This window comes from Spea bombifrons, chromosome 3 (genome assembly GCF_027358695.1).
Source record: "Spea bombifrons isolate aSpeBom1 chromosome 3, aSpeBom1.2.pri, whole genome shotgun sequence".
In the NCBI taxonomy this organism is placed as follows: Eukaryota; Metazoa; Chordata; class Amphibia; order Anura; family Pelobatidae; genus Spea; species Spea bombifrons.
Window position 1 is genome coordinate 81,520,300 of NC_071089.1, and position 288,358 is coordinate 81,808,657.

At 39.5% G+C, this 288,358-nt stretch overlaps 5 protein-coding genes across 6 annotated transcripts; 4 read left to right on the forward strand and 1 right to left on the reverse strand.

Annotated features, from left to right (window-relative positions):
• Nucleotides 1-13,716: 13,716 nt before the first annotated feature.
• On the forward strand, nucleotides 13,717-152,594 carry DIS3L2 (DIS3 like 3'-5' exoribonuclease 2). Of its 2 annotated transcripts, XM_053460897.1 has the most exons (22): nucleotides 13,717-13,803; nucleotides 14,682-15,254; nucleotides 26,649-26,804; nucleotides 27,643-27,770; nucleotides 30,855-30,908; nucleotides 33,269-33,370; nucleotides 70,967-71,177; nucleotides 80,351-80,448; nucleotides 83,319-83,566; nucleotides 87,841-88,014; nucleotides 98,628-98,707; nucleotides 107,021-107,133; nucleotides 108,967-109,074; nucleotides 109,831-110,064; nucleotides 120,803-120,882; nucleotides 144,973-145,156; nucleotides 146,089-146,175; nucleotides 147,310-147,457; nucleotides 147,683-147,813; nucleotides 148,267-148,371; nucleotides 148,499-148,600; nucleotides 151,454-152,594. In XM_053460897.1, exons 2-22 carry the CDS (start codon nucleotides 14,687-14,689, stop codon nucleotides 151,547-151,549), a joined length of 3,207 nt encoding a protein of 1,068 aa, XP_053316872.1. In that variant the 5' UTR covers nucleotides 13,717-13,803; nucleotides 14,682-14,686; the 3' UTR covers nucleotides 151,550-152,594. The 2 variants fall into 2 exon arrangements, with proteins under 2 accessions (XP_053316872.1, XP_053316873.1); XM_053460898.1 differs by lacking the exon at nucleotides 30,855-30,908.
• Nucleotides 152,595-153,326: 732 nt separating this feature from the next.
• On the forward strand, nucleotides 153,327-170,067 carry LOC128484493 (alkaline phosphatase-like). Its single transcript, XM_053460902.1, has 11 exons — nucleotides 153,327-153,826; nucleotides 161,577-161,693; nucleotides 162,074-162,189; nucleotides 162,846-163,020; nucleotides 164,205-164,377; nucleotides 164,472-164,606; nucleotides 165,288-165,357; nucleotides 165,489-165,623; nucleotides 166,307-166,498; nucleotides 169,416-169,532; nucleotides 169,630-170,067. The coding sequence occupies exons 1-11, from the start codon at nucleotides 153,718-153,720 to the stop codon at nucleotides 169,899-169,901; spliced, it is 1,611 nt and encodes a 536-aa protein (XP_053316877.1). The 5' UTR covers nucleotides 153,327-153,717; the 3' UTR covers nucleotides 169,902-170,067.
• A 12,356-nt stretch (nucleotides 170,068-182,423) lies between these two features.
• On the forward strand, nucleotides 182,424-193,322 carry LOC128484495 (alkaline phosphatase-like). Its single transcript, XM_053460904.1, has 11 exons — nucleotides 182,424-182,545; nucleotides 184,179-184,295; nucleotides 184,769-184,884; nucleotides 185,353-185,527; nucleotides 186,291-186,463; nucleotides 186,565-186,699; nucleotides 187,033-187,102; nucleotides 187,348-187,482; nucleotides 188,091-188,282; nucleotides 191,834-191,950; nucleotides 192,885-193,322. The coding sequence occupies exons 1-11, from the start codon at nucleotides 182,452-182,454 to the stop codon at nucleotides 193,154-193,156; spliced, it is 1,596 nt and encodes a 531-aa protein (XP_053316879.1). The 5' UTR covers nucleotides 182,424-182,451; the 3' UTR covers nucleotides 193,157-193,322.
• A 2,203-nt stretch (nucleotides 193,323-195,525) lies between these two features.
• On the forward strand, nucleotides 195,526-205,156 carry LOC128484048 (intestinal-type alkaline phosphatase-like). Its single transcript, XM_053460365.1, has 11 exons — nucleotides 195,526-195,598; nucleotides 196,237-196,353; nucleotides 196,870-196,985; nucleotides 197,911-198,085; nucleotides 198,733-198,905; nucleotides 199,726-199,860; nucleotides 200,214-200,283; nucleotides 200,465-200,599; nucleotides 203,275-203,466; nucleotides 204,156-204,272; nucleotides 204,876-205,156. The coding sequence occupies exons 1-11, from the start codon at nucleotides 195,526-195,528 to the stop codon at nucleotides 205,154-205,156; spliced, it is 1,584 nt and encodes a 527-aa protein (XP_053316340.1).
• A 2,623-nt stretch (nucleotides 205,157-207,779) lies between these two features.
• ECEL1 (endothelin converting enzyme like 1) lies at nucleotides 207,780-241,222 on the reverse strand. Its single transcript, XM_053460900.1, has 17 exons — nucleotides 240,308-241,222; nucleotides 230,841-230,909; nucleotides 230,080-230,190; nucleotides 229,327-229,419; nucleotides 228,276-228,400; nucleotides 222,876-223,098; nucleotides 221,077-221,175; nucleotides 220,419-220,493; nucleotides 219,563-219,666; nucleotides 218,582-218,640; nucleotides 216,474-216,525; nucleotides 215,675-215,742; nucleotides 215,130-215,254; nucleotides 213,650-213,715; nucleotides 212,558-212,653; nucleotides 209,628-209,704; nucleotides 207,780-208,691 (listed from the first exon to the last, which is right to left on the reverse strand). Exons 1-17 carry the CDS (start codon nucleotides 241,055-241,057, stop codon nucleotides 208,592-208,594), a joined length of 2,292 nt encoding a protein of 763 aa, XP_053316875.1. The 5' UTR covers nucleotides 241,058-241,222; the 3' UTR covers nucleotides 207,780-208,591.
• Between the last annotated feature and the right edge of the window lie 47,136 nt (nucleotides 241,223-288,358).

The window sequence follows — 288,358 nt, forward strand, 5'->3', positions numbered from 1 at the left end:
GAGGGCAGGTATATGACATCATATTTACCCTTTAAGGCAGTGCAGACGTAGACAAGGAGGGGGTAAATGCATCACTGCCGACGTAGAGCTCTAGTGACTTCGGGGGCTGGCCTCTTCCCCCCACGACTGTTACCACACACCCCAACACACCTGAATTGTTGGTGGGTATATAACTATATTTTTCTATAACCATAAATAAGAGAACATGTTAGAAATGTTAGTGACAAGTATAGTGTAAAAAAAAATAACAGGCATTCCCTGCTTCTTTGTCACATTTCTGTATTTGTTGGTGTGCGGGAATGGACATGGAGACTTAATGACTCCTTCCTGACTGACCCAACATTGATAACACAAACCCAAGCAGAGCTCCAAAATAATTTTACCAAGAATACCACACCAGACACGTACCCATTGACGGTGTGGGAAGCACATAACTGTGTCATTCGAGAGCTATACATTAAATATGGCATGGACAGGAAGAAAGCTCACATGAAGGAAGTAGATGACTTTACTCCCCGCATAGCACGTTTGGAAGCCACTCATATACAATCTCAGGCTAACGACACATACCAAGAATTATTAATCTCTAGGCAGAAACTAACAGAGCTTTTATCTTTGAAAATCAAATGTACTTACCTGTACTCAAAAAATTCTTCCATGAACATTTTAATAACGGCTCAGACAGCGCCGTGATGCTGCTGCTGCTAAAAAATCTGCACACACAATGGCAGACACAAAGCAGACACCTGCTCAATGCAGCCCAAAGCCTTATGCCACTGAACTAGAGATGAGCTTTAGTCCCTACAGATAGTGATTGGGGCTCCAAGTCGCAGGAAATCTGGCAATTGGAGGACTTAACTTCTGACTACAGAGGACAGAGATATAGTACACAGCCACTTGGTTCTGGGTCTTCCTTCCCCAACACACTTCTAATACCTAACTGTAAACCCTAGCTGGCCCAACATTTAGCTCCCTGCCATTAGATTGTCCCTTCTAGACATATGGGTATGCAAGGGTGACAAATTATAGGGAGACCTGAACCAGAGAGTACTTTTATTCAATAATATAATATAATATACTTGGAATTTGTTTACAACATGTATGATGTACTGCTTTCCCTTTTCTTTATTCTGAACCCCTATACTTTTGATGAAATAAAAACATTTAATTTTGAGAATACTGAGAGAACCTACAATGTGCAGTACACACACAGGATGCTTCTGAAACTGAACCTTAGTTTGTTCTACACATGTACATACACTCACAAAGAACAGAGATGTCCTATTCTACTGTCTACACTGAAAAACATTAGAACCTTATATCTAGGAAGATAATGATAGAAATATAACCATTTGTTACGACTCTTCCACTATATTGTGTAATTCAGCCCATAATGCTATTATCCGACCCAATTACCTGTTTGAGGTAATTTACCTGTTTGAAGTATTTGAAAGGCTATTTCTATGGAAGCGTTGCAATAGGACACATATCATTTTACTAGTGGACTGCAATTTCTCATTTGCAACATAAAACTACTATATTGGGTAGTAGCTTAATGTTAAAAATTAACCATCTAAAAGGATAATAAAAGAATAATTTTATTAAGCAGTGCAGTCATGAAGCAGCATTCCATTTAACGTCAGACAATTCCTCCTGTTTCCTTCAAGATTACCTTAGGCTTCACTGGAAGGAACACAACAAAATGAAGAGAACAAATCTCAATAAAACCTCATTTAAAATTGTGCTTGAGAGCATTTTAGAAATTCCATCTACTGGAGGATTACTAAGACAAAAGTGGCAGGCATGGACATCTCTAGGGGAGTGGGTTCAGAGTGCTGAAGATATAGGTATCTCCTTTGACTGGTCCAAACTGAGACTCTAGGGCTGAAGTATACCTCAGCCCTAAGCATCTGTGAGATGCTTGAGCTTCTTGCCAGGTGTAAACTCCTAGCTGCTTTTCAACTAACATACTTATAACTTCATCAAGTGCTCCTTGTAGTCCACTCCATCGCCAGTAGCACAGGTACATGGTCACATCACCTGACATTACATAACCCTGCAAGGTCACGTATCATATGACCCGCCTGCACTGTGAGTTGAAAATCATTTGGGTAAATGCATAGAGGGCTTTAACATTCAAAAGTCACAATGATAAAATCACTCAGAGCTCACAACCAAATCCCTCCTATTCCCCAGCATTGTACTGAATATTTCAGTGTAATTACCAGGCAAGATCTGGGTTTTCAGAACTAATTTGTGGAACTTGCTGGGTTTTTTTTTTACCTTTACTTGTACCTACCTGGAACATAAGTGTTGCGCACATTATATATATATATAAATATATATATATATATATATATATATATATATATATATATATATATATACATACATACATACACACACACACACACACACACACACACACACACAGGGCCGGCCCTATAATGGGGCAGACTGGGGCAATTGCCCCAGGCGGCACTTTAGAAGGGGCGGCACTTTGCCACCCCAAGCGCTTTTTTTTTTTGTTGTTTTTTTTTTTGAAGCGGAGGAGAGAGAGAGGGGCACCGAGTGGTTTTCGCTTACCCGCTCGGCGCCCCTCTCTCTCTCTCCTCTGCGGCGAGTCTCCCTGTTCGGTCCCGGTGCCGGCTTGTAATGCAGAGCGCCGGAAGTGACGTCAATTTCCGGCGCTCAGCATTACAAGCCGGCACCGTGGCAGAGCAGGGACCGTTTAAAGGTAAGTACCGGGGGGGGCGGGGGTAGATAATGGCGTCGGCGAAGTTTAAAACGCCGCCCCAGGCGGCGTTAAGTCTTCGGCCGGCCCTGCACACACACACACACACACACACACACATTAATCGTAGAAGAGGTCAGCAAAAAACACTGCACATATCACAATGACTATTGGGATTTACCCCCAGATCTTATCTATATCTAGTTATAGAGATGTGTCCCTGCTATACGTGCACTCAAGGGTTCCACTCAGGCAGGTTTATTGAAGGAGAAGGACAACAACGTTTCGACCTCACAATGAAACGTTGTTGTCCTTCTCCTCCGATAAACCTGCCTGAGTGGAACCCTTGAGTGCCTGGAGCCTTTTTCTATTTTGATTTACTGGGGAGCTGGCCCTTCCTGGCACAGCTAAGCACCTGAGTTCCTGTGGTGTGTGTGCAGATTCCTGATTCTGGTGACCTGCTATACGTGCATCAACAGATTTTCACATCCATTTATTACTTACAAACCTGTGTGTAAATTTACCTGTACTGTCTGACGGAATTGCTATCGTGGGCAGGCCACCTCAATATTCTTCTTTGTCAGACCATGTGTAATTTTGCTAAGGATATGCTCACTACTCTGCATACCACAAGGGCCTCCAAATTTTGATTATGTTTGGGAATTTATGATCTTAAAACATAATAGCCCACATCTCTTTCTGGTTTTCTAAAGCTTTACTTGGTTGTTTAATTTGTCACCAATCGGGTAAGGCCACTTTTACTCAACCAGCTAACTAGCCATACACCCCATTTATGGTAACTTGTATTTCTTTTCTGTGTAGACCCACAATAATACTCCTTCCACCAGATTACCCATCCTTCTCCCTAAAACTCCATTCAATGCTTCCATTCCTTCTGACATCTTGCACCTCTTCTCACACACTGCCCTATACATTTTTTCCTATAACTTAAATGCTTATGTTCTTAAGAAACAATTATAGCAGAGGAGCAAAATGTTGGAGTAGAAGAAATCTAGGAGTAGGAGTTTTCTAATCTCATTTCTTAAATGTTTAGCCTAACAAGGTTTGAGCTGAGGTCAGGTCAGGAGAAAGTAAACACCGGTGCACTTTTTTAAGTATCATATAAGCACTGGGGGTTAAGGGAAGTTGTGACTGAACGGTGACCTATAATACAGCTTTTCAATAGATGTCATACAATGATGTACTAATGTTTACTCAGATTGCAAGTGGTGAGTGTTGCAGAGCCTGGTATCAGAGTCTCCCGCCTCCCCAGCTTTCAGCTCACAGGGTTAGATGTGAAACAATACTAGCAAGCGTGTGTTCTTTGGCCAGATTGTATTCTATATGTTGGGTACACAAAGTTCAGGGCACATGTGGACGTGCTCTGCTCCACAGAGGCAACCTCTGCTTCCAGTAAAAATAACAATGTGCACCCTCTATGATATAGCATCAAGTGTTTGCTTGAGATACACAGAACCTGCCTTTTCAGAGGAGGAAGGAATAAGTCTGTCGGTAGCCCCTGGCAAACCCTATGTGTGCCAAACTAGTGGCTGGTCACGTGGGAATCACTTGCGATAACAGTTGTCATGAACTGTGGTAATTACAGAGGTAGGCAATATTTAACCCTTTCACAGTTAAAGTCTAACACTGCAGTTTTTGATCACCAACACATTACCTTTCACTAATTTATCTTTAATTGTCTTAACATCTTTGAACTGAGGTACAAACAATGACTTGTAACTAATTTATAACAATAACATCAGGCTCAGGTCACATCTTAGAAAGCTAGCCGCTGTCCCCGCTATGTACGGCATTGTACTGTGTTAACATTAGTTTTGACTTGTGATAAAGGTTCCTGCCATGATTATCACAGTAATGAGACCACATATAGATTTGCCATATTATCCATTGCGCTAATAGCTGTTATATAATAATGAGGAAAAGGCAAACACCAAGTACCAAGTAAATAAGTACTGATAAGAAAAGAGCAAAAACAGAAATACCACTAAGGTGCCAGTGGTTCTCACTGCCGTTATTCCTTACTGACTTTTGCATGATAAAACATTTCAGTACTGCATCATTGCAGAAGGGCCCTTAGTAATTTTACTAATGGCTTTAACTGCATACATAGAGCTCCATTTGTGACTGTTACCATGTACAGTAAGTTCTCTAGTCAATTGGGGCTGTGGCAGAACCCTTTTAAGGGCATTGCCGAGAAAGGAAGATGGGTTAACCTAGATGAAGGCAGGAAAAAAAAAAAAATCAACTGCCCCTCTTTAATATGTAACTACACTATACAGACAAAAGTATTGGGACACCTTACCATTACACCAACAGGGACTTTTATGACATTCCATTCTAAATACTGCACATAGACATTAATATGTAGTTGGTACCCCCTTGCAGCTATAACACCTTCCACTCTTCTGGGAAGCTTTCCACAAGATTTTGGAGCGTTTCTGTGGATATTATTTGCCCATTCATCCAGTAGAGCATTTGTAAGGTCAGGCACTGATGTTGGATGAGATGGTCTGGCTTGCAATCTCTGTTGCAGTTCATGCTAAACGTGTTAGATGGGGTTGAGGTCAGGGCTCTGTGCGGGCCAGTCAAGCTTTTCCATACCAAACTCACCCAACCGTGTCTAAATGGACCTTGCTTTGTGCACTGGGGAACGGTCATGCTGTAATAGAAAAGGGCCTTCCCCAAACTCTTCCCACAAAGTTAGAAGCCTTGAATTGTCCAAAATGTCTTGGCATGCTGAAGCATTAAGATTTTCCTTCAGTTGAAGTAAGGGGCCCAATCCCTGAAAAACAGCCCCGTACCATTATCCCTCCTCCAACAAACTTTACCATTTGCACAATGCAGCCCACAGAACAGGTTTCCACTGCTTCTGTGTCCGGTCATAATATGTTCATGCAGTGAACCCAAAATGGGTAGAAGGTACTGTATTCCAGTACAATGCCTTTATAGTTGCCATCAAGCACACTATCAGGGATTTCTATGTTCATCATATAATATCAACAATAAGGTTACGTCTGGGGCATGGAAAGAATAGGGCAAATCATATTTGAAACTAGATGCAAAATGGGCAGAGCCACATATACCGATTTCCTACAAGGCCTTCCAGCCTAGATCTCTATAGAAGAGCCAAGTGGTCCTTATATGGATCCATGTGCTACATACAGCCCCTTCAAGTACAGCAGGATTTCATGCATGTGTTACAACAGATGAGTGGATTCTCATTACTCATTATCACTATCCATTTTCCATACCAGAAAACTGACAAGTATTTAAAGTTACAATCCAAATATACAGTAACAAAACATTGCTTTGGAGTAAGCATCTAATTTACACAAAGGAGATCCAAATCCAGACACATCATCCAGATAAATCTCATTAGCATTATAGCTCCAGCAATAAAATGAGGATAATATATTTCTAACAAAAATTGGAACTGTCAACCTAAATGTATCATGTCACACCTGCATCAACACTATTGTCATCCCCCGGCCAAATCCCAAAGATGCAGTCCTCTCAAATCACTTGCCAGCCACCTGCACATAGAAGTAAACTCAATACCAAATCCCTGGAGCCAGAAAGCCTCTGAACCTGCCTTTACTTCAAACAAAAGAAGATGATATAATGGACTAAAACAGAAAAGATGTTTTAATTTTATCTTGTTTAGTTCCTTTGCCGTTTACTCCGACAGAAAAACACAAGCACATTATTAAACCAACGGTTAAGTCATATTTCTTTTGACATTACATTTCCTTGTGGTGCAAAATGTTCCTGTGATCTCCTTTGGGTCTGCAGAGCACTTTTAAACTTTTAAACACGACAAAACTACTTGGCCAAGACCCCTTTCGTGAGCAGGAACGCAAGCAGGCCCCTTTATCTCTGGTGGTGAATTATGTGCAGCTACCAGTGCACCGTGCAATTTTGACTTCTCCTTCATGATGCTGGTCTCCGCGGTACAATGTCATATTTGGCCTTAGGAAACATTAGATGCTTGTAGTGAATGCAAAAATCGCTAGTAAAGAAGTTTCTGGGGGGCAGAGTGAATCCTTTTGAAAGGAACTAGGGCTGCAACTAACGATTATTTTAATAATCGATTAGTTGGCCGATTATTTCTTCGATTAATCGGATAAAAAAAACAATATGCAAATTTGTCGTTTATTTAAAATAATTTTAAGAACTAGATGTTAAAAACAACTTGCATTGTGCCCCCACCCCTTTGCACTGTGCCCCCACCCCCACTCTGCCCTGCATCCCCACCCCCACTCTGCCCTGCACCCAGTCTCACACCCTGCCCTGCCCCCCCACCCCCACTCTGCCCTGCACCCAGTCTCACACCCTGCAATGCCCCCCACCCCCACTCTGCTCTGCACCCAGTCTCTCTCTCTCTCTCTCTCTCTCTCTCTCTCTCAGTCTCGCACATAAACATTCGCACACACAATAGACATAAAGAGTACTTACCTCCGCTACGAACTTGTTCCACTTCAAACTTCATAGTAGACGCGCGTCACCTCCGTCGTCACGTAGCATGAAGAAGGCGGAGACTGCAGAGCGTGGAGCAGAACCGGGGAACGCAGGCGGAGGTAAGTAAAAGGAGCCTAGTGCTCCAACGACGAATCGATTAATCGATAACGGAAATCGTCGACAACGATTTCCGTTATCGATTATTATCGATTTTATCGATTCGTTGTTTCAGCTCTAAAAGGAACTGTATAGAATTAGGGCTGATTATAAACCAAACATAAAAAATACATGGGTAGCTGAGCCCCCTAAGCAGCTCCGGCCCTAGGCAGGTGTTTGTTACCTTGTACATGATCTTGATTTGTCACAGATGTCTCACCAAGCCCAAAATCTGTGTGCTGTTAGCATTGATAAAAAAAAATTACTTGTTATTTGTCATATTCTACAAGTTGTACATTTCCAAGCTGTAACTGGAATCAACTCAATTTGCAACTCGAATAAACCTGAAACAACACAACTGTCAAGAAGTTGGGTCAGAACATCAATATGCAAGTAAAAAATCTTGGACCAACATGTGTAAGTCTGACTCACATACAACCTTTAATAAACAATCCACTATAACAAAGAGTGTGTACCAGCTAAAGTCAATTCAAATGTGATTATAGCAGGAATAGTCGAATGGAGAACAATACTCATACAAATCTTGGAAATACTGTACGAAATAAGGAAATTGACAAAACATCAAATTCCCTTGTAGTACTTAATTTGCAATAAAGCATGTATATCTGGTTTATGTTTATAGTACTGTATCCCATTAGGATGAAATACTATATATATATTCATGCTCTACTTTAAATGCAGGTGATCTTGTTTTTAGTACTTTCTGATCATTTTCACTTCATCACGAAACTTTGTCGTCGCTCTTGCCCCTCAAATCCAATGGCTTTCAAGGTAATATCATTAAACAATGAAAAATAGTATGCTAAGGAATCTAAAAACAATCTTAGGGCCCTTCAAGATACATATGTTGTACACCTGTACAAAAACGCCAGCACCGATTATCTCTATGGCATCTGCCAATTATCTGCGGGAAAGATAGTCTGTTAAGCATTACTATTGCTAGCTGTAAACTGTCCAAAGTACCTCTGAGATTCCAACGTGACATGGGATCAGTCCAGACTATCAAAAACCACATATAACCCCTTCTGTGCCAGCTGATATCCACTTAACACACTACTAGGTAACGTAACTTGGTTGGCTTACTTTTGTCTTGGTGCTGTCAGCGGTCCGCGTCTCAGCCATATAACTTCATAAAGAAACAGATGAAGACAGGCAGCAGTTGAAGGAGACATCACAAAGACCCACAACGAGGATACTAAAAGTGACTATTGTAATGTAGAAAGCCACAGTAACATAGGGAGTGACTTCAGAGAACAAAGGGAACCAATTTGCAATTGGAAGTACACTCAATTTTTAAACGACCACTTTTCGACTATATGCATTAAAGTGCATTCAATGGCTGGAATGGCAGGAAGCCAATCACAAAACTGGGTACAAACATCACCCAACTAAGTATGTTTTCCTATTAATCATCTGGCAGCTACAGTTCCACAAAGGCCTCCAGTTTCCGAGCATACTCCAGGGCAGTAGCACAGGTTCACCCTTCTTCAAATATACTGGAAACTGATAACAGTATGAAGGTTTCAAAAACAATTAAGCTGTTTGTACATTGAACCCTGTATCCTACATATTGTATCATGGTTTTGTTTTGTCATCTCTTCCCTATCTTAGTCATCTCATATGTCAGTTATATGAGGATCCTAATAGTATGTAGGCTGTTTGGTTAAATAAGGCTGAAGACCCTACAAAAAAAAAAGGTGTCCGAGAACACCAAATGGAAAAATCTGCTCTTTAAAGTCAGCATAGAGACCCTAAAAGATAGATTGGTGTTAACTCACATCTCTAATTTTTTCCCTTAATGGGACAATCATACTTAGTTTTTGCATGTTTCTTTAAAATAAAATAGAAACATTCCTGCTGTCTCAGTATTCCTGCAGACTTCCCAGCGCATTGCTAACATCTGTAACTGCTAGTGTCCCAATAGCATGGGTAGTTTGTCAATAGCGTCAATCTTACACCCAGGTGTCAATACTATATTGCAATCTTGCAACATCATTCTAAATAAAATGCCTTTACAAACAATATGCAGCAGCACTGCATGACTGAAATCAAGCAAAGTTGATTGTTAAGCTAAAGGGAAGCATCAGAGAAACAAAATTGGTTTGCTTCATTGATCACTTATGAAAAGGTACACCTAAGCCCTACAGGGCTCACCTCTCTATATAGGTCAACTAGGTGTTTGCCTGGAATGCCAAGCAGTAAGGGACACCACTACCTACACATGGCAGGATCACCTGGGGTCATCAAACATTTTCCTTTTAACCATCCAAGCACACATTTCAGAAAGGAGAGCTGTGGTGGGAGAGGTGAACCACAATATGGATGTTGGTGCCAAACGAAAGATTTCCCTATAGTAGACCACCAGTTATCAGAGGACGCCACCAGTACAAGGCAAGGCATGCTTCAACATTGTTGTTATCGCTAGGACTAAAAAGTTTGCACTGATCGGTTCATAGTCCCCATTAATAGGGACTATGAACAATTTGAAATATAATAGGAACAACACATGAACAGGTGGAAAATAGGGTCTTCCATACAAGCTACACTCATTTTTATAATGATTGTCTTTTAATCTGGTTACCCGCTTCTCTGGTTGGCACACATACTGTAATTCTACATCTCTCCCCTGACAATGTATGATTACAGTGGGCTCAGTTGCTAGAGGAATGTTTCTATAGCGTTTCACAGAAAGGCTAATTTGTGGCATATTGGTGAAGGGGATTTTATTGAGGAGGGGAATCATATTGTAAATTGATGTCCCCATCAGTGCCTTTTCTTACCAGCTCTTTTAAAAAATATATATATAAATATACACCCAAATATGTAAATATATTTGTATTTCTATTAACTCCTGCATCTACTTTTCCATGTCATCAACCCAGTTAATCATGCCCTTAATTCTCTTACTCTGCAATGTATTCACCATTACCCTTTTTACTTTTCTCTTAAATACTTCCATGACCCTGATTCTTCTACATGTCTATCATTTGCTTGCTTTTTTTAACCACACTTTCCTGCCATTTATCAGTGTAACTATCAAGCTGAGCAGATTCGTGGCCATGCAGCAATTAGCACCCCCCCCCCGTGCAGCTTTATTTTCTAGCTCTCTGTTGTGTGCAGGTGAGCAGCAAAAAAATTCTCTACACCAGTGATACATTACATGTGACCTTCCACGTGATATTGGGCCACAGTGCTCATCACATTGACTGTGCATGATGTAGTTCAGTAACAAATGTTTATATATGCAGTACAAACTCACATGCATCGTGTTTACCTTTTTTTTCTCTATCACACGGATGTTAGTAATTTCTATAGCTCGGAAATGTTCCTTAAAACTGATATCGTATTGTTAGTCTAAAGCCAGTAATAACGCAGGAGAGAAGATCTATGTCAAACTCAGAGTTTAAAAATGTCTCCAATAAACATGTCATCCAAGACTGTCTTTTACTGAACGTCAGAGATCCAGTCACCATGAATGAGTTTAATATTGCCTGTAGAACATTCCATGCGTTAATATTTTAATTCTGTAACAGTTAAATGAATGTAAAGTTCTCTTTCATCATTTTTAATCAAATACAGATAGATTGTAAAAAGGTTACATGCATCATTGAACAGTTGGCTATTGTACATAGGAAATGGAAGAAAAGGGTAAAGCTATAATAGCTACAAATAAATGCATGCTAAAGGCTAAGGTCTGCACAGTTGTGTCTATTCTGCATGGTGGACCTGTCCAGCTCAATGGTCATGCAATGTAATGTCCCAAGAAGCCATTTGGACCATAGGGTCATTCCCGATGAAGGGTGCCTATTATTATTCACATTGTTCAGACCTATGTTGGGGCGGCACAGAACTTAAAATGGCATCAAATTAGGACAACCCAGTTGCTGTTCTCCTGGTTAGAGTTAGCATTATTGCTTGGAGGAACCTTTTGACTCTGGAAGCAGAGTGGTAGGATTATGTCGTCTTTCTTCCTGGTCTAGGTTGACAGCTCATTTTGGGAACTCCATTAATTCTCTTAATCATATTAATGTATACACTGCATGTCTAATCAAAATGAATGTATAGCAAACTGTGCTGCCAACTGTCTTTTCCAAAAGACTTACAAAAATCAGCTTATGCATGGATTCATTTATAGGTGGAGTTCTAGAGCAGCTGCCAATACGTACCCATTTACAAATGCTTTATGGAACTTATGATCTCTCTTGATACAATGAGCAGATTTGAAGAGGTGTAGAGACTCTGTACATTCCCTCTTGAATCTCCCACAGACACCCCTCCCGGCGTGAGCATTATCATCTCAACCAACTAAACATACCTATAAATTGTGCCATAAATTCACAACCTTACTAATTATATCAGTTCAACCCTGACTTTCTAGGGGTTGGCCAACATAAGTAACTCTCTTGGTGGATAAAACTAACTATACGGTACTTGGAAGTTACAAATCAGACCATTGATATAGGGTCTATAGCAACTCTGACATCTACTTACGTGCACCCATCAAATCATCTCGTCTGAAAAACGTCCTATTTACGAGTGAAATCCTAGCTGCTACAGCTACAACACCAACATTAAAATTCACAAATAGACTATTTTTCTGAATCGACACATTGGCCAGGATTTGCATTGTAAGCTCTCCTTGCTCTATAGGAAAATGGGATATATTCACAATGAAAATGCTTACAGTACTCTTGCACGACAACTTACCGATCAACCCATGGCTGTCCTTTCCGCTGCCCCATCTAGTGATTTCGCTACATGACAATCTACAGCAGCGGTTCTCAACAGAGAGGTCGCCTAAGACCATCGGAAAACACATAATTCACAATGTATAATTACATTATTTTATGATTGGGGTCACCACAACATGAGCAACTGCATTAAAGGGTCGCGGCATTAGGAAGGTTGAGAACCACTGATCTACAGTGAACCCAAAGCAAGGGAGACGTAAACAAGTAATGACCAGAACATACCTTATGTATTATAGGTTTTCACATATTTAAGTAAACTAAATAGAAATCTATTGGATAACCAAATACGCTCTGATGAGATACTTTTTAACAATTGTTTAAAGGGACTCTGATATGTAAATAATGGCCCAGAGAAGAACGTTCTATGTACATTATATACAGTTACCTATACAAAGTAAAACAAAGCATATCCCAGGGTCTATACATTTAGCAGATGTTTGGCAAGCACAATTTTAGGTTTCACCAACTGAAAAACTGATTTACCTGGGCTAATTTTTACCATGTCCATTGGGGGGCTAAGCCACAACACATGATTACTATCAGCTGCAAAGTTCTAGTGAATGACAAATCACAATGTCCAACTTCATAAAATAACCTTAGTAACTTAATAAAACGAATGTTAAACATTAGGAATTAGACTGTGGGGCAATAAGCAAAAGACGAAAAAGTATGCTGCCTATGATTAACTGCCAGGGATGTTTTAATGTTTTATAGCAAAACAAAATGTTCATACCAAACACGTCTACTCTGTGCTGTCAAATCTTACCTTCTATGTAATAATACACCAGCATCCATGTAACATTGATACCAAAATACAATTAGAGACTGAAATGCCTTTTAATGACGTCAGGTAGCAAAGAGGGCTAGGCATGTAAAAGGCAGCCCAGCTTTTCAGGCTTAAATTAAATATCCCCTGCAGACTGTAGGATGAATACAATCAATGCAAAGGGTGTATAACAGGGTAGCTCACTCCCAATATCTATATATCCTGCATACCGGCAGATAATACTTCGCAGTGCTGGTTTGTGTACTGAATTAACGGCCACTGCAACAATCATCTACTTACAATAAACATGCACCTATACATTTACACTTACACCAGAATCACAGGCACGTCTAAAGCGCTTGCTCACTAAATCTGTTATTTGCAGACCTGACTCGCTTTATTTGAAGCACGAACCGATCAAGTCTCCCCTGAAAGATAGGCTCAGTCAGAATGACGTCATGTATCGCTCAACACGTGAAGTTTCAGGAAACTTCATTATGCGGTCCAACAAATTCATTGGGTTGGCACTTCATATAGTATCGTTCATTGAAGCTACTGATCTAACGACTAAAGCCTTCTGCCTCCGTTTCAATGTCTGCATAGTGTAACATTAGTGCGGCGGTCTAGTATTAGAAACTCGACCGAATGCGCGCAGAATGAAGCATATCATTACGTCACGCACAAACAGTTAGCCATGTGTACCCTGCATACGCAATGAGGAGAGAAGTCCACATCCTTCATTATATACTGCAGCACTAGCTCCGCCCCTCTCTCGCTCCGACCCACAATTCCCACGCACCTACATAACCCGGAAGTAGAATTTCCATAGCAACTAGCGTCGGCCCGGGGGTATTTAAATCGTTTAGGTCAGCGGCTCAGTGTTGTTTATTTTCCCGGTAAGTGTGTCAGGGACTATATGCTTATACCGGTTCCGTTCTAGATGTGTTAATCCTCTTGCCCCGTATGAAAGAGGTTCTATGGCGTTAGGGGTTGGCGTCTCGGTTAAACCGGGGTTAACGTGCCTTAAACAAGGATACAAATGTTTCCGCTTTACCTATTTATTGTTCGCTTTAACTGTAGGGCAGGCCACCATCGTAACTCGCCTCTGGAGGGTCCTGCGGCCATCCTTTGATAGTCTTTGGCCGCACGCCTGTGTTCTACGGGGTGATATGATTGCATGCTGTCCCTTCACAGAAAACATCAGCTGTCCTGGGGTCTGTTGGTTATTATTGGTTATAAGTACCCCGAATGGCAGTGAAACCCGGAAGTCAGCACTTGTAGAACATGTGCACTGTGTTCCAACAACCGACTGTGTCTTCCAGGTCATAGGTTTTTTTTTTTTTTTACCGTTTACCTGACTGCAAAGGGAAGAGAGTAAATATTTAGTTTTATATAATTGGTAAATGCTGTTTGTATGAGTGATTCATGAAAAGGAGATGATACATCAGGATGATGCATGGAGAAGCAGCATAGCGTTGGAGTTAAACTATCAATTGATCTCTTCCTGGAGAAAAGGCTGCAAACAAAATAAAACAATCCAGCTTTCCCAGATGAAGTGATGTCTTGTGTACTTTGCTAAATCTTTTTTATATATATATATATATTTTTCTTTTTTTGTATTTTCCTTTTAAATATTTTGGTGTTATAGCCAAATGTTATCATCTCTAGGCCAAACGCACTGGGAACCTTGCCAAGACCTTAGGATGTTTTTGCTATTTTCCATTTTTTATTTTTCTATCAGCAAAGTAACATTGTCTTATTTTTATAATGACAGTCAACATGGATCATATTGGTTATGCACGATCTACTTATGCTCAACCTGTGAAGGATGGAGCCAGCTGGTCAGGGCCTCAACAGAAAAATGCTTATGCCAGACTGGTGCAACAACATCACAGCAGTCGGTTTAAATTCTATCTGGACTATGTAGCGCAGAAGCTTCACCTTGATGATGCTGATCCTGAAGATATTACTTTGGACTCTGCATGTATGGATGATCTGAAAGCAGGTCAAGGAAATAATGCAGCCAATAATCGTTCTACCCCCAAAAAAATCTGTGAAAATCCTGGTGTCTCAAAAGTTGACAGGATGTGTGAGCATGGCGGCACCATTGAGAAAGCTGACTCACAGCCTGGGAAATATCAACCTGGAGGAGAATGTTCCACAATTCAAGGGGGAGAATTAGAAGAAAAAGCAGTGTCTACTCCTGGAAGCAGAAAAACCTCCCATAATGTCATCCAACCACCTCTGTCAAAAGCATGCAGTGAGTTGGAAGAACCACAGCTTGTAAAGCCAAAGCAGAAGTCTCAAGCTGGCATCAAAAGCTCACAAAGAGAACAAAAAGCTGAAGGTATGATTTGGGTGGAAGGTGTTGACCTCTGTTGGTCTGGCAACCATGATTATGTTCGGTTTGTCTCTGAAGTTATGCCGAGTTGATGTTACTACCTCAACCTACTTTCTTCACCCGAGAACAACCTTAATATATCTAATTGCCATTTTGTGAGTTACTCTCTAATTCAGGTTGATGTCATTTCATGGCATGTAATGGGATTTTTTATTCAGTGCTCCTTTTCACTGTAAATATGATTGTTATAGTATACAATGAGTAATCCAAGTCTCTCTAAATACTGAACAAAATCATCTGATTTTATGTACTGTAAATTAAATTTAAAAACAGGTTGATAGTCTTGCACAACTGCATTGCTGCCAGAACAGGTTGGATAAATTTAACCTGATCCAAACCAAATGCCTTTAAGGTACTTTGGACAAACACAAACAGCATAGTTCGTTATCTGTAAATGTTATGAACTTGTTTACTGTAATCAAAAATTATAAAGAAGGTACAATAATGAGTTTAAGCCAGAGACTTATGTTGTCCTGTCCAGCTAAAATTGGCATCTCCATATCGGCATGTAAATATCCATCCTTTTAATGTTCCTGTAGTGCTGGACAGCGCAGAGTTTGTTCTCCATTGAGGTAATTATGGCTCAGTTTAGCTGAACTAGTAAGAAGCATGAGCCATTCTGCTTTTTAGTGGTTTTGCAAGAATACCTATCGTTCTAGCTACTTAATTGTGGGTAAATGAAGTGCCTTGACAAGCAGAATAAGATGACTTCATGCATCTTGGTATCTCAAAGGTGTTGCTACACAAGACTGATTAGTTATCTTTACCTGATTATTATTTGCTATTTATATAGCACCAACAATTTACGCAGCGCTTAATACAATACATATGTTCAAGGGGTATGACAAGATGAGAATTGGCAGACTAAGACAAACAGATACATTAGGTGGAGAGAGCCCTGCTCGCAAGCTTACAATCTTGAGGGAATGGGGTGACAAACATAAGGCACAGAGAAAGGGTGAGAGGTTGTGTGGTGGTTGTATCAGTGCCAAGGAAGTTCTAGCAGCTAAGATTGTGCGGCTTCTCTGAAGAAATGGGTTTTCAGATGTTTCTTCAATGTTGGGAGGGAGGCTGAATGCTGAAGGTTTGGTGGAAGTAGATTCCAGATATATGGGGCAGCTTGAGTGAAATCTTGTAGACTGGAAAAGGAAGAGGTGATAAGTGAGGAGGAGAGGGAGAGCCTTAGCCCATGGGAAGAATGTAAGGATAGAGTAGGCGAGTATTTGCTCATGAGGGCAGAAGTGTATGGAGGAGCAGTGTTATGGAGAGCCTTATGTTAGTACCAGGATTTTAAATTTAATTATCAAGGTAATAGGTAGCCGGTGGAGAGTTTCACAGAGTGGGAAGCAGTGGGAAGATAAGCCTAGCAGCAGCATTTAGGACAGACTGCAGAGGAGAGAGTCGAGACAGTGGAATGCCAACCAGAAGAGTGTTGCAGTAGTCAAGATGGGAAATAAGTGAATGAACCTGAGTTATTTTTTTTTTTTTTTTTTTTTAAGATTCTTGGGTGAGGAATGGGAGGATTCGAGAGATGCAAGCAGCAGGATCTGGCGAGGGTCTGAATGTGAGGGATAAAGGAGAGGTTAGAGTCAAGGATGACCCCAAGGCATCGGGCCTGGTTAGTAGAAGAGGGTCATGTTAATGATAGAGAATTCAGGTAGTGGAGATGGGAGGGAAGAGGAGTCCAGTTTTAGAAGGATTGTTTCAGGTAGCGTTGTGACATCCATGAAGAAATAGCAGACAAGCAATTGGTAATACGGGACATGAGAGATGGAGAGCGATCAGGAGAAGATGGGTAGATTTGGGTATCATCTACATATAGCTGATACTGGTGGCCAAATGAGTTGATTATACTTCATCTCTTGGCAAACTAAAGAGAACACCAGGGGGCAAAGGACTGAACCTTAGAGGGCACCAACCGAAAGTGGAAGGGGTGACAGAGAAGAAATGGTTAGACCGATATGAGGAGATCCAGGAGAGATCTGGATCTCTAATGCCTGTAGAAACAAGTGAGTCAAAAAGAAGGTGGTGATCAACAGTATCAAAAGCAGCAGAGAGATACAATAGTATTAGAATGTAGAAATGACCTTTTGCTTTGGCAGAGAGCATGTCACTGTAGACTTGTTAGAGATGTTCCAGTGGAGTGAAGGGGTTTGAAACCAGACTGTAGAGGGTCAAGAAGGAAATTAGGGGAGAGGAAGTTAGCAAGATGATTGTACACACTCCATTCAAGCAGCTTGGAGGTAAAAGGAAGCAGAGAGATAGGGCTGAAGTTAGTCAGATGTGATCTGAGGGAGGGTTCTTTAGAATGGGTGTGATTGGCTCTTGCTTGACGGCTGTTGGTACCGTTCCAGATGATAGAGGGAGATTAAGTAGGTGGGTATGTGATGGTCCAAGGGATGGACATAGAGACTGTGATATGTGATGGGGTCACAGGAGACAGGTTGTTGGGTGAGAGGGAGAAAGAAGAGTAGCCATCTCTTCAGTTTTAGGGGAAAAAGGGCAGTTAGTATGGGAGGAGTGGAGAGAGTGGTGGTGGGTGGTGTAGGAGGGGGTTGTAAAAGAGAGGTCTTGTCTAGTAGCAAGATCTTAGGCAGTGAGAGAGGTTTGTGATGTGGGGTATGGAGGGATGGAGAAGGGAGTTGAAGAAAAAAGGCATTGTGGGTTGGAATAAAGGGAGGATATGAGTGGAGAAGTAGAGCTGTTTGGCGAGAGAGAGGGCAAAGTTGTAGGTGTGAAGCATGAATTTATAGTGAGTAAAGTCTCTGCTGGATTTGTATTTCCTGAAGTAGTGTTCAGCTGTGCGGCAGCACTTTTGAAGGAACCATATGGTTCCTTCAAAATTGTCAGCGGTAACACATAGTAATTGGAGCTATGCTGTCAAGATGAGGCAAGTGTATTGCTATAAAAAAGAGGCTGCTGTGTCTGGGCAGGAAAGGGTTAAAATGGAAGGTAAGCGAGGTTCTAGTGAGGCTGACAGTTGGGTAATGACAGGGCTTGGCAAATTTGTTGTGAATCTAGGCGCCAGCTAAAAAAGTTAGGAGCCAGAATTTTTTTTTAAACTAACGGTTAGGAGTGATCTGATCATCATCAGCCCACTTACTAAACTCACAGCATTTGATCTGGAAGCACCCTGGACTTTCAGGTCAGTGCTGTTTTTTGTTGGTTTTTTTTTTATTTATTTTTTTGTAATTTTTTTTGATTGGGGGGGTGTTGGGGCTGGCCTCCACACTCATGTGGAGACCAAAGAACCCTCTCCCCCTATGCCTGAAGCTGCCTCTGGCAGCTGGGAAGCAATTGCTGGTCTATAGACCAGCCATTGCAGGGTGGAGTCTCTGACTGCTGTAGGCTTCCATGCCTATAGGAATCATCAAAGGGCTTATGGGGGGCTCGTTTTTGCTGTTGCTGGTCTGCCTGGGCTTCCAGCAGAGCCCCTTACGAAACGGGAATTAACCCCTAAAGGGGTTAACGCTGCCCTGTCCCTCTAATGGAGCGATCAGGCAGCAGGGGGATGTTGTGTCAGGTCCCCACACTTGTGTGGAGACCCAATCAACACTGAACCCCCTTTCCTGAAGCTGCCTGAGGCAGCTGAAACCGCTATTGCAGGTTTTCCTGCAATCGTGGTTTCAGCCTACAGGATTACTCCGTGGGAGTGATCTCAGGCTCGGGGGCGGGCTCTGAGTGGCTGTGCTGTCTGCCCAGACTCCTGGGAAGGCAGCAGCGCCCCCGTGTGGTGACGCGGGGCATTTTTTTGTGGCTGTAAGAGGCTGACAAACTCCTAGGCGCCAGGACAAAATTCTGAGTCGCCATGGCGACCTGGCGCCTGGGATTTGTCGACCCCTGGGTAATGGTATTATCTGGTAATGGCCTACAAATATGAGGTTAGTGCTGTAAGTTTTTTTGTTAGGGGTTAGCACTGGAGAAAAGGCTAGAAGGAAGTGGTTGGACAGAGGGGAGGGAGAGATGGAAAAATCTGAAAGGGAGCATGATATGGAGAACCAGATCAAGCGAGTGTCCCTCAGTGTGTGTAGGGTACTAGTCCATTGAGAGACCAGAAGACAATGTCAGGGAGAGGAGTTTGGAGCTAGCAGAGCTGTTGGATATATCTAGAGGAATGTTAGTCACCCATAATAAGACAGGGGATATTAGGAGAGAGGAAGAAAGGGAGCCAGGCAGGAAAGTGGTCAAAGAACTGTGAGATAGGGCCTGGAGGGCGATATGTTACTGCAATTTGAAGAGTGGAGAGAAAAGACAGATTGTGTGAACCTCAAAGGAACAGAATGAGAGAGGGAGTTTATGGTCGGAGATGATGGGAATAAGATTGGTTAGGTTGCACGTGTTGGTTGCGTTTAGTGGTTGAGAGTGATAGGAATAGGGGAGAATATGTGGGGCACATAAGTAGCAGAGCGAACACAGGCAGGTTTCACAGGTTTAGTGTTGAGGTACTGGGGTAGCTGTGAAGGTGGAGAGGGGGGGAAAGTGCTACATATCCCAGTATGATTCCTAGGTTATCAAGCACAGATAGACAGAAAAGGGTAAAAAGTAGGGCTGCAACTAACGATTATTTTAATAATCGATTAGTTGGCCGATTATTTTTTCGATCGATTAATCGGATAAAAAAAATGAATGTAAATTTTTCATTTATTTAAAATAATTTACTAAACAAATGATGTTAAATACAAACAGCAGAATAAAAAAACTTTGATAATACATTTCTTGTCTTTATTTCCCAACCAGCCCCCCAATATATGCACATTTGACCCCAGGCTTGCCACGCTGCCTCCCAGACATGCCATGCTGCCACCCCACATATGCCACGCTGCCTACCACGGCACTCCATGCTGCCTCCCACATATACCACACCACACTGCCTCCCACATCTGCCACTCCACGCTGCCTCCCACATCTGCCACTCCACGCTGCCTCCCACATCTGCCACTCCACGCTGCCTCCCACATATGCCACTCCACGCTGCCTCCCACATCTGCCACTCCACTCTACCCCCCACATGCCACTGTGCCTGATACGCCTTATACCCCCTGAAACACCACTCCATCCTCCCCAGACATGCCACCCTGCCCTCCCCACATATGCCACGCCATGCTGCCTCCCACATCTGCCACTCCACAATGCCTCCCACATATGCCACGCTGCCTCCCACATCTGCCACTCCACGCTGCCTCCCACATCTGCCACTGTGCCTGATACGCCTTATATCCCCTGATACCCCACTCCATCCTCCCCAGACATGCCACCCTGCCTCCCAGACATGCCACTTCTCAACCCCCAGATATGCCACTCTACCCCCAGATATGCCTTATACACCCTGATACACCACTCCGTCCTCCCCAGACATGCCACACTGCCCTCCCCACATATGCCTTATATACTGTATATGCCTTATACCCCCAGATATGTCACTTCACTGCCCCCAGGATTTAGATTCCCCTAAATTAACCCTAAACTCCCCATTAACCATAACTGCCCCTAAATTAACCCTTAACACCCCCTTAACCACAGCATCCCCTAAATTAACCCTAAAAACCCCATCAACCACAGCATCCCCTAAATTAACCCTAAACACACCATTAACCACAACTGCCTCAAATTAACCCCAAACACCCCATTAACCACAGCTGCTCCTAAATTAACCCTAAACACCCTATTAACATAACTGCCCCTAAATTAACCCTAGACACCCAATTAACCATAACTGCCCCTAAATTAACCCTAAACACCCCACTAACCATAACTGCCCCTAAATTAACCCCCACCTCCCCTAACTTTCAGTAGCCCAAATATATACACACACACACACATATACATATTATATATATATATATATATATATATATATATATATATATATATATATATATACATACATATATACATATATATATATACTTACAGTTAGATGAGTGTCACAGCCATGTGGTTCTGGCCTGGAGAAGGAAGGGGCGGGGCCAGTTGTCACAGTGATTACAGGGAGGGGGAGTAAGTAGGAGCTGCTGCTGTGAGACGGTGAGTCAGACTAAACGGATTATATAATGAGGGGGATTTTTCAGAGCGTTTGCTCTGAAAAAAACCTCATTTTATAATCGATAATAATCGATTCAACTAATCGATAATGAAATTCGTTGCCAACGAATTTCATTATCGATTATTATCGATTTTATCGATTAGTTGTTGCAGCCCTAGTAAAAAGCAATTCTGGTATAGAAACAGTTAAAATAATACAGAAAATAACAGATGATCATGGAGATCTCTTGGTCCACTCTGTATACCTTTTTTAGGAAAAGTTTTTTCTTGGGCTTCGGTAATACTCATAACAAGTTTTAGGTTTTCTCAATAACTAGAATTAAGGTTTCATTATTATTTTCCAGCAGCCTGTCATGTTTCTCTGGCAAGACATCATCGCCCCTCTTGGCAAACTAATGAACTCATTAGTGCTTCTTCTGCTGATCTCTCTCCATATCTCATGTCCCGTATTACCAATTGCTTGTCTGCTATTTCTTCATAGATGTCACAACGCTACCTGAAACTTAATCTTTCTAAAACTGAACTCATTATCTTCCCTCCATCTCGTCTCCACTCCACTACCTGAATTCTCTATCACCATTAACAACACGACTATCTCTCCTACTAACCAGGCCCGATGCCTTGGGGTCATCCTTGACTCAAACCTCTCCTTCATCCCTCACATTCAGTCCCTCGCCAGATCCTGCCGCTTGTGATCTGGTTGTGCGTCACTAGCCTCTCTGGCTGTAATGGGAGCAATCGCTGCCATGTGACTATAGCTAGGTGACCATGGCTATTTGAAGCACATGACTAAACAACTGTCTTTTGCGACAATGTGACCTTGTACCTAGTTCCTGTTCTTTAGTACGTTTTGATTTAAAATAGATTATAATGGCTACTCAAGCATTTCCCGTTATATTGGCAAATTAATTTATATATTATGATGAGCGGATATTTTGAAGGTTAGTTTATCTTGATGCACTGAAAAATACAATTCCATACAACTTAAAAAGATTATGATGAGTAGTAGAGTAATTGTGCAATATAAATCCTATATTTAACATATGCAGGAGGGGTCATCTGGTATTGCAGTTCTCTATAATTTATAGAGGTTGTTGGCAATTCTGCTTTGGGTTTTGTTCATTCTTCCATGAAATACAAACACAACTTGTACCTTGTGTTATTGTGTACTTTTTACTGAATACGGGTATACTCTCAATACATGGATGCTGTATGAACTGGAATTATTCAGATCTTTCATACCAATAAATAATTTTATCAAAAAAAGTACTGGACCCACCCAGCACATCACCGGTACGATCTGTCCTAAGAGACTAGTTTCAGTTGTACCGTGTTGATGTGCTTATGCATAAATATTAAGTTTGTGCTGCATTTTTTTGTAAGGACATGTCTTTGTCCTTTAAGTCTTTATGGTATCTAGTTTTGTCTTTTAGTTTGACAAGTTTTCACCTCTTCTAGTATTCTTACTATAAAGAGCAGACATGCCTTCGTGATGTAGCTCCTGTATTTGGATGTAGTAGTTCAGATAAACGTTTTGTTTGCTGAAGTGGCTGCCTTGTTTTCACTTTGTGGCAGAGCTTTCTACACGCAGTTTCAGGAAATGTGTATATACAAATCATTGAAATAAAAGTCTGTGTGATAAACACTAAAAAATGTGATACCAGTTAATAGAGCAGAAAAAATGCACTTGTTTCTAGCAAACAATAATACAAAATAGTGTGCGTACTCACAAATAGTATAAAAAAGAAAACATGAAAATACAATAAATCAAAACCTCTCTCGAATGAAGGAAACAGAAAATGCATAAAGAATATAAATCTATCTAGTAAGAAGACAGCACCTTACAATAAAAAGGCCATCAAGTTGCCCATGTGTAGACACGGTATCAGATGCTCAATCGGATGTGTAATATCTTCTAACTGGAAACATAAAACACAGCTTTAACGGATCACAAAAAGGGACTTTAAAGGCTCAAACGTTAATCAGAAGGCAGAAAAACGGAAGGTGATTAGACAAAAATAGCTTTAATATTAAAAACAAATCCATCTTAAATACATATACACTAAAAATTATGCAATTTGAAATTACTGTTTAACCAATTTAGGCATCATTGTCTTTAAATTAACAATATACCGCATTGCTCCTGGTTTTTTTTTTTAACTTTTTTTTAACTTTTTTTTTAACTTTTTTTTTTATCTTCTAAACCTATTCATCTGTACTATTCCTATAAACTGTAGAACTTTGGGGTCTTGGTTGTGGCATAGCTAGAAATGGGTGGACACACTATGCATGTCATAACCATTACAGATATTCCTTAAGTGTTCTACTCTAATATGTAGGGATCTAGTTGTATGTACCCACATATGTCTAATTCCCCACTAATTAACCCCCACAGGACAGGCACAGAAGAGAGACAAAGGCAATACATGCAAGCATTGCTTTTGTGATCGCACGGTATTCAAGCATTGTGATTTGCTGTGGAAGCGATCACATGCATGTAAGTGCAGGGGTTCTGCTTGAAGACTCAATGCTTGGGTCGTGCAGCTGGCAGAAGCAGTGCCCCTGCAGTTGTGGGAGCGATTTGTAACAGATCAGGTACCTAAAGGTCTATGTTTTTATGATATACCTGGTATGTCATTGGTCACAAATTGGTTAACGTTTTTTTTTCTTGCTTGTGTAAATAGAAGTTTCAGTGAATGCCTACACATTCTACCAATAGTGCTACAGCTGGAATGGTTTAATCAATGAATATGTAGTAGGTACCCTTATGGTGGCCACCACTTGCTGTTTCAATTCATAACAGACAACATAAAATGGGAAGGATAGATGGACCCAATGGCTCCTATCTGCTGTAAAATTATGTTTCTGTTTCACCATCATGTCCTACACAACTTTGTTTCAATATGTCCAGCTGTTTGGACAAGGACAAACATGTGGAAGTCTGAGTCTGCTTGGGTTGTGTAATAGGAAGGGAAAGCCGAAGGGATTTGTCACTGTTCTGTATCAAACTTTCTGAACTGTTTGTAAAGGAGAACTGCTTTGGTAATGCACAACACTGGAAAGAATGTCTCCCAAAGGCTATGTATCCTGTTAGGTGACTTCTTAAAATGTGGTTTTATGACGTAATTGTGTACAGCCAACTCTACTTACGCTGCCAGGGACTGGACTAGTTGAAAGAACAATCTCTTGTCCCCCACAACAGTATTTATTTTTGGTGCATGTTGGAGTCTCGTCATACATGACCTTCAATGCACTTACTAAATGTAAATGCGGTCCATTTGTTTTAGTTATTGGATTTATGGCACACTTTCTATCTTTCCAAGGATGCCTCTACTGAAACCAGGAAACATAAGTTTGGAAGCATCTTGGAGAGACTCTATCACTCACCATTGAAGCCGTAGCCAATAGCATATACCCTAGCAAAACATCAGTTGTTGGATGTTTGTGATTGGCTGCTGCTACCGTAATTCCAGTGGGAGGTCCCTTGTACTGAGGCATGCTTCTTACTTTCAGTAGAGGCAAATGGGGGAGGGGGTTACAACATTCTGTGAGCTCTTTAGTATGCATTTTTCCCAAGGGAAATTGTTTACCTGACAAAGAGGCAACCCTTCAGCAGCAACTGCCATCCTCTTCCGTATTAAGGTTATTCTTGCCACCACTTAGCCAATCGGTGGCAAACATATTACACAATAGGTAAAGGGTAACAGTGCCAGTGTAAGGAATGGACCAGCCACACTAGTAAAAGTATTGCAGGAGCGGGACTAGGAAAGGTGAGCTAAAGGAATATGGGAGGGCGTTCATGTGCAATATTATAAGCGACCTTAAAGAAGTGGGTCTTGAGGGATTTTTTTGAAGGAATAAAGGCAGGGGGAGAGACGGATAGGCCTGGGGAGAACATTCCAGAGGATAGGGGCAGCCCTTGAGAAATCTTAAGCATGCATGAGAGCTAGAAATCAGAGGAGAGGATAGAAGGAGATCATTGGATGAGCGGAGAGCCCAGTTAGAAGTGTATTTAGATATGAGTGAGGAGATGTAGGGAGGGGAACCGCTGTGAAGGGCTTTGAAAGTAAGAGTGAGGATTTTAAAATGAATACTGAAGCACACCGGCAGCCAGTGAAGAGACTGACAGAGGGGGGAGATGTTAGTAAAGAGATGGGAGAGGAAGATAAGTCTGGCTGCAGCATTCATGGTGGATTGTAGGTAGGGAGACCAGCTAAGACAGAGTTACAGTAATCAAGACTGGAGATAATCAGGGCATAGACAAGAGCCTTAGTGGCATGCTGTGTTAGGAAGGGGTGGATGCGGGCAATGTTTTTAAGATGGAGACAGTTTTTAGAGACGGACTGAATATGGGGAGACAGATGCAATGGAATAGCCCTCCCATTGACTTTTTTTTGGCAAACTGACTGCATTAGTAGCTTTTAATGCAAGACTACAGAGGTTAAGTATTTTATGTTGAAAATGCATATTAAAGTCCTTACAAAGTACTTTATTATGCATGTGTCCCTTTAAAATGAAATGTCATGTTTGGATCTAAGCTATGCTTAGTACTGATTTATATATCATTGTGATCTGAGCTGTTAAAGCATCTGTTGTACCTTTACTTGCCTTGTTGAGTAAACAGCACTGTTTTATAGAGGTAAATAATATTATTCATATTGTCTACCAGCTCACCCTGTCTACTGTAACTTCTGTTTCTATTCCATATATTATATAATTTTAGCTTTTATAATAACACTGTCCATGACCCATAGGCTGTTTTTAACATTCACATAACTGTGTGCACGCTCAATGAACTCTAGTCTATCTTGGTGTATCCGCCACTCTTTGTGATCATAACTTTAATATGTCGCATGTTTTAAGACATCCATACTTCAGTGTTGCCCATGATGTGACGCTGGAATTAAATGCCAAACAAAGATACTGGGCACAAAGAAAATATTAGCTAAAATGTAACTTTCTTAGCTTTTTACTTTGTATTCTATATAAATCTTCAATTCCCATAAAAGAAATCATGCCTGGCTGCTTAATATGACCATGCAGCAATGCATTTGTGTTGTGGTAAGACGGGCAAATGTATTTGTGGAATTATCTAATTAAATCAATGCAGACTTTATTTGAGACGTAGTTTTAAATTTGGGTGTTAATTAATGTTTCTTCCAAGGAGTGAATGCTTCTGTAAGCTCAAGAATCTGCTGTTTTTGTTTTTAAATTTCAGCTTGTAGGTGGTGTAGAAATTTGCCAAGTACATCAGACTAACTTTTGCTATTCCCTTCTGTTTTCCATCTTTGATTACAGGCGGTGACAAGAGGGGATTTGCCAGGATCAGGAACCAGTCTGAGAGTGCCAGCACGCCGCCAAGCCACGATCGGAAGAGACAGCTTTCAGAGTCCCATAGCGAAGCAATGCATAGTGCAGAATTTATGAGCCCTGGGCAGGCTTGGTCCTCCAGAGGTATTTACATTGCAAAATGTTGCTAAACATCAAAGCCACGCATTCTTCTAGTACGCCTAGGACTGTTAACAATTTTATTGTTGCTTATTGACAGCAGGTTGCTTACGTCTTTGACACGGTCCAGCAGAAAAGAGTTGGTACTTTTGAGGCTGCACGGGTTATTTGACATAAATAATGATGTTAAAGAAAACAATAACAATTCTATATAACTGTTATATATTGTCTATAAGTCTAATAGCATGTTCTTACCTCGAGATGCCCTTCTTAGCTGATGTATACACGATCTGTTATCCCTCTAATCACTCTTGTCAGAAACAGAAACCAGTCATATGATTAAGATCTCGCAATAGTAGAATATTATACTATGGATGGTGCCCATGTTTCAAAGGCTGAATTACAGATAAAAAGGGTTACTTCGAGCCAAACCAGCAATTACTATTTATGGCGTTATTTTTCATGATACCAAGATCTTCTCTACCACCCTTAAGTTGGAGACGCACATTCTTTTGCAGCTGCAATATTGGTTTAACTAGCCTCGGGTATTCCGTTCATTCCCACTATGTAATATGGAGGCCTTGCGCTCCAGGATTACACTTTATAGCGCCCTCTTTCTATTGATGGTGTTCATCCGTATAGCCCCCGCCCATTACCAGCTCTATTGGTGTAGTTCTCATGATCCCAAACCTAGAATCCATACTTCTACAAAATGAATGCTTGGCCTCATTAGAAATAACTGAAACCCAAAAAAGCGTTTGCTTTTTTTGGTTAGGTTTCTTAATTTTTTTTTTTTTTTTTTTGAGCCTGGTGGATGCATTTATATATTCTATTTTGTACTCAGGAACAAATAGAAGTTCAGCCCCTAACTCTGACAATAAACGTGGCAAAGGAAGAAAAAGGAATATCTTTGAGGCTTATATGACAAAGGATGAAGTATCTGCAGGACTGAAGAAAGGAGAGTTAATACAGGTACTAAAGTTAATAGCCAGCGTTGGTGCTTCATACGATAAATTAAATGTATTGGGTTAGTACATTTATTCTTTTACCCCATTTTTTTTTTCCTGGGTGATTTGTGCTCCTTGTCAAGTAATGTCATGTTGTAGTTTGAGGCTTTGTGTTGACCATACCACAAAACACTTCAAAAGGCTAAAGAACGCTTTTGTGTTAGGGTGTGGTTATTGGCAAAGTAGTGAGTCATTTAAGTAACAGTATTACTCTTAAGTTTCCTAATTGTATTGGTTTTTTTTTTATTTGCATGGGTTAGTTTATGGACTTTTTTATTTATTTATTCCCCCCCTCCTACAATTTTCAGATATGTTACGGTTAGGCCTGAAACCCTCATACCTAGCAAGCATTCTGAGCCTCTATATAGGGCTGATGGTTAGGGAAGGAAAACAGGAATTTGGTCCCAAAGAGGCTCAGTCCCTCCCTGAAGCAGGCGCACAAGTCGTTTTGGTTAATAACTTTTTATTTTGAATTATTTTCATCTTGAGCAACTGACTTTTGACAAATGTCCTACTATAGGCTATTGAGCAAAGCATTCCCTCTTGCTTATCTTGAGCCTGAATAGAAGACTACCCTATAAGAAAACAGTTTACATGTGAATTAATATTTACTGGTTAAACAATTTTTTTCTTTAATAAAAACACTATCATTGAGAAATGTATTTTATTTGTGGGTGCCCCCCCAACCAACTTATCATTGCATCTCCAGACTTGGGCCCACATGCTCCCTGGTGTCAAGTGGGGCAGCCGGTGGACATCTACGCGATGCTCGTAGACAACCTCTGCTGCTGCCCGGCACGTCCACATAAATTAATGATGAAAATTGTTTCCCTGCTTAAAGTCAATACAGTGAATACAGGATTGGTAAGAGGTAATGGCAATAGACACAGTTAATGAGAGGAATGGTTAGGGGTGTATTTAGATAAAGAGGGTAGAGATATAGGTTAGTGCGTAGTTAAGGGCTCTGTAGGTCAAGGTAAGAATTTTGAATTTGGGTATGGGAGCTAATGGAGGGATTGGTACAGCGGTGCAGCAGATCAGGAACAGTCATCATATCAGTTAGTGTTACCTTGGGGATTTTGCCTTCCTAAAACACCTGAAATCTATGGCAACCATATGGCTTAGATTAATGAAAATTCTCAAATACCCACAGTTGTCATTATTTTATGACACTTAGTTTTTATTTGGGCACTTGTACAAAACTATATGACCTCTACATAATCTCTTCTTGCAACGAACTGATGTTGAATGTTGGAGGGTTTTTTGTTTATTTTTTGCCGAGTGATAGCCAAGGCTTTCTGTTCTAGTTTTTGTTCTATTTAAAAAAAAAAAAAAAAAAAAAAATTAGCTTTGAGTATATGAAGTTGCCCTTTGAACATACTGCAGCAACTCATGTGGTGGTAATAACGTTTTAGGGGCAGTGGTGAAACATCTATTCATATAGCTGTATATTGGTTATAAATGTATTTTTACAAATGTGACATAACTACCCCCCTCATCCCTGCTGGATAGACATCCACTCAACACCACCCTGGTCCTGTACATGAAAACATCTGTCCTGTGCAGATGGGAAATGCTGCTTGTTCCAGATATGAGATCACAGCGTGAAATGATCAACATGGTAAATAGGATTTTGGTCAGGAGGGATATTTGACCCATCTGCTAAGATATAAATGTTAAGTGTGTTAATTGGTGGTTAAAGAGAAGACGCAAGAGCTGAAAGTGAAATTTTGCCTGTTGAGTGCACGTATTCTGCTGGTGGACTTAATGTGAGACACCTGCCGTTCTAGAGTTCAGAGATGAATGTCCTTAAACCCCTACAAACTTATGTTGGAGACATTAAAAAAATGAAATGTTTGGGTTTTTGGTTTAAGGGGTCCCACCGTCAGGTTCATGCAAGCTAAGGGGTAGCTGGTTTATGCATCATTAAGAAAACATTTTATTTATTTTTTGGTCTAATTTGAGGGCAGCATGGGTACAATCGGTAGCATCCTTTTTACAATGACGTGTTTAATATAATTGTGGACAAATATTACATTTTAGTGTTGCTCTCGCTGTACAGTGGTGCCCTACAATGTTTTTAGAATAACACATTGCCTTTCAAATAGGTAGTCCAACCTTCTGTACGCAGTTCTGCTTCTGCATCAAAACAAGTTACCCTTTGACAGTTAAAATCAGTTTTATGTACAACCAAATTATTCCACTAAATGTAACGGCATTATGGAATCTGCTGGCACTCTTAAAGCTGCACTTATTACAGCAATTCACGACTAGTAATTTGGGTCTGTTCATTAAAGGGAGAGACTGTTGGCTTCTCTGTGTCACTGTTCATCCCCGGTGACCTTGAGGCAGCTCAACCTTTCCCATTTTATTGTCCTGGAGTTGTTGTAAATGCATGATTCCCCTGGAATATAGGTGTTTCTGGCTTTAGCAGTACATTGTGTATCTTTCTAAATACTTCTCATGAGACTTGTTTAGCTTCGGTTGTAAACAATTCCTATATCGATTGATTCAAATTGACTTGTAATTCATGCATCTGCTGGCAGGACTGTCCTGAACTTATTTCCTGCACAAAAATACTGTTCATACTCCGTCCTTATCTCTATTGTTACATCTGCAAGTGTAACGCTCTAGTTGGGAGTCTTGCATTACAGCATACTGGTTTTGTGAGCTCCCATCCACTACAAATCTATTGAAAGCGCCATCTCACATGTTAAATGAGCAGCTGCAGACATGTGGCTGTCAAATCTTGGGGAATTTCTGTTTGCTGTCTTGGAAACTCTGAACCTGCAGATGGGAAGAAGAGAAACATGTGTGATATGACGAGTACTTTAGTGATGGTGTGGGATCTGATGGCTATCCCGCACCTGAGTGGTCTACTTCACATAATGATTTGCGCAACATGTGTTTAGTAAAAGTCCGAAAATTGAACTCTGAAAAGAAATGTCTGACCAAGTAACTACCGTTTTTATACAAAGAACTGTTTTGCATGGTCAGGGAGAACACTGTGTTTTGCAAATAGTCATGCTGATCTGTTCTCGTTCTCTAGGGTTCCCTGAGGATTAATCCCAAGAAATTCCACGAAGCGTTCCTTCCATCACCGGTAAGATTAATTCTGTAATCTGTGTAGATTTATTCATGCCATGTCTCTCCTGGATCCTGATTTGAGCTGCTCATCCCAAGTATCGGTAGCCAGCCTGGTTATATTATAGGATTGCTCTTTGGTAACACATCTGAGAACACTAATACTACATGGTCCATCCTTCATGTGCAGTGTGTCCAAAGCAGCTTACTTGGGACCACCAGTCAGTGTAACTGAACTCCCTGCATGTATCCCTGTGGAGATTTCTTCATTTTCCACTGAATTAACCTAATCTCCTTTTAAACAGTTTTGCAATCTAATTTTGCTCTGCTTCAGTAGCTAATTTGCTGTTTTTCTGTGGAAGTAACATGCCAGGCTTTCTTCTTTTTTAATGGACTAACTAATGCAAATAAAGATGTACTACTGGTTCCCACATAACCCTTGTTTTTCCTGAGATCCATGCTGACACAAATCCAACATGTCTAAGGGCATGTGAACAAGGGCTTATTTACATGTTTAGTGGTACGTGGACTCCTTCTTGGATTTGAATCTGTGAGCTTTTGTCAAGTAGCCAGTATGCATGCTAACTGTTTCTTCCCGCAACGTGTGTGTGTGTATATAAAATATATTTCAATGGTTTGCAAGAAAAGGGCAATGTTGAACATGTGTAAAAATCTGTCTCCTATCGCAGCCTTCTCCCCCTTCAAACAGTTTTGCGATCTTTCTGCATCAAGTCATGGGAGGCAGCACACAGCTGCTGGAACTCTCTTCACAATCAGATTGTTTCTGCTTTCCAGAGTCTCACAGAACATTCTGTTTCAACTAGAACTGTAATTGCAGGAAACCCTGATTTAGTTTTTATGTTGAACTCCCGGTTAACTTTTTATCTCTAACCATTAAGAATCATAACCGTTCTCCATTTTAGACATTTTAATACGTATCGTACTATATGCAATTTACGTAGGGTAGTTTAATCATTGTAAAGCTTGCTAAGTTGTTGATGGGCTTCATGTTTACCTGTGAAGTCCTTCTGTGAAATTGATACATTCACTTGGAAACGGTCTGACATTTAAAATGGTTTTTATAAATGTATCCATTAGCATTAGTCCTTGCCAGTCAAGCTTTCCAGACTTTAGTAGAATATTATCCGTTCCAGGCTTTTGTACATCTAGCTGGTGAGCCTCTGCTTCTCAAATTGCCAGGTGAAGCTATTCACTGTTAAGAATCATAACCGTTCATAAGCTATACACTTTTGTGTACGGTACAGTGATGTTGAACACTGATACTATGTGGCATGTTGTGGCCTAGAATGACTGGGTCTAAGGGGCAGATTGCCATGATAGGCAGTTAGGATCCCTGGTTCGCTGCTGCTTAACCACTTTGCAACCTTAGGCATATGCTATTATGTCCATTAATACATGGTCTAAATGACAAAGGACGTGATAGTATGTTGTATGGTTTTTTCGCATGGGCAGAGAAGTTTCCATGCCAGTACATGGGAGATCAGGCTCTCATTAGACAGTCGGGGTTTGCCCTGTCAGCAAGAGCCAGAATTGCTAGCTTCCTGTCGCCATATCTGGTTTAACACATGCTGATTACACCAAAATACAGACATGTTAAAAGTAGAGGTTTCCAGAGGATCTACTCAGATGTTCCATACACTTCCTGAGCCCCTGATGCAGCCTGATCACAGGTACTGCGGTCAGCAATGGAGCCTTGCTTACTAATGGCTCCCTCCTCCAAAGATTTATAAAAATTATATAAAGTTAACCATACCCCAATGATGTCACGATGAAATCATAAATAATACCATCCAGTTCCAAGAGAAAAAAAAATAGGTACCCTAATTAAAAAAAATTGGACACCCCTGTCTTAAAGCATATAGTATTCCGTTTGTGTATTCGCTGCTGTTGAGTTCTGTTTTTTTTTTTTTTTTTTTTTTTTTCTTGCAGTGTCAGTTGCCATGAATCATTTATTGCATGGTAGGGGTTCTCACTGTAAGAGTGTAGCATGTGGCCACATGTATCCAACCAGTGGCTGCCTGTATTTTAATTAATTGGCTGTGGGCCTTAAAATTCCAGGGACATCTTTTTTAATTAGCAGTCTTCTTTTTTTTTTTTTTCTTTTCACGTGTATGATAATACCTGGGAACTCTCTGGGTTTGATATGGAGGCTACGGTTGAAGCCCTGCTTTTCCAGGTGTCTTTACCCAGACCACTTCCTCTCAGAAACTGGGAAAGCTCTAGGTAGCCTACACTGGGAGGTTGTTCCAATGTATGGTTATGATTAGAGCCCTAAAGTCTTCAAGTACCTATACTAAAAATATATACCATTAAAAACCGTTTCAAGCTAACTTGTCTCATTTTTCCTCCTTTTCTTAGGATGGCCTAAGGGACATATTTATTGATGGTGTGGTTTCCAGAAACAGAGCTCTAAACGGTGATGTGGTTGTCGTCAAGTTACTTCCTCAGGAACAATGGAAGGTCAGTGTTGTATGTTTATGGAATCAGTCAAAAGTGGATGTTAACCTGTCTCATTCTAGTCTTGTTTTTAGTGTTGTGAATATGTTACATAGAAAATGTATAGCAATACCAAATGTAGATTTCTAAAGAACACTTGGGAGGAAAATATCTATCCTTTCAAATAGCTGGGCCTGTTTCTGCTGAGCCTCACAGCAACAAAATCTGAAAGTACAAACATAATCATTGAATGTAAAAATGTATAACATACAAGGTCAATAGACCTTATTTTAAGACCCTTGTTTAGAAATTCTACCCTTCTTCAAATGTGTGTCTTTGAATAATAGACAAGGCATCACACCAGTCTGCAAAGCCTTATTTTCAAAGTACTTTAAAAGCTAGTGTTCACCTTGGGTCTGTGACAAACATTTGCATAATTTCAATTTTACACGCATCCTGTAGCTTTTAGGAATACTACTAGGAACTTTGTAGTGTTTGTGCTGGAGTAGACCCCATTGTGCAAGAAATGTGCTACGTTAACAGATATTTCAAATCTCTGATGCCAAGTTGGGGATTATTGATCTCCCCATAACTACGGAGTTGATTTTCAGCTTTTTTCCGAACTGCAAAAGCTCTGACCTACACTGCTTTACAGCAGAAGTGGTTACACAAAACCCTGCGGCCTAAATTTTTTTTAGGCCATCGGCTTGGTGAGAAACGGTGCTGCATAGGCTTCACAAACTTTGGAAGAGCTAGTGAGTTATTTCTGAAGCGTGTCAAGTCCCTGATTAATGTAGTAGTTACAGACCAATACACCTACTTACTGTAAGCTTAAAACTATTTAACAAATTGTAAGAGAACAGAGAATGTGAGGGTTTTTTTTCTACCCTTTCACACGGTTTTCTTTCCCTGGGACTGTTAAAAATCTGTATCTCAAAACTAGCACTAAGATAATTGACTAACAAGTTTAGTGATTAGCTGTAGTGTTGGGGTACTGCTAGTGGATAGTGAAAGTGCTTGGTATAGTTAGATGGTAAGGTAATCTTAGTGGATAGTGCTAGTGGTAGATTAGGTCAGTGGCTATTGTTCTGTGAGACAGATACATCATTGGTAACACAAAGGGAAACTAATCGGTGATCAGATAGGAATTTGTAAGGTTCGAAAGTGTTAAACACAAATGAATAGTTAAAAAATGCATTGGATCGCTTGTACATGACAGGTATAGGACACTGATGTTGATTGGGGAGACTGATCTATAATCTGTGACCTAAAGTGTCCCAAATCAGTCATCAGATAATATAAATGTAAAAAAAAAATGTAGTGTGGATTTAAATACCTGAATGATATCTCAGTAGGCTCTGTGTTCCAGTAGGTAGCTTTCTTGTGGAATCCACCAAATCCAGATTCTTCCATCAGACTGCGCACAGTGATATTGAGGTTAACTGCAGCTGCATGGCCATGGAAGCCCATTTTATGAAGCTCCTGATGCACGGTTTGGAACACTGTAGTGAGTGAAGCTATAGAGGATAGACTATCTTTTACAGTCCACATGCTTCAGCACTCTGTGACCCTGCTTTGTGGCTGAGCTGTTAAGCCTAGATCAGGCATGTCCAAACTTTTTTCGAAGAGTGCCAGATTTGATGAAGTGAACATGTGCGAGGGCCGACCATTTTGCCTGACATTTTCTGAACCATGCAAATTAACTATTTTATGCAAAGTTTATTGAAAACGGCATACCACTTCTATCCCTTTCTCACTATCTCCCCTCCCTACCCCCTTCTCACAATCTCCCCTCTCCCTCCCTACCCCCCTTCTCACAATCTCCCCTCTCCCTCCCTACCCCTTCTCACAATCTCCCCTCTTCCTCCCTACCCCTCCTTCTCACAATCTCCCCTCTTCCTCCCTACCCCTCCTTCTCACAATCTCCCCTCTTCCTCCCTACCCCTCCTTCTCACAATCTCCCCTCTTCCTCCCTACCCCTCCTTCTCACAATCTCCCCTCTTTCTCCCTACCCCTCCTTCTCACAATCTCCCCTCTTCCTCCCTACCCCTCCTTCTCACAATCTCCCCTCTTCCTCCCTACCCCTCCTTCTCACAATCACCCGTCTCCCTCCCTACCCCCTTCTCACAATTTCCCCTCTCCCTCCCTACCCCCCTTCTCACGATCTACCCTCTCCCTCCCTCCCCCCCCTTCTCACGATTTACCCTCTCCCTCCCTCCCTACCCCCCCTTCTCACGATCTACCCACTCCCTCCCTACTCCCCTTTGTAGGTCACTTACTGTCAACTCCTGTGTTGGGAGCGTGAGGCGTTTGTCTCGGGTGCCGGCGCTTCACTGCTGAGTGCCGGCATATGACGTCATATGCCGGCGCTCAGCGTGAAGCGCCGACACTCGAGACAAACACCTCACGCTTCAAACACTGCACTCTGGGCAGCGCAGAGGCAGGCGGCGGTGGCAGCGACGGCGAGCAGAGGAGTTCTGGATTTCTGTCAGTCAGGGGGGCCCAAGAGGTGCCGAGCGGTCGTTTTCAGCAACCGCTCGGCACCCCTTGGGCCCCACTGACTGGCAGAACTCCAGGGCCCGGTCGCAGTCGTGACCCCGGTAGTTCCGCCACTGCCTACAATTTCTTCATCAGATGCCCTTGTGGCTGTGTGTGCCGGCGCAGGGAGAAGGAAAGCCCAAATCTAGCGACGTCCGAGATCGCAAGATTTGGGCTTTCCTTCTCCCTGCGCCGGCACACACAGCCACAAGGGCATCTGATGAAGAAATTGTGTAGGGGAGGGCAGGGGCGTACCTAGAGTATTTGGCACCCGGGGCGGATCCTGTATGTGGCACCCCACCCCCACACACACACTTTAAAACTACCTGGCCGAAACTGAATATGACCCCCCACACACCATAAAAAAATCTAACACTTTTATTTAAAGTAAGTAACACACCAAAATAGGACAAAACAATTAAATAACAACATATATATATATATATATATATAATTGTTAACAGCAATCACATTCCTATCATGCCCAGGCATACCCAGATTCCAGGAGGCACTCGCAGACTTGGCATGATAGGAGTATGATTGCCTTATCTACCCCTTCTCGCTCCCTTCTTCCCTATCTACCCCTTCTCACTCCCTTCTCCCTATCTACCCCTCCTAACTATCTACCCTCTCCCTCTTTGAAGTTCACTTACCTTTCAGGAGTCCTGCGGTGGGGGTGCAAGGCCTCGGTCTCCCAGCTCTGCCACTGTATGGAACAGTATAGAGTGATGGGAGTTATGATGTACTTTAGAGCATAATTATATAATGAAAAATACATTGGAAATGGTACAGCATAACACCCATCACTCTCACACATTTACCAATCCACACGCACATACCAATCCACACATATACTAATCCACACACACATACACCAATCCACACACACATACACCAATCCACACACACATACACCAATCCACACACATACACCAATCCACACACATACACCAATCCACTCTCACTGTATGCTTTCCTACCTTTCCTCTTTTCTCCTTACAGCTCCTTTTCCTGCTCTTCGCTCCTCTTCTTCTTCAGTTCTTCCTTCTTCTTCCGAGGGCACGGGGTTCAGAGGGCACGGACAGCGGTGGGCGCGGCTTCAGTGTTGTGCGCCGGGATCTGACAACAAACCCCGGCGCACAACAGCTGTTGCCGCGCGGATCGCAAGGGAGCGGTATCGGAGGTCTTTAACAGACCTCCGGCTCCCTTGAGTGATTTTAAGCCAGGTTCAAGGGAAATCCTTGAACCGGCTTAAAATCACTCAAGGGAGCCGGTGGTCTGTTAAAGACCTCCGATACCGCTCCCTTGCGAGCCTGCTCCTCCAGCGGCGGACATTACTGTCCGTCTCTGGAGGGGAGCCGGCAAGTTGGCACCCCTCTGATGAGCGGCACCCGGTGCGGACCGCCCCCCGCTACCCGCTAGGTACGCTACTGGGGGAGGGTTAGATTTCAACCCTGTTTAAAGTTACTGTAGACGAGGGTTGAAATCTAACCCTCCCCTACACAATTTCTTCATCCGATGCCCCTGTGGCTGTGTGTGCCGGCGCAGGGAGAAGGAAAGCCCAAATCTCGCGCTTTCCTTCTCCCTGCGCCGGCTGATGACGCCAAGTCCCGTGGCTCACCTGGGGGCCGTATCAGTCCGGAACGCGGGCCGCAATTGGCCCGCGGGCCGGACTTTGGACATGCCTGGCCTAGATGCTTCCACTTTGCAGTAACCATCTTACAAAGAACCAGGGCAGAAGTTTTAATGAACGGACTCTACTTATTTTTTACTACTGCAGATGACATCCCTATGTGCTTGATTTTAGTTAGGAACTGTGTGGCTGAAATACCTGAACTTATTAGTAAGGGGTGTCCACATACTTTTGGTCACATAGTGTATGCCTGTGCAGATAGGCTAAGGGAGAATATTTTTTAAATTTTATTATACAGTATATAACAGGGAGATTATTTTTTTCTTCTCTCATCTGAGGGTGTGTGATTTTCTTTTTGGAAGGCTTTTGCTATCTTATCTGTCCCATAATTGCTGGCAAAAGATATGCATACTGATTCAAATGGAAACTTTTTGTGTGGCAGTTTTGATAACTATAAAAATCGGCTACAGGGAGCAACCGGCTTGTTATCAGACCTGTCAGTTCTATATGACGGCCTCCTAGCTATAAAAAAAAAAAAAGCCCTTAACGTTAATTTAATGCAAAAAAGTTGTCAGCTTAAAGGATAATTATCCATTTGGATCGTAGATATCCGTTTTACACATCGGAAGCTAGACTTTTATCTAACTAGCAATGGAAGACTTGTTCTAGTTATACTCATGAAAGACATGCTTGTGAACTGATTTTATCAAGTACCTTTTTAGTCTATGTGCTCATTGGATCTTATCGAAAGAAAATGCCCAAGTACAATATAGCCCTTTTGGGGGCAAGGGATTCAAAGCCACTGCTTTGCTTTTGTTTCTTGATCTATTTCAGTGCCTCCCTACCGTCTCCGCTGACTGCTTCTGCATCGCTTTTTTTCCCCCTCTTGTCTCAGTTCTCTTCTCTTCTCCCTGGTATCTGCTCCCCAGGTACTTTTGTTAAAGGGTGCAGCCCTCACGCATATGTTTCTGCACCTCTTCCTCTGTGAATCAATCTCCATTATTCTTGCCTCTGGAGTATATCCAGTTTCCAACAAAAGGTTGCTCATCCTCTCTGACTTCTCTGCAGCCTTTGACTCTTAACAGCCTGCATCTACTACAAAGCCTTTATTATCATGACATCCATGACATGGGTCTGTTCTTTAACTGTACCTCTTTTATTTTATTATTTTTGCTCCTCTTCTCCTGCTGTCTGTTGGTATACATCAGGTCTCTGTTCTGGTTCCTCTGCACATATCCATCTACACATCCTCCCTTAAATAACTAAACTCTTATCTCGGATTCCAGTACCACCTATACACTGATGTACTACTTTACCTTCCCTCTCCTGACCTCTCCCATTCCCTTCTAACTTCTCTTCCTTTCTGTAATCGAATCCTGGATGGAATCCCATTACCTCAAAGCTCAGCTCAGCATCTCCAACATTGAGCTCTTTGGTAATTAATCTTCCCTACTATTAACAATTCCTGATATCTGTCTTTAAGAACTCTTCAATGTGCCCAAGAAACAAAGATCACTTCTTGAACTCTCTGCACTCTCGTCTAACCCATCATGTCTGCCCCTCGTCAAAGCTGCTTGATATTTATTTTGCAGGTGAAGGCAAAGCTGCTTAATTCCTTTCCTCACATGTGACATGACTTGATGTTTGCAGCTCCTTGCAAAGCCATTATGAACACCTTTTTAAAAAACAAACAAACAAAATGTTTAAATGGCATAGCTCTTTTGCTGCTCCACAAAAAAGCATAGATGTGCCCGCCTCATTCAGTTCATCCTATCTCTTGACAGTGCAAGAACCTGACCTACAGCACTGTATTCAGCCAACATACCTTCTGTACAGTGCTCCATTATTTTAATTTCTTCTAGATTAATGTATGTTTAAGTTTTCAGTGTTTTGTTTTTGTTCCCTGCTGCCCCTCCATTTTACTAGTAACCTTTTACTAGTAAATACCAATTCACATGTAAACCATTTTTTCATATTTAATAAACTGTGAAAAATTAGTTTTCTTTTAGTTGCCAACCTGTCTCACAGGTATGTACATCTGCCCCATGGCTTGCTACTCTGCCCCCCAGATATGCCTTATATCCCCCTATATGCCGCTCTGCCTCCAGGTAACCATTATACCCCCATGCCACTCTTAAACCCCGCCCGATTTACCAGTGCAACCCTATACTTGTCCCCCGTGGTTCAGACTCCCTGGTGTCTTGTGGGGCAGGCCGGTGGAGGTCTGTGCTATGTGAGCGGACAACCTCTGCTGTTGCTGGCTGGTACTTCCACTGAGGCTTTTATGATTGAGCACCAGAAGGTCATGTCACACCAGTGCGCTGTCATAGAAGCCCCCCGACGGAAGTGCCAGCAGCAGTGGAGGTTGTGTGCATCCCGCAAACGTTCACCGGCTGCAGGAGGCACACTGACAACCTCCGCTGCTGATGGCATTTCCACTGGGACTTCTATGATGGAGCACTGGAAGGTCATGTGATGCGGCGCTCAGTCATAGAAGCCCCAGAGGAAGTGCAGGCAGCAGCGGAGGTTGTCTGTGCGCATCGCACTGGCTGCCAGAAAGGAGCATCAAGGTCCCCTGCAGCCCTGCGGGCAATCTGGATCTTAGTCTTGTAGTCAGATCTCCATTTGCTCTGAAAAATACCTTGTCTTATAATTGAGCAAATACAGTACTCATGAATTTGAGATTTCCTGAAGTACCATTATTTCTGTGAATATATCTGACTTTAGATGTATTCTCTGGGATTGTGTCCCGCTCTCCTCTATATAGTCTGCTGAAGCCTAGTTTAGTTTTGCCGTTCGTATTAATCATTTAAGATATAACTAAAACAAAGCAAGCTAGGTGCAGCGCGAAATGTCGGGAGTATTTCCATTCCCCTACTCTTGGGTTGGCTCGTCTTAGGCTTGTCTGTTGCAGCATTACAGCAGTTGTAAAGGTGACCTCATAATAAAATGCATATCCCATGCTTATTTTTTTTATGGATAGTTCTTTTTGGCTCATTCGATGTGCCTCTACAAGCTACTATAAATGTATTTTCCAAATGCTAATTCTTTTGGGGATAATCTGGTTTATCTCTACACGATTCACCGTGTCTACACTGGGTAATTAAGTATTCCTTTACCTGTACTAAACATGCAATTTGCTGTAATTGGCTTTTAGTAGAACAAACGTACAATCCTCCCCATGTTGCTCACTGATACTGCAGGTTCCCAACACCAAATGACGAGCCTGGAAATAAGCAGCCAGCTCACTTGAAACAGAGCCTGTGTTAACATACAGGACATATCTTGCAAAAACAGAAGACGACAATAGGCATTGTGTATTATAAATCAAACGTTCTAATCTTGTACTATAGTTTGGTTATCTTCAATTCATGCAGTAGTGTGTGGGGACGGGCTCACTAGTTCAGCTCTGAAAACTCTTAAAGGGGCACTTCAGCCATCATGATAGCAGAGCAGTCTCTAAACTTGCATGTGATCCCTACATGAAGCCATCTTGCAGAGAGACCTTGCTTATGTGTTTGGCTCTTTGTCTGCCAACAGCTCCTTGACTCACAGAAGATGTGCTCCACCTGCGCTCATGTAGTGGTACTCTCCTCCAGTCAGCTTCAGCACTGACTCGGCCAGAGTTCAGCGGGGGTCTGAGAGCCCATGTGCTCCTGTTTCAAGCAGCCAGCCAGTCAGTGGTGGTAAAATAGGACCACTGAGGAGGTGTTGCATTTAAAGGCCATTACAAAAGTTTTTTTGTGTGAGGCTGCATTGGATACTGAAATGTCCCTTTAACGAAGGGCATGACTGGCTCTAGCGAGTAATGTGCACAGCCTGCTCAGATCCTTAGAACATCACGTTCACGGCAACACTCAGGAAAGGCTTCCTTGTAGTGGCCTTATAACATTCATTAACAGAAAAACATGTATACTCTTCAATTGTTTGTATTTGCCACAATAGTTGGCATTACATGAAGGAGCAGAACACAATGGAGCTCTATCTGCGCTTTTTTTTTCTCTCTCTTCTAGATAACTATATAATGCTCTGCTTCCGGAAACATCCTTCCAATGTTCTTTGACAAAATGTTCAAACGTGTTTGTGGGTCTTTGTGTGTATTCTTCTTTAATACAATGGCCGGTCCAGGTTATGTCTGGAAGAACCAATACATCTGCACAATGTTTATTACAAGTGGAGCCAGGGCTTTTTATCATTGTTAGGAGGGGTCTTCTAGGAGTTAATGCTTTTATATAAAAACATCTGGGTGCATTGAAGTTAAATGGCACAGCTTTAAAGCTTCAATGGACAAGCACTGGTGTGAAGCTGCATTACATGATTAAGAACACTACTTTGGCCAGGTGATTTCCTAAATGACAAAACACATCAAACCATTAATTATATCGTTTTGTCTCACCTTCCTCGTTAAAATTAATCTTCTCTCTACATTCTTAAATGAGACCTTAGATACATATACCAGTGGTGAGGATGTCCTGTAGACCAGTCACATTGGTTGTAGTTATTTGACCTCCATTATGTGTTAATGAAAAGATAACCCATTCTTTGCCCACATACGAACGGCAATATGTCTGAAATCACTGACGTGGTGCTGTAATAGGGAAAACACCCCCTGAACTTTCCAGTGTAAATCAGCCACATGAATAGACTCAACACACACAAGCTTTAGAAAACCTCTTTAGGTGGTCCTGTCACGTAGTAGGACCAGTTAACCGTTTGTTCATAAATTGTAGGGCAGGAGTTGGTATTAATATTGGTTCTTTAGGTCCCTCAGTAAAATGACAACGCGTTGGATTTGTGTCGGGAGTATTTCCATTCCCCTACTTCTGGGTTGGCTTGTCCTAAAAGTAGGGGAAAGGAAAAATATCTGACGCGTTTTGTCCTGCACCTAGCTCTTAGGCTTGTCTGTTGGGGTGCACTCTCCCTGCTGTATTGCCATTTGCTGAAATGTTGATGCACAATAAATGAAGCAATTTATAATTGTTGGGAGTTAGGATCTTAATTTTATTCCTCCACTGTGACCTGCCTATTTCCTTTGCTTTGTTTAATAAAACTGTGGATTGCAAAACGTCTTATATACCGTAATATTTAATGTAGTCTATGTATAGCTTCATAGTGTATGAGGGGGTTATGCCATGGAATGGTTTGATTGGGAACATAATGGCTTGTCTGACAATCCTGATGTGGAGCATCTGTATGATTAATCCAAAACAAAGGCAGTTATCTTTGTTAAATGAGTCAGAAAGGTAGCCGCTTATTTACATGTTTAGTGGCTCTTAAAGTAGCTGCACGTATAATTGCACAGATCCCCAATCTGAAACATTTTTTAATTGTTTTCTCCACTATGCATTGTTAACTTTCTTTGGAAGGATTGCTAAATGCTAGTCTTTTTTTTTTCTTGTTTCCTTGTTGCTCACTTGCAAACCTTCCAGGTTTTTTTAATGATTTACGTCCTTGCTGTTGCAACGATCTCTTGCTGTAGGATTTGTGTTCTGTTTTTAGCCAGAGTACTATGTTACGACGGGAATGGATGTGTCTTCTAAATACTACTGCGTGTATTCTACTAAGGTCCAAATGAAAAAAAATCTAAATTACAGCAGCCGTAAGGATGACCTAATAATAAAATGCATATCCCATGCTTATTTTTATTTTTTAGGATAGTGCTTTTTGGCTCGTTCGATGTACCTTTACAAGATACTTAAAAATGTTTTGCAAATGCTAATTCTTTTAGGGATTAATCAAATTCTCTATGCACTTCACTGTGTAAACACTGGGTAATTAAGTATTCCTTTACCTGTACTAACCTTTGCACCCTTTACGCGAGGATAGCTCTGACATGAATATTTTTATTTAATTGGAAAAGCATGTAAATGAATGGGACCCCCTCTACATCACTCCTAAGAAAATGGTACACTAGGAACTTGCCTCTTCTGCTCTAGAAGTCTCTGAATGCAAGGTGCATCTTCAATAATTATCTCCAATAATTTTTTGCTTTTTATAATGGGTTTATTATGTCTTTGTGTCTCATATACATACTCTCTGAATTATAGGCTTTTCTTGTCTGTGCTCAAAGTTTGTAAAGACAGGCCAACTGATGTACTCCCTAGCATGATCTAATATCCAAACCGTAGCATGGCTCCCAGGCTTCTCTCTATCTTATCATAGTGTTTCCCAATACTTCCTGGCAGGATATGTATTGTTGCACCAAAGGTTTTGAGAATAAAAAAATGACAACAGTCGTGTGATCTATTTGTTGCTTTCCTGCAAATCTTGATTTGAAAGCCATCACTTATATTTATATTTTTTCCCATGGGCTGTTCCCTAACTGGGCCAGATAAGCCTAGTCTCACCCCACCTTCCTGGGGCAAAGGAAAGGCAGGGACCAGTGAAGGTTTCCTTAACAGTACAGGGACCTTTCCTAGAATTGCTGACTCGTGCAGGAAAACGCTTTCACTAGTTCTCATGACGCAGCCTTGAACAAAGTTTATCTCTTGGCTTGTCTTGCGTATGCTTATGCCTAGTATCTTATTGGTGACTTTTTTTTTTTTTTCTTAAGTGTATTGGCTCATTTTACAATTTTTTCGCAGGCTTCTTAATGTATTTTAAATACTTTTTGTATCTAATCCTTGATCAAAACAGACATTGTAGATTTATTTTTCCTGAAATAGGTCTTTGGTACTTGGGTCCCAGATTTGTAAGGTAAATGGCGAGACTGCACTGAATCATGCGTTTTTTCCTTACATATTATGTAGCTAGTAAGTGGAATATTTCTGTGTTTAGTGGGTCGCTCTGTGCATGTGGACGTTCTATAAAGTTATAAATTCCATCCACTTGTCTTGATGCAACTGACACGGCGTACTAGAAACTGCACAACTGAGTCCTGAACCTAATCATACAATATTTCAGCAAGTTATGTTGTGTTTATTTACAATTAAATATTTTAGCAAGTTGACAATGTTTTGTGTGATACTGAAGTGTAACCTGAAATAGATGGGCTGGATAATTGTCCTATATTGCCATTTTTTTTTTAATTCTATAATTCATACAATAACCTGAAATAAACCCTGTTATAGGCCCACCAAGGAAGAATGCATATTGTGAGTAGGACCCTTTTTACCTAATGAGTTGGTTGGTCTTGTCAATTCTAGTCTTGTCACTCTTTCAATTTATTTACTGTAAGAAGCCCTGTGTAAATTGATGTTGCATGAAGAACAAAACTTTTATATGCATTCTTTCACTGAAAGAATAGTACATGGCTTTAAAAGTAGCTGCAGCACACTGTTGTCAATGCAAAGAGCTTCTTGTAAGAAAAAAAAAAAACTATCTAAGTGTGTATGTATATTTTAAACCTAGGGAAATTTCTGTAAATGTTTTAGTAGCCCTGAACGTTTCTTAATGTACAACCTCACACCACCTTCCTTCACTGTAATAGCCCAGTTGCTATCCCAAGTTTATCTGGTAACTCAACAGGTGCCACGTTTACAATTACAGCAACCATGCCAAACTATTAGCAGGAATCCCTGATTGCCAGCTGTGTCTGGATGAAAGCTTCAGCTTGAGTCTTCCTCTTTTTGCTATGTCACTATTGCATGTTCTGGCATACTTCTGATTTGGTACCCTATACACTAACGCTAACTAAGCTATATAGTATGATGGCCCTGCTGTGCATAGATCAGGGATAGGAGAAATATGTATGTGAATGAATTTTTATTTTTTTTTCCTAAGAATTTTACTGCTAGAAAATAACTTTTTAGATCACTAGGTCACTATAAAATGCGCTAAGTGGGCCATTGGCTTAAAAATGACATGAAAAATGCATGAAAAGTGTTGTAATCACAACAGTATATTTTCTTTTAAATTACAAAAAATGTATAGGCTACTTTTTTTTTCTCAAAACAAAACAAAAAACAGAACACTGATAGCAGCTGCGAGGCTTCAGCTTCTACCTTGGACAAATCCTTTATGTGCATTTCTTTATTCCAAACAAACATTTACAGAATATAACATTCTAAATTGCATTGGTTCACGGTTTTAAGGTGGTTGCAGGTAAAAATAGAGACTTTCCCTGTCAGCTGGTCTGCAACCCAAACTGCAAAGGTTGGTGGGCTTCAGTGTGCACTATTGCTTTATAGTACAATTAATACATTGTGTGCCACAGAGAAATATAGTGCGATCTGGCTTATGTGACCAGCAAATGTCTTTATACACAGCAGTGTTTTTAATTATAAAATAAAATAAAAATAAATAAATAAACCTCATCCTGTAATCTTTCATATATTAGAGAAAGGGATCAACCCACTTTGGAGGAATATATTTATGAATTTGTTTTACCTGTTACCATATACTTTATACGTGTTTGTAATATTGCCTTGTTACCTGTGCATGTACGGATATTTTGTAACTAGACTTAGATCAAGAAGACTTTTTTTTTTTGTTTAAAATATCCTAATTGTTGTAATTGTTTTATACATTTTCTTTTGTTTTTATGTACTATATCTTAATAAAATATAAAGAACCCCCCCAACATCAAATGACCCTTAATTTTATGTTTTGTGGATGGCTTCTAGGTCTGCAGGTCATTTGCGTCCCAATTACAAAAAACAAATAAAAACTTGCTGTTTTACTACAACAAGGTGTACATGAACGTACTTTACAGAGTTAAGTACATACTGCACCTCCAAGCAGCCATGCCTTTGGATGGCTGATAACAGTGGGTTTATCTAGATGCACGTACCTTTCCAAATGTAAGGGCAGACTGGAAAACAAATTTCCATAACACCAAGCAAATCTCAATTTCCCATTTAATTGTGTGTAAAAGGTTATCTTTAATCCCTACACTCTTTTCTTCTCTTGTGTAATTTTCCACATAAACAAGCAGCTTAGCATAGGGTTGGTGTCATACCCACGTAATTGACCTTGGGTTGCATGTTTGATATCATTCAGAGCCAGCTGAAAGCAAAGCCTAACATTTGCCTCCAGGAATGAATTACTCCAACAAAATGATCTGATATTATTAATTAATGCTTTTTGCTCTACGGACCAATCGGAAAGTTACTATTTCTGATAGGAGTAAATATGGGAATCAGTAGGTGCACCTTATTAATCATGTATCATGCAGTGTTATCCTGTTCACCTTTTTTTTATTTTTTGTAAAAATTTGACTTTCACAAAAACACAATGATTAGGTTGACATACATGCTTCATAGCACACTCTATATGAGAGTATCAAGTTGGGGGGTGACTTTGGACGACAGGCATTACGGGCGGACGTTTGGCTTTCACACAAACATTTGCCTGGTTGTGAAAGGAAACGGCCAATGTGTATGTCCGTGTGCACAAGTTTGTAGAATTTTCATGTAGAGTATGTATTTCTGTACAAGTGGCCCCAAAACTTCACAGCTATATATGCAATTGTTTGCAATTTCAAGATTACCAATGTGAGTCTGAAATCCATCCTGTATTGCTGAACCCCGAAAATACTGAATGTTTTCTGTAGCACTACTAAATCAGTATACTGGTTCTCGGTGTCTTGCAATATGATCAAAGGAATGATACAATATGTGAAAGATGCAAGATAGGGCTACACTTTAGCCATTGTGTGCCTTTTTAATGAAAATGATAGTTCAGTATTGCCTGGTGATAGAGGTGGCAGAAAAGTATAGAAAGATGCACAATTTTCCCCCTTCTTAAGCCCCCTTCCATCCTACCTCTGCCCATGTTAATTTCTATCCTCTTCTCAGGCATAGCATGGTCTGAGCGTTTTATTTCCCAATTCAGATAAGACCCCAGTGCAAATGGTGGTCAGCTGTAGCTAGGGCAGTCTGCGTTCTGTTTACTGATCGGAGGAGTGGAAGGGCATTCTGAGGGGAAACCGTTTGTCCTGCTTACAAGCAAATGTGTCCAAAAACTATAGAGGAGGCTACATCAGGCGTTTAGTCCCGGACTGTGTAGATTCCTTTCTGGAATAGGAAATGTAGATAGCCTAACCTATCTTTCCATCGAGGAAATTTGCCAACTTTGGTTAAATCTGTAAAGGCTGTTATGGAGTCTGGCACACCCCTCTAACTAGAGGATATTTTTTTTGTAAAGGGAATTGTCCTAAAATGACAAGGCTCTTCTTCTGGATAAAAGTGGTTACAAAATGAGTTTTTCTGCACCCGAGAAATCTGACAAATGTGAAAACTGTTTGTGGTGATTTATTTACCTAACAAATTGACTTACAGAGACAACAGGTGAGGAGGGCCCTGCTCAAAGGAGTTTACAATCTAGAGGTTGGGGTTAGACCAGCCACACTAGTTTAAGTATTGCATTAGAGGGACTAGGAGGGGTGAGCTAAGGGAGTATGGGGGTGTTTTAGTGCAATATTATAAGCATCCTTAAAGAAGTGGGTCTTGAGGAATTTTTTTTGAAGGACCAAAGGCAGGGGGAGAGACTGATATACCGGGGGTGGGCATTCCAGAGGATAGGGGCAGCTCTGGATAAATCTTGTAAGCGTGCATGAGAGCTAAAAATCAGAGGATAGGATAGAAGATCATTGGATGAGTGGAGAGACCGGTTAGGAGTGTACTTAGAGATGAGTGAGGAGATATAGGGAGGGGAGTCGATTTGAAGGGCTTTGAAAGTAAGAGTGAGTATTTTGAAATGAATCCTGAAGCGCGCAGGCAGCCAGTGAAGAGACTCACAGAGGGGAGAGACGTTAGTAAAGAGATGGGAGAGGTAGATGAGTCTGGCAGCAGCATTCATGGTGGATTGTAGAGAGGTGAGACAGTTAAGAGGGAGACCAGTTAAGACAGTTACAATAATCAAGACTTGAGATAATCGGGACATGGACAAGAGCTTTAGTGGCATGCTGTGTTTACAAGGGATGGATGCTGGCAATGTTTTTAAGATGGAGACAGTGAACGGAAGGTCGGAGTCAAGGGTAACGCCAAGACAGTGTGCATGAGTAGACGGGGAGATGATGGCGCCATTAATAATGAGGGAAATTGATGGGGGAATCTTAGCAATGGATGGACGGAAGATGAGAAGTTCTGTTTTTGGAGAGGTTAAGTTTCAAGAAACTTGCAGACATCCAGGCAGTTAGTTACACGATCTAAGACAGAGGGAGAGAGATCAGGGGAGGATAGATGGATCTGGGTGTCATCGGCATACAGGTGGTATTGCCAAACGATGAGATCAGTTTGCCAAGCGAGGAAGTGTAAAGAGAACAGAAGGGGTCCTAGAACAGAGCCTTGGGGATACCCCAACTGAGAAGTGGGGGGCGGGGGGAAGAAGTGTTACTGGAAACTGACGCTGAAGGTGCGATCAGAGAGGTAGGAAGTGAGCCATGAGAGAGCAGTATCGCGGAGGCCAAGATCATAAAGCATTTGTAGGAGAAGAGGTTGGTCCACAGTGTCAAAAGCAGCAGAAAGGTCCAATAGTATTAGCATGGAATAGTGACCCTTGGATTTAGCAGTGGGTAAGTCATTAGTAACTTTAGTAAGGGCAGTGTCGGGGGCTAAAACCAGGTTGAAGAGGGTGAAGCAGGGAGTTGGAATCCAGAAACTTAGTTAGTTAATTGGGTATAAACCATTCTTTCCAGAAGCTTGGAGGTGAAAGGAAGTAGAGGGATCAGATGGGTCAAGGGAGGGCTTTTTCAAGATCGGAGTAATGGTAGTGTGCTTGAAGGAGGATGGGACAGATCCAGTAGTGAGGGAGAAGTTGAAGATAGAGTAGGGACAAGGGTAGATGAAGGGATGGGTCAAGGGGGCATGTGGTTGGACAAGAGGAAAGGAGAAGATCATGTACATCCTCTTCAGTGACAGCAGAGAAATGAGTTAATGTAGTGAAGGGGAGAAGAGGTCAGTGGGTAGGGGGGCGCATAGTCAGAGGGAGGGTGAGTGCAGGGTGGTGACTGTGCAGATATGTCATCGCTGATATCTTGAATTTTATTATTGAAATATGTGGCAAAGTCAGATGCATTGAGGTTAGTGGAAGGGGTAGTGGGGATCGGTCGAAGCAGGGAATTGAAAGTATTAGTCGTTTAGGGTTGTGAGACAGCGAGGAGATGAGGGAGGTGAAGTAGGTTTCTTTAGCAAGGTTGAGAGCAGAGTAGTAGGAACGTAGCATTAATTTATGGTGCAGAAAGTCAGAAATGGAATGAGACTTTCGCCAACTACGTTCAGCAGTGCAGGAACATCGTCGTAGGTGTTGGGTTACAGTCTCGTGCCGGGGTTGGAAGTATGAACGTCGTGAGGAGCGAGTAGTAACTGGTGCTACATGCTCAAGAGCAGATGTGAGAGTGGAGTTATAGACAGAGGTGGTGGTGTTAGTGCATCTCTTGTTTGAGAGAGGAGAGGGAGTAAATGGATTGAGAAGTTCTGAAGGTTAATAACGCTGAGGTCTCTGGTTAGGCAGGGTTTGGGTGCAAGGGAGTGAGTAGGAGGCAAGGTTAGAGAGCAGGAAAGGAAGTGGTGGTCAGAGAGGGGGGGAGGGGAATTTAGATGGGTTAGTGAGCACATGCTAGAAAACATAAGGTCCAGGGTGTGACAATCATCATGAGTCATGAATCATGGAGATCAAGAGGAGGTAATAGAGAAATTTTGAAGCCATGGGACTCAATGGGGTGTCAACTGGGATGTTGAAATCCCAAAGGACTACAGAAGGAATATCTGAGGAGCGTAAGAGAGGAATCCACGAGGAAAAGTGAAGTGATCAAGAAAGATGTTAGCTGGGCCAGGGGGGCGGTATATAACAGCAATGCATATGGAGATGGGATGAAATAGTCTGATAGGATGGACTTCAATTGAAGAGAGGGTGATGGGGTAGAGGGAATAGGTTGCAAAGTACAAGTAGGGGAGAGTAGGAAGCCCTACCCCTCCACCCGTCCTGTCATCAGGTCTGGGAGTGTTAGTGAGGTGTAAGCCACCATAAGAGAGAGCATTGTTGTTGGGAGGAGATTACAGAGTGCAAAGGCAAATAGGGGGTTAGGAGAGGCAGGGTATGTGGACAAGATTATTGAGGTTTCTGGAATGTTGACTGGGAGAGGATGGGGGGGGGGCACCAAAGGAGGCCCAGGGTTTGGGGCAGTATCCCCAGCTGTTAAAAGAAGTAGAAGAGAGTGAGAGGGAGTTGAATAGGACTTGTGTGAGCGGAGAGATTGCTGGGAGGGAGGGGAGGTTGGGGAAAGGGGGAGGTGAAGGGAAGAGAAAGGAGGAACAATAGTGAGCATGGTATGTGTGAAAAATGGTGATGGGAATGGAGGTAGAGCAAACACAATAAGCAGTAGGCAGCACAGGAATATTAATTGCAGGGAGTCTACCAGGTCTTCTCTGTCCTTTCTTGTTGTCCTCCCTTGGTCAACTCCCAGATAGTGGCACTTAGTAAAAACTGGCACCTGGATGGAAAGTGGCATACAGATGGAATGTGGCTTGTGCCTCTAAGAGGCTTGTGCCTCCAATTGGAGATGCAAGCCACTCGAGTAAATACAAGGTCTGTTTTTTTCATGAGAAAGGAGAAACACTATTTGATTAAACATCATGCCAGATTAGTGATTCTCGACTATTGGCTGTAAAGATTATTGCTTTGACTTGCATTTGGTCCCTCAAAGATTTTACCTGTTGGTAATTCTTGGACCAGGGTGTCTACCAGCACATCTCTGGCCCTCCTCATAGCAAAAGCTGGCTACAAGATGGGAGTAAAGGTGCTCCTCCCGGAAGAAGGGTTTCTAAACGGATAATGCGGGCAGTCCTAACACGACACACCAGTCAGGATGCAAGAGACATACTTTGAGACTGGACATAGCTTATATAGCCACATTTATATAGCCTCATACTATTTGCCCTGGCTCATGCAAAAGTTCCAGGAGTTATGAGACCCCCTCACCACATGATTGTGCACACACACAAAATGTGCTGCCATTGAGTAAAATTGCTGCTCTTTCCTTCAAACTGCAGACAGCAGAGGGGGCAGCATGCTGCATCTTATTCTAAGGTGGTCTTCTTTAATAAATATTCTTTACCTGTATGGAAAGAAAAAAAATGAATTACAAATTACTATGTGTTCCTCGTGTTGGGACTGTGTGTGGCTTTAGACTGGCCTATTTAAGGCTGTATGAAAGCTATGATTTTAGTAATTTTCTGATTGTAGTAAATGATTGAAAGCGGGTAGCTGCGTCTAGCATTATGACCGTGGGCCCAAATCACAAAATATTGGGGAGCCGCTGTCCAGAATACGAGTGACTTACAATATAGTCATCTGCTATGAAGTAAGTTCCTGTGCTTGAACATTAGAATCTAAAACATCATGCAACAATAAAAAGTGGGCAGTGTTACACAGCTGAACATGTCTGTTATTGTGTATTATGACTGGTTGCTGATAACGAGGCTCGCCTCCTGCGTCCAGCTGGTAAGAGGAATTGAGCGCAAGCTAATTCAGATACATTAAGCACCCAGCTGTTCTGTGGCACGACTGTTGTCCATGACATCACCATGCTTAGTATGTCCCCTAAAACAATACATTCCAGTCTCTGGCTGCAGGTGTTTTAACTTATGGCAGTGGGTGTTTTTGAAGCTTGCAGTCTGATCGTAGATAGGCTAAACTAACGTGTAATATAATGTAGTGAGGGATATTTGATAATCTTTCATAGCCTGTTTGGATTTTTTATTTTATTCTTTATTATACAATCATGTTGATTATGACACGCTTCAGTGTCTGGCTTAGTATATAGGGATGCACCGAAATGAAAATTCTGGACCGAAAATTCAGCTATCACTTGACTGAAACTGAAAATGACCCCCCTTTAAAAGAAACCCACTTTATTAAAAATAACACACCCAAATTGGACAAAACCCCCCAACAACTATACACACACACACACACACACACACACACATATATATATATATATATATATATATATATATATATATATATATATATATATATATATATATATATATATATATATATATATATACCGTATTTGCTCGATTATAAGACGAGGTTTTTTTCAGAGCAAATGCTCTGAAAAATACCCCTCGTCTTATAATCGGGGTCGTATTCTAATCAGACCTCAAACAGAGGTCTGATTAGGAGACTAAGATCCAGATCCCCCGCACCGCTGCAGGGGACCTGGATCCTCCTGTCGTCGCCGCCCCCCCCCCCCCCACACACACACTTACCGGTGCTTCCGGATGTGAAGTTGGCAGCGGGGGTTTGTATGCGTCCGTCGCAAATACCTTCCCCGACTGTCAGAGATCAGAGTTCCAGAGTTCCTGATCTCTGACAGCCGGGGAAGGTATTTGCGACGGACGCATACAAACCCCCGCTGCCAACTCCACCTCCTTCCGGCTGCCGCGGAATGAGACGTCAACCCGCTGCCCCGGCAATACAGCAGGAAATTGGAAGCACCGGTAAGTAAGTGTGTGTTTGTGTGTGTGTGTAGGGCATTTCTGGAATGCCTTACACCCCTATATGCCACTCTGGCACTTAGGGGGTTAAAAGGCATATTATGGGGCAGAGTGGCATATAGGGAGGTATAAGGCATTTCAGGAGGCAGAGTGGCGTTAAGGGGGCATTTAATAGTGCACTCTGCCTCCTGAAATGCCTTATACCTCCCTATATGCCACTCTGCCCCATAATATGCCTTTTAACCCCCTAAATGCCAGAGTGGCATATAGGGGTATAAGGCATTTCTGGAGGCAGAGTGCTCTATATGATGCCTTTTAACTCCCTTAATGCCACTCTGCCTCCTGGAATGCCTTATACCTCCCTATATGCCACTCTGCCCCATAATATGCATTTTAACCCCCTAAATGCCAGAATGGGATATAGGGGTATAAGGCATTTCTGGAGGCAGAGTGGCACATAGGGGGTCAAAAGGCATACCATGGGGCACAGTGGCATATAGAGGGTTAAAAGGCATATCATGGGCCACAGTGCCATATTGGTGTGGCAAGCCTGGGGGCAGATGTGCGTAACTGGGGGACAGGTTGGAAAATACAAGGAAATAAAAACAAAAAAAATATTTTTCTCAATCATAGCTTTTATTAAAAAAAATAGTTTACATGAATTAACATTTACTGGTAAAACTTTTTTCCTTTAGGGTCGTCTTATATTCAGGCTTTTTCTTTTTTTCCTAAGTTAATATTCAGATTTTGGGGGGTCGTCTTATAATCAGGGTCGTCTTATAATCGAGCAAATACGGTATATATATATATATATATATATATATATATATATATATATATATATATATATATATATATATATATACATAATGTTTTCCTACCTTTCCTCTGTTAGTTACTTTTCCTCCTCCTCTTCGTTCTTCCTCTTGACTCTTCTTATTCTGTCCTTCCGGTGCAGGAAAGAAGGTGGGCGTGGCTTCAGTGCTGTGTGCCGGGATCTGACTTCAAATACCGACGCACAGCATCAGTTGCGCGCGCATAGCAAGGGAGTAGGATCGGAGGTCTGTATTAACAGACCTCCCGCTCCCTTGATTGATTTTAAGCCGGTCGGGGTGAGATTTTTAGCATACACAAAAAGAGAGGTTGGAATGCAGCACTCAGCAGTGAAATGGTGCACGAGCCAGGGTACCACCAAGTCCCTCAATAAATCCAAAATAAAGAAGCAGAGGCTCAGCACTTCAAATAATAAGGTGAGTTTATTTCACACAGGCAACGTTTCGACGCACAGGTCTTTCTCAAGCCTTGAGAAAGACCTGTGCGTCGAAACGTTGCCTGTGTGAAATAAACTCACCTTATTATTTGAAGTGCTGAGCCTCTGCTTCTTTATTTTGGGGTGAGATTTTTGACATTAATGTCCGTCTCTGGAGGAGTGCCAGCGTCACCCTGGACGGACTGCCCACCCCCCTCCCAGCTCCCCATTAGGTACTGTGCACACAATGTTAGATCGTGTGCGCTCCCTCAAAAAGTTATGTGCGCGCGCACAAGCGCACAGCTTAGAGGGAACAGTGGTGACAGCTGCAGACATACCTCACATTTATATAAACGATTGCGCCACTTCATCTCTGGTTTCAAGATAATTGCAGTCTACCTTTTGATTTCAGCTCCATCTAGTACTAAACAAGTGTAGGCCACTCACATATAGTGTATTCTATGTTCAGAAGGTACCATCACCCTTGGATGCTGTGACAAGGGAGAAATTCTGTTGATTTGTACAAACTGCTGCCTTTAGTGGCCTCTTGGTTATGTCTTAACCCCTTAATGACAAAGCCCGTACATGTACTGGCTCAAAATGCATTGTTTTCAATGGGTTTAGGGGCCGCCCATTGTCCTTAAGGGGTTAAAAGCTACGGTCTTTTCTGCGCAATAACAAAACAAAAACTGACATGCAAACGGTATTGGTTGTCTTCAAAATAAGTGAATTATGGTACCAAAGAAGCTTTTCTTTTAATACAAAGATTTTTTTTTAGGACCCTAAATTGAACGGATTGTCTTTTCTAGCATGTTCCTTTGTGGGTAAAAACAAAGTAAGCTCATATTCAATCAATTCGGCTGTTTATTTGCTGTGCAGAGTTCTGTTTTATCAGAAGAACCCATACCTTATCTCTCCCAACCCACCTTCTACAGAGTGCTGAAGGCCTTTGTTCTGACTTTGTTGCCTACACTATTCAACCCTTAAACAAAAGCCATAAATATCCTTTGTCTAGAGGATATTTTAATAGTAAAAACATTAAATGTTTTTATTTGGGAGAATATTAGTTTTAATAATAGTTTGGGCATGTGCAACAACAAGATACAACCTGTTGATACCAAACTTGGTCATCACATTCAGATATTTAATATAGCAGTGTTTAGTCTCATTTAAAAATATACCTTTTTGGTACTGTAAAATTATTTTAAGAACACATAGAATCTTTGACTTTTCCAGCCCACTAGTTATCAGACATAATATAAGCTGATGGTTGTGTAACAAGCATAAGTGTTAAATTTCCAGGGATCTTTTCCTTATCTTCCAAGTGTCACAGGGTTTCTTAATGTCCGGTTCCAGAAAGCTGGAGAGTCTGCAAATGGATTTCTGTGGCACTCGGCAGAAGTCTGAGTTTAAGACATAGTGACAGGTTTTCCTGCAAGAAATGTTAAGGTGGACTTTGATATTGAATACCCAGACTTAATTGGGTAACTCGAGGTCATTAATATAGTTAGAGCATCAGGCTTGATTTGACTAATAATTGAAAAATACTGGCCTTAGGTTAGTAGTCTAATCAAGCCTTACATTTTGATGTCAGCTTTTCCCTTAAATCGTCATGTTCCTACCTTCAGAAAAGAAAATTGGCGTTGGAACTTATCTGTTCACTGAGGAAGTTAATAAAACGCCTCTGAACAATTTGATGCACATGCAATATGCCTTATCCAAACTGATAAAACATCTTTATGCAGGGAACTAATTTTGTACACCAGGAGTTTCTGGTTGCTGAAACTACCTCTTAAACACAGTGTAAACATAAAATAAAGAACACTAGTCATTTCTGAAGATATTGTAAAATTCTGATATTTTAGGGGTTACATACTTGCCATGGAGGGTGCCCTTAGCTACTACTTTTAAAACAAAATTTTGAGGTCAAATTTCTATTGTACATTGTAGACACAGCCTTATCGGGTAGATCATATTGAGCAGCTAAAAGTATACCATCTAGGCATAATGGCATTTTAGAAAACTTATTTCTCCCCTTCTGCTAAATCGTTTGTTTTGCTGTGTGCATTGGCATCTTAACTGAACCTTTGTGTATTTGTCTCCCCATGGACCCGTTTTGGAGAACCAGACGGGATTGAGTGATGGAGCCTTGGGGGCAGGGTGAGAATAATCATCTTTGGTATACTAACAGGTGCAGTTCTGCCAATCTGCTTGGTTAAAACTACATGAATAGCACAGTTTCCACAAACTCTCCCATTGTTTATTGGCTGTTAGATTGCTAGAATCTGTGTTTAAATTTTAGTCCCTAATCCCTATTTCCATACAATGTACCATGGACAGCTCACCATAAAGGCTACTGCAATGGTTAGTCTGAAGATTTTAAGACTTACACTGGCTGTTAGACAGCTCTTTCGCAACCATGTTTACTCTCGTGAATCTTAACCCGGTTTTAATTGACACTCACGTGTATGGATGAGTTGTTGATCCAATTCACATGAGCAATTAACAATCTTGCCAAGAACATGCAGAGTTAATGGGCTTTTTATTTTTCATGGTTCAGATTTAATTTTAATTCCTGGCTTGTCTGTAGCCCTCTATGCCATTCCAGCTATGGGTGTATCTTTCCTGTGCACTGTAGCCATACTTTAAGTCTGAACTTAATTGTAACAGTTAACTTGAAGTAATTAGTTATAGAGAAACCTCATATTACCTGATTTGGCTCTTACTGGCACCATATCGGTTACAAAGCGAGGAGATCATAGCGAACCACTGCCTGTCGAAATTCTTCTCTTCCCACATCTGCGTCATACCTTTCGCTCATCTTTGTCTCTCGTTTAGAATAATGGAATGTAAGCTCATGAAATGAAACCCAAACTGGATCTTGGTTTACACTTATCCATCCTAATACACTACATTTGGCACAAGCTTTAGAACTCCATGTTCTTGAGTTAAACAGAAGGCACCTTCTAGCGTACAGAATTACTTTTGTTGCATTTTTTTGTTTTCCAATGAAAATATACGTTTTTGCTCCTTATATCTGTTTTTGTTATACCTCCTGCCACATGATGGAAAACGAGCAACGTGTTTCGTATTATGTTTCCCAACGAGATGGGTGTGTAACCATGCCTACTGATTTCTCAACGTTTAGCTTGGAAAGTCTTGACTCTGCAGCCATTCTGCATATGATTGTCTGGATTTTGCCCATGGGTTTAAAAGGGTTGCTCCTCTTTTGTTGGATGGTTAGACTGATCGAAATTAAAAGGCAAATTCCATGACTTTTAATTTTAGCCTCCCTTGTTTTTTGCCCAGTTAAAAGAATAGCTGAATGAAATGGGGAGGTCAATCCACTAGTAGTGAGAATATTCGAATGTGAATTGGGGCTGCTTGGCTACTGTAAGTGTATACCAAGACAGGCACAGTTGGCTGTTATAAGCAGTGATCTCAGCCATTTGGGGGGGGGGGGATGGTTGTATATGTGTGTGTGTACTGCTGAGTGCCACCCAAATGTGCGTGTGTGTATAAACACAGACGGTGCCCTCTGCTAATATTGGCACCTGTCACAGTAACCCCCTGAAGCTATGGACACACAGTGGTAGGTTTTCATTTGGGAGGGCGGCACTGATGGATTCCTGGGGAAACTCCTTGCCTACCTGCTCAGTCCCCTCTTATGTCTGTCACCCTATGCTCATTGGGGGGGGGGCACAGGGTGACTGGAAAACACCTACATGGCCGGAAACGGTCCATGCACCTGTGCGACGGCTAGGAACTGTGGCGATACTCCTATCTATAATTGGAGCTGCGTTGCTATGGACATCCATTGCCAGTTCATGCTCAAAAACCTTCCAATGTGCCTGACTGAAAACAATTGGTAAATGGGTAAAATTCCTCCACAGTAATGTAATCGCAAACGTTTGATTTTGTTTGCCACCAATGGTGGCACAACCAGTTATTAGGTTCAGGGGGCAATTACCTTTTCGCATTGGTGCTATAGGTTTTGCCTTTAATTAATGAAATAATTTAAAGGCTACGTTTTCTGTTTACTGAGGTTTTCCTTTGTCTTCAATTAAAATTGGATGATCAAGAACATTTTAAATGTGACAAATAAGCAAAGATTAAAAAAAAAAATCGAAAGGGGCAAATACTTTATGTATATGTATATGTGAATGTTTAGTGTGTGTATGTGTACACGCACTAGCTGTATGAAGCTTGTCTGTTCTTACTAATAACAACATTCATGAAAGAAGATACTCAGCAGGTCCACAGGTGTTTTAAGTCATGGAGTTATTGTACTGAGCCCTGTGGGAGAATTCCTGCCTCATCCTAATAATGAAAATCATACTCTACCAAAAATTATTATAAAAGGGCAACACTGCTCAAAGTGATAGTATTTCTGTTTAAGTTACCAGAAGCTTTCTGATGCTATTCAATTGACAAATATATACATTTTCTGCTTAACATTTAATCTCACCTCATTGTTTTGTATTCTATAAGAGCTGTGACTTCATACCTTCTTCCCTAGATGTTTTTATTTTTTTTAGTTTAATAGAAAACTTGGTGTTGTAAAGAATCTAATCATGCATTCAAACCAAGCAGTAAGATATAACCGCTTCCTGGACACTGGTAGGCAAAGGGATTCCATTAGGGCTGCAACTAACTATTATTTTCATAATCGATTAGTTGGCCGATTTATTTTGTCGATTAATCGGATAAAAAAAAAATGAATGTAAATTTTTCATTTATTTAAAATAATTTAATAAACAAACGATGTTAAATACAAACAGCAGAATAAAAAAAACTTTGATAAAATGTATTTCTTGTCTTTATTTCCCAACCAGCCCCCCCCAATTTATGCGCATTTGAGCCTAGGCTTGCCATGCTGCCTCCCACATATGCCACTCCACGCTGCCTCCCACATATGCCACTCCACGCTGCCTCCCACATATGCCACTCCACGCTGCCTCCCACATAAGCCACTCCACCCCCACATATGCCACTGTGCCTGATACGCCTTATACCCCCTGATACACCACTCCATCCTCCCCAGACATGCTACGCTGCCCTCCCCACATATGCCGCTCCACTCTACCCCAGATATGCCACTGTGGCCCCAGATATGCCTTATACACCCTGAAACACCACTCCGTCCTCCCCAGACATGCCACACTGCCCTCCCCACATATGCCTTATATAATGTATATGCCTTATACCCCCAGCTCCTAAATTAACCCTAAACACCCCATTAACCATAGCTGCCCCTAAATTAACCCTAAACACCCCATTAACCATAGCTGCCCCTAAACACCCCATTAACCATAACTGCCCCTAAATTAACCTTAAACACCCCATTAACCATAACTGCCCCTTAACTAACCCCCACCTCCCCTAACTTTCAGTAGCCCAAATATTAATTTTATACTTAGTTAGATGAGTGTCACAGCCATGTGGTTCTGGCCTTCTGGGAGAAGGAAGGGGCGGGGCCAGTTGTCACAGTGATTACAGGGAGGGGCTGGTAAGTAGGAGCTGCTGCTGTGAGTCAGACTAAACGGATTATATAATGAGGGGTATTTTTCAGAGCGTTTGCTCTGAAAAAACCCTCATTTTATAATCGATTCAAGTAATCGATAATGAAATTCGTTGGCAACGAATTTCATTATCGATTTTATCGATTAGTTGTTGCAGCCCTAGATTCCATTGCAATGTTTACGAAGGGATTTTTTTACGAAATATCCTGGCAGTGCCTTTTTGTGTATTAAAATATAAAATGTTCATAGATAACCACATTATTTGACGAAAGGTATCCCCGCTGTATTTTAGCAGGGAGATATTTTAATGCAGTGTTTTTGTGTCATAGAAGTCTAGAGGTCTGTCTAATTGATGCAAGAATGGGTAGAAATGTCATCAAAAACAACCCAACAAAAAATGTTTAAATGGTTAAGTCTCACACCTTAATGCAGTGATCAGACACATTTTGAAATGTGTGAGCCAGGACCATGTGTCTAATTCAGTTTCTTTAACATGTGTAAGCACAAGAAACCCACAGAGCTAAAGATTTTGCTTTGTAGAAACTCTCTTATGTACGATGGGGCATTTAGCGTTTATAAGGTATAGTTACCTTAGTTGGTAAATGTTAATGGAGAAGAGGCTATATACTACACTGAATCGGCAAAAATCGGAACATGTTTTAAATATTTTACCAATTGATTTCAACTGACCCGTTTTGGTTTTGTTTTTTGTCATGTTTAAAACGTATCTTTGCTGTACTGATTTTATATCTTTAAGTGTCTAATTGAGCCAGGAAGCCATCTAAATTTTAAAGACCGTTTAGTGAAATGATAAAATCTTTACTGACCCCAATATAGTAAACGCATAACTGAAGTACAGCACACTTTTGTACTTATTCTGTCCACAATTGGTACACCAAAAGATGGATGCATGGAATAGAACAGGGAGTGCAGAAATGATCCAAACATGGTTGCATAAAATCATTGATGGTATATATGAATCCATGTATTAAACTACAGCAGTTCTGGCACGCTTTACATTTCCATCATCAGCTCCTGTGTTATAGAATGTAAAAACCTGTTAACGGGTTTTAATTTGTTCAACTAGCATGCATGCTGGTTAACCATGCAGTCTAGTCCATTTTAAGGATGCAGAATCCCCTAATATAAATTTGCCCCCTTCTACAAACTGAAGATATGTTTGGTTGAACACTTGATTTATTTGCCTCCAGTCAGATCCAGCTGGCTAGGGGAAAGCCTGTGTGGAGCAGTCTTCTCGGTTTCAATGGAAGCACTGATTTACAAGTAGCCCATCAGTGGCAAGAAGTGTCAGATCATGGAGGGTGATGGAAGCTGCTGCAGCATGACTACAACTTCTAGGTCAATGCGCATTCTTCTATAGAATGGGTTTGGGGGCTCTAAACTGTTCTTTTAACGTTGCTTTAATGAACATATTAAATATTGGTATTATAATATTAAAAAGGGTACATTGGAAATGTAATGCTAGTATATCCATGTAAAGTTCATATGTTTCTGCAACGAGCTATGATTATGGGGGTTTTTGTGAATCTGTCAAGTTTGGCATGGACTAATAGTGACTGACATGAGAAACTGTGAAATGTTGTTGTTATGGGTGTGCTTGTGATCACATTTACCAGAGATAAAGGCCTTGAGCCTGAGTAGATAAAAGGTGGGAATGCTGTTAGTCTTGTGACCGTCTATTTTTAAGCCTGCCTGAATCCTGTGGCTTTTTATTAGTCTATTAAGTGTGCCGTTCCATCTACCCTGCTGAATTAAGAATTAAAGAGTCAGAGGAAAGAAGAAAATGATACATCTGCTAATGCCTGATTTATTAACGCCACCTTTTACTTTCCACTAATGTGTGATTGCATGATTTTGTAGGATCTGGCCACCCAAATACATCACTCTTGCTCAGTTAACATAAACATCAAGAAAAAATTGACTGTTTAATGTTATAGCAAAAACTTTGATGTAAGCATGTGTAAATATAGATTTAGATACACTTTTAACTTAATTGTGTGTATGGAATGTGTAAAGTTGTCTCTGCCTCTGTTAAAAATAAAATGTACATCTAGCAATAACCACATTCATTTTTAATGTAATCTACTTCAGCTAAAGTTGGTTATTTGGTACGTAAAGCCTGAGGCTTGAGAATACTTATTTCTTGAAACGAGGAGGGGGTATTGTGGTTTATGTTGTCAACTATGTATCCTGAAGCGTAATATGATTACGTTTATTGAAACTTCCTCTTGCCTGCATTGACTTGTCTTTCGTTGTGTATGTATGTGCACAAGATGATTGTATTCCAATCATACATACAGCATTACAAGCACAAAGTGTGGACACTCCTTTTGCATTGCATGTGCTATGTTAACAGATTTTTTTTTTGTAAAGATTCTAATTGTTTTGTCATAGTGTCATTTTGGGGAGACAAATGGGAAATAAGTTCTGTGGCAGCCAGCCACCTTTTGAAATTTGCATAATTGAATGGATTATATTTTGATTTTATATAGCACTGTAATATACTGCAGTGCTTGTGGACGTTTTGTGTGCACTTGAATTTCTGTGAATTATAGCACTTTCTTGAAAGCCCTAACCAGTTTATGTAAACTGAGAAGTAGCAAACATGTCCAGGATATGACAAGCTCTGCAGCAGAAAAGTACCTGCGTCTCTCCTTTTTTAAATTAGCCGCGGCAGAGAGCACCTACTGTGAAAGATTTCTCTAGTCAAATTTGGTGGCACGCTCCATGGAAGTACTTTTTTAGCCCGCGATATACTCGCTAGGAGGCAGATACTGTATAGAACCAGGAAACCAAAATGAAGAACCAACCCTTTGTGGAGACATCTAAGAATGAGGCGAAAGGAGGGTATCCTTTTTTTTTTTTTTTTTTTTTTTTTTTTTTTTAAGAATACATATACTACCTTTAAGTAAAAATTCCATATTTTGTCCAGCGCATTTTTGTTAAATGAATATACAGTTGTCTGCATTAGCTTTCGCAGTTAACTAGATTAGTTAGCTGGTGCAGAGCTGTGGTTAGAGAATGATGATCACATGTGGCAAACTGTAAATAACGGTTAGACGGGAAATATGAGTGGTCTGTATTATGGTGGATGGAAGGCAATTGATTTCTGACAGACTATCGGACAGCTCCATGAATAAAATCTGCAATTACTGATTTCAGAGTGTAAATCCAGGACAGAGCAGTCATTACCCGTTTACTCTACCACTCCTAGAACCTTCCAGTTTAAAGAATTCCAGTTTCCTCTGTTAAAGGTTACAGTGAGGTCCATTAAGCAAATGTAACTCTTTCTGTGTGTGTTGTCGACTATAAAATGTCATTTGTCAGCTCAACTGCAAGGAACAAACCTAAGGCCAATGCTAAGAATTCTAATGTTTGTCCCTTAAGGAAGCATTCTGCTCACTCAAATTATGCAGGGACCCAGAAGCAAACTGTAGCCTGGTTACTATTATCCCTCGACTCTCAGTCAATTTTAGGGTTTCGAGTATTTTGTTATGTGGTGTAGATGTTAAGGTCTGGCATAGAAGTATTTGCTGTGGGCAGCTAATTCTGTATGCTATTACATTTGCTGGCCAAAAACGCCTCAGCACGTGCTCTGAAAGGTTCTGCCTATAAATTGTGAACTTGAAGGTACATGTAACGCTCAACGTATGATCCGAACTGCGATATTTACCTCCTCTACGTTAAGCTCATGAGTAACCCCTGCTGTCTCAGCCAGACGTCAATAATAAACACGTAGGAGGTGGGCCAAACCCCTTACCAAATGAAACACGTGGGAAGATCAGGTCTGCAGAAGTAGATTGATCCATCCTTTGATCAGTGCAGCATATATAGAGCAGGTATCCACCATAGGAGAAGAGAGAGAACCCCCAGGTAAGAAGGCCAGATGCGTTTCACGCTTAGTGCTTAATCATTGGTGCAGAAAGCAAGCAGACATAGTCTTAGACATATGGTTTTCTGCTATTTTGAGTTCTTTGTGGTTAATATTGACTATATATATATATATATATATATATATATATATATATATATATATATATATATATTAGTTTCCCTTTTAACCTATGGTTAAACCCTTATTGGGCCGTTTTGCAGAGCTCAACATACTTATTGCACTAAAGGATTTTCTGCATGGAAGCTTGGCAACATTTAGCCCAAGCTGAGCAGAATGGACTATTAATACAGAGGTCCAGGGAACATTTGGCTTACAAAATGTGCTCTTCAAAGTCCTAGCTGATGTGTTTATCAAAACTAATTCCACAGTCCATAAACTGAGCTCGGAAAGCATGCATTGAGGGTGTAAATGTGGCATAAAAAGTTAAGAAAATACAAAAGACTTCTAGCAACGGCCCAAAATGTTCAATCAGAGCTGCCTGGTTGATGGTTAAGATAACAAGCTATTTTTGTGGCTTACACTCTGTTCAGAGGACCCCGGTTTGACCACATGAAACATACATCCACATCCCCCCCCCTCTCTTTTTCTGGACATTTAAGGAAGTTTTGTACCAATTATATGAACAAATTATTTGTACGTTTGTTAATTACCTGTTGGGATAGGCAGTGTGTTAGTAGGCACCACCCAAGACTAAACCTTTCAAGGGAATGGTGAGTATGTTATATGTTTTTGCTAATTAGTTGGTGGGCAGTTGAGAAAACATCCCTTTGTACCTGTAGATAATGGCAGTTGTAGCTGGGTATGTTGTAATTCAGTCATTTTGAAATGCAAGCTTCAATTTTCAAGAAATGCAAACCAAATATCTACTTGCAAATGTGCTCCTAATTTAAAAATGTAAAATGACAAATAAGAGCTCTCAAAAAAGCAGCAAATGGTGAGACAGGGATAGTCCAGGACCAAAGATTGTTGTAACCAGGTCAGGGTTCTGGAGCATTGCCTTGCTGAATGAGGAGACTATTAGGGGTGTGTATATACATTTTTAAAAATATAATTTTCTTTCCCCTGAGAACACTCAAACATGACAGTACTGTGTTCAGCATTCGTTGCATCCCACCAGCACAATGCACAGCATGACAGATTGTGGAGTTGTTGCATAAGACACTTAAGTATTATAGTGACAAAGTCCAGTATTTGGCAGAAGCAGACTTTGTGTGCAGATCTTAGTAAGCAGTTTTTTAGATTGTGTGTGTGTGTGTATAAGGCCTGGGTAAGCACTCATTCTAGGAGATGTAATGTTTAATGTATCCAGATTTTACTAATTCTACTTGTGATTACTTGTAGCCCATGCAACATTTCTATCTACTGCCAGCAAGGACATGGACACAAAGCTCTTACCAGGAGCTTTCCTCTACCTTTTCCCGGTAGCATGATTTTTCTTCCCTATAAAGTTTCTACTTGGATAGAGTTGTTCTTTGTTATAAGTAAGGGTCATGTAAGGTGCAAAAAAAGCATTAAGCTTTGTGCTCTTCTGACCCACTTATGTGTGTACCAGCACTTTTATTTAAGTACTTGTAAATATATTCTCTGAATTTGAAGCCAGAATATTTATTTTCTCAAGTTGAGGACACTTTGTGGAGGTGCTATGGGTCTTCTACACCTGTTCCCTGGGCAGATCCATGGGTGTTAGGGTGACCACATCATCCATGTTTTACAGGATTCACACAATTTTTACATATTGCTGACCAGCCCAGGTAAAATGCTCTATGGCAGGGGTGTCCAAGTTTTTTCTGCAGTGGGCCACTTCATCAGAATTGTATACGTGCGCGGGCCGCACTCATTTTTCACTGTGACAAAAAATATGGCCTTTAATAAAATATGCAGATTAAAATAAAGTAAAATTACACAAAACCTTTACTCTTCCTCTCACTGATTTCTGGGCCTAGAAAGTTTTGCGACTACAAATTCAGGATTCCCTAGATTTATTCTAGGGATGAACTAAAATGAAAATTCTGGACCAAAACATTCAGGGTTCACTTAGCCAAAACCGAAAATGAACCTCACCTTTAAAAATAATAATAAAAACTCACATTTTTAATAAAAGTAGGTAACACACAATTGGACAAAATTAGCAATATGACTTGGCATGATAAGAGTGTGATTGCTAACAGCAATCACACTCCTATCATACCCAGGCAACCAGTAAATGCTGGTACCTAGGCATGATGGGACTGTGCTCGCTGTGATTGCTGTTAGCAATCACACTCCTATCATGCCAAGTCAGCCAGTACATGCTGGTACAGGGGGGCTGTAAGTGCAGACCCCATACTACTGGCAGCATCAATACACAAGGGGGGCAGCTGGCCAGGTTTCAGCATGTACTGGCTGACTTGGCATGATAGGAGTGTGATTGCTAACAGCAATCACAGTCCCATCATGCCTAGGTTCCAGCACATACACATCCATGCTATCACACACACACACACACACACACACACACACACACACACACACACACACACACACACTCATTTATTCATATAATCATTCATTCACAGATTCATTCCCTCAATCACACACACTCATTCAAACACCCTCCCCACCCCCTTACCTGCACTGCAGCTCCTCGATGCCGCTCACAGACTTCAGCAGGGGGCGCGGCCTCCCTCTGCCTTCTCTGCTAAAGCACAGAGGAAGTAGGATGTCACGTGAACTCCGCTTCCTCTGTGCAGTCCAGAAGACCCTCCCACAAGTAAGTAGCAGGGCTTGAGGTGCGGCTCGTGTAAGATCGGTTGCCCTGGCTGCCGATCTTACGCGGGCCGCACCTCGAGGTCTCGCGGGCCGCATTTGGGCCGCATGTTGGACGCCCCTGCTCTATGGAGTATGTCTATCTGACTATTTGGTTCCATTCCATGAGTCTATACATACCACATATGCCAGGGCAGCACTTTACCTGTGCTGGTCATAAATATGTAATGTTTTCCAGGACATGTATATGTGGTCACCCCTAGTGGATGCGTGGTTGCCTGATGGGAAACGGGAAAAGCCGTTGAAAGATTATTGTTCTTTGTTATAACTCTAAAGGCAAGAAAGTCCTTGAATATGTAAGTAAAGCCACTGTCTACCTGCATAGGCATAGTTATCTTCCACTGTGATATTTGAACATTGCAAGAACAAGAATTCACTGGTAAGATTTTTTTTTTTTTTCAATCCTTAATGTATATTCATATAGGGTGGCACAGGCTTGCCACCCCAGCTGAGCTCTAGAGACAGCTTTTATTGAGAACAGTACAGGTCGGGGCTTCTCTGCGATGCAGTCACTTGGTTCTGATTTCATTACGTTGCTTGTGATGTATTTCTGTGCAAGTGCAAAATTTTTAACCTTTGCATCCAACTCAGATTAGTAAAAATACTTAAACCCCCTTCCATAAACAAAACCAAAATCTCTCCAATAGTGTTCTTTTCCTTTTTTTAATTTTTCCTTTACCAAGCAAGCTTTTTAGCCCATCATTTCAGCACTCTTTATTAGACAGCTGTGAACAAGAAAATGAATACAGCTGCTACTTCAATTAGATTTTGTGGTGATCATATGCCAAAAGTACCAGATTTCACAGAGTTAGTGTTGGTAATTAATAACTAAGCTTTCCCACAGTGCCCCAAAATGTAAGTGGCATCTGCATGGGTAAAAACTAAAAAGAAAAGAAAAAAAACAAAAAAACCCTGTGTTTTGAGTTTTTTTTTTTCTTTTAATTTGTTTTTCTTTCGCTGACCCGTTTCCTAAGCAACATTTCAGTAGTTATGTTGAATTTGTGTAGTCTGTTAAGTTCTTGAATATACTAAAATATGTCAGTCAGCATGAAAAGTGCCTGGTTAAACTCTAATTATTTTATATATTCTTTTTGTAAAGTAAAATATGCATACTTCTTTCTGAACAAAGTACAATGTTCAGCAACTTACAATAATATTGTGAGAATAACAGCTGATGAAAAATACCAGAGATCTTGCAAAGTAGCAGAGCAACAGAAAATTTAAAGAAATGATCTACCCTTTCCCCTACTGCATCCATGTTTATTCACTGAAGATAAGTATAAAATATACTGTAAAGATAATGTGTGTAAAAAAACACATTAAAGGGGGGCAAAGGGTTTATTTTTCATGTTCGAAAGCTCAACCAGCAAGCATTTCTTCATCTCCTTGGCTGACATATGTGAATCAAGCTTCTCTTGGTTAAGATGTGGTGGGAAAGTTCCATGGGCAGGCCTGATGGTAGAAATCATGTAAATTCCTTGGTATTTGTTGTGGGTTCTATAAAATTATTGAGTATCCTGGACTGTGTTTACCTGTGAGTATATTCTTGTCAATTGTATCTATGATTAATGGAATCAGGTGGGTTTTGACCAGAATTCCATAATGGCTCAACTAGCACAATTTTGCATAGTGATTTACTTCCATGCTTGGCGAGGTGAAGCATGGCTCTGACCAGGCATCACCTGGTATAACTTTGCTGGTCTTTTCCTCACAAAGGACCCTAACTATTTGAATGTAATTAAGTATATGAATTCAAGCTGTTTATTAGTATAGAATATTAAGTGATGGTAGCCATTGTATATAGGTCTTCATGAGATGAATGACTGTGAGCCAACTTTGCAGGCTTGCAAGCTCTTGGCACATTTTATTCCCTCTGTGTAAAGTCCTGATGGGTAGATCTCCTGCTTACCAGGGCATATAAGTGCTAGTTTCATTGACTGGTAGTGCGGGTTTGTACAAAACTTTCAGGAGTTCTGAGAACTCTGTGGAAGCACTTTCCTGCCAGTGATTTACCGATTCAGCCAATTAAAACTAATATGAAACTGACAGTGGAGGGGTAGGTCGGCAGTTGCCTGGAGCTGACGCTTTTTGGCAAAGTAGGTAATTGTTTGTGGAAAGTATACAATGCGTGTTAAGTGTTGACATGCGTTTGTTGTTGGTGGAGCAGCATGTGACCTAATGCTGTTTCTTTAAAGCCTATAAATTATAAAAATGAAAAATATAACGATAATATTAAAGGAATAACATATGGAAACTTATTCTTGCTGTTCCTGTAATATCTAATCCAGCTTGTATGATGCAAGGATATCTGATATTCATTCTATTATTGCAGGTCCTTCCAGTTAGGTTTAGAGAACTAGATGCTGATTACAGGGGGTGTGATTTGTGTATTTAAAAAAAACTTTTCAGAATATGCATCCTCTGGCCAGTTGGCTTATGGTCTTAACACCTTTGTGTAATCTGCTTTGAGCATCGCATAACAAAGATCAGAGGGTGGCAAATCTTTTACTTTCACGTATAAAGACCTCTGCTAGAGTAAAAAGCCTTCCCTGGCAGAGCATTTGCCATTACTTCTCAGATTGCTTTGTTATATTAGACGTTAATATGGCCGCCTTCCAACTGTAATTTACAGTGTTCAACTCCAAGTGACTCAGAACCTGAAATGAATAGTAAATACCTGCTGGAAAGGACTAGACTGAGACTTGTACCATAAATGTTTACTCAACTTCTTTCTTTAAAATTCTTATAAACCAAAGCTTCGGAAACTTTGAATGTTTAGCTTCCTTGGACTCAAATTGGGCATCTCTGGCTTGGGTCTATTGTGCATGTGGTTTGGGGGGGGGGCATATCCAATGTGTTCTCTCTCTGTCAGGTCCTTTGCTATGGAAGGAGAGGGGTAAAGCAGCACATGGATATTAGAGAAAATATCCAAAAAATGTCACATGGCTGTACCATTTTTATATTTTTTAATTTTTTATTTTTATAATGACCTTTTTGATTCCCCACTAATCTCTTTATAAAGAAATGTGTTCGTTGAAACATTTAATGCATTGGGATGATTTCAGCTCTGTCAACTTTGACTCCTCGTAGAAGCTTGGGTAAAAATTATTTGGGAAATGCCAAGGCTGGTTCTTTGTTTTGATGTTACTGGTGCCGTGGCTGTACTTTATATCTTCAGTAACAAATGGCCTTATTTGAAATATCCCTTTTTTGTATTGAGAATAAGAAAGCTTACCTAAATTGCCTGTTTCATGTATAGCAGAAACACAAAGCTGACCAATCTGATTTTCCTAGTAGTAACATGGGACACCCCCCACCTCCCAATCCCCTCTATTTAAAGCCTGGAAGATACAGGGCAACATATCCTACTGCTAGCAGATATCTGAACCCTGGGAGGAATAGAGGGGTGAAGTGCCAGTTGACTTGCTTCCATCATAGGTGTTAATTACCTCTATTCCTGAGACTGTCAGGATTATTACTTAGAGATGTTCCACTATTTTGAATTGCAAACGATCACAACTAACAGTTGGGCAATGTGTACTGCTTTTCCCACAGGGTTCTGCAATCCTAAAAAGCTTGTAAATAAACAACTGCCTAACACCAATTTTTCCACTACCTAAAATTAGTAAAGCTGCCTCTGCTTAAATGATAGTTGCGTTTAACAGCATGCACCTGTTTTTGCTCCTTACAGTTACTTTGCAAAGCTCAAATATATCAAGTGCCTGATAACCAGGAGGTGTTTGAAAGTTGCAGATAGATGAGAACTTAATTACCAAATGGCCAAGCTGTAAATCTTTTAAAAAAAAAATTAACTACTTATTGAAAATCTGGAATTTTTATTGACATAGACTGAGTAAACTTGATTTAGTCTGCTGTTGAGCATGCAAAACTAAGCTGCGTACATTTTTGTTTTTTTAAAGGGGCTGTTATGGCTAATCTCTTGTTAGCTTCTGAATTGGATTGACTCCCTTTTGAGGGGTTGTACTTTAAAATAAGATGTTGTACACTCTGCTTCCCAGAGTGCATTGGCTATGAGGTGTCACAGCAAATAATTGCATGGAATTATCATCCCTTTTACAACCCTATAGATTGTATTTTATTTGTCCTCAAACTATTCTTTCATGTAGATGGGGCACTTGATTATATTGAATACTTAAATTCCAACATGGATAGGGGCCGGGTGATGAAGCAAGTGACATTCTTTCTTTAATGACCAAAGCCATAAATCAGAATTGGAAGAGTGTTGTAGAGAAACCATTCTGAAGACTGATAGGTTGGGACTTTCTTTGCGAATACAACAGAAAGCCAACAGGTGTTCCACCAGCAATTGATGAGAAACCTCTGGATGATCCACACAGCTCCTTACAAGCCATTGTGGTGGTTTTCAGCATGGTCATGTCAGCTGGAGATGGGCTGTGCTCCTCTGCAGCTTACAGTAACATAAACCAATGCAAGCAGATGCCGCATTATAACATTTTTTTTTCTTAATACGTCATATTCCCTTATGAGTGCATAGTATTTCTTTCTTGCATTTTGCTAATGGCTGCATTTGAACCATCTTTTCTTTTCAGGTTGTAAAGCCAGATTCTTGTGATGTTGAGGAAGATGCTGGACGAGCCGCCATACCCAAAAATTCACCATTGGTTCTTTCGGAGCAACATGTCCAGGATGGAGGTGGAAGCCCAGATCTCATTATCGAAGCTCAGTTTGACAGTGACACAGAGGAAGCCAGTTCATTAGTGAGCCGCATGAACAATATTTCTCTTGGCGACCATGGCAAGGGTAAGTGTGTACTTATTGTCCTATCTTCCTTGGAGAACAGTGTGGTTAGAATAAGAAAACTGCCTCCATTTGTGTGGATGAAGTACATAGCAATGCAGATGATCGCTAACCTAAACTCTTGCAAGTATATAGTTTATTTGTAGGCTAAGGAGGGGTTGCGTCAGAAGACGAAGGGCTGCTTGGACAATATGTAATAAATATTTGGAATGAACTTCCAATGGAGATAATGTGGGGAAACCCTGCAAAAGAATTCAAGAAAGCTTGGAATGTACATAATGTTTCTTAGGGAATACACAAGTAAATGGTCTTTCTATACAAGCACATTGGATAGGGTGTTTGGTTCTTTACAGCCATCGCACTCTGTTTCTATATGTTTGTAGTGTTGGTCACATGCAGAAATCCGTGGTCTGGAGAACTTAAATGTAGGTAATGTGAAGGATGCTATGAAACCAGGGATCAGCTGCAAAAGTACCCCAAGAGGTCAAAATAATGCAGACAGATTTGTCTGCCTCTTGGAGCACCAAAACTAAAGGGCTGAGCAATGAGGATGGCCTCTTCCACATTTCTACCATCATGGGAGAGGCCATGACCATGGATTCTGCTTCCTCTTGAAGTGCTCCAGGAAGTGGGGGGAAACGGTGCAAGAAAGAAGAGGACTGACGAACAAGAGACAAAACAAGAATCGGTTCTGCGTTAAAGGAGACGTGGACACAGAAGCAGTTGAAGGAGTAGGTAGAGAGAGTTAGCATGAGTGAATAGACTAACAAGATGCAAACAAATTAGGATCTCTCTGCCATATTTTCATTCGTTAAATTGGGGGTTCTTTCATTTTTGCACATTCGTACGAATTAACAAAACTGGCACATTTTTGTTAAAATTTGTATGAAGTCTAGCTTACCTCTACATGAACCCAGTTAAAACTTGTCACGAGTTCACATTGGAACACTGAACATTTGCTACATTGTTGTACCAAGCAAAGCTCTGACTTTATAGGACTCCATCACAAGCGACATGTTGATCACATACAAGTGGCTGATGTTTCACACCTACCAGTTATCAATTACAAACGTGCTAGACAGCATAGCACTGTTGGTTAACAATCTGCAGGCTGTAGATTAAAGTGTAAAATAAGGGGGGTAAATGTGCATTGTATTTTTATGCAGATTGCATAACTATAATTAGAGAATACATAATTAAATGGAACATACAAAGTTGTGAGCTTACAATCTATTAGGTGGTTGATGGGAATTGGAACACTCTGAATTACCCAACATACAGCGCTACTTTTGCTATCTCACCTGTACTGCTGAGCTCAGGCTACAATGGGAAGGTGCAAGTTTAAGGATTATCCCAATTTTTTCTGTAACCAGGTACACTGTTAATGTGCAGCTATGCAGTGCCGCAAGATGAAAATGAGAAGTGTTTTTTGGGGTTTTTTTTATGTGACAGAGCCCAAGGGGTCACTGTTAAGTGCTGATATATAAGCCACAACACACAATCCTCTTTATACAATATAGTAACGTCGTAGTTTTGCTGGTATTTCTCCTGTTGCAAAGACTGTTGTGTTACTCCTCTGGGAACTGCTTAGTGGACAGTGTGGGTATCTACAGGAGTAACACAGTGAATGCATAGTTGACAGACTACAGTTTTGCCTACATATAAGGAAACTTTAAAGTGGCCTTCCATACTCAACAAAGCTGTAGTGGTTCCAGTCATTGTCTTCAGCCTTCCTTCAGTGAATCACTATCGGCTATTGATTCCTCCTTTGTTACTCATTAAATGCACCTGCTCACCTTCCTATATCTCTGAAATCTTTAATGCCCTCAAGGTGCATTTCAGTCATAGATTATATTAACTAGTCATAAATAGGAATACTGTAGTAAACAGTTTATATTTGCAATCATTTTTGTAAGATGTGTACCTATAGATTAGAAACAACCTGTTCAGCATTGACTAGACTTTCCAAAGCAGGTGTCCATACTGCATTAACCTGTGTAGCAAACTAGGTAACGTGGTTTGAGATGACATGTGCATTGCCCATTTCAACAGAGAATGATTAGAGCTGATGTGTAAATATATGTATGACAGGAAAATGGTTTAAAAAATCAAGGGAAATCGCTTGGGTCTCAAGACAGAAATTGACAAGTGGTTTATTTTTGGAGGCTATAGCACAGGTAGGGATGTGTGTTTAAATAGTGTTGAGTAAGGTATAGGCGTCCTTGTAACACAAGCCAACATTTTGTATGCAAAACAGTATTTTATCAGGAGAAACTTTATTACCTGTTATACTTGGCTTCCCAGGTGGGTACTCAACTAAGACTTGCATGTCTCTCAAACATCCATGAATGAAAGTTCTCCTAGTTGATAGCATTGGCCAATTCAGCCAGTGAAAACACTGCTGTCTGATGGGCTGACTATAGTTTTGTGTCAGAACATAGCTTACAAGAAAGTGGAATGTTTCTGCAGCTTCACTAACCATAATAAAAGACCAAACCCGCTAAGATCATTCTACTAAGAAGGGCTAAGCTGGTGTTCTACAATCCATAGTTCCGCAAGTAATGGTACAAAGACTTTCTAGATTTCTTCTAATATTGGCTATGCATTATGCGAGTTCAAACTGGAACGTGACAGGGTTTTCCCTTAACGATGCACAGCAAACTAACGGTTTTGAAATGTTTAACTTCCTGCAAATCCTGCTTTAGTTAATACACTTCGTATTTTTTACATAATTTGACAGGTTTATTAATTTATTTTTTAAGAACCAGTTATGTAAGCAAGTGTGTTTGCTATGTGTTGGTGAATAAGAAAAAGCCGAAGCTTGTAGGGACCAATATGGAGGAATCAAATACCCTAGTACTTTCTGCAGTGTTATTTTTGGGTGTGAAGATTCTTCTGGTGCCTGTATCAACCCTTTTTTTGTTGGACCTGAAATAGTTAATGATTAAGCAGAACTTGGGTGTAAAATTTGCAGTGTAACTTAAACCAGAGGTTACATTTACTGCATGGCTGTAAAAACACCAGTTTACGTGACTGGTGGTCCCTTTTTTAATGAAAAGGATGTTAACGTGCAGTCACCATGAGTAACCTCCTCTAACTACGCTATGCAAATGTTTTGTTAACCTCAAAATAGGCACTTTCCTGCTATTTCGGAAGCCTGGGAACACTTGGAGAAATCTCTGAAAACATAAGCTTTCAGGAAAGTGGATTTTAATCTCCTGTTCTCAAGCCAACACTGCTCCTTTTGATTAAAGGTGGAACTTGGAAGAGTAACTTTACATTGCCTGGGATAAGGGCTTTGAAAAGTCAACTTTCAGCGGTAGAACACAGAGTTTATAAAGATGGTTGAATAAATCCTCATGTCAGCATAAACACCTGTTGAATTACTTTTTGGGTTTAGGACACCATAAAATCATGGTAACTCCCATGTTACTTATCCAGAATTTGGCAATTTAGCTGAAAGTGACATTGACTGGTCCTGCCTCAGCAAGCTTCTCCCTGAGAAACTGAGTTTGTCCTGCAAAATGTTGTGATCTCCTACAAAAAACTTGATATTATGCAGGGTCATTATGTCCTTATGGTGTAACCAACTTCCTGATCTCTGATTAAGTGGCTTGGTGACTCCTACGTTTTTTGTTTTCAGTTTAGTTTTTACATGTGATTTATTTTCAAATATCAGTGACTCAAACAATATAGCTGAATGAAACCTATTAGTGAAGCTGTGTTTCAGAAGGCTTTTCGTGCCAGCTGTTGACCACCTGTGGGCAGGGAACACCACTGTGTAAGCTACGTACGTCTGCAGCATTGAACTCTCCCAGTGGATTCTCCCCTATCTGCTGAATTCAGAATGGAAACAATGTGTGTACATAATATGTATTTTCACCTAGGCTAGTTGGAATCTGCTCCTTTTCTGAGTTTGTCCCTTTTAATACAAATCCTGCAAATTGATGGGTTTAAAATAGTTTATATGTTGCACATCTGTCCACTACTGGAGGAAGTCTGCAGCTGGGTGAATGACAAATAGAAGTAAAGCACAAGCGGTCCAGGTTAATGCAGTCACATACACGTAACCATCCTATACATCTTAATTATCACTGGCGTTTCTTTGGAAAACTTTCCCAAAAGCTTTTCTACTTGGATTTCAGCCTCTTTCATTTTAAGTTCTGAGCTCATGTAGATTTGGCAGCTGAGGCGCAGTGTGTGAGTTGTTCAGCCACGCTGTAGGCCTCCCCCCATGAGCATAGACTATTCCCCGAACGAAGGATTTTTTCTTTATTATTAAAATGATAAAATGCACCTTAAAATAATTAGAACCATTTAGGACAGAAGGGAAAAATGGATTTAAATGTCGTCATATCATATTTTTAGTTTGAGGATAAGACATGGTAAAGCCACTATACAGCAGCTATCTAGTTTCGCCAGATCCATCATGGTTTTTTTTATTTTTTTTATTTTATAGCTATGGATCATCAGAGGTGGGTTTTCTCTGGGCATTGTGATCATGAGTCTCTTTCAGTCTGGGCTTATTGGACCTCTGTGCATGTTAACGCAACTACTTATCAGATTACAACATATTGTAAAGACTTCTATCACACCATAGCTATGAGGTAATACCTTGCTTTTCGACTCATTTTGAAAAACAAAAAAAAATTGCTGCCATGTTTTATTTACTTTTTTAACACATGGCTATTGGAGCATTATGTAAGTAATTCAGCAGAACCTGGGGAAAAACTTGATTCCGTAACTTCTTGCTTTCCTAACATTTTATTTCTCTGTGTAAGTTTCCATTTTTTTTTTTGATTTTTTTTTGGGGTGAGGTCGAGGACAAAGCCGGAGTCTGCCTAAATTTCCAGTAGTTGACAACTGTAATATATATTTATTGTAAGCATCCTGTGTGAGCAAGGACACATTACTTCATTTCCCTCAATCTTTCTGCAGTAAAACCCCCTTTGGATTCTCTCCATCCTTTAACGTCCGTGTCTGAACTAAAGTCAACTTGAACAGATAAGGCTTGACTGCAATCTAAAGACTGTATGCCTGCTGAAGGAACTGTACAATTTATAAATTAACAATAAAGTGGCACCCAGCCCAAGGTGCGGCTTATTAGGAAATGATTAGAAGTACAGGCAGGATGTAGGATTGCCCAAGAAAGGGTGGCCTCGGCATGTGCACCATGACAGATGTTAGTTTTCTAAGGTGTTAGACTAAGTCTGCCCGAAGCATGGTTACGGGTGCTGTAGACGTGCTTGGCTGTTTAAGACCCACGTGTGTTCTTTTTTGGGTTGGGCATGTAACTGTAAAGCAGTGTTTGTTCTTCTGCATGGCCTTCCTGTTTGATTGTTTCGACTTGCACCAAAGCTAGAAATAGGTATACCGTAATCCCATCACTCACACTTCTACGTTTTCCCTGTTCAATTGTTGATGCATGTCTGTCAAATTTCCCCTTAAGTGTGAGTGTGCTTATTTCAAAAGGATAGCTCTATCTTGTTCTATTTCAGGCAAGGAACTGAGTTTAGTGATTAAGATGTAATATTCTTCGCTCCAAGTGGCCTCCGTAACGTTTACAAGCTACCACTCATGGACTGCACGCTAAAGGGGTGTGAGCTATCTACTAGCCTTTATTGAAACACTCGTTGTGTAGAAATAGATTTCCTGATATAATCTTTTGTTTAGCTTTTTAAACCCTATTATTGATTTGAACATGTCTTAATGCTGTGTAATCTCTTAACACTTGCATCCCTCCCCTTTTTTGTGCAGAATTGTGTGGGTTTCTCCCCCCCCCCATTGAAATGACTAGTAAAAGGTCTAAGCGATTTAGCAAACTTTATATTCAAGTTGAACTTAAGCATTTCTGACTAGGACGTAAATGGACAGTCTAATGTCCCTGACTTCCCTACTACAGAAGAATGCATTTAAACAGCCAGTCGGCAGCAGGAAAGTGTTCCCACTGAAATCAATGGGGGGACTTTGCACATTCACACTAGGGTCTAAGTGTGAAAGGTGCAAATGTATGGATTCTGCAAGTTTTCCCATTTGCAAAGCTAACCACATGAAAATTAGTAATTTCAGAAACTGCAGCTCTTTGTCTACTGTGTGTGTGTGTGTGTGTGTGTGTGTGTGTGTGTACACGTTTTTTGAACTTATTTTTCTATCAGGAATTTTTCTCATATATGTGTTTTGACAAACCCTGTAGCATGAGGGCCATAAATGTCAGTTAGGGATCTTCAGCACAGTCCTCTAGGGCAGCGAGTTGTAGCAAATAGTGCTTTATTTTGAAAAGCTCTAAACGCCCCAAAACAAAATCGTAAAAGAAACAACTTGGCCCCCAATTGGAGCCCTCTCTAACTATACTGACCAGCCCAAACATCCACTAACTAGACCTCCCAGCCAGACCCTGCTAAGCCAAGCTCTGGAACCCCCCCCCCCATTAATGCCCAGCACTTGTCTGGTGCAGGCCCCATAGGAATCCCGGACCGGATCCTGCAGACCTCTAGCCTCTTAGAAAAGTCTAAGCTGTGATCATTGCATATATAATTACAAAGGTGCCTGGGACTTATTTGGCAGTCCCAAGACCCAGTATTACAAGTGTCTGGCTCGTTATTCAAGACCTTTGCTTGAATAATCAGAGAAGCGTTTCATAGATAATGTCATTGCTTATAATTCGAGGAGATCCAAAATATGTGATTCTGAGCAGCTGGTTTCATCCATTGTGTTCTGAATAAAATCTGCAAATGTGCTGGGCTGGTATTGCAAATCGGCAAAACGATTCGACGGCCAGGATGGCTTTTTCATTCAGCTGGCTATGATGTGCAGAAAATGTATAGAGGTTATTGGATGACATTTTCCTACCCTGATTGAAAAACTTAAACTGCCTTTAAGCACACATACCTGTACTTTTAGACCGTGGCAACTCTAGAAACAATATATAGGGGGGGCACACAAGATACCACAGTCAAACTGGGGGGCATTCATAATTTCCACCATTAAATCATACCACTGAGAAAATATATATATATTATATATATTATATATAATATATAATATATATTGCCAAAAGTAATGTGCTATGGAATGATACTTTTGTTATTGGACTAACATTGTACCTGAAGCCACAATTTAGTACGACTAATCCTTAAAATAAAATTATAGCATAAATAACACAATACCTTAACTTTTCCACTAAATGATTTCAGGGCCTTGATAGTTTGTCCCCTGAAGTCAATACAACTTCAGGAGGGCATTTTATCTCTGGATAAGTATAAATTAAATAATTCCAACTGCCAGGAAACAGATAACCAAACACACACACAAACACGGGCTCTGTCGCACCGACACCCAGACACACACACCAGGACAGGCTCTGTCACACTGACACACAAACACACACACCAGGACAGGCTCTGCCAAACCAATACCCAAACACACACCAGGACAGGCTCTGCCACACCGACACCCAAACACACACACCCGGACAGGCTGTGCCGCACTAACAACTATACGCACACACACACCCCAGGACAGGCTCTGGTACACTGATAACCAAAAACACACAAACAGCAGGACACAATCTACATCACTATCTACATCAGGATGGATTTTTCACACTGCATTGTTGTTTATACCCCCTTAGTGTTTTTGACCCTTGTGTATTGATGCCCCAGCCAGCACCCTTTTAGTATAGATTAATGTGGTGCCCCCACACCCTTGTATAATCACCTCCAGCCACCACTATTTGTATTAATGCCCCCAGCAAGCCCCTCCTTTTATTATTGATTTATGTGATGGCCCATCACATATACGCATTAGACATGCATTTTTATCTACATAATGAGTACTTATCTCTTTGAAGTAAAGACTATGATTGAAACATGATTTCAAAATTACAGCTGAACTGGCAGTTTCGTTAATATTAGTTCCTGCTGCCGATATAGATAGATAGATATAGATTGGATCCTGCTGACAAACCCAGCGTTGCATGCACAGATCAATTGAAATTCACTTGTGATCTCAGCACTGAAGGTATATATCAAATCAACAGAATCAGACATACAAATCCTGTATTTGCAGGTATACAATAACAATATATAAAACGTAGCATTGCAGGTATAGATCAAATAAATACATGGAAACAACATTGCAGGTATTATCATATTTGCTCGATTATAAGACAATTATAAGGCAATTGCCCCCCTGTAGCGACTCCACTGCTTTTAGATGTGAGGCATTTTTACCTATGGGGTTAGTGTCACTGGCTGGCAGTCTTGGTTACCGATAAATAATGGGTTCTGTTCAATAAAGTTGTTTAACTTACAGGATTTTCACTTTATGCAAAATATTATAAAATCAGAGCTCCGGTAGCATTTTACTGCAGGGAAACTTGGTTATCGCTGTTTAACGCATTGCTAAATCAGTGAGAAGTCATCAAAATTATGGAATTATGCATTTATGAAGGGTCAGCTTGACCTTCTTTGAGAAAATTACCAGTTTTGGCCTTTCATAATATTCATATTATTTCATATTTAGTAAAGTTAAGGAACTGAAGCCACAACTGTTGGTGAGAACATTTGCATATACTTATGTGACATCTAAACAATTGACATCGATTTCCTCACTAGATTATGTAGGGGATATTTTTATTAATATTGTGGTGTAGTTGAGTATTTTATTGGTAATCTTTTGACAAAAATATTAATATTCACTAATTTATACTAAATCTAGGCCTGCAACTATTACTCCATCTCAGATGATCCAGATCCCATCAAGACTATGGAAGGAAAACTAGAGTGATGAAACTGAGGGATATACTATGAGTTAATACAATACAATAAACATTGAGATTGAAATTCCCACTTAAAAGGGCGTAGCTCTCTCTCTTCCCCTCTACATTTTCCCCCAACCTTCTATACCCGCTTGCATATGTAGTAGGATAGGTTGGTCATTGCTACGGTGCATCTTAATTTGTTGGTCATTGCTGTGCATTTTTCCATTGTTCTTTGTCATAATTAAACCATTTTGGGGACATTAATATTCAGAGCAACAGAGATGAAACCTTGTTCAGTTATTAAATGTAGACTGTTCGTTGTAAATTACCCAAACTAAAGGCTGGTGAATGTTTTATTCAGAAGAGCACAAAAGCTTATTCCTGAACTGATATTATACATATTGTTTCCCTTTAGCTTCTAAAGAACATCAAACAAGTGCTGTGGAGTCAAATGCATTGTCTACGCAAAACACCAGGCATCTACCAGACACCTGCCTTCAGAAGACTGCAAAGGTAGCGTTCTTCCTTCCTTAAATATTTCATATTGAGAACAATATAGGAATTAAGCACTGTATATTTTGCATATCATGATGGTTCTACTTATGTCCAAAATGTGGTCCTGAAGGATTCTAAATGGCTTCAGTCTGCATGAACATCTGGTTACCTTCTCAGTTTAATTGAATTGGGTCTGACAATTATAATACCTAATTTGGACATTGTTGGCTTGCATCTGCTGAGCCACAGCAACTGAAGCTAAAATGCTTGTTTGTTTTTGTTTTGTGAGGTCAGTCAGGATGAAAGCCACTTAGAAGAAAACGGTCTTCAAACCTATGTAGAGATGCATTCTGTAATTGGGGCATACTGTTCAAGAAATGTGGTTATGTGTAGATATTTGGTGATGGCATTAGAGTGAGTAGCTTACGTTGCTTATGCATCAACTGCATTGGTTTGGGATATTGAGGTAAGCAGTATTTGTCTACAGTTTTCTGAAAAATACCTTGGGCTAATGCTCACAGTTGTGTTCCTCTGTAGAATACAACTTCAGTAGCTAAAGTATGTTTACTAATCAATAATTTAGGTTGGTGGATGTCCTCTAGCAGGTTATTAAAGAAAAGAAAAAGGCATGTGCCGCATTTTAAAGATAAGGCATTGAACAAGCAACTTGTATATCAGAAGCATATTCCTTAGAGTTATGGTGGTCAGGACAACTTGGCATCTTAGCCAGCAATTATTTATTTTCATTACAAGTTATAATTGTCAAGCAAAGAAACAGGATCCTCCAAATAGCTGTCTTGCCATAAAGCAGTAGTTTTGAAATGTTTAAATGGTTGAAATCTCTCAATAAATGTTGTTTTATGCAACTGCACTTATTTTATTGGAAGTTATCAGTCTGTCAAGTATGAGATCTCTGGTCCTATGTAAGGAATGTTTGTTCTCATAGGGATTAGGAAATCTTTATTATAAGAGCTTTGTAAACAGTCTGATCATCACAGATCTGAAATCGGGCAAAAACTTACATCTACGCCTTTGAAACTTTCAAGACCTTGGAGAATGAATCGACCAGTTTACCTCTCATGTGCTAAGAAATTGCACCTAATTTACTGATTCTGGTATTTTAGTGGGATGCCAGACAGCTCTCACACAGAAATGTTTTGGCCTTTTTTCCATCGTTTAGTTGGGCAAGTTTGTATACACACACACATACTTGCAGAAAAAGTATGTGAACGTACCTGCATTTCTGCATGCTTTGACAATTTGTTGTAATCTAATCCAAACCGCAACAATAGACTAACACTTTCCTTCAACTTACAACATACAAAGCAATTTCACATTTTCATTGTGTAAACATGGTGCAGGGTGGAAAGAGTATCTCAACCCCTAGGCCCCCATGCAGTCATGGTCTCCAAAAAACAGCGAGTCCAATCAATTGCATTGGTCAGAGTTCCATTGCCATATAAAAAACAGACAAAAGGACCACAGCACCTTAAAGACCAGTCGTGTAAGTTCTTAAAGCCTATATTGGCAATAGTTCTGTTGAAATTGACAGGGTACTTCTGTCTCTTGCTCTGTACCGGTGTGGTATTGACCTAAAGTTTTGTTAGAGTATGCCTTTACTGAACACGCTATACATGGATTTATCTTGGCCCATGTGTGCCTCTACTGTGGAGGTGTATAGACATGTACGGTTCTGAGCACAGCGCCAATAGCTTTAGGCAGACAACGACTCGGCTTCGCAAATGCACCAATAGAACGCTAGAAACACAAGACTAACACCTGTTGGGTTTCAGGGTACTAGATTTTTATTTCTTGTTAAAACTTAGTGATACATGGGAGATTTTCTCTTGATGTAACCTGTCCTTGCTCCAAAATTGAACAAACACCAATTAAAATAACTAATTATAAATAATAACTAATAATAAATAATAAAAAAAAAAAAAAAATCTGTGAACCATGCGTCCAACAAAAGATCTTTTTGCATTGAACAAACTAACAGTTCCATTTTTCATCAGAAGAAACACAAACTTTTTTTTTTAAATTATTCCTAAGGAAGTCAATTTGTTACGCCAACTCTGCTGCCTAGGAATACTTCAACTCGCGTTGAGCTACGTATTGCTACCATAGCTTTGTGGCAGCACAGTTACTTTAAATCAGCTTTGCCAGGCCCTGGTCTAGGGTGGAATAGACTTTTCCTCTCATCTAAAGCTGTTGGAAGCAGCTTTATAGTAATTCATGTAGTAATATAAGTTATTGCATCTGTAGTCATTGGCTATAACCCCTGCGCATATGCTTCCAAATATTATATATTGTTTTTTTATTTTATTTTTTATGGGCATTTCCTTTGAGACCTTTAGTATTTTGCTATGTAGAATTAAAATTGGAATTGTTATGGCGTCTAACCATTTGTAGTCAAGCCTACTCAAGTACCTACATTACAACAGGTTAACCTTACTCAAGTCAGAGTTACACAGACTGGTAAGAATTCCTTTTTAATCTTGTGCAAGTTATGTATTGGTTCATATAGCACCATCATATTATGCAGCACTGTTGCGTTGGGTTTGTATTGTAATTTTTTTGTACAGGACATTGTTTTTCATTACATTGGTCAAAACAGCCAAACATTTTTTTTCCTGTAAACATAGTCACTAGTGACAAACGTACTATTATGGACAGTGAATGTGCTGTGTCTTGTTTTGTGTTTCCTCATAAAAGCTATTCTAATTTCAAGTAGCGTATTATCGTGTCTATGGGCTGTCCAAATTTCACAAACATATTTGAATTGCATTGTGAAGAAAGAATGCCTGAAACTTAGGAAGTAGTTAGTACTGTGCTATCATATGCATTCCGTAGATAATTAATGTACACGCATCTTCTGCACTTTACAGGTTGTTTACGTTTTAGAGAAGAAACACTCAAGGGCAGCCACTGGCTTCATCAAACCACTAGGAGACAAGAGTAGAGAGGCTGCTAAGAAGTATGCCTTATTTTCACCAGTGGACCACAGAGTCCCACGCATATATATTCCACTGGTGGATTGTCCAGACGGGTTTGCTGTACGGCCCCAGGATTATGCCAACACACTCTTCATTTGCCGTATCACTGCCTGGAAGGAGGACAGCAACTTTGCCGAGGGGTAAGTGTATAAAATCATATAGCTGATGCACACCTTAAACTAAAGGGAAAAGTGCAAAACCCTGCATCAGTGTCCAGTCTCTGCAATCCTTGCAGAGGCTTCCTTCTGGAAGGGTTTATAGAATTCCCCAGGTTATAGGTAGTATGTTTCAGAATTGGAGAATGACCAAGACGAGTTTATTTCAGAAAATGTTTGGATAGAGGTGGAGAGCTTTTGATTTAAAATGTTTCTAAGATGTATGCAACGTGATTCTCAGTTATCCAAAGTATAATACGTTAGATGTGGAAATTAGGGTTGCCTGGTTAAACCAGATGTAAATGCTAATGTTTCTAAGAAGAGCTGTTTAATTTTTACCTGCTTTCTTTGGGTGCGTATGTTTTTGTGTAGGTTTTGGCACCTATGTGCCAATAATGAGAAATGTTTCCTGCTATTAAAATTATTTTGGCTATGACATGGAACACTGAACTTCTGGAGTTCAGATTTTTCCTTAATTGTAAAAAAATTGAGGTTAGGTGTCCTCTGTGATTTGTATAGGCCGGGTGACTAGTTGCATCCTCTGTGGAAAGTCCAATTCAAAATCATAGCTGTAAATATGAGAGCAGCAATGAGCAATCAGACATTTTGGACTGAAACATGGTCTTGTGATGCCTTAAAAGACTGACATGTCCATCACAGCTGCAGTGTGAGAATGAGAAAAGAGGAAAGAATAATATAATTGATGATGATTAGAGTAAATGAATCTGACATGCATCTAATTGCTAGGTTAAGGGTTGCACAGAGGAAGCACCCTGGGTGCGGCTAATAAACCACAGAGAACCATGCTAAAATTGAGAGAGAATCACGCTTTCCTGATCCACAAGAGAGCTTTGTGGCTTTACCGCTGACCAGTTCACTTGGAGTTTGAGGCACAGATGACACGGCGAGATCGCCAAGCAGGAAAACCTATGTATCCACACAGGGGTATTATACTTCATGCCAAGTGATTCACTTTTCTATTACAGCCATTGTGCGCAACAGAAACCTTAATCCAAAAATGACATGAAATCTCTTCTGTGTTTCTCATTCTAAAAATAAATAGAATGCTGTTAAACATTTAAATGAATGGCTTATAGTCGGCACATATGACATCTGCTTTTAATAACTTCTTAAATAGGTGTTTTCATATCAGTGGCCTATTTGTATACAGACTTGCCAGCTTGCATTTATTTGCTTTACGTGCCAACTACCGATTAATGAATATAAAGTGTACCCATGCATAATATTCTACTCCAAGACACGAGATCAAAAGAATACACAGGTATGATTGAGGTTGCTCTCTCTACAAAACAAACCATGGGACAGCATTTTGTAAGGCAACCTTCCAAGATGCCTTGTGCCCAACAGACCGACAAAAAAAGGAACATAACAAACTAGTGTGACGGTTTGTCTTGCCCCAACACTAATCCGCGTCTCAGCATGCCATCTGAAGGCCCTCCATGAAATGTGATTGGCTGCAGACCAGAATGCTGCAGACCAGAATGCTGCAGACCAGAATGCTGCAGACCAGAATGCTGCAGACCAGAATGCCGAGGATCAAACCGCACCATGTAAGCCTTGGATATTACCAGACAGGTGTGAAATTATTTTACGTCTGGCCCGGGCCATCTGCACAGGAGGGCAGACTGGTACAGCCGCCCAAGGTCTTGCCTTTATATAAATTCTTAAACCGTATATAGGAAAAAATGGAATGATCTGTTTCATTACTACACTACCCCACAGTGACTGGTCATTCATCCATGCTGTTTGCTGAGTAAATATTCTTCCCTGTAACTCTTAGACAGATGCATACAGAAGTGGTCGATGTCTTTGGCCTAGAAATAAAAACTAATCTGTGCCCTAGACTTAAGTGATTTGTGTGAGGAGTATAGTGTCTGATTGCAGCACCTTTGTGTTTATGTAGCAGATGTATCGGTATTTTTCCCAGGTATCTGTCAATTCTTTCCATTTCATTTACTTCTATTACAGCTGCCACCATATCAGTTTGTTTCCGATGGAATCTATAGACTAGGCTGGGTTGTTTGGAACCCTCTATATTAAGTATATCTTTCTTAAAAACTCTTCTCATCTTGTTTTTTTCTTTTTTCTCCTTCTCTCTATTCCATGCATTATCACATCTAGAGGTTATCTTGATATTTAATGTAGCATGTGCTACACACTGCTCTTTCAAGTAGCTGCTGTCTTGAGCATTTAGCAGCACTAGTTTTGGACAGGTAGTCAATACATTTGTGTTTATATCGTTACGGTATTCTGGGAAGCCTTCACTGCTACTTGTTTGACTAATGCTGTGTTGATGAAAGACATAGCTTTATTATTGTTGGCTTTAATTGAAGTCCCACATCTGAGCATTTAAACCTCATTTACATATGTTTTAATTTTCTTAACAGTTGATGTTTCATCAGCTGGCAGGGTATTGCTATTTCTAGTCTGCATTTTCTGTCCAGGAAATCTGTTTACAAAAGGGAATATTTACCTTGAAGTGTTAATTGTGCTGTATGTAGGAATGAGCCATATGGGTTCGCCATCTCCAGAATCTGCCAAGGATAAATGGCCTGTTGGTTACTCAGGTCTTAGACATCTGATTCATCAGTGAGGTATGAATAGAGGTTGCAGAATTTGCCTGTTAACATATATACCCAGACCCACTACAGATCCTTGTCCGTAGAATAAAGCCTACATCAACCAGAAAAGGATATGATTAAAATCTGTATCAGTTTATATTCATTCATTTATACATATAATGTGTGTGTGTATGCATGCAGAGGTGGATGAACAAGGAATTTAAACCAATATAATACATTTTTAAAAGTTGTTCAGAGACGCATGCTTTGTGGGTACATTGATTCAGCACTCCAAGTTTTCAGAGGCCTTTATAAACCTTGTGCAGTGAGTTTGATGTTAATGAAGCTAAGAACACTGAACAATCTTCATGGTGGAAGGGATGATGCACATGGAAGAGATGTCTCCCTATTTCATACCTAGGAGTGGCCACAGAACGTCATTATGACTGTAATTTCCTTGACAAGCTTTTGTTTGGGCAAGAATGTTATGTCTTATTCTAGGCAGCTTAATAACGGATGAAATCACATCTGCTTTATCCTCAAAGTCCATTGAAAACACTCTGTAAACTGCTGACATGTTGTCCTGGTTTCCTTGTTCTGCTTCTCAGCTTGCAGATATACAGACACTTATGAGATGGATAAGTCTTGACTAGTTCCACAAGTCATGCCTGCTTTTTATACGAAATAGTTCTGCTTCAGCTGAAGCAGAACAGTAGTTTGTGTTTACACAACACCTTTTGTTGTATGCATCTTCAGCGTTAAAGCAGCCTTTAAGAGCTCAACGAAGACAAACTTGGCCAACATAGTTTGGGTGCAAGAGCCCGAAACAATAGAAATTGAACGTGTAACAAAGATCTTAAACTGCTTCCACATGTCTTGTGTATTTTCCTTTTTTGAATTTTTTTTACAAGGTAAATGTTGGTGCTTTAATACATCAAAGTTAGTGGAATTATCTGGCATGGCTTCACACCCAGTTTAGTCTTCATTCAAGAAATCATCCTAAAATAAAACATTTGTCACCCTCTGCGTGAGTGCAATGCCTATACTTTTTGTGTAGTAAAACAAACATGTGTTGTAGGCTTATTTGAACAAATCCATTTGTTTCTCAAAAGCTAAAAAGTCAGGTTTATTGCGCTCTCCCTTTGCTAGAGGGTTCCGGATTATACCCCGATGGCAAAAGGACTAACAGCCGTTGGCACAAATGTTATTCATGTACATGCCGTCAAGCCTAAATGGATGCAGGCTAGCAGCTTTGCTTAGTGTTTTCTATATTAAAACACCCAGTTAGGGCATCAGGAGACCTATTAGATTCTCATTGAAGGAGTAATTAGATAAGACGCTGGGTGCCATATTAGGACTATACCTTTTTATATGTGGTTTATGCCTTTTTATATACAGTCATTGCAAAGAACAAACTGTCTGTAATATTCATAATTTGATCTGTTTAAATCGGAGCTAGCCATCTACGTGCTCTGCTGATATTTATGGGAATAATGGCTAGAGAGCTAGTGCACTTTTCACATATTGTCAGCTGAAACTAGCATCGCCAAGAAATTAAATATCCTGACGAGTTAATGCAAGTCTTATTTCCCCTACCAAGATACCTTGAGTAACTTATCTCGTTTGTTGAAATTAATTCTCTCTCTCTCTCTCTCTCTCCCTCCCTTTGATTTTCAGGAAGCTGATGAAGAGCCTTGGTCAAGCTGGAGAAATTGAGCCAGAGACAGAGGGAATATTAACAGAGTATGGAGTGGATTTCACAGACTTCTCAGAAAAAGTCTTGAAGTGTCTGCCACAGAATTTGCCCTGGTCAATTCCACAAGAGGAATTGAAAAAGAGGAAAGATTTGAGGTGGGTGCAGTGCCCCAGGATGGAACGGTATGCACTGTGGGTGCTGTTTGTGGTAGAGATATGTTGCTCTTTTTGGTTTTCACCTCAGCGTGCACCTTGGGTCAGTTAGGTAGACTACTCTAAAAGCAGCACCTGCAGCACTCTGGCGCTCATGGAAGAGTTTTAAATCAGCAATATGTTTCACCTAGTATATTGCAACAAACCTTCAAGGTTTTTTATTTTTATATTGTATACCTGGTCTCATAACCCTTCAATGCATTTATACATGAAAGCCCACGGTTTTGGTTTTTGAAGTAAAGAATTGTCGTAATTCTTAGTTGCAGCATGTGTCGTATGTATGGCGTAGGTCACAACCTTTTAAAATAAACCATTAAAAAAAATGGATATCTCAAAGAGCTCAAATTTGGGGATTTTCACTGTCCTTTTGAAAGCCTAGAACTTCCATACTTTTAAGTGATTCAGACAGCATTAGAAGTTGTAATGGGTCAGAAACAAATACACAAAAAAAAATGGTACGAATATAAAGATTGTAAAGGCAGATATGTTAAACTGACCTCTTCTGTCTCCCTATGCAATACATATAAATAGTTTACAAAATTAGGCTATTAGGTAGACTTTCTGAATACTGCATAAACTTTGGTGGTACGTATGTAATTGTACCAAGAATATGTATGGGAGAAGTGCAGTGGTATGGGCCTTGGGCTGAAAGTTATGGATATTTTTAACTGTACCTTTTCTAACTGGTAGCTTGGAGGTGAAGCACTGGTCTGTAGGGATAGTAAGATCTGCTTGTTCTGCAAAAGACCAGTGAAAGAGAATGTGAGATGGGCTTAGCTTGTTGACTTATTACTGGAACAATCTGTAGTGATTTTTGTTGTGTGTAAAGCAGTTCTTAGAAATATTTTTTTTTTGGCAAATTATTAAGAAGCCCTTGCACTTGGAGAGATTGGGGGATTTAGAGATCAGGATGGAAAAGTGAAAGTTAAAACAATTTAAACTTAAAACCCGATTTCTGTAAAATCAATTTTCAGACTGGCTCCTAAAAGTTATATAATAATCCTTCCTCTCTACACTTACACACTAACCAATCTGAGTGTTCTTGGAACTCTTTCTCAACCGGAATTAGTGTTAGTACATTGAATGAAAAGTTCAAAGTATTTGTCGGGTAAATCAATATGTTTTTGTACTTTGTTAGTTTGGGTTTCTATTTTTAGGCCTTCAAAATCAATGTATCCAATCTTTATTCCATTGTTAAATTTCATTGTCGAACTGTTTACACTATTGGTAGGAAGAGACTTTGTTTAAACAGTCTCTATTGTACAGAGACAGAATCAGGAGAGCCCTCATTGAATTGTGTCAAAGGGGAGGAAGGGGATGGTCAGGAGTCTATAGTGATTCATTTTATTGAGAATATCTGTCTGTGCAAATGCTTTAAATTTTAACACTTTAGTTGTTGTAAAACCCCTCAGTGTTGATTACTACAGTGAAGGAGCTTGAGTTGGGTAGGCACAAGGGTATCCTGAATATAAAACAAGGTATGAATATGCTTGAGGTATTCACAACAGGAAAGACTGACTAGGTGGGCTAAATGGTTCTTTTCTGCTGTAAAACTTTATTTCTATGCCACCATTGATTCTAGTTTGTCAGTCGCTCGCCATTACATTCTTGTGACGCTTGAATGAGATTAGGGTGCCTGTTCAATAGACAAGGAAATCCAGCATGATGAGGATTTGGTTCCAAATCAAAGCTGGGTCTCCATTATTAGAAAATGTGCATATGGCCATTGTAAATTAGTATTTGTAAAACATTGGCCTGGAAAATTTGAGTGTATAATTGATTCTAATTGACCTTGAGGGGCCAGAGTATAGATGAGTCTGTAGGGGAAGCAGTGGAAACCTAAACATTGACAGAAGACAAAAGGGGAACCGTGCACCTCCCTGGGACTTGTAGTCCCATCGTGTTGTTCTTGCCAGAACTGCTGCAAAAGAAAACCAAAAAAGGGTCAGGGTTCTCGGCAAGCTAAGAAATGACATTTAAAAAAGTTTCACGTCGCAAAATTCAGTCATTTACATTTTGTTATTCGTTGTTTAAAATTACATTCAGAAATGCATTTGTGGTTTTAATGACGGACCACTCCCATTGGTAGCTGTTGAGCAGAAGATCTCCGTGATCCTTGTTTTTTTCCAGCAGCTAGTAATTTGAATGTGTTGCCTTTACTAAAGTTCACGTTTTTAGTTACTTAAGTGTGTTTTTTGTTTATTTTATTCTTAAAGGTGTGGGGGTCATCTTCAGCTTCGGATTTTCAGTTTCAGTCCAGAATTTTCATTTCGGTGCATCCCTAGAATAAATAGCACTATTTAATTTTGAATTATCTAGAATCTTACATTTGTACTAGTCACTTCAGAGAACAAAACTTTCTAGGCCCCAAAAAATCAGTGAGAGGCATTGTAAAGGTTTGGTGTCATTTACTTTATTTCAGTCTTCATATCTTATTAAAGGCCATATTTTCTCAGTGAAAAATGAGTGCGGCCCACGCACGTATACGTTTCGGATGAAGTGGCCCACTTGGACACACCTGGTATAAAGTAATTTTACACAAATCCAAAACAGCCTGTCCATTTCAGATGAGTGATGACCTTAATGAAGGAAACCTGTTTTAGAGGCATGGCTAGGGGCAATTTACCTAGATTTTTTTTTTTTTTTTGCTTTTATGACCCCTCTTGTAAGCCATTTATGGCACTTTTGTAGATTTTGTTTGGACAATTGCAGTTTTGATCCCATAGAGGGACACTTGGCATGTGTGTCATGTCCACAAACCATGGCATTTTTGTTTGTTGTGCAGTTATTCAGCTTTCCAAGCATTAACATCGTCTGAGACCTTTATGGGACCATTCCACACATTTGAAATTGGCTCGCAGACTCCTTTTTGCTCTAAATTTTCCAGTTGGTTGGCCTCCCTACGTTATTTAAAAATTTTTAAATTTTTTTTTCCTCCCAACATTTCTTTGCCAGTGAACAATTTTATTATAAACAGGACATTGTATTCACTTTTTAAGGAGAAATCTGAGGCATAAGGTAAAATTACAGCCGGCGCTTTTTCAGCTGCCAAAACACAAAACAATGAGCTAAAAATAGCAAGTGTGTGAGAACAGGGGAAGATGGCGAAGCCAGAGGTCCAGAGTATAACATTGCCTCTGCCCCAAGAGAAGGGGTCACTCTTAAATTCTGGCCTGAACTAAGTGAGAAGCAGAGGAAATTACAGAACCTTGAGCTAATAAACCTGGGGATATTCACATGCTGGCTGCTGGAACCCCACCTGGTATTACTTTACTCTGTTGTATAGACAGGTGGTTGTTTCACTCTAGGTTCATTTTGTAACCCAAGACTTGGACCTACCGGGGAGTAAATTTGTGTACAAATCGGTATATCTGTGTGTGTATATCTGTTCTGATCTGTTTTCAAATATGGCTAAACTTCATAAAATTGCTGCCGCCCAGCTAATTGGCCGATCTATGAAGAAGCTGGCAACCTCTCTTAAAACTCCTAAAATGTGTATTCTTTATATAGAAACAACGGAGCACCAACACATAGGTTGAAGCATAAACCTCTTCTTTTTGGTTTGCTCCCTATCAAGGGTATAAAGGGTAAAGTAGGTTTGGCAGGCCAGCCCTTTTCTCTTGGTTTAGTAACACTATATTTCAGTTAGGAGTAGGATTGCAACCTTTTTTCCTTGCATTTTGGTCCTGACGGTATGCATGAATAACTTACTTTTTTGGCAGAGAAATAGAAATGTTTTTGCACCTCTTTCTTCGCAAATCTGTCTGGATCCTTGCGGTGCTATCTCAAAGGGGCAGAGCCAATGGGACAGCCTCTCCCCCTTTCTCCAGTTGGGGGAAAGGCTATACTAAGAAGCTTCACGCCTTTGCCAAATGTTCTGTGAGGCCTGATTCACAGAGAAGTGGACGAAAAAAGGCGCGGAGAGTAGCGGACAAGAAAAACAGACAGAAGAACGAGGTGTCGAGAAGAAAGGAGACATGGATGAGCAAGTGGGTTGACGGAGAAGGTAGGAAGACAAAATTACCGTCAATGTCTGGCTCACTATATGGAGGTGAGTTGATGTACCACAGTCTTTGGCTCATATGATAGAAAGAAAAGAAGCAGTACAAATGGCTTGGTCTTTATTCTACAGAACCTCTTCGTTTCACAAAATCCACCTTGGTCATCTCCACAGTCTACAAATCCCAAGCAAATGTACACATTGATTGGTTCTACCACATGAGTTCTGTCATGTCCCAGGAACTTTCTCTTGTTCAAAAGCTGCCTCCCCTTTCCCTGTGAAATGTGGACTTGCACGTCCACTGGCCTAGCATTTCCCAGGACATAGAAGTAAGCCTGCGGTTTACTACTTCATTAAGGCAGAATGTTGTAAATGTGTACAAATGGACTGCAATAGGAGTCGCTACTCATGGGGTGCCTTGACTTGGCGAATGAGCTAATGTGTTTAGGCACAAAATACAAAACTAGAATATATATAGTTTCAGGTTTTGATTTTTTTTTAAGTTAGTACTTGCATGTAAATTTCATACCATTGCTCTCACACAGCAAATTTGAATTGAGCGCATAAATATTGGTGTCTGGTTCACATCAGTTAGCTTTTAACTATACTGCTGTAGTCTTGGCTTTTAAGTATAAGCCCCTTAAGATGACTGGTTCAATGTTGACTGGTTTACTGCCACAATGTCACCCTATGTGGTTGCATCGGCAAAGGAAGCACTAGCGAACTGAAATTGTATAGAAATGTATGCATTATGAAGAGCCAACCCCTTTAAGCTTCTCCTGTGGCAGCCATTTGTATCCTTATTAATGACCCGCGAGTAATGTTGACTTCATATCTTCACCTACCTGGAAACTCCTCATGTGATGTATTCACCGCAATGTGATAGTGTTTTTTTTTTTTTTTTTTTTTTTAGTAAAACAGATATATCTAGACTTTTTAACCCAGCACACGAGAACCAAAATTCTGTGGCTGCTGTGAACCTGTGTGTGCACAGGTAACCTAGCACATGTTTTTGTAAATCCTAGAACTAAACACTAGATAATACATTGGCATTGGATAACCTTATGTTGGCACAGTCCCTATGTATTTATTTTATCTTTGCACAAACTGGCTTATTAACTAAGAACTTGAATGATCTGTTAATCATTAACTCGAATGAGGTTGCGTGACCTTGCAAAAATGTGGTTTTCCACTGCACAAAAATACAGCTCCCAAATGCATTAATGCTGAATTTGCAAAAACTCACACACAACTTGCATACATTTGTGTAGAGTGTATGCTAGTTTTGGGGGAAAGGGTTGTTAGAACTTCTCTCTTGACTCTTGTCCTGGCTGCTTTCACTCTAACCGGGAAGTATTAGTATGTGAACTACATGCACATGCTTAGCAGGATTCTCATTGAAGTCTGCAGCCAATCACATGTATGCTAGCAAAACGTCGGCCTTCAGATAGCATACTCATGGTTGGCTGCTGCTACTACCATTAATTAGAGTTGGGTTTCTTTTGAGCAATAAGGTATGTTTCTGCTTTCAGTACAGGCAGCTGAAGGGGCTATTAAAACAGATGGAAAAACTCTAGTTACTAAAGAATGCCTTCACCCTTTTTTCATGCAGAAAAACGTACTGCTCCTTTAAATACGTTTTACAATTGGGTCCCACTTACAGATAGTCAATTATGGCTTTCTTACATTTGGATTATTTTACTGAACTGTGCGGTTTAATAAAAAGACATACTAATTCTAGTTGAACTCGACATATCAGAATCTGTGTGTAATTTGTGTACATTTTAGGTATTTGTCTTACTTGAGAAGACCGCAAAACATTGCTACAGTATTAAATTACAATTTTTTTTTTCCCCTCCAAGGGCCTGAAGACTTAATATATTAAAAAAAATAAAAAAAAAAAAATAAAAAAAAAAACTGGGACTCCTAGTGGTCTTTGGGCATTTGTTTGACAGACACATTAAGATTAGAGACAACTGTCCCTCCCGATTCATCTTTAGACGTGGTACATTTGAATATTTGAAAATCTAACCCAAGACAGCTGTACGGTTACGAGTAGACTGAAGCCTAGACTACTTTTTACTTACAAATGCATATATAATTATCTTTTCTACCTGATTTTAAGCAATTAAAGTTGGTATGGGAAGCATTCAAATAAAAGGATTGTAAATTAGACTGTAGTAAGTAGTTTCGCTAGTAAATATAAATGGAAATTTTTAGGAATTTGGTAGGTGACACTGAGCTAGAAGGTCATCGTGGAAAAATTAAATTGTGTAAGTGGCATATTCAGTGATGAAAGAAGTTTGACATCTCCATTGTGCTTAATTTAGTTTAATGTGTCACCCATAGCATTATTTTAAGAGTGCTTCACAATTGAGTTTTCAGACAGATCATTACTTTCTGCAACTCTGTTCAGATACTGAGCAGATGATAAACTTTTGCATGCTGCCAGGATAATGTGGACTGTTTTTCTCATCAGTTTCTTTAGGTCACTGTAGTTTCCACCTAACCAGTCCTGACGTTTCCGAGCTCTTGGACCTGGCTTGACTATATCCTTGAAGCATTTCCAGTCAGTTTCCATGTCATCAGAGGTTACATTAACAGCTCTCAGCTGTCTTTCAGTTAATCTGTACAGTTCTGGTTTGCAGGATCTGTGAACTTGCTTGAATTTTAGCTTCTTAAAGGGTTTTCCTTTTTTCCTGAGGTCTAGATGATGACTTGATGAGAATTTAAATGTACAAAAACATTGGTGTCATCAGAATTTAGCTACCCTCTTGAACTTCAGACTTGATGTGTATTGCCCCGTTTACTTTTTTTAGCCTCATTAAACAGATTACTGGCCATTTCCTGCAGTTCTCCATTTATTTAACATTAGAAGCTGAAACTACTAAACATTGTTCTGCATCCATAAAATATGGTTTTACATTGTAAAAACCAACATTTTGCATGCCTGGTCATGGATCTTGATCAGACATCTGGATGGCATTGCAGTCACATTTCTATAACAAAAGGTCATTCCTATAGAGAAGGTACCTACAGTACTATCTGCTATGAATCATGTTCTGTAGAGAAGAAATTAAATATATCAAAATGCATGTACCATGTTTGCTTTTACAGCTGGGAAATGTATAATAACTAGGATTCACTGTGGCAGAGACTCATTTACTCCTATCTGCACTATATATAAATGGTTTGACATGGTCTACTTTCACTGGCTAACACTCTCCAAAACCTTCACCATACCAAAGATGGCATTTACGTTGCTGTTGTGTTTTTTATTTTAAATATAGTTTTCATAGGACGGAGGTGCATCCCTACTTAGGGCCATACAACTTTCACCTGATCACCTATGCGATCTTCAGTTAGTGCCATTTTTCTTCTAGGGTGTAAGGATGTCCCAAGACCTTGTATGCATCTTGCTAAAGAGTTTGAAAGTTTCTCGGTGTCAACAGCTTTTGGGTAGTGCAATAAAATATAAAGTTCAGATACAAAATCTGGTTTTAGCACCGAACATGTTTCGTGTACTAGCCATTGAACATTGTAAAGAACATGTAGTAACCCAAACAATGTTGTGGAATTTATGATCCCTACAGACCATACGTTAGTGAAGTAATGCATATTTTAAAATGTTAAGTATGTAGGTATGTGTAATCTTTCAGTGACAAATCCCAAATTTTTATCCAGGATATTCTAGTTGCAAATATGTTACAATATTTTCATGACTACCAACTGTTCCTGACACATGTTAATCTGCTATTTCTTTTAAACCTCATTTCAAAGGCACCAAAGCATCTGTTTAGTGTTCATTTTCCCTTGACAGCAAATCTGTAAGCAGCTAACTGGAATAGGCTGTGCAGGCCTCAAACATGGACCTTCTTCTGCAAGAGTTTATTATTGTTGAGCACTAATGCATTAGAATGGACATTTTTGGTTTCTTCACCTGGGGCAGGGCTAGCCATTGAAATTTAAAGCTTGTTTCTTGTCTACAAAATAAATATCTAAAAAGAATTGCAGAGCAGTCGCTCTTCTGGAGACGTCCACTTTGAAAATATGTCAAAGCAGTATGTTTCCGTTTTTGGTTAAATGCATGGTATTAATGGCTCATTTCAACCACAGGAAAAATTAGCTGTAGGGATAAGAGATCCATTTTTCTCAGATTTGATTTTTCTTAAATCAATAATCATGGAATATATATACTGCGTTAAACTATGAGACTTTTTTGTAAACGGTGCCAGATCATCTTTAAGGCTAAGAGATACTACTTTACCAACTATCCTGAACGTGACCCATTTTGTACGGTTGGCTGGACTTCAATATGTTTTTAACCTGTATCTAGCAGTAGAAGTTTTTTTAAACAAACTGGTCCAACTTGAAAAAGTCTCAGCGTGAAAGGTTGGTAGCTACCCATCATGGGTCAGTTTGGCATAAGCCAACATCTCTTCAGGATATTTGGCAAATTTGTGCTCAAGTAACATTTCAGACTGATGTTTTAAAGCCAAATGCATAAGTATGCTACTTTCACATAGACATGCCATCAAAAGTGTGACGGAAAGGGTTAATTCTGTTGCTACTTTTCAGTTTAGAGATGGAAAAAGCAAAATAAACCATATTAAGGACTTAGGTTGCAGTTACATATTTGAAAGAGCATACCTTTCCAAATGTTGGAAAAGATCAAAAAAGTAAAACAGAATTAAGTTGCATATTTTGTAATGCAACAATTTCACAACCACACGAAATTAGAGACACGCTTGACCAATATGATAATCCTCTTGTATTCTGTCTCATTTGGGTCTTTTAGTTGAGTCCTAATCCTTCATTTGACATCAAAGCAGTTGATATTGGCACACAAGTGTTAAATGTAGCATTTGGAGTGCACAATATTGAATCACATCACAGAAGACCTAATAAGTAGAAAGGTTTTGTTTTAGAACAAACCTTAAAATGAGCCAGATTATGTATGCTGCCAATCCATACTACAGTAATTGTTGGAGAGGTGAGTTGGACAGACTGCAAAAGATAGATTCACTGCAATCACTGCAAATGTGTTTTTAATCCTAAAGACTAAAAATCCTAAACTAGGTGGGAGGCATAACCTTTAAATGTTTCATGGAATATTACTCCTCTGGAGAAACTGGAGCAAAGCATTACAATAGTGACTTTACAGTTGGACAAGTCAAAACAGTTTCCCTTTTCATCCTTGTACTATAGTAATTCATATCACAAACCTCAATGGATTTAAAATTTTTGAAATAACGCTCCCGTCATGTGGAATATATTTAGCGTAATCACAGGTAGCAAATGTCGTCTTGCAACTGACACTTGTATCCCCCTGCCTTTTGACTACACAAGAAGGGTAGAGTTAAAAAGATAGCAAGTCATTCTTGGTTTAATTCCTAAATCAATACTAAAGTATTTTAAGGACCATTTGTGGCAATTCTCCTGTTGGAAACTCTCAAAGGGCCATCTTCCAACCGGTACATTGTTTAGCTTATATATGGCACCCTAGTGAAATGTCCAATTCATGGCTCAATGCCTGTTTAAATTACATTCCAGCCATCATACGTGCTTTGTGTGGCCCCTTTTGCTACTGCATGTGGCTTTTGTGCAGAATCTGCCAAAATGTATTTTCTCCTTTCCCCACCTCCCAACTAAATGTCATGTAGGAGATGTGTTGATATACTTGCCTCCAGGATGCTTCTGTGTTGGCTCTGAAAATGCCATTAGAGGTCTGTACAGATCAGTGTGCATATATGTAGATAGTCCTCCCATTTAGTTCAATGGGAGCTCTTTCCCATCACTGATTGGTTGCTTAAAGCAGCCAATCGGTGGCAACAATAGTTGAACCATGGAGGAGGGGGGGTGGCAACTGCTGCAGCATGGCTGCCTCCTCTGTCTCAGTTAAGGACTGTAATATACACTCTTCCAAAACAGGAGGGATATAAAGTACTTGCAGAGTACTTTAATATGTGTTTTTCTATAGTGCGTGTGGCAGGATGTTAAACTGTCCCTTTAGTGGGAGCTCCAGAGAGCTTTTGAAAATTTAAATAAAAAAACATTTACCTTAATTTTTTGTCATTGTTGGAAGTATTGGGCATTGAGCGGCTGTCTATACATTCATCTGTATTTGTACACTGTTGTCATGCCATTTGCCGTTCAGAAGAAACTGTCTAGAAATAAACCTCTGTGTTTTATGTGATCGACAATCTATTATGCTGCTTGTTTTTGCAAATGGACTAGCTACTAACTCAAACTGTGTGCCCCATGCCAGGTGTAACAGTGACTTGTTCTGTTCTTGTATCCTGATATATCCTGATCCCTCCAACTATTATCTATGAGTATATCTGAAACCAACAAGTCTGATTCTAAATTATACTTTTACTGTAAAGCATATACCAAGATTTTTTTTTTTCTTCAGAAGCTTGTCATTTTCATGTGATAAAGTGCACATATGTTGGAACATGGGGTGTGTGTTGTATATGTAGTGTATTCTTTGAATTTGTGTGTGTTGGAATTTTGTTTTCTAAACATTAGACTTCTCACCCTTTTCTCTTAACAGGAAGGAGTGCATTTTCACAATTGATCCCGCCACGGCTAGAGACCTGGACGATGCCTTGTCATGCAAGCGGCTCCAAGATGGTATAGATCCAAGTCTTTAATGCTTTGTTTAAGCCATTTGTAATATGTTCCGGCAGGATGTTTGGAATTGCAATTAAATAATAAAGATGTGCCTGTGGTCATGGAACACCAGCTTATTCTGTTCTGTAGGGGTTTAGAGTAAGAACTAAAAAAAAAAAAAAAAAAAAAAAAACCCTAAAATTTTGTGGCGATTTAATAAGCCGATAGATCATTGGCATCCATTCTTATTAACATCTTTGGTGTCTCTCTGGCACATATGTTTTAGGCAAAAAAAAATGTTAGGTATATTTTGTTAGACAATGAGAATCCGCAAGTATCTTTAAAAACCCAGAATGCAATAAAATGAATTTCATTGAGAACGGTCTGAAGTGTGCTTCAGGCTGCCGGTATAATTTATGGCATTTGTCCAAGATTAAAAAACAGAAATTTAAACTTTTTTTTTAAAAAAATAATTGTTTGGATTTACTCAGCCGAAGACTTTGCATTTTTATAGAAATATCATTCCTGTCAAGTTTAACGTATCACCATACTGGAGAATGTTCAAAACAGTGTCTTTCCTTAACATTCTCGATGTATTGTGCAAAAAGTATTCTTTGTAATTTAACTTTTATTTTTTATCCCTATAGTAAACACTAGTTGAAGGTTGTTTAATATAGCCACTTTATACTATAGTTAATTACATCATAGTACAATGATATTGTCAGTAATAAAATGATCTTGATGGCTGAACCCTATGAAATGTCATGCAGCTATGTCTTCAGGCATCACGGCATCCATTCAGAAACCATTGGGAGCAATATCTTGCCCGTGGCCTATCAGGTCTACAGCCCTGCTGTAAACTACTGGGGTCTATATTGCAATTCTATAGCATGTAAATTGCCAACTCCTAGTGGATTATCTGATTATATCTAATCCAAAGTATATAGTTTCATGCACTCTTTCAGAAAAATGTGCACATGAACTTTACAAACATTCTAATTTATTTGTTTTATTTTTTTTTGATACTGCTAAAAAGTTCCTCTGCAAATATTCCTTGTATAATTTTTTTGGTACCTCTTCCTATCCTCAATAAGTTTCCAAAGTCCTGATATTTTTAACACCAGGCAGAGACAGCTGTGCTGGAAAAGGCTTTGAGTAAAAGCCTGGATTATTTGCCAATCACAGGGTTAGCTGTTAACTTGCCAGGCTGCCATTATGGGGGGGCCTGCAGTCAGCACTACAGATTCTAAAAACTCACAGTATCTGCTACAGATGCCTGTTATACAGACTGCTCTGCAGTGATGTCATTACAAGATGCCGCAGCCCAGATGCCTGCCTGCAGTTCAAAGGGATGCCAGTGATATGACATCACATGACAGCTTCTGCACTTGACGTTAGCTTTGGCTAGGAGCCAAACAAATGTCTGTATATTTTGCAGATGCATTCATAGGCTGAGAGGCTTGTAAACCCTTTTAATGCGTAATCTTATGCTGTACAAAGTTAAACTATGTGGCAAATTAACATGGTTGTTATCCATACTTTCCTTTTCACAGAAAATATGCCCATTTTCTGTATTATGGGCTGTTGTGCATGTATGGACAAAGCAGTGTTTCCTAAATCATGTTTGCATTATGTATGTGGAAGCCAGTAGTGTAATTTTTGATATTTAAGCTTTTTTGCCTGATCCATATAAAATGCCAGTGTTTTGTGTGGGGCAAGCAAGTATCCAGTTTGCTTCAGTGTTTGTGTTTTGAAGGAAGGATGGTTAGTGGCTTTTGTAAAACCCTTAAATTGTTTGCTGCCTTTGTTGCCAAATGTGCTTTACAATTTCTAAGGGAACATGTAAAGTGTATGAAAACAGAATTATGGCTACTAAACAAGTATTTCTCCCTTTTTAACCATTAACTGGCAGTATAAATGTGTTTTAGGTAAGTGAGAATTGTTTTAAGCAGTTATGCAGCACATCAAACTAGACCCATGTGTGGGACTGCTTTTTTAATCCCTCTCCTGCAATGGGGGTGTTCTGCTCCTGCCACATTTGTGGCCAATCCCGCCCGCTCCCGCCACATTTGTGGCCAATCCCGCCGACCTCCTTACCTGAACTGCAGATTTCCGTGCAGCCCTTGAGTTACTCTCTCACAGCGTCCCTTCTCTTGCTCCGCCCAGGAACAAGGCAGAGTCACGGGAAGCGATGTCACATCACGTGACTCCATTTTGTTCCTGGGCAGAGCAAGAGAGGAGACACTGTAAGGGAGTATCTGAAGGCAGCCTTGCAGGATTACCGGGACCTGCAGGTACAGTGCCTGACCGCCCGCTCCTGCCCGCAAGACCCCCCGCCAGTGCAGTCAAAACCTTATTTGTAATAGGCCCATGCTATCCCAACAAATCTGCTGAATTGCACATTTTAACACTTAATACATTAATTGAAACCCATCCCACAAATAATAGTTTAGTTATGCAAAAATCTATAAAATTCAGAATGTTCGCCTGGAATATTTGATGTTATATGTCCGGAAAAAAATCCAACAAGAACAAGATGGGCATTCTAAAAAGTTTAATGTTTTTTTTTTTTTTGTTTTTTTTTTAATGTGAGTAAACCTTCACAGAAAATAATTGACAGATCTACAATGGTTTATGTGCTTGACATACTAGTGTGGTTCATATTTTTCCATGTGGAGCAGCACCTTTATAAAGAAGGGTGAGCATTTGGGAGGATACCAAGTTTGTTTACGGTATGTTATTTGAATTGGTTGGCACATACAGGCAAGCTTTCTGTATAACCAACAATGATTAAAGTGTCCACTCAAGTGCTGAGTAGGGCTTTAGAGTGGTAGTTGTCTATGTACAGTGCCTGCCACAAATAATGGCACCCTTGGTAAATATGAGCAAAGAATACTATGAAAAATTGTTTAATCTTTTGATCTTTTCTTTAAAAAAAAAAAATACACAAAAATACTCTCATGGATATTAAACAATCGGAAGCACAGCACAGGTTTAAGAAATAACAATAATAAAATTGTGAAATGTGCAGGACAATTATTGGCACCCTTTTTTTTTTGTCAATACCTTGTGCTACCAACAGCTCCGAGTCTTTTCCTATAATGCCTGATGAGATTTGAGAATAGATGGCAAGGGATCTGAGAACATTCCTCCATACAGAATCTCTCAAGATCCTTAAAATTTTGAGGTGGATGCTGGTGGACGCTCCTCTTCAGTTCACCACATGAGATTTCTATAGGGTTTGAGTCAGCGGTCTGGGATGTCCATGGTAGGACCTTGATTTTGTAGTCCAGAACCCATGTTTTGATGTATATTTTGGGTCATTGTCCTGTGGGAAGATCCAACCACCACCCAGTTGAAGCAGTCAAGTGTTCATTTTATTTCTGTTGATATAGACAGTCCATGATGCTATGTAGCCTAAATATAGCAGGTAATCTGGCAGCAAAATGGCCCCAAAGCATATTTAACTGTGGGCATGAGGTACTTTTCCATATGGCCACCTGTCTGTGTGCCCCAAACCCACCTCTGGTGTTTATTGCCAAAAAGCACTATTTTGGTGTCATCTGACCATAGAACCCAATGTCATTTAAAGTTCTTGTATTGTCTGGCGAACTGAAGACAGATGGGTTTGTTTTTGGATGAGAGTAGAGGCTTGTGGTCATGTAGGTGACATCTGATTGTAGTTTTGGAGACTTTCTGAGCCCAATATGCTTCTAACTTCAACAGTTCTCCAGCTTTGATCTTGGAGGTATTTTTGGCCATTTGAACCATCCTCTTTACAGTGCGTTCAGACGATAGACACATTCTCTTTTAGGTTGATTCATACAGTTTCCATTTGGCGGGAGCTTTGGAATTATTGCCCTGATGGTGGAAATGGGCATTTTCAATGCTTTTGCTGTTTGAAGCTCAGTAGTTTGCGACACATCAGGGCTATATTCCTTGGTCTTCCCCATTGTGATAAATGACCAAGGGAATTATACCATGGGTATAAATATTAGGTAAGACAGGTCTAATTCATGATTGAACAATTTTCTTTTCCTGGCCACCCAGCTGTACTAAACTGTAAAATATCACTGAATATAAGTGTTCTCATATTTTTTCATATGAATTCATAAGGGTGCTAATAACTGTGCCGCATACATATTAAACATTTTTTCTTTTATTTGTTGTAATACAATAGTCTAGTGCAGAGTATATTTGTGCATTTTTAGAAGAAAACATAAAAAGGTTAAACAATTAAGACAATTTTTCATAACCTTCTTTGCTCATATTTACCAAGGGTGCCAGAATTTATGGAGGGCACTGTAGTTAAAATTGCTCTGCAAGTGATGCTAAGGATTGTTTTCTTTGATAGTGATAAAACAAAATTCTCTGTTCTAAATACCCTGTAAAATAAATTTGTGCACACTAAACAGGTTTAACTTTTTGTAAAAGTAGTGTAAGATTTGTTGTGAAATATTAAAAAGGTTGCATGAATTAGGGATTATATGGTCCATGCACCTCTACATTGATGCCGGTTGCTTGTGCGCTTAAATGACAAGGTAATGTGAACAACATGTTTGAAGGCCCCTAAAAGTTGTGTTATAGTTATGAATTGGGTCTTCTGAACCACCTATGGATTATACATATTTCTTTTTACTAGATTAAGCACACTACTTAAAATTACTCATCAGTGTTTTTTTTGATCTGTGGTGGAAGCATCCTAAAACCTCTTTTAAAAATGTAATGTTTCTCAAATGCGCCCCCCCCCTTTTTTTTTGCTCAGATTGAGCGGGACTAAATGAGGTGGAACCTGCATGTGAGAAACCATGAATAGCATGGAAAGTGGTAGAAAGTATGTTGGACAAAAGAGGGTAGTGCACAGTGACCATTGCGAACAGTTTGCCATTGGCAATCACCGCTTTCCAAGGGGTTAAGCCCTCATGTTCTCCTGTAGCTTCTAACAATGCCTTAATAACATAAGGATGACCAGAAAAGCAGGATAGTAACATAGTCCCCACGGTCATCGGAGGGGTTTTAATAGGCCTAGAGAGTCGGTATTTGAATCTCTTATCTAGCGCTTCTGGGGTACATCCAGGAGTAGGGTAGATTTATGTGAAGCTAATTAAGTTGAGACCCTGTTTTGAAGCTGTGACATCCATTTTTCAATGAGACAATTTTATTAAAAAAAACACCAGCTACAAAAGACTGTGCATGATCCTATATTGGCAAATATTAACCCAATAAACAGTTCTTCTTCTGTCTATGTGTACATTCTTCATATCTAAAGATCTAAGCAAGATTCCAGCTACTGCTAGGTTTGTAGTTCTACTTTTGAAGCACACAACCAAAAGCGAATGCTTGTTACTATGGCAACCAAATTCTTGCACATCCATGACATGTAGCCTTAGCACCGTGTAAGAGTGTCTTTAGTGTTCGTGTTATGCATTGTTCATAGAAAGAGGGGAACTTAAGCTTTAAGATGTCCTCTTGGGGTGTGATACTGATGCGATAAATTGCATGTTTTTTTTTGTTTTTTTTTTAATAAGTCTACCAAATAGAAACAAAACACCCCCCCCTGTAACTAATTAACACGTGTATCCACAATTGGTACCGCTAACACTGTTACAATAGATATAGGAGAGTCTGTCAGCCAAATCTGAAAGGTTGTGTAGTAATGTCTCACTTTAATGGCTAAAGACTGGTGTCTGCCTACATTCACTGTATACCTTGTGTGTGCGATAATGCTGATGCGCTCCCTACAACCCAAATGCTTTAACTGAAATATAAGTACATGGTGAACCAAGGCAGGAAGAAACCAAATTACAGAAGTCTACTGAACATTCCTAATTGCCATCCTTTGGTTGCTTTGCCTGCCCATCCATATGGGCTGTTCAGTAGACTTGCCAAGGTGAATCTCAGTATATCCTTTTTAAGGGTTACCCCCTATAGGAAGGAGTCTATTCACATTTTCAGATTTACATCTATTTCCTCTGTGACCAAGTCTGGAAGTCTATATTTTCCTGTCATGGTCCCTGTATGCATAAATCCAGTCTGTAAGCATTTCAGACTAGAGTTATGGCAAAATTGTCCATCTCACAGCTGCAGCAAATACAATGCAGCCCCACTAACTTATTGATTTGCAAGATATCTATGTAATGTATCGATATAGAATTACAAACTTAAACTTGTGAATGAAGATTTTTATAAAGATAGTGCTGTAAACAATTTCTCTTTGGTAATAGAAAATAATGCTTTTCAATCAAATGTATGTTTACTTGTATATGTGTATACTTGTAGTTTAATACTTTTACTGAGACGTTATAGTTTAGGAAGATGTGAAGGACAGCTCTGAAAATGGCAGTACAATGCTAGAAAATTTTGAAGCTTGTTCCAATAGTTAGAGAAAAGCTTGCTCGTGGTGAAAGTGGAAGTTAGAGGGTTTTTTTTTCACTGCAGGCGTAGCCTTCCCGTCCTAACCGCTCGTATTATGTAAATATATGTAACCAAATATTTACTTGGGGCTCCCATTAAAGGCCTTGGGATCTCAGGGGGTCTGCTAAAGGCTTCCCACCGCGGGGGGATATCCTGAACCTTCTAACGGTTTGTTTGCATTGGCTCCCTGATCCTGTTATCTCATGTCATGAGATCGTTCTCAGTTTGTCGGTTGTATAACCTAGCTCTGAAAGTTCAGGCGGATAACACCGGGCTTATTAAATTAAGATTCTGAGTAATGCTGACACTAGATAACTGGTATACTGCCGTATAGTACGATTTTTGCAAAGTGTATGAATAAAAAGGTTATAGAGAAATAGTCTAATGGGGAGCGTGAATTGTCTAAATGTAAAAGCTGTAAACGTAGCAGTACAGCTATACTTGGGGCTCTATTTGAGTACAATTTTAACCGCAGTGTCCCATGGGACACAAAACATAGACAATAAAACAAAATAGATCATCATTTGAGATCTCTGGAGATACGGAAACCTCCGAGCTGGGGCAAGAGTCTTATCTTCTGTACGTCTTCTGCTGTAACAGCCAGCGACTGTTTTTTGTTTCATTGGACAGTTTTTATGAATTGAATTCAAAATAATGAAAGTAACAGATTGGCAGCAATAGTAGAACAAGCAGGTACTAGTAGAAAGACACATCCAGACACATGGCTTATGGGACTTAATTTACTCAATATTGGTCCATTACTAAAACAGAGGAACTCTAATAGAGAAAATAACCTCTTTGGTGGCCAGAAGAGTATGCAGTGGTGGCGCTGGCACTGGTGGATAGGAGTACAGCTGAAACACCACTTGGACACGCTGCGAGTGTTTGGATTTCAGTGATTAATCTGTGTTTCAAGTTTTAAAGTTATTTGTTCCCTTTTCTGTCCCTTTCTAAGAAGTATGTTTTAAGATGTTCTATGGGCAACCCAACATTTTGTTTAACTTGTCACTTGGCTTAAAAAAAAAAAAAACTGATATGCTGTTCCTCCGAATTGGGACATAAAAATTGAAGAGGAAGATACGTGCAAGTAAAAAGCTAGGCATAAGGATGCAAATGCATTACTGGATGGCCCGAAGCACACAACTAAAAAAAATGCCCATTTAATAATAGGTGAAAAATGATTAAATGGTGAGATATGTAAAACATGTATGTTTGGAAAGTTGAAGTAGAACAACTTCCTTTCTAATGTAAAAATAGCTAAGTCGATGGGATATGCTCAAGGTTTCTAAAAGAGCTTTGAAGTGTTGTGGCAAAGAGATTTACAGAATAATTTCACCAGTCCTCGCAACACAGTAGTTGTTCCACAAAAATAGAAGCTGGCAAAAAAAGCTGCAAAAGTGTCTTGTCAGTTTGGAAATTAATGGGCGCCATGTTAATGAAAGGGGTTGGTAAATAACTATATGTATATGGTTTACACAATCAGAAACAGCTGATGTTTAGTATAGCGATATCTTGTCAAACTAACCTATGATATTTTTAACGAAAATAGACCAAGGAGGGAGCATTAGGTACATTTTAGTAAGGTATTTCACCCTGTCCTTTTTAGAAAAATTGTAGAAAAACCGGGTCTGCGCACCACAATTTAATTATCTGGTACAATTAGAATATAAAATATTCTATCATATTAGGAATATTGTGGCTCTAAAAAAATTATCTAGGCGTCATTCATGGTTTGAAGCATCTAGTATGAGGTCAGGATCATGGTGGCGCAACTACAGCCTTCAACTAATGTTTGTTCCATGTGTGAGTTGAAGGCAGAAGAGCCTCCGTGTGAGTGTGTATATATAATATACTATAGCAAATAGTTTGTAATCTTATATATGTGCCTATGAGTAGCTTCTCGATTATTTATATTTACAGGGAACTTTGAAGTTGGCGTCCATATAGCAGACGTGAGCTATTTCGTCCAGGAGGGAAGTGCCCTTGATACGATGGCTAGTGAGAGAGCCACTAGTGTGTATCTTGTGCAGAAGGTATGCCCTCCTACGTTCTTTACTATTTACAGTAAACATATTTTTCAATAATGACCTCAAATAGAAGACCCCAATGCTGTCTTGTTTCAAAATGAATAGCTAGTTTGGTGTTTGACTTCAAGTAGAAATAAAAGTTTAATCCACAGTTATCCATATTCTTTGTTTATATGTATACTTTCTTTGGGAGTCCTGAGAGGTACAAACTTGAAGCGCTAGCTAATGATGTAATGCAAGCTGTTATATCTTGTACTTGTGTGTAACACACACACACTCTCCTGGTGTTCTTAAATAGGGAAAAACATTTTTGTTCGATTTTTAGTGTAAACACAGAATGATGTTCTTTTGGACATCTGTTCACATGTTCTGTCTTGCTGGTTTGGCCCAACCTCAGCTGATAGGTGGCCGGTCATTCTTCTTTGCAGTCTTTCATGCACTATAGAATTCATAATGTCATACAGTGTATGTATGTATGTATGTATGTATGTATATAATTTATTTAAAAAAAAAAAAAAAAAAAAACTTTCAGAATTTACACTCCATCCAATTTCAATGTTACTTCTGTAAAGTGTCCCTTAAGTATTTCCTATCTAAAATAAATGATTATCCTAGCAACCTTTTGCCAGTTAATCCCTTTCAGGCCTAAGACGAGACTGAAACTGCTTTAACCTTTCCACGAAAGACTATGAAATACGGAATTGATCCCTCTTGAAGTCCAACGAGTAGATTAAAGCTGATTCCTCAGGAAGAATGGCAGCCTGTAGGCTGCTCCAGAACCCTAGATCAGTCATATGGAAAATGTTGCACACAATGCGCAAACATTGTCTGAACTGATTGTACAGAAGAAATCTTTGGTGGAGGTCATATCACCATGAAGGCCTTTTGTGATTTATTGGAAATGATGGGGTGGATGAAGAGTTATTTTCCAGCTGAGCAGTTGTTATATGATACACCTTAATTCATATTTTCTGATTTCACTCTTGTCCATATTATGAGTGAGTCATCCTGTTGAATAACGTAGACTTCATGGTGTGTTATCACAGATTAAACAGTGTATCCCAGTGTCACATAGAGGGCAGTGCTTTAACCTCATGTTTTATTATAGCCATGTTATTGAAGTACTGTTTTAACCGGCTGGTATAAGGTTGCTCTAGGACATTGTATAGTTTTGGTTGTGGTTAAGCGGATTTCATAAGGAAGCTCAGTAGTGGTTTAACATGAGTCTGCTATTGTGGTGTGAGTTACTCTAGAATGGAGGTTTTAATGGTGTTAGTGTTAAGTGACCTTTTGTAGGATCATGCCACTCATTGCTGGTGAGGTTATCTGCCTTTGCCCTAGGATTGTACCTGCATTTGTTTGTGGAGCAGGTGCATGGACTTCCATGGACCTTTCATGTAAAGTATGTTAATTACACGTACAAGAACTGAACATTTGGTGGGTAAGGTATAGGAAGCCATTTTGTTTCTTTATTGGTAGTCTTTTTTTTGAAGACCCTGGTAGTGAACATCAGTATAACATCAGACTTAAATCCCATGGGAGAATTTTTCTTGTAGTACAGTCTCAGGGCATATTTTACATGTAGGTTCAGGATCTTTTGGTATACAGAACCAAGTCTTATAATCCATTAATATGCGTGACCGGGTCAGGGTTGGGTTTGGAATAAGACTTCGACAACACATTTTCTTGGTGCCTTTAAATGGGCATCGTCTGGCCTCTGGACCATATAGGCCTTCTGTAAGCGTTCACCGCTCACTGACTTTTTATGATATTGTCTCAGTTTAGAATAACATACTTCTGTGGGATTTTCTCTGATCACTGCCTAATGGTCTTTTTCAGGTAATTCCTATGCTGCCCAGGCTACTTTGTGAGGAACTCTGCAGTCTTAACCCAATGACTGACAGGCTAACGTTTTCAGTCATATGGAAAATGACTCCACAAGGCCAGGTAAGAGTGAAAAATATAATTTTAGAATATAGTCAGTGGGTTTTATTCAGATTGGCTGGCCCAGTACAATGCCTGGTTAAATCACTGATTCCTTCAGTCTCCTAACTCATTGAATTATACATTATACTTGCCATCTCAGCCTCTACCACTGGAGAAGCTTACTAGTATTTTCGCTTCATAATAGACAGTGAAATAGAGTTCTGCTTTCCTTAGTTTCCAAAATAAGAATTATAAATCCTGTTTCTGAAGAATGCATAAGCAGAACCTACATATACTTTCTCGTGGCAATAATTAGGTCCTCTATAATCACTGATACAGTAACATTAAATTCTACATCTTGCCACAATTCACCTATAGGTCAAGTTATTTTTAATTAGGGATAAGACTTGGTAGTGGTTGGCCTTAAAATATGAAGGTGGAGAAGTTAAACAATGGCTGTACTCACATCTTGAGAGCATACACCTCTTCCCATTTCTTAAGAATGTGCACCTTGGTTGAGGGTTTCACTTTATGGACTGGGACTCCCTGGTTATTGAACATTATTATTGTATTGTAAGCCATGTTGTAAGGGAAACTTTTTGCGCATTGGGTATAAACAGGGCGGCAGAAGCATGGTTGCATTTTTCTATATTCTAGTACCTAAGGGAGTTGTAATATTGTCACACGGTCTTCCTGTGTAGTAACGGTAATGTAACAGATGGATGATTATAGCCTAGAGGTAGCAAACCTCTTAATGGCCACACTTAACTTTTACAGATCCTGGACGAGTGGTTTGGACGAACTGTCATCTGCTCCTGTGTGAAGCTGAGTTATGACCATGCGCAGAGCATGATTGAAAATCCAGACAAGCTGATGAACGCTGATGAGTTGCCCCCAGTGTCTCCCCAGCATACAATAGATGAGATTCATCAGGCTGTGCTAGACCTTCATAATATTGCTCAAAACCTACGTAAACAGCGTTTTGATGAGGGGGCATTGAGGCTGGATCAGGTGAGAACGCACCTTACAGTAGATTGCTTAAAATTCGACATACACAAAAAGGAGACAATATCTATTTGATACTATATTATTGCTTTGTCATATAGGTCTCACTTACATGGATGCTTTAATAATAGAAGGTAGCATTTGCCACTAAAGTCAATGTAATTACAAGGTTGCACAGGATATCATTTGTTCTCATTTGTTAGCATGTGTTTGGATCAAAATTCACACTACAATTTTGTTAAGATATGTAAGCCCCCAACATACAAACATGTCTATGTGGCAGTCTTCACATGCCAGTGCATTTGTGCAATGTGCTTGTCTGTCTTGCGTGAAACACTCAACGTGCGTTATGTGCCCTGCCTGTCCAGTAGGTAAAGGAACAAAATTCAGGCAAGTATATTTTCTGCGTATACATTTATAAACCTGTTTTCTAGGACAATATGCAGAAAAAAATAACATTGACCTCTTGTGCTCCCTGCCATTCATACAATTACAAAAGACAAAATCTGCTTAAACTTAATTAGCTTCATTCATGTTCTGCATAATCACAGCACGTTGTCGATTGTTTTCCAGGCACAATTTCCCTTTAAGGCATTGTAAATGTCTGCATGTAATATACTTAAATGCACTGAAAGCATTCCGTTTTTTGGAACCTATATTTAAAAAAAAAAAAAAAACCTTTTGTATGTTCAGACAAACTCCATACAGCTGGGAACTAGGATAGGAAAAAGAATAATCTTGTGAAGAATTGAGTAGATTGTAAATACTGTATCTACTCAATTATAAGACAACCCTGATTATAAGACGACCCCTCAAAATTTGAATATTAATTTAGGAAAAAAGCCTGAATCTAAGACTACCCTATAGGAAATATTATAGTAATAGTAAATATTAATTTACATGTAAACCATTTTCTTCATATTTAATAAAAACTGACTGACAAAATATTTATTTCCTTTTATTTGCCAACCTGCCCCCAGTTATGCACATCTGCCTCCCAGATATGCCTTTTTAACCCCCTATATGCCACTCTGCCTCCAGAAAACCATTGAACCCCACCCCCAGATATGCCTCTCTTAAACCCCACCAACTTGCCAGTGCCCCGTTTGTGACCCGTGCTTCAGACTTCCTGGTGTCTAGTGGGGCAGCCGGTGGAGGTCTGTGCCACTGGTGGCCAGTACTTCAGCTGAGGCTTCTATAACTGAGTGCCGGCATCACATGACCTTCCAGTGCTCCAACTGGCTGCAGAATGCGCACAGACAACCTCTGCTGCTGCCAGCACTTCCGCAGTGGTTTCTATGGTGGAGCACCGGAAGTCATGTGATGCAGGCGCTCCGTCATAGAAGCCCCCATAGGAAGTGCCGGTAGCTGCAAAGGCTGCTAGAGGGGAGGATCCAGGTCCCCTGCAGTGCTGTGGGGGATCTGGATCTTAGTCTTGTAGTCAGACCTCTATTTGAGGTCTGATTAGAAAACGACCTTGAATATAAGACATAATATAAAGCATTTGCTCTGAAAAAACCTTGTCTTGTAATCGAGCAAATACGGTATTTTGTCTGATATATCACATGCTTTTTACGTTCACTGCTTCGGTGACAGCTGTATCATCTGTGTGACATATCCGTCACTGCGCCTTCCACTAGCATGTCTGCACACTTCTATTTCGGTAAATTCCCTTCTTCCTTTAAGATGACATCATCAACTTGTCTGGCTCAGTGAGAAGAAAAACGTTCACTTTCTCTTTGTGGTAATCCTGCTGTTGCCAACCGAGGGTGGTCAGTCTCTCCCCAGTGAAGGGAGAGATTTAATATCAAGAAAGTACAAATTCATATTGTAGGCATGAAACAGCTTCTTGGCTATTGAAAGTTATGCTTTCCTTTTCATACCAAATCTCACACTTTATTGAGTGTACAGCCCATGTGATTTATGGTGTGAGCCAGAAGCAAAGTAGGTTCAACATTTTAATATTTATGCTGTATTTACAAAATAATTTCCAGTGTTAGAGATTGTATTAAAGATCTGCAAAAAAAAAAACTTGGGTGAGATTTAGGGATCTGAAACATTTAATGTGGCCAAATTAATTATTTAAGGCCATCCCCCTTTTTTATTTTATTTTGCCCAAAACGCTGAGTTGGCTCTTTAAAATGCACAGCTAAATATTAGGAAATCTCACACATTTTATAATTCATTATGCGGGGCCAGCTCGTCCTTTTTGCAAGAGAAACTTGCAGTTGTTTAGCCCTTCATAATGGTTAATGATGTCAGATATTCACTTTTGATCAGCTCACTGTTTAGTCAGTAAAATCCATATATTTGTTAGTACATGTTAAATACCATCGGTAATACAGCTTGTAACAGTATTCTGCAAACTATCATAAATGATAGTCTGATACCCCCCCCTATACTAAAGTAATGTAAAAAGCTAAGGCTTTCAAAATAAATGAAGATTTGATTTGACCAGTTCTGAACTTGTCTGCCGAAAGAGGATTTGTTGTCATCATTGCACAGATAATCATCAGTATTTTAGCACTGACAGGATTATTGGAATTTTGGGTTTTTAGTAATTTCTGACTTCTAGGGATCTGCAATATTACACACCCTCTTATCTCATAGATTTAATAACCCTTTCATAGGATTGTGTTGATTTACCTAAATTGCATTGAAATATCTCTGCAAGAACTGTTTAAAGCCACTGTCTGCTCGCTTGGGGGAAATACTCTACTAAATGAAGCTCTTATACCACCAATATAAAACTTGACTAAAAGTTTTTTGTTTTCCCTTGAATACATTTTTATTTCTGCTGCTGAGGAAGGGTTAACTATTGTGAATGACAGGAGGTGGATTAACACAAACTCCTTTTCTCCCCTGCGGGTCCAACCTCACTCCATACTTGAACCTTTCCTTCGCTACTCAGGTATTACTTCACTCCTTACTAATTTTAACTTGAAAGCCTTGTTGAAAAAAGTGCAGCAAAACGACACTGAATGTTCTAAAAACAAAAGCCAAGCCTTATTTCCTCAGCGTGTCGGAAAAGAGGCACCAGACAGGAGAGCAGCCAGGTACAAGAACAAACAAAGCATGTTATAACAGAGAGCTGCAGCGAAGCAGTTACAAGTCTCCAAGTGTGTATGTGAAGTTCTAGGATTCTGGCTGTAGGCCTCATTGGTTCAGGTCTCTTTGTTGTACCTTGACTTCTGGCTCAGGTAACACATGGATAATCATTTATTCTGCAAGAGTGACAAGACTGATACAACTTGCAACATACTGGCTGTCTCCTTGACAAGATAAATGTAGAACACAAACTTTGTCTTGTTTTGTGCTTTACCCACAGTAGACTTGCATGTACAAGGCTGAAGCTGTTTGAAGATTACACCAGACCTAAGACTGTTGCCACGTTTCCTTGGCTTTGGAGTTACTGCTTAAAGTGTCCCAATAGCCTAGTCATTTTTATGGCACTAAGGAAAACCAAAGTTGGAAACTCTGTTCTGCTATCCTGATAGCGAGAAACAAGCTGCTTGTTTTTTTTGTTAGGGTGGCTGACACTGAGTCAGTATTTGAGTTCAATGAACACCCACATTCTAAGCTACTCACTTCTCCATACAGTCTTCTGCACAATCTTTATGCACTGACCATAACATTATGACCATTGACAGGTGAGGTGAAAAACACTGATAATCTTATCATGGCACCTGTCAGTGGGTGGGATATATTAGGCAGAAAGTGAGCATTTCGTCCTCAGTTATTGTGTTAGAAGAAGGAAAAATGGGCAGACATAAGGATCTGAGGGAGATGGACAAGGGCCAAATTGGGATGGCTATACGTCTGGGTCAGAGCATCTCCAAACCGGCAGCTCTTGTGGGGTCTGCAGTGGTCATTATTGTTGCATATATATTTTGGTATTTACCCCAACAATTATCTATCAAAAGTGGTCCAGGGAAGGAAAAGGGGTGAACCAGCAACAGGGTCATAAGCGACCAAGCCACCTTGGTGCATATGGAGGGAGAAGGCTGGCTCGTGTGGTCAAATTCAACAGCTACTGTAGCTCAAATTGCTGAAAAAGTTAATGCTGGTTCTGAAGGAGTCTGAACACAGTCCATCGCGCTTTGTTGCATTTTACCTTAATACGATTTACCTTAATATAATGTTGTACTTAAAAAGCTAACATGCTGAGATTTTTTGGTTCAGTCACCCCAATTTTAGGAACATTAGAACACCATAACAGATTGACTGCTCTGTAGCCTTAAATGTTGGAAAGGAGAAGGTTGGGCTCTTTGGTTCTGTCTGCAGTTTTTAGTTTTGAGATAGTGTGCTCTGTTGCAGATGATCCTTGACTAGAGTTAGAGACTTCAAGATGGAGGTTTGACTAAATGGCCCATAAGAGACAGTTACTCCCACATACCTCACCTTACTGTCACAGACCTATTGCTTACTCCTGCTTACCAAGCAACACCTAGTAAGCTCCGAGTGTAGTGGTATCCTCTTGCAAACGAAACCATTTAAAGCAGTGTTCATTTGTGTGCATTCTGTGTTCAAATTAACATAAATATCTAGCAGTCTTTGAAAATGTTCTAGGAAAGCCATCTTTCCCACACTATAGTTATACTCCTTTTAATAAAAAGATCAAGAACAGGGATGATTATGCTGTCTTGCGCAGCGTGTTGTACACCCTAGTATTTCTCCATTTGTGTCAATGTTACAGAAATACTCAAATTTGCTTTTGTGTTTTGTTTGCCTTCCTTCATCTAGGGATTTATATGTATATTGTACCCAAAAATGAATGCAGCCACCCCTATCAGCTACTTACACGGTAAGGAACTGATGCGTTATCAACCCTTTATTGCCTGAAGCTGAACAATACATAGGTGTGAAAGAGGCATTGGCCCTTTAAGGAATAGCTCATTTACTGCAGTGTATTGATTTCTGTGAATTATCAGGTTGGGACAGGGTTTAGTCTGTCATATGGATAATTCTTTCAGTTTGTAAAATGACATCTGTTCTGGTATTATCAACCATTCAAGCTACTGCACAAAGGAAACACCGCATCACCCACATAGCCTCAAAATTGCGTTTTATACTCGTCAGATCCATTCAGAATAAGTGCATTGTGTTTTAGCTCTTAAGTGGTCATATGATTCAATCAAACTGTCCCTGACAGCTACAGGCCAGAGATTATGGATGTTTTCACAATCTGCAAGTAAGATGTCTGTATTCTTCCATTGGCTACCTCATATTGTCCAGATTTACATCATACATCATATTTATACTGTTCAAGAACCCTAGAAACAGGACTGATCAGCCTCAGGGGGGAAATCTACAGACTGGCCCAGTAATAGGGTTGAAAACACTTGGCAAACAATATACTCAGTGGGTGCTATCCTGGTCTGTCCTACATGCATTCACAATAAAAAGAGAGAGAGAAAAAAACATTACAGAAAGAGTCCTGTCAGGGGTAAATCCTTGTAACTCTAGACACCATGGCTGCTGGAAGTGGAATTTCAGTTAACATGCAAGAAAAGCCTTCAAAAAGTGGCTAACAAATTCAGACTTGACCCTCTGTCCCATTTGCCAGTCATCTCAAAGAGGACTTGGTTTACAATGCAGAATTTAAGTTAGAGCTTAATAAATATTTGTACCTTCTTTGTTGTGAGGTATAAATTAAGATCTTGATGGTATCCTTTTAATTGTTTCCCTTTAGGCACATGTACTTTGATGCAGCTAATTTTGTGTTCCTGAGAGGCTTCTCATTTGATGCTCTTTTGTATCATAATTTGTTCCAATATTTCTGTTTTATACATGAGGTTAAATGCTACTTTTACAAACGTTTCTTTTCCCCTCTAGAGTTCCCATCATCCTGCAGCACATGGGGCAGCTGCTTCACTCCATCGACGTTATGACCCTCATTCTCCTATCCCTTAAACACCATGCTTCATGCACACTGCTTCCTTGAATCACACACACAAAATACAGTTAAAGTTTTGGGTCACTTAGAAATACCCTTAAAAAAAAGCACATTTTGTCCATTAAAATATCAAATGGATCAGGTATATAGTGGATTTTAATGAAATATCTTCATTGGGATACATTGATGTGTTGCAATTCCATCCAGCATGGTGGCAAGCTGGCTCACGTGTCTGATATTAATATCCATCATCCCTTTGCTTTAAATAAAATTTTAAAAAAATTCTAGATGATGTCATTCCACTTCTGCTTGCTCACGTGTGAGATATGTATTCCCCTAGGTAAGATCATGATCGTGACAAGGTGAAGATAAAACAAAGCTTTGTTTAACTTTTGCTGCAACTAAAGAAACAAAAAGGAGAAAAAACTTGGAGAGAGGTTGGGGGATTTTGGCATCAAATTTGTTATATTAATAAGAAGATGAAAGATGTTTAATTTAAGGGAGTTTACATTTGGTTTCCTTCAGATTGCTAAAAAAACCTCCCGGTCTCAGGCAGGTAGATTAACGCTCTCTGCTATGACCAGGATCTGGCACTGTTCAACAAGAACCATTTAAATAAACTGGTTGTCATTTCACTCTGCATGCCAGCTCTGTCAGAATTGGCTTGTAATTCATGAAAATGCACACTAACCAACAACTAGGAAGATAATGGGTTTTACAGAGTGGCAGGACAAGTACAGGCTGTGGGAAATCATCATCTTTGCCTTTTATCATCAAAAAAAATATCCATATGAGAAAAGTGCTTTAAAAATAAAAAAATAGGGATAAAAATACAATATAGCTTTGGATAGAGATTTGGATTGATTGACGCGAGCCTGTAACGCGAGGTTGTTCTGTATTTATAGTGTAGGGAAGACTGCATAGCAGGCCAGTTGTTGGACCTATGTCCAGTATATTTTATGGACAGTTAGCTGTAGGTACCTTCTGCTCTAGTGTAGTTGGTTTACCTCTTCCAGTAATGCAAAAATATAATTCCCAAGGCATCCTATCCTTATTTTGGGAGCAACATGCTGGCTGAGAATTAGACTGGCTGAGAATCATAGGACATGTAGTTCTTTGGGGTTTGTTCACTGAAGAAGGGGTTGGCAGGAGAACGTAAAAAGTTGTGGTTTCAATTCGGCTGAATTAATTGTGTATTAAGGCAGTTTTCCCCTGCATGGAGGGCTGAGCTGGACTGTTATAATGCATAATTCAAGAAACAAACGAGTGATATGGGTGCACATGACTAGCAATCCATCTTGAAACAAGAATCTAGTGCATCATACATACTGAATTCGAGAAGTTGAATCTGCAACCCTCCTGCTACCTTCTATTGCAGTAACTTAGCACCTTACTCCACAGAGAAGTGGTCCTTACTGCCTTGCAGCTGTACTGTCCAAAGTACACTTTATTGAACAGCTTGTCAGCAGGGCTCTTTAATCTGTACCAAATCTAGGGATTTTAAAATATTCGCATTTAAATTGGTTGAGTATAGACAGAAAATACTCCCTTTTCAGTCAATTGCTAGCTAAATTGTACCCCAATCTATCTAGGTTACTGAATCTTTAATAGAGAATATTGGAAACAAGATCATATGACATGGAGAATATTGTAGTGTGGGATGACTAAAACAGGCAGTGACCATGTGACAGACAATAGCTGACAATAATCACAATACTAAAAGCTACAGGTCACTAAACCTTACACCGCAGAAGCAATTCTTCCAGAGGAACTCAGAACTATCCTCTCCAATACCACACCTGCCTTATAAATTGGGTTTCGCCTCTATCCAGCTTATCTTTATTCTAAGGTTGTGGTAGGGGCCTCTATATATTTGTATTAATCTTTGTATGGTGCCTTAGGTAAAGGAAACCTAAAAATGAAACAGATCTTTTAACTAAGATGAATTTTAAAGAGCTAGCACTATGTAATTCTACAGTGGATTTTTTTAACCCTATAAAATCTCCTAAATTCATAGTGCTAGAACATTCTTGTTTGGCAGTAAACATTGTGTTTCAATACAATGCTATTTAAATATTCACTTGCTATAGAAAGAATATTTTCCCATCTGTTGACTAATGACAAACAGCTTGTGACCTCCTTGCTTAACATTGGAGGCCTCTCTTGGAGCAACGATGAAAATGATTTCTACACGAGTAGCCGTGCTATAATTTATTAAGTTATTAAGAAGCTTCCTATTTGTCTCTTTTCAAGGACAACATTGAGTCTTCTAGCTGTGTTGTTCCCCCTCTCTCCAGTTTATAAAGAGGTGAACTGACTCTCAGGCCTGCATGGAGCCTTTTGCTGTCAGTGATGGATGAGTAAAGTTTGAGACTAAAAGAACATCAAAGCAAGAGAATAACCTTCTGTTCTCTGAGGGTTGGGGTTATAATGGTACACTTTTCAAAGTCATCAGCTCTCTACATTGTGTGTGTGACACACTGACCAATGGATTCTTGTATCTTGGAGATTGGAAACCTCCTACTGGGCTACAAAAATGGACAACACAATGGCACTTTGGCCAAACAATCTTGCAACTTCAATAGGCATTCTCACACCCTGCCTATGAACATCTAAATTCAATTTAAACCACAGTAAAGTTCTCAAAGCTAAGGAATTGAGTGGATTTGTTGGACTTGGACATTTAAAACAATAGTTCTTTGGCAGCCAAGATTCTCTGAATGGCAAAACCCGTGTCTAATCGTTTCATGGGTGACCCCATCAGTATTACCTCTCACTGTGCCTATGTGGTTTTGTGCAGTACTTGAGTGATGTTACATATTGTGATTCAGTCATGCAGGCAGCAATTATCCAACACTACCCATCCCCTCTTGTCAACAGTGAGACGACAAGTCCCCCTTTATTCAGTTTTAATGGATTTTTATGATTTTGCCCGCCCTTTTTGTGTGTGTGTGTGTGTGCCGTCTTGGAAAATACTGCCGCCCTTGCCATCAAAGTATGGTGCTTCTGTGGGACCTTGTTTTTGGTAGTGTCTGGCCCAGAGGTGGACTAGAAAAGTGGGTTTTATAGACATTTAGAAAGTGTGCAAGAAATCGAAAAGGCGCCACCCACTCACAACTTTTCAAAGAAAAAAAAACTCCTTATTTTCTGTTCATTGGGGCGCTTTTTTTTTTTTTTTTTTTTTTTTTTTTTAATTGAAGTGCAATTGTACTTTATTTCTTATTTGTGTATGTTGCATGGTATATAGTTTATGTAGTCAAGAAATGGGGAAGTCTCAAAACAATGATATGGATACGATTGATCGCATAGTGCGCCTGTCTGGCTTTTTGGAAATGGGATTCTAGCCAGCATCTGTTCATTCCTTTGTCACTCTTAATCTCGCCATATGTTAAATCAGTTAGTGGCATGGTTAAAAGAGACAACGGGCATCTTCCACAGAGTATTAACTTGTGGATCCAACTCATCTTAAGTTCTTATAGTATTTGGAACAGTGGCAAAATGTTCAGTGGAACTATTGCTTCTTTATAACTACTCTGGAATAATTAGTTATTTTACAAACACTGTGGGCAGACCATTGTCATTGGTAGGCGAGTATATGTGCTTTGTTAAAAAATGTAGATTCTCAAATCTGGAACATAAAGTGTTTCTCACAGACAGCAGAGATTTTACCCTTGTGTCCAACCCAATGATTCAGCTCAGACATGTTCTCTCCTTATTCTAGATACCTACTGCCTGTAGTATTCCATCCATCAACGTGGCATTGTGCTCACTTCCTCAAATATGTCTTGTATAATAATAAATAACTGTTCAGTTGTTCCTTGCCTCATGGTTTTGAAGGTATAACTTCAAAATAGTTTTCATACTATTCCATCACAATTCATGTGGCTAGAACAGATAGGTAGAACACTAGAGCATGAATGATCAATGAGCACTTATATACACACACATTCTCTGTCGCTGTTCTTGCTGTCATTGCCAAGCTCCATGGTTAATCCATCATCTACAATGCATATTTGGATGGGGACTTTGTGAGATAACCCAACTTGTCCAAATACATGAAAATGTTTACGCTAACACAAGAAATAAAGTATTTTACCAGAGATCATATCCTTATATCCGCTCATGTCAGAAACAGAGTGAGAATTCTGTATATTACTTCAGGCTAACAGCTGTCGAGCAAGTCACTTCAGTGAGATTTTGCAGAGTACAAGTTTTCTTAACATAGCACAAATACAGCATGGGTCTTACCAACACCATTCTGATAAAATATATAAACATGAGCATACTTGAAAAGAAAAGAAAGACGCTTGGCTGTAGGCCGAGTCTTCTGGAGCCCATTTATTCCACCCAAAAACATATTACCAAGCAATGGCAATGCTAATATTACCTAGTGACATGTACCTAAAGAATGCAATGTCTCCCAAACAGAACACACATTCTTATTGTAGCTTTATGGTCAAACATGGTATTGAATGTCAAAGCCAGCAAATGTACAATTATCCTGTCACTTTGTCTAAATAAATTAATTTTTTTTACCAAGCCACAATCATTGTGCTTTAAGATGGTGTTAAATGTATGAAACAAATAGCCACAGATAAAAGTTATCAGCTTCAGTGAGAGACTAACAGAAAAATATTAACTTTGACTATAGACTCCAATTTGTCTTGAGCAAAAAAATGGTAACGTTAAAACATATGTTCTGCCCTTTATATATTATAACAATTAACATGGTTTCTATTTGGGTTAGTTTCTTTATCGAATGGTTTCTCTACCTATTGTCTGTCCTGGAATACTTTTGCCTATACACATACATCTATAACAAGGCACATTTTCCCATCTTTTGTGCAGCTCAAACTGGCTTTTACCTTGGACAAGGAAAGTGGGATGCCCCAAGGATGCTACATATATAATTACAGAGACAGCAACAAGTAAGTAAACCTTGGAATATGACTATGCATCTCTCTTTCAGAATTGTCTGATTTATGAGATGTATTTAAAAACCATTTTTAAGACGATAGAAAACGTGTAAAAATGCCTCACCGAATTTTAATTCCAAAGGTAAGAAAATCGGTTATAAAATGGTATACACACTCACAAAATATATATATATATATATATATATATATATATATATATATATATATATATATATCTATATCTCATAACAAAACCTGAGTTGGATGTCTATGACAAAGCCTCTTTGACAGCATACGCTATTTAGACCTGTCTATAGTCACCTCCGGGCATCAGTGGTGATATTGATGGTAGTGAGCCAATTTTTTAAAATAAAAATAAAAAATAAATAAAAATGCAGTAGCACACTTCTCAATTATATGAAAAAATGCATATGTTTGAATATGTAAAAAGCAAATGTGCTTGTACATGTATAGTTACAGCTCTTGTAACCATAAAACAGTTTGTATTAGTATAAATCTTCAGTTCCTAAAATTGTGAATTACCTAGGATCATCAGGAGTTGGATAACTTAAGTCTGTTCATACTCACCGGTGAATTACCCCAGGAAGACAGAGGGAGAGTTGTGTTTTTGACTCATTCACTATTCTTAATGAGTGGTCCCCACCTGCAGGCGTCTTCAGCAAAAAGCAAATGTGGCCAAGCATAATTCAAACTGTGATTTAATCTTACTTATTTAACTATACATTATACATCCAAGCTTTAGAAGAAGCTTACTGGGTTTGGTTCATTATAATGTATTGTGAGGTCAAGTAGCTGAAAAGCAATGCTCCTGTAATGTCCTCACAACTCTCAGTACAGACCCCAATGCGCAATGTGTTCATTGAATACACATGAGCTGTTTCCATCTAAGTTGCTAGATACTAGTCACAAGCATATACTGTAGGGAAAGTAAATATTGAGTCACATGACTCCTTGTCATGATGCTATATGTACATTGTATTGAAGTGCTTTGCTATATATCCAACTTTTAGCTTAACTATTAATATTCCAGAGTGGATGCCCAGGAAATAAGACGGTGTGGTACTATTGTCTATACTAGTTCCGATTTGTAAGACACTGGAGATGTTTAACTGCCAAGTTTATTATGTATTATAGGCATGTACAACTCAATGTGTGCCCCCCCCCCGCTTATTAGTAAAGCGAAAAGGCATTCTGGGTAAATGCTTCTTAATCTGGCAACTCTGGATTTAAGGCAACTGTTGAGACTAAACTACTCACTGGAAATGCAGATTAATTTAGATCCTGCATAGATTTGTTTTTACGACTAGCAAGGGAAACTGACGGGCTGTTCATTACTTCCACATCTGTTTTTTAATGGCATTGAGTATCCTTAGAATGGGGTGAGATTGTAACATACCTTGTGAAAAATACTTTTGATACTGGCTTTATGTGAAGAACAGTTATCTTAACACTGAGACATTATTAACCCATACCATTCCTCCATTTATGTGGTTTATGGCTTTCCAGGCCATTATTGCAGAGTAAAAATAGCCCTGCTTTATACAGATTAGTTAATCTTTTTTTTTTTTCTTCCTGTTCTTGCCTTGGTAATTATGATGGGGTTTTCATTGTGACCTGTAGATAGCATACCAAATGAATAGTTCCAGCCAATCTATTCATGGCGTAGAATGTCATTCCGGTCAACACGGTTCCAAGACTTTAACAACATGACCTTCTTTCTGATCCTGAGAAAGCTTCGGCTCATGTTAAGAAATATTATTGTTCTTCCATGCATTGTAACATTTTGGAAGAGCACTGATTTGGATGAGTACTGAGTTCTGTAACCTTACTACTGCCTCTTCGAAATACTCAGACTCTGTCAAGGCTTCGAAACATTTAATACTGAATGACACACGTTCTATATTTTTTGTATTTCTAATCTGGAGATTGTGATGTAATGAGGAGTTACACTGGAGAGCCTTGATGTCTGTAGCTAGTCACAAGTTCCATGGAAGCTGAGGGGCTGTTTTTCATTAAATTAAAAATGCATGGCTGATGATGTGTTTTGGCTTGTTTGTCATGGGTTGTTATTATGGATGCAAACAATAACCATTGTGTGGCATATCATGACTATTGTACAATGCTCAATAATTCTGTTTGGTGGGTAGGTCTGAGCTCATAGTTTCCCCCTGAAGATACTAAAAAAGTGTTGTATGAGCCTCTCTCTTGTTAGGTCTTACGATGTTCAGGTGAGCCAGTACTGTATCATAATATATTAACAGGGGTTTTCTCTTGTAATCCTCATAACTGGAATAATTATTATGAATGTAATAACCAAAGTTTCGTACACTTCAGTGTTATCGAGCTTGTGGTAGAAATGATAGTTCAAGTATAATTACCATGTTTGCTTTGCTGACCCTGTTTTAAAGAATAGAGCAGCATTACACACAGACTCTGGGCTTTTTCTTCTATGTGGGGCCATCTTTAACATGAGGTGAAAGGGGCACCTGCCCCAGGTTGAAGCAGGTTTTGGTGCCCACTGCAGCTATCCCTTGGGCCACCTTAAACATCTGCCAGACATGAGCTAATACTTTGATGCAGGTGGAGGTCTGAGACATTAGTAGAGTCCACTCCACCAATGATGTCCCAGTTTGTGGTCTGAGCACCACCTGTAGTTGCAGGAAGCAGCATCTGATACTGCATATGACATTATACCCAGAAGCACTGAGACTCAGTCGGCAGCTGCATATACCTCCATGGCACACTAGGCTGCGGGGGGCATTAATGGGATCGTTGCCTAGGGCCTCGTTATAAGCCCTGCTTATGTCTGTTCCATATTCATGCTAGACTGCTTAACCAGCTGTGTTGCCAGCACGTGGGCACAACATGAGTTTAGAGTCTCTGTTTATGTACACTAGACATAACATGTAGCACATACAGAAATCTAAGCCACCATTTTATTGCATAATTGAGGTGAATTAAATGAATTAGATTAAAATAACTGGGAAAAAATATTTTTTTATATACACAACACACAGTGGGTTATTTCTACTCTATTAAATGCCCAATTTTTTCACATCCCGTTCATGCGTTTACACGTGAAGATGTTTGAACACAGTAACGTTTTTCTTATACTTCTAAAAAGAGAAACTAATGGCTGATCCTGATAAGTTCGTTGGAAGGACATATGCAGTAATTTATGGGTTATTTAGGGCAACAATTAATTAAATGGTAATTTTTAGGGAGATGCAACATAAGGACATCTCTGAATGCAATTTGCAAAAAACCACAATCTTAGTAAAGTTGAAGGTGATTGTGATGATAGAATTAATACATAGATGTGTCAATCTTTTCAAAATACCAGACTTCAAAGTTATCTTTTAACCAAATAAAAACTGCATTGTTATAAGGCATTCAATCTTAAGTTATATTTGTGCTAAACATGTTTAATACGCACTCATAGTCTAACTAAAGAGATTGTGTATATGCGTGTGTATATATGTATTTATGGGTTTGTGTTTGTATGTATAATAAAAGCATATTAAGGTGTGTGTGTGTGCGCACACATGTATAACCTTGGATCTCCGAAAAATAAGTATATACCATTTTGCTTTGAATGATGTCAGCATATTTACTGCCATCTACAGGAACACACTGTCAATTGCATGTTTTTTGGTATACTTGTCCTCACTTTTAGCATAACTAAATGCTGTTATGATCTAGAGGTTACATTTTTGTTTTTAAAGTTAATTTAATAGCTTTGAAGATATTTAAAAGTTTACCACAGGGAAACTGAGCAATACCCCTTAAACCATGATAGCTACGTAGGCTTGTTTTTTTTTACTTCTATATTGAGTGCTGGTGAGCTAATTACTTCTATTAAAACTGCATAGAGCTTGCGCTTTTTGCTTGAGTCTGTTTGGAAATTTTAAAGACTTGCCTTAGGGAGACTGAGGCTAAATGAGACAACTTGTTTTCTAATTGTTTCCCATTCTTGAAGCAATTTACAGTCTCACTCTTCACCTTCTCTAAAGCCATTTGACCTAATTAAAACACTCTAGCTTAAGGATAGGTCAGTAATATCCAGTTCTGGTGACAGGTGGTTGGCTGCATCCATGTATAATACATATGTATTGCTTAATTTGCATTTGTAAACAATATTACATAGGCTTAGCTAATACGAGATTTGTTGCGATGTGGCAGATCTGCTTTAGATATGTCTTGGTTTGATCTGTTTCTTGTAAGCACCTACCAACGAAGTAGCCTTCGCTTTATAGCTATATCCTAAAGGAAATACTTAAATATTAAGGATGTGCTATTAAAAGCACCTTTCACTTTAATAATTTTGTGTGCACCATTACATAGCTATCATGTATGTACAACACACTAATCTCTTCCGTATAAGAAGTATTGGCTTTCCAATAAACAGGAGTGTTAAGTGTTTGCCATAGGCTCATGCCTTAGGCTGGCTGCGTTCTGCTGCAGCGGACGGTGAGAACATCTTCTGTGCGTGCTCTTGATTGATAAGTTTTGCCCTTTGTAATATTTCTGAATAGCTTGTTAAATCGCTGAGCTGTGTACAATGTTCACCTGTTGTATGCCAAGGATGAGCTCATGAGAACAAGTCTGGAGCTGTATACAGTGGAGATTTGTTTCTCTCCCTACCATGAGCTCACTCCTTCAGTTTCTTAATGATGAGACATGCCGCTTCCAAATCTACCACGTCAGTCACTTATGCTATTGCTTCCTCCTTTTGGCATAGATGACTGTTCTGTACCTTGTACCTCTTCTCAGGTGACCATTATGATCAGCTGCTATATTTCGCTTTCTGTTATTGTTTGTGTATCTGTTGAGTGGTTTGCTATATAATCAGCTGTGCGAGCACTACAGCTGCCAAACAGTATTCCTTTATTGCCAAAGAACCCATAAAGCACGTCCTACTCTGTCTAACTTTTGTGGGGCATGTTAGGAATTCATTATTGCGTGTCACCTAATGAAAACATAACATTAATGAACCAATACAAACTATTTTTGTTTGGACAAATGAATCAAAGAAGATATAATAAAAACGGTCAAGAGTTAGTCTCACAATGGCCAGTGCTTGGACAGTATTGGCTACCACCCCATAAGCCTGTCCATCCTGATTAGTTGATTCAAGTAATCAAGATGCGAAATGGTGATGTGCTTATTCTAAATATTTTCCCCCTTGGTTTTATAAGGTTTTCATGCTCAAGTTTTGACCACCAATTGGTCACTTTTGACAACTATCTTGTACAAAAGATGCCCTTTCCTTGGCAGTTCTCTTTATTGGTTTCTGCATATTCAAAATATGCATGTATATAACCCTAGAGCTGCACTACGTTTGAACTCCAGACCCCTTCTAATCTATCTTCAGTTATTTCCCTGGCTGGTTTTCTGCAGTGAGGGGTTTTTGTGCCTCTCAAGACCTCTTGTTTAACCCTCGCTCCTGTTGTTTTAAACTTCTGGAGACTGTGTTCTCTGGAATTACTGCTGTTGCATTGAAGAAGCCTGGAGAGCAATCCCATACACTTTTAATGTCAGGGTTTGCAGCCATACCAAACAGCCAGAGGGCTTCACATTACTAAGAAAAGTTTTGATTGTGTCATAGAGTGGATAATTATAGAATCTGTATTGTGATTCTATGATTTTTTGCGCAAGCCTTTTCTTCTGGATGATTTTGTTGCACTGTATGTGTACATATCACTTTTTGTTTAAGATGTTCTTGAGCTTGGGGTTAAATTTGCTACTTGTATCATCAGTATATACCGTCTACCTTTCCCATCCTCTTTAATATACAAAGCTCACCTTACAGTAAGGAATAAGTATTGCTTTTCTCACAGGGTAGGGCATAGAAAAGGTGCTGACCAGATTTTGCCCCCAGATAGAGAATGAAGTCATCACAGAAAACTAACCCTCGTATTGGAAGCTGTTTTATATGCTGATTACAACTCCAGGTTTTATAGCAGTTTCAAACCTTTAGGGCTCTTGCTATTTACTTAAAGCACATGTTCTCCCCAGGCCCCATTCCAGGTGGGATTATTTTAGTTTAGTTAGAGCTATCTTAAAACATTAGTAACATGCAGGTGTCAACTCCAGAAAAAAGCAAGCAACAGATTGGCAAAATAGTGTACTTTATCAATGACTATATGGGGATGTGTTTTACAAAACCGGCCTCTGTTTTCTATTTCTGACTGTTCCTCTGGAATTTTGCCTTGAGGTGTGCCTTTATAAAATGTAGGGTTGGGGAAAATGGAAGTTCCACGCGAAACGGTTTGGTATAACTTGATATACCAGTGTAATGGTTTTTAATGGGTTAAAATAAGCAAAGTGTATTTATTAGAAACTAATCGTGTATACCATGAGAGCAGCTGTCTTAAATGGGGACAAATCCTGAGGACAGAAACTTTCTACTCCCTTTAAGAAACATTGTTTTGCAGGCTTTGTAAGGGTGCAGTGAGTAAAAGTGAGGGACACTGTAGGTCACAGAATTATGCTCGTGCTGTCAACTTTTCAGCTGTAATGTAAATGTTAATTCTTCTTTAATGAGAACTGTTCTAAGAAAGATATGACTTGTCCTTCTGTAGCACTGATTTTTCATCAAGATATGGGGATTACGTTGGATGGATCATTGTAAGAAAATGTGTTTATCTTCCTGCAGGACAGTGCAGCTGTTTGTGGAAAGTTAGCAAGTATCACCAAGTGTATAGAGGGTGGATCTGCTAGACTTCCAAGTCTAATGTATTGCCATATTCCAATAGAAGATTCTAGACTAGCTGGATGCAGCAATATCTGGTAGTTAACTTTTGTTTGACTACCTCAACTTAGATTTTCCAAACGTATGGACTGTAGCCCTTGAGGACTGGGGTTTTTGTTGCCCTGGTCTATGGTATCGGGATCTTCGTTACCTGCCCAACCTCCACCCTCTTTATTCCTAGGGTCGCAGGTGTTAGGTTTGACTGAACACATCTCCTTGGTGCCAATGCATATGCTCACTACACTCTGTCTGCTCCAACGCTAACTCACATGTGCTTGAGGGGGTACAACAAGACCCTCGCAAGCATACACAGAAAGCATTCCCATTGGTTTTAGTGCCATTAAACCTCACTTCTAAGGAGTTTCACTGCAGCTTCTACTAAAGGTAAGTATGTTTATTCTACTGACCCCTACAGCCCTACTGATGAAGACTTTTGTATATTTAAGTACTTTAATATGCATGAGTTTAAAGTGGACACTGAGCTATCGTATACTTTACCCGTTTGAGCCCCTATAGACGTAAAAGCTTTGCCAAGGTGTCCCATTGGACATACTGGTAGGTCGTAAAGAAAATGCAGAGGCGCGCTTCAGTGTGTGCCACAACCATTCAGTTCTCGGAATCCCACGTGAACCAATCGGTGGCTGGTAGATTCTCAGTAACGCCTATCATGGCTTTTGAGTTGTTGCTAGTGTGATACATTGTAGCTTTGTACTCTGAATGTTCCATGTGGAACACAATCTGATCCTTAACCCCTCAAACTCTGCTACTTTTTTCACTAACTTGTGCTTGTGGTGCAGGATTGTCTTTGAAATAACACCATTCATATTGGAGCAAAAACCCTATATTATAATCCTCATATCATGAGCCATTTTAGATAGAAGGACCTGCTCAGGTGCCTTAATTTTAATGTCCAATGTCCCCCTAAATGGGACCCAAAAAGTAAATGTTCTTTTGCCCTGAAGGTTTAGCAGTATTTATACCCCTGCACAGAATGTCTGCATTCATAAGTTTTTGCCTTTGAAGGCTGACTTGTGTTCAGGGTGAAATTCTGTGGGAGGACAGGATATATGCTGCCCTTTAGGATATATGATGGGAAAGGCAGTCTGCTTAATCCCCCTGGCTGCCCAGATTCAATTGGCACGTCAGGTGGGACCTCCTTCTGCTTTTTCTAATTAAAGACCACCACTATGGGTACACAAGTATTATACAAGCACTGAGCTGTTTTTTCTTTTTGACACCCAAGCCTATGGCACTGGTCCAGGTGATCCAGTGCATCATCTTATAATTAAAATAAATAAAACATGGAATTTATTACTATGGCTAGTTTTGCCGTGGGCTGGCAGCCAAATGTGCCTAGTGTACCCTGTATTGTGTGCTTTGTTAAAATATATATATACTTACCTCATGGCCCATTGAGTCTGTATAGCTGAGTGCCCCCAGCAACTACACACAAACACACTAGCACACACTCTTACACTAAAACATACTCCATCTATCAATAATGAATCATTAAGTCGATAAAGTGCAGCGCTCAATAATTTATAACAAATATGTCATGAAAGTGAATAAATGGTGTTACATTGAAACAATAGATTAATTTTATTGAATACTGCACAGCATTTCATTTATTCACTTTCATGATATATTTGTTATAAATTATTGAGCGCTGCACTTTATCTACTTTATGTCTATGGTCACATAGGGGTCATGTGCTTGGTGCTGGCAGCTTTTTTTTTTTTTTTGCACAAAGCATATAGCATATATCAAAGTACATATCACGATTCATAAGCTTATTTGAAGCGCCTTAATTAACGTTGATCTATTATAAATAACAAATCACCTTTCATTATTGTGGCCACACTTTTACTTAGGGGTCATAATGTGTTATGTGACACCAATGCATCCCTGCCATCCAGTGTGGGATGATCCAAGTCTGACCAGCCATGTTTGAAGACTCTGGCCAACCTGCCGATTCTGCTAAATTTGGTCAACTACTTTAGTGGTGTGTCCCTAATTTTTACCAAATAGACTACAAAGTACTTTAAAATGCATTCTATGGGCTGTATGGGACTTGCTACTCCTTTAAAGTGAATGTGTGCAACATTTCTTTTTCCAACAACAGTTTGGATGATTTTATAACTGCAAGCAGAAAGATATGACCGTTTTTATGTATTTTGCTATATAGACCATCTTTAAACATAAACTCTAGTTTGATTTTCATTTGATGCTGAATCAAGTTGCTAACTCTTAGAAGCTGTAAACAAATTGCTTAATGAACACAACTCCTGTAGAATGAATTCAATAGCCACTTAGTGGGCCTGCAGGCGTGGTGCTGAGTCAAACCTCTGCTGAGAAATAAGCCCTTTATAGAAAGGCACAGTCTCACTTCTCCATAATTAGTACGGAGTTACCGATGCGCAGATTCAGCCAGTGTAGCAGACGTTTGGCAAGGATGAGTTTTACTGGGAGTGATTTTCCTTTGAGAAACAAACAAGTTCTTTAAGACTTTGAACACTAATTTGAACTTGGAAAACAATATTTTGCAAAGAGAATGTCAAACAAAAAAGACAAGTGACCCTATTTCAGAAGTTTAAAATTTGCATAGGCTAAGTATGTAACTTCACAATTAAAGAAATTTAGAAGTCTAATGCAGTGGGCTGACATGGACTGGAGAGAGAGTCTTATTAAAATCTATTTACTTTTTAATAATGATGCAAATGCTAGACTAAATGCAGAATAAGGTAAAGTACTGGTATAAAATAAATAAAAAAAAAACAATAAAATGCACTCAATGTACAGTAGAAATGCTCAGTGTTACAGCCAGACACATATGAAGAGAAGGTAAGCAATGCAGCACCTTGTTTAAATAAGGAGTACAAATACTGCGCAAATCCACAATCTGATAATTTTTGCACACAACTGCTTCATCATAAGTACTTATGCACATCTCAAGTGTAGGTTTGTGAGGTACCGGGGTTACTTCGACATGGATGCATTCAGCAGGCCCAAAGAAAAAATGTTGGGGCCCGTGTTCTGAATTCAGGACAAATATTAGAATATATGCATCAGGTTTTTTTATTTCATTTTGTAGATCAGTAAAAAAAAATTATATATGTGTGTATATATATATATATGTATATATATGTATGTATGTGTGTGTGTGTTTTAAAATAGCCCTTTGATGAAACTGACAGGTTGTGTGTTGAACTAATTGCATCTCTCTGTTCTGTTAGTAAATGTAAAGGCTGGTTGCAGTCTGTTCATCAAATTATTGAATACTTTATTGTACCTTACTGAACTCAGTGAATCTTGTTTTCTTTATTCTGTGCCCCCCAAAAATATTGACACATGCAATAGTCTTGCTAGGTATGTACACTTGGTCCTGAGTCTCTGTAGTGTTGCTACTTCATTTACTTGGTGTATTGTCACTGTCTGGATACTTCTTGGTTTTCACATGCACAAATCCAGGTGGTTGCTAATGGGGCTTATATTGTCCTATGTCGTTGGCCTGTCCTGGTTTGTGTGTTTGGGTGTCTATGTGGCAGAGCCTGTCCTGGCGTGTGTTTGGTTGTCGGCGTGGCAGAGCCTGTCCTGTTGTGTGTTTGGGTGTCGGCGTGGTACAGCCTGTCCTGGTGTGTGTTTGGGTGTCGGCGTGGCAGAGCCTGTCCTGGTGTGTATTTGGGTGTCGGCATGGCAGAGCCTGTCCTGGCGTGTGTGTTTGGGTGCCGGCATGGCAGAGCCTGTTCTGGCGTGTGTGTTTGGGTGTCGGCGTGGCACAGCCTGTCCTGGCGTGTGTGTTTGGGTGTCGGCGTGGCACAGCCTGTCCTGGCGTGTGTGTTTGGGTGTCGGCGTGGCACAGCCTGTCCTGGCGTGTGTGTTTGGGTGTCGGCGTGGCAGGGCCTGTCCTGGTGTGTTTTTGGTGGTCGGCGTGGCAGAGCCTGTCCTCGTGTGTGTTTGGGTATCGGCGTGGCAGAGCCTGTCCTAGTGTGTGTGTGCTTGGGTGTCGGCGTGGCAGAGCCTGTCATATTGTGTGTGTGTGTGTGTGTGTTTGGGTGTCGGCGTGGCAGAGCCTGTCCTAGTGTGTGTGTGTTTGGGTGTCGGCGTGGCAGAGCCTGTCCTGGTGTGTGTGGGTGTCGGCGTGCCAGAGCCTGTCCTGGTGTGTGTGTTTGGGTGTCGGCGTGGTAGAGCCTGACCCGGTGTGTGTGTGTGTTTGGGTGTCGGCATGGCAGAGCCTGTCCTGGTGTGTGTGTGTTTGGGTGTCGGCGTGGCAGAGCCTGTCCTGGTGTGTGTGTGTTTGGGTGTCGGCGTGGCAGAGCCTGTCCTGGTGTGTGTGTGTGTTTAGGTGTCAGCGTGGCAGAGCCTGACCCGGTGTGTGTGTGTGTGTTTCGGTGTCGGCACAGAGCCTGTCCTGGTGTGTGTGTGTGTTTGGGTGTCGGCGTGACAGAGCCTGACCCGGTGTGTGTGTGTGTTTCGGTGTCGGCACAGAGCCTGTCCTGGTGTGTGTGTGTTTGGGTGTCGGTGTGGCAGAGCCTGACCCGGTGTGTGTGTTTGGGTGTCGGCGTGGCAGAGCCTGACCCGGTGTGTGTGTGTGTGTGTGTTTCGGCGTGGCAGAGCCTGTTCTGGTGTGTGTGTTGGCATGGCTGTCCTGGTGTGGGTGTGTGTTTGGGTGTCGGCGTGGCAGAGCCTGTCCTGGTGTGTGTGTTTGGGAGTCGGCGTGGCAGAGCCTGTCCTGGTGTGTGTGTGTTTCGGTGTCGACGTGGCAGAGCCTGTCCTGGTGTGTGTGTTGGTGTGGCTGGCCTGGTGTGTGTGTGTGTGTGTTTGGGTGTCGGCGTGGCTGGTGTGTGTGTGTGTGTGTTAGGGTGGCGTGTGGCTGGCCGTGTGTGTGTTAGGGTGTCGGCGTGACTGGCCTTGTGTGTGTGTGTGTGTGTGTTAGGGTGTCGGTGTCGCTAGCCGTGTGTGTGTGTTAGGATGTCGGCGTGGCTGGCCTGGTGTGTGTGTGTGTGTGTGTGTGTGTGTTACGGTGTTGGCGTGGCTGGCCTGGTGTGTGTGTGTGTGGTAATGTTTCCCAGCACTTTACGTACTGAATGAATAAATTGAACAATGTAATTTTTATTTATCCAGAGATAAAACGCGGTCCTGAATTTGTAGTTGCTTCAGAGGACAAATTTTCTAGGCCCAGTAGTCAGTGAGAGAGAAAGTGAAGCTTTTGTGTTATTTACTCTATTTCAATCTGCATATTTTATTCATAAGGATTAGTGGAAGTAGATTGTGACTTCAGGCCTCCCATGTATGATGACTCCCAATCCCGTCACATAAGATTCTATCCTTTATCTGCCTCACACTGATGTCATCTTTATCCGGTACACATGGATGCTGAGGAGTTTAGATTCTGTCTATTTTAATTCTCAGCACCAGGCCCATGATACTCTCAATGTGCCCAAAAGATTCTAAGAATTTTTTTTTATTTTTTTTTCTCATGGACAAAATATGAGAAATAACATATGTCTTACAATCACTTCATAAACCTATACCAAATACACCGCATATATAGTTTGAAGATAATATGCTTATAAAATAGTTTTTTACCCTTTGCCAATTAAAAAAACAAATGTCCCTGGATTTCATTTTAAAAATCAGTCACCTTAATTTATACAATTTAATCTATATAAATGTTCTGATGTTTATGCAAACATTTTCGTTTAGCACTGGAAAATAGTAACATGCATACTCAAAAGGGCCTGCATGTGGCCTACAGAATGAGCAGCGTGCACAACCGTAAAGGTTTGTGAGAGGTGCCATTTTTCATCAGGTGTTAACCCAGTTTTCCTGATGGCCAGTCTTGGTATACAAAGCTTAGGATAGGCAGTATCTACCCTATGGCTAATACAGTCCAAATAATATATAGTGGAGTTGTATGTAGTCACTGGAGTGTTTTTGATATACATTAGCCACACTGACAGTAGTAAATTCCTCTGCACAATTATGGGCATTTATTGGATCACCTTCATATACACTACAGCCCCATATAGGTAATTCAAATATATTACAGGAGACTATAGAGACCTCAAATACTAAGTGTATTATCTTTCTGTGGTTTTGGCAAGCCTGGCTTCTCATGGAAACAAGTGACTTGGTTTCCCATTTAAACAGCAGGGTGCTATTTTTTTAGCCTTTCATTTACCTTCCTATATGCCTTTATGGATTTCAAATCACCATTTCCTGGAATGGCAGAAGTAGCCAGTCCCATGGATAGCTGTTAACTCTTTCTAGACACCCATTTGTTAACTTTTTTTTTATGAAAAAAGTGTTGGGGAACAAAAGAATCTTGTCATTTGAGATCTTCTGTCAATTTTTTTTAATTTATTTTTTTTAGGGGTAAATAAGCACTGCGTAAGTTGTTGCCGCTATATAAATAGATGAAGCACTATGCATAATGGACTGGTTCAATTAAGACAAACTCTGACAAGTCATTTGACGGCTTAGATTGTACATAGAGAACTCTAGATCTTTAAGTTTTATATAGGAAGAATAAGTACACAAATACCAACAAATACAATAAATGTGAATAAAGTAGTTGACACTGTATAGCATTGAGTCACATGATCACAATGTAGTGATATTCTGCTCACCCCTTTATTCACATTTTATAGAATTTTATGACTTTACAAAAAGTCTGTGTACAGATTTGAGCAAATTGATAGTGAATAGGAGGCGCTGGGTACTTACAAATTGTTATAATCAGGAATCAATGTCTATTGACCCTCAAACTTACATTTTAGCACGTGTTCAGAGAAAAATTGACATTTTGTTGACCTTTACGTAAAATCGAACTGCCATTGTCATATTTAATATCTAGCTTTCTCACTGTGAGAAATGTCTGTCACGCTGGATGGGGCATAACATGAGGTGCATCCTGATCTCTGCCGTGCAAGGTTCTTGAATTCCTACAAGGACACATTTTGGCCCTTTCCCTCTATTCTGAGCTGCCCCCTCCCACTTACCTGTTCTCTGATTCCCCCCCCCTACTCTGGCCCATCCTCTCCAGTTCCCCTCTCCTCAGACCTGCCCTTTCCCACCACCTCTGACTTATTCCACCAGGTCTTGCTTCGTAATGAACTACGTGCAGTCTTGTAGATTAAACTTTTTTATCCGTTACATTTTTACTTATTATCTAAACTTACTGTTTAAGATGTAATGGGGCAGCTGTGATTTATAGTGCTTGGCTGATGCTAGAAGTATGGCTCCAGTAAAACATAACAAGAGTAAAATTACTTTGTTGGATGACATCCAAGGAAATCTGGGGTAGGTTTCAAGTGATTAAGTTAAGGAGAGGAAGGGTGAGGAAAGTAATTAAAATAAATCATTAAAGTAAGAGTAAGGAGAGGAAAGGTGAGGTGAGAAAAAATAAAAACAACCTGTAGGTAAAGAAATTATGTGAGTTGGGGAGGAAGGGAGAATGTAAAATAAAATGGTTAAATTGGTGCTTTATCTTTACATAACGATTTGCATAGAGTTAAAACGTCAGCAATTGAAATATCCCGGTGTATATGGGGTGTATGGTTTGATTGGGGGTAAATTGAATTGGCCAGCTTCAAAATGTCCCAAATAGGACTTGGGCGCATGGTGAACAGATAAAAAAATGATTTTGAATTAGCAATATGCTACTTGTAATGACTGCCCTATAACTGTTTACAAAAAATAAAAACGTTTACAAAAACAAAAAAAGTGTTTCTAAACTCGGACAAACATTAGAATCTAGAGGTTTTTTTTCCATTAGCTTTTGTAGTTAAGTAACATTTTTAAAATCTTTGTTTCTTTTTTTTTAACCTTGTATTTTATTTTATTTTTTTAGACACCAACAAAAAAATCCTTCTTGTCCTAAAATGAAAACCAATATATAATTTGTATATTGTTTTTAGTACACTAAATGACTAATAAATGGTGATCTCCTGCCTATACCTTTTTGATTAAGGAGCATAAATTTGTGTGAGCGTGATTCATGATCATATTTGCATGAGAAGGTAAAACTTACTGTTTATAGGCTATTTACATTTACTATCTTTTAACACTAAAGCAGGCATTCCCTGCCTTGTGATGTCAGCTTTTAGTGTGGTTGGTCTGGGAGGCACACAGTATTGTCATTTACTTCATAACGCAAACACTGACTTCACTCGTTTGCTTCCAACACTTATGCTTTTTCTATTGCTGAAAATGGACTTATTCCGCTCTTTAAGAATTTTATGCATTGCAATATTTTGAGCTACAGGCTCAATAGCAACAGGTTTTCTCGAAAAGATGAAGCCTTTCACACAAATGGATTTTATTCTGTCTTTTTTTTTCTTGCTCACTTAAATTGTAGATAATTGTAAACTCACCTGGGGACTAAAATACAAAATTTTATAGTATGCTTAATACGCTTATATGATGTTTAAAGATTAACATAGTCCAAGGAGGGCAGAAGTGTTAATGTTTCGCGGCCTTGATATCAAGGGCGACCAGGTAAGAGGTGGTAAGACCTGTGAAACCTGTGCAAAAGGGAGAGATTATAAGGTTGTTGTGTTATTTCTTTTATACACTTTAAGGTAATTATGATGTGATCACTGATGGCATACCCCCCCCTAACAGAGCTTGTTTTGGGAGAGATGTTTGATTAGGTAGAGAATCCTGCTGTCATACTTTGTAAATCAAAACAAAAGGTTTTTAAAAATTAACAGTTATCATGGGCTATTATGCCTAATTGAGGGAACACTTGTCATCATATATATCATCATCACCATATGCACTTTAATGTATATGATGGCTGCATTGCCCCTTTCTGTAGAATTTCCCTCGGGTGCATTTGCCCATTTTCTCACTCCTCAATTAAATGTCATGCAGAAGATGTATTTGGGCCCCATGTGGAAAGCGCTGCCGTTCATTTTAGTGGGAGCACTTTACTGCCACTAATTGGCTGCTTAATGCAGCCGATCAGTGGTAATTGTTGGGCCATGGAGGAGGGCACCTGTAGTTTCAGAGTTCTTTAATATGCATTCTTTACTATTCTAAAGCCATTTCTCCATTTGGACTGACTGCTCATGAAAGGTGGATGAGAGGGCAGAGGCAAACTCAGTTTAGAGATGCAATTTTGTGTATTTTTTTGAAAATTCAGCCAAGGTTTCTTTGGTTGTGGGTTTTTTGGATTTTAAATTTATTTATGTGCACTAAAAAGCACAACTATATCTAATTTGAATTTAATGTTAGTTATATTGGTCAGCATTGCTCGGTGAATTATATTTCACTTTTAGTGCATAGTGTCGTGGGGGGGGGGGGTTCTTTCCCCTCTGTTTTACTCCCAAACTGTGTTTTCTTACCTCTATCCCCTTTATAGAATAATGTAACTTCGGTGCCAGTTTTTTGACAGACTATTAGGGAAGTTGTCAGCCCTATCACTGATGTGGCACTGATGTAGCAAATCTTTTGCAAAGATTCATACTGTTTCAAAGTAGGCGCAGTGTTGGTGATAAGGCTTGTGGATGGAATTGATGCCTATGAGACATATTGTCAACGCTTGGAGCGTCTTGTCTATGCCTGTTTATAATGCCTTCAGAACATTTGGGAAGCTTGGAGTCTCACTTTCAGTGAATTTCCAATGGCAGTTAAGAGGTCAATCCCTTCAAAGGGAGGGAGCAGAGGCACATTTACATACCGCTGACAAACATTACAGTCACCGCTTGACAGTTCTGCTATTTATACTTCTGCAAATTACAATTTAATAGCTGGACGCGGCTTCTCATGCAGATTTGTCCATGCAGGCAACGACCCACTGCCAGCACGTATTAGTTGGTTAATTAGCCAGCGCGGAAACACTATTAGTGGAAGAGGCCCCTTGGGGCTAGGCAAGAAATGATAATGAATATACCAGCTCTACCGCATACAGGGATGGGGATGGTTTTCTGTATCACCAAATGCCTCGTCCTTTTTCTTTCTGTTGTATATTTTTTTTCTTCTGCCTGCCATAAAGTGCATATGTCTGGTCATTGCTGCTCTGATTAACTTTATTGACACAATCACATAACAAACCGGATTAAAGAAACAAAAGGCAAAGTCCCTGTTCAAAAAAAGCTTTAAGAAGATTATAGTAAGATTATAGTTTCCAAATGTTTTGGATCACATTAATAGATTCAGGTATTTTGTTTTGTTTTTTGCTGCCAACTTTCCCTTGTACTGTTTTTTTTTTATATATATATTTTATTATCATCACCTTTCACTTTCCTCTCACACTTTCTATGGCCATGACCCATTCCATTGGACATAGGAAACCATTCTGACTACCCAAGTTTTTATGCGTTTTGATTGTGAATTAACCCAAGACAGGGATAACCTATTTGAAACCAGCTGGTTCTCATATTTGTTAATACAAAGCTTGCCCACATTAAAAGCAAAGAAAGAATGCTAGCTTGACCATACCTGGCCCATCAAGTCTGCTCAGTGTCACTTAGCAGTCTCATGAATCCATACATATTAAGAATCAATGGGAAAAAGTGCTTCCAGAACCCTCCCAAGTTCTGTTAAGGGGAACTCTTAGTAAATATTTTTTTTTCTCAACTACAATGTTTTAGTAGAAATGAATCAATTTAAACACTGTTTTTAATCAGGGCAAATCAGCTTTTCCTTGCTTTTGAGTAAGTGGGGTTTTCATGAAACATTTAATTTTTAGCCAACACAGTATGCTGGGTTTGAACTGGTGCATGTTTAAACCGATGAAAGGTTTCCTCTCCCTTTTTTTTTTTTTTTTTTATAAATATGTATCAATTGAAACAAACCTTTCAGACTCACAAGGGAAGCTGTTATAAAGACATCCTAGGCTATCAGTGTAAAAGCTGCTGGCGTTTCAGATCTTATCTGTGGTTCCAGATTATAGAAATCCCTTCCTGTGGTTCTGAGCGATTCCGAGCTGAAGTGGTTTACACATCAAAAGGCAGACTTGATGTTTAAAACAGTATTATGGGCTCTCTTCTTTGGTCGGTGGTAAGCAGGTGCATTAAACTGGTGACTACCTTACAGGGAGGCCATCCTTTTTCCTCAAAGAAAAGCGCTTTCTCTCTACAGGATACGCCACATATCAAATGTCAAAATATTTTCCTGATATTGATGTGGGAAAGCCCAGTTTATGCTCCAGCAATGTATTAGTATGCTACTTTCACAATCATTCTGCTGCTTGTGAAAACTAAAAGGTTCAATTACCTCTTTAGCTTGCAGTGTCACAGGATCAGTCTATAACCAGCTCATAAAGCAAATACTGCAATTTAGCTCTAGAGGGATTATATTTCTCTCTAGTTTTCGCATGAAAGTTTAATGTCGTCCCTTTTTTACAGGCTGCACTTATTTAGCATTTCTTGTAAAGCTCAATATTTCTTCTGTACGTGGCGTAGCAAAGTATATATACCCTTGAATAAAGTTAAGTATATGAGATGTAACATAAGTTTTTTCAGTATTTCTGTGGCAATCTGGTGCGAAGATGTTATGAAGATCAGTCTTTGTAATTGCGTGGTCGGAATCTGCAGATGTACAGGTATTGTCTACAGTGCAGTCCGCGTGCTTCACTTCGTAATTGCGTGGTTGGAATATGCAGACATATGAAGTACAGGTACAGTGTACATAGCAGTCCCTGTGTTTTACTTCTAGGCCCGTTTTGACGCATTTTTGGCCTTGTTCTGCTTTTAACTGCAAGCCTCATTAATACAATAAGGTGTCTGCTTTGGCATATTTGTCACCTCAGTTTTTATTGTGGAGTTAAAAAGACAGACTTTGGATAATGTTCCTGTTTTTTTGTAACCACAAGTCAATTGAAGATCTTTCCCTCCCACACTTTTTTTTTTTTTTTTTTTTCTTCCTACTTTTTGCTTGTTTGAATTACCTTAATTACTGTTGAGATTACATTCAGATTCCTTTATATGGTTTCTCTACATTATACAGTTAATTGTTTGCTTTTTAGCCTTGATATTGTATGTAAGCACAATGAATCGTATACCTTGATAGCACATTCCCACATTTATGTTAAAAGAATAATTTTTTTTCTTTGTTTTAGAGTAACGTAACATCTGGTCTCCCTAGTAGGTCATGCCTGGACAACATGTGGCACTCCAGCTGTTGAAGTGCAAGTCACATGATACTTGGCCAACCTTTAGGCTATTGGAGCACCATGGGAACTCTTCTTCCACAACAGCTGGAGGTGCTAATGTTGCCCAATCCTGTGCCAGTAAAAAGGACCGAATAGACTCATCTATTGACGTTGTAGGTTCTGGACCATTCATGTTCAATCTGTGTTTCACCTACACAAAACACTCCTAGTGTGATTTTAAGTGTTATCCAAGAATAATCAAGCATAGCTGATTTTTTTTTTTTTTTTTTTTGGTTTGTTTCTAAAATAGCTTTATACCTTTAAACAGATTTAAGGAACTTTTGTGTTCTTTCTCATGCCTGCAGACAATGTTAAATGTGCCATAAATTGAACAATTTTTACAATAAAGATGGTTTTTGGGCATCTGTGTATTAGATATAATTTGTTCGTTGTGGCACAACATAGTTGAACACACTTCTGCTCCTGGATATTATAGCTAAAAGTTTTCTACTGGCAAATTATGTAATTTCTCAGGTGCATATTGGCAGTATCAACTAGAATAAACATAGTTACATCCACTGTTAAGTAGGCATGCCAATGGTTGGTTCCACTGCTTCTACATTAATTGGTGAGTGGGTTGTCATGGGGAAAAATTGAATTCAAGTCATTTTATAGTGGAAATTGTCCTATAGTAACGAAACCTTAAAGTAGTTGCATTTGTATATACCGTATTGGCTCGATTATAGGCCGCACCCTAAAAGTTAGGTGCTTTTGTAAAGAAAAATTGTAATTCTAATAGATATGCTGCCACTCTGCCGTCCCCCTCAAGATATGCTGCCACTCTGCCGTCCCCCCCTGAGATAGGCTGCCACTCTGCCGTCCCCCCGAGATAGGCTGCCACTGTCTGCCCCCCGAGATATGCTGCCACTCTGTCCGCCCACCCGAGATATGCTGCCACTCTCTGTCCGCCCCCCCGAGATATGCTGCCACTCTCTGTCTGCCCCCCCCGAGATATGCTGCCACTCTGTCTGCCCCCCCCGAGATATGCTGCCACTCTGTGTCCCCCCCGAGCAGGGCTGGCCTTTGGGGTGTGCGACCGCACAGGGCGCCACACTCCAGGGGGCGCCGCCGCTGGGTCCTCCCCCGCTGCCGCCGCCACCACGGGGTCCTCCTCCTCCGCTGCTGCTGCTGCCGCCGCCGCCACGGGGTCCTCCTCCCCCGCGCCCTCTGCACCTAAATGAAAAGATTGTTGGTTTTTTTTGTTGTTGGTTTTTTTTAACTTTAATTAACAACCTCCTTGTTAAATAAAGTTTTTTTTTAACTTTATTTAACATGGAGGATGTTAAATAAAGTAAAAAAAAACAACAACAAAAAAAAACAACAATGTTTTCATTTATGTCCCGGGCAGGGGCGCCGAGCGGTTGCTCGTGAAGTTCTCAGCAACCGCTCGACGCCCCTTACTCTCCGTCGCGGTGCCGGTGCTCAACATGAAATGCCGGCAGGACTCCTCAAGGTAAGTTTGAAGGGGCAGAGGGGGAGTAGTTTGAAGGCGCAGCGGGGGTAGTTTGAAGGGGCAGAGGGGGGGGGGCGCCAGAGGAGTAGTTCGCACAGGGCACCGGAACACCTAAGGCCGGCTCTGCCCCCGAGATGCGCCCCCCTCCCCTAGATTTCCCAGTGCAGACTCCCGGAGTCCTTGGTGTCTTGCGGGGCCGGCGGGGGACATCTATTCTACGCAATAAGCATTGCATCTGCTGCTTTCGATACTGTTGATCACCACCTTCTTCTAGACTCACTTGCTTTTATAGGCATTTGAGATACAGCTCGCTCCTGGATCTCCTCATATCTGTCTAACCGTTCCTTCTGTCAACTTCTCTGGCAAGACATCACCACCCCTTCCACTTTCAGTTGGTGTCCCCCAAGGTTCAGTCCTTGGCCCTCTGCTCTCTTTATACTTCCTCTCTTGGCAAACTAATCAACTCATTTGGCCTCCAGTATCACCTATATGCAGATGATACCCAAATCTACCTGTTTTCTCCTGATCTCTCTCCATCTCTCATGTCCTGTATTACCAATTGCTTGTCTGCTATTTCTTCATGGATGTCACAACACTACCTGAAACTTAATCTTTCTAAAACGGAACTCATTATCTTGCCTCCCTCCATCTCCACTCCACTACCTGAATTCTCTATCACCATTAACACGACTATCTCTCCTACTAACCAGGCCCGATGCCTTGGGGTCATCCTTGACTCAAACCTCTCCTTCATCCCTCACATTCAGTCCCTCGCCAGATCCTGCCGCTTGCACCTAAAAAACATCTCTCGTATCCGCCCATTCCTCACCCAAGAATCCACAAAAACTCTGGTTCATTCGCTTATCATTTCCCGTCTTGACTACTGCAACACTCTTCTGGTTGGCACTCCACTGTCTCGACTCTCTCCTCTACAGTCTATCCTAAATGCTGCTGCCAGGCTCAACTTCCTTGCACGTCGCTCCTCTTCTGCTTCCCCCCCTCTGTGAAACCTTCCACTGGCTCCCAATTACCTTTAGAATTAAATTTAAGATCCTGGCACTGACATATAAGGCCATCCATAATACTGCTCCTCCGTACACTTCTGACCTCATTAGCAAATACTCTCCTACTCGATCCCTACGTTCCTCCCATGGGCTAAGGCTCTCCTCCTCACTCACCACCTCTTCCTTTTCCCGTCTACAAGATTTCACTCGAGCTGCCCCATTTCTCTGGAATCTACTCCCAAGGAACCTTCAGCATTCACTCTCCCTCCCGCACCATTTTAGCTGCAAGAACTTCCTTGTCATCGATACAACCTCCACAATACCGCTCACCCTTTCTCTATGCCTTATGTTTGTCACCCCATTTCCCTCTAGATTGTAAGCTTGCGAGCAGGGCTCTCTCCACCAAATGTATCTGTTTGTCTTAGTCTGTCAATTCTTGTCTTGTCATATCCCTTGAATTTATGTATTGTATTTAGCGCTGTGTAAACTGTTGGCGCTATATAAATAAAGGATAATAATTATCAGCATTGTATATGTTTTTTAAAGAGCCACCAATAATCACAGTAGTCCATACTGTTGGGATATCCCAGCTTGAGCACAAGCGTTTCACTTAAAACTCATTAAATTACTTGTTTGTAGACACGGATACATGATTTGTTTGTGTCTTTCAAGGCTTGGAGTTGAAGTGAAATACATGTGTGAAAGTATAAGCATCTTTTACTTTAACAGTGTATGTGTAAATATTTGTCTGAATTGGGTTTAGGGCTATGAAAAGTTTAATCTGTGACTAGCTTGTATTGTGCCTAATGAGTTATTTATTAGTGTGTAAAGAGTCAACCAGTACCATTTCACGCTTTCTTGCTATGGTTAACCAGTGTGCCCTGTACATTGTCCTTTGGAATCTGTGCTGTATGTTTTATCCAAGATAGCAAAGGGCATACTGCTTTCTATGAGATCACTTATGAATCATTTTTTATTAAGAAGGCATTAGAGCATACTAGGAAAGTCTTGCTTATAGAACATACCTTGCAGTGACCACATTTCCTGTGCATGTTGCTCAATAGCTAGATGCCTCTTAAAAGGATGCATGAGTGAAATGTCTCCGGTACACGTATGAATGACTCCCTCCAGTGGCTACACAGTTCTCAGAACAGGGATATGACTTCTTGTCCCATTGCTTTGCACTTTGCGGCCATGCGAGGGAGCAGCGTATGCTCGGACTCCTAAACTGCCCATTCACAAATTAGATGTGAAAGACTCAGAGAAAGGTTAGTAAGGGGTCCAGAGATTACTATCTTTGGTATAGGGAACACAAATGAAAATTGACTCAAAGCATGCATTAACGCACAATCCCAGATTGCATTTAAAGCAAGTTAAATAGACCATAACCTTTCATCCAGTATACACATTTTGTGTGTATAAATGTGGGATGAACGCTGCATAAAGATGTCCCGCGTTTCGGTGTAGCGACAGAGTATTTTATTTATTTGTATGTGTGTAGCATTTTATCAAAAACGACATTACTGTAGTATTGACAGCTGTGTTGATGAAGTTAGGAATTAAGTGTATCTGTGGTGACTGTAGTAACATTTACAGACATGTTTTGGCATGATGAAGTCTACCGGAGATGCAAAATCTCATATGCTATAGAGTTATGGGATTTGACCTTCATAATGTATATTGAAGTCGATGACCTACAACCACAACTCCCCTGCAAACTGTCAACTCAACTTTCAGTAAATAGGCTAATAAGTAGTACAACACCTGACCATTTATATATCTGTACAAGTCTATGGTAGCTATACAATTTTTTTTAATGTAAGGTACAGTTTATTTAAATTAGAATTAAGTGAATAGGTTGCCAAACAGCCAAAGTGTTTAGAACAAAATGCCAGAGTTGTTTAAGTTACACTGGTTTACATGGGTTTCTAGAAAAGTTTTTTAAAGACTTTTATTTGATACATTTTGCAAACAGCAGATTTCTTCAGAGTTCTCAATTTGCTTAGACTTTGTAATGTCCCTTTACTTAGATATTCATGGGTCAGCTTAAACATACAAATGACAATCTAGACCCTGTAATTTGTTGATCAATAACAAAAATGCATACAGCCATATTAGCCCAAGAGAAACTGGAGTCTTGTTGACGTTTATAGAATGCATGTTGGGCAACGCAGAAAAAAAACTTGGTTATGTGATATTTCGGAATCTCAGATGAGATCTGAGGTCCCAAAAGCTTATGTTACATAACATCTTTTTCTGTGTTGGCCCAATAAAAGGCAACAAAAATCTTTATCAATAAGCAGTTCTCCTGTGTGTATTTATATATAATGATATACTGGAACATGGCTGCCATCTGCTGGTTTCCCAGTGAAACAACACTTTTGCCGTTAGTTTTGCAATCTGTTGGATTTGTCCTTACACTATTTTTTTGTGCATTTGAAAGGGGTTATTGGGGAATAGAAATGATTGGCATATGACATACAACACCCTATATGAGTATACAATCTTTTAAGAATTTTCATTTTGAATACAGTTGGTGGTTTTACCATCCATATCTGTTAGAGCTTCTAAAGCTTATAGAAGGAGATTAATGTCTATGGTCTACTGTACCATACAGATGTTTACTTTGCCACTCTGATCACATGGTATAAATTTTTTGTTCACACGTTATTCAGACAGCCACGTAACACACTAACTTGCATCTTTACAGGCTGGTTGAAGAGTTCATGCTTCTTGCAAATATGGCAGTGGCACACCAGATTTACCGTCAATTTCCTGGAGAAGCTTTGCTACGTCGTCACCCTCCCCCTCAGACAAAGCTGCTGAACGACCTGATGGAATTCTGTGACCAGATGGGACTACAACTAGACTTCACTAATTCAGGAACTCTGCATGTAAGCAAAGCCTTCAGATGAGTTGTCCTCTTGGGCGTACACAAGCCTTTACAATGCATCAACATTCTGTCAGTATCCCCTTGGTATAATTTTAGAGCTCACAGCTAATGGAGTTTTGTGTATATACCATGAAAGTGAATACCGCTAACTGTGAATACTTTTTCCTGAGCATACTGGACTGTAGGCAATATTTTCCCACATGGTCACACTACACCCTGTGAATCAAGCTGTGCTGTATCGGGAAACCTATTACAATGCACAGCGGATATTGATCTCTTGTAGCTTTGGCTGTTTTCCATTAAACTCTGTAAAACTAGTAGAATTATTAGTATGCTGTAAACATCCAATTTCTCTCATTATGGGATGCAATCATTGAAGATCAAGCGGGTTATTTTGAAAGACCAACTTTAGTTAAGTGTTTAAAAATTAAGCATTCAGCATGAACAGTCCACCAGCTTCTCGAGTGATAAGGTTATTTTACACTAGATTTGCTTTTTATAAGCAAATAATGTTTCACATACTTCCTATGCATATATCCACGTTATAGCTGGGTGAGCTGGTGTGGTCTCAAACCCAAACTCTGGTTAGGCCCTGGCTTGAGAAGACAAAAAAAAAAACATGAGCTGGAGGTAAGCCAACTCAAACTCCAACCCTTGGTCAGGGCTTTGGTCCTCACAAGCATGTATAGGGATACTTGGGAGGAATTCCCTTTTGCTGCGGATGAGTGAAGCTCAGGCTTGTATATTGCATGCAGAACATTACCTAGATTTGAACTCCCTCTAAAAACAAATGCCCCTGTTTTGTTCCCCATAACCTTGTTGTATAGTGATTTTTTTTTTTTATTTTTTTTTGCAAAAAAGATCTTATGTGAATACAACTGATGTGGAGACAAAAAACAGCAAATTGATTTTCCTTTCATATTCTCTCCACAGAAAAGTTTGAATGACCAGTTTGGGAATGATGAGTACTCAAATGCACGCAAGGAAGTGCTGACCAACATGTGTTCTCGTCCCATGCAGGTATGTGTGTCTGGGCTGAAGGAAACAATGGAATTTTCCTTTTTTACTAATGTAACTGTACAAAACTAAAATAGCAGAAGGCACTAGTAACAATCTGAACGACTTTATTGTGGGTTTTCTGATAGATGCTTTCTCGTCTTTACTGGTCCTTTAAGTAATAAATCTGAGGGCTGCTTCTAAATTAAATGGGATTACCCACAATACTTTTCCAGCTGGGAGACGCAGCAAGCATTCCTGATCCCACATCAGGTCACTCTGACCTGCATGATTTATGCATATGGTTTACAGAGCAAAATCCCCAAGAGCTGAAATCTGTAACAGTGCCTGCTGTGTCCTGACAGTTGAGGTCTTTCATGACTGAGGAAGTTATGGCCATGACAGAAGGCGTTGCTCTGGTTGCAGGCAATTTGTCCGTGTGCCCCCTGGCTGTGTCTTCCAGGCTCTCTTAAATTATATCATATTTTCTGTCATTTTGTTACCAAGTTCTGCCCTGAGTTTTTATTACACACACTTAAAGAACCTATAGTATGTATTATCACGTATATATATTCTATGTGACATATGGATATATTTGCCCCTTCCTAACACTATAATTCTGCTGCCAGGCTTATGTACCTTATACATTGCTCTACTACTACTGTCTTACTTGTTTTACGTCAAGCGTTTAGTTTTAAATTTGGACTCAACATTAACCCCTTTAAGGACCAGGCCAACACTTTTGCGGTGCTCTTTCTTCAGATACCTTCTTTTGATCATATGTAATTCCTTATGAACCCCACACACTTTTTCTCGCTTTTCTTTGAAAAATATTTTACTAATACAAGCTAATTACAAAACTGCTAAATAGATTCTATTTGTCCTGAGTTTAGAAATACCCAATGGTATCATTAGCATTTTGCTATTTCCAAATCTGGTCGTTCTTCCCCACGTGCTATTTTGGGTATCTTTAAAGCCGGCCGATGCAATTTACCCCATCAAACCATATATTTCTGAAAAGTAGACACCCCAGGGTATTTCAAATGGTGGTATTTTAACCCATTCCATGCACTAATTTTACCACCAGTCTCTCGAGTGATGTATAGGGACTGCATTTGTTTTGTTTACCCACTGCACCTCCATTTGTTTCCCTTGCAGATGGCTTTATACTTCTGCAGTGGCGCCCTAAAAGATGAGTGTTTATTCCGTCACTATGCACTGAATGTTCCTCTGTACACGCACTTCACTTCCCCTATTCGCCGATTCCCTGACCTGATCGTTCACCGTCTTCTTGCAGCATCCATTGGTGAGTTTCGCGTTAGACCTGTCATCCCGGAAGAGGAATAAAAGTATTCATTTAAAATTTAGATATTGGTAAAATACTGGACATAAAGTATTTTTGAGAGGATTTGTATGTACGTTGTAGAGGATGTTGTACTGTGGAATGTTATGATGTAATAACAATTTTTAGAGAACTGTCTGGTGTGTAGAGATGGGCCTGCGTAACCGCCAACAAAATGTATGTTTTCAGGCTGTGGGCCACCTCTGAAAATGCGTCAGGATGTCATTCAGAAGCAGGCAGAACACTGTAACGACCGCAAGACCGCATCCAAAAGAGTGCAGGAGCTGAGTGCTGAGCTTTTCTTTGCAGTATACGTGAGGGTGAGCCTCAGAGACATTGCTCCTTTATAACACACTGTAATGTGGCTGAAGTGTACTCTCATGTTTAAAGGATCTAATGGATAAAAAGCTGCATTCCATGTTCACCATAAGAAGCATGACAGTTGAAATCCATGCAAAAGGCAAAGGAACTTGGAAAATGTGAAGTGGACATGGCCTTTTAAAAATGAAACTTAATAAATAACTTAATAAAGCGTGCATGTTACATTATTTTTCCAGTAGAAAATGCACTTGTCCTCTTCCAGATGGCTGTGTATGTGTAAACCAAGCAGAAATGCACAGAAAGTGACACCTAACGGGCCAGAGCTATATTTAAGATATAGGTTTACCAGATTTGTAACGCTTTTTAAAATTGATGAGCTGACCTGGTTTCAAATTATGCATCGCAACTCTGTGTCCATAGTATATCTCCTAATGCTGCCTCTGTTTCTACAGGAATGTGGCCCATTGGAGTCAGAAGCCATGGTCATGGGAGTCCTGAATGAAGCTTTTGATGTACTCATATTGAGATATGGTGTCCAGAAGAGAATCTACTGTAATGTAAGATATTGCGTGTTCTAGGTTCTCTCTCTCTGCACTATGTATTGTTGAGTATTAGTTTGTCTCTGGGTTCTTTGTCCAAGGCAAATGTCAGACATACATAATAGTCCATTCTTATCATTCCCAGGCTCTGCCTCTGTTGAGCTCAAACTTTCAACAGATTGGGAAGAAACCAGAGTTAACGCTGATATGGAAGCCTGAAAAAGATGGGGAACAGCCTGTGCGCCAAGTAAGTGCTGTCCCAGGTCCTTTGTTTATGAGTTTCCTCATCTTTGATTTCCCTTGTGCTGAAAAAATTGACTTGTTCAAGTAACCTTGCAAATACTAACTCTTTAGTATATGCCTAGTTATTTTATAAATGAGGTTGATAAATGTCTAATGTAATTATTTCCCTTGGTATATGATGCTACCTTTGGGCAAACAGTCCTGAACTGCACTAATCTGTAATCACATAATACAGGTGTGTAGAAAGTTAAGACATGTACAATCCTATCTTCTAAAAGGGACCAAATAACTCCCTCTAGTTATATAAGCTTCAATAATGAAATATTTGAACTGTTGCTATAAACAATAATGTATTGTAAGCGTTGGACAAAATCTGTTCACTAGAATCCAACCAGTGGCAAGACTTTCGCATATTCACAGACTTACATACTCCTTATATTAGTTAAAAGGAAGCAAATTAAGTGCCTCTGTCCATTACTAACCACTCATATTTTTTTTATATCTGCCAGGCCTTAGTAGAGTGAAAATTACCGTATTTGCTCGATTATAAGACGAGGTTTTTTTCAGAGCAAATGCTCTGAAAAATACCCCTCGTCTTGTAATTGGGTCGTCTTCTAATCAGACCTCAAACAGAGGTCTGACTATGAGACTGACTAAGACTAAGATCCAGATTCCCTGCAGCGCTGCAGGGAATCTGGATCCTCCGGTCTGGTAACCTCAGCTGCTACCGGGTGTCTATCAGCGAGCGCTGTGAAATCGCGGGCAGCAGCGTACCTTTCCCTGCATAGCATGCTCTCAGCATGGGGGACGCCTCCTCCGCGCCGTGATAGCCCCCCCACTGCCGGGGACCAGAGCCGGTTGAGGGAAATCATTGATCTTGGCACGGCACTCCAGAAGCAAGACCTCGTGGGACACGGGCGGCACTGTGCCGTCCCAAAGTCAAAGGCGGATCCGTTAGATTTACCGCTTTCATTTTTTGGAGGAGGCGGGGCCTAGCGGGGTCACACAGTGTCATGCTGTAATGCCGTGGGAGCCGCAGTATACTAAGCGCTTGCTGAGCCATCGCGGTGAGTGAAGTGCTTTAGTGGGCTTGAGTGCGTGTCTTGATTTGGAAGTGTGTCTGAGTGGGTATATTAGTGTCTGGGTATGTAAGTGTCTTGGTATGTAAGTGGGTAAATTAGTGTCTGGGTGTGTAAGTGTCCTCCTATATGCCACTCTGCCTCTAGAAATGCCTTATACCCCCTAAATGCCACTCTGTCCCATGATATGCCTTTTAACCCCCCAGAGTGGCATATAGGGGGTTAAAAGGCATATCATGGGCAGAGTGGCATATAGGAGGGTAAAATGCATATCAGAGAGGCAGAGTGGCATATAGGGGGTATAAGGCATTTCTGGGGGCAGATGTGCATAACTGGGGGGCAGATGTGCATAACTGGGGGGCAGGTTGGCAAATTAAAGGACATGAAACAAAAAATATTTTTCTCAATCATAGCTTTTATTCAATATGAAAAAATAGTTTACACAAATTAATATTTACTAGTAAAACCTTTTTTCCTATAGGGTCGTCTTATCAGGCTTTTTCTTTTTTTCCTAAATTAATAATCAGATTTTGGGGGGTCGTCTTATAATCAGGGTCGTCTTATAATCGAGCAAATATGGTACTACATCTCCTTGAGTTGTCATAATGTGGGTCTCAATAGCTTCAGTGGGGACTCTGCTCAAGTGATCACATAGCATAGGTTTGGAGTACTGAGGGTCTGTTGCAAATATTCTCCCCCAAATGGGATAACCCTTTTAAGAGAATACCCCCTGAAATAGTTTTGATCTTGGGTGAGTGCAGATAATTTTGACCTTTGTGATCATGGTATCTTGTGTGAAAGATGAAAGGCTAATTTTCACTGTGAAGTAGCTGATATGATTAGTTTTGCCTGGTTACAGATAATCATTCTAAGAAAACTGCATTTAATTTTCTACTTTTACAAATGTGTGGCGTCTTTGTAAAACCATAACCCAAATGATGCTAAAATCTCTTAGAAATACGTTTGATTATAACTGAAAGTATCTTTAAAGTCAAATTCGGTAGTGACACAGAACAATACGATCAGAATGTGTGTGTAGTATGTATGTATGTATGTATGTTTGTGTGTATGTATATATGTATATATATATGTGTACCTGAATATATGGCATATCCTTAACATGCCAATACTTATTCAGTAATAGTAAGTCTTATGTATAAATGGCAAAAAGCAAATACATTTTTTTACCGGTTTGCTGAAGAAAAACATTACACCAGTCATTACAGCACCTACTATTTATTTTTAGAAATGAAGACATTTCAGATATTAAGATAATTTGCTAGGCCTTTGTACTTTCATGATACCAATGCTTAGAAATTATTAACCAGCATGCAGCCACCCTTCTCTTCTGGATTTTCATGTTTACTTTGTGGGAGTGTTAGATGTTGGCACCAGATGCCCATAGAATGAGACCCATTGGGGTAAGGCTTATGAACAGATCAAAGGCTGCTGAAATGTCAGTTTGAAAAGGCTTAACTAGAAACGACAGGACCTTGGTGTGAAAATTGCCGCTGGGCCCCCCAACTTCACCAAGCAACATGTCCCACGGTGCCACCTTTGCCCTAAACAGCTTGTGAGTGCCACCTTTGCCCCCCTGTAATTACCACAGGTCTGTACATACATGTCGAATTTGTAGCTGGCATTTGATAATGCACGAATGCCGTGCCTGTTCAAATGTGAAGTTGTATGAACTGTACAAAAAATGTCTCGCTGTTAATGTGTTTCTATTGTGGAGTGCAGTGTCATTATATAACTGCTGCCTCATTTTGCGTTCTCAGGTTATTGGAATCTTCACCCTCCTGGAAGTGGTTCTGAAGTCGGATAATGTTCCTCTGAAGTATACAGCACTGCTGAAAAAACCAGAGGCTCCGTGATTGGCAAAGGGGCGTCTAGCCCTGGAGCTAGGCATCTCTTCTGTTTTTTGTTTTTTTTTTTTCTTTTAATTGTCGGGGCAGAATTTTAATTCAAGAATGTTCAAATTCTTTAACCTTTTTACTGCTGTATTGCATCGAAAACGTCTTTCATATCTGCTGATGTTTCAATATGAAAGTTGTTATAGACATTATGGAGAAACCTCCATATGTGTGGGTGCCAGACCCCCTGCATGTATCGCTCAAGCCACCTTATTCAGCAGTGAAGAGCGTGCTGGGTCTGGTCTTAGCATTGTCTCATTGCACAGTAGATTAGCAAGTGTATTTTTTTATTATTATTATTGGCCACTAGAGTTTGTATTTAAATTTTCTTGCAAAAGGTGAGACATGGTTCTCCTACTCAACTGATATATATTTTACTTTTTTAAATGGCAGTATATTCCTGGTGTACCATAATTATTGCAGCAAAAGATCACATTTTAATTTTTAAATATTTTTTAAAATGGCATTTTTGTGCTTGTTCGGGATTTTGAAGAGCCAAAAAAATGGCCTTGATTTTATGGGCCATGTTTACATGTGTCCACAAACTTTGTTTTGCGGTACAGTACTGCACAGCAGCCTGTGTATGTTTTATCCAGAGTCCAGTTTTTTCTGTAATGACGTTAATGATTTTTTGTGGACAGTTTTGTGGCCCAGGAGTGTATAACCCAAAAAGACAGAATGGCATAATTTAACCCCTCATCACAGCTGCTTCCTGTAACAGTTTTTTCTTGATAACTTAGCGTGTGACCATTTGTCATTAATAACTATGGTCACCACTGAGTGGCAATAGAATATGAGCGCTGGTTGATCTGTATGCCAGGCCAACGTTCCTTCACGCAGCACTATGAACATTAGACTATTAGAGTTTTAATATACTCTGCTCTGTATGGATCTGAGTGGTGATATGTCATTCTAGGATATCAGCAAGGACAGCTTGGTGTAGGACACTCATTCCTCCATAATCATATCTGGAGACAACCCCCAATAAAATGATCTGCTCTGTGCATATCTTGCTTGTTTTTTTTTATATACGCACACATACAGCAATGTCACATAGAGAGCCACGCCGGTGTACTAATCAATAGTCAGCCACACTTTGTTTACAATTAATGTAAAGTGCAAGGACAAGTGCGGAGTATCTAAACTACAATGACACCGACAAATAACACTTTTTTAAATATTAAATTGTTGAATCTAATTCACTGAATTTGAGCTACAGATCTGCCATTATAATGGTATTTCCGTAATGCTCTATTAACATGGGAATTAAAGAAAACACTCTAATAGAGGTGTTGAAAAGCAAAATGCGTTTTATATTCTTTGGGAAATGGCAGTGTTTCTAATTCAGCTCCATGAATTTATGATGCATTATTATAGGCCACCCCTGGCTGATTTGTCGACATCAACAGTTGAATTGACACCGCGTAATCCAATTAGCAATGTATCAACAAATCTTAAATGTAGATGTTTTCTACTAGACCAACCAAGCAATTGATAGAGCTGAAGCCCACTAGGTATGTAAAGGGAACTTGGTAAGATGGCACTGTGATTATCTGCCCAACTCTCTTTAGTGAAAAAACCTTCACTGTGCCGCACAAGGGCTGAGATTGGTATAACCCGGGAATTTGTCACGTGCGTCTGTATGGAGGTGCAGAAGAGTCAAGCTTCCCAAGACGAGGAGGCTTTTTAACCTGCATCCACTATGCATTATGAAGTATAAGTAAAGTCTACTCACATACAAACCTATAGTTTGGTAAATACATGCATTTTATTTGCAAAAACAATTTTAGAATTGTCCAAAATGGATAACTTTAATTCTACAGAGCACCGTACTAAACTCAAGCACACCAAATGTTTTGCATATCCAGAAATGAGGAACTGGGTAGTATGGATGGACAGTCGCTTCAAAAGAGAGGGGTAGTTGTTAGAATACAGGAGTATGTTTGAAGTTTGAACCCTTGAGTGTAAGATAATGGCAGAGGATCACCACTGTACAGAGAAAGGTGCCTTATGGTCCAAAGGTAATTTTGTACATATGATAGCCAAGCATATATATATATATGTGTGTGTGTCTTATGTCTAAGAGACCGAACACAAGTAATCAGCAAGTGGAATAGCAGCTGGCAGAGATGCAGTGGACGTATTCAGTTGCCTGTTTTGTGGTAACGTCAGCCTTTGTCATAGTCCCAAACTGTGTGGCTCAGGCTGTGACCTCAGGGGCAACTGTTGATCCATTGGGTAAGTTAATGAAGCCTGGTTTGCTTTTGTTTTCAATGCAGATTGTTCCCCAGAGTAAAAAAAAAGAGAATGCCCTTCCCAGAAGTGGAATACCATTATGAAATGTAACTTTTGTTTTACATTATTGTAAAAAATATGCTAAACCATCACTGCAACAGATACTTTCAACATACACTATTAACTCTTTGCCTATTTATTATACATTCTGTCTCTGCCTTTAAAATGTTTGCTAAAGTAGCATACTTCAGTGATTTTTATCTTACTGATCACCTTGTTGCAGATGAAGATATATATAATTTGTTGCCATGTACTGATTTTGTTGAGGAACCCGTGGGCACCTTGGCATTTGCTGAAGAGATTGTGCCTACTACATCTGATTTGACATGTTGATTCAGTCTTTAGAAAAGGCTAAAGCAGTACATATAGTATACATAGTACAGGCAAATCTCATACAATTAAACAATGTTTGGAAATGATCCTAATTAACAGGTAAGAGTAGGTGAGACAATTTCTTATTTTCATCATAACGCGTCTATAGTTTGCCAACTTATCTTCACACAGGTCTGAAAAGACCGTGTGGGATTTGGGTTAATAAACAAGGCAGTAGATAACTCTCCTTACTGATCTTTTGTAATGTATTTTAAGTAACACCAGTAACACCAATATATTTCGGTAATCAGGACCCCATCATTGTAGATCTGCAATAAATCCTCTCAGTTGCACTGATAATACTGGACGGTGCTTACTTTGGTGTTTGAAAGAAGTGAACATTTTAACTGATATGGTGTATCATGAAGTGCCTAACACACTGAGCTTGTGCTGGATAAAAAGTAGCTCTAGCCTTGTATAATTTCAAATGTTCATAGGAGCTTATATGCTGAACTCTCCTGCAGCCTTATGCTATAATGCATACATCCCATTGCAGAGACAACACATACTCCTATGAGGCTGTGCCAGTCTGGTGCTCTAGTGATTGGTGGAAAGGTTATTTTTGAGACAAAGTATTTGGGTGCTAACATAATACATTAGATTACACTGCCTTGCATATATTTTTAGAGCAACATTATTAATAAAGTGCAACAACAAAATTGAAACTGCCACTATACAAAACGTACACTAATATTTATGCATGTTAAGACACAACGGCAGAGATGAAAGAGGACTCTGACCTTACAAGCTTACCGACTATTCACTTGTATGTGGGGAGTCAGGATGAGGATAGATTTTGTGAACAGTAGGATCAGCATAGAGAGGGGGAAAGACTAAGCCACGTGTTAAATGCTTAAGTACAAAGCAAATTGGCAAGAGAACCTGTCAGACATGGGAGCACTAGAGTTACGGGCAAGCGATGAACAATGTGACCTAATTGTCATAGAAATGTAGTTTGATAATGTGGAAGCCTTATGGCATAGAAGCAAAGAGGTGCATTAATTTCTAGGTATATGCAACAATCCACCATATAACAATAGCGTTCACTTTTTCACAAAATGAAAAGCTGTACATTGGTCATTATCATGGGAGACCAATTACCCAATGACTGAAATACTGGAACCAGTAATTGTTTGAGCCTATTAAATGACAGCCTCATATTGCAATTAGTCGAGGCACCAACCAGAAAGGACAGCTGTCTGGATCTGGTGATAAATATTTAACAAAAGCTCTACATATGTAGTTAAGTAAGGGAGCTTTTGAGGAACAGTGATCATACCACGGTGACACCAGAAATAAATTCCCAATAGCACTAGTAGAGGTTCCACCAAAACACTGGATTATAGGAAGGCTGACTTCAACAGGTTAAGGGCATCCCTGAAGCAAACTGGGATAGATTGCAGGCAGAAACACAGAAGATAAGTGGGATATCTTCAAACCAACGTTCATAAAATACATTTTATAAGCATGTACCCTTAAGTAACAAATCCAAATAGCAAAGTGAGACAAATTGTAGCTTGGTAGAACAGTCAGTCAAGAAAAAGAGTGACATAAATCAATTAAAAGAATTACTAGATTTTGCTAATAACATGGTGTAAAGTCATGATTTATAAAGTCACTGAGACTCATATTAAGCATAACTCTTTCTTTAATTCCCTCAGCAGCAAGAGACAACTTTTTTTATTTTTATTTATTTGAACCAATCGCAAAACGCTCCTCAGTAAACACTCCTCCCAATATCAATAACACTGACTGTAGCGATACACTCCTCCTCTTTCTTGGTAAGAACAATGTATAAAAGTCCCAACAAATGTAAGTCCAAATATCAACAAGGTAAAAATACAGAATGGAATTCCTCAACAACAGCGGGAAAAATGAAACTTGTGTACAGATATCCACGCGATGATGTAATTACATTGCAAATGAAGATGAGGAAACATGTCTTCACACTGAGGTGAAACAAAATAAATATGGCAATACAGGTATAGATAAATAGTTTCCAACAAGCTGATAACCGATACAATCAGTATGGTAATCAAGTCAGATATACGATATTCGTTTATATTCCAGGCAGGTAAAAAGTATCAAACATACAAGGGTACTCGCCTCCGTGTCTTTATAAATCATGGCTTTACGTCACGTTATTAGCAAAATCTAGTAATTTATATAGACGCGGAGGCGAGTATTATGCAAATTCAAAGTTGAGCCATAACGGCAGCAGAAAAATGAATATCTGGTCTGAAATAAAATTCTCTAAATGTAGACTCTCTGGACCAGTCAGCTGCTCTAAAGAGGTCTTCTAATCTACAATCTGAGATAGCAGCCTTTGATGCCACAGCCCCTCTAATGGAATGAGGGAAGACAATGGAAATATCTACCCCCGCTTCCCATAGAACCCATTTAACCCACCTGGCCAAAGAGGCGGTAGCAACCGGTAAATGTGGTTTGCGGAATGCAAGGAAAAGTTCGGGGCGAGATATGTCCCATAAACCCGCTGTCCGCAGTTCATATGCTTGTAAGCAGGCTACAGGACACAGATTTGAATGCTGTGCAAAGGTCGGGTAGAACAGGCGTTTTCGTCCGCCTGGAGATATCGAATAATACACCATCCGGTATAAAAGAACAAGAAGAAATATCCAATGCTCGCATGTCTGACGCTCTCTTGCAGGAAACAAGACAACGCAAAGCCACCGGTTTTGCTGATAACTGATGCAATGAAAGATCTTCATTGGCAGGCCAAGTGTTAAATAAACAGAGAAGCAAATTAACATCCCACACCGAGCAATATTTAGAACGCAGAGGTCTAGATAATCTAATGCCCTTTAAGAGTTCATTAAGTCAGCTGGCTGATCTATAGTGCCTAGTGATGGTGGCTGTCTGTGATCATGGGCAGATCCTGAGGGAGCAGAAGCAGCAGAGTGAAGAGAATCCCTATGAGGCAAATTGGCACATATAGTAGATGGGGGCTGTAATGAAAAACCTGTAAGTGGAAATTAAGGGGGGGGCAATTACTTACAAATAGTCTAAACAGTGGAGAACACACTAAAAAAGGTTGCTAAGCACAGGGACAGCAAAAGGGGGCCGCGTCTGCACTGTGAACACCTTTTTGCATGTTTAAACAGTGGATCTCCACTCTAAATAAGCAGTAATCAAAAACGTGCTCCAACAAAATGGCAGCCACGATAGTTGGTCTCCACCAAAATGGCCGCCCAATGCTACTGCGGATGCGGGCAGCAAGTGAACAGGGGGCTTAAATATCACAAAGGAGCAATAAACATAACAAAAGATGCCTAGAAGGGGACAAAACCGACCCCAGGTGTAAAACAGGCAAGGACAGAGCAAAAAAGGTGAGTCACAAGGAAAATGAAAAGAAATAATATAGTCTGACAGTAAAGGTCATATAAATAGAATAATCCTAAATCAATAGACCAAGTAAATACTAAGTAAATACAATGGCACAGTAAGATACAAAAATGATGTGGTACTTAACTGAGGGAAGCAGCAAGAAAGAGGAGTGTATTGTTAGTCAGCGTTACTGATATTGGGAGGAGTGTTTACTGAGGAGTGTTTTGTGATTGTGTGTTTTTTTTAAAAAATGTTGTCTCTCTTGCTGCTGAGGAAATTAAAGAAGAAATGCATAATATGAGCCTCCGTGTCTTTATAAATCAGTATTATAATTTATAAAATACAAAGATGCTAACAAATTGCAAAAAAGCAACTAGAATGGCTCAAGTAGATGGGAATACTTAAACAATGACAGTATTGTTTAGTGCATTAATGAGAACAATTTAGGGAAAGGAACTTGGTGCATTGAAGTATGAAATTGGGTAAGTCTGACGATCGAGAGTAGTTAGAACTTTTAAATCAATGTTTTTCTTCTGTGTGCAAAAATGAAGGACCAATGCCTGTGTGTTTGCAAAATAAAGCTACCAAAAACTTCCAAGGTCCAGATGATATATATCCTGGGTACTTGCCAAGAAATAGCCAGATCATTTGTTTTGATCTCCAAGGATTCTGTCTTGTATGGTACGGTGACAGAAGACTGCCATAAAAAGGGGTACCAATATTGAAAAAGGGATCTCAGCCGGATAATTACAGACCTTTGAGTCTGACATCTGTGGCAGGGAAATTATTTACAAATAAAAATCACTAAGGGGCGCTGGTGATGAATAAATATGAAAAAGAAGAAAAAAATACAAAGAACAATAGTGTAGCAGAACCAAAAACAAACTGCAACAGTATGTTAAGTTGTAGTTGCACACTTTTACTTTAATTTTCTGGCTCATCTCCATTTAACTCTTTCCATGTCGAGATTTTTGAGAAGATACATCGCTAATTTTAGCACTTGCTCAAAATAATAAACTTAATTTTTTATTTTAGTTATTTTATTCTTTTTTAGACCTTTTTGTTTTTTACATTTTGCTGGTACTGGGTGGTTCATGTGGTAACATCACTGCATAATTATTTTTGTATTTTGTATTAAACCTGCAAGTGGAGCCAGAGTTCCCAAGGGGGTCTCAAGCAAACTTTTTCTCTCCGGTGCGGTCACAACACGTCCTGGGGTGGGTGTTTGGTGTCGCTGAATGCTCGTTGATCACCTCCTAAACTTTTTTAAAACGGGCGTCTGGCGGGGAGGGGCCCCTAATGCCAATCTCGGCATTACTCAATGCCTTGACATTGAGGCATTATAGCAATGCCGTTTATTTGAGGAAAGTGATTGTTGATCACCTTCTATGCTTTTTTTAATTTAATGACGGTTCAGGACCATCAAAGGTCGTTAACAGAGCGTTTTTGCGTGACGGCCCTGAACTGTCATCGTCCGTTAAGGGGTTAATGTAGAGCTTCCCCTGACATCATCATACCCCCAATATCCTAATTAATTCCAACAACCAACCACAATCGTTATCCGCTACCATTTTCACCCCATATTGCACCACAATTATCCCCCTCTCGTCGTCATGCTCCCTAACCTAGGGGAGAGGTGTCCTACCGTGAACTCTCCTGGTATCCCAGTAGGCAAGCCTCACCCTGATTTTTTGAAGAGGCAAGCAAAGATATAGCTTAGTGTTTTTCAGTGTATGTGATTTGCTTTAATTTCACAAAAGCATTTGACAGGGGTAAGCCTATGGTTACTTGCAGCTGGGTCCAGTATTTCTTTGGTGCCCCCCAATAACTAACACACGCTAACAAAAAATATTTCTCCAGCACCCATTCAATCTCTCTACTACCGTACTTACACAAACACACACAAACACACACTCTCCCACTAACCCTAGACTCACACACACCACCTAAAACCTATACATACATAGACATACTCTCACCCTCTACTTCAATCCCATCTCTCCTTTCTTTCCCCTCTCCCATGTACTGTGCAGCTTGCACAGCTACTTGCCTTGCTCGTTACCCTTTTGCAAGAGCCTTTCATCTCCAATGTAGCTCGCTGCTACTACAGTGAGGTTGTGTAGAATGCATCGTACTGAAAAGCTCAGTGACTTTAAACATGGCATTGTCGTAGAATGCCACCTTTGACACAAGTTAGTTTGTGAAATTTCTTTCTTGGTCCACTGTAAGTGATATTATTGTGAAGTGAAAGCATCTACAGTAGGCGTAACAGTTCAGCCATGAAGAGCTAAACCACACACATTCACAGCGTGTAGTGCCTACAACTCACTTGTCCTCTGTAGCATCACTACCATACCTGGGAACTCTCCGTGTATCTAAAAGTGAATGAGAAGTGAAGACCAGTACAAGGAGAAAAGAAAAATAATAATAAAATGGAACTTTCCTTTCTTTCCGTGTATTGGATACACAGCTGCAACCCTTAGATAACACTCTCCGGGTGTCAAAGTATGTAAGCCAAGATCCACTAGGGGGCGCTTGTGTATACCATTCAATATAAATGGGAAATAGAGACAAAAAAAAGAAAAAAAACTAATATTGTAGATGTAAAGATAAGTGTGATTCACAGGATATATCCCGAATTCCTCATTCACAGTGTGTCTGTGTTGATCAAGGTACAGTCAAGGCAAGCCTCGGGATCCACGTGTGAAATGTACGCAAGAAAGCACAAAAACAAAGGCACTGTGGGCATTGATTGATCTACATAATTGTAAGTGTACTCCCACATTTGCGTTCCCTGCCTTTGAAACAGTACCACACTATTGGATCCCCTTTGTTTTTGTGCTTTCTTGTATACATTTCACACGTGGATCCCGAAGCTTGCCTTGACTGTACCTTGATCAACACAGACACACTGTGAGTGAGAAATTCGGGATATATCCTGTGAATCACACTTATCTTTACATCTACACTATTAGTTTTTTTTTCTTTTTTTTGTCTCTATTTCCCATTTATATTGAATGGTATACACGAGCGCCCCCTAGTGGATCTTGGTTTACAACTCTCCGTGTATCGCCCGGAGAATCTGGAAGTCTTGTGGATGCCAGAACAATGCTACCTACCGGAACGCATAGTGCCTACTCTGAAGTTTGATGGAGGAGGGATAATAGTCTGAGGCTGATTTTCAGGGTTTGTGCTTGGCCTCTTAGTTCCAGCAAACGGTTGTTAATGCTGCAGCATACAAAGAGATTTTAGACAATTCTATGCTTCCCACTTTGTGGCACCGGTTTGGGAAAGGCCCTTTCTTGTTCCAGCTTGAATGTGTTCCTGCGCACAAAACCTTAACCTCAATAAACACTGATAAATGCAAAGTTACGCATTTTGGGAAAATAAATGTGCAAATTATACTTTTAATGGGGTTGTATTAGGGACATCATTAAATAAAAAAAACATGTTCAATGTCAGCTACTGCAAGGGGCAGTTAGCTATTGCCATGTATAAAAGGAATTTTCACTTAAACACAAAAAAGGGTCTTTACAGAAAGAACAATAACAATGTAAAATTGAGCTGGATTTTTTTGATTATGAAGACAGAATTTGTTCAAGTTTGTTGACCCAGTGACAAATCAGATTACCATTTTTTAATCAAAAAGATTGAGGACGCGGCCAGGACTGCACACTGACCTGCGGCGGTGGTCCCGCTGACGTCGGCGGCACTCCCGCTGTCGGCAGCGGTAAACACCCCCATTTAAAGGAATAATGGCTGGGTAGCAGGGCTTGTCAAGACCCCGCTCCCGCGACCTGGAGGATTTGGGTCTTGATCCGGAGGAGCAGCGCTCACCCGGCAATCTCTGGGTCAAACCCAGAGAGTTCCCAGGTATACACATCTCTTTCTGGGGCAATGGAATGGACTCACACCTGTACTTACACTAAATTAATGTTTCTAAACCCTTTTAAGAATAATAAATGTTCTGTTTTAGAAACTGAGAAAACGACCCAGTATTGGAACAACCAGGCCAAGGAAACTTTGATTACAGCTCTAAATCTGACACCTATCACCAACCGGGCCAAGAATCTCATTCTGTTTCTTGGAGATGGTGAGTAACAATTAATTAATTAATTAAGAATTAGTGGTCTTTAGTTCTTTGGAGGTGGCTTTTCCTCCAAAATAATACCCTTATCCTCAGTCTTACAACAACCTACAACAATTAAGTATGCAAGGAAATAAAATATGGTTACTGTTGGGCCAATGGTCCTACAAAACATAAATGAGCCTAGAGCCTCAGCTCCATCAGTCAGTGCACATTTCGGGGGGGGGGGTACTTTAGATATTGTAGGAAGAATGAGGCAAAGTGCATTGTATGTACTGGATGTCATAAAGTGACTTCTTATTTTTACATGCACATATGTATAGGGGATTGTGCATGGACTTTTACTGTTTTGCTCAGAGTTTTCAGAAGCACCTCTTATTTATCAGGAATGGGCGTCCCCACCATAACGGCAGCCCGCATATACCAGGGGCAACTCAGAGGAGAATCTGGAGAAGAAAATATTATGACAATGGAAAGGTTTCCTCATGTGGCACTTTCAAAGGTAGGAGACTGTCTCACATGTATATAATATATTGCAAGTTGAATACACAGGCCCATTCTGGTGTATGTGTTGAGTATACATATGCCCTAGACAGTAGTCACTATGGACATCATAAACATAGTACACTAAATTGAATAGATACAAACTAAATCAATGTAATACAAATGAGAGCTCAGTGGTCCTATTTGCAACTTGTGAGTACTTAAACATGCACGCCTCAAAAATGAAAAATCAGCTTCAGCCCTGCAGCTGCCCTCCTCCTCTCTTGTACGACAGAGAAGCAGCCAATCAGTGGCAGGAAAACATTACCGTTGAAATTGAAGAGATTACTTTCAACACAGAGGTCGCTGAGCAAGAACATAATGTGCATGATTTTTTTTCGGTGGAACACATCTCTTGCACAGAAAATAGGAGGTAGGGAAAGAGGCAAATGCGTATGGGAGAATATTTAAAGTATGTACAAAGAATGTGTTGGTAAGGCAGACTATAACACTCCATTGCCCTTTAATGATTTGCTCACAATTTTCCATTATACCATTGACCATTATCTACATTTGCGTCCACAAGATCTACGCTGACAGTCATAGTGTCCAACAGTGTATGGAGCTTTATTCCTCGCAGTTTTAAGAAACCCTCTTCTGGTGTTATTTTTGTAGGTATACAATGTAGATGCTCAGGTTCCAGACAGCGCAGGTACAGGGACAGCGTATCTGTGTGGAGTGAAGACCAACAGCGGAATTCTGGGTTTAACCGCTGCTGCACAATACGGGGTCTGCAACTCCAGCCACGGGAATGAGGTGAAATCCATACTACACAGAGCCAAGCAAGCAGGTGAGAGGTTGTGTGAATATCCACATCTTAGGTAGTTTGAGGACTACTTAAAGTTCTCCTTTAACATTCAACTATGAAATCCGTTCATCATTGTATTATATTTGTACTTCATTTTTCTATTTGTTGATATCCCTAATCCCGACTGTGATAAGGATGGCTTCCCATGTGTGGAAAAAAATCATTACTTCCCCAGTGAAGTTAGAGGCTATCTATTAATTATTAATTTGCTTAACTTAAAAATTGCATTTATAACATTTATTGAGCTGATAGAAGCAAATTTATTTATTTAAGACATGGGCATCGGTAATACTTTTTTAGTTTCAGCAATTGTGGCGTGCTCCTTTGAAACTATTAAAAGCGAAGGTTTGAAATCATGATCATTAATGCTCGGAAAGAACGCTGAACTGAACTCTAGAAGCCTTTACTTATTAGCTTTGACCCAAGACATAAAAGAACAGGACACATTAAAAATTCAGTGTCATACTGATCTTGGGTACCTTTTTGTCTCTTGATTAAATAAATGCCGTTCACTCCAATTACATGACCAATAGCAAGACAATGCTTGACATTTGGATAAAAGCATCTACAGCCACCTTATTAAATATGATAACAAATAGAAATATTCACTCAAATTGAATGTCAGCCAAATGCCTTTTATGCCCTATAGTTATAAGGATATGTATGTAATATTTGTCATAAAATATTGCATAAATATGAATATTATATTTTGCTTGAAGTAACAAAGATTTAGTTAGCATTCAATGCTAGGTGCCATACTAACAATGTAAATTTGTCACATATAGGAAAAAAGGGAAAAAATCCCATAAAAGAGAATATATATGGGCTTATATGAAAAAATATGAACGGTTTATGTTGGAGTAGCAGTTAGAAGACACATACATGGTAACAGATTTGAATAAAACTCTCAGATGGATGTGGCTGATATGACAACCAAAATATCTATTAACAATACTAAGTCCCCTGGGTGCTTTACATGTAGGTTCTGGAAGACATCGCTACCAAGTTGTGGTAATAAACCAAGTTGCTCATCATATCTAATGTGTTATTGTTACATTCCTGGATGCTGAATAAACACTCATTTGTAGTGGTACTTTGTTTTCCTGCATGTGATGCGTCTGTAGCTATGTCAGATTCGGTTTCTAACAAAAGAATGTGTCTTGCAGGTAAATCTGTGGGTATTGTTACCACCACTCGTGTACAACATGCTTCTCCAGCAGCATCCTACGCCCACAGTGCAAACCGTGAATGGTATTCTGACAATGAGATGACTTCAACCATGATCAACAATGGCTGTAGAGACATTGCATACCAGCTGGTGCACAACACAGATATAAATGTAAGTGATTCAGGAGAACAGATATTTTAACATTTCTATTAATGTGTGATTGTGATCATTACTGTTCGGTTTAACAGCTTCTCTTTATGGGCAGGTCATTCTAGGAGGAGGGAGAATCTACATGAACCCAAAGGGGACACCAGACCCCGAATACCCAACTAGCTTATCGAGCCAAGCTGTCCGAAAAGATGGTCTGAAGCTGGTAGACATGTGGCTAAGCAAGAGAGAGGTCACTGGAGCTGTGGGGTTTTTGTTTTATGTATAAAAGTTCAATGTGCACTATCCAGTTCTTCCCACCACAAATTCCCCAAAGCAGGCTACACAGGAGAACCATATTTGGTTCTTTGGTTATGACTGAAAAACTTGCCATTGTCATTGTTAGACAGTAGGGTTCTTGGTTCAAATTGTTAGTAATCACACACATAAAAGACATTTACACCTTTCACAGTAGGCCAGCATCTCTCTATTAGAGCAAACCCAGACTCCCCTCATTGTAGTCTAGACACCTATAAGTCTCATTTCTCTTCCACCTCCTTAATAGATGTAAGGAAGGGACCTTCTGTGTAAATGTTAGACAATTTTGTCTATTGTCAATATTAATTTTATTGTAAATTTTCACTCTCCTTATCCTAAAAATGATACAAAATCTTTTAGCACTATATAAGTCTGACAGAATTTAAAGTAAAACAGATGTTTGTTTTCTTTAAATAATGCCAATTGATTGTTCTAACTCTTCTCTGAGTGAAATGCTAAATTGGGAAATCTCTACTCATGCTCCTTTACAAAAATGTGCATGTGGAATATGGCTTATGCTTAGACTTACAGTTAAATTAAGGGTTCTTAAATTATCCTTCAACTAAAAATGCAATCAACATTAAGACTTTTATATTTTAACATTCTCTCCTGACAGAATGCCAGATACGTGTGGAATAAACAAGATTTTGAGTCGGTGGATGAAAATACAACAGATTACCTAATGGGTATTGTCTTATAGACCCTCTAATTCTATTGTCAGAAAATACCGTAGTATCATACAGACTTCTAATAGATGCTAACTAGTTACACTACAGGAGGGCCACTCCACGTTTAACTTAGATCATGTGTTTTCTAGGGCTGTTTGAGCCAAAGGACATGAAGTATGAGCTGAGTCGTAACCCTGCTACAGATCCATCACTCGCTGAGATGACTGAGAAGGCCATCAGGATTCTGAGCAGGAATCCAAACGGCTTCTTCCTCTTTGTAGAAGATAAGTATCAATGGTTTAATGTAATTGCTCATATAACTGTATATTTGAAGCTTAAAATTTTAAGCCTTCTTTATAATATCTACACAAATTAAGAAATAAACACCTGATACACAAAGGCACTTTACCCAAGTATCCATGTTTAGGAGGGATGGTCTTACTCTGATATCCAAATTCACGTCTGTCTTTTCTTGGTATTTCCCTAGAACGTTTGGTTTTTAGAGTGTATATAAACGTCATAAAATGTCTTTATAAATTAAGTTATACAAATGAACTGAATAAGAAATAAATACATGTCAATTGAAAGGTATACTTAGGAAGTTGCAAGTAACTACCACCATTTTGATATATACAGATAGATCTTGCTTCTGTTTATTCTACCGCTATCACCCTATGTTTTTATATATATATATATATATATATAATTTCAGTTAATTCTATTTTCAATATTATATATGATGTACAGTTAAATCTTCAATATGTCTTGATTTTTCTGAGCTGCCATGCGTTTGAAGAATATTTCTTAGGTGCTGGATAAACCATAGTTTATTTTTAGATTATTTCACATTTGCCATCAGAGGTTGCATAAGAATTGAGGTAATTCATTAACTCCTCCTAGGCATGATTTTATTTGTTTCATGTATTCTTTTGGTCATCCTTTTTGTGTGACCTTGTACTTAATTCACGTGGTAGAATTGACCATGGTCACCATGATGGGAATGCCAAGCAGTCATTGACTGAGGCGGTGGAGTTTGATAAAGCTATCAAAAGAGCTGGGGAACTCACAGAAGAATCTGAGACGCTGACTGTGGTGACTGCCGACCACTCGCATGTCTTCTCTTTTGGCGGCTATACAGACCGTGGCAACAGCATCCTTGGTGAGAGAATGTCCATAAGAAAAAATGGATTGAAACTTTCTGAACAGATTAATTTCAGTGTTGCGCATTGAGCAATATTCACTTAAAAAAATCCATGTTAAACTATATTTATATACTAGCAACATATTATACTTAACCCCTTCGAGACAAAGGCTGATTTTACTTTTTGTACCCTTTGTGACAATGGCCTTTTTAACATTTCTGCGCTGCTTGTGTTTAGCTGTAATTTTCTTCTTTCCCGTTTACTGAACCCACACACATTAGATATTGTTTTTTTCGGGACAAGAAGGGCTTTCTTTAGATGACATTGTTTTGATTGTATCATATTATTTACTATTAAAAAAATTATAAAATATGGTGAAAAATTTAGAAAAAAATGACTGTTTCTAACTTTTAGTTGAAAAATCTTTTACTCATCTATAAAAGGTAATGAAAAAACCTGCTAAATAGATTCTACTATTTGTCCTGAGTTTAGAAATACCCAATGTTTTTATGTTTTTTTGCTTTTTTCTACCCATTATGGGGCAATAAGTACAGGTAGCGTTTTGCTATTTCAAAGCCATTTTTTCCAAATCTGGTAATTCTTCCCCCCTTGTGCCATTTCGGGTATCTTTGAACCCGGCCAATGCAATTTACCCCATCAAGTCATATATTTTTGAAAACTAGACAGCCCAGGGTATTCCAAATGCTAGTATTTTAACTCTTTCCATGCACCATATCTACCACCAGTCTTTGTCAAACTTTATGGTAGTCATTTTTTTGCATTTGTTTTGTCATACACATTTTACTTCAGGTATGAATTAAAATGTTCTCGTTTATGTCACTATCACAAAACACCCCAATATGTGTTCAGCAACATCTGAGCGCAGCGATACCCCACATGAATGATTTTGCCTGGCTGTTTGGGGGCAAAAGGGCCACATTTGGGGCATGCGCATTTTTCAATGTTGAACTTTGGCATTTGGGGATCCACTGCCCATGCCCTATTTGGTACATCTTTGAGCCGGGCCATTTCAGTGTGCCCAATAAACCCATATATTTTTGAAAACTAGACACCCCAGGGTATTTCAAATGCTAGTATTTTAACTCTTTCCATGCACCATATCTACCACCAGTCTTTGTCAAACTTTGTGGTAGTCATTTTTTTGCATTTGGTTTTCCACACACATTTTAATTCAGGTATGAATTAAAATGTTCTCGTATATGTCACTATCACAAAACACCCCAATATGTGTTCAGCAACATCTCCTGAGTACAGAGATACCTCACATGAATGATTTTGCCTGGCTGTTTTGGGGCAAAAGGGCCACATTTGGGGCATGCGCTTTTTTCAATGTTGAACTTTGGCATTTGGATCCACTGCCCATGCCCTATTTGGTACATCTTTGAGCCAGGCCATTTCAGTGTGCCCAACAAAACCATATATTTTTCAAAACTAGACACCACAGGGTATTTTAAATGCTGGTATTTTAACTCTTTGCATGCACACATTTTACCACCAGCATTTTTTCAAAGTTTGCAGTAATATTTTTGTGTGTGTATTTTTCCCCCACACACCTACTTTATGTATGAATTTACAGCTCCTGGTATATGCCGCTGTCACACGACACCCCATAATGTGTTCAGCAACATCTCCTGAGTGCAGTGATACCCCACATGCATGGGTTTGTCATTTTTTGGGGGAACTAAAAGGCCACATTTGGTACGTGTGCATTTTTCTAATTGGAAATTAGATGTGTGGCCATCCTTCCCCCCGTGTTAATTGGGACGTTGTTGAACCTGGCCCATTCAATTTACCCCATCAAATCATACATTTTTTAAAAGTAGACACCCCACGGGCATTTAATATGCCAGTATTTTAACTCTTTCCATGCGAGAATTGTTTTAAGCTAATATGCTAACTTTAGGACTTGCTCACAAAAATATATTTTTTATATATATATATTTTTTTTTTATTATTTTTTTTAAAAAAAATTTTAACATTTTTTTCAACTTGGAGGTTCCCCTGATAGTGACATCAGTGGGAAATGATTTTTACATTTTACTGTTTTTTTACTATTTTTTTCTAATTATTATTAATTTTATTTTTTAATTTATTTTTACTAATCACACTGTGATTAGAAAGCTGGGCTCCATTGACTTGCATGGTGAATGCAGTACCTGTATTCAACCTGCAAGTGGAGCCAAAGTTCTCTAGATGGTCTGGACCATCTAGCTAAATTTTAAAATTTGTTGGTTCCTGTTACAGGACGGCGGCCATCTTCCTTGATGGCGAAGATTGCCGGTAGCTGCGGCTGTGACCGCTCTCCGGAGCGGTCACAGCCCATCAAAAGGTTAGTGTTTGGTGTCGCTGGATGCCTCCTGATCGAGGCATTCCAGCGACACCATTTAAGTTTAGGAGGCGATCGTCGATCGCCTCCTAAACGCTTTTAAAACGGGCGTCCGCCGCCATACAAAGTATGGCGGATGTTGACGCCCCGTGGAGGGGCCAGAGATGGCCCCTTCGTGCCGATCGCGGCGTTGCTGAATGCCTCGAGGTCGAGGCATTCAGCAACGCTTTTTGGGTGCAGAAAGCGATAGTAGATCGCTTTCTGCACCCGTTTAAAGACGTGCCGGTCCTGGCACGTCAATTGTCGTAAAGCACATGCTTTTCCGTGCCGTGCCAGGACCGGCAATTGTCATTAAGGGGTTAAGTATGGGTGTTGTGCTTAATTCCCCAAACCCTGTTTATGTTCTAAGTAGAAAACTTACTAAATTGCTATGATATCCTGGTGTATATGTGTATACATTGATGTGAAAATGTTCCACAGTATTTAAAATTCATATATGAACGTTTCTCAGTGTGACGCCACTCAAATTCATGCATTGCTAAAAGAAAAGCTAAATTGATATATTGTACTCAACGAATGTTTTGTAGGACTGGCCCCATTACGTGCCAATGATGGCAAACCCTACACCAGCGTGTTATATGGCAATGGACCTGGGTATAAGATTTCAAATGGCGTACGAGAGGATATCACCAACATTGATATAAGTATGGATACAACTATATTGGGTTATTTCAAAAATACCAAAGACCTTAGAAACACAAGTATATTACTGAATACTTTGTATTTTTGTTTCCTCCATAGAATCGGACAATTATAGACAGCAGGCAGCAGTCCCACTTGTATCTGAAACACATGGCGGTGAGGATGTGGCTATCATGGCTAAAGGCCCCTTTGCCCACCTCTTCCACGGCATCCATGAGCAGAGCTATATTGCTCATGTTATGGCATACGCAGCCTGTCTGGAGCCCTATGCAGACTGTAATGTGGGCGATGTAAAGTCAGGCTCTACCATCAACTTAACCACCTTGCTGCCTTTGCTCACCACATGGATAACTCTAGTGCTCTGTTGGTAATGGCACATGTGTAATCATTATTTTCTTGAATAGTTAATTGTATGACAATGACTTTAGTATTTTGATCTAAGGTTCCCAGATACTGCCACAAAATCAGAAAGATATTTCAATAATAGTCCGAATATAAGATTATATATTTCATCAATAAAATGCTTTCATTTTAAAACTACATGTTATGTTCAAAGTTCTTTCAGAACGCCTGCACATTTATCAGCACAAAATATGTTTACAGCGAATTGTCACACCTATAGAATCCACTAAAATAAAACATATACCCATAACAAATGGAAATCCAGAATCCAGGAAGGAATCCAGACGGCTGTCCGCCTACCCATTTAAGCACAAACTGGACAAAGAGAATATTTGTACATCCGGTCATTAACTAATCTCAAAGTAATCAAATTAAAAATACCAGTGGTACAGCAGCTTTGTAAGTAAGCAAGCAACATAAAAATTGCAATTAAAAGGGAAAGTGCACACTGGATGTGTGCAAATATTGCAGTTTATGAGGTTCTAATGAGGTAGATTCTCCTTTCACCTGCCAAATAAAGTGCAACTTTGTAAAGATGTCGAAAGAAGTAAAAATAGCAATAAAAAATTGGAATAATTAAAATAAAAAACATTTCTTTCAGGTGAGTATTTAATCCATATATTGCAATTTTCCTAATGAGTTAGATTCTGGGCAAATATAAAGTGCTTCTGTTTGCAGAATATAGAGTATGTATAGCACTATAACATACTCTGTAGTTCCACCAAAATAAAGTGCACTATGTGCAATGTCTTTGTGATGATTTGATTTAAATACTGAGGTAAGTCAATGAAAGTGCTTCCAGATATTGTAAAGTGCAATTTAAAAATATAAATACATTGCACCACTCCACTAATAAATAAAATAAGTAGATCTTATTAAAAAAATAAACACGTTTCCAAGCGGGTCTCCCCACAATGTGATTAGTAAAATATTTAAAAAATAATGAAGAAAAAATAAATAAAATAAAATAAAAAAAGGAAAAATATAAAATTCACTAAAAAAAAATAAAAAAAAATGTGGGAACATTTAATAATGTAAAAAAAAGTTTATTATGAGGAAGTGCTTAGATTGGCGCTGTATCTTCCCAAAAATCCTGACATGGGAAGTTGAACTACTAGCATTTTAAATACCCAAGGTAAAGAAAAAGCTTTGATGGGGTAAATTGGAGTGGCCCGGTTTAAAGATGTCCCAAATAGGCCATAGGCACAGTCTGACCAAAATGGAAAAAAGCGCACTTCCCAAATGTGGCCTTTTAGCCCGAAAACAGACAAACCCATGCATGTGTGGTATCATTGTACCCAAGAGATGTTGCTGAACACATATTGGGGTATTCTTTGACAGTGATGTGTACCAGAAGTGGTACAATCTTCTGCCATTCGGAACAAACTGATTTCTGCTACATCCGAATATTTCAAAATTTGAAATGATCACATTAATCCATGTTCACATGAATAGTTGAGTCACTTGGCCTTTTTTCCATGTCAGAGGTATGGCTTTTTGGCCACAAGTTTTCCATGAAGACCACTTCTGACCAGGCATCTCCAAACAGTAGACGGATGTACCAGGGTCCCACTGTTTTCTGCCAATGCTGAGCTGTTAAGACTGCTGCGTCTATGGTCCTCATTTTTTTTGCTTCTTAAAAACAGTTTGGGCAGAACATCTGGAAACCCCTGTCTGCGTTGAAATTTGGGAAAGACCTTGCTGATGTCGGTATACATACTTTGTGTCTTGTTGCTTTGCTCAGTCTTGCCATGGTGTATGGGCTTCAGTAAACTCAGTTTGGCTGTTCTTCACCCGGATTTATTTCGCCTAAAAAGCTGTTTCTCTTTTAGTTAATTATTGTGTTTCAACCTACATATTGAACTATATGCCTACAAAATCACTGACCTTGTACAAGTGCACCTAGAAGAATTGATACTGTTTTGAAGGCAAAAGGTGGTCATTACAAATGTTGATTTGACTTAAATTTTCTGTTCACGTACTTATGTGATCAAAATAAACTTTTAACATTTTTACAGTATTTTTCACACCTACCTAAAACTTTTGAACAGTACTGTATATAAACACACACAGTGGTGTATTTTGGCTTGGGGTGGCAAGGCTCGGATTTACATTACAAGGTAAGGATTGACTTGTTAAGACTCCTTGATACTTTACTGGTCAATGAGGTTACTTTGGAAATTTCAGACCTTTCTATTAAGCTACAGAGGTTTATGGCAAGCTGACACTGCCTCTGTTGTGTCTTATGTGTGCTGCTTTTGTTTCTGAACGGTGCTTCAGGGTATGATATTGTATCCTGGTGGACATATTGGAGATGGAGAGACTGGACCATGCACTTGGTCAGGCCTAATGTAGTGTCCCTTCTGTGTATGTGTGTGTATATATACTGTATACCCTGATAACCTATTTCATGTTCTACTGTTTTTGGTGGTGGAATACACTGGTTCTTTGATTGTGCTTTGGTATTGGGCATAAGTAAGGCAGTAACACATTAAGAGAAAATGCACTCAATAAGCGTAAAAGCATAATGTTCACTCACCAAAATGTGAAAATAAAGATAACACGTAGATAGCATTCCCTAGCATTTTGTTGATATGTAAACTCACATTAACGCAAGGACTCCATCAGGCTTCAAGTGGCTTTCTTGGTTAGGGTCCAGCATGTGAGTATGGGTTTTTAAAAAGAGTTTTGGTGCCCTCTTGTGCATTCAACTTGTATCAGCACCCACATGTATATGGTTGTCTTTCTTTCTATACTGAAATCATACAGCCCAATAGAATTGTGCATTTAAATAGTCAATATTAATTAATATACAATGGACTCCTGGTGTCACTAAACTTTCTATTTACGTTTGAAGTCAAAAGCCCCTTTCTCAATGCGCCTACCCTACACACTCTCTACACAGAGTTATGTATTGGAATTTCTACAAATGTAATTTTCAACAAATTTTGCCTGATTTGGGCCCTCGTACACATTTCTGAAAACATGGAGAGATCCCCAGCGAAACAAAGTAACACCATCAATAAGTACGGTAGTATTGGTGGCATTACAGTCTGTTTTGATGCTCTTTCAGAAAGGAAAGGGCAAGTTAGCCAATAGAATTGTGGCATTAAGTGGAGGTACAGTCTCCTTTTATTATTGCTGTGGTTGATAGTTCCAAAACTTTTTTTTTTTTTTAAGTTTTTTCCTCTGCCCAATCAGCATTTACAAGGGGAAAGGCAAGCATTGACTTCAAAGTTTGCTGACACCATTTTAACGCAGTAGCCACAAATTAATGAGATTAGAAGTGTCAGGCTGTCAGTGATAGCGTTGGTGTTAGATTCTAAGGCCCATCTCCTATACTACAGGTTGTGTAAATGTACTACTAGTGCAAAAATTTGACTAGGGTGGGTGGATTGTAGAAACTGTACAACTACTAAAAGTTCATTTTATTGCCCTCGTGTGGAAATTTAGCTGCAGTGGCCTTATCCCAAATGGACTCTTTATAAGTTGACAGTAGTAGCCTTTTTTGTAAAACACAAAATAAATAAAATATTGTTCACAATTTTCGCAGATTGGTCAGGGAGCTGTGCACATGTGTGTCTAAGTGATTCTTTAGCTGACACTGCGTCTGCCACGGAAGAGTCTTGTTCACAATCTAAGATACCGTATTTGTTCGAATGTAAGACAAGGGTTTTTCTTTTCTTTTTTAGAGCAAATGCTCTGAAAAATACCTCTCATCTTATATTCAAGGTCATTTTATAGTCAGACCTCTATTTGAGGTCGAATTATAAGACTAAGATCGCTGCAGGGGTACTGGATCCTCCTCTCTGGCAGCCAGTGGATGTCTGTGTGATGTGCGCAGACATCCTCCACTGCTGACAGACACTTCTGCCGGGGCTTCTATGATGGACTGCTGGTGGGAGTCCCGGGTAGCAGAGGAGGTTATCTACGCACATTGCACAGAAATTCACCAGCTGCTCCCATTAGACACCAGGGAGTCTGAAGCACAGTGGGGGACAAGTCTGGGGATGCATTGGTAAGTCGGGGGAGGGGGGCAGAGTGGCATATAGGGGGGTATAAGGCATATCTGGGGGGCAGAGTGGCATATCAGGGAGGTATAAGGCATATTTGGGGGCAGAGTTGCATATCAGGGGGCAGAAGGGACATATCATGGAGGTATAAGGCATATCTGGGGGGGCAAAGTGGCATATAGGGATATAAGGCATATGTGGGGGCAAAGTGGCATATAGGGGGCATGATGCATATCTGGGGCACAGTGGCATATAGGAGGGGATATAAGGCTTATCTAGGGGGAAGATTGGCATATAGGGGATATAAGGCATATATGGGGCAAAGTGGCAAGCCGGGGGCAGATGTGCATAACTGGGAGCAGGTTGGAAAATATAAGGAAATAAACACAAAAAATGCATTTTTCTCAATCATAGTTTTTATTAAATATGAAAAAATAGTTTACATTTTATTTATTAATATTTATTTTCAAGAAACAACATATTGGTACAACCATTTGTAAAACCAGAAAGATGATAAGCAGTACTGCGACGTAGCGCAGGGCAATATGTACATACAGTACAACTTCAGTTAATGGAAATCTCAACAATACAAAAAGTAGTGTACGATTCTAGACATGGCACATATGGTTTGCAAATTAGTGGAAACAGCCTGGGGAAATGGGGTAGCAGAGTGGCCGGGGTGGGTGAGGGGAAGAGTGGAGGGGTCTGTCCTCAGCCTCTAGACTGTCTGTAAGAGAGTAGTCTCCCAGCAGGCTGTGGATATGCCTGTGGCAGTAACAGACTGTGACCTGCTCCCTCCTCAAAACAAGGCGGTTCCTGGCAAACCACTGTCCTTTACACAGAACATGAGGCGCCAAGTAACGTACAGAGCGGTAGGATATTCCCCGGTTCCCCAAAAACATTCCCCGGTTCCCCAGTCACTAGCCGAGACTCAGTGTAGGTTATAAACCAAAACGAAGACTGATTTATTTCAGATATACAGGGCTGGATATATCCAGCAAAATGCACGTTAACATAAAACAAGATATTGGGATACAAACCACCCCCTTAATCTGCCTCCCAGAGACAACAGGGGCAGTAATGGGATTAACAGTACAATAGCGTCCCAACCTCCACTATCTATTACTGGCTGAAACCAGTTCCAGGGATGGCCGGGGTAAATTACTGTCGTGGAGGAACTGGGGGGGGGGCACAGGACTGACTCATACAACACATTAATGCACCATGGGGTGGGGGGGATCTGATAATAAACTGAAACAATGGTGGTCACTCCCTGCTTGCAGATTCTGTCTGTCTGCCAGAGATAATCCCCTCAGCAAGTGATGAGGTGATACTGCTGGGGGGGGTGACACAGAAGTCTTTACAAAGTCAGGGCCCATAGTCAATAGGGAGGAGGCTGGCAGTCAGGCCTCTTCGGTGGCTCCAGTGATGGAGGGTTCCGTCACAGACATTTATTCGTAAGCCACGGTATTCGTACGGAAGATACCAGTAATGCCAAGGTGGAGCACGGTCCCCTAAAAAGGTCTGGCTTTTCAGGTGAGGAGGGGAGTTAGGTAGCTCTTTTGAGCTGCCCCCCTCTATCGATTTTTTCCAGTGGTCTCAACCCTTGCTGGGAGGGACCAAGAAGATCCAGCTCTCCTGCAGGCCTTATGGCTGGAGAGGGAAGGAAGGGATTGAATATCCCTAGTGGAGTATCACCACCAAAGAAAACTGAGAAGTATAAAGTGCTTTGGTCTTCACTTGTTGTAAAGTTAGATGCCCTCTAATAATTACAGCTGCTAATACTTTGGTAAGCCAACAGCTTCCAGAACACAGGGGTTGAATTGTTATTCACAATAAAACCTATAAAAACCAACAAAAGGTTAATATAAAATAAACACAAACGCGTTTCGCCTAGCACAGGCTTCCTCAGAGTGTATAGGTTGAATTGTTATGTTTGCAACAGTTTAATTTATTTTCTCCCTAATTCCGTTATAGTCCTGTTTTAGGATCTGCCTATGACCAGGGGCTTGGGCTTTCCCCAGTAAGACTTTGAAGTGCATGGAAAGTGAGCAGAGTGTAGATTTGAAGTGGGAGAAAAAGCCAAATGGTGTTACTGGCCTGGCGATTTAAGATACTAAGCAAGATTGCCAGTCTGTCCCAAATTTTGCATAGCTCTCATAGGGACCGTTCATCTGTACCTACTTGCAGCTGAAAGCTCTTTGAGACGCCAGACAAGAGCTGCTCGTCACCCTGCATTGCACTGTGTATATGTTTATGCTGTGTTTATTTAACTGAATTCACACAAACACACAGATCACAGTCATGCAGATCACAGTCATGCAGATCACATCCACAGAGATCATATCCACAGAGATCATATTTGGCCACACACGCCTTTGTCGGCCACACACATTTAAAATGTTTTAAAAACTATGGTTTTAATGTAATTTTCTATTACATAATATTATTTAATTACATGCATAAATAAAAAAATAGATCACAGAAAAGTTATGTACAAATTGACAGACAAATATTTCTACATATATAATTAGCAGATTAATTGAAAGTCTCCTTTTCACCCAAGGGTGACAATACTAACCCAGACCCCCTGGGGAGCAGTGGTTTAGTTCCTAGGTGTGCCGGTCACCTTAAAATCATTGTAATTCAGAAAATAAAGTTTTGTAGTGCATGAGTATATATATATATATGAAATACCGTACAGAATGATATTTAAATTTGTATGAAAAAAATGTATGACAGAAAAATGAAAAGTCTTCACAGTTGAAAACATATCAACCTGAAAAAGAAATGTACCACTTGGTTTACCTCTATAACATTCATTGTATCAGTGACGGTCAGAGCTATGTCTGGATTAGTATGGCTCTAGGTCACAGAGTTCATGTTGTAGTGTTTTTCTCCTTTTGTATAGATTACAGAGGTGTCAATGGGTACACATCTATGTCACCTGTGTACATAAATTACTTTACCATCTTCCTGCAAGAGGCCTTTGCAGTGCTTTGAAGAAGTATTGTATCCATGGGGTTAAATCGCTCTTTCACAAGCATGCTAGCATTGTATCTATTGCCAGCCTCATTGTGTAATGTATCTGATAAGCCAATCTTTATAAAGCTGGTTGCAAAATGAGTTACGTTTTGTTGAACTCTTAGTAGAAAATAAGGTAATCTTTATACATGTATTTTTGATACCTTTGATCACTCTTTACTCTTTACTGAGTGTACTTTGTGTCCAAAAACTGATGCTTTTTTTCTTTTATCATTTTTTGTGCACCCACACAAAGTATATATTGTTATATAGTTATTCCCAAACTAGTTAAGTTGACCGAAATACTTCAAAATATAATAATGTCTTGATGTTTTATTTTTTTTTAAGTTTTTATTGAGAGATAGATTTAAGGTATAATGAAACAACCCTGTAATAAATTGTAACTCTTTGTTTCCTTCTCTGCTGTATTTCTTTGCCTAATAGTTAAAATATATTTATCACATACTATAAAAAACACTACACTTCTGTTACAGAAGATTAGAAATAAACTCCAAATATCCAAAATAAAGAAACAAACCATAGTTTAGAAGAAACCTATGTAAGAGGACACTCCTGCCTAGGACCATTTGAGATAAGAACATGTGAAGAAAGGAAACCGGGGCTTAAAGGTTTTGTGGTATAAATTTGAGAACCCAAGTCTGTGGGTGAAGGGTTATTTACTATTTATTGGAATTGTTTGTTGATGAACACGTTTATTGTTGGGAGTAGTCCTCCACAAATTGATTTACCATCTTAATAGGGTCAATAACTTAACTACCCTTTGAATCTGCAGTGCATGCTTTTTGCTTATGAGCTAACATGGAATCAGCCTTATTCCCTTTGGAATAGAAGCACCGCTTTAAACAGTGCAACATATATTCGCTTCTCTGTAAATGCAGCTCATAAAGTTAATTCCTAAATAACGTACTCTTACGTGTTAATTCCCCCAAGATTTGGGGTTTTGTTTTGGGCCTCATGCTGTGGACTGATGCCTTCACTGGAAGTAAAGCTGGAGGTGTCATGTGTAGGGGCAATGTGTGAAGCACTTGACGTCATTGGACGCTGCCAATAAATCTTATGCCTGCTTGGCTGTATACAATTAAGCCATTGTATTCTTTGTATTTTAAAGCTTTTTGTTTATTTATATTCTCCCTACCTAGTAATAAACTAAACCACCCTGTAATTCCCACCAAACCAGCAAAGAAAATTTCCAATTCTCCACAAATTAATTGGGAAAAAAGTAAAGTTGTACATAAACTGTATCGGCAATCAGGGTGCACAATGTATCACGCAGAGAACACAGGCAGAGTGAAACCTAGTGTGCCGTGCGGTTGCAAAATTAAGGTTTGTAAAGGGTTATTTGACCTTTAGTTTATATAGATTTATATTTTTTATAGAGTTATAGTTTGTAACCAAAGTATAAAAAGAAATGGGAAAACTGTAAATGCCAAACAGTGTGAGGCCATATGTATCAAGCCAGCTGCCCCTATGACCTAGCACTATTAGCACAGTAACCTCATGAGAAGGAAATACACTCCGAGACAGACATAGGTGAGTATGCGTTAGGCAGAAGATACCGCTATGTGGCAGACAGGTAATTAACTGCCCTAGAGAAAACCTTCAGTGCAAACTGTAAGTTAGAGGTCTCTTTAAAATGTCATGAGGCAAATTAAGGGGGTGGTTTGTATCCCAATATCTTGTTTTATGTTAACGTGCATATCAGACAATATTATCTGGGAACACAAGTTGTTTTTTTTGCTGGTAGCATAATTTACCATCTCTGCCACTGCTGGGGTTTAATGGCTTCACTGCTTGTTATTGTAGATCTGCCCAATGCAGCTGTGCACAGTGCTCCATCAAAACCATTCAGGATTCTGAGGCTGTGCGCTGAGCACACGGTCAGCTTGGTTTGTGCCTTGACTTTTTTGGCATTCATTTGGGATTATGTTTCATCTAATCTTTGCTCTTTACATGTACCTGGGAGATTTCATTAAATGGCTAATTTCAGTTAATCATATTGATTTCAGAGGAATTAGCAATAACATGCAATTCATTCCAAGATAATTTGGAAGTGATTACCGTATTTGCTCGATTATAAGACGACCCTGATTATAAGACGACCCCCCAAAATCTGAATATTAATTTAGGAAAAAAAGAAAAAGCCTGAATATAAGACGACCCTATAGGAAAAAAGTTTTACCGGTAAATGTTAATTCATGTAAACTATTACATTTTTTAATAAAAGCTATGATTGAGAAAAATATTTTTTGTTTTTATTTCCTTGTATTTTCCAAGCTGTCCCCCAGTTACGCACATCTGCCCCCAGGCTTTCCACTCCAATATGGCACTGTGGCCCATGATATGCCTTTTAACCCTCTATATGCCACTGTGCCCTATTATATGCCTTTTAACCCTCTAAATGCCACTGTGCCCCATGGTATGCCTTTTGACCCCCTATGTGCCACTCTGCCTCCAGAAATGCGTTATACCCCTATATCCCATTCTGGCATTTAGGGGGTTAAAATGCATAATATGGGGCAGAGTGGCATTTAGGGAGGTATAAGGCATTTCAGGAGGCAGAGTGGCATATAGAGGGTTAAAAGGCATTCCTGGAGGCAGAGTGGCATTAAGGGGGTTAATAGGCATTGTATAGAGCACTCTGCCTCCAGAAATGCCTTATACCCCTATATGCCACTCTGGCATTTAGGGGGTTAAAAGACATACTGTGGGGCAGAGTGGCATATGGGGCAGAGTTCCCGGTGCGGGGAACTCTGATCACGGACAGCCGGGGAAGGTCTGCGCGATGGACGCAGACAACCCCCGCTGCTAGCCACACCTCCTCCCGGCTGCAGCGGAAGTTGTCCACGCGGATCGCGTAGATGTCAACCCGCTGCCCTGGCAATACAGCAGGAAATTGGAAGCACCGGTAAGTGTGTGTGGGGTGGGGGGGGAGTGTTAAATGGGGGGGAGACAGGAGGATCCAGGTCCCCTGCAGCGGTGCGGGGGATCTGGATCTTAGTCTCATAGTCAGACCTCTATTTGAGGTCTGATTAGAAGACGACCCCGATTAGAAGACGAGGGGTATTTTTCAGAGCATTTGCTCTGGAAAAAACCTTGTCTTATAATCGAGCAAATACGGTATATTGGGAGAAATGTCTAATCTATGCATACTACTGTATATTTGTATCTATTACAGTCATAGTTGAAGGTCATTTTACAAATGTTAACAGGTTTCTTCACAATTTACCATGACCTCCCCTTAAACTATGAGATATGCTAATTGCACATGTCATTTTTTGGTTTAACCACTCATATGTAATATGAGGTATGTATTTATATACTGGAGAAATCTGACCGTTTTGCCCCTTCATAATAAATAGTAAAGAGAGAGAATTGAAACCACAACTCTCCTTCAAACTCTAATGCTAACCCGATAAAAATGTTAAATAGCAAAAAATAGTTACGTCTATACCGTATTTGCTTGATTATAAGACGACCCCCCAAAATTTAAGGAAAAAATAAGTCTGCATATAAGAATACCCTATAGGAAAAAGATTTTGTAGATAAATATTATTTCACATGTAAACTATTTTTTTCATATTTAATAAAAACTATGATTGAGAAAAATGCATTTCTTGTTTTTATTTCCTTTTATTTGCCAATCTGCCCCCAGATATAACTTATGCCCCCTGATATTCCCCCCACATATGACTTATACCCCCTTATTTGCCACTGTGCCACCAGAAATGCCTTATACCCCACTATATGCCACTCTGCCTCCCTGATATGCCACTCTGCCCCCCAGATATGCCTTATACCCCTATATGCGACTCAGCCTCCCAAATATGCCTTATACCCCCCTATATGCCACTCTGCTTCCCTGATAAGCCACTCTGCCCCCCCCATAACTTACCAATGCATCCTTATACCTGCCCCCCATGCTCCAGACTCCATGGTGTCTAGTGGGGGCAGCTGGTGGATGTCTGCGCGATGTGCGTAGACCATCTCTGCTGCCCCCCAGCACTTCCGCCGGGGCTTCTATGACTGAACACCAGAAGGTCATGTCATACCGGCGCTCCGTCATAGAAGCCCCAGTGGAAGTGCCGCGCAGAAGCGTAGGTTGTCTGCGTGCATGGCGCAGACGTTCACCAGCCTACTCTTCTGCCCGGCACTTCCGCTGGGGCTTCTATGATGGAGCACCAGAAGGTCATGCCACGCCGGCGCTCCATCATAGAAGCCACAGAGGAGGTTGCCAGAGAGGAGGATCCAGGTCCCCTGCAGCGCTGCGGGGTATCTGGATCATAGTCTTATCGTCAGGCCTCTATTTGAGGTCCGATTAACAAGGGTTATTTTTCAGAGCATTTGCTCTGGAAAAAAATGTCTTATGTTCGGGCAAATACGGTACTTTTTTTATAAAACAATTTTAGAAAAAAAAAAAGAATACGAGCTTCCGTTCTTCTGAGAAGGCTTTTTGCAAGATTTTGGAGTGTGTTTGTGGGAATTTGTTCCCATTTAGTCAAGAGTATTTGTGAGGTCAACCACTGACGTTGGACAAGAAGATCTGGCTCACAATCAACGTTCCAATTCATCTCAAAGGCGTTCACTTGGGTTAAGATTTTGTGCACATACTGTGTTGACACATACAATTGTCTAAAATGTCTTTGTATGCCGTAGCATTACCATTACCCTTTACTGATAAACCCTGAAAAACAGTCCCAGACCATTATCCCACCTCCACCAAACAGTAGGCACTATGCATCATGGTAGGTTACATTCTTCTGGCATTTGGGAAACCCAGGTTCGTCCATAAGACTTACAAAGATCATGTTTTCACTGCTCCAGAGTCCAGTGGCCGTGTGTTACACCACTCCAGCCGAAGCTTGGCATAGTGATCTTTGGCTTGTGAGCAGCTGCTCAGTCATGGATACCCATTTCATGAAGTTTCACACGCACAGTGCTTGTGCTGATGTTGCTTCCAGAGGCATTTTGGAACTCCTATAGTGGCAGAGGACGAGCTTTTTTATGTGCTTCAGCACTCAGCTGCCTAGTTCTGTGAGTGTGCGTGGTTTTATGTTTTTTTTCTATGAATATATTGTTATTTACAAATATAGAATCGAGACTCAGGGGCCTTTCCTGATCTCTGTGATCCAGATCCTGCGTGGCTAATTAGGTGGCTTTGGTGATCTGATTTCTTTTTCTAGAATTACCATTTTCACTGATTGACATAGTTATCTTGATTTGACATGACTTTGTCTTTTGCAGTAGTTAAAAACTTCAAAAACTGAAATTCTTCTGTTTAAAATTTAAACCATTATGTTTAAGATAACGAAGGAAAAACACATTAAATCTTTGCAAAGCCTGCATATACGTTAAGGTCCAAAGGTAAAGAAAGGATGTTACACATGATAACCAAGCTCATATATAAGGGCCTGGCAGACACGGGTCACTGTACGTACAGGAGGTGAAGCTCAAGGGCAGCAAGATGAAGCGAAGACTAGCAGCCAACTCTTTTCTATTAATTCTGGTCTTTGTTATGGCTCCAGTCTGCACAGGAGCAGCAGCTTTTTCCTCCCTAGGTAGGTGGTCAAATGATAACATTTCTATAATATTACAAATATATAAATGCTGTAGTTTTTAGTGAATAAAAGCAACATAAATCAAATTGTTAATACCTAATACAAATGATATTTTGTCAACAAGTTGAATCTTCCAGCAAGAGCATTCTTTTACTATGAAAATCCAGTAAAGTGCACTTAGTTCTCTTTTTTAGACATGTTCAAGCAATACAAGATCCTGGCCTTCTAGGCAATTTGTTAAGTGCCATCTTAAATTAATTTACCAGTCCTTTTGGTATGTTTCTTCCTACTTTATCCCATGCAAGACACAGACTCCCCTGCAGTAGATGTCACTCTGCAGTTTTAACAATATTTTTAGTATTTTGTCTTTTTCTGTTACTGATATTGTTGATGGGTAGTTAAAAGCAGGCTAAAGGGAATGACAGTTTTTCGAATCGAGCACAAGAAGCACACAAATTAGGGTAGTTGGGGTGAAAAGGATATGGTATCATACAGATATTCTAGGGGCTAGAAGACGTCACATGAGAGATTGCATTCTGGAAGTAGTGTTGGAGAGTAATGATTCGGCATTAGAACGTAATATTTGTAACAATAGACAAATAACTCCAACAATACTTTATTTAAACCTTTCATCAGCTTGTAGCTAATTCTAGATTTCCTTTACTGTAAAATGAATGTTTTGTATGGATTGTTGTCAGTTCTACAAGTATACTACATAATGCTACATAATTACTTCACAGATAGAATTCTAGAGCATTGGCATATCTGATTCATCGTCTACCTAGATAAATGACATGTATCCAAAAAAAAGTTAAACTTACCTGTACAAAATGGAATAACCTTTGGTTCAGTAGTTGAAGATATTCCTAATTTGCATGTCTAGTGTCTTTCTGACCTCTTTTCTTTCTGTGCGCTAAGCACAAACACAGCCCACTGCTTAGCGCACTCATAGGAAATGCTTTGGGAGAATGTAAACCAAAATCAGAGTTGAAAATGTTGCCTCATTTTGACTCTCTTCACTCAAGAAAATATTACTTATCTTGTGATATTAAAATATGATAAGTTGAACAGTTATATCACTGTTACAAGACTTAGACTCGAATAATAGCACCATGATTAATTTGCATGGCACTGTAACTCTGTATTATACAGAGCAAGCTCGGCCATTCATTCACATTTCCAGAGATGGTCCTTCATAAATGCATTGTGAATTCAAGGAGTTGAAACAACAACTTTTCCACCGACAGTAAACTCCATTGTGTACCATTGACCTATAAAATGTACAAAACCTAATAGGCTTTGTAAAGCTGATGCAAATCAAGTAACCCTCATCTGCATTGGTCTCCTATTCATCAAATTGCCTTTCTTTAGAGCTTTTGGATAAAAAAGCGTCACCTTCCCTTTCTCTGTTTGGGGATGGTTGTAGTCCAAGTAGACTGTGAGGTAGTTCATGCTCGGGTTTATATCATGAATCATTAAAGTAGTATATGTGCATTTTCATCTGTATTTAGCAGGAATGGATCCCAGTAGTTGAAGATCCCAACTGAGCTGGATTTTAGTGAATGCTCGAGATTTAATGTCTTTAATGATTCAATAAGTGAGTGAAAAGGTCACTGCGATTCTGTTGTTGTAGATGCTGAGAAGACTGCTAAGTATTGGAATGATCATGCCACGGAAACTTTGAAAACTGCTCTACATCTTGAACCCATCACAACCAAAGCAAAGAATCTCATTATGTTCCTTGGGGATGGTGAGTAAGATGGCTCAAAAATTCCTATAACTTTTTATAAAGCCTGAAGTCTACTGGATTAATGTTAAAGGTGTTAATGCGTATCCATTGATTACACTAAATTTAACACTTTTGTAGCCATATACACCTTTAGAAATATTCCTAGTAATGCTGATGGGGCATCTGTTGGGACAAAAGCAAAGTTGTTGTCATTGTCCTGGTAAACTTGTACCTGTTAGTAATCGTGCCAAGTTGCAATAACATTGCAGGATTTTCTAGTAACATGACATAGTTTGCTTCCCCTACCATACAAACGCATAGAGATTTAAGAGATGCAATAAGGTAGAACCGGTTACTCTTCAGGGAAACCTAACTGCTTAGGGAAATATATGTCATCTTGCTCACAAACACAGAGAATCGAGTTGCCATATTATGCAGGCATTACTGTTAACAAGCTGTGTCACCCACTTGCCAGTTTGTTGTGTCTTTTTCAGGAATGGGAGTTCCCACAATCACGGCAGCCCGGATATACCAGGGGCAACTGAGGGGAGAGCAGGGTGAAGAGAATATTATGGCCATGGAAAGGTTCCCTTACGTGTCTCTCTCTAAGGTAAAACATAAGCGTCATCGGCTATACGTTTTATAGTTGGACAGTGCACATTGCTGGTATATTATATGTGGCCAAGAAAATAATATATGAATACATTTTTTAGTCAAGATAAATAGGAAAGAGGAGATGTTCCTTGTATTGTGTCAATATAACAGATATAGTGGTGATATGTCGGCAGTTATACTTTTAAGGAATTTTCCTATTTTTTTCTTTTGGGTTTGTGGAAGAAAATCTTCAATACCATTCATAAGAGAAAACTAATTTCAAACCAATACCAGAGTTTATAACCTTTAAAGATGATTTTATGAAACTATGACAATATTTCAGTTTCATTTTGTGGTTCCTTTCTGTTGCATCTCTGATAGTATCACAGATTTTTGTTTGAGTGGGTAGGCCTGTTCTCTAATGACGTAGAGAGATTTGTTATCCTCACATTTAGGAAACCCTCTTCTGGTGTTATTTTTGTAGGTATACAATGTAGATGCTCAGGTTCCAGACAGCGCAGGTACAGGGACAGCGTATCTGTGTGGAGTGAAGACCAACAGCGGAATTCTGGGTTTAACCGCTGCTGCACAATACGGGGTCTGCAACTCCAGCCACGGGAATGAGGTGAAATCCATACTACACAGAGCCAAGCAAGCAGGTGAGAGGTTGCTATACATATATTGGTTGACCCTATATCATGGGAATGCCAAATAAAAAAAATGCTTTGCATTTTCTGCTGTGTATTAGTCACACAAACTACCAAGCATGTTGTGTACTTTGTGGTAAGTGGTGTATAATACAAACTATCAAATGGATATCACTATGTCCTTGTGTGCCCATATCTTAAAAAGATTACTGAGATCCCCTCAGCTTCCTGTGTGTTTACCTTGTAGGTGGTTTGTAGTGTCCTTGGTGCCTTGGGATGGGGCATATGAGCCTTCATTTGAGCTCAGGTCCGAACATAGCGAGTAGGAGAAATGCGACTGTAGGGGCCCTCGTTCGGTACCATGCCTAGGACCTAGATGAACTCAATCTTGCCGTGCAGGATAGGTTCAGTATTAAATGACATGGAATTCAGCTGAAAGATTTAAAAAAATGGCATTCAAATTATTTATTATAGTTATTCAAATTAGAAAAAATACCCAATCTGTGCAGTCACTTCAATTCCATTGTTGATTTCTTGTTAATATATTGAGGGAATTTAAACATGGATGGAATAGGCATATGGTTATCCTGAACATAAGACAAGACGAATGGTTTCCACAGCAGAAAAAATACGTGAGCCAAATGGTTCTTATCTGCCAATTCGCCATATATTCTAGTTAATACTACATTGCTTTTTCTATAAGTTGATGTAGTATATTGTGGGATTTTCAGTGTGTTATTTTGGCTATGTTCATTGACCCTAAATCATTTTTCAGGTAAGTCCGTGGGTATTGTTACCACCACTCGTGTACAACATGCTTCTCCGGCAGCATCCTATGCTCATAGTGCTAGTCGTGAATGGTATTCTGACAATGAGATGACTCCAACTATGACCAACAATGGCTGCAAGGATATCGCGTACCAGCTGGTGCACAACACGGACATTAATGTAATTAGCTAAGTAAAAGAAATGGACTGGTTTCTTCACATACCTCAGCTATATTTTTCATGATCACCTCTATGTTCCTAAAATAATGTTTCTCTGGGCAGGTAATTCTAGGAGGAGGGAGAGTCTATATGCAACCAAGCGGGACACCTGACCCCGAGTACCCAACTAGCTCATCAAGCAGAGCTGTTAGAAAAGATGGACTCAACTTAACGGATATGTGGCTCAGCAAGAGACAGGTAATGAAATCTGCTGTCAAATTCTATGTTTTTCTATGTAAGCATTTTCCTCAGACCCTCCCAGGCCATTAAAATAATATTAACCGCTTTAGAGACCTTCCATCCCATTTGACAAAATATTAATATGGTTAAAAAAGAAACATTTAAGTAGCATATAGCATATCTATTGCCTTGAAATGAGAACCTGGAAAATGAAATTAGATGTTAAAGGATAATTTTATGTTTTTTTAGTGTACTTGATCTGAAGTTCATTTGAAGTTTGAACCAACTTTTGATGAAAAATATAAATGAGTGTGGTTTGAAATTTATATCTTCACTTTTGTTTCCTGATAGAATGCCATATATGTTTGGAATAAAAAGGACTTTGATGCTGTGAATGTAGACACCACAGATTACCTTATGGGTAATGTATACAGAAAATGATGATCTGAACACCCAGAAGTGGGGTGGCATTTAGCATGATCCATTTTTATTATTTTTTGCTCTTATCTGAAGCTTATCTTTTGAAAGAATGTGTTCTTTGACAAAAAAGATGTTTTAATGAATAATAATCTGTAGCAACTATTTGCCAATAAACAAAAATTAACATATTAATCCAACAGACACATAATCATAGGGAATTGTTTGGCACGCTTGTCACCTTTTTAGGACTCTTTGAGCCAAAGGACATGAAGTATGAGCTTAGTCGTGACCCTGCCACAGACCCATCGATCGCTGAGATGACTGAGAAGGCCATCAAGATTCTCAGCAAGAATCCAAATGGCTTCTTCCTCTTCGTTGAAGATAAGTATAATTTTAACCATTATACTATAACAATCCACTCTGGTTTTCATATTGAGACACAAGATACTTGCTACTTTGGCCACAATCAAAGATCCATTAACCTCTTTGTTCTTATTATGTATTTTGTCATTACCATATGAAAGGTATATTTACTTATATAGAAGGCAGCACTATTGATTATACCCAAGTGCTGAATATTACGTTACTTACAAAATTAGAGATAGAAGCAACTGAGGCTTCCTAAACCCACAGAACTGTGGTTAGTTTTCCGAGATGTTTAGAACAACCTACCTGCCGATTTTCTTTAAAAAACAAACAAAAAAAACAACTAGTCCACGTATTTAAAACTGACCAGACATGTGAAACCCCCAAACCTCATAAACTACTAACATTGCACCCATCACCTTATGTTTCTAGAAATCCAAATTGTTATGTCATCACACATTGCTGCTGAATATTATATTATATATTATATAAATTAATAAATTATATTAATACATTGCCCCACTTTTTATGTTGTTAACAGTTTATTATCATAATACGGTATGTATATCTGGCTCTGTATAAAATGCTAAAGCCTGTAAATAATTGTTTCACATTTCTTGTACGTGGTAGAATTGACCATGCTCACCATGATGGGAATGCCAAGCAGTCATTGACTGAGGCGGTGGAGTTTGATAAAGCTATCAAAAGAGCTGGGGAAATCACAGAAGAATCTGAGACGCTGACTGTGGTGACTGCCGACCACTCGCATGTCTTCTCTTTTGGCGGCTATACAGACCGTGGCAACAGCATCCTTGGTGAGAGAATTCATCTGTATAAACTAAATGTCATAGAACTGCAGGAGGGCAAAGTAAATCCCAATCATGGTACCAAGAGACCTTTGCATATCAAAGAGACACCCTTAACACAGTGTTTTAACCCAGGACTGCACACACCTTTTGTGGACAGGCAAATATTAACAGGTTCGAGGACACAGGGATGACCCTTAAAGCTATACGCAGCTTTGCAGTGTGTGACGAGCAGCAGGGCTAGACACTAGACATTGCAAACCGATCCATGGCAAAGTCTCTTATGATCAGGGGCGTACCTAGAGTATTTGGCACCCAGGGCAGATCCTGTATGTGGCAGGATATATATATATATAATTGTTAACAGCAATCACATTCCCATCATGCCCAGGCATACCCAGATTCCAGGAGGCACTCGCAGACTTGGCATGATAGGAGTATGATTGCCCTATCTACCCCTTCTCACTCCCTTCTCCCTATCTACCCCTCCTAACTATCTACCCTCTCCCTCTTTGAAGTTCACTTACCTTTCAGGAGTCCTGCGGTGGGGGTGCAAGGCCTCTGTCTCCCAGCTCTGCCACTGTATGGAACAGTATAGAGTGATGGGAGTTATGATGTACTTTAGAGCATAATTATATAATGAAAAATACATTGGAAATGGTACAGCATAACACCCATCACTCTCACACACTTACCAATCCACACATACCAATCCACATGCATACCAATCCACACACACATACCAATCCACACACACATACCAATCCACACACATACCAATCCACACATACACTAATCCACACACATACCAATCCACACACACACATACCAATCCACACACACATACCAATCCACACATATACCAATCCACACATATACCAATCCACACATATACCAATCCACACACATACCAATCCACACACATATACCAATCCACACACACATACCAATCCACACACATACCAATCCACACACATACCAATCCACACACATACCAATCCACACACATACACCAATCCACTCACATACCAATCCACACACATACCAATCCACACACATACCAATCCACACACATACACCAATCCACACACATACCAATCCACACACATACCAATCCACACTCACTGTATGCTTTCCTACCTTTCCTCTTTTCTCCTTACAGCTCCTTTTCCTGCTCTTCGCTCCTCTTCTTCTTCAGTTCTTCTGTCTTCTTCCGAGGGCACGGGGTTCAGAGGGCACGGACAGCGGTGGGCGCGGCTTCAGTGTTGTGCGCCGGGATCTGACAACAAACCCCGGCGCACAACAGCTGTTGCCGCACGGATCGCAAGGTAGCGGTATCGGAGGTCTTTAACAGACCTCCGGCTCCCTTGAGTGATTTTAAGCCGGGTTCAAGGGACCTCCGATACCGCTCCCTTGCGAGCCTGCTCCTCCAGCGACGGACATTGCTGTCCGTCTCTGGAGGGGTGCTGGGTGCCGGCAAGTTGGCACCCCCTGATGAGCGGCACCCGGTGCGGACCGCCCCCCCCGCCCCCCGCTAGGTACGCTACTGCTTATGATTGCTGAAAGGGTCCCAAAATATTTTTTTTTGTCATTTTTTACCATATGTTTGGTAAACCATGATTCCCCTTTTCCATATTATTTTTCATTTTGATGATATATTTTTATGTTTTTGCGCTTCCCGGTGCAGCATTGCTCGAGATTCCTTTTGGGCATCTCTCATGCAATTTTTATGCCAGTGATGTCTAGTGCTGATCACGCTGTGATCAACAAGCATGGTTCTAGAACATTTTACATGACACCACTTTAGATTTAAAGTTCCTTTTATGCTTTTATACAGGCTTTCCTCAGCAATTAACCCTTATACCAACATGCCTTCATCACACTATTAACCCAGGCACTAGACACAGTTTAGTCCAAATCATGTTTTCTGTTCCATTCCACCCCCATTAGTCTAGAAATAAAGTCTTCCATGCTGTATATGTTTGCATTGTTTGATCTTCAGACCAGGCCATAACAAAATATATAAAATCCTAGAAAATCCCCATCTACCTTCATTTTATAAAGGTTTCATTTTATTATGCTGATGATATTGTAGGCATGCTCCTGTTCTACCTCAGGTACTTTTGATGAATTATTGAGATATATTAGGAATAAGTGTGGGTGATATATATATAAATTGGGATGAGAGGTTTGGGGATATCAAACAACCCCTTTGCTGGCCATTTTTCTGTTGGCAGCTTTTTCTTTCCTTACTTATTACAATCTCTGTCCAAGTATTGTGCATGTGCAACGCTAAGCTCCCATGAAGACTCTTGCTGGACACTTTCTTATGTCATGAGTTTTTTATTAAACTGATAGTGTGCATATATATATATCTCATACAGAAATACTACATGTAGACAGTAGAAGCAGCAGGGGTGTTTAAGTGTCACTAATGTAAGGTGTACTTACATCCTGATGAAGTTGGATATCGCTTTGATACATATGAATGCTCTATTAATGACCTGGATTGCAATATACACACTGATACAAGTCTGTGTAGTTGATTAATGGAAGTCAGCTGGTCCACTCCAGAGTTGACAAAAACACTTTATACCAGGGAGGAAAAAGTTTCAAAGGTCTGTTGACCTATATTTTTCCATATGTAGGACATATTTTTAGTCTGCTGGGTTTCTAAACAATTATGTTCACGGGTCAACCTTATAAGGGGTTTAAGAGGAAATAAGGGAACCTTTTCTTCTCAAGAACAGAAAATTCTTTTCTGCACATTCTTACAGCTACAAAACATTGGTCTTTTCCCAGATATCCTTTCAATTTTCAGGGATAAAATAACTTGGCCAGAAGAAGGACTGACTAGCCTTCAGACAGATGCTTGAATTGGCCAGAATCCCAAGACTCCCCCCATCATAGCGATGTTTTTTGTAGCTTCCTCTTGGCTGTGTAGGGGAGTGGGGCAAGATACCAAACCAAGTAGATCCCCATACCTTATGTTTGGTTTTATGTAAATGCCTGGCTTTTAAAAAGAGTCTCTTGATCCAAAAAAATCTTCCCAACAAGATTGTAGAATTTGTGTCGAAGCAAGTTCTAGTACAATGAGATCTGGAAGCCTTTACCTGATGTGTGAGAAAATAATTCTCTGCCCCAGATGGAGATCATTGGGAGTGGTTTCAGTGTATAGAGGATACCATGGGGGCACATGGTCATTGTGATCATGTAGTGCCACCTAAGATCAGTGGTGAGGGAGCAAGAGATGTCCTAGTAATGGCAGAGTATGTATGTATATGTGTAACGGTCAATGTTTGAACGTGTTCAATACACTACATTTATTTATATAGCGCCAGCAGATTCCATAGAAATAGATATAGCCTATCTTATAGGAAGAAAAAAATATTAGCATGTTCTAGAAAATAGATTTGACATGATACAGAGATAGGTTAGATTTATTCACGTACATGCTGCAAATTATAAATGAACACCTGTTTACCCTAGATCAGCTACTGAGTTTACTTTGTTGTAGGTCAACCAGCAGTATAGAGTTAACATTTTTTTTTTACTTTCAGGTGTTGCTCCAGTAGCTGCCAAGGATGGCAAACTATACACCAGTGTATTGTATGGCAATGGACCTGGGTTTAAGATCACTGGTGGAGAACGGGAGAACATCACCGGAATTGATACAAGTAAGAACGGAAGTCTGTTGCTGCTCATTTAAGAGATATTTTTGCTTTGCATTATTGGCAACAGGAAAATTCAGTTATGTCATTGTATAACAAGGTGACCAAACACCTCCGTACATCCAAACTTTCTACGACACAGTCCCAATTTCCAAGCACTTGGCCAGTTAGGGAAGTCAGATCTTCCTTGACTTGCGCGTCAAGCTGTAAAGATGAATCACAGCTCACACGTGGCCTCCTCGTGACACTTTGAAGCTGGGCATCGGCATATGATGTCATATTCCAGTGTTATGCCTTAGTGAAAAGCAATGAAGTAAAGCAAGTCTATGATCCTGTCCCCAGCCCTGCCTTTAACTCCACCCTAGTAACCTAGACTTAACCCATTAACTAGTCCAATATTAAAACGTACCACACAGAGGAGTAGTGGGGCCATGCTGTATATATACATGCATATACACACACACATTTCTGCATGTCCCCATTTAGAAAGGAAATATGGTCACATTAAATTATGATGAAATATTAGTACCACTACCTTCATATTTACACCCATTTAAGTTTATACACTTGTACTTGACCAATGTTTCAGGGTTAGAGCATTTAATACTTGTTCCAAATGGCATGTTGTTGTTTATCCTTGTGCAAGAAATAATGTGCAAAATGTGCAAAAAACAGGATCCAGCAACAACAAACTGATCAATAATATATGTCAGGAATACTATTTATAGATACGCGTTTCTAGTTGGATTAATGATGAATAGCCATATTGGGCCAAGATCAGATGAATTGACTTTTAGTGGGCCAGCATAAAAGATGGGCCCTCTGAGGTCCCAAAAGGTTATATAACTAAATATATTTCTATGTTGGCTTAATTTAAGTGATTGTGAGGTTTATTAGTAGCACATTATGTAAATTATTTTTCTCTTTTTTTCTTCTATAGAAAGCAATAGTTACCGTCAACAAGCAGCTGTTCCTCTTAGTTCAGAGACACATGGCGGTGAGGATGTGGCTATTATGGCCAAAGGCCCCTTTGCTCACCTCTTCCATGGCGTCCAAGAGCAGAGCTATATTCCACATGTCATGGCATACGCAGCCTGTCTGGAGCCCTACACAGATTGCAAACTGAAATCAAAGACCAGCAGCACCATTTACTCTGCCACCATGCTTCCACTCCTCACTGTGTGGGGAATACTTGTCATGATCTTGTGGTGAGATGTGCATTTCTGTCTGGATAAAATAACCTCATTTATTTGTTCATGTAATATTTTGATATCTTTGATCTGAAATATAAAAAAAAAAAAAAAAAAAAAAAAAGCAAATGTTTGTGGGATCAAAGAAGAAAGTTTGTAAATATTTAAATAAATTGCCTTCTCAGAAATCTTCTGCCCTTGTGTATGTCCACTATTTTTTTCCATCTCTGATTCTAAAGGGTATAAATGAACCGCATTCTAATATGTAACACTTTAAATGTCAATTGTTTAAATATTTCATACTTTCCAAATGTCTGTTTAGGAGGAAAGCTCCCCGTTCGGACTCAAATCCATTACCACCCCTGATGTCCTTTTTATGTAGGAGCTCGGTTTAGTGGGCATGAATGCATCATAACGTTTATCATGCCTAAAAGTATAAATAATGTGCATGAAATGCAAAAAATCATTTTGTAATGATGTGTAAATAAAATATATTCTTATTGTATACGTCTTAATTGCATGATGTCACATAATGTCAAGTGTAAGGCCTTGCCCCCTAGCTAACCTCAACACAAAAGCGTCTTTGGCCATAAATCATATTTAAATGAAAACACAACTTTTTTATAACAATATATCCTGTTGCTGTGTGTGTCTTAGACATACAGAATTTAAACGCAACGCTGCCTGTACATAGGGAGAGGTTAAAGAAGGGGTAGTAGCAGACTCGGAAAGGTTGAGCCAGATGTGCAGTAGAAACATCATAGACTAAATTACATCTATAGAAAATATACAATCACAAGTAGCAATCCTATTCATAGCAGTCGCATGATAAAAACAAGTATGAGGAAATAAGATTGCATGTACTAGTATATCAGGAGGTGATAAGTTATCATTCTCTCCGGCATATTACGTATCTAAGCAATAGGCTGCTGTTTACATGTTGACAAAGAGAGGAAAGCAGAATTGGGCAGGGTAGATTGGGATTAAGAAATACATGCTGGATAAAAAGCCATAAGGAATTGTGGATCCCCTGCAACACAAAGCCGCTGCTCAAAAAGGTGGAAGAAAAGCCACAAAAGCCCTCTACTGGAAACTTACAGACAAATTGCAGGGTATCTTTCTGAAGCAGATGTCCTCTCTGGTGACATGGCTTGAGAAGTTGGTAAAAATAAAAAAGGGGGTTAGGGAGACTGCAGATTACAATCAGCGATGGATGTGAAAGCTTCCATCAACAGAGGTGATCCAGCACAGTCTAGGGAAGAAGCTTGATAATGACTAAAAGCATGTCTCTTGTGATACTGCAGAACGAGTGCTGGTGAGGTTTGGCATATTTAGAGACTTCTAGGCTCCAAATATAGGAAACAAATGTTTATATAAATGCCATGTATTTCTCCTGGTCTAAGCACACAATGCATGTCAAGAACAAAGAAATGTGAAAGGTCATTCATGGATAAAGGTTTAATTTAAGCTCAAACTGTGATAGTACAGGATCTGCATATTACCGGTAATCTACCCTGAGATCTCCAGTGCTCTAGGGACCAATAGTGGACCATGCAGGTGAAGCCACTGTAGCCTTGTAAAAGTGTTTATGAAAGACCCAGAGAACATCATCATTAATGGAATCAGTGATGGTGTAAACGAATGGCAGGAGCAGAATTCAGCCGCAGCACCACAAAATAGTACATTTCTATCAGATGGATTGGCGCTAAAGTCAGGGTAGTAAGAATAATAGCTAGACTAGAATAATAGTATGTTAACAGAAATTGAGGCAAAAGATTAAAAAAAAACCCCACTGGCTTTAAAAAAAATGTTTCATGTTGCTGGGTTTACTAAATAGAAACATCCTCCACTACCGAAAAGATTTAGGATTTACTCTTTACTGGCTTCCTGGCATCCAAAATTACAGGACTTAAGGGATCTGCTGCTAACGTCTTGGTGCCACAAACCACAGGACACCTTCAGAGGTCTAGTGGAGTCCAGGCCTCAACGAGGCAGGGCTCTTTTGGTGGCAAAAGGGGGACCAACACAATATTAGGCAGGTGGTCATAATGTTATGGCTGATTGGTGTATATGTAGCCTCCTACAGTACGCTTAACTTTGACACATAAAGGTACTCATTCCAACCACATTTCTTGACTTGCTGAGGCAATTTGGTCATAGTAATTGTTTTATTATTTTAAGGAAATGTAAAACCTAAATGCTAATTTCGAAGATGTTTTATGGATCATAAAGTAATTGGTACACAAGTATCCTGGATGGATTCCCAATGACATTCAATTTTGGATTGGATTCAGAGAGCAAAGTGCATGATCCTGGTAAAGCAATCCCTCTTTCTTACGTACCAGCCGAGGAAAAGGGTGCATGGCAGAGGATCATCCATTGTGCTTAGCCATGGAACAGCTTGGATGTTTGGGGTTGCTACTACTTTGGATTTGTACCACCACATTAGGTGCCACTATTCAAGGTAAATTGTAGTCTTCTGAAAAATCTTTTCTTAATATGAGTTACAAATTAAATCTAGCTGATGGACTAAGTTTGTATATATATCTATATGTATATGTATATATAGTTTAGTAGGTGATAAGCATTTGCAGACCACTTCTGGTGATCATTCAAATTAAGTTAATATACTGGAAAATCCATATTCAGGACAGATAGAGTTTGTGTGAATTATTATTGAGAAGCTGCTATTGCTATCTTATCCATCTTCTGAAAACACAAAACGTTTCAGAAATAAGGTTTTTTTCTGCTACTCTCATCTAGGAATTGCACAACAAAGGCGTATTCACTTAAGGGAGAGTTAGAAATAGAGATGTGGTTTCAACACCCTACCTCCCCTACCTCCTCTTCTTCCTTAACAGGGGCTAACGCTGGCAGGTTCCTCTAGCAAGGAGGACTGAGGTGGCCCTTCATACTGCATAATGTAATTGGTGAATGAAAGGTACTGACTCGCAAATAAACCGCGAGTCTAAGATGAGGAATTGAAACCACAACTTTTCTGAATAACTCCCTAGATAATTCACCCTTTAATTATTAAACACTGATGTTTTAGCAAGTTAAAGCGAGTTAAAGCTCTACTTGTCATTGTCTCCTTTTTGCCAGCGGAGGAGAGCAGCCCACAATTCTGGAACAACAAAATGTCTTCTGCCATTGACAAAGCCTTGAAATTGAAGCCCATTGAACACAGAGCAAAGAACTTAATCCTCTTCTTAGGAGATGGTAATAATTTATTTTACCAATGTCTGCTACATTTGTAATGTAACTGCAAATTCTGTTCTCGTTAAGCTTCGCACACAGTTTGCTTTTGCCTTCCACATCGCGTCCTATAGTTTTCATAGTGGAAAGCTCCTCATCACAAAATATCCCTATCAACAGCCTTTACTGTGGCCCTCTTTTCGCCCTTCTCACCTCGTCCTTTTTCAACCTTAAAAAAACTGTCACTCTGCCAGACATCTCAGTGACATGCTTGGATCTAACCTCAAGCTCTCTTTCTCCATCTCAGTATTCAAGAACCTCAATACTCACCTCTTCAAAGGAGCATAAAACCTACTCAGATAGCACTCATCATTTCTTAATTTGAAACTGACAAGTGTTTGATACAAGATAGGAGCCATCTTGAAAGTAGTTTAATACAACATTTAATACAATACACTAAAAAACTATTTTCTTAGCACCATCTACATATTTGCAACAATTGTAATAATTCATAAGCTCAGCGTCCATGTTTCTGACCAGGTATGGGGATACCCACATTAACAGCTACTAGAATCCTGAGCGGGCAACAACAAGGAAAGCTGGGAGAGGAGAATGATCTGACAATGGACACGTTTCCCTATGTTGCTCTGTCCAAGGTAAAATGATTGAATCTGGGAAATAACTATAATACAGTACCCACTTTTTAATGTGGGTTATTCACATATGTGATGTGGTTATTAGCACACTAACAAACTTACTGGGAACATTATGAATTTAAATTGTTGAAGACCACAATTCCAGAAGGTGAGTCTAGGTTCACTAAAAAACATATTTTATGACCTGGAGCCTTTATTTACCTACTAAAAAAATATGTTATGACAATGTACTTTTTTCAGACATTTTATTAAATGTCACACATTTAAGTGTGACAAATAAGCAAAAAAAAAAAAATATATATATATATATACACATACATTCACTATATGGACAAACATACTGGGACAGACCTTAGGAACTTCACAGTCAGATCAAGTGGTAAAGCACACCGCCACTGGAAAATCGTAATGCTTCAGCCTACCAAGACATTTCAGACAATGCTATGCTTCCTACTTTGTGGGAAGAGTTTGGGGAAGACCCTTTTCTATTCCAGCATGACATGGCTTAATGAGTTTGGTGTGAAAGAACTTGACTGGCCTGCACAGAGTACTGACCTCAACGCCATGGAACACCTTTGGGGTGAACCGGAACGGAGATTGTGAGCCAGGCCTTCTCGTCCAACATCAGTGCCTGACCTCACAAATGCTCTACTGGATCAATGGGGCAAAAGGTGCAGTGGGATATGGTGGTAATATGGAACAAGGCAGCCCTAGAATCATGACAAAGTGGAATTCTGACCTTCTAGGCAGTTAAATGGAATTAAATTTCCGTGTGATGGGTTATATGGCATTTCATTACTATAAATATATATATATATTTTAATAAAACAAAACAAAAAGGACAAAACACTCAAAGCTGCAAGGAAACCCACGGCATTGAACTTAAAAAAATATTTGAAAATAAAAATTGTCTTTTTTCCCGTAGACATATAATGTGGACCGCCAGGTTCCTGATAGTGCAGGCACAGCTACTGCTTACCTTTGTGGGGTAAAAGGCAATTACGGAACTATTGGACTGAGCTCTGCAACAAAGCGTTCTGTTTGCAGCACTGTGAAAGGCAATGAAGTTCAGTCCATACTCAAGAGAGCAAAGGCAGCAGGTACAGTCTGTAGTCCTTACTTTAAACTGTTTGCCTTGAGATTGGCAAAACTACTGAACCACCAATTATATCAACAAGACACATGTTTCTAATTGGTTCGGCTGAGATCCCAGAACACTGCAACAAGACACATGTTTCTAATTGGTTCGGCTGAGATCGCAGAACACTGCCAATATTGGGCTATCGCTTAGTAATGTGTAAGTAGTGCAGGATTAGCAGTATGTCTTTTATGGTTTATAATATGTTTGTGCATGTGCAGTGTGATTAATTGGTTCATGTTTTGTGTCTGCATTTGATTTAGTCATGTGTAATGGAGGTTAGATTAAAGATTTGATGGTCTGAAATGTAAAATGCATGCATTTTAGAGCTGGTACACACTATGCACCCCACATAGCAAAAGATAACAATTAGAGATATCTCAATATGTTTTAAATGCATATTAATCTATGCTTATTAATATACCGTAGCTCCTCTATAACATTATATATATATATACTGTATGCCAAGTATCTATCCAGATAGCTAAGGGCAAGACTGCACTTTTATATACCATCAATTAAACACAGCAATAGACAATCATCAGGCAATTTTCTGTATTGATGAGCAGCTCTCAGATGACCTTTTCTTGGATTCCTCTTTCTCTACAGGAAAGTCAGTGGGGATAGTTACAACAACGCGTGTCCAGCATGCCTCCCCCTCCGGTAATTACGCTTACTCTGCTGATAGGGACTGGTATTCAGATGCCAACATGCCCAAAGATGCTCTGGATTCTGGTTGTCTGGATATTGCTCATCAACTAATTCACAATGTAGATATTGATGTGAGTGCGATATCACATGTATAATTCATAAATCAAAGAATAACCAATTGATATTTTAATTCTATGGGGGTACAGCAATGACATGACGGCAGTGTACACTCTGCTTCCCTATTGATACCGTACCAGATGGAATTGTGATTCTGTTATATATGCCATCACTGGGACTTAATAATTATGTCTTTATCCAAAAGGTAAAAGCACTTAAAGTTAAAAACTGTTGTATGATTAACAAATACCATCTGCTTAACAGACGATATGCTCAACACTGTGCCATTAGGGATTTTTATACCTGCAAGAATCATGTCTAAGAATAGGTTGAGTCCCTAGGTCTATCGGGCTGCTTCACTGAATTTACTGAGTGGCACCAGGTATTAACCAACTGTGATGTTGTTAGCTGAGACAGGCACCATAGCTTAAGTAAAAAGTTAAGTAACAAGCAAAAGGATGGACCAGGTGGCATTGGTTCAAGATCTACGACAATAGTCAATGCAACAGAAACCTAAATCTGCTAAATCACAGGAGGTCATCTGGGAACTCTATAAACCTGAGTGATGGAAACATTTTTGAGGCACAAAATAATCTGTGTGCACAACAACATGTTGAAGAGTCTGTTTGTTCTGCATACCTTCAGTTTATCGGAGAGGAAAAGGTCTACATCAAGGGACTCTGGGAAACCTGGTTTTAGGTTTTGTCCAACCTAAGAACAGACCTGCAGTGCAACTTCACGTCTTTGCTCCATCCACAAAATAAAGTTGTAGTTGTACTCTTGATAAAAGTTACATAATAACCCTGTATTTTTAATGGTTAAATAATAATTCAGGTCATTCTGGGAGGTGGAAGAAAGTACATGACTCCAATAGGAACCCCAGATCCTGAATATCCAAGGGATGAGAAACAGGATGGGCAAAGAAAAGATGGCAGGAACCTAATAGAGGAATGGCTAAAGAAACATAAGGTGGGTTTATATATATGTATATAGCATGTATGGTAAAGGTGATTACAGCTAGTTGGGTAAATGAGGTAGATTGCATTCATCAAATGCTTGAAGCTATTTGTTGTAAATTAAAATTCCACACATTGCATTAGTTCTTAAATTTAAACCCTGACTATCCAGTCACTTCAGGTACATGTGCGTAGAATAGTGTCCATTAAGCATTTTGTTGTGGGACCTTTTGTTGCTGTATTTATAGTACTAAACTCTGCATAGCATTGTTGCACAATGTCCATCATGGCTACATATGTTGGTTCCAAAGATTTATATTTATGGATGGGACTATACTAGTAATGACTGAATCTGGTCTGTTACAGGGGGCTCAATATGTATGGAACAAGGAGCAGATGAACAAGATCAATGAATCTTCTGTGACTTTTGTCATGGGTATGGATCATGGAATTGAGATTATGTATATACTGTATATTCGGAGGATCCTTGTAAACCTTATCAGTATTGAACAATCTATTAAGTAATAAGCACCGATTGCTTGGATTATTCTGTAGGGTGGTGTTATTCCTTTTGTATGGCAAGACTGTAAGTATGACTGCTTATTGCATTTTTGTAGGTCTGTTCGAGCCAGGAGACATGAAATACGAGTTAAATCGGAATGCTTCCTCCGATCCATCCATTGTCGAGCTGACTGAGAAAGCCATCCAGCTGCTTCAGAAGAACCCCAATGGGTTCTACCTCTTTGTGGAAGATAAGTCATGTTCAGTCTCGCCTTCATTCCCGTAATATTATATATATCACAGGACAGCAAGAGCTTACTATCAACTGCATATAGGTGTGTGAGTGTATATATCATATAGGAACAACTTTACATTTCATGCATCTCTAAACTCATAACTATAAAGGACCTTAGGGCATACTATTATGTCATAGACAGAAAGTGGATGAAAATTAAATGGAGCTGAGCCAAAATACAAAATATAGGTAAGGTAAAGGTGTGGTGCTTAATTCTATTTCACCCCTTTACCTTCCTCAGCACATCTAAAAAGATGCTGCTCATTGTCTAGTGCAAAATTCAGTCTTGTGTGTATACACATACAGTATTTATAGCTACAGTAGCTAATGTTTGTTGTGCTCTTTTTCTGTTCTTTTTCTTTTTTACACTCCCATTGAAGTCATTAAAACAGCAGTCTATTTCATGTATGTTAACAAACATCAGTGTTAGATATCATACATGTGATTGGCTTCTGTTTCTCCTATTGATTAGAACGGGAGATTTACTGAACGTGTGCCGTGGTTTTCTCACTGCGTTCAGTAGGGGCAGCTGAGGAGGAATTAATTGAGACGGAAGTCCATGCAAAATGTATTCTAAAAAGCATTTAACAATAAAAATAAGACTGTTCCTTTAATACCAATAGTTAGCCCCTTTGTTGCCAAAGTTACTGTATCCTAAAAAACATGGTCAAGATGAGCAAGAGCATAATAGCATGTCCATGTTTTGGACCTGGGAGGACCAGCCAATACATGAGAGATCAAGCTATTGCTAGACAACCTGGGGTCTCCTCTGTCAGTAGGAGCTGGTAGTGCCAGTTTCCTGGTGCATGGCGCTTGGCAAAAATGCAGGTTACACAGAAATAACAAATAATGCTCCAAACAGGCCCATGGTCAAGAAGGGGTTAACATCCTTGTAAAAAACAGCGCATTACTTGCAATAGTTTTATGCATTTTTTCCATGTTTTCCAGAACACACATAATTTTCACAAATTGCTGACCTATGGAACATATGTCCTATTGAGTTATTCCAAAGAATAATGCATATTTGAGTACTTTACATTTGAAAAAAAAATACTTATTACTTTAAGTATAAGCTGCAGCTCCAGAGTTTGAAGCAGCCAATCAGTGGCAAAGAAACACCCCCTTTGAAATCAATTAGACTCCCTGTAATGTACGCCGAGCCAGCGCTAGAGTTGACTAGCGGTAAATATGTCATGTGTCATAAGGGGATGTGGTTGGCTAAGCACATCAGTGAATGACAAATAGCTAGGGACAGAGAAAGGGGGTCCACAGAACCCCCCCATGCATTTGCAGCTGGGGCATTAGGAAAATTTAAAGGGACCACTCATGCATTAAAGTGCATAAACTGCATATCATGGCTTGAGTGTCGCTTTAAATGCTGCCCTGCAAAATGTGGATCATATAAACATATAGGGGTAATCTGTTGCATTTGCAATGACCTCTGAAATATCTATCTGCCCAAGCTACTGGTTTTAGGCCTAATCTTTGTGTGTGTGTCAGACATGCCTACCGAGTCCTGTCTGGTTCTTCCAGTTTAAGGGCCTTCATGAAGAGCTGATAGGATTCTCTTGGAATAAGTAAATGATTCACTGAAGACTACATTTCTTCCTACCTGTTTAAACAGAATATCTGTCTTGAGACCACAAAAACATTATTGATCATACTTGGGAATATTTATGGCAGGCCCATAATTGAAGAGCCACTTTGCACTTTGTAAGGATCTTATTCACTGCTTTTAGAATTTTCTAAGAAACATGAGAAGAGCTGTGACTCTCCGTCTGATCTAGCATCAGGTTTACCAAGATTGCACATCTGATTTTTTTTTTTGGGAGGGGGCAGTAAAGTGTAAAGGTATTTATGGTTTTATTAGTGGCATGAAGTCATTTTCTTCTTTGAACTTTGTTTGCTGCGACCTTTGCCATGAGGAAAAAAAGGAGTGTGTCTTCTATTATCTGTGAATACACTTTGGTAGATCTAAAAGACAGCTGGGAATTAAATAATATGATCATCTGCGTAGTGCTGGGTCTTCCTCCATATGGCCTGAAATCTCCCCATGAATACATTATCAGAGCGATTACACAGGGCAATGTGCGTTATGCATAAATACACGTACACACAATATACTGGCAATAAGCATAGTAATTTAAAGGCCTTACTAGCCCTTGCCTTTAAATGTGAAGTCAACTTCCCAGTACGAAATGGAAATCTAACAGAAATAATCTCACACGGAGCCCATTGATTTCCTTTTATTTCTTCATAGCCCTAAGCCCTTACCGACAGCAAAAGGAATGATCACGCATAACCTTCAAAAATAGATACCAGGTCCAAGGATGTATTTCTGGGTTATGTATTCTGTATTATTCTTGTTTACTGTTTTATGAAAATCTGTAATGAAAAGGTTGTGATTCGGAACAGGGAACATGTTCCATTAATCCAGTGATGTAATAAGATCAGTAGATGAGAATCTATGTTTTCCAGGCATGCTGTGTGCCATAAGGGGGCTCTTGAGAAGAGCTTACAGTGCATAGGCAGCATACTGTACGTTTAAAATGGCTCACATAGTTTACAAGTCATTGCAGGTTGTTCTCTTAGTGTGCATATTGTAATATTGTTCTCCGTTATAACCAGCACGAGGTAGAATAGACCAAGGGCACCATGATGGAAAAGCCAAGCAAGCGCTAACTGAAGGTGTCATGTTTGACCATGCCATCGAAAGAGCTGGGCAGCTCACTGATGAGACAGATACACTGACCGTGGTGACGGCTGACCACTCTCATGTTTTCAGCTTTGGAGGATACACTTACCGGGGTAGCAGCATATTTGGTAAGTTTTGTGCAGGGCGAACCCTGGAAATGCTTGAATACCAGACCCATATTTCATGGTTCCATATTTGTTCACACTGCACATGTCAGGTTCTGGTCCCAATACTTTTTGTCCAGAATGTTTATTATGAATTTTTATTAGTGAGATACATTTTTTAATTTATGTTTTTTTAAACAAATCCAATAATTTCAAGATTTTGTATTAATGAATTTTGAATATTCAGTTAAGGTTATAGGATGAACTTGCTTGATTCCATTGATAGGCTGCTTTTCTTTTAGATTAGATTTTAACTGATATTTAAGTTTTAGCTAGCTATAAGTCTCAAGAACATCAGTGTTCCTTCAGTCCCAGCGCGCTGACGGTGTCTGAGTCCTGGGAAATTAAGTCATATCCCGGAGCTCAGATGCCAGCAGCGTGTGACGACTACAAGGAAGAAGGAGACCAGAGCTGTCACCAGCTGCTGGACCGCAAGGCACGAGCCTCCTCCTGAGACTACAAAGGTAGGTAAGTTGGGAGGGTTTCATAAATGTAAATGTGTTATGCATGGAGTGAGTTTGTACATGTAAGTGTGTACATAAATGTCAGTATACATGAGTCTGAGAAGCTGGAGCTTATTAACTTAATAATGATTATTAAGATGCACAGCTCATTTTCAGAGGAATTAGTGTTTTTTTACTTGTCATGGACAGGCCTTGCACCCAAGAAAGCTAAGGACACAAAATCTTATACATCTATCTTATATGCCAATGGGCCAGGATTCAGCTTGACAGAAACCGGACGACCTGATGTGGATAATATTACCAGCGGTAAAGTTACTTCTTTGGTATCTGCACTCAAACGTAATTTGTATTTTTGTAAAGGCTAGTTCTCTAAGCCAGGCATGAAGATACTGTTTATATGGGTCAATACTTTTAGTGTTTTTCTTTATTTGTAGGCTCTTAATTGCTTTATTTTAAACAAAGAAACGTCATATTAACAAAGTTAAACGAAAGGTCACAATATTCCATTTTACCCATTCATTTTTCCTGCTATAAGATCCTCACACTTTATTAGTACTTGGCCCTGCATTGTTTTCAGGACATCTTCATGCCTATCCCATGCATGTTTAAATTCCCTCATTGTATTAACCGCCACCACTTCTGTTGAGAGGCTCATCTACCACCCTCTTAGTGAAGTAATACTTGCTTACATCAAAACGTCTGACCCTCTAGTTTTAGATCATTTTACCTTAATATTTTACTTGTTAAATCACTTTATGTATTTAAATGTTTTGATTAGATACCCCCCTCTTTTTCTGTTCCTACAAGCTTTCAATTGGTTGTTGCCATAGCTAGCCTGGTTGTGGAATTTATTATAGTCCTGTTGGTTTCTAAGATATTTCCCCCATTGTCTTTTTTTTTTTCACTTAGAGAGACATGACTACACGCAACAGGCAGCTGTGCCCTTGGATTCTGAAACACACGGAGGAGAAGATGTGGCCATATTTTCCAAGGGTCCAATGGCCCATCTCTTTCATGGTGTGCAGGAACAAACATACATTGCACATGTTATGGCATATGCAGCATGTCTATCACCTTACGAAAACTGCCCACCTGAACGACCCAAGAATGAAGCGTTTATGCCCACAGGCACTAGACTCCTGCTTCTACTGCCTATTGTGTGGCTGTTTCTTTCTCAATGCAATCTGTGATATCCACAAACTACGCAGCTTGAAAGAGCAGGCAATTATACACTGATCATGAAGGTTTTCCCAAAAGATTCTTATAAATGTTGTACATTCTATGCATCAGAATGCAGGCTAGAATTAAGAAAAGTACAATAAATAAGTGTGAGAATTAAATAAATATTACATTACAAATAAGCGAAATATCTTGGATTGTATGTGTAAAATAGTGTAATCACAGCAGAGATGTATTTTGGCCTAAAACTAAGGTGGTATGCTGCCTTCAATTATGCAATCTGGAATGACTGCTTCCAATGGTTGGCAGCCATTTTGTTTCTGTTGATGCATCTCAGTAATGGCTGTGTTTTTTCGTTATGTACTCTCAACATGAATAAACTCATCTGCCTGGTGTGTGGCTGTTTTTCATGATTTGGGCTTGGCCCCTTAGTTCCAGTGAAGGGTAATGTCAATGCTACATAATACAAAGACATTTTGGACAATGCTATGCTTCCAACTTTGTGGCCCCAGTTTGGAAAAGATGCTTTCCTGGTCTAGTATGACTTGCCCCTGTGCACAAATCAAGATCCATAAAGAGAGGGTTTGATGAGTTTGGTGGGGAGGTACTCAAGTGGCCTGCATTAACCTTAACTCCGATGAATACCTTTGAATACCTCACAGATGTTCTGTTCTTCTGGCTGAATGGACACAAATTCCAACAGATGATACACTCCACAATCTTGTGGAAAGGCTTCACAGAGGAGTGGAGGTTATTATAGTCACAAGGGAGAGGTAACTCCATATAAATTAGCGTGGTTTTGGAATGAGATGTCTAGCAAGCTCAAATAGGTGTGATGGTCAGGTGTCCACACACTTTTTGTCATATACTTGGAAAATGAGTCTTGGCTTTTACTCTCATTACAAAATGGTTACCCACATTCATCAAATAAAGATGTTACAATATTTGCACTTATGCTTGGAGCACAGATTCTTCTGCCCCCCTGTCCTCAGGCAGCAAAATGGCTGTGATTATTCTGACCCTTGTCCTTATGGTCATGTAACAAACATGCAAGGGCAATATTGCATAACATAAAACATGTACATCCCAGATCCTGTTACCAAATGACCTTCTTAGTTTATTATGAATGCTACGCAAAGGGATGATGAAAGAGTGAAAGAGAGAAATTGGAGGGGCTGGCCTATTATATATTGGACAGCAAAGCCAATTAGATGAAACTGAAACAGCTACAGTGAATAAATATATATTTCATATGCATACAAGTGACATGTGTGACACAATTAAAAAAGTCTTACAGCTTTATTCAATTCTCAAACCAAGAGGCACATATACAGTAAGGATAGGCTCCCCATGTTTCATAAATGTAGAACGTACACAAAACTCAGGGATTTAATACAATCATGCAGCATAGGTTGTGCTACAGCCAGGTAGCTGTTTTTCCAGAACCTTAATGTTGTTTCTAGCTTTTACTGTGATGGAGCCTGTTGTGAATGTATATATATATATATATATATATATATATATATATATATATATATATATATATATATACGAACCCGCAAGAATCCTCTCGCAACAGTAAAAATCATCCCATTGTACGGCGCTGTGGAATATGAAGGCGCTATATTAAACAATAAATAATAATACTAACTACCCTACAGACAAATGTGTTTTACTGGTGAGATCCAGTCAAACAAAAATATGTATGATCCAAAAATATAATATCTAGATAACCAAATTATTTCTATTTGAAACTTTCCAGTTACTCAAAAGATCTGCATCCCACCACAGTGGTAATCTGGGGATGTTATGATGTATCCCTTCCCTGATCAGATATCCTATTTCACATTTCACATTTCTAGCCACTTCTTAAAAAGGCTGTTATTAAATCTGTGTATTATTAGCACATTATTGTCTTACCTTACTTCACAATAGGAAACATACAATCTTAAATGCTGACTTGCTTGGGAGAGGTTTTATTGTTGCATCAAGCACGTCCAACGATGTTTACTGTGGCTCTTGTGAACTTTAAATCGGATTAAAAAGTGACAATTTGTTGCACCAATGGTAGCTACAATGGTAAGTTCCAAATATACAGTAATAACAGATTCACCGCCATCTGCTACAAAGAAAACCACTAATCCATGTTAAAGAACAAACTTCTGAATGTGTATCAAGTTGTGGGAAACCATTCTCGATTCCAAAATATTCCTGACACGGAAGTGAGCTTAGAAGTAGATTTGTACGAGAAGGTTTACAATCAGAACAGGAGAGCCAATTGGTTCAGAGCTCTAGTCTGAAGAATGTTTTACTTGCAAAGTTCTGTGCTTGGGATTAAGTACGCATAGCTAAAATATAAATTGATTCATGTGATGACCGTAATGATGCAGAACTGGCCAGGGGAGTTAAGTGTGTTACAACCTGAACGTATATGAATCTAAAAGGATTGCATGCCACCACAAAAAATTGGGCCACTTTTGTCTCTGTGATTTAATGGTTAATAGTTTGAACAGCAATAAACTGTTTGTTTCCTTAAGAACAAAGTATTACTGCACATCAGAGACTCCTGTACTTTGCACCGAAGACGTGTGACGGTAAAGACACAACCCTAATTAGCTTGGGCAGAACACAACTAAATAACTTGTATTCTGCAGCAACAAATCATCTTTTAGATAATGTAATAAAAAGCTCCAAACTGACTTGGTTAGAACTGCTGCTTGTAGCATGTATTCTGTTCCAGCAGTTAATGGTTACAGTGCCTGGATGGTACAGCACTCACCTTCTCCTTTTATTATATCTTCTGTATGAACTGCTGGTGCCACCTAGGGGTGCAGATAGCATGGAATCCATCACAGGTTATTGTGGAGGACGATGAACGAGGCTGTTCTCCAAAGCAGTGTGGGTAATGATGTACTGCAATGTGTCATATGTACTGACAAGGTCTATGACATTATAAGCGGTAATCCATAACTCCCATGCACCGTTATTCTGATCAGGAACACACATACGTCTAACAGAGCTCCTTAAACAAAACAGCACAATTTATATTTGTATTACTTTATGCCACATTGAAGGCAGTGAGAGGAGCAGCGCCAAGGTAGTGTCATAACATGGGTTAAGTCATTTAAGTGCTATTGACTGTAGACAACACAGTTTTGGCTAGAAGTAATCCATCAGCCAATCCCACATGCCATCTTCTGAGTGAAGGGCACACTGGATCCTTATCTGTGCGCGGGTGTGAGTGCCTCCAGGGACATACAAATGGCCAAATAACCCATCCTCTCCAGGTCCAGTGAGAGCAGTGCTATTTTCTCTGTGGGTCTGTGGGCCGGTATCCCATCCTGTGGTAATAATGGACATGGTCAATCTTTCTTCTCCTGTTGCAGGAGATGTCTGCGCAGACGGTTTAGAGGAGCTGGAACCAACAAAACCAGTTTGTCTGAGGGTTACCATACAAAACACTTGTGAGATGGGTTCATTGGGGAGTTTCTGGGGCAATGGAATACTCTGCCAAATTCTTCAAACTGGGAGACGCTGCCAATGACCCTGAGGGGAAAAATATGAATATTAAAAATTTTAGATTTGGTTAAAAGGTTAGATTACAATTTGCACTTCTTTAGGTGGAAATTCAACCAAAAATACACATTAACCAGAATAGTATAAAGCTGAACAAGTTTTATGTCAACATTTTTATACGCCATGCAGTATTTGTTAAGTTATCTGTAATACAAGGTTTACACTCCCATTCTTTGTCTGTTCTGTTGAGCATGCAACGGACTTCCAAATTTATGACTAGATGTTTATCTCACAGCTTTTTAAATCAGTGTAATATTTTCCTTTAAGTAAAGAAAAATAATTCCTGGCACCTATGCATGCGCACACAACAGTCCCAGCTCCCAGCAGATATGCATGCGCACACAACAGTCCCAGTTTCCCACCTATGTTCTAGGAAGTGGACTAAGCAACAGTGTTTCTCAGTGGATGCTGCCAAGTGGAAGCAAAACTAACAAATACTAATATGATCTAATTACAGAATTGACTTTTGATAAATCAACCATGTAATGCTCAGACTAAGGAACACGCTTGTTCTGCCCATTTACACATCCTTAATTTTTTTGTATTACAGTTGTCGACGATTCCAAGAAACAGACACAAAGCTGTCAGGATTTAAGTCCCACTGTTTGGCACCTCTGCTATATCAAATTTGTGTGTGCTTTTATGCCCACAGCACTAGAAAAACTAGGATGACTTACTAAACAAGGAACTGATATCAGAGCTTAAAACAAGCCCCCTACTATAACTTCTTTACATATATTACATATATTACATTGTATATGCAGCAGTATTGGGGAAAGTAAAAGGTCCTTAATTATGTTCTACTGAAGAATTTGTATGTAGCCAGGCAGCTTAGATTGTCTCTTGTTCATCGTTATTGTGCCATCCACCTACTCCCTGAATTAGGATTTGGTATGTTAAACATACCTGTATGGTTCAGGAGCATGTTTATCAGCCAGGACCTGCAGGTATATGGACTGGGATCTCCTCTTTACACACCAGTTCTGAATGTAGAAGAATTATATTTTATACATTTTTCAATAAAAAGAAAACACAAAAAAATAACGTGGTTATATTGTTATGATATTTTGTCATGGATTGTCTTCATTCCCTTTTCCTTGAAAAATATTAGTAATATGTTAACACAGAGAGCAGGATTACAGCAGCCTTGGGGTATTTATCTGTAAATCATAAAGACATCAATCATACTGTTTCTCTTGGCCAAAGGCCTGGGTGAGACACTGAGATATGATTTGAACCATCACTTGAAGGTCACCTGTCCACGAAAGATCAGTACGCATTATATTCCGTGGCAAGTGAAGGGCGAGTAAGTTTGTTCTACTAGACACTTCCACCAGCGGAAGGCTAACAGGTCAGAGCACTTTTGGACTGAATTAGGATAACATCATCACTATGAATATATGGTAGAATTTGCCATCATCTATTAAATCATTCTGAGACAGCTTTGGTAAGGACTATCCTATCCTTTAAGATCTGTTCATTAAAAGCAGTTGTAATTAGCAAAGAGTTTGATCCACGGGCGTAGGAACCGGGGGGGACGGGGGGGACAGATCCCCCCCAGGAAATCATGCGGGGGGGACCGATAATAGAGCAATCCCCCCCAGTGCCCTCGGTGCACAGCTGCCCGATCAGCAGCTGCAGCGTGCAGGACTGGTTGGGGATTTCCCTAACCAGTCCAACACTTACCGGTGTGCTGTCTGTCACTGAGTGCCGGGCGATGGGATATGACGTTTATATCCCAGCCCCGGCGCTCAGCAGAAACAGCTCTGCGCAGCTGCACTGCACTAGAGCGGCAAACCACCAGAAGGGGAGGAGGAAGAGCAAGCAGAAAGCAGAAAGCAGAAGAGAAGAAGAGAAAGGTAAGAGATGTGCAAAACGAGGGGGGGGGGTCTGATGTGCAAAACGAGGGGGGGTCTGATGTGCAAAACGAGGGGGGGGTCTGATGTGCAAAACGAGGGGGGGGTCTGATGTGCAAAACGAGGGGGGGGTCTGATGTGCAAAACGAGGGGGGGGGGTCTGATGTGCAAAACGAGGGGGGGGTCTGATGTGCAAAACGAGGGGGGGTCTGATGTGCAAAACGAGGGGGGTCTGATGTGCAAAACGAGGGGGCGGTCTGATGTGCAAAACAGTGTATATGTGTATGGGCAGTGTATATGTGTACGTGTGTATGGGCAGTGTATATGTGTATTGGCAGTGTATATGTGTATGGGCAGTGTATACGTGTATGGGCAGTGTATATGTGTACGTGTGTATGGGCAGTGTATATGTGTACGTGTGTATGGGCAGTGTATATGTGTATTTCTGTATGGGCAGTGTATATGTGTATTTCTGTATGGGCAGTGTATATGTGTACGTCTGTATGGGCAGTGTATATGTGTGTGTATATAAGGAGTGTATTTGTCTTATAGTGTATACGTCTGTGTAAGTATGTGCAAAGGCAGTGTATATTTATGGGGAGGCGTGTGTGTGTGTGAGCAGTTTATGTATGTTTGGGCAGGCGTGTATAAGGGTAGTGCATATGTGTGAGTACTGGCAAGTGTGTATGTGCAGGCAATTGCAGTGTATGTGTGTGTTTTTGTGGGCAGGCATGCGTAAGGGCAGTGCATATGTGTGTATGGATAGTGTATATGTGTGTATGGATAGTGTATATGTGTGTATGGATAGTGTATATGTGTGTATGGATAGTGTATATGTGTGTATGGATAGTGTATATGTGTGTATGGATAGTGTATATGTGTGTATGGATAGTGTATATGTGTGTATGAGCAGGCATGTCGTACTTAAAGGGAAGATTATGATTCCCTGTAACACATGTTTAACTCAGGGGCACCTAGGGTTAAATCCAGGCCTATTTCTGGTTAAAATGAGTATGTGTGTCACTGTATGTCACAGCATTCGGACACAAGAGAATATTTCGGGGTGCTACTTGGTCTAGGGCATCACTAATACAAAGCACCACGAGTTAATCTAGGGGTAGGCAGAGTAAGTGAAGGATGTGTTTGCGTGTCTGGGTGTGATAGCGTATGTTTGTGGGTTTGTTATTGTGCACATCTGTTTTTATGGGTATGATAGTATGTTTCCAGGTGTGTTATGGTGGGCATGTGTCTAGGTATATTAGGGTGGGAATGTTTTGGGGTGTATTATTGTGTGCGTGTGTATGTTATTCAAGTGTTTAAGTGTGTGGATATGTTCCTGTGTGCATGACGTGTTAGGAGTCTTAGATGGATCCTTCAATACATCATAGTAGTCTCTGTGGCCGTGTCCAGTGGGGTCCATCTGTGGTTGTAAGATTTTTCTGTTTCTGTGGGAATTTTCTCCCATTCATCCAGTAGAACGTTTTATGAGCTGTAGGTGATATACCTTTTTGGACAGCACTATGCTTCTAACTTTGTGGGAACGGTTTTGGGGAAGGTCCTTTTCTATTCCATCATGACTGCCCCAGTGTACAAAACAAGGCCCATAAAGGCATGGCTGCAAAAATTCCCCACAGAAACTCTCCAAAATCTTGTGGAAATCGTTCCCAGATGAGTGAAAGCCGTTATAGAGGCAAAGGGGGACCAACTTCATATTAATGTCTATGTATTTATAATGTGATGTCATAAAGTCCCTGTTGGTGAAATGGTCAGGTATACCCTACCAGAAAAAAATGCTATCCCCCCCAGATTTTTAGGGGTTCCTACGCCCATGGTTTGATCCACTTGTGTGCCAGTCTTGGGGGCTTCTAACACCTGCACAAACTTATTGCACAGCAGAGGTCAACGTAATACCCCTCATTCCTCCACTTCTGGCCGGGTTAACCAAACTTGTAAAAGAGCTTCAATAGGATATCATCTCACCTGTGCAAATGCAATGAAAAATAGTTGATCATGAGTGTATTTCAGACGGGGCAATGGTCGTTCCGGCCCATTTTCTCTCACCCACTTTTGGTAGGCCTAGAAAATGACATGCATTGACGTGACAAATTAAGTAAAAAATAAAAAAAAATATATAAACTCATCAATACAATTTTTACTGCAAAAATACTTTTGTACTTTTCTCTGAAAATATTTTCACTCCCGTATATATACCTTACTTCCTTTACACACATAATGCTTTGAAACCTGTAATTCCTCAAAGCCTCCTATCCTATTTAAAGCCATGACATTGTGTAATGATTGTGCTTAAGCCCTCAGATTCCACGATGGAAGCATATGTTTGTTTAACTTTGCTGCCCCCATGGGGGGTTAATATTATACATAGCTTACACTCGGATGCAGCTTAGCTATTAAGTAATTTTATCAGACTTAGAAATTGCAAAGCATTTACACTATTTGACCAAACATTGTGGACACTGCTCCATATTTGAGTCTAGGTGTCTCAGCCACATCCATTGCTAACAGGTGTATGCAAATCATATAGGCAGCCATCTACAAAGACCAACATTGGCAGTAATATTAAAGAGCTCAGTGACTTTAAACATGGCACTTTAGTCCAGGGTTTGGACTAGGCCCCTTAGTTCAAGTGAAGGGCGATGTTAATGCTACAGCATACAAAGACATTTTAGACAATTGTATGCTTCCAACTTTGTGGCACCAGTTTGGGGAAGACCCCTTCCTGTTCCAGCATGACTGTTCCCCTCTGCAAAGGTCCATAGGCTTGACAAGCTTGGTGTGGAGAAAATCTAGTGGCCCTGACCTTAACCCCATTGAAAACCTTTGGGATGAATTGGAACGCCGATTCCGTCCAACACCAATGTGTGACCTCACAAATATTCTTTTGGCTGCATGTGCACAAACACAATCCACAATCTTGTGGAAAGTCCTCCCAGAAGAGTGGAGGCTGTTATAGTACAATTAAAACAACCCTGCGGTACACTTTTGACTACTAATAATAAACTACATAAATAGCTTTTTCTACTATGAGTAGTTTAATATACATAACACACTTACATAATATGCAAGTTTGAGACCACCCATGTCTGCTATATTCTCCCCCAAAGTGAGTTTTCCATTAACCTAAAAAGAAACAGTGTTAATTAGCAAAGATAACTGATGATAGAGCGTGTTTATAGATGACCAATTATTGAGAAATACAGGTTTACAATGAATGAGAGACCAGGGGTGCTGCGTAAGATTTACTGCAACATCAGTCACTGAGAGACATAATGTCATTTTTCATCTTAGTTACTGAAACTGCCAACAATCAAAGAGGAGAATAAAACTCAGAAAACCACCAATTAGCAGTAAATTATATGAAGGCACTTCAACCAACACCAGTAAATAGCAGGAGGACACTTAAAAAAACCTACTTTTCTTCATGTGAATAAACAAATACTTGTAAGTCGCCCATTAGATTTCTGTGGGCAAGAATATACACGATATTACTGAAACGAAGACATGCTCTTCTCAACAATAGGATTACAATTTAACATATTTTAATGATTGGATGTTCCTGCACATAACTTTATTTTAAACTAAACTAGGGGTTATGTATGAAGAGCAAGTCTAGCGCAAAGTAGTAAAAGTGATGTAATTACTATAACAACCAACAGAAAGTTTCTGCTGATACAATCAAATTTAATAATTTGCACCAGAATCGCTCTTTATATGTAACTGGAAAAGTGTTGGCCTCATAACTTTTTAATTTTTTGCCTGCGTGAGATGTGCTTTCTCACATTGTACTTCACCACAGCCTCTGCAGTAGAAATAAATTCAATAACTGATGTAATTCCTGATTTCACACATAAATAGTATAATAACACATTGTCACTTTGCTAATACAAATTTCAGTTTACAAGAGATTCATGAATAAACATGGGTCTGGTATGCTGAAAAAATACATTAATAACGGACTTTAGATGTTTAATGGAAAAGAAGCAGCTCTGCCAGGAACATATTTGTCTTTCTGGGTTAGATTTAATAATAATACATTATTTTGCATCACATAGAGTCTCTTATCTCCAGTTTCTACTTTTCTATTCTTTTGTATTCCTTCCCTTTGTTAATGGCGGGGCCGGTACCATGCCTATGTAGGATGTGTGGCGTTCACCCTTTCCAGGCAGTATTGGCTATGCATAATTACACAATAAATAATCATAATAATTTGGTATATATATAAATATAAATATATATATATATATACCTATTTTACATAAAGCCAAGAGCAATGGAAATGTATGTTAATATATTAAATTAGTTCTAAGTGAAAGTCTTTTTATCCTTGCCCAGCTGTGAATAGTTTGAGAAAAGCTGCTTTAGACGGTTTTGCTTAAAGTAAAAAAAAAAAAAAAAAAAAAACTTAAAATGACCATCTTTTGGGGAAATTATTTAACAGCATTGTTTTACTGGAACAAGCTAATGTAAAAAATATTATAAAAATAATACATCATAAATAAATAAAATATAGAGGTACAAAATAAGAAACCCTCACCTGCTGATTATAGACAGTGAAATTATCATACAGGTCGATAACACACTCTGCTTTCTTCATGAACTTGCCGAAGGAGTCGTCAGTCCACCAGTAAGCAAGATTTCCAAAAGAATCATATTGGCCACCTACCATCCAACAACAAAAAACACCGTTCAGCACAGAGGGGATTGGATAAACAACACCAAATTATTTAAATAAACACACACATCAAACAATGAAAGGTCTTTAATTACAGCAATCTATGCTTTAATGCTTCATTCCCATTTTTGAAAATCTCAGCATAATTCAAATCACCATTTAGAATAATTTTTACCAAAACTCAAATATAATTGTGGATAATCGGAGAAACATGTAACATGGGGCATGATCTAATCTAATGCTAAGTACTAATTTTCTGATGATTACTTATTTATTCATGATTTTCCTAATGAAATGAATGAAGAGGAAAAAACGTAACAGAGTGGTTTATTTTTTTGATGTATGAAGAATAGGTCAAGGGATGGAATTTCTTACATGAGGTGTATTGTAGCCATAAAACAGCTTACCCAAATCATCATATCCATGTGTGAGCTCATGTCCAATGATGGTGCCAATTCCACCAAAGTTTAAAGATCTGCAGACACAAAGTATGTCAAGTGAAGAAGCCAGGATAGCCTTGCTAGCCACCCAGATAAACTTTAGACAGCCATTGATGACCATGTCTCACTGGCACTAGACACTCACACTCTTTATTTATTCGTACAATAATGGCTTTATATGTGTTAGATCATTTTTGGTTAACACCACAATATATATATATATATATATATATATATCTGGAAAGCTTCTGGGCTACTAGCTCCATAGTTCCCTCAGGCTCACTGTATGGTTAGCAAACATCTAATCTGGGGGCAGATTGTTGATCTGGCAACAAATAAGATGCAGGTACAAAAAGCTTGAGGAGGCATGACTACCAAATTTAGTGTCCAAATAAAGGACATTACTTTATCTAAGTAATACAAGAATTTCAACTGTCACGTAGACATTGAAACACTTATAAAATTAGTGAAAACAATTAAATTAATAAGATGTTGAATTACAGAAAATATTTGTCACGTGTGGTCAGTGAAAACAATTTTGCATGTGATGGACCCTTGCTTCAATGAAATCACACTTCGATGTCCAATGCGCAAAGTACTGCTATGTAACAAAATAAAATAGTAACTTAAGCTGAAAAAGTCCATCAAGTTCAACCCTTTTGCCCATCCTTACTGTTTCTGACCCAAAAGAAGGCAAAAAAAAACCCCAATAAAGCTATTTTTCGAATTTTGCCACTTAATGGAGAAACATAACGTGAAGACTTACTGAGGGAAGTCAGGATCGTACAGTGTTGGTTGTAGAATGCCAGCTGGGAACACTGCAGGAAAAACAGATCAATGGGGGCCTTTAGATTACTATAGAAAGCATTTTTTTGGTATATAAAAAACACATTATTTTTTCCCCTAATTCACTGCATATCAAAACCGATAGCGGCATGCTGCTTATATTGTCTTACATGTAATTGTATATATGCCGTTGAAGTAAAACAACAACTAAAACAAATACTATGATTTTATTAGTATTATTAATAATAGTAGTATTATATTATTATTACTATAAAAGGTAATGTTTGGGACAGCTAATTCCCAGTAGCATTTGAAAAAGACAAGAATGTGCTCTAGATGTGCCATAGATTATCAGTATCTCTGTAAGGGTTGAAAGCGTTCACTTAACACATTGTATAGCATTCTCCGTGCACTAGTTATAACGCCATATCCCATGGCTACTGCAAAGGATCACATACCACAGAACCCACACATGGTATCTAAGTACGCTGTTCCATGTGAATATACCAGCAAAATCAAACGTCTAACAACACGAAAAGCAAGTTATCAACAGGAGGGCAGCTAACCTGGGAGATAACGTTGGTACATACACAACGCATTTACCACTCAGTTACACCCTAAACTGGCTGTTTCCATTGACACACATTGTCTGGTTCATCTCTTCCTTTTGTAGAATAGTAAATCAAGTGAAAATGCATATATTACAAATCTAACGAATCTATAGCAGCAACAAGTATCACTTAACCTTAATTAAGGTCCCACAATTAATACTTTTACATTTTATGTATATGATTTTTGAATATGAATGCATCAACGATCAAGGGATTTTTACCTAAATCTAAATACTATTTTTATATAATTTAGATTAGATATATCAGTTAATTTCAGTAGTCTTGGCTTTTTGCGTTGCTGTAACTAAAAACCTTTTGGATATATTCTGCGGGTAGCCAAAGACGGTTGCCAAATGTAATTAAATATTCTTTATAATAAACTTTATTGGTAATTGTGGTTGTATGTTTAGACAGAACTTGGACAAGGCAATGTTAAAACTACGAGGAGCAGATTGCTATGGTTAACTCGGCAGGGTTAAACTTTTTTCTTTCTATAATATCAATCAAGTTAGCTGCCAAGGGCTATTAGTTCACGCCAAGTTCCATTAACATTAAAGGGTAATTTGTCAATTAACGCAACACTATTTGGCACAGATATTTCATGAAACTCGCAGTTTCATTGATAGTAGAACCTACTACATCCGAGTGGACTGCTAAATATCATTTGGTACTTGACTATTTATGTAAATTAAATATACCCATCATATTACCTCTACGTGACGTACAACCTCACTACATTATATGTGTAGCCTAATTGACTTCTTGCTGTACAAAAATCAAATGGCTGGGTTTACCAGGCTTGGGAATAGTTAATGTTGCAGTTACACAGGATTGCAGAGAGGTGGCAGTAGAGCTACTGCGATGGAGATGGGAGAGGTCTATAATATTTTATATCAACAGATAAAACGAACATTCCCAAACAACAGGAATTTTGTAATTAGAAAATAGACAAGGAATTCATGTATGGATGCTAAGACACCAACATGCAAAAAAGACAAAATTTAGGCTTAAGGAAATTCCTTGCCAAACACACAAATCATTACGATGAAATTAATAAGAAGGTATTTATTATATTTTTCTCCAAATCATTATTTCTATAATTACAATATTTGAATTAGCAAGATATTGAACACTTGGTTGTTTCGGTATAGCTGTGGTCCAGTAAAGGAATGGATTCTTAGACCCCAACAATAGAACAGTGTTCTGAAATCTCTTGACATAAGTATAGATAGTCAATACCATAGTTGCTTTATATGCAATTGCCTAATCTGTCCTACAGGCCATTGCTGAGACAAAAATACCCATTAATGATTTTTCTGTAGAAAACATTTGCTATTTTGATGTTCTTTTAAAAAGAAAAGGGTAATTAGTTGGAAAATGTGCTATTGGTGAGGTACTTAGCTGGAAAAACTAGTATATACTTCACTAATACATTAAACATGGAAACATTTAGCAGCGGCCGTTCTGCGGCACTCACCCATCTGGTTCTTGTTGGGGAGGTAATATGCGTTTAGAGCCTGTGGAGGGAGCAGCCACCTGTAAGACATGGTAAACGTTATACTAGTATGCCATCATCCAATACTAAATGCTTTAACCCTCATTAACTAACATTAATGACATACTCACATTCTAGTTAATTATCATTGCTTTTTTTTTGATGGAACAAATGTTCCCTGCTAGTCAAATGTATTCCTATTTAGACTTAGAATATAGAAACAGAACTTTAAAGCAGATACAAATCATCCTAGACAGCCCATTAGGTAAAGACTTTACAGATGAAGACCATGCTGTAAAGACTCAAACCTTAATCAGTCCTTGGTTTTGTCTTAGATGCAGGATATCCATATGCATATTATTATTATCTTTTATTTATATAGCGCCAACAATTTACGCAGCGCTTAATACAATAGATATATTCAAGGGGTATGACAACAACGAGAATTGATAGACTAAGAGAAACCGATACATTAGGTGGAGAGAGCCCTGCTCGCAAGCTTACAATCTTGAGGGTATGGGGTAACAAACATAAGGCATAGAGGAAGGGTGAGAGGTATTGTGGTGATTGTATCAATGACAAGGAAGTTCTAGCAGCTAAGATGGTGCGGCTTCTCTGAAGAAGTGGGTTTTGAGATGTTTCTTGAATGTCGGGAGGGAGGGTGAAAGCTGAAGGTTCGGTGGAAGTAGATTCCAGAGATATGGGGCAGCCTGAGTGAAATCTTGTAGACGGGAAAAGAAAGATGTGATAGGTGAGGAGGAGAGCCTTAGCCCATGGGAAGAGTGTAAGGATCGAGCCCACTTCCAGTCTTAATTCATAGGACAATGTGATATGGGGCTGATCGTCCATTTCAATGCTCTGATTCGATTACACTACTTGAACCATCAACTAACTCTGTCATTAAATCGCTGGTGGTTTAGCACAACATGCAGCCTACAACTAGAATATTTTTTTTATACGTACGCTGATTTGTCCACCTCTTGACGGATCCTTTTAACTGATAGTTTGATGCTGTACCTAATGCTGTTCAAAATGTTCTGGAAATAGGTCTTCTCGTGGACATCAAACTGGAATATAAATGGGATGGTTAGCGGGGTGGGTGGTGTTCAGTAAAATATCATGCATGTTAATTTGGGTTTGGACCAACAGACTGGTAATAATTAAACAGACATTGGGTAAAATGCATGGAAGAAAATGGAGAATGAAAAAATAAAGAGATAAGGCAGATTGGAGAAATAAAGAAATATTGTTAATATTAGGTGGTCTATACAGCTGATCAGTTGGATTTGTTCATACTTGGATTTGCCACATATCTGTCACAAAGCCACAGCAGTTTTATTTTATTCCCATTGTGATATCCCTAGTTGTTAAAGGATTGGGTGAATTGAGAAGGAGAGAGGATAAGAGAAGAACTGGAATTGTGGAATATCGAGGAGAAGTGAGGTGGAGGGAGGTGGTCACTTTGGTGGGAGGACATACAAACAGTTTAAAAACTTTCATAGGAGTATGGCTGCCAAATGACATTAAAAACCCCCAGCATACTGGAACCTATAAGTAGCAAGTAAAATGTAGAATTTATATCTTTTATAAATACAGGTAATTACTACATTATGGCAGTATAACCTCTATATAATACAGCATAAAAGATGGAGTAAAAAGTCAAATATGGAGCTGAAGCATGGAGACTGCAGAATTTTAGGTATAGCGGTTATTCTGCTGACCATCTTAGAGGATATAATATTTTGTCTCCTGGTTATATATGTGGCAGATGGTACAGATACACATTTTGTAAGACTGGATAAGGGGTTGAAAAACTCACTTCATATTCTTTGTCTAAGGCATCAGGCTTCAAGAGAAAGTCAGGATAGCCAATCATCACCATCATGTGTTTCAGCTGCACGCCAACAAAAAGAACAAAGAGTAGTTAGAAAGAAGCTGGGAGTCTGCAAGCATGTGATGGAAAGGGAAACATCTCATGGGTTTAACGCTGTATTAACGTTGTCACTCAACGGGATCCCAACAAGACAAAAGAGGTCTGCACGTTGACTGTTTCTGAGCTGGCACCATTACTTTTTCATAATTATTCACATGTTGTCACATATACAGTAGGTAAAGGGTGTACTAGGTGGTAATAATAATTAGGCTGCAATATTCTATGACATACCATAGAATTTGCCAGCAGCAAGTGGGCGGGGGAACAAAGGAATAGGTTCAAGGATAGATTCTGGTGCCCATGGGAAAAATAATGTAAGTTCCCCAACTAAGACCACATAACGTCCTACTAGGACATGAGCTTGTATGTGGACCACTGAATGTGGACCAGTGGAAGGATTGGCTGGTGACAAATTATAGGGGTCCAGTCCTTATGTTGTTCCTACTTGCAGGCCCTCGTACATATAAGTGAACAAATACAAAGGCTTTCATGTCTATGATTAGCTTCTGCGCCATATGTTTCTTATACTAAGACCGTGTGTCACCTTTTCTTTAGCGGCTTTTTTGGTCTCCTTGTCCATCCAGTCCAGTTCTTCCAGCCTATGATCCAGTATGTGTTTGATGTCTTCAACTAGCTGGTGAACCTACACCGGGAAAAAGGAATCGAAAGACCTGTCAGCTGCTGCAGGTACCATAGAACCTGTCAGCAGAGTCTCATCACTATAATGCATGTCTGCCTACATACGATTAGAAGCAGTGCCTGGATAAAGAGAAGCCACAAATCAGTCTCAGCATATTAATTGAAACCTTCCCAGTAATCTAAACAAGCAGCACCACTTAGTAAGCTGTTGTGCATTAGATAGCAGTGTGCGAGTGTCTAACTGCATAATGAAACAGTATGTGGGAAACTGATTTATTCACCGAACCTAGAACTGACATAATACAATGTGTTACTGTAAGCCTGTTTTACCATAAGCCATAACAATACTTTCTTTTTTATGTACAATTTCGCAGTTAATAACTGTAAAATGGATGAAACTGACAAGCTGTTGAAAATGCTTGTCAACGAAGAAAGATTGATTTCTGACCTAAATTTAAACTACTCAATCGGGAATCGGTAAAAACACTAAATAAACAAACAAATAAATAAACTAAGATGGAGCAAAGTTCCCATTGGAAACCAATGGAATATCCTTGTGTATTTTGCCACAAAAATGTACTAATAGTGACCGCAGTCATTAGTACATTTTCACTAACTTGTGTTTTCACAAATTGTTGTAAGGTATTTTGACCAGCAGGGGGTGCTGCATACATATATTCCCTCATATTTCTTACACTTCCATGATACTGCTCGGACCAGTTGTCAGGACTTTCTCAATGAGTTTTGTACGTACAAGATGTGGATTTTAATTAGTGATTTCACCAAAGGTCTGAAATGTAAGATATGTCTTTTTGCAGACAATAAAACCACGTGCAATAGGGAAGGCTTCCCAGTGGACTAAGTGAAATAGCTAATTTAGGTAAATTAGACAAATGGTGAAGCATGTAGCAGCTGCAGTTTAACATCGATAAATATAAAGTTATTCACTTGGGACGTAAAAAAAAGACAAAATACTGCATTTGTGGCACTGTTCTGTAAGTGATAACAAATGTAAGCAGGCAATGCAACAAAAAGCAAGCGGTGCTGGGTTGTATAGCTACAGACATTAGTATCAGAAAGGTGGTTATGTCACTTTATATATCTCTGGTTAGACCTTACATAGAGAATTGTGTATAGCTCTGGAGATCCCTTACCCAGAATAAAATTGGCATAGTTTAGAAGAGGGCAACTAAACTGGTTAATAGTTTGCAGGATAAAAAAAAAGAATAACATGTATAACATTTAAATACAGAAAAGTATTTACCAAACTACAAAGAGGGAGGTTCATTTCACACGAGGAGAAATGGAAGCGCAAGAATTTGAGAGTAAGTAAGATGCAAGTGTTTTAAATAGATAAATGGAACAGCCAGGTAGAGGCTAATACAGTGTTACTTTTTAAACATGCACTGCATCTAAAATTAGACAAAGGACTGATTACATCAGAAAAATGGACAGACTACACAGGCTCAATGGTTCTTATATGCCATCAAATTTTGAGTTTCTATCCATGTGTTATCGCCAATGAGCGCTGCTGGAAGTACAACACATACCCCTTTGCGTCAGTAATTAAGTACAGCATGGTGTACCAAGCGTGTTTTATATCCCTTGCTATATTTTGTTCTGCACAAATACTAGTATTCGGTGTATCTATTGAATTTATTATTTGCTTATTCATAATACAATTAATATGTGATTTTATTTTACCTTTTCTTTGCTTGATGATGAAAAATACTCTTCCACAAAAAGTGCTCCCAGCGCCATCCCAAAGTGCTTGTTGGCCTGAGTCAAACACACCTTTCCAAGATCAAGCTCTTTCTCTGTGCCCTCCATTTCCTTGGTTAGTTCATGAATAGCATCCCGGAAAGGAGTAGACAGATGCTCGCTCAGCACGACCACCATCTGCCAAAGCATGTAGTTGTGGAGGACGCTATGGAAATAAAATATCAATCGGTATTACCGAGCAGGGAAAGCTATCACGCTCTACTATTATCCTCATCCACCATATTAGATCAGTACGTATTATGAAATTACAGTCCATGTCAACTGGCTGGTCCAGTCACATCAATTCATTACACTATACTGCGCTGCATAATGTGATGGCGCTGTGTTAATCAATAAATAATAATACTAGTCACAAAGCACAATAGGAAGCTAAAATGTATCCTAAAGACATATTTATGATTATTGATTAGGAACACACAGATGCAGCATAAAGACAAAGTTCACGTCAAATCATTGTATATTATAGGACTATATAAGGCATTTGCTTTCCATTGATTAGATTACTCATAGGACGTCTATTTAAAACTATAAGGGTTTTAAGGGTGCAAATGTTGATTTCTACCTTTATTATGGTTTTCTGCCTAAAGCAACACCTCCGTTCAATCGGGTATTGTTTTATGTTGCCTCATGTAATACATGGCTTCCAACGTCACAAAATATAGCACAAAATAGCCATACCAGGGGATTTTGTAAACAAGCCAACTCTAACACTCTTTATGCCAAATCTTGCCACAAAAATTCTATCGTAGTGCATCACTAATGGTGGCTAATTAACAATAATAATAAAAATAATAATGTGCAAACTATTACTAGTCAAAAGAAAAAGATGTTCTGAAATAAGTCACCCTTTAGCATACATTTCAGCTGTGATGTACCAGTGAGAAAAGGACCAACTGAGGTGTTTAGATATCGTTAAATCAGACCAGAACATGAAGTCAGCTACTGACACTAGAGTACCCGGCTACGAACACAATGCAATAACAAAAAATAAAGACACTTCATCTAATCAATGTCATAAAATAAAACAATGCGTTGTATGTAGTTTTGTTTCAAAACATTACAATGCGGGACATTGTTTACAACATGTGGGTTAGTAATGAACATGTAAACAACCAATTAACTGCTGGAAATGCATCACTAAGAACATCCTTTGGAATAAAGTGAACTGAAAACCTGGCCTGTGGCCCACGGTAATTGGGAGTTTGCCAGCCCTGTTTTAATTAATCGCAAAGAGCAATTTAAAATACTCTACCTGCCTTCAGTGCAAATTTTAGGACCATGCTCTAGAACGTGGCTGTCAAACTCAGTGCTCTTGGGTCTTAATCCCAACAGTGCCATAGGATTTACCTAAATAGCTTTCATGAATCTTCGGCAGCACTGACCCTGTTATGGAATCATAACTCCTATTAGCCACAGCTAATAAACAGGCACATGTATACTGCATGGAAACATACCTGCCAAAGATTGCTACTATTTTAAAACAGAAAGTTATAAAAACTGAAACACATAAAATATATTATTTATTTACTGTGTTTGGGTACTATCTCTGCTGGAAGTCCTATGTTCAAAGGGCTACTCTCTTCCTTTAATCTTGCTACATCACCATGGCTTTTACTAAATACTGTGCATACAAGTGCATCTTTCCTGCAAAACCCACATTTAATAATTATCTTTCTATAAATTCTAATAACATAGAAAAATATGTATTAATGAAAACACATTCTCCCTTAACAAAATTGTGATTATGTATTTTGTTAAAAAAACACCATTTTATTGCCAAACTGTACAATTAATGAATTCACCATATTTTACGAGTCTAGGAGTCTACGAGTCACAGGGTTAATAGGACCACAGGGATGATCTGATTCTATTAGATTAAGATGAGTGACTGGCGAGCTAGAGGCTCCTTGGAAACAAAAAAAAGGGTTCTGAGATTTGGGACGAAAAGTGATTTCTATTAAGATTCATTTTTCAGAATTTGTCAGAGCTATTCACTTAGCTGATTTAATCCACAACTGTTCTGAACATCTTTAACCCTGGTAAATGAAATAAAGAATGCGTAATTTGCTAGCTCTTAATGAACTCATCCTCCCAAATGCGCAGTAGAATCCTTTTGTTCTCCGCAGGTCTGTACCATTAGATCGAGCTCCACATGTGAGAGGAACTAGAGCGCACGCTGCGTATGAGTATGTCGAAACATCTTTGGGGAAACTACATTTATACTTCTCCCTAATAGTGTTTCTGTACAGGATACTGAAATTTGAATATCTTATGAATATTTTTCTCCTCTGCATAATATTCAAAATACAGGATCTCCTGGCTTTCACGTTTTAAGGAAAATATAAGGTATTTGAACATGTTGTTATGCTGCGATTGTACAGAAGATGGAAGAACTTTTTTTATTTTTAATTTTAACATCTGGAAATGCGCATTGAATAAAAGCATGTTCTAAGGCTTCTACGCTTAGGGAATTATTATGGAAGCACAACATATTGACATGCACAACACGTAAACCCCCAAGCCGATCAATGACCATTAGCTTAATGTCTCAACCATAGGGTCCGGTCTGGAAGAGGCCACAACATGTCAGCTGTGAGTCAGCCCTCGGCGGTGTATGACATTAAGGAAGGAGTAGAGAAGAATAAAAATTGAGAAGGGGGGTAGGGGAAAAGGAAGGATAACACAGAGACAGTAACAAAGAATGAAAGTAATAAAGATAGGAGAAAAGCTAGATTCTTCATGATAAAATATGGAGGTAGATTTCTATGAGGTGAGAAGTGTGACATCAAGAGAAGCAGCACTTTAATTCAATAAAGAGTTGAAACTGGACCAACTTGGTCACTGGTACAGCAGAAAGTCACTAGGGTCGGCCTTTGATAATGCATTGCTAATGTGGAAAGATAAAATGGTACAAATCATCTTTAGCGAAATGACCGCAATAAAAAAAATATTTTTTTTTTTCTCCAACTCTTTAATTAATCTACCTAAGTGTAATTCTTGCTAGTGGGGTTATGGCTCATTCTGGACGCCAGAATGAAATGCAAGGGTTATTCCTCTTAAAGCCCAAAAGATTACATTTTTCAATCAATTTATGCCATCTTGTGGGTTTGCATATCTCCCCCATTACTTAAGTCTGCAGGGATTCGCTCAATTGCACTTAGACCTACAGGGCAATTATAAAGGATGCTTGTTATTAAGGAGTAAATGCCTAGGGATTGATGCTATGTATGTCTCTACCCTGTTAAATTAATATAAGTGATTTATTAGTAAATAATTGAACAAAAAATTGTAAATTTGGGGAGAGCAGAGATCTATTTGACCTCTTCAGACACAAAGGAGAGAGCTGGCACTATTTGGCTTAGGGGCAAGCCGAACCTATAATAGGCCAATAATATAGCACCCCAAAACATTAGGCTGACAGCAAGAGTATTAATGCTCAATGTGCATAGGGAAGGGCTGGTTCGGGGGTAGAGGAGCAACCCCCCCCCCCTGCTTGAGATGGGAGCACAGTGTAAGGAAAGGCACTAGGCAAGGTAAGTGTGTGATTGACAGAGTGCGGTATGACTGAGTATGTTTTAGTGTAAGTGTGAGAGGGTGTGTGTGAGTTATGTGCGGCAAGGGGCCTGGGGGCAACTATACTGTATCTGCTTCCGCGCCAGAAAGTGCCAGCTCTCCCCAAAATGGACTGTATAAATATAAGTCACACACAACTGATATTGTCGGGATGTGAATGCTGCTTACTTTAGACACCCTGGTGGACGTGAAACACACAGAGAAGGCTTGTGGCCCAAATATTCAAATCAGAGCAGGTCAGTGGGCAATTGTTCCCCCGTGCCCTTGCCAGCCCTCCACTGTAGACACACTTCTATGTAACTAGATAACTAGCTGCTGGTACAGCATCCTTTCTGCCCTATGCCTTGACACGGCCCCCTCTGTATTACCTGGTAATGGAGAAATGAGAAAAGGGCATGTTCCTATTTGCCGTTCACATAGACCTTACCTCCTCACACAGGACTGAATCTAGTGGAACCCTATTATCTTGTCCCTAATTCCATGACGCAAAGAACTCTCCACGGGACGTATGATATAACCCCCCCATTATCATCACAATAGAGGTTCCAGCTGGAAAAGCAGCACAAGAGTTTCTGTGAGTGATTTCTCATTGATCGTGTCCAGTTATATCACACTGTGCCTTTCCTTTTATATCTTCAAGCTCCCGTCACATGGGAATGCACGTCTGGCGAAGCCACCAAATACAACGCAGGTTGCATTAATGACAAATAGCTGGGATAGCAATTGTCCGAGTGTCCGTAATTCGAAATACTTTTTTCTCCTTTTATTGTTTAACACTGTAAGTGTCAAGGCGATAGAAAAAACATTGAAATTTGTGTGAAATGTACCAAAAACTGACACAAAGAAATAGATGGAATAGGATGAAAATGAAAGAGAATACACTATAGAAACATTTACATAGAAAATGTGGGGAGAAGGGCATACTTCTAAAGAGAAGCTATTCATTAAAGCTAGACTAGCTTGTAATGCAATGAAGAAATCAATATTGCTAACCATTCACATACAAAAATTCAATTGCATCCATCATGTTAACATGAGATCAGGAAAGCACGAAAGAGATCTTTAAATAATCACAAGAGAATGAATTCAGTTACACCTCACTGGTGCGTAGACACATTTTAGATGACATAGTATTGGTAATACATTAAGGGGATCTAAACATACAGCAACTTTGCAGCAGAAAAAAAGACAGAGTAGATGGGCCGGATGGTTCTTATCTGCTGTCAAATTTTATGTTTGTATGATTGGATCTATATGAAAAAAACAACTTAGCTATGAAAAGAGACCTGCTACACCTGGAAATAACTTGGCAGCCAGCTTCCTTGAATTTTCTTTTGTATTTCTTAAGATGAGAGCCCTCAAATGTGCAAAAATGTGCTAATCTCCAGACTAGCATGGGTAGTCTTGTAGACCACTTCCCTCATCAACATTCCACAAATGATAAACTCTACAACTATTTCTTCACTCACGTAACCATGACATGACTTGAACCTGTACTGTAGTAATAATCATTTTCCATATAAGTATATTGCAATTACTTAATCTTCAACTCACTTCATTTTCCAGGCATGTTGCGTCAGTACATCTGTAAGCACAGTGGTAGGTTAATGCACTATGCATCCCTAATGTGCCTTAACAACTGGAACGTTGTTTGATATGTTATTTTTATTTATCATGTTGTAAGTAAATTGGAGACCAGATGTCATTATTAGCAGAAACACCCCCAACAACATTTATGTTACCTCTTACCTTGCTGGAGTGGAACGTATCAGCTCAGAGACCTTCTGCATATAATCTGTGGCCAACACAACCACCTCCTCATCCTCAGAGAAGTTCTCATGGAATATCCGGTCAAGAAAGTGTTTCCATCTCACCTGATTCCCAAGAAACAACACAAGAGAAGATGATTTCAAAGGTTTTACTTCTACCTCAAGTTCTCAAAACTTGACTAACCACTTGCCCGAGCATGATCTAAAGTCACATATCTCATAGTAAATCTTCATTTTTTTAAGGGTTAAAAACATCAGTAAAACTGATTTATATCAAAATACAGGGCCAAACGCGTGTGCACATGAAGCAAAAAGACGCTGTTTAAAGACATTATTCCTAAATCTGGTGTAATTTTGATGTAACATGATTTTGGATCTTACATTTAGAGAACAAACAAAAATAATTTTTGTAGCTTAGACCATCTTAATTCTGTTTGGTCCTAAAGTTTTCAGTTTAGACTAAGACCCAAAGACATTGATAACACCGACACCCAGCGATGACAGGCACCTGCCAAACTCCGGCTCCTTACAGACACCATTATGCTACTCTTTTAAATTATAGTTTTTTTTCTGCTAATAGCTCTATCTTTGGCAGAGTGTGAGGGAGAGGTGGAGGACTGAAAATAAATCTCAGGAACCCAACGGGACACATCTGAGTTATTTATATTCACTGAAGTGTTGAAACCTCTTGGCAACACCACTTACAGGCTATCAGACTTCAGGGTGATAAGACAAATGTAGTGTTTAAGATGTAAAACCGAGGACTATCTGTTTCTTTTGGCGGTCTGGCTGTCTGTGTTACCAAAACACTAAATTCCCCACAGCACAACTATCGCTGTAACTTCACTCATACCATCCAATCTCACTTATGCCTACTTTATTGCAATGTAATACAATCCAGCGAGATAATATTTTATCAGTTCATGAAGTATGGATTCTTAAATATATTTTTGTAAAATAAGACCTGTAAAATGTAAGGACTTCCCCACAGTGTTTCATTAAACCCAGAATGCCATAGAATTATTACTTACATGGGGTGTTATCTGCTGCAGCTGTGATAAGGTGACCTTAGTGTACATGGTGTTGATGTCACGTCTGTACTCATCATACTCTGAAATAGTAATCTTGATACACAAAATAATAGTCATTAGCATTGTATGAGTCACATGATGTCTATTGCCACTTCACAACAGAATGTTATATCGAAATTCCACCAGTCATTGGATTATTGTTTCATAACAACATTAATCTTAAGGCATCCATGGGCCCAGAGCAAGGAGCATATTATGACAATCATCATTGTACACACACACAGAGATATTAATATGGGTTCCTAAGAGGCCTAGAATGCCCAAGGGCTATACGCAATAAACAAAGGATATAATATTTATAAACAGTCATAATTGCCCTGGTTATGGTACAAACAACTATGTCCAAAGGTAATGGCCTAAGCTCACTAGGCCTAGGGCAGCAAGTATGGATGGGGTACAGAAGCCCTCTGCTTCTGTTCAATGGGCGGGTTACAAGGAAGCCTCCTAAACTGGATAAGTTGTTTTAAACAGAGCACGGGGATATGACATCATATTCCATAGATCAAGAGAATGAATGGCTTCTGTAGATGTAAGTGTCGTGGGGACTGCCTTGGTACAGTCCTAGGGCTGTGCCCAATATAAATACCTCCCTGAGGACCATGGAACCTTAAGCCAGGAGAAATTGTTCAATACTTGAGTTGTTGCTGTGATTTTTTTCTCTTCCTTCTACACACATCCTGACAAGATACTCACATTGGCCAAGCGCTGTTCCAGCAAGAGAATCTCGTGCACTTTCTTCTGCACATTTTCTACCCCCAGAAGGGCAAGAATTCGGTGCATAAACACCCTGTAGGCAGCCAGGATCTGCAGGATGGAAGATATGTGAATGTCACTAATGTCAATGTGAGACATCTATATTTTTTGTGAATCTCTAAGACAAAACCACAGAGATTTATTTCTTGTGAGGGTAAAACAACATATGACACAAATTAAAAAGAAAATGTATCAGCAGGAAGATGAAAATGAAACATGCATGTTGTAAAACCCTTCACAATTCCTGTTAAGGAAAAAACTCTACCTTATATGTCAAATTTTGAGTACTCATGTTCCTAGTCAATGATTTATTGCCAATGGTAGCATTGCAAACAAAGATCAGCCCTGGAACTTTAACCCTAATGACCCACAAGTCAAAGTGATGTCTGGCTGCTTAATATATGCAGCTGAACCTTTGGTATTTTATAGGCTGCCTGGGTGACCACAAGAGAATTGACATAGGGTGGGTGGGTTATTTTAACTGGTGTGTCCGAAGGCCAGTCCCGATTTGAAAATGCCCTCTTGTTATTATGTTGCTTGCACTTACGGTATGTTTCACTAATACCTTGTGTGAGGACATGGAACAAATACATTATGGACTTCTTACTAAGACTACATTTTACTTAGATGTCCCTTACTAATAGATGGGTAGACTCACATACTTAGTGCTTTTGGGAATGGTATATGTTTTATAGGGTTACCTTCTCACTGTCTTCATCTTGTCCTAGATAAAGAGTCTTTTCAGACAGAGTGAGACCGTCTTGATCAATCTATAAGAAAGCAAATACAAGGAGAAGATTTAAACATGATCTCTCTTTACCAATGCACCTCCACTTTCCGAACTGTGGATGCATTGGCTCGTTCAAAAAACTGGTCTTCTCTACATTAATATGGTATCAAAGGGACCCTGTTAGTAATCCACCATGTAATATAAAAAGCAGTTACTTTAAGCAACAAACAAACAATGCGGTTCAATAATGGGAACATCTACCAAAAGGAGTTAAATACCTAAAATGCTATCCTGAACCTCTAAAAAAAATGTTCTGTGGTTGAATTTTGGAATGTTCATTTCCTTGTCCTGCTGCTGCTTCTTATGTTTCCCCGCTGGTGCCTAATTGACCCAGAATGCTTTGCACACAGCAGGGAGTCAAGAACAGCAGTAGTTTGAAAAAAGAAATTTCCTGCAGCAATAAAAAGCCAAAAGTAAGAAAGAGTAAGATATTAAAGTTGGTGTCCAGACAAAAAGTCTTATAAGAAAGCCACAGCAGGTAAAAACTCTCTTCCAGAATACATCGTACCAAGTCCTTTACAGTTATTAGAGCAAAGCTAGAGGAAGATTTTTAAACTCATCAACTAACAAGCAGGTGTCTTAAGTAAATGATCACTGGATATGTGTATAAAATGTATACATTATTATGTTTGGTAGTTTCTTCATAACCGCCAACACTCCTGAATTTGCTGGGACAGTTAAAAGTTGGCTCATTTTTGAGCTGTTTGTTGTTCCAGCAAATTTTATGGAGGTTTATGGAGTGTTGTTAGCATTTGTGCACACACTACCAGACAAGTGTAGAAGCTGGAGGAGTTTCATGAATTAAACGTGCTGTAATGTCACAGAGAAATCCGTAAAACAAGGACGCGGTGTAACATCATGACACTGCCCATGTATTATGAGAGGTGCTGTGAATGATATCACATGTGCACCAGTGTCCGACTTGGCCAATATATTGCACTTTCGTATGTATAAAAGTTTACTTTTCTCAAGAATGTGCACTTGTGACACAATTGGTGTCTGTACAAAAAGCTTAGCATATGAAAAAAACAGTTTGGCTCTACTGGCACCAAAATTAAAAAAAAGTCAGCCAGTGCACGTAGTCTGATGGCCCACAAGCATGAATGTTATCCCTCCTTTTTTGGTTTCTACCCCTCTTGAGGCTAAATTTTACTATTTCTCGGAAAGGCTTGAGCATTCAACAGTACTGGGAAAAACATTTATGTTAAGTTCAGCAGAGTATATTTCAGTTCCTTAAAAACCTTGTTCCTGCTTCTCAGATTCTGCCAATGTTTATCTCACAAGAGTTATTAACAAATATATCACGTGACTGCTCATCATGTCACAACGCATCCAATCGTTTCAGGAAGGGTCAAGTGAGGTGTGAAATCCGTGACCAGAAATAGATGGTTTACAGCCTACATTCACCCTCCCCATCGCTTCTGCAGGTGTTACAGAGCAAGCAGGTCAAAAACATTGCCTCTACAAGTGCATCACATACTACTGGGTTGCCCTTGTTTAAAACAGGCTTACAACATGTAGAATTCACATGCATCATGTCTGAAAATTGCCGATAGAGATCTGCTAAGATTCTGAACCAAACACTGCTTTTTAATTGTTTATTCATGATTTCTTTGGAACAGAACCAACATGTTTAGTTCATTACCTGCAAAGACAGAAAGTTTATCATGACGGCAAAAGGAAGGGTTACATAATGAGATTGCTGTCCAGCCTACAGGTTAAATGCCTTATACATATGACAGTTATTGCTGCGATGCATTGATTGCTATGGATATATTACGTTTGGACAGCTCTCTGTCCAAGGACTAAGGTTAAAGATGATGTCCCTTCCAATCATCATAAATGTCACACAAGCCTTACCAGAACCAGTAAAGGGATGTGCTTCTCCGCTGTGAGCTGCTTTTACATAAAGTGTTCTTACTCACAGAAGCATATTCGTTAATAAGGCCTGTCTAGTTTTAGTGGTTGAAATGAATCACCTAAAGGTTGTCTAATGTCATACTATCCTTTTTTTTTAACCCAAAAAGTGCCAAAATATGTGCATGCAATATTGAGATATTAAAATAACTACAATGAAAATCTCCTTAAATACCGGTATGTTATTGGTATCCCTAATTACAATTGTACATTGAAATATATTTCGTTTAAGAAAAATGTTATGTCATCCTATATGATTCATCCATCATCATTAAGTAAATCTTTCCAAACTGCATCAGCATTGTGTATTGCCTGTTAATATCTTACTCCAGAAAATATGTAATTTGTTAAAGAAACAGACCATTTTTTTGGTGGAGCTGTTTCTTCATACTATAAAAATTACCTTGCGGTCATTATACAGGGTTTCTCTTTGACCCTGTCCTCTGTAGCTTGATGGTCTACTAGCTTCAGTACATGCCATTCTACTAAATGGACTAAAGAAGAAAGCAATGGAACATTCCCATTGTCCAAGCACTTGGATGTTAGTACTTCCATATGCATTGTTCAAAGGGGACGGTCCTTGGTCTGAGGATTTTCACCACAAATTGGCTGCTTGAATCACTTGTTCACTAAGGCTAGACCCGACTCAAGGTAAGTATATCAAGTACAAGGAGATGTGTATATGGGGGGTTTGCAGACCCCCCCCTATGTATTTGCAACAGGGACACCATGTAAAGGGACTTCAGCTACCATATGCATTACAGTGCACATGATGGCTAGAGTGTCCCTTAAAAACCTTCTAAGAAGACAGGCTACCTTACACAATTTCACAATTAAGAGAACATCATTGTGATATACACACTCTGTTAGTGTTTGGAGGTTGTTTTTTGATTTTACTAAATCTACTAAATGTGTCATGGTAGATTTCTTTGGTCTTTACTGGAGATGACTGAATAAAACATCTCATAAGAAAAGGGCCTCTGATGTAAGAAACACTGTATAGAAGCCCCTGACATGACTAGGCTCCACCAGACAAACAAGTGAAAACAGACACTGCTAATGAACACATGGTTTTGGCTCTGGCTCATATCTGCTTGGTCCAGGAAGGAATGAGGAAGGCGGGAAGACAGAGTCTTTTTGGCAAAGCTCCCTGAAGGTCAAAACGACCTTCAGAATCACTTTATAGATTATCTTTTTTCATACTGTATAATTTGTTCTAATGTCTTGGCTGGCTTCCCTCATAAGTACAGGCCAAGAATCATAAAGAGATGGGAAGAGAGACAGCAACTTTGGTGGATTAAGAAAGAGACAAATGAGGAAGGAGAGAACAAGGCGAAACAGTTAAGATAGGCATGGGAGGAAATTGGTAAGATGTGCAGAGAGAGAGAGCAAGAAAAACTGTAATATGAGCTACTGAGAAACAAAAGTCTGTATGGAGAGATGGGAACGCAGAGAATTGCTGGAGGGGATTACAAGAAACATGAAAGAAATAAAAAAATGGGTTTACGGTACATTTAACATTTATCATGAGCGGAATCATAATGAAGAATGGGGTAACCAGGCTGATATTTCTAAAGAAGATAAACTACTGGCAGTCCTCATTTTACATTGCACAGTAACCAACATATCTTTTATACCGTTAGCAAGGACCACACAGGGCTTAAAACTAGGTCTAGGCATTCAGTGTCTGCTTTTGTCCTATTTGCCCTATGGCCAAACTAGATCTGCTGCTTGTATAGTTGATTGTACATTTTATGCATAGGCATGAGAATGCAAAAATCACTCTTAACATTATTTTGAATTACATTAAGTTGACCGGTACCTAACCTGATGTAATAATTACACCTGGGTATATAACTAAACCTGTGTATTGAAACAATTTATATCATCCACAATTTATACATCCACACGTCTCAACATTTCAAGTGGGCAAAGAAACTTTGATAGCTATTTTTATTTAGGCGATTTAGGCACTAAGGGGCAAACCTATGTACAGTTCTGATTACGGCAAACCTTTTTTTGACAAATGTAACCATTTAAATCGTGGGAGTATGTAATGGATGTTTACAACGTCAGGAAGATGAGCAGGTGTGCAATGGAGAAAAAGAATTGGAAGTTAACTTCATTAAAGAAGGAAACACATCATGAAAAGCTCCTCTCTCTGTAAATAATGGCGGAAAATTATGTGATTACATGTATTGAAAATATATATATATATAAATAAATATATATAGGAACAATCGAAGCTCATTAGCCAGACATTTTGAAACCACCTAAGCAACTTTCTAAGACCAGGGTTGGTCATTGATATGGCTGTGAGACACCTGATCGCAGGTGTTATTTTTCTTCCCTAGCCTGACTCAAAGACCATTTTAATTTAATGAATTATATTGTTGTTTTAAAAAGGCATTGCTTCATACTTCAATGCACAAGCCCCAGTCCAATAAAAAGCTCCATGTTACAGATTTATAATTAAATCCAGTATGGTAATTACCACCGAAAGTCCATGCAGAGTATGTCCTGCCTCCAGCTCTCTCACATCTTTGACACTAGCTGAGAAGGTGTTGCTTCAGATACCTTTTATCCTAGGGCATAGCCGCACCTTGCCGTACAGTTCTGCGTTCTATTAATTAGATTTGTGTTTAATGTGCACTTCCTGAGAACTGCAGTACTATTATCTTAGTTAATCACTTGTTTGCGAACACTTCATTTGGAAACCATAGATTTCAGGGTGCCAAATTACCATCTTGCTCCAGCCAAGCAGATAACCTTGCTCCCCTGGCAGTCCTAGACGCTGCTATACATTATTTTAAGGCAGAAGGCCAAGTCCGTGGCAATTTTAATGCCGGTTTAATTGATAGGCAGAAGATTGCTTGTCCATATGGCACGCCGTCCTCTGCACACTGTGATAACCACAACAAACGCAATGTCCCTTTAGACATCTGTCCTACCAGGAGAAAGAGACAGACCCAAATGCCAGCATCTTCATAGGATTCATAAGTTGCCTTCAGATGAAAATCACCACATCTCGGCAAAGAAATTGTCAAACACCATTGCAGACCTGCCTACTCTCTCATATTTAACCATATCCCTGCTATTTGCTGCAGCATTTTCCTACAGATCAGTTTGTGCGGTTAACCCGTTTAATGCCAAATAAAACTGCAATAATGACTAGAGCGACAAAATGCCAACTACTCTCTTTGATTCACAATGAAAAGATTTATAATATCATAAACTTCTGTCTAGCACAAGGTGCCCTGGGATTATGGGTGGCCACGCGTCCTTTGCATCTTTATGTTCCAATTCTGCATCCCTGAACAGCTGTGAGTTTTAAACGTTCACTTAAGAGTTCCGCTGATTTACTTCTAATTATCTTGAGCCAGTGGCAGATCTGACTTCTAGGGGCCTCTTTAAAGCAAGAACTGTGCCAGATATGAATTCAGAAGTTTGTCTTCTGAATTCCCCTGCAAAATTTGCTTAAAATTAACGTAGCAAATAGAAACGTACTGAACCGCCACCCAAAGAACAATGTATGACCTAAAACTATTTACTCTAACGTCTGAAATGATTATGTCATTCAGTCTACAGATTCCTTTTGTATAATCACTTGTGTTTTCTTGGAAATCGTTTGTTCTGAGATATTAAAACGGCCGCAAGCCCCATATTTACATAGTCAGTGTTGAGCCTGAGTAATGGTATTTCTAAATAAAGCAAATTACAATTCAGATTGATCGGTCTTGGAAATAAGCAACTTAGGTGTTTATACTTTCACTGTTCTTTAATCTTTACACTCATTTTTCAGAAAAGAAGTAACTGATTCATATGACTTCTCTATAATATGAAAATAGGTGAAATAGATACCCCTGGCAGCGTAATGTGTCAGGTGTTATGAGGATACATAACAAATGTATGTTTCTGTCATCATCAGAAATACCATTTATACCATTGAGAGACCCTTTTTAACTTTGTTTAGAAGCATGATCCATGTACTTGAAGAAGGCATTTACAAGAAAAGTATACAACATATATAACAAAATGTATATAAGAAAAGAGAATACACATAACATATATTGAGAAATCATATTGAGAATTTAAGTGATGCTAAAAATATGGTATACTAGGTAAGGAATGAAGGAAATAGGGATTTTGGTCCTTCAGATCTATGGTAATCCCCAAAACAAAAGCATTTAGTACAATGTGAAATGGGCATGTTTAACCTGATAGGTGCTGGAATTGTTGTTTTTTTTGCAATTTATTCCTTATTGTTCTTGCAATCAAAGCGTTAAGACCTGCAGCATGGCAGGTACATGGATTACAGAAGACAGGTAGAAGCTGAATCTCTTGGTATCCTTCATTATCTATTTCGTGCACATTTGTTCGCTTTTATCTGTTTCACTCCCAATTTTTCTGTCTCCAAGTAGAAATAATTTAGGCTGCTTTCAGTGCTAAAAATTGCACAATTACACAGATCAAAACAGGTTCTTCTAACTTCTACCGAGTATCAGTCATGTAAATTTGCACATTAAGAGCCATTTCCAGGTCCCTGATGGATCCACCATTTGCTATGGAAATAAACTGCCATCGGCTGTAATGTCACTTCAACATGAAGAGGCAATTAGTGCTAAATATTCAGTGTACTCAGACAAACACCTGCACTTGTACAGCTCCAGCAGCACAGACACATACCACAGTGCATCATACAAGGAGTTAATGCATATATCCCTTTATCAAGAACAGGGGGTCCAGACACCTAACCGTTTCACTGCCAGAGGTACAATGCAATATCCCTTTACTGGGGTGATTAAACGGCTCCTATGGATGTGTATAGAACACATATATATCATGGCTGCATTAAAATCCTTGCATCCCTGTTTAAAGGAGCCATCTGGTCACACAACCTTATTGTTGGTGCACTATAGTTGGCTAAAGATCATGCTTGGCTATTTTTGCTTTCAGTAAACATTTAGCCATTCAAAGTGACCCTCTGCAGCAATGGATTGTCTTGGCCTGTCTATACATTTACAAACAGTTGGAATTACAAAGAGAACAGTGTGACTGAACCTAGAAGAATTGTATCTATCCAATTATTGTTGGACATTCAGCCTGGCAAGGAAGATATGAGTTCTAGTCCAACAGACGATGCTTAGGACTAAACCTACTAACATATGTATTACTTTTTTATTTTATTTATTTATTTATTTTTAATTATAAGTCACCCCACTAATCTAATAATTATTTTATTTATTTATTTATTTATTTTTAATTATAAGTCACCCCTCTAATCGAAAAATTTTGATAATGTTTATAATTTCTACACTAAATAGCCTACACCTTTTTCTTGAAACAGGCACATATTGTTTTAGAGGTAAGTTATGTGCCTGTAAGAAAGGGCTGACTACCCTTTAGGACCATCTGAAAAGAAAGATCAATTCCTCAGTTTCTATAATCCTTTTATTTACTTAACCCATCGATTTCCAGATGGGAAGAGCCACGCTGCAAACAGTGGGGTTAGCCGGGGGAGATTGATCCCCACTGCAAGAGGGCCTGAAAATCAAGACTGCCCAGGGAAAGATCAGGACTGTTGTGAGGTATGGCTTCATAACTATACACAGCATTAGAAACATCCCAAGTACTGCAGAATCAGCAAACTCTTCCCAGAAATAATTCTTCAATCATCCTAAATTTTTGAGGTAATGCTTAATTGTGACACAAATGCAGACACTGACAGGTTGTCATAGGAAAATAGAAGATTCTAAAAAGTTTATGTTTTTTGTGATTAAACATTAATAAGGGAGGGACAGTACATCTATTAAGGTTTATTGCTTAAGTGGAACAGCACCTTTATGAAGAAGCAATCTTGAAAATGTATTTTTCAAATTTTAAAGTTGTTGCACGTTTTGGTTTTCAGTGTTACATAAAAACATGATGGTTGTGTTTAATATTTGTAAAAGCTTTTATTGATCTAGTATCCCTGCATGTATACAAAACATTTCTCTCTCTAAAAGATACCCAACCCCCGCCTCGCACATTAGATATGGTCTTATGGTATCACTGCCTTCATTGAAGCTGATACAAAAAACAAAACCTATTTGCAATCTGCTAGGGAAATGCTTGTGTCAAGTTCACCCATAAATTAGCAATGAATATATCATGAGAAATAGCAATTGGTGTTCACAAAGCACAGAGCGGGCCTGATGGAACATTTCATTCCAATATGTATTGGTCCCATTTCCCCATCTCCAGCTGTTTACAAACACATGACAAGTTACCATCAGTCAGATCCAGCCTGGTAGAGTTCAACAATTCTCGCTGTTGATTGGCTGCTTGGAGTGCTGCCGTCATAAATGCAACAAGTATGGATAAAACTCAAAGTATCATCTTGGAGAACAGTGGAGCCATAAACCACTTATTTTAAATTATATTAGTATTATTATTTATTGTTTTATATAGCGCCATCATATTTAGTAGCGCTGTACAATGGGTAGACAGGACATTACAAGTAGTACATAACATAACAATTTGTCTTACAGAGGGAGTAAGTAAGTGTGCCTGTTAACAGTATAGTACTGAGGCCCTCATCTAAATATTTTTTTAAAATCTATTCTGATGATGTAATTAGTAATGTTAAGTCACACATGCTCAGGTCTCTCCAGTTCATTATTAAATGGAAAGCCTATCAATCAGTACAAGCCCTGAGCAGCTGTGAGCTACCTCCTCTGAATAGGTCCACCAGTGTAACCATGACCTGGGCAGCTGTGGTCATGGGGTTGTTGCTGGACTCCAATCTCTAATTTAGGATAATGGGGTTTACTGGATTATGCTGGTTGCATAATCAGTGTATCTGCTGGTCTGACTGCTCTGCACAATGCTTGAGTAGGACTTTGGTATTAGTTGTATTAGAATACGGAAAACCTCAAACGTCTTTTCTACTGTATGGAAAGGCCATATCTTCAAAAATCCAGTTAAATAGGACATTTAGGGGTCAGGATTTTCTTTAGGTATTAAATGGACTTTATCACAGGTATCTCTTACTTTTCAAAAGATCGCTTTACGCCACTTCGCTTTTATGAAAGACCTACATTAGCAACCGTTTTCTGTAACCGAAAGAAATTCAAAGATGGTTTTCGCATTTACGAATATAGCGCTCATTGCTTATTCCCTTTACGCCATTTCGGCTCACAAAACATTTCCACTTTTGGATACCGGGATAAGCCTGTATCCTGTTTCAGTGAGTATTGATACAACTGAGCAAGGCGTGGAGAACGCCAACATACACTATTTTTGTTTACACAGAACAATTACATTTCTAAGCACATTTCCTGCTGCTTACTCATACTACAATTAATTACATGATTGACACATAGAGTACGTGCATCAGTTAGGAACATATTTCAGTCATTAATATGAGCATGAGGAGTGCTTAAGCTGTGCTCCAGCACTTACCAGTATGTGCCCACTTACCCTTATGACATATCTGGAAGAGTTTTTGTCATCCAAGTTGACAGTCAACGAGAAGAAGGCTGCTGTACTGTATATTCCCTGGGTCTTGTACAGGAGTTCATTGAAGTCCCACCTGGTTCTTGGGTTCTCTGGCAGGTCCCAACCTCCACAGTCCTCAATCACCTGCAGCATTGGCTGTGCCCGTAAACGGTCAATTTCTCGCATATTGAGGCAGGATCTGAAGAACTCCTTTGCTTTTCTCTCTGCTGACTCCCTATGCTTCCTCTTCACTGGCTGTAGAAGCAGATGCTGCAGCTTCTCCTCATTATGCTCTCCTATGGCAGCTATGGTGCCATAGATGAGCTTGTCTGTCGGGATCCTGTGTTTCTTCATCCATCCCCCACAGGCAAAGGAGTAAAAGTCATTACAGGGAGATATTGTAGGATCTATGTTGTTGCTAATAAATTTGGAAGCCCTCATAAAAGCTTTTCTTTCCTGACATCCCTCCAGACATTGTCCTTCCTGCTCTATGGACATATACTTCAGCACCAACATGCAACCAAGTATAATGCATAGTCCCGCTGCAAACACAAGGCCAGATAGAAGACATGTCTCTCTTCTGCTCCACCGTGGCACTGGCTTTGTTTGCTTTTTGGAGCTAACCTGCAGATTGAAACCATTGGAAAGGGTGCTAGTACTGTTGTATTTGCTGATATATTTGACCTCCTGGAATTCATCATAATGGGCAGTCAAGGAGTATGTCTTCTCCATTTCTTCCCACAGAGACCAGCGAGCCTGTATGCTAGCAAGACACTATAATAGCGGCATAAATATCCATTAATCCCCATGCACGGCACAAAGGGTCAACATCTGAGCCATCTGTGAAACTGTGGGCCCAACAGGCCAATTTCAATTCTCATGTGTTGTATTATCCAACTTCTTGGAAAGTATCCTGTAAAACACACCGGGAAAATACATCAAATATTCCCCTCACTTTGTATTTCCAGTATACAGAATTTATATCATTATTTGTAATTTATAATAATTATGCTCTCTTAAAAAAGACCTCAGCCTTTTAAATTAACGTTCTAGCACAAATACAGAAAGTAAATTATACAGTAGAATTGCTTACTTGGAGTGGCTGTCTTTCTTCTTTCTGTTTTTTGTAGTAACTAAAGTATGGATGACCATATGGTCTATATGGGCATAAATTCCCCAAAGGGCTTTCCCACACCCTCTAAAACATAGCAACACTTAATAAAGGAAAATCAAAAGACAGAAGACACAGAATAGATACCAATGTTCTGATGTGTACTTTAAGCAGAAGCCAGGAGAACTTTGAGTGACGGCCACCCAGCTACTGCTTGCCTTATCCGAATGACATATATCACTGGATTTATCCCTATTTCAGCATGAAAACCCATAAATCCATGTCACAGGAATGCACAATTCTTCACTCAAAATGACATTAAACATTGTTATCTGCTCAGATCTACCCTGGATTTTAGCATTACATTACGTATGCAAGCCACAGCTTCTAGTGCACTGCATATAAATCTCCCCCAAACCACTAAAGGTGTGCTATTACCCTACGGACAGCATGCTGGCAGTGGTTACAACTAATAACATGGACACTTTCAATATAACCACCTTGGGCTGCTGTATACCCCAACAGAACTATGAATGTAAGCCTTTAAAACTGTTAAAAAATAGTAATATACAGCAAAATGATCAGTTTTAATCAGTAATATCAGCTTGGGACCCTGGTGTGACCTCGGGATAATGTAATGCTGCTCTCCTGGGGCTGACAGAGGATTAGAGGCACTCTCAGTAACAATCATTTCAGATAACTGGACAAATCCCACGAGCCAGGTAGTCAGAGCCCCGGAAATTGTACTCTTGGTCCTTAACTTTGTTATTTTACTGGTTTCAGTGGATGCATCGTAAAAATGATTTTCCCAGGATTTAAATTCTAGATATAAACAGTACCTATCTATCTATCTATCTATCTATCTATCTTTCTATCTATCTATCTATCTATCTATCTATCTATCTATCTATCTATCTATCTATCTATCTATCTATCTCTACATCTATCTATCTATCTCTACATCTATCTATCTCTACATCTATCTCCCTATCTATCTATCTATCTATCTATCTATCTATCTATCTATCTATCTATCTATCTATCTATCTATCTATCTATCTCTACGTCTATCTATCTATCTATCTATCTATCTATCTATCTATCTATCTATCTATCTATCTCTACGTCTATCTATCTATCTATCTATCTATCTATCTATCTATCTATCTATCTATCTCTACATCTATATATATGTGTATGACACCTACTACAATGCTTTCTGAGCTCTCAGAAGAGCCTCAATGTTCCGATGATTTATTTCATAGTCAGCAATTTGTGGGCAACCTGTGCATTATGACTGCTCCGGCAAGTATATGTTGCTAGAGCTGGCCCTTTAAAATGAGCAGTTAATGAGGTGAGATGCAATTTTTCTTCACCCATCCGTGGCTTACTTTTTAGTGAACTATGCCCCAGTGTAGGTGTTTTTATGATACTGTTGGGCACAGTTTGATGAGTTGAGATCACAGATATCTGCAGACCTTTTCCTTATACATCGATAAAACATGCATATCCTAAATGTCATTAAGGATTTGGTTAAATTAAATGGTTAGAGTAGACGTGGCTTTGAGTTCCGTCAAACACCGTGTCTCCCACTGCAGGTATACATATTTACAGAGCCTCATGCTTAGCTGGAATGCAATGTATGAAGAATGCAAATATTCATTAGATTGTCCTAATATCTGATTTCAGTAGGGTATTAGAGGCTCTGGAAGATAAAATGTTTCATACAGAGTCTGTGTAACGGATAACAAACTCTTTAAATAAAATCAATTTTAAATACTTAACAATAAAGCTTTGAGATTAAAGCAGCAGCCCCCACAGACCAAAATCCTAATTATCAGAGAGCGCTAGTCTGTAATTCGCCTCATACATTAAATCCACACGGAGGGTGTCCTGTGGAATTAGTTGCAAATATTTAACTCTTTCTTGTGATGTGTAAGGATATCTTGTTTTAGAATTAGAAGTTTCAGAAAAGAACACCAATCAGATATATCAGATAAGCAGTGATTATAGAAATACTGAAACAGAATTTGATATTAATAAGAACGATCTAGTGCGATTTATCCTGATGTAAAAACTCATTCCTTGTCTTAGATTCAAGATAGCCATATGCCTATCCTATGCTTAAACTCCCTCACTGTGTCACTGTGCCACTTCAGCTGCAAGGTTCTTCCACTTATCTACCACCCTTTCGGTGGGAATCAATCGAAACTAAGAATATTTGTGATGCTGCCCGCGTCTTTGAAACCTAAAGGGTTAATTATGAAATAACTCTAATTTCTGGGGCTTCGAATGATGTGCCACACGTGGTTAACCCCCTACTGCCCGCTAATCTTAGGCTGGATTGATTGCATTGAAGATGGGAAGGAGATTCTGTTCCTACGTATGCCTATACGTGTTCGGTTACATTACTCCCATGATATTTGCGGTTTTGAGGCTGGGTAACATGTCATGCTAGGATTCCACTGCTGCGTGGAATAGGCATTTATCTCACTCTTCACAGTACTTGACCCTATTAGCTCCTGTGCCGCCTGGATAATAAAAACCTCTTTCAATATGTCTTAACATGAGAAGTGGAGTTGAAATAAAAAGCAAGGGCCCGGTGAACGATTGTAAAAGAGCATTGTGAAGTGTTAACCTCTCTGTTGCTGGAGGGCAGCATATTTCACTATTCTCACAGCGCTGCATCCTTTCCCACAAGCCCAGCATGTTCTCCAAACCTTTCGCACTCGGTCACAGCGAGCCTGGCAGCGCTGCCTGGAAATGTGCATATCCCTGATTTATTTCAGTAATAATCCTCTCACATCATTTCACTTTATGCTGTTCCTGTTCCTCTATAAATATGTAACATTCCCGGGCACTCACACAGAAATAGAATAACCTCCTGGCCCTTCCCTAGAAGACAGAGATGCAGATGGCTGCCAGAATATTAATGTGGACAGAGGGGGGGATTCGCTGGGACTGCAGGGGTTAATTAGAACTAATATTAACCCCTACAGCACCAAACTTATCAGCAGGCTAAATGAAACTAATGGACAGGGCTGTTCTTAGTTCCAAGCACCCCGGGGGTCGTAGAGTGGTGTATTTTCCTAAGGAGGCAACTTCAAAGTCGTGGGAACCCCTGGGGTGCCATTCTAGGGGCAGATTTCTCTATTGGGTGTCTTTTTACCCCTCTTTTCTCCCCTGGCGTCCCTCCTTTCTAAGAGCTTGGAATGGTTGTTGCATATCACAGCGGACTACGGCCCTAAAAGTCCAAAAAGAGCAAGACAGAAAACTGTGTTATAAATGAAATTGTATAAACACACAATAGCTGCGTGAAACATAAAAAATGGAATAATGGGACAGGGGTGAGCCAAAGACTTTCCTTGCCTGGGGAGCCTCTTGGTTTAAGGCCATCCCTGGTAATAGACCCTTTGAATGCCAGAGGAGTGGAGCACGATATTGATTTATGAGATGATCCCATACTCGAAATGCTTAAGTTGTTGGCCCTCTTCCTGGCAGTCATCTATCCATCATGTAAAGAATAGACAATCTGTGTTCTCCGGTTCCCATGAGACTGTCAGCCCCCCAGGCAGTGTGAGCTGGGAAACCATTGAGTCTCTACTACAGACTAGTCTCGAGAGCCATAACTTCTGATGAAAATATACATTGCTCGGGGTTTATTTGTCCTGAGCTTCAACAACAGAAAACACAAAATGAGTCATTCAATAATATCCATACAAATCACTGCTGAGATAATCTTATTGGTGCTGCATTTATATAAGTGGGATATATATTTCAGGAGCCTTCCTTTGCAGAAGGGTTAAGTTTACTACCGCAGACATCAGAATAACAGAATTTGTGGGGTTTATTCTGTAAAAGGAGAGTTGTGTTTCAGCTTCTTGACTTCACTATACATGATGAAGAGCAAACCCCGTCGAGCTTCTGCTGCAGGAACAGCATGACTGGTCCTGTATAATGTATAGTTGAATCAATGAGCTTTCTCAACCCATTGATTTATGCATTATACAGGGTCAGCTCAGCCCCTCTTGCTGCATAAACGTGAGAGTGTTTGGGCTTTCATAATGAATAGTAAAGTGGGGGAGATGAAACCTTTCCATTTAGTGAATAAGCCCCTTTTACTTTCACGCAGACTGCCACATATGTGTCAGAGCTATACGGGTTTCTGTTCAATAATTGCATTTTTTAAGTAATAAATAAATGATGTCTTCTCAGTGGATTGCACAAAATCAATAAAAAAAACATGCTGGGAGAGAACGGCAAACATGCTTATGGTACACGAGGGCTGCCTAGAAGCTAAGGATTTTCTTTTAATGGGTAAGCATGCCACACGTAACGTATTTATATTTTATTTCAAAGTGTTTTACTAGGAACTTTACTGACATTCCTCTTGTTTTTAAACAGGCACTAAATTGAAACCCAATTTAAAGCAGCAGATGTCGCACCCACCGATAAAATGTTTGTGCCATCAATTCATGCCAGAGGCTGCCTGGGCATAATGGGAGTTGTAGTACAATTGCCAGAAGGATACTCTTAATCTTTTTAATGGACACTGTGTAAGTATTCGATAGCATATCTCCTTAACCAGCTTTTAAAAGGTTCTGTACACTTTCTGATGTTAAAGGGGTGCAGGGTGTTCTTTATGCTGCGGTTATTAGGGACCTGCTGACGTTTTCTGTGGTTATCCAGAGATGTCTTCTCTTTCTAGAGCTCTCTAGCATTCATGTGCTGAGAAACCTGTCTTGTGAACAGAATGCTAAACAATAGAAACAAAAACAGTTACAATCCCTCTGTCCCTAATAGGGGGGAAGATATTAAAATGTTAAATGTTAATTCCAGTTTAAGCCTGAATTACCTTTTTTAAGATAGTTTTCATTTGTTACAGTTGAAACTTTTTTTTATTTATTTAATAAAAATGGTATATTGATATTTATTGTTTTATATAGCGCCATCATATTCCTCAACGCTGTACAAAAGGTAAACAGGGCATAACAAGTAGTATATAGTATAGTATGGTAGTATATAACATAAAAATTCAACATCATTACAACAAGTGGATGACTGTGATGCTAATGTGGTAAAGGGCACCAAAATTTCCCTGGAAATGGATGCAACAAGTGTTTAGGTAACTAATTTTGCATTAGTAAATCCCATGGTTTGAGAGAGTCTATGCCTGGTAAATGCTAATGGTATAATTTCAAATTTCAATTGCTGATACTGTGTATATATATATATATATATATATATATATATATATATATATATATACATATCACCTGTCTTTGGGGGAAGTGTCGTCCTGTATATATAAACCAGGTTGTCACCTCCATTTGGCCAGTGCTGTCCAGGACTTTGCTCAGTTCAGTTCTTTTAGACTCTGTAAAGGTGAATTGTGCCAACCAACTCTTTTAGAACACTAAAAATCTACAGCTGTAAAATTATTCTCCACTCCGCTTTATTCAGTTTAATTCTTCCATAGAAACCATAAACCACACATTTATCCAACTGACGGGAAAAGCATTTCTCTCCTTAGAGAGAAACAATGGCGATTTATACACCTCTGCAAAATATACTAGAAGCTGATATATGTAGGAGCTTAGCGGAAATAAATACTAGTTATGGTTAGCACTGGCAGAGCAAAAGCTTCACTCAGTGACCACAGAAATTAGGGATTAGCAGTGAACCCTGCCAGGTACTGTGCAGCCTGCTGGCACACAAAGAGTTAAACAAAAACATATTTATTTTGATGACTTTATTTCAAATCACTTTACAGCTATTTATTTTCCGCTAATGTTAATCGATTTGTTCTCTGTGTGTTTTTTTTGTTTTGTTTTTTCTTTTGCAGCCAAAGGCATTTAAGCGATATGAACGCTAAGTGCACGCAGACCCTTGTAGACCACCATGTCGGAAAACCCTTTTGTGAAAATGAGACTTTCATAAGATAAATACTTTACTCTCAAACATTTACTCTTTATTCCGCGGGATCACTTACAGCTATTGAGTTCGTCTAAAGTACTGACTTTAAAGAATAACCAGTCGGCGCTTTTATACCCAGTGAGTCTGTTAATACAATAAGTGTTGTTCAACGTACGAGTAATGGGGATTTCTAAATGTCTGACTCTGTTGGAACAATTCCGTGTAATTATCTGTCAGGCTCCATTGGTGCTTTACATATCAGCATGTCATTTTCTTGCCTCTTTCTTCTGATAAAAGTTCTCTAGTATAAGATGAAGACATCTCCTTCACTCTAGCTGATTATGTCCCACCAGGTACCAAGAACTCACAAAGACCTCTTCATCTTCACACTAGAGAGGTGGCACCTTTTTTGATTTTTAACTCAATATCTGCTTGGCGGACATAGATCATGAAGGGTGCAGAACAAAGAATCAGCAGGTCGTAAAGTCTTTAGCATTCTGAAAAGGGTTTGCAGAAATGTTTCTGGTCAGGGGTATTTGTTCTGAATAGTCTGTGTATGCATGGGGTGACCCTGGTCCCATCAGAAGCAACCCCTGTGGTTGTGACATAGACATTTTACTATTCTGTTTGAATGAGATACCATCTATCATGTTGTAGAATCTCAGAAATCCTGTTATAATAAAAATATATAGAATGTGTGCTTCTATGGATGTTAGTGACGCATAGAACTCTAAACAATGTAGCATCTTAAAAGGTACCATAAACTGTATCAAAGTAAGTCATCTTCTAGCTGGAAGACGGACTCTAGCCTTTCCGTATGTGCCAGATGCTTACTCTTCACAAAGAGAATGAAAGCGCAGACTTACCCTGGTCCAGGTGATCAGGTGTAGGCAGCACGCTCTCTGGAGCTCATGTCGGACTAGGTCTGTGGAAGGCACTGGTGCTCCACGAAGACTCTGCTCTATACAGACAACTACACCACGCTGTACCTGCCACTATACAGCCAGCAAGATCTGATCTGCAGCATATACTACAAGCCTGGGGATCACAGGAGAAATGTGAAGGGGAGGGGGACACTGGCTGTGGGGGTGGGACAGTCTCTGTCCCTGCAGTCTGTACCAGCACTATAGCATATTACTCTTATTATTCCCATTATGCTAATACTGGGCTGAAAGCTCCAACCAGCCTTACCTCATCCCCAGCCCATTGAAATGAGTAATTTGGAAAGAAGGGGGGGTTGGGGGCTTGTGCTCGGAACAGTGACATCAAGCATGGGGTAGCAGCTACTGAGCGTTATCCTAGTATGGCCAACAGGGTTAATAGTCTAAAGCCCTTCTTTAATGCCCAGTATTCCGATTAGAACAATACCAGGTTCTCCGGTGATCTTTTCTAGGATCTTACAAAGCATTTGTTTTCTTGTGGGTTTAGAAATCAAACTACTGTCTCACTCTCGGGATGCAATTTCTACACTTGTAGTCCTTAAGGTAGTTGCCAGTAATTCCATTTTTCTATTTTGTTAAAACTTCCACCAGTTGCTTCCTTTGCCACAATACTCTCAGTTAGTGGTGCTAGCGGGCACATGCTTTCTGTGAGCTGTATTAACTCTGTAATGGCCATGATCTCCCAGGGTTCCTTATATACATATAGCACATTTGTGATCAGGATTCATACTCTTTTATACAGACAAGAGGCATAGTAAATACTTGCATACACTTAACTGTTCACGCTAACTTCTCTACTATGATGTAGGCTACAAATATTTTATTATACCGTCTGAATTGATATAAAATAGAAGTATATCATTAAAGAAAGAAAACAAAAATACCAAAATATATGTAATTTACTTTTGGTTACATATTTTTTTATGTGTTATGCACTTTTTGCTAGCAGATTTGAATTCCATGAATGTATGGAGTAATCTATAGAGAGACAGAGTGTAAACCTTTTATTTTAATTAGATGCTCCTCTGAAATAGTGGCATATAACTCCGAGGACAATACTGTGACATTGTACAATGGCGGGGAAGATAGTCCTGCTGCTTCTATTGTTTTGTTGTGTCCTAGGCAATGTACGTTCTTACTACTCTATAGAAACACATTATTTACCATGTGATTATTAAGTATAATTAAGATAATGATGCCTCATGCTGAAAGGTTGCTTGACTCCGCTTATGCTCATGTTATGTCCCTTCTCTCACTTGCCTGCTGTTATACGGAGGAAAGGGTAACCTTGCAGTCTGCCCACCTATGCTTAGCTCATATAGGATGCTCAAGGGGCTCATTTTGCCATCACACTGAAAGGTTACTAGCTCCCCTGATGGCTGTGAGGGAGAAGAAGTATGAAAAGCTGGATCACTTGAATCCTGACAGACAACACACAAAGTGGAACCAGTATTGAATTTGGGGGCTTCAATGAGGCAACATCCATATGCGCAGTGTACAACGTGACCCTACCTTAAAGGTATGTCAGAGGAGGAGTGGCAAGGGAGGGCACGTTAAGATGAGTGGGCACCTCTTAAGCCCCTCTAGTTAAATTCTGCAAAGAGCCAACCTCCACTCACACTTTTCAAGTGTCCTCCACCCATTTCTTCATGGTTCAGTAACTGATGTTAATAAATAGGACATCATTTATTGTAGCGGTAATGGACACTTGACGGTGTTTGTTCCACTATGAGTCACATCATGTTAAATATGTTTATGCATTAAAACACGAGTGGGCTACTCACATGAGATTTATGTGTACAGGAAGAAAACGTGTTCCGTGCAGGCATTGGTTTGCTGTAGGGGATCAATCATGTAATCAGTTGCACAAAGGGGTTTATTTGTTTCATTATTTAACCCACTGAGTGTGTCCACATTGCAACTGTGATCCTGCCCTGAACCCCTCATTTCATGGTTTACTCAGTTTTTTTTGCGTGGCATGACCCTGTGTTAACTTTTGGTGCCCTCTACTCTAGGATGAACATTAACAAAATAAATATGGATCTCCTCACTGCTAAAACAAAAGGTCAGTTCTCCAAAGTTAAACCACCACCTTCTCCTGCAAACACCCCCATTGTTATGGCATCTATGAAATGGCTCTCTCCTTTCCATCTCTGGTCTTCTACTCTTCTTTATTTACATCTTCTCCATTGGACAACTATCCTCTTCTTTTGGATTCTAGTACCAACACTATGACACGGTTACTTTCCCTCTCTTCTAGCCCATCTTGCGGTCTCTTGGAAATGGATGGCATCTTCAAGTTCGTAAACTCATTTGAGCAGGGCTCTCCTTAGCTTTTTGTAAATCCAAATTGTTATATTATGGACTACTTGTTATGTCTTTTTTATCCATTGTAGAGCATTGCATAATGTGATGGTTCTATATAAATCAATAAATAGTACTAAAAATCCCAAAACCTGAAGCTCAACATCTCAGCAATGAGTTTCTGGTTATTCTCTCTGTCGCCAAATTCCTAATTTCTCCATAATTATTGAGAATTCCACAATCTACCTAACAGCCCAAGCTCACTTCCTTGACGTTATACCTGGCTTACTTGTTCTTACCTTTACCCCTCACATCCAGTTGCTCATGAAACCTTCACCTGTGAGATATCTCTCAAATTAATCCTTAACTCACAGACCCTACTGAAAAACGACATTATTCCCATGCCCCCTGGATTATGGCAGTTTCCTATTAACTGGTCTCCCCTCTCTTGTCTTTCTCCAGTCTTCTACAACCAGACCCTACAGGACAACAAAGGCTTAATATATGCAGGATAGGGGCAGGACACTGAGACATACATGAAATGCACTAGTGTCTCAAGTCTTCATACAAACTTATGCTCTCCATCATCTGGAAAAGGTCCTACAGTTGGAATATACTGTGTACCACAACAGGTCAGTTTAATGTACATGGCCTGTGTACACGGTGCAGGTGCTCAGGATCCATAAGCAGATATCCGTCCCAGAAGCTGAATGCACACTGTGTATTTCTTCGACTTTAGCTCTCTGTCTCCGCACTCCCAGAACACACATGAATGTAAACTGCTCCATAATCCAGGCCCATGTTAAACTGCATTGCAGATGAATATAAACATAAATACAGTTGTATGCTCCTGTCACCAGGGGGTGAACACATTCAAGATTTATCACTCATCAATTATTATGGGCCTTCACTCCCCCCTCCCTGTACGGATCTGGAGAGTATTAATGTATCTGCAAGGAAGTGAGATTAGGGCACAGACAGGAGTATCAGGATACAAAAGTCTACCCTGGCTAAAGCACCTAGAGGGGCAGCTTTTAACTCTTAAATGAGAGGAGTGCATTAAAGAACAACTTCACAACTGGCATTAAAGGTAAAAAAAATCCCTTTTTTATGTGCATTACATAAAAATTCACATGTACGGTACTACATCAGGATGCCAAATGTGGTAAAATCAATACAGGGTACCAACATTTTTTTTTTGCGTAAATAAAGCACACTCTTGCCAGCAGGGGGGACTGGCTAAAAAGCGGATCTGCCGGAGATCTTTGCATAGTTAACATATATATATATAGCGCTGGATTCTTCCAGATATTTGCATATTTCATATAAATACATGTGAATCCATGCATCTTTCTTTTAAATAGAGATGGAACCATACATCCATCAATATAGCTTTATCTTTGCATATTTCACAGACATCCAGCAGAATCCCATTTATACTATACAGACAGATCCTCACATCAATACAGCCGTATCCTTGCATATTTCACATCTATACAGCCGATGAAGGGATATTATAGATCAGCACAGGTGGATCTATGTGTATTCACATGTATACTGTGGGACCCCTGAATATTTTGCATCCATATAGCCGGATCAACACATATTTCACATCTATACAGCCGTATATCCAGCTGGATCCATGTATATTCCACATAAATACGGATGGATCCATGCATACTTAACATCTATACAGCCAGATCCCCACATACGTTTATCCAGCTGTATAGTTGGGCAATATGCATGGATCCGGCTGTGTAGTTGTGAAATATGCATGGATCCAGCTGTATAAATGTGATCCAGCTGTATGTATGTATGTGAGATACAAGTGGATCCAGCTGTATAGATGTGAAATATGCAAGGATCTTGGTGTACAGCCTGGAGATATATACGTGAATCCGGCTGTATAGATGTGAAATATGCCTGCATCTAACAGTACAAAGGTGATCCAGCTTTATGTATGTGAAATATGCAATATCTATGGATCCGGTAGTATACTTGTGAAATATGAGTGGATGGAACAGTATAAATGTGCTCCAGCTGTATGTATATGAAAAATGCACACATCTGGCTGTATAAATGGAAATATACATGGATCAGTATTGTATAAATGTGAAACATGCACAAATCCAGCTGAATACATGTGAAACATGTATGGATCCCAGCTTTATTTATGTTTAATGTACATGGATCTCATGCATTTATATGGATTACCCACTTCCCAGCAGGGTCTAGCCAGCCAGAGAATAAATGTTATAAATTGTGTCTTTTTGAAACGTATTATATACAGCATTTTAAGGATATCACTGCAACCAAGACATATGTTTTTGTGACCTGAAATCGCAAAATTACCCCATGTAAGAGATCTCTCACACAGAATGGCGTCATTCATTTAGGTGAACATCTGGGGATAAACCTTAGTGTCACCTCTCAGCAGCAAGCTGTAGCATCTGTCACTACTAACGCGACAATTGGCGTTAAGGCTTTCCCTCTTTAAGCTCCAAATGCTCGTCATGTATCATTCTTTAATATTCACAGCAATGTGGTTCACACGGTTCCAGAGCTGCTTGTGGTTAAAAAGAGCATAGGCTCATATTTAAAGATTCTAGATTTGTAATAGAATAATCATCTGCTTACAATAGAGGAAAATTGTCTCATCAGGAGTAGTGTTTATTTAATGTTCTAATGTTCTAATGTTTAATTAAGGTAAGGGTATAAGGCAGCAATGAGTACATGTATTTAGAATATAAACATCTGCCCAAAATGTTGCCTGGTTTAAGGCAGATCGACATTTCCCCTAAAACATTTAAAAGCTCTGCTAAATAACATATCTGGTTTCCTTGGCTATCTCTTTCTTGATATGTATTCTCTATGTATGTGAGTGGATCTTAGCAAATTCAGTGTACTGGCGCTATATGGCATGCAAATACCTTCTCTGGTGCCCTTGAGAATCGTTAGAAATTACTGCACAGTTGGCAGCTACTAAAACCAGGAAAAAAAGCTTTTTTTGTGTGTCAGGGTTGCTCAGCACTAAGAGTCAGGATCAAACCCTAAGAGTTTCCAGGTATGCCCATCAGGCATTGTGTTTCACTTATAGAAAATGCTTTCCTTGCTTTCCAGAAAGGCCAGACTGCGCTTGTGGGATTGTAAGGACTACCACAAGGCTTGTTGGTCATCTAGCTCCTTATTAATTTGTTACAATACGTCTTGTTTTTGGCATGACGGCACCATGCCCATATGGACAAGCCAGTGCTGGGTCTGGGTTTCATATGAGTTTAGGCTACTACACGTGGTATTTCAACCATGCTTTTGGGTTTATTGCAGAGTTATTATTAGTGATTGAAAATAAGCAATTATAATGTGCCTAATATTCAAATCTCATCATTTGTACTCATATCATAATATCAATCACAATCTTTACCACTTGACTTGTGTTTCAAAAATCTGGAGCTCCTTGTGTGCAGTACACAGTGTGGTGATGGACTCCTGCTCTATGTATAATGAACAGAGACAGGCAGCGCTATGACTCATGAATTAATGTCAGAAGATGTACAGGCTCTTAGCAAAGTGACATCAGCAACATTTAATGTGTAGGACACAGATATCATTGACGTGACTAAATTGGAAGGTTTCTAATTTAACCCTTGACATGTTCAATACAGTCGTAAAGATGTCCCAGGAACAGAAATCTTCCATTCCTGCTGCTGTGTTTCACAAATCTCAGCCAGCTGTTTTACTAACACATGTCACTATTTAAAGGATAACTAGTCAGACAGTGGCAAGCCATGAGCCAAGTGAGATCCAGATTCACCTGTCAGACATGGGGCGTTATGGAACCAGAATACCGAATAGGACCTTTGGATCTGGATATACATTTATTGCTGTTACAGGTCAGGGTTACAACAAAATACACTTTTAGCCAGCATAGCTCTGGCTTGCACCTCTGCCCTCTTGAAGAACCAGGCATTGCGCTTGTCCAGAGAGTTCTGGGGTCATGGGTGCCTTATTTCTTTAATGTCTCCCCATGTAATTAATACAAACATTCCAACCTGCTGTAACATTTTACACTAATACCATACACTTACACATACATACACACTCTATTTCTAATGCATCATTTTCCTCTCTCTCCCGTCTGCTCCTCTCCCTCTTGCACTTGCGTCTGATAGTGGGACCAAACTCTGTAGATTTTCTTGCAACAGCGTAACAGCTCTGTGGGTAATGGAGAATGAAGCGAAATCTTTTCTTAGTTCACTATTCCCTTAATAAAATGTCCAGGTTGACTAAGGGGGGTCGAAAATGTGTGCATTATTCATAAACATTAATGTGCATATGATGGCTGGAGTGTCCCTTTAAGAGCACACAGATGACCTTGCCATGTGTTATATCATGTGAACATTGTTGCAGTGGGTACATGGCAGTTTTCTTGTTCATATTGAATCCTGGTGTGTGGTCAGAGGAATCATCTGCTGTCTCCGAACAATTTTCTGTTTTTGTATTTTTCCTTGGCTGTTGGACATAATTCATTGTGTGAAGCTGTAGACAGGAATACATAATATCGGCCTCACAAGGCTTGTTATTGAGCGGTGTATGGAGGAAAATGATTGAAACTGCATCCTTTTAATTAAATGAAAAGATTTCTTTGAATGTGTCTGTAGTCCACTGACTTATAACCAGTTTCACTTTTCTAGGCTGTCATTTTATCGGGGAGTTTTGCTTTATTTCCTTCTGCCATGGTTTTTCTTTTCCTTGGTTATTACCGTATTTTCTTGAATTGGATGTGTCGAACACAGTAATTTGAGAAAATTCTGCCTTTTCTACATCTCCTTTGGCAGTGGTCCTTTCTTGTGCTTCTGACACTTTGCGGTGGGACAATGAGGTAACTACCTGGTACAGAGCACGAAAGTTAGGACTGTACTGGTACTGGTACTGGAACCTCCCCTTACAAAAAAATTACTGCAGTTTTTCTGCAGTTTTTTGGACATGAAAAAACTGCAATACTGTACTTTTACTGCAGTATTACTGCACGTTTACTGCAGTTTTACTGCATTTGTACTTCACTGTACTTGCATTATTACTGCGTATTTACTGCGCTTTTTTTTTTTTACTGCAATTATACTGCATTGTACTTCAATGTACTGCAGCTTTATTGCAATTGTACTTCCGTACAAAAATAACTGCAGTAAAACTGCAGTACAGTGAAGTACAAATGCAGTAAAACTGCAGTAAATGTGCAGTAATACTGCAGTAAAAGTGCAGTATTGCAGTTTTTTCATGTCCAAAAAACTGCAGTATTACTTCAGAAAAACTGCAGTAATTTTTTCGTAAGGGTCCATTAACATACATGCAAGTTAAGTCGCCATCCATAAAATAACCCTATTTACATTAAGCAAGCAGACTTTAATAACTAAGAGCTGGAGTGTCCCTTTAAATATATGCCGTGGGGATGTGCAGCCTTTATAAATATGAGCTAAAATGCTCTGTACTATGGTGGAATCTCTTTTCATATTTTGACCAAATGTGCCAATATGTTGCGGTTTGTAGACTGACAACCTGTTCGTTGCCTAAATATGATAGGGCCCAAAAAATGTAAAGGTAAAAAATACCTTGAACGGGTGTTGATCATGTCTCATGTCTCTATCTTCATGTCCCTGAATGAAGTAGCGTCCAAATTCCGGTCCCCCGCTAAATAACACAAGAGACACTTCTTTATTTAAAACTTTTATTAAACGTCAGCCATGGATTTTTATTTGTCCGCGATGCGGACCACATATTACCACAGCACCGCGACACTCAACATTTATTAATGTTTAACGTCACTTATAAGCTTAACCATTTATTAGCCAAACACATTTTGACACAGTATATAAAGAGCTTTAATACCATTCCATTTACCGTCAAACCAAAAACAATAACAATTATATTATAACCAATTAAGTTACTGGCTGGTATGGGCGGATCCACCTGTATCCTTGCTGGAATTGCCGGCGTCCTGCACTTACACCAGGAGTAACCATACCTATAGATGGTTTACACCTGCACCGTACCAGCTTCAAACCTGAGCACCCGGCTGATGCCAAAACATAGAGGAGGGATGGGCGGGAAAACATTCTTTTCAAATTAATTATCCCTATACCACATGCCCCCTTTATATAACCCTCAGTTAGGCACAATTGCCCCCTCTCATCCGGCCTTGCACGTGCCACAGATGTATTAACCATTTACCTGCCCAAATTTTGCTTAATCATCCCTTTAACTCTTTAACCTGGCATTCAAGCCCCTCCGGGGCTGTTCTTAAGTTGCCTTAGACCACAGGCATATATACTAAAAGCATGTATAGCCCTGCACATACTAGCCGCCATAGACAGAAGGCACAGCGTACAGCAGCTTGGTATGTAAACCTGTATAAATCACCCCGAACATTTTTATCATAGTTTTGGAAAGGTATATCACGGCCCAGAGCTTCGGGGACCGTTCAAGAAAGGGTGACATAAATATATCATTCCTTCGCTTTACACTACGCATTAAATGAGTAATAGCTGTATTGCATTAAAAAGGCGCAATAAACAACTAGAGGTCAGCGCTGGGGGCTTTCTGGCCTCCTCCCCTCCCTGAAATAAACAGCGCTTTTGGATCTTTTAATCAGAGCTCTGATGAGCCATGCGGCATTCAGAAGATTGCATTACATGGGTGCATGTTCTAGTCACTGCCTTTCCTGGGCTCTGTCTGCAAGTTTGTCTTTTACATTCCAAACAGACTACGTTACAGATCGCATTGCTCTTATGCCAGAAGAATAAGAAGAGCGTGTTCACTTATATACAGTGAGGAGATGTCCTTCAATGGGGCGGTCACTTTTAGCAGATATTATGTACGTGATTTACAAATAACAGTATGCAATAGAAACAAATCATTGGTTTATATGATTGGAAAGAGTCATCTTACTGCTTTGTTCACATGATTTTATTTTTTAGTATTCCTTCCTATTCATTTCTACTCTTTTGCCTTGTTTATGGCAGCAGCCTGGTTCTGTTAGGTCTAGTCCAAAGCCTGCATACACGTGACTGCGGAAGAGTCCAGTCGACAGTTGAAAGAAGCAAGCAACCTGTGGATTTATTAATCTATGAGTTCCACCAGCATTTGGAAAACACGGAAGAGATGTTATGCGTTGTTTGGCTAAAAGAGTTTTTTTTTTTTTTTTTTTTTTTTTTACAGTATATGCTTTTTAATTGTTTTCTATATTTATAAAATGCCTACTGTCTTGTGCACTTTTGGCATTCATGAATACAATTGCAAACTAATGCAACCAAAATGAACAAGTGATTTCTTGTTAAAATGTGAAAACCCAGGTTATGCAGTCTGTTATATTTCAAATTGTGCATTAAAATAATCATGGAAGAAAACAATATTGATTTACCTCTTATAATTAAAGAGACACACCAGCCATCATATGCACTTTATGCATGTAATAGCTGAGAGGTCCCTTTAAATTTAAGTGGTGTCCCTTTTGCAGCTATGTTTTGTGCAGGAGATGTGTTCAGCTGAACACATCTCCCTGTATGTTATATATTTATTTGCAGGCAGCTCCTGTGGGGCTCGGTGATCGATGTGCATGCATGGAAAGCATTCTCATTTATTTTGATGAGAGTGCTTTCCTGCCACTGATTGGCTGCGATGAGCAGCTAGTCAAGAGGCAAGAATCAGCGGACTACGGAGAAGAGCAGTTTGTTTTGAGGGGTCCATGGGACACTGGGACTTTGGCCAGACACATCTCATGCTTAGCAGTGTGCTTTACCATCCAGCTTGAGCAAGAGTTCTTGGGGGATAATGACAGCCTTACACACATGCACCAAAAGCACTCCCATTTTGTTGACTGGGGTAAAAATCAGACATTTGAAGGGTTCAAAGGGTTTACAAAGTACTTTTAGTAAGCTGACTATGCAACCACTACCTGTTAGAAACATTGCTACCCAACCGAAGGTGAGCAGATAGTTTAAAAAAGTACACTAGGAGTATAATCAGTCAGTGTGACTTACTGAGGTGCTAGGAAATATTGTAGAGTAGCAGAAGCAGTATAGAGAGCTACATAGAAATAACTGAACCACACCAAGAATATTGGAGTTCAAAAGGCTGGAAAATAATGATAAAGGAGATATCACACCTATGATCAGGCTTGTCAGGCGCCTTCTTTGAGCTATGAAAAGTGCTCATTTTAAGGCCATCTCCCCCTTATTTCATAACAACACCTCCAGAGATGTAGCAGTTGTCATTTGTACCCATAATGGCCACGAATGTGCTGTCACAATGAGTTAAAGCATTATACTGCGCGGGAATGAGCAGTGCCAGAGAATCTCAGCTCTGCTTTCTGTACTTTGGGAACAAATGAGACTATTCTCATCCTTTCGCTCTTGTCGTAATATCTGTCCTGAACACAAAACTACATCTATATCAACGTCTCCCTGGGCTTGCTAAAGAGCGATTTTATTGTGATGCAGTGGAATCGTTGTCAGATCATCTTTAATATCCTCAAATATAGTTTTTTTCTACAGTCCTTTGTAATACTATTATTTTTCATCATACAAATTGGTCTTTATTATGATACTGGTATATGTGTGTCTCTAGTCTGGCTTACAAAATAATATGATTAGTAACATTATTGATTAGTGCAATCTATTAAACGGTTGATTCCCGTTATATAACATTTCCATTCCTCCCAAGTGTCCCATTTTCCACAAGATTTCAGGGCGCTGTATTGCAGAATTTTATTTTTTTGTGGGCAGATCATGTGGCAGATGATTGGTGAAATCAATTAAGATCTGCTCTGTTGTCATATCTTGGGGTTTGGCTTAACTACTTTATGAAGTACCATATTGTCTTGATTATAAGATGACCCCCCCCAAATCTGAATATTAATTTAGGGGGAAAAAAAGAAAAGGCCTGAATATAAGACGACCCTATAGGAAAAAAGTTTCACTTGTAAATGTTAATTCATGTAAACTATGTAAACTATTTTTTTTAAATAAAAGCTATGATTGAGAAAAATATATTTTTTTTGTTTTTGTTTCCTTTTATTTTCCAACCTGCCCCCCAGTTATGCACATCTGCCCCCAGGCTTGCCACTCTGCCCCAGAAATGCCTTATATCCCCTATATGCCACTGTGCCCCATGATATGCCTTTTAACCCTCTAAATGCCACTGTGCCCCATGATATGCCTTTTAACCCTCTATATGCCACTGTGCCCCATGAAATGCCTTTTGACCTACTATGTGCAACCCTGCCTCCAGAAATGCCTTATACCCCTATATGCCACTGTGGTATTTAGGGGTTAAGAGGAGGCAGAGTGGCATAAAGGGGGTTAAAACGCATACCTGGAGGCAGAGTGGCATTAAGGGGGTTAAAACGCATTTCATAGAGCACTCTGCCTACAGAAATGCCTTATGCCCCCCACTTAACACCCCCTCCCAAACTTACCAGTGCTTCTGACTCCCAGGTGTGTTAGCCGGGCAGAGGGTAGACGTCCACGCAATTTGCGTAGGCAACTTCCGCTGTAGCCGGAAGGAGGTGCACTTAGCAGCGGGGGTTGTTGAAAATAATTTAGTGATTTAAGGCCATTATGAAATTATTTGTGACTGATTTTATATTCAAATAGCAATAATAGAGGTGGTCAGCAGCACCAGGTGCCCGTGCCAGGCTCCACCAGGATCATTAATGACAAATAAACAGACGAAGGCTCCGCACTTCAAGTTGTGAGGTGTTTTAATGTCCACAAACAAACAGTGGCCACTGTTTTGTCGGTTTATTTGACTTTATATTCAGACCTTTGTTGTGTGAATACATATAACGGGGCTATTAAGACTAAATACAATCATAATATGCCCTGACTTGTAGAGTTGTAAGACTAGCCATGCTTTTCTGCTAGACCATCAGATATTAGTAAGGTCATAGATCCAGACATGGTTTTACTGATTTAGTGAATCATTAACTTTTAATTTCTACATTTGTAAATTGTTACATTTTAGACAATTATGTTGTGTATATTTTTGGCCCTGTAAAGTAATGGTTCATCTAATGAGCAGGTAGTTCTGTTCTGAGATTAAATATTTACTATTGGAAGTCAAGCTAATCCAAAAACATTGCAGCAGTCTGCGTTCCTAGAAATTAAATACTAGAGCTCTGAGGACCAGTGATTGATTTATTTACCCCAATGCAGCCGCTGTCCTCACAGCTGAGTGCTGAAATACAACATCATCTCCCATAGATCAGCATTTTACAGGTATACAGGGCCTTCTGATGCCTTTAATCTTGGCCCAGACGTTCATGGCGTAGATGGACTAGGAGGGGAGTCCTCTCTTGTAACTGGCCCAGTGTTGAGGCACGCCAGTGGCCTGATGTTTTGCCCAATTAATGAGAATACGGAATGACAGCACAACACACAACAATTTGATCAAGCAAAACTTTAATATAGAACTACAGCAGATAGAAAATAGTTATGTGTGTAAACTTATATGTATGTATATATATATATGTGTGTGTGTGTAAAACGAGTAAATCAATCAATCAATATCACAACAATCAATGCTATAGTGTCAAATGTCAACACAGTAATATATCACCAAGCCAAGTATTTATCACTCCTCTAGCTGATCAACTCGCAACTCAGCAGGGGCTGGGAAACCCCTCAGAACAGTCGTTTCGAAGAGCCACTTGTCTCAGATGCAAGGATCCCTGGATCCATCCTGAGCTGTCTGTGCAGGTTCTCGCAAACACCGCAGGTGAGGCTTCAAAGTTTGTGGTTTCGGCCGTGGGTTTTTATAGCCATTGTGGGGATTTTCCAGAATCTTCTAGGGACGTCATGGTGTTATCGCTAGGTGGCTTCTTTTCTGTGACCCCGGATGGCCCTCTATTCTATGATGCTGGCCGGGCACTTTAAACAGAGGTCCCTCTCCATGTTGTTCTTGTGTGCTTGTGAGTTTCCTTATCTATTCGGCACAGCGATCTGTACATGTTGACATCATACTTAGCTAGTTAACACTGTCGTGACTGGGCACAGGAGTCATATAATTAGAATGCATTACACCTGATCACCCAAGAGGACACTCTGCCTTTTGGTTTTACATCAGAGGGACTACCCTACTCCTGGACCGGCTTCTCTAGGCCTAGCACTAGTTTGCAAGGACCGCTTGAAAAAAATAAATATATTAAAAGATCTGTATACATGCAACAATGTATTACTTTGAATTAATGGAACTGGAAATCTATGACTTCTTTAGGCCTGCTAAATGCACACCAGGGTTATAAAGGACTGTTTATGGTGTGCCTGATACCACTGGTCTTACTGTATTGATCTGTGTTATGGGCATTAAATAGTTGATTAATTAGTTGATGCTTTGGATGTTGCATCCATTCTTCATGAAGAATATATAAAGATGTAGAGATAGTGAATATGCAGAACCATAAAGGTAGGGGATTTTCACAGGTTGTCCAATGGGACAATCACTGGGCAACATACTTGCTCTTTTTACAGAACCTGCAAAGTTTACTATTAATGTTTCCATAGGATTTGTAGCTAGGTACAATTGCTAGCTTTTGGTTACTTCTCAGGTTTTGAAGATAACATTCTGGTTTAGAATTATTGCATCAACTATGGTACTTTGCCCTTGGGCATAGTTTCATGTTTTCCATGTTTCCTGATTATTTTGGGAGGAGAAATGTTAAAATATAAACAGAAGATGAATACAAAGCTCTCATTGGTGACCAGTTCAGGACAGAGGTCATATGAGCAATGAAGAGGTGGATGTATCAAAGATTGTCTAATGAAATTCAACTGATGCCTTTAAAATAAGCTGGATACCTTTTAAGCAAAGCAGCATTTTTAGCAAAGAAGACTACACGTGATTAATGATCCAATGAGATATCACTTTTAATGTGAGGGTTCTGCTTCTTCTAGATTAACAGCAGGACATCTGATAATTTAAACTTAATGGACTTGTGTCTTCTTTTCAGCCTATGCTATGTTACTATATTAGTGCTAAAAGAGCCATTATAGGGACAGTTTAAAATCCCTTACCTAGAGCTGCGGCTACTGGTCTCCGCCGTGGCCCCACGATTCTATAATATAGTTGGGGTGCAGCCAAAGGGGCAAACTGCTTACAAAGGGATTTGCAATGGGCACACCATGCATAGAATGACTGGAGTGTTCCTTTAACCTACGTTTTCTGCCTAGCTGCCTTACTCTTGTGTAACATATATATATATATATAATTCCAAGTATTTATTATAACACTTGGAACTTTTACTTGCATTAATAGTTTCTATTTTTTTATTTAGAAAGATATATACCACATTTATAGATTCATCACTGAACCCCAAAGTCCATTATAAACATACCTGGGAACTGTCGGGTTTTGCCCGGAAACTCCGGGTGAAGTGCTGCTTCTCCAGGTCTCCGGGTCAGTACAGGTAAACTCTGGAGCACCCCACTCCCCACCCACTTCTCCTCCAACAATAGTGTCGGACCGCCAACTGCAGTCAGCAGGACCTCCTATCCTCATCCCGCAAGGGGAGCCAGAAAGTTTCCAGGTAGGCTTATAAAGAATGCGTTACTTTCTGTGCACTGGGAAATCGTGGATCGCACAAGAGCATCATCAGGAAGACAAGACAATTTGTTCCACATTAAGAAGCCGCTGGGAATGTTTTTGTGCAATTAGGGCACATAATACCTTCCAAATTAAAATGCAATCAGCCAGTTTGTTTTTCCCAGTCAGGGGTCGACTTCTGCAAAGCATCAGCTGGGTAGAATGGTAATGACATCACCCATGCGCTGCTGACACATTTAATAACGGGCTATGTACAACAACAGACCTATCAGTCTATGGTGCATGCATCGATCCAGGCCTGTACTGGTGATTGCATTAAATATTCTGCCTTATTTTCTAACTTTCTTGACAACAACCAAAGGCAGCAACACTGCATGGACTGCGTATACTTGTGTTTGCACAGGTATGGAAACACTCCGTAGAGAGGAGACTAGTGGGTGAAGGAGCAAAAGTGCTTGACATGGCTGTTCCTTTAAATGTCTTAAGGTCTTAAAGCAGGTAAGGAAAAAGTGGAGAGATGGTGCAAGTGGCTCCTGTCTGCTTTAAATTGGGTTTCATATAATTTTGTGTTTTAAATAAATAAAAAAGGTAACATTGGGGACACCTAACCAGAAATGGTGATGTTAACAAGCTAGAATGGTAATGATAGTGTTTTAAAAGCTTTAAGAAAAGCCGCATTTTCAGGTGACGTCCTTTCTGATGGAGACTTACTGCTGTTCTTTTATTGCAGTGTATAATATGTACTTGGAATCCTCTGCAAAGACAGGGATGAGATTTCCTGGCCTGGCAGGGAAAGGGTGAATTAAATGCTTTGTGAAGAGAGCTGTTTTCTTGTAAAAAAAAAAAAAAGTGTCTCTGGGTAGTAGCAATTATGTAAAATGCCAAAATACACAGCATTAATGCGTCTTCTTGATTCTGAATGTACTTTAAATTTGGTAGAAAAATAAAAAAAAATGAAACAAGTGTTTCCTCCAGGATGATTTTTGTTCCCTGCCATTTCAGTCTAATTTGGTATAATTGGTTTCTGAAATAACAGTTTTTATATCTAATGATAGATGGACAATCATTTTCTACGTACAGGACAGTTTAAAAGACACACAAAAACTAATGTGACGGAATTTGCTTCTCATATGGTTTTATAGCGAGAGGTTAAACAAAGTCCAGTCAATACACATGGCGTAGATTTTCTTAAAGGGCCATTGAACAATATTCATGCTTAATGCAGAATTGCTTACATGCTAGGCAGGGCAAGTTGCTCTGAGAGTTTTGTACATGATATTAATGTTTTAAATATTAGATATGACATAAACAGAACATGATATGTGCGAAGACCTCATAAACAGCCTTCTAAATCACATTACTCTACCCCATGTTTGCCTAAGGATTATTTGCTGGAATTTAATAAATAATAATTATGTACATGTTCTTGTGGCTTAAGGATCAAATGCAAATGTGGCCCCAACAAAATGTTGGCTGTATCTTACATGATACACGTTGGAAAAGATATTGATTTCCTTTGGGCTCCAAAGAGATGATACACATTCATGTGTATGGATTCATGTACTTATGATCTCTGGACGCTAACAACAAACTCTTTTTTAGTTTGTTCTTTTTCATGTTGCCTTTTTGCATAAGAGTGTGGTTTTTTAAACTGTACCATTCAATTAAGGTAATATTAAGGTAAATGGCTAGTCGAATGCCCCATGCAACCCCACCAACAAATAATGCATATTAAAGTTTCATTGTTGTGGGACAATAAACTGTCACTTTAAAAAACAGCTAAAGGTAGTCTTAGGTATAGTTTTTGCTCAGCAAGGAAAGGACATGGGCAGATTTGCATTACATTGCTGGCGTCCCTGATGTTATATTGACAATTTGGGATATTTGTGGATTCACAAAGCCCTACAAATTGTCCTATAAAAAACATCTGGTATTAGAGTCCCTAAGTAAAATGTCATTTCTATATGCTTCTTGAAATAGCCAATCACAGGCAAGAAAGCTATCTCGTTAAAATCAATGGAAGAGCCTTCTGCACAAATGCCCTGGAGCTGGCTGTCAGTGAGTATACTGCGTGTGCACAGTGGCGATGAGTTTGGCTGCACACACCTTCTACAGGCATAGGAGCTGGAGGATGGAGAAAGAGGCAAATGTATAAGTGTGTTTACAAGAGGAAACACTGCTTTCATATTTATTAACATGCATATGATGGCTGGAGTGTCCCTTTTAAAATGTAATTAAGTAGCAAGTAGCCATATGTAAGTTTTAAAGTGTATAGAAGCGGATTATTAAGTCCATGGCATATGGTTCTTTTCGGTGATGCGCAGTGATTCTCATGCCAGGACCATTAGTCTGCTGTACTCCTGCCTTTGTCTCATCTTTGATTTTTTTTTTTCCTACAAGGTGACCCCCAAAAATATGATCAAGAGATTTTTCCAAATGTGTATGCAATGCGAGCCAAGTGCTTAAGTGCTTCAAATGCTTGCTGAAAGAAGGTGCTAATAGGATCTCACGCAGGGTTCAGCCAAGATGTTAATTACGGCAGTGTTTGGGGGTTCTGGGTTTCAACAAGTACCATGATATACGAGTTAGAGGGTGATCTCCAATCCCAATTCATGAAGAATCTCTGGTTCCTTAACACTCTACCGCTCCTGAAAGATTCCTGTTTGGCAATCAATATAAATACAAATAATTGAAAACTATCTGAGGATAACAAGTCCAATATATCTTGTATGTCAAACCTGTTACGGTAATTTATGCAGCTCTTGGTCCTTGTTCAACTCAGTTAGTCTTGTCATCTCTTTTTTGTTGGCATTAAATATATTTTTAAGTAAAGTGGTACTGAGCCCAAATTTGACACAAATATGTATTTAATTAAAACAAATGCATTAATATTTGAAATCAGACATCTTTACTCTCATTTAAAAAAGACTTGAGCCTTATTATATTATAGAATTTCACAAGAAAGCCACTTACTAAACTAAATCAATTTATCATTTTTTTATTACTGTGTAATGTATGTGTTTGAAAAAATAAATGGGTCTAATTTACAAGTGTCCTCCCTTGCTCTGTTTAATCAGATGTTTTTCGCTCTGCTAGTTTGTGTGTCCCTTTCTGTGTGGCTTTCTGAAAACATGTATAATTTTAAAGGGGACCTGTCGCCATTGCAGCTTTTTGCATCAGTAATTTAATTTATTTCAATTTTAGAAATGGTGTCACTGGTTCGGACAAGGCCCTCTTCTAATTTTGTACCAGTGCGTTATTGTGTATGACCTTAAATTTTCCCTCTGATTGTAACAGCCCTACGGAATCTGCTGGCGCTATATATATAAATGTTACGTAATGTACCTCATGGAAGCTGAGATTGGTAACACTTGTGTTAGAGCCAGAATTATCTAACAATTATCTAACATGGGAGCTTCCCATTACAGGCTACACAGGGCTTTTCCTATTCTGAGGGAGAAGCTTGGCAGAAACTTATTCTGATCTGTAAGACAACATAACATTTGTTTATTTAGTGTATAGAAATAACAAATGTAGGACTTGGGTACAGCTGCTTTAATGGCTGTATAAACCAGAAATTGACCAAAAACAATAGTTGTTTTTTTTCCCATTTCATTTTTGGTCCTTTGGTTTTGGTTCAGATGAGGGCTTCTTGCATTCTGATATAGAGTTGTCCCTTAGCCTCGCTCACGTTTTTTCTCTCTCACACTCATTCACAATATCTCACACTTTTTCTAACTGTCTCCCTACCTTCTCTGGCAACTGCGACCTTATCTCCTTTCCTCAGCTCTGCTTTTTGTCTTGCCTCTTTCTACTTTCTTCTGTCTTCTTTGTTTGTCCACTTCTCACTGGTATCAGTCTCTGTGCACACCCTATTCCCTGTTTGGAGAAACTGGGGTGAAGAGGACGAATAAAGAAGACAGAAGAACAAGAAGCAAAGCTGCGGGAAAGGAAACAGGGACGCAGAAGTGGTCGGCAAAGAAGGTAGGGAGACATTGAGAGAGTGAGAGATTGAGTATGCGTGTGAGAGAGCGTGAGTAAAAACAACAAGATGCGTTTGTTTGTTATGTTGTGTTCCCTCCTAATTTTCAAATTAACAAAATTGACAACATTTGTAGGGATTCAAATGCACAAGTCTATTATACAGGTATACCCATATCAGCATACACAATGGGGCCCAGAGCATGTATGCGAAGCACTACCTTCTTTCACTTATCAACTCGGGCGGCACTGCAATTGTTCAAAAGACATAAAAGATGAACTGATGTGCTGGCAACATGCTGTTTTCTGTCCGTTGTCGAGGAGTGAATGTTGGTAAAACAGGGGAATGATTCTGCTTCAACTATGCCCTTACTCGTGAGGACTCATGTCCTCAAAGGGAATGTCTTTTAAGCTGTGCATGTCCGTAAACGACAAATAAACATCATTCATTATTATTTACTGATTTATATAGTCCTATCATATTCCCCAGTGCTGTAGAGTAGGTAAACAGGACATAAGTAGTGCATAACATAACAATTTTAATTTACTTTAAATTACAGGAACAAACAATAACGACGGGCCTGGTCAAACTTGTTTACAATCTGGAAGGGTATATTATACATAATGTAAATGCGATGGACGAGTGACGTAAGTATAACCTAGTGTAAACACTAATTGAACAAATAATAATATTGCTGGACAGTTCTATTGCAGGAGAGGGATTAGGAAAGGAGAGCTGGAGGTAGGTAGAAGGAAGGGAGTTAAATGCCATGAAGAACTATGAGAATGGGAGTAAGGATTTGAATTGAAGTGAAGAGCTTAACAGAATTTCAAGGTATTAGTAGAGTGATGAGTAAGGAAGATAATTGGCAGAAACATTCATTATGGATTGTAAGGAAGCAAGATAGGTATGAGGGAGACCAGCTAAGAAAGAGTTACAGTAATGAAGACGAGAGATAACAAGGGCATGAACAAGAGCTTTAATTGCATCTTGCATTAGAATGGAGGAACTGTGGGAAATGTTCTTATGGTGTAGGCAGCAGTACTTTGAATCAGACTGGATGTGTGGGGTGAGAGGTCAGATACAAGGGTGACATCAAAGCAACAAGCGTGTGGGGTGATAAATGCATCACTGACAATGAGGGAATTATTATTTATTGTTTTATATAGTGCCAACATATTCCGTAATGCCATACAATGGGTAGACACGACATAACAAGTGGTAAATTGGGTGTATTAAACAATAGGTAAAAGTGCCGTTGTTAGGGATGGACCAGCCACACTAGTAAAAGTATTGCAGGAGAGGGACTAGGAAAGGTGAGCTAAAGGAATATGCAAGGAAGGGTGTTAACGTGTAAGGTTGTAGGTGTCCTTAAAAAAGTGAGTCTTGAAGGATTTTTTTGAAGGATGAGAGGACAAACGTAAATTATCAGATGAGCAGAGAGACCAGTTAGGAGCGTGTTTGTATTAGGGGAAGGGAAGAACTCTTCGTGTTCGTCTGGCAGAGGAGCTCCCTGGCGGCAACCAATAGAGTCGCTCGTACAGACCTTAAACTCATGACGGCAAAACTCTGCCTCGGGAGATCAGTGGTCTCCCTGCTCCAGGAGTTACAGCCCCTTCATTGGTTGATGCTAGAGGAGCTCCCTGCCGACGACCAATAGCTTGCACCGACCTTTAACTCTTGATGCCGAAACTTGGCGTGGGGAGGGAACAACCAATTGATTGATGCCAGAGGAGGCCCCTGCAGGCGACCAACAGAGTTAACCCCTGAGATGCTGAACTAGGGCAGGGCTACACTTTGATAGTCAGAGTAGCAAATCACTACAGGAGCAGTGAGCCTGGCCGCCACGACAACCGAGCATTGAATGAGAGTCAGTGCGCGGTTTTAAACTTGCCGCGCATGTACCGCCTTCCCTCTGGAAAACTGGGAGGGCATCGCGAGTACCCGCTAGACTCGGGTGCTCTGAAGAACAGCTGCTCTGAGAATCGGGACAGATGGCGGGAGAAGACGACGGGGGAGGTAAGTGTCGGGTACCCGCTAGACGCTGGTACTCAGGCAAGGAGATGCGTCGTGGCCCATGACACTGAACAACGAAAACGCACCATTCGCATTCGTTTTCATGTTCACCCGAATACGAATGTACTCACTTTTCACAAACTCTTTGAATGCTTTTTAACCTGTTACGGTCTAAATTCACAATGTTGAGGAGCTCTTGGCATTTTTTTGAGTACTAAACATCATCTTTATGGGAATTATATATGTACATTTGTCGCTTAGAAAATCCCATAAAAGGGTATTGCAGAAATGAAAATACTGAACGCTGTAGTCCCATGATTCGTTTTGTATGAGGATAAGGAGGCAACAATAATAAAAAAAAAAAAGCGTCAGGTATGTCTTAAATTTTACTACTTAAACTGTATTTACAGAAAATCAATTATTGCAGTGACTTTGAATGATTCTGAAAGCTGTAATTTATTTGCTCACATTTGTTCTTGCAAGAAACATGCCAATGAAATCAGGCGTGTTATTGCCAATTGTGGTTCTCCTCAATTGTTTAACCCTGCAGATCAGCTCGTTGCTTTGTGTAGAACACCGAAGGTTTATTGCTGCGCCGTTGTAATCTTGCTCCTATTGTCAGGGAGAGGAGCTCTCACTCTGTTTTATGCCTCTCACTGCTCCTTTTTTACCTGAGTAATTTCAGATGTGGTTGGGGAGCAGTTTCCTTGTCTTCATTTTATATGCCCTCTTCTTATTGTCAGCTCTCCCAGTGGGGCAGTTCTACAAGGGCAGAGCAAGGGTGAGCAACTGGCAGAGAGTGTGCGAAAGGCAGACCTGGGAGTCTTGTCTAATCTCTAATTACACTAAATCTACTCTCAGGGGTGCTGGTGCCCTAAAGAGCTTACAGTCTAATTTATTTCTGTGGAAGACGCATTAATGTAATTTGCCCAAGGCAATTATATGGAGATGTTCATGTTTAATTTGTTTGCTTTTAAAATTGTATTTTGCCGAGCTTTAAGGGTAATGCAAAATGATATCATAGCTCAAAGAATGTTTCTGTTACATACATAAATGTCTGTGTCTCGAGGTGTACATGAAAGAAACAAGTAGATTATAGGAAAGCATAAGGTGTATATAGCAAGGGCATGCTGTGCAACCGTCAAACGTAATGACTGCCGCACAATGTCTGCAAACAAGTGGTAGATTGTATTGAAACAACAGCAGTTTACAACTGTAAGGGGTTTGAAAGAGGGAGAATCGAGAAACATAAACTACCAGAACAGGGACATTGGCAATATCGATTCTGTAATCAGAGGGCACTGAGTTTACATATCTGAGCTGGGTGGGATATTTTGTCAGGACAAAGTAAAGATGCAACTAGGAAATAATTCTAGATTGAGATTAGGCCTAGGATATTTGTAGGGTAGGATAAGGGAATATTATTAATTTTTTGGCTGTATCAAAACTAAATTATTCTACTGGGGTAACAAAGTCTGCATTTTCTTAGCCAATATGGCCAAAAATCATCCACCAAAATCGTTGGTTCAAAGAATAATGACAGAGGACAACTCTGTTCTTATTACCCTGGAAGTGGGTTACCAAAGCCTTCCACTTCTACTTTAGTTCTTTAGCTCTCTCGTTAATGCCACCCCCCTCTTGAGATAAAATCTAGGTAAAGACTTCCCTACTACAAAGCTCTCCAAACTAACAAAGCAATAGGGACAATACAGCTCCAACAGAGCAAGACAAAATTAAATACAGTCATTAGTTTAAAAAAAAACCCTGGGCTGGATGGCTTATCAGCTAAATATTATAAACTTTCCGAGAGACATCCAACAGCAATGTCACTCTGTTTTATGACATATTTCATAACCATTTATCCATCAATTCTCTGAATGCTGCTCGAATCGTATTGATTCCAAAGCATAACAGAAACGCTAATAGAATTCAATCCTACCTTCTTATTACATTACTAAATCAAAATATATCAATATACATTTCTTTCTGAATAATATTTTTTCTCATGTTTTTCATAATCCTGTATAGAACTTTTGTCATAAACACTACTGCATACCCAATCTCTACCCCCAGCGAAACGCAGGTGAGCACAATTTTGCGCGTGCGGAGTATGTATTCTGCAGTGTCCCAGACTGGAGAATGAAATCCACAAATGAACAAATGAGTGAGTGAATGTGAGAAGCGGCACAGGCAGACTACTTAAGGGGCAGAGATGGCACATGTAGACTACTTAAGGGGCAGGGGTGGCACAGGCAAGCTACTTAAGGGGCAGAGATGGCACAGGCAGGCTACTTAAGGGGCAGAGGTGGCACAGGCAGGCTTTGTCATGGCCAGAAGTGGCACATGCAAGCTGTTTCAGGGGCAGAAATGGTACAGGCAGGCTGTTTCATGGGCAGAGGTAGTACAGGCAGGCAGTGTATAGTGAAGGAGGTTACGCTGTACCACTATCAATGCCTGGCTCAGTATATAGCAATGGGAGTTATGATGTACCATATCTGCTCAGTAAATGTTATTTATTTAAACTTATTTCATTTATTTATAAGTTAATAATTTATTTTTTCAGATTTCTAGTTTTCTCCAGTTGACATACAGTTTACAAATTCTTGCCAACATACTTTGTTAATCCATCTGATTTCCTGATTGTGAAATGTGATTAATTACTCTAGTGAACACGTTTCCATTGCTCCACGGTGCTTTACAACACTCCAGCCGACGTGTGCATAGTGATGGCCATGGAAATCCATTTTATGAATCTCCCAACGCACTGCACTTGTGCTGATATTGCTTCCAGAGACCCTTCAATAAGACCCATTCTACTGTCAATGTGCGTCTATGTGCTTGATTTTATATACCTGTTAGCAGCAGTGGGTAAAACACCTAAATTTAATAATTCGGAGGGATGTCCACATACTTCTGGTCAGATAAACTGTTTTCAGATAAGGAACGTAAACACATCCCTTATTCATCATTTTGCCTGTGCACATGCCTTAAAGGAGCACTGAGCAATGTTTTTCTCTATTGCTGCCATCTTGACAGATAATGAACAGAGGTTCATTTTACTTTCTTAATCATTTGATCTATATAACTCTTAAATGAATGAAGATATTTTTGATGGGTTAAATAATTTTAGTGATAGCTTATGGATATGTCACCCCTTAAATAAAATAGCCTTGGTATATCAAATGTCTTGTCTGCAGGTCCCATAGGTCCATGGACGTTTAGGGAATTATATGTGGTAAAAGAGGAAGAACAGTATATACCTGCACAAACCATGCATACAACACTTTTGCTAAAATTCAAGCAGATCCTTGACTCTGTCATGAAGAAATGCCTGGAGGGGACATTTCAAAAATCTTTTTTATGAGCGCTATGAGAGAACTCCATATTCTCTGCCTTTAGGTGATGCTGAGAGACATAAAATCCTTCTGTCATCACATTCTGCATCTTCTAAACATGTGGACTGGAGATGTTGTCAGGATGCCAATTTCCAGTCAACTGATCAATAACATAATATTCACAACTGAAGTCTGTCCAGAAGTTATTGCTATTGCCTAGACCTACTTGGAAAAAACTGTTCAAATAAAATAAGTGATTTACAGCCTGTATATCCATGATATAGACTATATCCTGGGATCGCATTATGATTCGTTTTGGTTTATGGTACAAAAAATGGTGAACTAAGGAATAGTTGCCAACTGTCCTGTTTTTCCCTGGACAGTTCAGCAACTCCACCAAGCAAAATGTCCCACAGTGCCACCCAAACAGCTTGTAAGTACCGCCTTTGTCTCCAAACAGCTTGTGAGTGCCATGTTTGCCCCAAGCATCTTATAAGTGGTATCCTAAGGCCCAAAAAGCCTGCCTGTGCCATCTTTGCTCCAGCTTGTCAGTGCTCCCAAATAGCTTATCTGTGCCGTCTTTACCCCCAAAACAGCTTGTCTGTGTCATCATTGCCCACTCTGGCACACATATGTAAACAGACACAAATGTACGCATGTTAACACCCTTACTCCTACTCACTAACATACACTCATTATAATACACCCTCTCTCTCAAACCACTTACACATACATGCACAGACACTTACACATACATGCTCAAACATACACATCTATGCTATCATGAACAGACACTTTCACATAGACAAAAACAAGTGGTCACAGGTGCCGCCCAGGCCACGTAGAGAGAGATGGACCCTGTTGAAGTTGTGACTGCTCCAACCCCTGTAGTTACGCCACTGAGTGCAAGCATGGCAAATCTTGCATATCATCTTTGTGTATATCTTTTTTAAAATATATTGGTTATTTTGGAAGAGTTGAGCCTATGTGCATACTTTTTGTACATTAAGGTGAAAAAAGATGACCGTGGCAACACAATCTCAAGAATGAATTTTTGAAAGCGCTATATCCTCAATAGAGCAAACTGGGAGCTATACACTCGCCCCTTAATCAAACCGATCATATTGGCCATTTTTTCCGGGGCAAGTACATTTCCCACACATACATTAAATTCAAAATATACCATGGAGTTATTTATGAAAAGTTATGGTTACAAATGTGGTTTTATAACCATAGTAACCAGAGGAACGTACCAACTGAATAGATTGTACAGTTGTTTGATGTGGTTTTAAGGGCACTTTTATAACATTGCATACAAATGTTTTCAATAACACCCAAAGTCTTAAGGTATTTCCTACTTTTCTGATTTTCTTTTAATTCTGATGGAGATATGCTGACATTTATTTTTGTATCACAGGACTAACATGGCAACACCAGACCCCCCATTTACAAACTCTTATTAACCCCTTAAGGACAATGGGCAGTCCTTAAACCCATTGAAAACAATGCATTGAGGGGTTAAGAGCAGGGTGAACTCTTCCAAGTTAGCATTTCAATGTGTCGGTAAGGGAAAAATCCAACTGTGCATACAAGAGGGGTTTTTGCCTGTTGCTGGTGAAACAGTGTCTATAGGGGGTTAAGAGAACTAAAGCAGAAGCTGAGTTAGTTGTATATTCTTATCACCTTCCCCCACAGACACTTTACAGAGAAGATGCACGCAAATGACACATAATTATTTTTGTCTTTATTGATTGGGTATAGCCACCTTGCCACCTAATGGCAATTAAGTAAACACCCACACAGTTTATACTGTTTATGGAAAATAGCCTTTATTTTTGGTATTCTATGCTTCTAGTGAAAAAAAAGCTTAAATTATACAATATTCCCCCTTAAGTAATTTAAACCCTTTAATAAAATAATGGTTGTGATGCAGACTGATGATACAACAGCTTTCACCCATCTAGTGCCAATAAAAAATATGTGTTTATGCAGATTAAATAGAAATTCCTGGATAATCCCTACTGGAAATACACAGCATGTGCTAATCTATTTGATCTAATGACCCTTCAGGTCTTTACTTGAACCTGAAGCTTTCCTCCATATGTAAAATCTGAGAGTGGCACGTATGGAAAATGTAACTATTTCTGCCATAATGGGGATCTTAAGTGTCGGAAATTTTAACTAACAACTTTAATATACCCCGGCAGTTCACAGTATATTCTGCCCATAGCAGCAACAAAGTTCAAATTATTATCAGGATTTTATTAGAGCCTTTCCAACAGATGTCTGATTCCTCTGCCAAGTTGAAAATGATTTAGAGAAAATGTTACGATTAAGTTGGCTTCTTATTCTACCAGCTTCTTATTCCAAACCCGAAATATTTTGTATTATTAATCAATACCAACAAATCTTTTTATACAAAACAGATAGTACAACACATGCACAATGCATAGACACTGCAAACATATCTAAAATCATTGGTATGTTAAAATAAAAAGTTGGCACATTTGGCATGAATTTACATAAGGTTGGAATAAGTAAATGAAGATTAGGAAGGGTTAAGATCCATTGGACCACCAACATTACTCTATGGATATGATGGGTTCACTCCTGTACATAAAACCTAGCTGATTCCAGCCTGGCAAAAAAAGCTGTTTTTGCTGTAAAAAGGGTGACCAACATGCCAACCCCCGAGGTTGTAGACATTTTGAATGAGTAACTAAGGATTGTGCAGCATTAAAATCTATCGGCCCACCCACGTCACCATACAGATGCAAACAGCCCAAACCCAACATTAAACTCAACTGGCCCAAAAGCTGTATTGCCCAGAATATGAGTGCCCAGTCTCCCAAATCCCTAGTTTTGAGGAGTTTGATTTAGTAACTGGCAATTTTAATAGAAAACTGTGTTTCAGCATGAGAGGAATCAGATATTATGTACATAATTAGACGTTTTGTATCCATAATGTAATGTGGGTGGCCCGATAGATTTTAACCCCTCAAAATTCTTGGTTGGTACACTAGCCCCCTTTTTTACGGGCATATCAGCTTTTAAGTTTTTGGCCAAGGCTAAAATCAGCTGGGCTTTATATGCGGGGAGGTGTGAGAAGCTAACTTCAGCATTGTGACAACTTTAAAACTTTAAACTTACCAACTAGGTTACTAACTTCCTATCTCTTAATTATCTCTCTCTCTTTCTCTTCTTGTAGCTTTCCTTGCTGCTACAAGAGAGCTACTACTCCCTCCTTTTGATTCAATTACCCATACTGTCCCTTTAGATTGTAAACTCTCAAGCAGGGCCCTCAAAAGCCCACCATTCCCGAATAGAACTTGTAAAAGTACCATTAGGCTAAATGACAAGCTCACAGGCAGGCTTCTCAACTCCTGATGTATGTATTAATCTATTTTAATCTGTAAACTGCCTCATTTAAATTGTACAGCATTGTGTAATTTGTTGGCGCGTGATAAAAAAAAAAAAAAAAAATACCGTATTTGCTCGATTATAAGACGACCCTGATTATAAGACGACCCCCCAAAATCTGAATATTAACTTATGAAAAAAAGAAAAAGCCTGAATATAGGACGACCCTGTAGGAAAAAAGTTTTACCAGTAAATGTTAGTTAATGTAAACAATTGTTTGTTAATAAAAGCTATGATTGAGAAAAATATTTTGTTTTTATTTCCTTTTTTTTTTCAACCTGCCCCCCAGTTATGCACATCTGCCCCCAGGCTTGCCACTCTGCCCCAGAAATGCTTTATACCCCATATATGCCACGGTGCCCCATGATATGCCTTTTAACCCTCTAAATGCCACTGTGCCCCATGATACGCCTTTTAACCCTCTATATACCACTGTGCCCCATGATATGCCTTTTGACCCCCTATGTGCCACTCTGCCTCCAGAAATGCCTTATACCCCTATATGCCACTCTGGCATTTAGGGGGTTAAAAGACATTTTATGGGGCACAGTGGCATATAGGGAGGTAAAAGGCATTTCAGGAGGCAGAGTGGCATTAAAGGGGTTAAAAGGCATTTCACAGATCACTCTGCCTCCAGAAATGCCTTACACCCCCCATTTAACACTCCCTCTGAGTTGGGGGGTGCATCACACAGGAGGATCCAGGTCCCCTGCATCTGAGCCCCCGGTGCTTAGTCTGGGCAGCGTGTAGAGCTCTACGCGATTGTATCGCGTAGCGCTCTGCACGCAGCCCGGACTAAGCACCGGGGACTCAGAAGCACCGGTAAGTTGGGGGGGCATAACACAGGAGCATCCAGGTCCCCTGCATCTGGGTCCCCAGTGCTTAGTCCGGGAAGCGTGTAGAGCTCTACGCGATTATATCACGAGCAATACCATACTTGCTCGATTATAAGAAGACCCCCCAAAATTTGAATATTCATTAGGAAAAGAAGAAAATGCCTGAATATAAGACTACCCTATAGAAAAAAGGTTTTACTAGTAAATATTCATTCACATGTAAATTGTTTCATATTTAATACTAATTATTATTATTGAGAAAAATGCATTTTCTTTTTATTTCCTTTTATTTGCCACTCTGCCCCAGATATGCCTGATACCCCCTTATATGCCATACTGCCTCCCTGATATGCCTTATACCCCCTATATGCCACTCTGCTTCCCAAAAAAGCCTCTTACCCCCTGTATGTTACTCTGCCCCCAGATATGCCTTATACCCCCTATATGCCACCCAGAAATGCTTTATATCCCCCTATATGCCACTCTACACCTGATATGCCACTCTGCCACTCCCAGACTTACCAATGCACCCCCAGACTTGTCTCCCATGTTCCAGACTCCCTGGTGTCTAGTGGGGGCAGCTGGAGGACATCTGTGCCATGCACGTAGACAACCTCTGCTTCTGCCCGTTACTTCTGCTGGGGTTTCTATGACTGAGCACCAGAAGGTCACGTCACACCAGCGCTTGGTCATAGAAGCCCCAGAGGAAGTGCTGGCAGTAGCGGAGGTTGTCTGCGCTCATCACGTACACGTTGACCTGCTGCCACAGAGAAGGATCCAGGTCCCCGGCAGCGCTGCGGGGGATCTGGATCTTAGTCTTATAGTCTTAGTCTTATAGGGCCGATTATAAGATGACCTTGGATATAAGACCTTGTCTTATGTTCGAGCAAATACGGTGATAAAATAGGATTAGGCGGGCAAAAAAATTAAAGAGTCAAAATAAAACTAAAAAAGCTAGTCTACCTAGCACCTTAAAACTGACCCATAAAGGATGGTGTGTGATAATAAAAATAATTTTCTCATTGAAACTGTGTTTTCGGAAATGTAACTGGCCAATATGTTTTACATATTTATATTGGCTTATAAATGTTCACAATTTTTTTTTACTTTCTCGCAAGAAATGATGGAGAAATTAATATACCGACCTTTACTGCAATAAAGGATGCAAATTATGTGAATAAAAGGGGATTTTGGGATGTGAAAATACTTCATCACCCCTACAATATTCAAAGTGATACAGTGCAATAAAGTAACCTAAAAAGGGAAGATGGCTCAGTGGAAATAATCCACCTATTGATTTCTGATTTGTTTCTTAGAGCAGTGTTTTATTATTATTATAAATATTCTAGATGGGTGTCTGTAATGGCGTGCTTAATCTTCATTTTGCGCTCCATCTGTAAATATTGTATTACAAATGACATTTAACCTCCATTCTCTCCAGCATAAAAAAACAAAAACCCTTTGTTAGTCTTTACATAAATGCACACTTCTCCTAATAATACAAATATGTTAATACAGGTTAACAATTGATATTTTAATTAATATCTATGTTTCTTTTTACACAATTACAGTGACAGCTTCCTCTATTCCAATCTGTGCTAAGGGCAAGAATTAGAATAATTAGCTAAAATATTTAAAAACAGCCTATACTAAAGGCAATCAATGGACAGGATCGGGAATTAAAACATGACATTCGTTTAAGAAGCACAGATACCGGCTATATATTTTTTTTAAGAACAATCTCTAGATATTAAAAAGTTGTTGATATAAAGTGGCTGTGCTTTTTTATGAGATATTCTATAATTGCATTTGACTTCTTCCTGATGAGGGGACTCTAGGGTTCAGCAAATCACTAATTCAAATACATGAACCTCAGAGACGCGATCATAAATCCCTAGCATTATTTTCAGTACTAGTATTGCATATTCATAGTGCTGTGGCATTATTGGATAGAAGAGAGTGGTTTGGGTAACCTTCTTCCATAGGAATGAAGAGGTTAATTTGTCCACCCACTGACACTCCTTTGTACTCTGCTCATTATAGGAAAGGCTCCTTCTGCATATATTTGCAAAGCCTGAAGTGCTTTATTTAATGAAGTGTGAGTCACTTTATGAGCTTTTAATTATGTACTGATAATTAACATTATGACTATTACCCAACAAATATCACAAAGCAAATAGGAAATAGCTTGTTTTTTATGCAAGCAATAGGTTAGCAAAGGGAAGGGCTAGTGCAGGCATTGATAGCATTGAGTATTAACCCTGTGTGGGAGGATATGTTTTTACGGAGCACCTGCTCTTGAAATGCTCTTCGGTTTTCAAGTATTGGGAATGACTGGCATTTAAGCGCATAAGACGAGACTAAGGGCTAATTAAGAAGACAGGGAAATTAGACGACCCGATTGGTTCTGCCATCTAAATGTTTCAATGATTTAGATTGATCATGTTGGGTCTTATTGGGTACTGAATAAACTCACTTACCCAACACCTTTCATTATATTGTTCTATGCTGTGAAATAAGCTACTAAATTAAAACGTGTTATTAACAATAAAATCAATTATTTCTTTTTTTTCTGACCCAAATGTTAGGGTTTGCCAATACCTTTGCCTTCCTGCACCTCTTTAGGCATTTGTTCCCAGTATGTCCTTTCGTTACCTTGAAGGAAGAAGAAGCCATATATTCCTAAATAAAAGTCCTTGTTTTCTTCCAGTGACCTGCTGTGCTTCTCCCATAACTCCAAAGGTGACATGTTTAAAGTTGAATTTGTGCTGTTAATGGATTAGTTTAACAGTCATATATTCCACTGTCCTCTGAGCAGCAGAGATTAAATATGAGAAGCGGACAGCAAACAATTCATCTTCACTCTCTGAAATATATATATATATATATATATATATATATATATATATATTGACCAGACCTACCTCTAATATAAAAAAAATATATAGAAAAATACTCTGTTCAGCTGGTCTTTAGATGATACCACAATATTTTTGCGGATACCCTTAAACTGCCTGGACCACTAGTGGTCCTTATGACTAGAGTTGTGTGAAAATAACAAAATTGCCGTTTTCTGAAAAATGGTTGGAAAGTAGCACTTTCTGCCCAAGTGAACTCTGGTGACCTTAAATATTATGGCTTGTAGAGCTGAAACTTTGGCGTTTGAGACATGATGTCACAATAATGTGTGCAAACTACTAGTTTACTTTTGCATACATTATTGCTTCTGCCAGAGCTATTGCATCCTATGACGGTAACTTCAAACTGATTTTCTAAATTTTACTTTGCACCAGGTTCCTAGGATAATGCGGGGAGTGAAAAAATGTATCTGCACAGTGCAGGGTCGAATTTTGGCTTATTAAATTCAGTCAGTCATGTTATCTGTTTATTATTCATTTTTTTAAACAAATTTATGTCAGATAGAAGCAAGGTGGTCTTTGGCACCCAGTGCATTTCTAAGGTGCCCACAGGAGCAAGTCATGCTGCATAGGATAGCTGCTGCAAAAGCAACATAAATACTAAACTACAGCATGTTTACATCACATTTAAGCTTTCATCTAACATATCCTTAGCTTTGAGGATGGGCAATAATCAGTCGCCAACAGTCGCCCACTTTTTCCTTTAGCACATAGAATTAAACAAAAGAATGACAACAAAGTGACTTCATAAAACTGTTCAATGAAGTATTTCCTCCCTCTATTTTAAGCAGTGCATGTTGGTAAACGACCTTTCTCCAGCCTATACTGTCAAGCTGAAATACTTGAAGATTTGGTTGTCTGAAAAACTTTTTTACCTTATGTATCAACTTCTCTCCTTTGCTGATTTACAGTCCTGGGGCTCTACATTTTTATATTGGCCGGGCAGGTTTGATGCAATCAAAAAGACTTTCCTTCTCTTATTGTGGGGAAAATATTTTATTAGACCTTAAAATTCCGCCACATGCCATGCGCGTGTGTTTTTTACCGAAAGGGTTAAAGTAGAGACAATTGCATTTCCACTGTACAAGTAGCAAGAACGAATTATGGAATGTTCGAGAAATACACGACAGAAATGTTCCTGTCACACAGCAAGGGGTCAGCTAGTACTTTCATAATAGTCCAGAACATCAGTTAGTTTCATTTATTCATTACTCTTTCTATATAAAGCTTCAGTTCTTAATCCACACAGTGATGTCCAGACTTAACAAAATCCAAACGTGAATCTCAATGTCAGAGTCCCTAAAGTACGAGGATGATGAATTCTGCTATTCCCTGTTGGGGATCAATGCATGAAAATAGACTGGCAAGTGCCTTCTAAATTGTCAGATAGTAAATGCCCTTTTGATTGAAGATTAATAATTGCCTCCTTCAGTTGGGACAGGTCTAGATATCTAAAGCACATTCCCTACTAGAATTAAGAAATAAGCTAACACTGTACTGATGAGCTTGTACCGGGGAAAAAAACAAGGATTTAATGGATTTCAGTCCAGTATGAGGAATATCCTGTTACCGGTGCAGACCTTTTTATGCCACATTTTCCTGAATTCATCAACTAATATTATAGTCTGCATTCTGCAAAGTCTTCTGCTTTTTCACATTACAGAGTGCGATTAACAGAGTTTCACACATAGAAGTGTATCAATAAATAAAGACTGAATCGAGTGTGGTTTTAATATAACTCGCACATTGCAATAAAAAGTCTTTTTACTTTGGCAGTCTTTATTTCACACAATATTATCGTTATCACTAAAAATGTTTTTAGATGTGAATGTTGTAGAATCCCTCGTAACATTTTCCCCAAACTATTTAGCAATTTAAAAAGCTATTTTCCCATCCGTAAAATCCAAATATGTAGTTTGAAGAACACTTGGAATCTTTTCAGGTATGACCTATGTAAGTAGGCAAAAAAACACAGAATGAGCTTTCATAGAAAACCTTCTGTTTCATAGTCTTGCGATGATAAATTATAGCAAACGCTTTATCACAGACATTGGGATCAAAATCTTATAGTGATGATGGAAAGATGTTGGTTAGTGGCAACAGTAATTTGATGGGTCTCAGTGTCTCTTAAGGCGTATAATACCTTTACTCGTCTCGTCCCTTTTATTACGGATATTTCAATGCTATTGGAACTGAGGAGATGAAAGATAAGAGCAAGGTTAACATTGTGGTGTATTTTTTAAGTCTTGTCTGATTTTAACAGGATCTCATAGTAAAAGGAGTTGATAGAGTACTTGAACCAGTTAAAGTAGAGGAGAGCCCACAAATGAAAACCAAGCTTTACTTTCTTTATCCATTATCAGAACAAAACATTTTCCCTCCAGTATTATATAGCATAAATTAACGCAGTTTGTCCAAATAATATTGACCAATAAATCAGTTTGTTTGGTTTTACAAGTATGATTTTTTATTGGAGTAATAGCTTTATAACAAGACAGACTAACACATTAAAATAAAAGTAGGAGAAAAAATAAAAACAAAAGGAGCAGCCAACTAGTGATTTCTCATACAATAAGCGAGTAAGGTACATGTGCAAATATAGAGAAAAAGTATAAAATGTACTGATATAAAACAATGATATAAACAAATTGGATACACTGCATACTAAATGATCAAGACTCTCATAAAGTATGTATGTATCTAATTAAATAATGCATCAAATAAGAAACAGAAAAGAAATACATACCCAAAAGCCACAACAGAAAAAATAGCAAAGGCACAGGCACACAGATGATGTTTCAGTGCGGCAGGTAACTAAATTTAATAAATATTCATCTTAAATTATAAATGCTTTTATGAGTGTGCCACTTCCTGATTGTTTACGTGATGTCTAGTTCACAAGGAGGGTAGTCAGTGGTTTCCTCCTGTCCTCTTCACTGCTGTCCTTCTCTTCCTTCCTGTTTTACTTTTTGTTGTCTCTTCAAAGTGTACTTGATATAAATTGTACAAATCCAGCCCAAAATAATATACCGGTCTCATTATGCACTCACCTCATCTGATGATCGTGTGTGTACATTCTGTAAAAGCATTTCATCTATTTGGGAACCATGATGAGTTCTTTCAATCAATTCTTGTTGGGAGTTAAAATGTACATTTTTTTTTATTTGTCACTAAAAGGTTAAAATCTGCCTGACCTTGGTTGTGCTGATAAAGTTAAGTCTACCTTGAGATAATATCCTCTTCACCATTTAACAAGCTACCACTTCCAAGGGAATTCATGGAAACATTTTAACTGCATTCTGGGCTTTGCAACATAAAAAACTTTGTCATCAATTTTTGTTTTGATGACGGAATCTCTATTGTGTTTTAAAATATTCCCTAAATATTAAAGGATGATAGTTCTAGAGATGACTTGACAGTGTTGTTCATTGTAGGCTGCATTAACAGACTGTTCCAGGAAGCCAGTAGCTTGGTGATGAAGAAGTGTTTGTTTATGATGGTGGTTCTAACCATGACAGATTACTATCTCCGTAAATGGATTATTGCTGAGGCTCGAATATAAAAGTGGAAAAGTCATCTAAAATGTATTTAGCCTTTATAAAAATATTTCAATAGCACTTTTTTTACTTAGACATTACTAATGGTTTGTGCATAGAATGTAAAGCCATTGTTGTCCTTATGTCTGTTAGTTAGTGGGGGTTACTCTTGTATTAGGTGAAAGTGAAGGGAGGGGACGTATGCAGGTGTCACACAGACTTAATAATATTCAAATATTTCTTTTTAAAAAGCAACCATATATTGTGTTCCACATTTTAAGCATTTGTAAACCAACAGCTTGGAAACAAACTATTGCTCTTCTTACATGGAACCCATTCAACTGCAGCTATCACTGTATCATTTCCTATTTGTGAACTTCATACTTTGTATGATACATTTAGTTCAGTGTTCCAAATGGTCCTGACCCAATAACCGCTTCAAATTTAGATTTTCATCTAGTATTAATGGTAAATTGGTTTTCCTTTTGTGTGATATGATCTTGATATGTGAACAAGAGACTAAGTCTGTCGGAGTTTGAAAATATACGGTAATTCTTATTTCTTGAGACCATTTGTTAACAAGCACAGATGCATTCGTTTATTGCGTTGAAGGCCTTACCCCTTGGGGAATCTAACTTAATCGGTTAAACCCTAAATCTGCCAAGATTAAAGTCTCATTAGAATGTTCACAAGTTCCAGGATTAAACTAACATTTGTTTTAATTAGTAATGGTCTATTCCACTGTGGGCCATTCCGGTTACATAGCTAGCAATTTTAGACAACAACTCATCTGATTATTCAAGATATTTTCAAGGCATTTATAAAATGAAACCCCCACTATCCATCTGGAATCTGTAGCACAGGTCTACAGGACAGCCGGAATGGAAGGTGTTAAGACAAGAGCCATCATTTTTTACCCCCTTAGGAAGGAGGCGATTGCCAACACCTGCAATCTACCTTCAACTCAATCTATGTGCCGCTCTTACCTGCTCTGGGTCTAATAGGAAACAATCCATCATATTTTGGTCCAGGAATCTCATCAGGCAGTGTCAGGCAGCTGTATATTTATCAACAGTCACTGAAGCAATTTCCCTTTCTCTTTGTCCTTTCTAATCAATATATGGCAGCTCAATATGAAAATGAATATTGTCACTGCAGGGGCTCAGCAGGGGGAGTTGTATTCATCAGTGTGGGGGCTGTTGGATATATCTCAAGGCAGAGAGGATGGTAGAGGGGCTATTAGAAGGCGACATCCCAAACAGACTCTGTTAGAATAATATCTGAAATGAGAATATTCAGTGGCACACATACTCTATATGTTGTTTTTTTTTTTCAAGTACAAATGCCAAGAATGCTGACTAGTTATGAAACAGAATGAAAAAGTTTGGGACAGAAAGAAGTGGCAATGGAATACACAGCCAACCTCATCTTTTTGAAAATAGCATATACGATCAATGAATGTTCAATTCACAAAGGGAGATGGATGGAAATGAAAATAGACTTTTTCCATGCCTGATGGATGAATGGAATCTGACATTCCTGTACCAGCCTGGCAATGGAACCACCACCAAAAGTTCTGACTGATGCTACTGCATTGCAGAATAACCTTTTTTTCTTTCGAGAAAGCCTTTATTTCAAAGTTTTAACAATGCTTTGAGGTAAATATTGAAATGTATTTGGGAATGTATAACAAAACTCCTGGCTGTGGAACTCATCAATAGATAATACAATCATCTTAGAGGTAGATTTATTTGTTGAAGAATCTCTGAAAAAGAATCACTCAAACAAAACACTGTACAGCCCCAGGGAGATATTTAATTTGGGTTTTGTGTGCAGGTGCTGTGAATGTATATAGATCCTCGAGGTGGAGCAGTTGGAGAGAAGGATGGGCCAGTGCTCAATCCTCTTTCACTTTGCAACAACCTAGGTTTTGACATGACATTGAGGAAACCTGCAAAAGGTGCAGGAGATGGACATCTAAACTCCCTCAAGCCTCAGAATAAGGGCCAGTGGAGGCCTTTAGAAGAAGAATCCAATAGCCAATTGAGGCATTACTTACCAGGACCTGTGTAAGCTGTAGGTTTTTGTAAAACCCTGGTTTAGGTGGGTCTGGCAGCGAGAAATAGGTTAGTGAATATTTAGGCTGCTCAGTCAGGGCCAGCAAAGTATAGACCAGAGCTACGCTAATATTTTGTTTTAGAGGATTTGTTTTTACAGAAGTATTGCTGTTTGTGAGCTTTATTGCCATAGAGGAACGTGAGACCCAAGAGAAGTGACTTTAGTGATATGTACAGTAGTTGTGTGTATGCTCAGATCCTCTCTGTGATAGGTAGGTATTGAGCTCAATCCCTAGACTCCTATGATATTTGTCATGGAGTGACACAAAGAGCCATTTCTGTAAATGCAGCACAATAATCATGGGAAGCTGTCAGTAAGCACTACACAATGTCAACCATATGCTTATATAGTTGTCATAAAGTAATCGACCTATATTTATACACATGAAGGTTCTTGTGCCTAGTGACATTAGGATAAAAAAATCTAACAGTGTTGCTGGTTATATAAATACATGCAGCCATGAGACCAATGCAACTCCATGGATTCCAAACTTTCTTTAAACCCAGCCAACAAATATTCCCTTGTCTTGGAAACAGCTACAGAAAGCACACGGACCTCTAACTATGGAAAGAGAGTTTTCTTGGCTCCTGTGAGCCCTCCTTTGCCACCACTGATTCTGGTAAATGGTGCAAAAAAGTGGAGAAGTGGAGAAATTAGCTGGCATGCTATTGGCTGATTTCTATCACAGTTGCTCTTTATACATAAACCCTACTACAAAAGAGGAGCAAAAAAGTAGGCAGTTTCGAGCAGGAAAACAGGCAAGCTTTTCGATTATATCTATAGCTGGAAACTTCCCAGTGTTGTCGACTCACAGCTCTTCCTCCAGTTGTTGCAGTTATCGTCTCTGAGCATCTGTATACCTGACAACTATTACATTTTTAGCTGGACAGTCTTATTTTACAGGGACTGTTGCATGGAGCTGCCACACTGACCCTATTTTTCAGACAGCGGTGATAATGGACCACCCTTACATACTGTGTGTCCATATTGTCATAAGATTACTTATTCTTACTGTGCTGTAGAGTGGTGGGATTTTGTCGCTTTTGACCCAGCATAAGCATTCAGAATTGTTGGTTATATGATGTTTAAGATCCACTTGCATGAGCTGCAGCTGTTCCTTTTACAACCCTATGCTCAAAGGCTGCATCAAAAATTGCAGGCATATGCAAATGTTGGGAGCCAATGCTTTCACCCACTGGTACATTTAGCACAGTGTGATAATCTTGGCTTACAATACATAAATAAAGTGCAAACTTTGGAATTTTGTGGGATGGAACCGCAAAAATAATTCTGTCAGTTTACATTGAGACCAACACAGCTGCCAACATTTTGTACTGGTGAACCAGCAGGTGACACCAGTTTGTCCATCAGTCAGTTTCAGACCATAAACAGTCAGTCATTACCGTTGTTCTAATGTTTGGGCTATCGCAAGCATGGACTGTATGACTATACTGTTAAAAGACAGAATGACATTTAATCGGGGGGCGTGAAATCTTACAGGGAACAGTACATTTTGCATGTCTTTTTTGCCACAAAATTGGATAAATAGTTACATCTTGTCACATAACAAATTCATCAACTCCCTCTAAGGCTCGTGTCCCCTTATACCTGTCACAACAATAATAACCTACGCTGTATCTTTCCTATATAACAATTATAACCCAAGCTGTATCTTTCCTTTATAACAATTATAACCCAAGCTGTATCTTTCCTTTATAACAATTATAACCTAAGCTGCATAACCTTCTGTTATTTTTTAGGACAACAATAAAATTGAAACAGAGAGGACGTATTGTCAAAAAAACTAAATTTCACGCACGACTGTACTCTGAGCTCATTCACATCAGCGGGATCCGTCTTCCCACTTAGAGAAGAAAAAGTTAATTAAAAATCTCCCACAGTCTTTAAAAACCCTGATCTTTTTATATATAAAAAAAGAAAAATAAATAAAGTGTATAAGATATTAGGGACGGAAAGAAAAAGAGTAATAGAAATATTGTTTCTGAAAAATCCACCTACAGGATCAAACAAGCGTGAAACAGGAGTGACTTTTAGCAGCTGGGAAAGGCTCACTAATCCTGTGTAATTGCTTCATTAAATTGCTTCAATATTTTCACACCTTCATTTATTGGCAAGCAGTCCAGCTTCTGTTTATAAACATTTTAATCAATTGTGCTTCTTCTTTATGTTTTTTTTTGTTCTAGAAGCATTAGAGTTGATGGCCGAGAAAATCCACTTGTGTTATATTATTTTCTCTTTTAATCCGTATCTTAAAATGTCACAACCCTTTTAACCATTTTAAGTGTTCTAAGGTTAGCAAACCATTGACGTCTCTCTACCTTTCCTTGCTCTTTTTTATCAGTGTAAGAAATCATTTTTATACTTTTATTTTGTTCTGCACATTTTAGGCCTGAATGCAACTTGAGTGCTAGCAACATATGGTATCAATTAAGTGACGTAGTTTAGAGGGTCTTCTGTGGAATGCCGGTGTATCATATGACTGTTCCAATAGGATTCCTTTACGTATACCCTAACCAAATGTAAAGGGGTATAAATTGGCATGACTACAAGGACAAGCTCTCTTTCCACGCTCTCACCTTCATCTCACCAAGAATATTGAACCTACAGTACCTTTTATCAACATTTGTTCCAGCGTCGGTACTGTATGAATTAATAATTTGTTATCGAATAAACCTGATTAATAGACATAGAAGCTGTGGTCTTGATTGCTGTTTGATCACTGGAGAAGTTTAGATATTCAAGACAAAGAATATTCTAACAATCAGTTTCATTTCTCTTTTCTCTATTCCATCTTCTTACTTTTAGTAAACAAAAGGATCTGTTGTTCACTAAGTAGATTTGCATGGAGACTTTTCAGGAGAGTTGTGTTTCAACTCCTTGACTTCACTGTACATTATGAAGACATCCTCAGTATTCTTAACTCAGTAAAAAAAAATCTCCACACTCATTGAATTATGCACTATACAGGGCCAGACAGGGGCAGGC

What these genes read in the sequence shown, in the direction of transcription:
- DIS3L2 (XM_053460897.1), top strand. Translation starts at nt 14,687, where the DNA reads ATGGATCATATTGGTTATGCACGATCTACTTATGCTCAACCTGTGAAG. An exon ending in AGAAGAGAATCTACTGTAAT is followed by an intron (nt 148,372 to 148,498) that starts GTAAGATATTGC and finishes TATCATTCCCAG; the next exon opens with GCTCTGCCTCTGTTGAGCTC. An exon ending in GGGAACAGCCTGTGCGCCAA is followed by an intron (nt 148,601 to 151,453) that starts GTAAGTGCTGTC and finishes TTGCGTTCTCAG; the next exon opens with GTTATTGGAATCTTCACCCT.
- LOC128484048 (XM_053460365.1), top strand. Translation starts at nt 195,526, where the DNA reads ATGGAACAGCTTGGATGTTTGGGGTTGCTACTACTTTGGATTTGTACC. An exon ending in CAAGAGAGCAAAGGCAGCAG is followed by an intron (nt 198,086 to 198,732) that starts GTACAGTCTGTA and finishes CTTTCTCTACAG; the next exon opens with GAAAGTCAGTGGGGATAGTT. An exon ending in AATGGCTAAAGAAACATAAG is followed by an intron (nt 199,861 to 200,213) that starts GTGGGTTTATAT and finishes GGTCTGTTACAG; the next exon opens with GGGGCTCAATATGTATGGAA.
- LOC128484495 (XM_053460904.1), top strand. Translation starts at nt 182,452, where the DNA reads ATGAAGCGAAGACTAGCAGCCAACTCTTTTCTATTAATTCTGGTCTTT. An exon ending in CACCACAGATTACCTTATGG is followed by an intron (nt 187,103 to 187,347) that starts GTAATGTATACA and finishes TCACCTTTTTAG; the next exon opens with GACTCTTTGAGCCAAAGGAC. An exon ending in CTTCTTCCTCTTCGTTGAAG is followed by an intron (nt 187,483 to 188,090) that starts ATAAGTATAATT and finishes CATTTCTTGTAC; the next exon opens with GTGGTAGAATTGACCATGCT.
- LOC128484493 (XM_053460902.1), top strand. Translation starts at nt 153,718, where the DNA reads ATGCAGTGGACGTATTCAGTTGCCTGTTTTGTGGTAACGTCAGCCTTT. An exon ending in CATTCTGTTTCTTGGAGATG is followed by an intron (nt 161,694 to 162,073) that starts GTGAGTAACAAT and finishes CTTATTTATCAG; the next exon opens with GAATGGGCGTCCCCACCATA. An exon ending in TATCACCAACATTGATATAA is followed by an intron (nt 169,533 to 169,629) that starts GTATGGATACAA and finishes TTTCCTCCATAG; the next exon opens with AATCGGACAATTATAGACAG.
- ECEL1 (XM_053460900.1), bottom strand. Translation starts at nt 241,057, where the DNA reads ATGGAGAAGACATACTCCTTGACTGCCCATTATGATGAATTCCAGGAG. An exon ending in TGGAACAGCGCTTGGCCAAT is followed by an intron (nt 229,420 to 230,079) that starts GTGAGTATCTTG and finishes TTGTGTATCAAG; the next exon opens with ATTACTATTTCAGAGTATGA. An exon ending in ACATGGATATGATGATTTGG is followed by an intron (nt 215,255 to 215,674) that starts GTAAGCTGTTTT and finishes GTTGGATGGTAG; the next exon opens with GTGGCCAATATGATTCTTTT.